A 288,358-nucleotide genomic window follows, 5' to 3' on the forward strand; every position below is an offset into this window, starting at 1 on the left:
GACTCAGGTGTAAACATGGGTAACCTGGCAATTCTGGGGTAATGAAAATGGTAGGGTCCTCTGAAATAGCAGTGCTTACTCTGTCATTATGATACTACAACATCACATTAGAGTGTGTAATATAATTTTTATCATTATCGTTATTGTTATTATGATGAAAAAGATTCTCATTATTATCATTATCATCATCACCATCTTCATCATCATCATCATCATCAGTACTATCCTCATTATCATTCATTTTTATTATTGCCGTTTTTGTTATTATTATCATGTGTTTGTTTGTACCTGGATGTATTTTATTTGCTCTAAATATAAGCATTACTTATTATTTCGTCATTCAGAAGATTCTTTAATCCGAAGATTCGTTGATCCGAAAATGAAAAAGAAAAGAAAAGAAAAAAAAGAGGTTCGTTATTCCGAAGATTCGTTCATACAAAAAGGGATCAAGGTTCGTTAGAACGCACCTTCTTTTCATTTTCATTTCGGACTAGCGAACTTTCGGACTAACGAGCATCACTCAATCTGTGCACAAGATTTAAACTATACCTTCGTGAATTCGGGTCATCAAGTTTCCTTACGTCAAAGGGAGTATGTTAATGTATGGGTCACGACATTATTTGAAAAGAAAAGAAAAACTTTACAAGTATCCAGATGATGGAAAAAGTCACTAGCTCTAAATCACACAGGACAAACATGTCCTTATTCGTTATTGTAAACCAAATATTTTTTGAGACATGAACGACTGTAATTCAATGTGAGGGTATTTCTAATAAGAGGTCTTAGGTCTTTCATGTTAATGAAGATAGGTTATTTATATACATGCAGTACACATATTTTTGTATGCATTTGTATATATATATATATATATATATATATATATATATATATATATATGTATACGTGTACAGTCAAACCTGTCTATAGCGGCCACCCAAGGGAAACGAAAAAAGTGGCCGTTATAGACAGGTGGCCGCTATAGACAGGTAATCCAACTTAATGTGCATTGCCTGTACATGTACATATATCATCGTTGGATACGTCGATAAGTATTTAATGTACATAATGTATGCGTAAGTATACACACGTGTATTTCATGGCATTGAACAATGCCGGTGTTATTGTTGCACAGTAGCATGTGTACAGTCGTGAAGAAAGCTTTACACTAGTGCATTATTATGACTGAATAAGTGATGAATGCAGCGGTGGCGATCACTGAACGTTGCCCATGAATGTCTGGCACGGCCACAAATCAGAAAAACATGCTAAATTACCGGCTCTGTGGCCGCTATAGACAGGTTAAAATCTACCGCGGGAAACAAAATTTGTGGCCGCTGGCCGCGTTAGACAGGTGGCCGCTATACACAGGGTCTCTAACAGGGCTTTTCTCTCGGGGGGATTTTTCAGTGGCCGCTGTAGACAGGTGGCCGCTATAGACAGGTGGCCGCTAAGGCAGGTTTGACTGTATATCCATAGCGAAGGGTGTGTGGGAAGTTGAGCACGTTTCTTGTCGATTCCCATTTCGTCCTTGTGATTCCCTGCCTCTGTTTTCATTAAAAAGCCTCCAGCACGCGGGCACTTCATAAACCGAACGTGCCACACAGGCAGACAGCGTTCTCGACTCACAAGGTCGACATTCGCTGGCAGGAGAACGAGACAAAATCAACACCAGTCAACAATAGTTTCTATTATTTCATTAGTTCCCGCCTTCTCTCAAATGTAACACAACAGAATACACGGATCGTTAGCTTTGTGTTTTCCTTTTGTTTTGTTCTGTTTTACATTATTATTTCTGTTCTTCTATATTATATTGATTAAAGATCAGTGATATTCTTGCACGTGATCATGAAATGCGGCGTTCCTTCCACGATCCTTTCTCTCTCCCTTGAGCAACACGTGGATGCACTGAATAATGCCATATGCTCGTTATGTATAATATCAATATACATATATGCATGTATGTCATTGTATGTACGTATATACAGTTATATGCATGTACATATATGTATATAAACATATTATGCTCGTATTATATGTATATAAGCATGCATATAATGCACGTGTATACATTGGCGTTATAGTTGTTCTTTGTTGCTGTACGGCATTACCCTATATGCGAGAGTGAATAGGTCCTATACCGACTGCAGAAATGTAGATTCCTAATTTTCCTTATTTCAGATTTTGAGACGAAAATGGAAAAACATGGAAAGTTGTTCGACCGTCGTAGTTAAGACTGCGTGCAATGCTACACAGAAGCGCCAATCAGCGCATGATATTCTCCGGGCCCTCCGCGGGCATAACCTTGCGGTATATAGTATCTATAGGAGCAGCTTCATCGTGCTGTGGCCTAATGGTATCTGACGTAATTATCCATGGACGTGGAAGAGGGGACTACGAAAGGGGGCATATTGACTGGCAACACCTGAAAAAGAGTTGAGCCAAAATTGACCCTGCCGAACCTTTGCGAACTCCATTCTGGTTATTTTGGGCGCCAAATGAGCAAAATCTGCCTATAGCTAAGCGCATTCGCAATGTTAGGCACGCACACTGTCTCATATTCTTTACAAAACCTAACGGGAAGAGTTACATTATGAACTTAATAGTGTATTTAGCATTGTCATGGCGGTATAGGAAGGACGCAACAGATTGGGCATCTTGTTGCGGCTTCAGATTCGAAAGTCATGTATGAATGGCCATAGGGAGCGTTGAACAGAGATGGATATTTTACTGATAGAAATGTTATTTGGAATTCGTTATATTATTCGAACATTAATTATGAATCTTATATTATTTCATTATACTATGATTGCTTCTTCCTTTCAGTTGTACACATTCATACAAACTTGATCATGGAAGGCGGCACACGTACATGTTATAGGTATAATAACAAGTATAGTCTCACAAAGGGCACATGTTACATTACTTGAAACAACCCAATTCAAAAGCAGATTTGTATTCCACGGATTTCACGTTGACCAAAAAAAAAAAACAGAAATAAAAAAATAGAAGTGGCAAAATAACACCTTCCAAGTAAGTCAAAGATGATAGGCTCAAAAAGACGCAAACAGCACGCATTGACATGATGTAGGCAGCTCCAAGAACAAGTTTCCTTCAAAGAAGAGGAAAAGAGAGAGGAAAAAAAAGCAGAGCAAAAGAAGAAGAAGTAATCAAGAGTTCTAGAGTTTAGGCTCAAAATGAGAGAAAATCTTCTTGCTTGATGATGCATGTAACGTAACGCAGTGAATTGCCAGTTCATATTACTTAACATAATGCACTACTCTATTAATGCTGAATTTGAGAACTTTGTGTATGTATGATTCAATGAATAAAATGGACGGTACATCCCATGCGAATCTATAAACGAAATTGTCCCGTTTATTTGATGGGTGATGTTGGTTATTCGGAAAATTCGTTGATACGAAAAATAAAGTAAGACTCGGTAATCCGAGGTTCGTTTGTCCAAAAGTTAAATGAGGTTGGTTATTTTGAAGGTTCGTAAATTAGATAATGAAATAAGGTTCGTTATTCCGTAAATGAAAAGAAGGTTGGCACAAACAAATCGTCGAAACTAATAACCTTCCGTTTTCTGATTAACGAACCTTCGGAATATCTAACCTTATTTTAATTTCAGATTAACGAACCTTCGGAATAACGAACTTTAACCTATTAGCTTAAGTAACAGTTTAACCTTTTAACCCGGCGATATTACACATTCTTCAACGGGTTGATATTTGGCACCTTGGTCCCCGTATCAAAAGTTTGAAAGCTGAAGGATGTTACACGTCAGATTAGAGGAAAAATGAGAAATATTTCCTCTATAAAGTGACAACCCATCTGTCAAGATAAGAACGATGTTTAGATTTATAGACTTTAAGACATGAAAATTCGTCTTAAATGAAAAGATTGTCTACAGGCATTCTCATTTCGCATTGGATTGGTAATACGTAAAACTGTTTGACCAAAAAAAAAATGTGAATGTGTGAATTTAATGTAAAGAAACAGTGATCCGATACCTTCAAAACTTTATGATTAACTTCTTAATCAGCTGGACTCATTAGACTTTAAAAGTTGACCACAATACATCGAGATAAGGTTTTGATTACTACACCAGTCGAAATAAACACACAGTCATTTACAAAACTGATATAGGTGATCTACTTCATACGGTATACTAGCGGATTACCTAAGAAGGTAGCCGCAAACTCAATTTCAAGATTGGTAAATGAACAAACCATGACTAATTTTTATTTTATACAGCTGGTGCAGTTACAGAAGTTTACAGAAGTTACTGTCTTCTTTTAGATATGTTATTATTAAAGGGAACGCAAACCCAAAGAGCAATGTGGATTGAGTGAAAGCAGCAATATTAGTAGAACACATCAGTGAAAGTTTGAGGAAAATCGGACAATCGATGCAAAAGTCAATGAATTTTTTAAGTTTTGGTGTTGGAACCGCTGGATGAGGAGACTACTAGAGGTTATGACGTATGAGTAGACAACCACACAAAGAAAATATAAAGTAAATTCAACAAAAATTCACTTTTCTAGCATTATGAAAGAGCGCTTGACTAACCGCATTCAGTTCAGTTCAGTTCAGTTTTTATTTCTGCATTTCAAAATCAATACAAATCAACAAATCAACAAGATACTTACATAGTCATTTACACAGCTAATATTCGTAACGTTTGGATCTTACATACATTTTCTTTTTTTTTTCAAGAACGAATATCATATATGAAAGGAAGCAATAGGAAATGATAAAAATGAAATGCAGGGGACCATCATCATAAGCTAAGCTTGACGAGGATGATGGCCCCAGGTAAAGAGATACATAAAGAAAATCTTGCCACTCACTGAGTGGGGGGTAATTGTGCAATGGGCTCAACGAAGAGATACATAAAGAAAATCTTGCCACTCACTGAGTGGGAAGTAATTGTGCGAAGGGCGTGCGGTGCAGTGCGGTGTGCATTGTGTTGGGATGAATCTTGGTTTGTACGTTGAGTGTTATTTTGTGTATCAGTGTGATGAGGTGAATGTTACTTCAGTTATGGCCGTGAACTCATTGTTTAGGGTGTTTGTTGACCAGGTGGTATGAATATTTATGTGTCAGAAGTATACTGGATTATGAGGGTGTTTTTTAGTTCTCGTTTGAAAATGTTCAACGACGTACGTTGTTTTAAATTAGGGGGTAAAGAATTCCAAATATCTGGTCCATTGTGCTTTAATGATTTTTGAGCTAAAATGATTCTGGGGTTTTCGAGATGGTAATCGGACGACTGACGTGTTGGATATGAATGAACGGTGAAATTTGGAGTGAAGAAGCCATCAAAAATTTTTGGAAGACAATTAAATGTATATTTATACATAAAAACAGCAGTTTGAAAGGTGTGAAGATCCTCAATTTTCAATGTTTTTAGTTGACGAAATAGGGGATTGGATGGGGATAAGTAACGGGAATTGGTAATCAAACGTACAGCACGTTTTTGGAGAGTAAAAATTGGATTAATTTTAGTTGAGCCACAGTTTCCCCAAGCGATATTGCAGTATGTGATATGTGGTAAGATCAATGCATTGTATAGAATAGTCAGGGAATTTTGAGAAATGAAGTTTTTCAGTCGATATAAAATTCCTACAGTTCTTGAGACAGACGTGTGGATATTATGAATGTGATCGTTCCAAGTTAAACTCGAGTCAATTGTGATTCCTAAGAATTTAATAAATCTTACTTCAGTTAAAGATAATCCATCAATAGTGATATTATAACTGCTGTTAATGTTCTGTGAAGCAGTAGGTTTGAAACGTATAAAATTTGTTTTAGAGACATTAAGGGATAATTTATTACATATAAACCATCGGGAGACTTTGTCTATTTCCGTGTTCAGAGTATTAAACAGTGTTTCAAGGTTCTCATGGGAGTAAAAAATATTAGTATCATCCGCAAAAAGTATAAATTTAAGAGTTTTTGATGTATTTATTATATCATTAATATATACAAGGAACAGTAGGGGGCCAAGAATTGATCCCTGGGGAACACCACATACAATATTAGAATTCGGAGATTTAGATGACTTAAATAGTACATATTGCTTTCTGTTGGATAAATAATCAATAATCCAAGAAAGTGCTAAACCACGAATACCATATCTTTTTAATTTGTAAATTAATATATCATGATCTATGGTATCAAAAGCCTTTGATAAATCCATGAAAATTCCTATAAAATGTTTTTTTATTTGCAAAAGATTCAGTAATCTTATCTAACAATTGAATTATAGCTAAATCGGTGGAATGGCCCTTTCTAAATCCAAACTGATTAGGTATAAGTAGGTCATTTACATGAAGAAAAATGTACAGGCGTTTATGAATAATTTTTTTCCAGAATTTTAGAAATACTAGGTAATAACGATATTGGTCTATAATTTGTTAAAAGAGAAGGGTCGTCTTTTCTTTTGAAAATTGGAACTACTTTCGCAATTTTTAATGAGTTTGGGCATATTCCAGAAGACAGTGAAAGATTGAAAATGTAAGATAAAGGTGTGGTTATTTGTTTGATGATTTTCTTCAGTATATAAACACTTATTTCATCATGGCCACTAGATCTACTTGGCTTTAATCTGTTAACAATCTCCAGTATTTCTTCCTCATCTGTTGGGGTAAAGAAAAGGGATTTGTCGCAGTTTGGTGGAAGAAATTCAGTAAAGTTTGAATGAACATGTTTGTTTTTTATTTTTGAAGCTAATTGGGGACCAATATTTACGAAGTATGAGTTAAAAGCATCAGATATTTCATCAGGGTTTATGAGTTCTTTGTTGTCATTATAAAAAACGGACGATGTTTCCTTATTATTTTTACCTGTTATTTCATATATAGTTTCCCATAAACCATTTACGTTATCCTTTTGATTATCAAACTTATCAGAATAATACATTTTACGAGAAATACGAATCAAATTACTGAGTATATTTCTATACTTTTTGTAATCTGTAAAATGTTTTGTATTGTGGGTAGTAATCGCCAGTTTATACAATTTATTACGGGTTTTTATTGAATTGATGATTCCCTTTGTAATCCAGGGATGTTTGTTCTTTCTGCGTATTTTTTTCTTAACTAAAGGAATGTTTTTTCGATAATAATATAAGAGTTTATCTAGGAAAATATCATAAGCTTTATCGGCGTTATTTTGAAGATACACTTCTTGCCATTCTTCCTTCACTAAATCAAGATTAAGTAATTCAATATTCTCGTCTGATTCTTTTCTGTACATTATCGGCCTGGGTTTTGAAATACTTTTGACGTTTTCAGAATAACGAAGAATAATGAATATCGGTAAATGATCAGATATATCATAATATAAAATACCATTAATGAATTCAGAAAGCAGGGGGAATAGTTGCTACCCTTATGTCAAAGATTACTTATCGAATAGAATGGTATATGTTTGTGTACAATGATAATACAGGAATCAATAAATCAAATCAAATCAAATATGTCAGTATCAAATTGATGGGATTTGTAATTTTCCTGAAAAATTAATTTTTGTGGAACTTTCTTTATATTTTCTTTATTATTGTTGTCCACTCATACGTCATAACCTCTAGTAGTCTCCTCATCCAGCGGTTCCAATACCAAAACTGTAAAAATTCATAATTTTTACATCGATTGTCCTAATTTCTTCAAACTTTCACTGATGTGTTCTACTAATGTTGCTGCCTGTACTCAATCTTTGGGTTGCGTTCCCTTTAAGGAAAGAAGAGTCAATGCTGTCGCTATCGTTTGAGTCTTCCGTTTCTTATTAACCCCTCGTGCAACCTTTGATTGTTTATCTTGGTATTTCCGACATCCACCTTAGCATTGTTGTGCTGAAGAGTAGAAAGTAATGGATGACGGGTTTGAGTCTCACTAAATTACGGGCACTCTGCATTTGAACAAGCATTGTTTGCAGTTGATTTATATTTGTGGACAGCTTCAACATTGAATAAGTTGTGTGGGATCCTAACCTCACTTCAGTAGCTACAAGTCTAGAGTTATTGATTTGATTGTTGTCAGACAGGTAAGTGGTGAAATAAAGATTGTTGACATAAATTAACCCTATAAAGCTCAAGCTATTTTGACCCTTCCCTGGCCCAAAGGGGGGGGGGCACATAACTTTGTTATTGTTCAATGTATCATCATCATATTTGGCACATGGGTAGAGCAATTTATACTCTACATGACCGCATATTTGAATTTTCTCAAGGTTACCCATGGAGGGCGCCATTTACCAAAATGTAAGAAAAATAGGAAATAAAAACATGATTATTCTGTATAATTTCTTTATCCGCCGTATGTATGTCTTACTATAGATCAGTCATTGTCATATTTGCCACAAATGATGAGATGTATTGTTTGGGATATAATAATATGTGTATAGTTATCACATTTCATATTTTCATAGTATCGGCATTTTGAGTTTGCAGATTGATAATATGATAAACAAAATAATACAGGATATTACAGGCATTACTTGGGTGAAGGAATCACAATGACACAAAATAGAAGAGCAATCTTTGGAAAATACTGTTGTTTGCAATTACATGTATCTCTATTGTATCTATTAATTTCTGCCTTTGTCACATAAAAACAAAGGAAAAACATTTCAGGACCATAATTACTCTACATTTTGCTTTTTCAGCAAATTTCAGCCAAGAAACGCCCATTTCATACACTATAATATTGTTAATTGAAATTGGAGCAGAAAAATATGCAAAATCTGACTGACATGGTTGTCAGTTTCTGGCTGTCATGGCAACCAGCAATATCAAATATAGCTGAATTATATATCAAAATGTTCGCGATAAGGTTTTAGGAAAGGTCACCAAATTTGTTTGAAATTGGATGAAGGGAGAAGGAGTGGCAACTGAAAATCTGGTAGGGGGCACAATGTCCCCCCCCCCCCCTTGGGCTTTATGGGGTTGGCTTTGTTTTTCCACAGTTAGGGGTCAAAATAGAAGTTGAAAAGGTTCTAGTGTTTTATTACACTTGAAAAAAAAATGAGTTATGGAGCTATGAAATACTCCAGCTAGATGTGCTTTCCACAATTTACTCTCTGATTTTATAAAAAAAGCAAGAATTTGATGAACTTTCATTCCCATGATCACATGAGCCCAAGGGATAAGCAAAGAGCGCCCCCATCTACCTGCAAAGCTATGACGTTCAGTGCATGTGTGTGACTCGGAGGGTAGCGAACCATAGCCGGTTGCATCCGTAATAGTGTGGCGTATACCGATACACGCAGCTCGTTCAATGTTTTAGAACTCATGTACATGGTGAATGATAATTGCCCTGTGGGCTACAGGTCGAGGGAATGTGTACTTTTCACAAGAAATCAAATTTTGTACAATTCTCTGCAGATTCTCTTTATTGTTCCACTTCTGTCATCTCTCGAATTATTGTAGCCTTCTCGGTGAGCAATGACAGAACATAGAAAAACCAATCATGTATTGAGGTATATTTTTTGAACGGATTGTGCAATTCTACTCAATCTTTTCTGGTGTGTTCTCCTAAATTAATATTTATGCATGTGCTGAATCCGTGCACCTTTTACTGGTAAATTCCCCTTGTGAATTACTCTATGCCGTGTGCCACTAATATACCTATAAAAGTCACGCAAAATGATGATGATGATGATGATGACGATGATGATGATGATGATGGTCGATTGTGGTGGTGGTGGTGGTGGTGATAGTGATGATGATGTTGATGATAATGATAATAACGATGATAATGATAATGATAAAATGATAATGATAATAACAATAACAATAATAATAATGATATTGATAATAATAATAATAATAATTTTAAAAAGAGGAAGAAGAAGAAAATGAAGAGTAGCAGTAGTAGTAGTAGTTATAGTAGCACAAGTAGTAAGCCTATGTCAGATCTTATGTCGGATATTACAGTTCATTTAAATCTCGTGAAACCTTTCGTATCCATGACTTTCTCAAATCAATCATCATCTTTTGTCCGATATCAAATAACTTTTAAGGTTCTAATGGTTTGATTTTCCTCTTCTCATCTTGCCCTATAATCCTCTGCGTGCTACATCAATTGCCTGTCCACAGGTTTATGTATAAAACATGTATGTATGTACAAACACATTTGAGTCATTGATACAGAAAGGGTTAACTAATAAGACGTTTTCCAAACTGACGCAAAACATTGAAGTACGATCCCGTAAGATCTGTCCGAGCGGACAAATTTCCATGGCCAAAGGATCGGCATGCCAAACACCAAATGAAGTCTTGGACTACTCAGTTAAACATAACCTGCGGAAAAGGGTTATTCTCATGCTGTAGAAATTATTTTCAAATAATAACAATACTACTACTACTACTACTACTACTGATGATAATAGTAATAATAATAATGATAATAATGATGATGATGATAATAATAATAACAATGATAATAACAATAATTATCATCATCATGATAATAATGATAATTATAATAGAAATAATAATTATAATGATAATAATGATAATGATAATAATCAGGTCTTATTTACCCAGGGTAGCCTCTTCAGTGTTGCCACTGCTCTACCAGAGGACCCTGCCTAGCGTTGCCAGGTACCCATTTATACACCCGGGTCGAGAGGGACATGGTGGGTAAAAACATTTTTTCGAAGGAGGGAAGCACTGGGCGGGATTCGAATTCGGGACCTCCGATCGGGAGTCGAGAATCTTATCCACTATGCCACAGCGCACCCCCCCCCCCCCAATTGCTGACATCATTCGAAAACGTAGTTAAAATTTACTTTTAAAATTCCTATTGCAGGATTTTCTCACGAAATTGAAATTAGTACTGGATTGTTGTCCACTGAACGTAATGAAGTTTACGTACAGGTATTTTCATTCCTATATTTAATTTGAATTTCACGCCATTTCCCGAAAAGAAAGTACTACTTGAGGTAAAGAGATAAGACTTTATCCATTTAGTGACTCAGATACAAACAGATTTATTAAGAGCATTTCATTCCAGGTAAGTTTATCATTGCTACCCCCTTAATTTTTCTGGGATGCCTTGCAAGGCACGTCCTGTTGCAATCGTGTTTTTTTTTTTTTTTTTTTTGGGGGGGGGGGGGGGTGAGGTTTCAACGACATAATAGCTCAATTGATACGGTCAGTACTGCGTTCTGTTTTGGTGTTACGCTGTGCCGTTGTTATCGAGTCTTGTATCTTGTGTGCTTGTAGAAATTATGATGTCTTACATGCATAATGCGGTCCTAACCTTTGTAGAAATCGCACTTTGCTAGAACTATCGAGAAATTATAGAAAAGGTGCAGAATCAATTATCCCCTCCCCCCCCCCCCAAAAAAAAAAAAAAAAAAAAAAATGCATGCCAATAAGGGAAAAAAAGTATATGGACAGGGATGGGTCAGTTTTTAATAGTCTTCATCAGCAGTAATTGACTGCATCCCAGATTCGAAAATTCTGTATTTCGGAAACCACTACTGTCATCATAATTTTATGCATGGTCTGAGGATTATTCTTGAAAATAGTATCGAGCAGAAATTGTTTACACAAGTAGCTTTATGATCACTATTACATATCATACACGTGCTGTGTGGTCTACCATTCAATGCTGTTGTTTGCGGCCATGTTTTGGCCAAATTGATGAAAGTTCGCACAATTGGTTTTCTCTGCTAGCGTCATGTATAGCCGTGGTACCAATATACAATAAACTCGGTCATGAATCGGACAAAAGAGGTCCCGTTAGCACGACGTTTGTGGTTTGGCTACATAAAAACACCGAATCTAAACCGCATGATGACTTCCGTTTTTGACAACATTGTCAAAAACACATCATTTCCTATAACAATTGACCCTAGGCCAAATGGATGTCATAACTGATGAAACCTTCCTGTGAATTATTTTTCCACTGACATTTTTGGTGCAGAAGTTGTTGTGTCCAATTTAAATCCTTTTGCTCTGCCTTGTTTCAGAGGACGCGAAATTAATTGTCAGTAAGTAGGCAAAATATCAAGTCCTTAAGAACGATTCTTATATCTAGGAGACCAGGTCTAGTAGATTTGGATTCTTCCGAGATTTCTCGTAGCTTCTGCCAATACATGTACTTTCATGTGTTTTCCATGGCAGTTTGTAACCTCGAACACTGAAGTGTGTTCTCTGCCACCTCTGTCACCGACTAAAAAGTCTGTATTGACTTTAAGATTAAGAGTTGATATTAAATTACTCAACATATCAGTTAGATTTCGACAATAACACAGAATCGAACTGAAATGGGTCAAAGGTAAAGAGATCCGCAGTATTTCAAATAGTAAAGATTAAAAACTAGCTTTTTACTATCATTTTTTTCATTAGTTAAGGAAGGAATGTCACAACGCTGCTAACTCTAAATCTTACATTTTGCAAACATCATTAAATAATTTGTGTGTGTGTGATTTTTTTTTTTTTTGGGGGGGGGGGGGACGGGGGGGGGGGGGGGGCTTGAACTTATACCAGTACAGAGCATGGCCATGGATGTGATGTCCTGAGACTGAATCTATTCGTTGTTTATATTTCCTCCATTCGTGATATATCAGTTTTGTTTGACAGCATGACAGCGTTTGTTCTTGTCATGAGATTGACTAAGTATTCAAATCAGCCTATTCTTCTTGAATCTGACGAATGTCACTTTGACATGAGCCTCCATTCTGCGGGACACCAGCTCTTCTCCATTTTTTACAATTATTCCACTCCTCAATCATTGACAATGATATTATCCATATATGTATGTATATTTGTATGTATACATACATTGAATATTAATGTATGCATTCGCATGAATACAATGTCAAATGCATATACATTTACATGCATATGTATATATACATATATGTATATATAAATATATATATACATATATATACATATATATATATGTATATATATGTATGTATATGTATATATATATATATACATATATAGTGGGAGGAAGAGAGAGTCTACAAGACAAGAACACTCGTGTGGAAGTGGACTTGATACGTATGGTAGTAAAATTGTTAAACGCATTGCAAATCACCTATTGGGACAAAAAATCTGCTCACAATGGATACATTCTGTTGACACAGCTCCCAAAAGACAAACTAACAAACAAACAAAGCAGCAAACAAGCAAACAGTTATTCGAATATTCATCTCGCTCAAAACATCGCATTATTAATCTAAAAAAAAAACAATCACAAGAGCTGCTTTGCAAGGCTTACGATGCCCGATGACATGCTATATAATTATTATCTATCCTCACTTACACAGCAGATTATAATGTGGGTTATAATGATCGCGTGTTGATGACAGTAGTGATCATACTGTGATAGTGATATGTGCCGTATTCTCTAGTTATGTTCCTAAAACATTTGGAAAGTAAGATATTTGTCATTTCATCTTTTATCTTTAAGAGATATTAATTTGTCCATCATTCAGTAAGCATACCTCCATTAGTCGCACTACATTATGACTGTGTTAGAAACAAACATGATTCCTATAAAAATCAATTTATCATCTGTTAATTTTGCTGTCAGGTAGACAATGTTTTGACGAACTTTGAATTTTTCTTTGATGTGCTAATAAGCTCACTGTGGGTGAAGGATTTTGATATACCTCTGTGCGCTAGGTAATGTCCTGATGTAATTCTCTAATCTCCCACACTTGTATTCATTATGTGCCATCCATAGGCCTTGTCTGTATTTTCTGTCTGTGATAGTCCTTGCAACCGATGTTGCGTGGTATTGGATGTAGACGAAATAGTATAACCAATTACTGGTGTATGTTTAACAATTTCTCGAAACGTTAACATGGATAAAAAAGAAGCTATAAAAAAGACAACAAGTCAGATCTTATGATACTGAGAGTCTGTAGCTGCTAACAGGAACATGGCGGTGACATCTCATCAAATCAGTTTCCTTTTTATCACTGCCCTTTCATGTTACATTTATCATAATTACTGTTTAATGTCTTGTCTACAGCAGACCACATAACCGATCTTTGCGCATTTTATGAAATGATTGATAGTGGTCACACATAGTTTACAAAATAAAATGATACCTATACATGGTGTTTTCCTGCTTGAAACGCTTGAAAGAGAAGAGTAAGACAGGAGAGCAGATGAAACCTTACAAAAGAAAAAATTAAAGAAGAACTTCTCTTCATTGAGAATAAGCGAGTCTGCGCGGCTTTCTTCAGTCTTTCATTAAGGTGAGACGGGAAAGTGAAAGATGCGCTCCCCATAAATTTTGACCCGAATTAGTTAGTATTAAGTAAGTTTATGTTTGTCACTCAGTGATGACGTTTATCAGGGAGATACGATGTGTAATCTCCCATTAGTCATTGATCATGCCACATAAAGCAAAAAACAAAAACAAAAACAAGTTATGCGTTTTTGATTTGGTATATGTACAGGACTAGAGGAAAATTGTGCATCACTTTTGGTATGGGTTCATCTTTTCTTCTCAGCGTATCCAGGGGAGCAGTGGAATGTTGAGTACTCTGAGGTTAACAAACGTGACAAACTGGTGCATCTGATACATTGCACAAAATACAATCATCCAACCAGCACATAGGTTGACAGGGGCATGTATCATTCATACGGCATCGCAGCAAGTTTGCTCGTGTAATGGTAATACTATTGTCAATGATTATATTCTGTGCATTGATTTCGTGCATTGATCGTCGGTGGCAAAAAACGGCAAATGCAGTAATGTTGTGCAGAATTCAATGCGTCAATTCTATACCTTTGTCTGTATTTTGTCTCCTATTTCAACGCAGCATTGTTGTTAGCAAGTGCAATACTAATTATTACCACTCCACGATACCGGAAATCTTTCGCAAGACCCGTGAATATCTGATATGATTTCCTTTTGTGTGTTTACTTGCATCATTTCAGCACCATTCACCCTCCCACATATATCTCTTTATTTGTCCTAAGGATGTGATATCAAGATAAGGATTGCTAATCACGACAATAACAGAAAAGAAAAGAAGCTTCAGTGGTGGCTGCGGGATGACACACAACACAGTCATGATCCGTTATAATACGTTTGACCCTTCCAAAGAGAATGAGTGTATACTCACGTGAAAAGAAATGTCGTGCTATATAAGTTTGTTCCAGCGTTATTCCCTTGATAACCCATGCCTGTCGTTGCTCCATGATACAGGCCACTGCCATCATCTGCCCCTATGATGTACAAGGGTGCCCAGATACACACACCCACACACACAAAAAAGTACACGGTGTTGTGTTTTTGATATTATATTAATTAGTGAAATGAACTAAGACCGCTCGCTAGTGACTAGACACCAATGTGTGTCCCAATTGTGGCGAGCTATGATACGACTCTTTGGGGATATAGCACGATGGATGTTAGTGATACGATGTTCCAACCTCTGATCTGCTCTGCATATGATCGTTATCTCGACGGAAATCCCTTTACATGTGATGGAGGCAAGCTGTACGGACCGCTTCCCCAGTCGCTCCCCTTTGTACTCGCCCATCCACTGCACGCTGACATGACATAAAATCAAACAAGCGCATATCCCGCAAACCCCAAGCTTGAAACCACGACGCAGAGAGATGCACCCAAAGACATCGCATTCGCTTTTTATTGTCTTTTCTTCTCTGGTCTTTCTCTAAATCTATACTCCTTACTGGACAGAGAAAACAGCTCTGTTTCATTAACTAAGAATAACACAGAATGAAGTTAACAAAGGTTGACCTCATATACGCATAATGTTTGCGGTGGTTATTCCAACCTTTCAGACAATTTGGCAGAGTTGTTGTTTAAGTCTTTCAAGAGACAAAGGTGGGGAACAGAAAAAAAAAAGGAAGAGGAGCCAAAAAAGGCGGAGAAAGACGGAAAGAAAAGAAAGGTGTTAAGAATAATGAGGAAGAGTGTAGTGGCGTCACGAAAGGTTTGGACCGTGTCTATCTTTCCCACGCCAGAATCTCCGGCGCTGAGACGGTCTGGTGACCCGCCAACCATCCTCACACCACTTCCCTTGCTTCGTTCTCTTATCAAACTCATCGCCATTTTTCCCCTTTTTATTTACAATAGCACGCTACAGCAGTTATCAATTTTTCCTCATCTTCTTCACCTCTGTTTGCATTTCGTTTTACTGTGAATATCGACATATAGGAGACAAAAGATAGCAATAGCAATGCACGGTGTTTAGTTCGATTCACCAGGTAGACAGGTAGAGGTGACGAGTACGCCGCTTTGTCTTTGGGCGGTCATGTACAGCTTGTTCAGCCCCAGAAAACACATGTGCGAGGACAAAATTCGAAAACATAGTCTGCGCCGTATTGCCACTTCTATATGTGGGGTGGTTGGAAACAATGTGTATGTCGCCAATTCACGACATGCTAAACTGATATTACCCCTTTTCGCTGCTTCTGAGAGCAGAGACCTGAAGTTATATCAAATACATTTCAACGTCATGATAAAAACATAATAAAAGATACTTACATTTAGTTTTTACTGTGTTTGTTTGTGTGTTCGTTTTGTATAAGCCATTAAGAATAGACAGCATAGCTGAATCCTTCTGTTTTAACACCATATAAAATCAGGCATTATAGAATGCATCTACCGTGCCAAGATTTAATTTTGTCCACGTTAAGAGTTCTCTCTAAACTACGTGGAAACCATTGGGTTAAAGTAACCCTCTCTTTAGATGTTAACGTTTCTGAGTTATAGACCTCAAATCCTTTGCTGTATCTTGTCTCGGAGACTAATCACATGTTTGGGCAGAGAAAGAAAGACTAAGAAAAAATTAGTTGAAGTTAGAATTGTGATCCTAAATTACTGAATTGTTATATAAGTGATTTAGTAAAGTTCGTATGTAAATTATAATCACATTATATGATATGCATACATACGTATATTGCAAAGATAGATTAATAGAGACATAGATAGCTATGTATAGATATATAGAAAGATGGATATGTATACAGCTGTATGCATTTTTTTCCAAGATTTTTCTTTTCTTTTAACAGGGTATGGACAAAGTAATCGAAGATAAATCACATGAAAACCCCTAATTCAAGAAACCTATATGGAACACATAGAAGTGATGAAAAAGCTGTACCCTTCAAAACGTGTCTACGCATAATGATTACACTCGACTATTTGGCGTCGTCAAAAGAAAAGCTAAGAGTAAGATTTTCCCCACTCCACGCATTTATGATTTTTTTTTTCATCGTCACTTGGCATGATATGTGCTACTTCAGATTTTACAGAAAGATAACTTTAGCGTGCTCACCCAAGCGACGGTACATGTCTATTGCCATTGACAGTAATTCAGTTAATTTTGTGCTGAAATGTGGACAAAAAGAAGTTCATAAGGCTGCGTTCACATAGAAGTGTACTATTCGGGTATTCGGGCTCGTTTTCGAGGGCACGCGAATAGCTTGAATCGAACGATAGGATTTCCTCACACCGGTTCACATAAGTGGGCACTATTCGAAAGTACCGAGTAGCATAGAATAGTGTAGCAAAGTGGGAATCGAGCTTGTTCGATTTTCCTGCAGCGTATACCGTCTCTCGTTTATGAAATAATGACAATTTTGGTCTGGATTTGTCCTTTAGCAAAAATAAGCATGTAGACTGACATTCTGATGCAGTTTAAAAATTGTTAATAAGATTTGCTGGGATGTAGGAGGAAGAAATCCTCACTGCATGGGATGGTGAGTTGACAGTGCGGGTGATGGTGTACTCGGTGCCCGAATAGCGAATAGCGAATACCGAATACTTCTATGTGAACGCAGCCTTGTGCACACCCAGTCAGTGTATCACTTCGCAATTTGATAACTCGTTCTGCTGCCTTCCCACTGTCTGATCAGTTTTTGCAGGGAGGTGTTGCACCTCCCTGGCACCTCCCTGGTTTTGGGTGTCGGTATCAAAATCTTTTCTCGATGCCCTTTCAGTTCATACACACCTTTATTTTTTCTCTTCGGATTCTCTCTCCGAATTTCAAACAGCGTACTCATTGGACGTAAGAAGGTTTATATGAATATTGCGGACATCCAGTTTTCATCCTGTCATTGGGTTATTCCACATCTTTTATAGGGTCGAGCATACAGAAATCAAGGAGTTAAGGTCTCGATCAGTCCATTAGTTTCCGCTCCAAATACGTAGAGGAAAAGTATTCGTTGTCAAGGCAAATCCACAATGAGCGGTCTGATGAGTGATTGGGTCACGGTGCGGAAGTAAATTTATGCAAAGGTCATTGACGGTATACCGCGGAAACTTCATTCCAGTTTTCCGTTGTGCGATATTATATCGTGCAGTCTCTTTTACTATGTTTGAATGAACACATCGCCTCCTACCGCCACTACATGTAGCATGCACCTGACATGGTAATACAGAACAGCGGTCATGCTGAATTCGCGTGACATAAGCCTGCTTTAGCGGCTATACTGAATGAAACAAGCACATATTAATTTTGTATTTTCATGGTTCAACTCAGAAGCCAATCTATCCCAAAAAAAGGGGGGTGGATAAGGTCTGGTATACCTACATACCACAAAATGTAATTTGCTGCATTGATCATCAATTATCACTGAAGATTTCTTCTTTTTTTTTTAGTTCAGACTTTACATTCTGTGTTGAATTACGAGACGACAAACAGAATTTCATACTATCAATAATGTTAGTCTGTGTTTAAGCCAGAAGCCAGTACACTATACTCTGTGCATTAATACGGTAAGATGAACTTTATCTGTGTCTTGAAATCACAATAGAGTTTGTCTCTAGCAAAGTGAAAGCACTAAAGCACGACACCAATGCTTTCTTTTGCAACCCCTCTCTTCCTATCTCTCTCTCATAATGCACAACTTCTGTTTCAGTTGTTGTTGTCGTTGTTCTTTATGCCATTCTGGTATATAATCTAATATTCATTATATCATATATATATATATATATATATATATATATATATATATATATATATGTATATATCATAGTATACTCTATTCTTGTTATGTATTCAATTTCCCCACTATGTGATTTGATTTTCGGAGACGTAAGTAATACAAGCTGTACTTTTGATTCAGGCTCCCCCACTTTGGTTCTTATGTGATTACTACGTATTTGCCATTCATTGCTGCAAACGTAAATATGTTATTAGAATATATGTTTCGGATATTTTTGTACGTCAAAAAAAAGACAAAAAGTTAGTGAATAATAATAATAATAATAATGATAATTGTTTGTTTCTTTGTTTTTTGTGAACATAAAGTGGAAATAAATTCAAATCAATCAATCAAACCCCTTCTTGCCTACAGAATATATAACCACTTTCAGTGATATGTAAACATACATGTAAACGGTAATTGATTTGGAAAAACTAAATGATGCGGCATGTTTAATGACAATATTATCACGAGTCATAACAAAGACCTCCCTGAAGATATTACGCTAATAAACTGTATTAAAAGTGGAATTCAAGAAACTGCCAGCCGTTGTTGTTGTTGTTGTTTTTTCATCTCTATTGCGTTAATTATTGTCAAACCATGACTCTACAAGCTCTGTTTGTTTTAACACCAACAGTTTATGTGTATTTTAGTGCAGTTCGAATTGATAACTTTTATCATTCTTTATTACTGCATGACTGGTGTTGCTTTGATATTTACGTAGGTGTATCATGGTTGCTATAGGGTGGCTTTCTTACCACCCAAGGTCGGAAATCTTCCTCGTTCTTGAACTTACAAATTGAAAATGTTGCCAAAAACCAATGACGGAATGACATAAAATGTTGTACAAAGTAATTAGCTTCATGACAATGGTCGCGTTCAATCCATGCATTTACATAAACTGTTTAAGGATGCAACCAGGGTGCAGTTGGGAATGACGATTACCCCTATTTGGACTCGGTCAAGGGCATTGCTCTCAAACTGGTCTCCGATATTTGCATCAGTGGTCTCTCACGACCAGATTCGTTCGTGGTAGCCTATTCAATTTAGCGCGTTGTGAGCTTGTGCCCGATGAGTAAATGCAGATAAATCACTGTCACTTTCAGTGGTATAGTGCCTCGGGGGGATATCATTTATTTTAGATACGTACTTCCTTCACATCAGTCACGTAGTCGTAGGAGCACTGACGACAGTCTGATTTTAACTTCTTGTTTTCACGGGGGAAAAAAATCTTTGGAAGTCAAGATAATTCATTCTGTATGCTGCATTAAAAAAGGCGAATCAATTAGAATGAATTGTATCACCTTCATTACATTTACATTACGATTCAATGTTTCTGTATGAATAGAATAGATTTGTCTAATTATATACGAGAATAATTGTAGTTCCTATTTCGTTTGTTTGTTTGTTTTTGTTAAGGGTTGAGGTGATAGCGATGAATCAAAGACGATTCTTAATATTAGCTAACTTCCTACCGGGTTTGAAGTGCGCAAACACGACCACGTTTTTCTGCCTCATAAGGCTAGCAGTATGATGAAATAGTACATGGACCTCTGGGAATTCGGAGACCATGCAATGACCTACCGGCATATTGCCATTCGGAAGAAAAAAAAATAATGATCGTTTCTATTTCAATCAAAATGTCAATTTATGTCAAGAATGAATTGGAAAATTGATAAAGGGCGAGTTGAATCAGACCGATTCTAGCTTTGCGATGAAGCACATTTTTCGTAGTGTGTATTCTCGTCATACTATTACAGGTTTATCATCTGTGGCATCGTGTTTTTAAGTTCCAACAGCATTAGGAATATCAAAGCTGTCTGTAATGATAGGTTGAGGCAATTTTACTGTACAGACGATTTACACAACTTGTGACCACACCATCCTCGAGATTGTTTTCTGGTTGTGTTTTTTATCCTTAGAGAAATAGAAAATTATTTCATGATAAGCCTTCTAACATAATGATACTTGAATTATATAATTGCACTGTTTATAACTTGCTATCATTTCGTGCATTTGTACAGGTTTTAGATCATAGTGGCTTTTATCTCGTTTGGCATTAAGGTTGACGTAAGCTACTGAAATAACTCATTAACTCGTTCAGAGAGCACTGATCTACATAATGTAGGTAAATCCAAGGCGGAACGAGTCCTTCACTTATGAAGTAATTTTCATCAATTTCTGACTCGGAGGTCTTTTAGGTGTGTGTAATGGCAGTTTGCAAGGACAGTTACACTGAGTGTGAGACGTTCCCTATCCTCACTGCGAGGTGTCAGCGTTGCCCATTAACTCTAGTTTAGGGAGTACATTATTGAACACGTGCAAGGCTGATGGAAATACGTGATGAATAATCAAATGCGAACACGATGAATATTTGGACATTTCACGCATGCTGTGATGTTCTGTTGCGAATTGAATAATATATGTACCCCTGCCTAAACCGAATCTTCGTAGCATTAATTATTCTATGTCATATAGTGCAACGTACTATTTTGATACACCTATGGAAAAGCTCCTATACATTTCAATCAAACAATTTATTTGATTTCACTACAAGGGCTGTTTTCAAGCCCGTTATGATTTCTAATGGCTGATTCAAGATAAGGGATTGAGAGAAAATAGATATATTGATAGGGTAAGGGCAAATCCGCAAAAAAAAAAAGTTGACGTAATTTTCTACTATGGAATTATGAAGGAAAACTGGAGTTTCACATAAAGTAGAGCACTGTGGGATAGTGGAACAGACCCTTAACTCCGAAATCAGAGGTCCTTGGTTCGAATCTGGGACAGTCCACTTGTCCACGGTCTGCCTGGTTACCTTTCAATGCTGAGCTAGTGGTAATGACAGGACCCTCTGAGAAACCAGTGTCTAAACATGGAGGCTACCCAAAATGAATCATGTATCCACTATCATGATATGATTCATCATTATTGCTAATATCAGCAGCATTATTGATGGCAAATAGACCTATAATAGTGTGCTTTGATATGGATATGAATATGACAGTCGATATCATGCAAAAATGCCAGTACCTTCTTCTCAAAATATTACCACTAGATTGATACTTTGATTTTGGAGAGAACTCTGTTCGTTACCTTACCTTAGAGCTGGCAGTACGACGAACGTGCCGTAGGAGTCATCTGGATCATGATTACAACACGATGGCGCCATTTTCATAGCAGCAGACGACGGGCGGTGGTCTACAGCCAGCTACGGCATGCACGGCTCTTTCCTCGCTTCCACCGCGCAGATATCCTCTAGTGAATATATAGTATTACCACCACTACGTTGATCGTATCATTTCATATCTGAATTCCTTTTCGGAGAGGGAGACGCACTATAGGCAGTGACTATTGTAGATGTGCTTGCAATTGCAAATGATTATTAATTTTTTCCTCGCAAGAGTTTTGTTTCATTGTGTTTGTTCTATTTTGATGTTACACGGTCAGCCAGTATCTCGAAAGGGTATTTCATGAGTGCCGGAAGACTTTCTTTCTTTCTCATTGAAAAAAGCGTCATTTCAAAATGATAAGGAATTTTGTCAAAAATAAACTTCTTCTGATCATTTTACGGACAGCAAATCAATTGTTGTATGAATAATAGTCCACGAAAGACGGACAAACGTAAATTGTTTACTGGTTTTTGATATGAAGAGGGTTAACAAATGGTTATTAAAGTAAGATAGATCCTACCTGCCTTACCGTGTGACCGTGTCCTCACACTCGTGTTCCGTGAAGTAAAGTTTCATTGCGAAAAGAAATCCGTCTTTCTAAAGCTCACCCAGTAAACACTATGTTCTGCAAATAGTCCAAGCTAATGACTTCATTATTTGTTAATCGTATACAGATGAAGATATTACCTTCAGGTAATTGCGGTCAGTACTAGGATGTAGTCATGACACAGTATACTTGATGTTGCGTCTGTTTGCTGATTTAAATGATCCATCTTTAAATGTCAAGGTAATGCACATAATACGACAAACATGACATATTCCAGTGAGTCATTAAAGTCCACACAATAACGCACAAAGCTTTTGTTGTCCTAAATTACTTGCAATGCCTCTTGAAAGAAGGAAAGTAAACTTCTGAAACGAGTTAAAATTCTCCAATCGAAGCCTCTGTGTGGAGACACGTATTACCAGGATTCCGTGGCGCCGCCTCCGCCGCGCACGACGTAAAAGACGGAGCGCCGCGGCGTTCCTATGAACGTTGCCTCGTACCATATCTCAGCTAGCAAAGACCAGATTTCATTCGTATCTCGCTCTGCAGCCCTCCCTTTCGTTTTAGCTAGGCTCGTTGCGTCAGAGCGTGTAATTATCTATAGAGTAACCCTAGTGCCGACCTTGAACTGCGAATGTGTGTCTGTGTGTGTGTGTATGTGGGCGAGCGAGAGGAAGGAAAAAAATATAGTTGTCACGTATTGAGTTTGAATGCCAGGGATATTTTCTGTATATAGTTCATTATGTTTCGTCACTGTGTATCTATATTAACGTGTTTGAATATGCATTCGTGTGTGCGTTTGGGGATTAGTTGTCCGGCAAGTGCACATGCAAAAAAAAACAACAACAACAAAATAAGTGTTTGTAAGAGAATTTAGTTGGAACGTATTGAATATAGGACCTCTGAAAGATTTCATCGGGTAAGTAAGAAAGAAAGTCATTTTAGGTAAAACAAAAAAGAAGAAGAAAGACATCAGATGATTGATGAAACTGATGAGACTAATCCAGATAATTGAAACTGTATTGTCATTACTATCAACACTCATTCTCACTATAATCATTACACTATGGGTTATAAGATAATCTTCACAAGAGCGTTTATAGGCCCTAAACCTCTCAACTTGTACACAAACCCCAATTGATCCCAGAGATAGTAAGACTTTAACTGTATTCATTTTTAGATGAATGATAAACATATTCATGCATAATCATAGTAATCATATTACATTATGAATTGTATAACAAATCAAATCTATAGATTTATATAATCTTAAATACACACACATAGATATATTCATATAAATGTATCATAATATGTAGCTTGTCTATGTAATAACTTTTGTATTTATTTATTCATCACTCATGGGATGGACAGCCCTTTCAGCAAAATGTTGTTTTTCGAAGGGGTCAAAACCAAAGCATTAAACAAAAACATTCAGTAAGGGATAGTTAAAAAAAAGTGACTAAGCAAGATATTCGACATTAAATGAAACAGTAAATAAATAACAATGTATGCGAAATATATGGAAGTCAAAAAGTCAAGGAATTGAGAAAAAAAAAACTTAGAAAGGGAGCAAAAAAAAAACCCCGTGAAAGATGAGATATGAACCAAAAAAAAAAAAAAAATAATTACAGTGAAACACAGATTTCAACTCATACATAATACTCAAATGCTATAAGCTCAATAATGCAAGACATTCAGTGCAATAGGGTTGATATTCAAATGACATTTAAACCTCTCGACTGAAGCAAATTTACCAATACTAATATCCAGGTCATTCAACAGCTTACACTTTATGTTTATGCTTTATTACTATCCATATTTAGTACTTTTTATAATATCTTCTTTCAGAAGGTGATAAGTCATGGAAAACAGTAATATAGTTATATTGAATTGAGGAAATTGCCGATGCAATATGGCCCGCATGCACGCATAAGTTGACCATGAATGTGGCCGTTTGTGGTCGTTGGACAACGTCGTGAATCTAAACTTAGCATCTCAAAGTCACCAGTGGTAAACTGAGGATACGACCAGCCTCCTACCTCGGTAAGCGGGTCAAATTCATAGTTGACTCGTGACTCCGCTAGAAATTGAGCTGCGTGTACTCAAATCATTATACTAAGTGATTGAAAAAGGTAAGTGTAATAAAGAATAGTTCCCCCCCCCCCGCCATTACAAAGACTTACATTCACACGCATCCAAAAACATACACACGCACACACACACACACACACACACACACACACTCGCATGCACAAACATACTGATAAACATACACACACCCACACAGACACACAACTCATCAAAATAGAATTAGGGGCCAGCCTACACATAAAAGCAGAACACCGTATAAGAAGATTATAGAGCCACAAAAATGAAAAGAAGTAATGGAATAGAATGAGAGAAACGTTATAGCGTGAGATGGCCAGAGAGAGAGAGAGGAAGAGAGGGAAAGATGGAGGAGAAAGAGTAAGTTAAAGAAAACATAACGTTGGATGCAGAAAGAGATGATGCAGGGTTTGGAAAAACTCGAGATGAGGAGATTTCCCTATCTCCAGCGAGGTGATGTCATGTTTTGTTTGATCGCGGCATCAGCGGGATGCCAGCCGTGAATGAGCGGCAGAATGCTGGCGTGGAAGCCTCGGAACACGGCCGCATTACCCGCACGAATGCCTTCCGCGAAACGCCTCTCTTGTCGAGGCCAACTCAGGCTTGGTCTGGCGCAGACGGGCCTGACCGTGCTCGCCAGAACGCAGGCGCCGTCTCGGCGGCAAACCACCCCCAAAAGACTGTGAAGAATTGGACGGGGTGATAGGCACCCATTCTATAGTCACTAAACGTTCTCCTCCTCCTCCTCCTCCGCACAGCCAGCCATGCCGTAGGCTTGGACACCACGTGTAATTATGTTCCCTCCGACCTGCTATAGCAGCACCGAAAATGAAGCGATTATTGTCTAAATTAGCAGATGCGGTTGAGCACCGAAGTCCCCTTTGTCTAGGTGAGCCGCACCACCAAAGTGCCCGCCCCAAATACAGAACTAAACACGATTTGTAGCAGTGTTGGTAAATCATCTTGGTCACAAAAGCAAAGCATGTAGAATCTCTTAAGTACTATTGCTATCCTCACTCCTTTAATAGACACAGCCAGGAACCCAACGAAGTTCCACATGTTCATGTCATATAGATGTCTTTGATACCTATATAATGGCTTATCTGCAATTTTACAGCATTTCCTGCTTGTCAAAATTGCTCGTCTAAAAAATTAACTCAAAGTCATTGTTCATTAAATTTCTAAAAAGCAACATGAAATAGATTCAATTTATCAGTTGAAAAGGTTGATTATGTCAAACTATCAAAGAACAAATTAAATGACTGGTTAGGTGGCAGAACATGACATATGCTAACACAACATTTCATAACATAACATATAACATAACATAACATAACATAACATAACATAACATAACATAACATAACATAACAACAGCATTAACGTAACATAACTTAACAACGTCTTGCGACAGTAGTTATGGTGCTTTCATCTCTCTCACTTTCTATTTAACGGTAGCCATAAATGCACTCAAACTTTTGTTAAAGAACATCATAACGAGATATACCAAACAAACAAAATAAACAAACAAACAAACGAATACTTGGGGAATTGATGTGACAGAAAAGACTTTGCAAAGTACAAAGAGAAATGATTAATGGAGGACTTCTCGGACAGGACTATATTTATGAGATTCGGTGAATACAAAAATAGTTCCTTTTTGGCTTTGGACTTGAGTAAAATCCCTCTAAATGTCTACTAAATACAGTTCTAGTCAATAGAAAGAGACAATAGATAGAGGGATAGATGTATAGATAGATAGATGGGTAGATGGAGAGAGAACGAGAAAGCAGAGAGAGAGAGATGGGGGAGAGATAAACAAACAAGAAAATGACGGGAGAGATCGCGAGATACCTAAAACACATCAATTTTTGTCTATCATTGTCGAATACACAATCTCCCTGGCGTCTATTTAATGGTGACTATAAGCTCGACATGAAAGTGTGTGTGTGTGCTCATAAGCCCACTTCATGCGTGAAGCTTAAGCTAACACGAGGAAAATACCCTGGCATTCATTTTATTTGTGCAAAACTGGTGAACGCATTTAGCCAACCCTGTCTGATCGTTGTTTGCACCAGCAGTCGAAGATCACGTACTTCAGTTTTATTGTGTGCGTAATTGAATGGAGAACGGGATAGAGTGGTTGACTCCTGTTCAAGGATTAGGTATCCGAATATAGTCATTATGTACAATTAGAAGAGGGGATCTATTCTTTAAAGTCATTTCGTAGCGTTCCTTGTAACTTGCACATGCATTATGGAGGGTGTGCGGATGCATGCAAATAACATTGTAAAATGATGAATGATGATACAAACAAATATGACAATTAGAAGGGAATTTAATGAAACAAACAAATATCATTCTATGTTGTTCTGCGTGTGTTTATGATGTATTCTGCTTTTTCTAAACTCCATTTCTAATACTATACAACATTAGCAAGCCTCTGGGAAAGGGTTTGCCTCCCTCCTATTTTGTTTTCTGGAGAAAGCGGGATCTTCTGCAACAAAATAAATTCGTTTGAAATAAATGAAACGTCTTCAATAACCATTTTTATTCGCTCATTTATTTCCATTTTAAGTCATTACAATATTTTATAATATTTCCAACTCAAGTTATCATACTTAAGCGGTTGGATATAAGAAGCACACAAGACGCTTGTTGGAAATGATCCCTTACAATTACTACTAAATTTCAACGAGGGCAGTTATCAAACAAATGAAAAAAAAAATAATATCACAATGATGGAAGATAGAAGGTGAAGGAGAAAAGAAGAGGCAGAGAAGAAACATTGTATACTCAAACACATTACTTCAGGCAGGTATATTTCGTTGCAAAATTCTTCTTCATAAGATAATTTGTAACTTTTAAATTGACTTAAGGTATTACTCCTTTTAACGGATTCAAAACACTTTCAACAAGGACACCTGTGACAGAAAAAAAAAATGATGGTCAAAAGCCCAACACCCTTGTTTGGGTTAGCAGTTCAACAACATAACGATTTCTTGTTTGCTTAACATGGAGATGATTTCTGAATACAATTTCAAACTCTTCACAATGGCTGTGGAATGATTTGAAGAAAAAAAAAATCGTATGTGTAAATTTTATGTGGCATTGTCATCTTTGCTTGCATGCGTGAATGTTATTGAATGTGTGTTTTAGTGACATTTTAAAAAAAAACACATATGAATGTCTATGAGTAATATATTTATTCATTTATTTGTTATATATATATATATATATATATATGTTCATTTCATTTATTTCTTTATCTTTATTTATTTATTTATCTATCTATCTATCTATCTATCTATCTATCTATGTGAGGTAGAGACTCTCCTATATGCACTAAGAATCTCAAAATGACTGCTTAATGTGTATCTATCGATCAGCAGAGACCATTGAAACATTTAAAAAGCTTTTGAAATCACATATGTTCGCATCTTGTTTCGATTGAATTTTCAACGAATTGTTCATTGGTGTGTATATCTCTACCTATCTCTTTCTTCTTTTTCAACCTTCTTATGTACAATTATGACTATGATGTATGCTATTCTTTTCACAATTACGTCCCTCTGCGCCTCAGAATAGGATACTAGATCGAAGGCGCATTACAAATGCTGTACTTATTATTATTATTATTGTTATTATCTATACTCAGCACCTTCTATCCACAGTTGAATTTGGGATTGGTATACGGACACCAAATTGAATTAGCTCTTATTAGCAGTTTACATTTGGGAAGAATTTCATTTTGGTTGAAAAAATAACCGAAACACAAACCATACTTCCAGTTCCTCACAGGGAAACGAAGATAAAGTATGGCATCTGGTATAGAAAAATAAATTCTCGTCTTCACTTCCTTGAAAAATCTTCCAGGTTCAGTAGTGCTAATCCCAAACTTTAATGTTTTATCGTCAAAATTGCGACTTCTATTAATAGTGCATGGGGTCTGACAGTGTGTATCAAAATGACATGCCAATATATTTCATAGTTTATCTATATTATATTGGCGGGAGTGGATTGATCGTCTATATCGTCCATGTTATAGGACCTATAGCGTTTTCCTCCTTGCTACATATTATTTTTCATAGCGGCATGTTTAGGAGACTGTAGTTCTTAGTTTTAGAGCTTACATTAATACAAAACGACACTATAATCATTTTCTCCTCGATGTCAGAACAGTAATTGTTTTCTCCAGCATCGAATAAACCACCGATTAATGAAGCACGTGTTCACAAATTGCCAAGCACTCCATGTGTTTATGAAAAGATAGTTCTGTTTCAGCTCATATCTAACTAGAACATTGCGAAGAGTTCACACTGATATATTTCTTTTCCCATTGTTGAGTGATGTGTGATATTAGTTCACATACTGTAATTTGTTCACAGTGGGTCACTAACACTATGAACAAATGACTGTTCCCCGGAGAGCCTGTGATTTTATGTTTTACCTGCAAGGAATGATGAATGTCGAGAATAGCATTATCATCATCAAACTTTATTTTGTGTAACGGTAACATCAATTGTCATTGTGTTCGCTAGCCCCAGCAGAAGCTGCAGGGTGTTCCAAAAACTCTTTATGAAGATAATTCCTACTAAATGGTCGTTATAATCGTACCATGTGTAAATGGCGTCAATCATTTTATGACCTCATTACACGAAAACACGATGTTGATTCACAAATGAGGATGTGGCTTTCTATACCAGTCAGCTCTTCCCATTTTTTTTTCTATCTAAATGGAATCACTGGACGGTAAAATGATAACGCAGAGGAGCAACTCGCCAACGTACGCGACCTTCCAGCCCCAAACTTCCGATGCTAATTCATTAGGGACGCATCTTTTTTTTTTATCCCGAATACATTACACTGACAAGTTCTTCTATTGAGAACTGCATCTGTTCCTATAGAGCGATACGGGGGCTTACAAAGAGGGTGGAGACAAATTACTGCTCTATCATTGTCGGCCACAAATCGCGCAATTACGCGCCCTTTTCTTGTCCCCCAAAGACCCGTGAAACGCGCGCGTTTGTTGGGGGACGTTTGTACCTCCATTGATTCCTGGCTCCACCCATTCAACGTTAATAACGCACAGGGACTCTGAATGGGAGTTGAATCAACTCCCTTGCCTATGAGGTCTTGTTTGTGAGGGCTTGGTCCGTCTCTAGTCAGCCATAAATGCTTCTGGGTCACTAGAGGAAAAGGAAATACAAGAAAGAAAAATATTTGCGGGAAATAGAAACTGAAATAGTAGGCCACTGTTTGTACTATGTGTGTCTTCATTGTTATTCAACTTCATTTTTCTTAACAGTGACTGAACCGGTGAAAATAGGCATACAATATACCAGCACGCCTTTTCTTCTACTTTTAGTTTGTCAAACAACTCGTAGACTATGGTTGAGGGTCCTATCTATAACTGAAATATCCAGCTACCCTCATCTTACCAGCTCTCCAGTTTTTTAACCTTTAATCGTGACTCCATCGCATTTAGATTTGATGCGTTAAATTCACTCTCTATCACATCATTTCGCTATCATGATTTTTTCAACAACAAAAAAGAACTCTGCATTCCTTTGATTTTGAGCATCCCTTTATTACTTTCTAGTGAGATTCGCGTACATGACAATAGCTCCTTATATTCCACTGCATCATACTATAACTTAATCAGCAGTGATCAGTAGTGGTCTGGACAGTCAAGGGATAGCTTATATACCTCCTTGTCTACTATGTGTTGGTGGTGAATCTGTATTGTGCTGCCTTATAAACTGGATTGGAATGCCTATTGAATACTGGATAGGACTACCTATTGAATCTCCATTCTTTGCTAATGAGTCATGGAAAAACTAACTTGAACTGAGCATTTTGTAATAGTTATATGTAATGAATAAATGGATAAATAGATAAATAGATAAATAGATACATATATATAGATATATATATGATATGTAGATATATATATAATTTGTGTGCACACACATATATATATATATATATATATATATATGCGTGTGCGTGTGCGTGTGTGTGTGTGAATGTGTGTGTGTGTGGGTGTGTGTGTAAATTATGTTAATGTTCATTAGGCAGCTTCGTTAAGTTATGCTGGAATGATATTTTAACAAAGCAGAGTTTTTGTTTAATCTGATGTTAAGTTTTTAAAAAACAGAAGATTAGCACGAAAAGCTTATAAGATGTTACTTTGTCGCCAATGCTGTCATGTTCGTGTATGGTTTTTGTGTAATGTCATATTACCCTGGGTAAGAGTGTGTTCTGTTGTGAGAATTGTAGTGTGATATGTTATATTTTGACTTGTAGGGTTGTATTGGCAGTGTTTCGTTGTATTCTACTTTTGTTATGCGATGTTATGCACTACTGTAAATAATTTTCAAGTTCTCTTGTGAGTGTAAAGCTTGTATATTGCATAAGGTACGTATGTCCTTAAAAAGAGACCTAGAAAAGCAGGCAAAACGACAGTGTATCTTCATTTCACAGAATTCCGATTGATGACCTCATATATATATATATATATGTATATATATACATATATATATATATATATGCGTGTGTGTGTGTGTGTGTATATATTTATTTTTATATATATATATATATATATATATATATATATATATATATATATATATACATACATACATGCATATAGTTGTATTTTCGTAATTCAGAAGGTTCCTTATAGTGCTCACCTTTTCTTCATATCTGGATTAAAGAACCTTCTTTCATTTTCGGATTAAATCTTGTATCCTTTTCGGAATGAGAAGCATCATCCAATTATTTCAAGAGAGGAAGGGTTTTCCTGCAAAATATATGTTCTCGTTTTCTATAACATCCCTGTCCGTACACATACGCTGAAAGTGTATTTCGTTACATATCGTTCCAAGAGGATTTTCCCAGTATCAAAGATGTTGTGGTGAATTTATGCAATCCTGAAGTATCGTTCTCGGCATGAGTACAGTGCAGCAGCCATGTACATGGTGCAACATGTATTGCCATGCATTGCTAAAATCTAAATCATTGCCCACGTAGCTTGGTATCTGACACATACCTCAGCATACCATGCTTCATTGGTGGAGTTTATGATGGCCACGTAATACACGGACAAGGACCGGATTTAGTGAATAACTCCTCAACCTAGTTTATGGGTGAAATGATCGCAAAGCGAGTTTTTTGATACTTGGCATGAGAAAAATTAGACACTCTGTGTTACGAATTAAACAGGGGGAAAAAGATGAACTTCAATTCGTCAAAGACACTGGGTATTCGTGAGTATTTCTGGAGCAGGGGCTGATCATTTCTCTTTCTCTTTCCCCCCAATCGACACCTCATACTATAATGTTCCGAAATTCTTATAATTGATATTGATTCTGGTCGCACTACCAGGAAAATGGCGTCGGTGAATGATGAAGGTAGCAAAAATATTATTCATGTTGCAGTCGCGTGGAACTCATCTTCTGACGATTGATTTTTCTTCCCCCCTCTGAGCAAAGTATTCACGCTTCTTTAGCCTCGCTAAAATGCGTTCCATTCTCAGGCATCCCGTGGAGAATTTCAGCCGCTGCTCGTCCGTGACCTTGAAGCTAGAAGCCGTAAGTATTGCCCCTAGAAAAAAAAAAAGAGGAAAGAAGGTGACTCATATATTCCTAACTGTCTGAATGGGGGAAGTAAAGTAAGTCACACGCACATTGTACATCATTTCAAATGCGGGTTAGATCTCTCTATGTCTGTATGTGAGCGTGAGCATGTGTGTGTGTATGTGTGTGTGTGTTTGTGTGTGTGTGTGTGTGTGTGTGTGTGTGTGTGTGTGTGTGTGTGCGTGTGTGAATGCGTGGCATTAGCGTGTGATTAATGAGTTCGTATTTTCGGTGACAGAGAAGTCCTAAGACCGAGTCTAAAATCGAGTTGTGCGTTTGTGATGAATGAAAGAAAGAAGACGTTCACGCTAATCACTCTCATTTGACTTCCAATATGTACACACACGGGCGATTTTTCGGAGAAATGCCTTTCATTTCTTTAAAATGCCATGGACTTGTCCTAAGCACGCAGAGTGGATACTTACTTACCCCTTTGTACAACACTAGGTCAAGCATTTCATGATGATGATGTGCATGTTTTTAAGGTAATTCTTGCGCAGCTTCATTCAAAAGGTAGGCCTACCAACAATGTGCGAATATTATTCTCTTTCTATTATTCTCAGTCTCTCTCTTATATGCATGTGGTCATGTTTACTACCGTCAACAAACTAATCTGAATGTATATGATGTATAATCTTACGAATATATGTAATTGTACCTTTAATGTGTAAAATGCGTATGGGTACGTGTACGTGTATGAATGATAGATATATACATAAATGTATATATATATATAAACCTTTGAGCAAAAATGGGTTGTCATCGGGATTCGAACCCGAGACCTCCAGATTACTAGACCGGTGCTCTACCGACTGAGCTACTGAAAGCCCAAGTTCGGTGTTCGTCCCAATTAATTCTATTTGCTCGTGTGGTCAGAAGATGTGTGTGACCACACACACACACACACACAGAGTTGTTTGTCCAAGGGAAAAGACTCGAGACGACATACAGGCCTACGTGTAAAAAGGTAATATGATTACAGTAAAACGAGGAATTTTCGCGTGCATTTTAATTTCGCGAATTTCGCGAGTGCAAAAATTTGCGAAATTAAAATGCACGCGAAAGTTTTTGTCTACACTACATGCATTGAACGCCAGTGGCAATTCGCGAAAATTTCATGCCACGAAAAAGGCTGTCGGCTCCAATTCGCGAAAATTTCATGCCGCAAATATATCATGTTTTACAGTATGTTCATCTGAGGAGGAGAAAGACAAAAAAAAAAAAAAAAAAAAAAAAAAAAAAAAACTTGTTACGGCGGCGTATGCTGAAAATACATCACCGCTAGCTGGGCTTTTTCGAACAGGCTACACTTTACACCTGTTCAAAGAATATAAGAATGTAGATGTCCGTGACCAATTTGGAAATGTACATACTTTCAACAACGCCGAGGTATGTCGCCGACAAAAGAGGGCAGCAAACCACATATGAAAACAAACTGGATCGAGTCATTTCTGTTTTCTAGGAAAATTGAATAAGATTTTATTTTATTAATACATGGAAGGCGATCTAAAGATATTAAACGCTGCACAATTTTGTAAAGGACCATTTCTGACTGAGACAGGAAAGCTTCGGCATCATCACTTGTCATATTTGCCATGTAAATTATATTACAAACGTTTTCCCTATACTAGTACAATTTTGTTCATTTCCAGTTCTTCCTATTCATTTTCTTTCATTCCAATTATTCATACCCACTTTCGGTAGAACTTTGGAAAGTTTTGTTTGACAAAACATCGTTTCATAATTGAACTTTTTGACATTGAGATAATTGGTTATGTTTTAACGCTTTCATTATCTAAATTATATTATATTAATGTGCCTTACTGGTATCAATTTTGTGCCAAGTCAATTGACGATAATGTCTTTTTAATATAACTACAAGAAAAGAATGGCTTACCACTTTTCGGAATGAAACTACTCATTAATTCAGCAAGATTTACAGATCATGAACATCAGCACGTACACAATGGACTGGTGGACTGATGGACAAAAATTGAGCAATATGAAAATAGACCAAAGAGTGTTTTAGTGACTACAACAACACACTATTCATGTCATGGGTTAATTTGTTCCTCTAGGCTGTTGTTTTTTCTCACTCCTCTTTACAAGCACAATGTGTTTTTAACTGCACATTGACACGTCATATTCAACCGTCTATGACGTGGTACATTTTTATTACGTGATCTATGATTGGCAATACAGCGATACCATGCGGCACACTTTGACCCAGAAGTGAAGCAAAATAGTTAATGACGTACATGTTCCTTTATCTCATTGTTATCTTGCATGGACAATGTGGACTTCGGACTATAGAACTGAGTCTTTCGGTGATTTATCGGAGTCATTCTTTGAGGTGACCAATTTACATCTAGATATTCATTCATTCATATTCACATCTTTGCTAGGTTCAAGTACAAAAACACAGGGAACATCGGATGATGCTAGTTAGTCCGAAACACATAAATTCCGCATACCTAGATGTTTGTTAATCCGAATATTCGGAAGCCGGTTAATCCAATACTGAAACAAGGTTCGCCATTCCGAAGGATCCGAAAATGTAAAGAAGGTGTGTACTAATGAACCTTCGGAATAACGATTTTTTTTTTTTCTTGAGGAACTTTCGGAATAACGAACCTTATTTCATTTTCGGAATAGCCAACCTTCGGATTCGCGAATATTCGGAATAATTGAATGTGATGGGGACATCAGTAATAATGTCTGTTGAATATTGACGTCTTTCTTTCGCTTTCATTGTTGCACTGTACTGTGCATTGAGACGGAATTATCTTATAAATGAGGTTTTTTTTTTTAAAGATGTCACGAATAAACACACGTACGCTCTATGGATTATCAATGTCCATCAAAGTGCGTTGGCCTCGCATGGCTCCTTGAGATCGTCTTAAGTTTTGATTGTGAAGGGGGCGCATAGTCTATCACGGTCTAGTGTGATAAGAAAGATGTCTTTGACTCGCGGCGTGCCTACCACCGACAGAACATATAGGAACGCAGCTTTCGGGGAGTATTGCAGCTAATGATGTCGAATGCACCAAATGAAGAATTTCTGCAGTCTTTATGAAGTCAAATGCTTTCACTTGCCTCATATTGAGTCCAGGTAATTACGAAAGCAAAACGAATTTATTCCTCAGAAAGGAAATCGGCTCTCTTGCACGAATTGACTTAAGGTAAGTAAAATATATGCACTAAACTTCTGTAACTTGGGATTTTATTTGAATGCGTACGTTAATCGTGGTAATGCAAAAAGATTGAGCGTTAAGCAGATTTCATTTCTCGTTGTCGTGATTTGTAACAATGCCTGCAGCGAATCAAAATAGGACCGATAATACGTGGAATATGATGAAAGGGTCCCATCTGCGTAATGTAATGACAACATGAACAACGTGTGAAGAACTCTATACTGTGTGTCAGCCGTTGTCATACCTTCAGCTTGCCATACCAAGGAGGTACCAGGCGAGCCTAGTACCTCCTTGGTCATCAACATGAGCCCGCCCCCATCCGTTTGCCCAGAAGGACGGTGCTCTCTTATCCCACCTCCCTGGTTATACATGTATAGGACCTATAGGGCTCGTAGTCTGGAATTGCTTCACATTCTCTCCAACATGAAGCCATGTAAGGAACTCACTCCTTTGACTGTTGGCAATCTTGTAGTTAATTTTTCTACATCTGTCCGTGACCTTGGAGTGCTTTTGCTTCACCTCAACATGAACAGTTACATAAACAACATTTGCCGTCGCGGATCCTTCGCTTTGAGCAAAATAGGGTAAATTCGTTGTTATCTCAGTAAATCGACTACTGAACTAGTGGTCCACGCCCTTGTCTCATCAATCTTGGACTGTTGCAACAGTCTCCTCATTGGACTCCCAGACAAACAGGTCTCCAAACTTCAAAGAATTCAAAATTCCGCTGCCCGCCTTGTTACATTTGCCAAGAAACGTGAACATATAACCCCAATCCTTCAAGATCTGCACTGGCTTCCTATAAGGTATCGCATTCAATACAAGATCCTCCTCATCACTTTCAGAGCACTACATGGAACAGCCCCGCACTACATTACAGAACTCATAACCCCATATAAGCCTACTAGATGTCTCCGATCCTCTGCTCGAAACTTGCTTGTTGTACCTACCATTCAAACGAAGTCTTATGGGGAGATGGTTTTTTTCTTTTGCCGCACCTACTCTATGGAATTCTTTGCCAGACCCACTGAGAAGTCAGATGCCAATAGACAATTTCAAACAAAAACTCAAAACTTATCTATATAAAGTAGCCTATGACTGTTAATTTGAAGTCATTTCTCAGTAGTACTGGCAACTCTGACCTTTTATGTGCATTTAAGAAATAGTAACTGTAGCGAGTAATATATTGTGTTTGGTAAATTGTAATTTATGTTGCTATATTTTGTATGGTATAATTTGTTTGTTTGTTTGTAAAGCGCATTGAAATTCTTTCCAAGTCTGAAATGCGCTATATAAGAATTTGTTGTTATTATTATTATTATTACATAACATCGACAATACATTCTGATGCATGTAATTATGTAATCATATGATGATAGTCAGACGGTTGCTATCGTTGTGTTGTAGTGTGTGTATATGTCATTCATATATTACCGAGTAAAACCACAGTTTCACGATTAGTCCTAGACACTAAAAGTGTCTTTAACTCTTCCCTTTGTTCGTCTTACCTTGGATTGTCATAGGCGCCTGGAAAAACAATTCACTGTTTCACTGAAAACGGATATAAGAAAAGGTCAGAGGTGAAAAAATGGCCTCTCCTAATCCTGCCACACCAGTGAAACTGACACCTCCCTCGCCATCACCGAACCCTTCGTCGTCGCCACCGCTATCGCCATCATCATCGACGCCAACGTCTGACTCACAAGCTTCGACGCCCTGGCTGGATCCGAAGGTCCAGTGGTTTCTGATCCTGCTCCACTGGACTTTGGTCCTGGGTCCAATACCCCTCGTCCAACTCATCGTGCTCGTCATCGTCTCGTATTTCATCTACGTCATTCTAACGATCAAGAGGTCGATTCAGACGCTGCCCCAGATGTTCAAAGATGATAAGGTGTCATTGTAATTCTAGAGTCATATTTTCAAACGGCACTTCTTCTTTGACTTACAAACATGAGCAGAGTTTTGCTGTTTTACCATGTCTACACTATTAAACATCCGGATGAGAACTGACCCGGAACTGGGTCCGTTGGGGTCACACACCGTTCCGGGTCAGAAATGACCCATTCAGAGTCATGAATTGGGTCAGGGTGACCCCATTCGAGGTCTTCATTACCTAATTCCAAGTCATTGTTGACCCGGAACGGTGTGTGACCCCAACGGACCCAGTTCCGGGTCAGTTCTGACTCGGATTTTTTTTAGAGTGTACGGTTTCAGAATTTATGTTGGAACTTAGTACTGAAATTAATGTGAATCTAACCCTTCTGTTAAGTTTCATTTGTTTTTCCCCAATGTTGATAAGACCAAGATACTCCAACTTCATTATTCAAGTTTGAAAAAGAGGAGAAACTCTTGATAATATGGACACATCTCAATGACCCTACATAAAACATTTATCACGCAGATCGAAGTGATGTGGAACAAGTCTCTTCCAAGCAGCTAGGTTAATTGCTTATGACGCATACCCACACATTGATGATAACTTTTTCATCGATATTTTTTCTCAGCCCTATATCAATCTAGAACCAGCAAACACACACACACATACACACACACACACACACACACACACACACACACACACACACCAATCTATATGGATGTATAATTCGGGTAAATTTGAACAATATGATTTATTCTGTCATGATTTTTTTTCTACACAAGGGAGCAAAGAAGGAGCACTACGACGTGGCGATCGTCGGGGCGGGTCCTGCCGGGTCCACGCTGGCTTACTACCTGGCCAAGAGCGGACGTAAAGTGCTGCTCCTAGAGAAAAAGAAATTCCCGCGGGACAAGTACTGCGGGGATGCGGTGTGCAAGACGGCCGTGGAAATCCTGATGGACATGGGTATCTATGACGACCTCATCAACCAGAAGAAGGCTCACGTGGTGAGATGGAGTGTTTCCACATTACTGGTATCGTTGTAAAGATGCCGAATCAATAATTAAAATCCCATGTCATATATGCTATGTTATGATTGGCTACACTGATGAATACTGAGGAGGAGGAGGAGGAGGAGATGGGGGCGCTAGTGTTGGTAGTGGTGGTGGTGGTGGTGCCGATGGCAGTGATGTTTGCGGTGCGGTGGTAACGGTGGCAGATGCGGTGACATTTAATACGGTGTTGTGATACTTGTAGTTGTAATGGTTTAGGTGGCAAGGATGGTATAGGGTTATGGGGGCAATGGTAGATGTGCTTTGCTGATAATAGATGACGATCACGTCTTTCTATCTTTCTCTTTCTCTTCTAAAGAATTAACTTTTCATTTCATCATAAATATGCGATTCCTTTTTTAGGGGTATACATGCGGATGGGTTTGCGTGGTGTGCAAGTACGAGTGAGCTTCATAAGTATGCATTTACACTTCACCCATCAAGAGTTCTACTAACAAAATGAAATCATTTTATCTAAAAAAATGATAACAGTGTAGAATGACCCAATGATCAGTACATAGTATCTCCTTATTTTGTTTCCTTGGATTTGTTGTCCAATGCAGGCGGACAGCGGTGGCCTCGTGAGTCCTGGCGGGTTGAGTTTCATCGGCCAGAGCCTTGAGATCATGGGAGATATCCCAGCAGCCATTGCGTGCAAGAGACTCCATCTGGACAATGCCATAGCAATGGCTGCCAAAAAGTGATTCTTTTCTTATTCATCTATTCTAAAATCATTCAATTACTTAGAATTAGAATTAGTTCGTGTCGCTGCTGTTGCTGACGTGTCATTCATAAATGAGTATTTTAAACACAGAAAAGACGCTTAGTATCTCACAATTTTTGTACCAAATGGTTCACGGATACTTTTGCACCTGCAGAGACGATGATGTAGAATCAAAATGTAGTCGAATTAAAATGTAGAATCCCTCTCCCGGCTTTTTACTTCATTTTCATTTTTGGAATCATAATTTTTAGCAGATTAGCACTGGGACAAACTTTCGCATTAAAGTGATTTAGAGAATGTTTTCCCTGAGCAATAATTACTAAGATCTGACTTACCAAAATGTCCCTCCATGTCGAAGGGCGGGAGCAGATCTCAAGGAGGAGAGCGCCGTATCGGATGCCAACCTGGACAAAGAAAGTGGTCTCTGGACCCTCTCGCTGGAAGAAGGGAAAGAGAAGTACAAGGCACGCGTCCTGGCCTGTTGCGACGGAGCGCCCTCAACGATGGGCACCAAGCTTGGTATCATCACCACTCCACCTCAAGGGTCCTGCTCAAGGTCGTACGTAGAGCCTGGTACTCACAGGTTTAAGGCTGATGGGGTGGTGTTCTACAACAAGGACATGCTTCCAGGTTGGTAGAACGTGTGTTCGCGATACACTCTTTGATAGTTTCACTGTCCCAAAGAAAGTCACCAAGAGCCAGTGTTACTTCTAGGTCCTAATACTCTTCAAGAAATCCCTGCCTTTACCATTAATATCAAAATATCTTCAAGATATGTGAATGGATGGATAGACACAGTGGGATTATATTTAATTTGTTCTCTACTCGTATGTATTCTCTCTCTCCCCCTTCTATTATGATTATTACAATATCCCCCTATCTCCTTTCTCTGTATGTATGCCTACATTTACTTTGCAATATTATGTTTCTGTTATGACAAGATGTCTGTGTGTACATTGCCAAGATGTATAACTTTAATAGTGGTGAATCCTGGCTTGTCAATGGTGCAGTGTTACTGTCACCGCCTGATAAACCACTTTGCTGCTGAGTTGGATCTCACGCTGGTTATTTTTTTACATGGTAAGCCATTAATATCGTACAGATATCTCTATGGTCATGACACATATCTTACAGTGCTACTTTTAGAGAGTCATAACCACTCATCCGTCTGCTTACTTTTTAGGATACTCTGCTCTGTTTCGTCATCCCAACAACGAGCTGAACTATTGTGTGTACGTTATCCCTGGTAATCCGGAAGTCCGCAATGAGGACCTACCCTACTGGCACGATCACATAATGAAGGACGACCCCTACGTCAGCAAGGCTCTGGGTGATAACTTCAAGATCGAGAAAATGCGAGTTGGTGAGGATTAGTATAAATTGCAAATACCGAAATGATATGGGATTGTCTTCTGAATCTAAAGGTTAATTAGTACAGCATTATGAGAGGCGATGTTCACATTCAAACAGCAGCATTTTGAAGCACTGTGTAGTCCTGTCTTCTGGGCATTTGGGTCATGGGAGAAATCATGTTGCTGGACTCTTCTTAAAAGCATAATACCCTCATGGACTTTCAGCATTACTATGTCGTATGCCTGAACAATTAATTCGTATACAAATTTGCTTCAGTTTGATGGTGTCAATATGATTTCTACATAAGATTCAATCTTGGAATTGTGATATCTTTCTAATAACGTATCATACACATCTTGCAGGTTAAAACGTTTAACCTTTTATCATTACCGTTATTATTATCACTCATTTCAGCGAGTCTGAGGTTCGGAGGTGTGCCCCGTTCCTATGACGACCAGGTCATCCTAGTCGGAGATTCAGCGGGAATGATTGACCCTATGACAGGTCAGTGATTTTACGCGTCATTTTCTTTCCACAGGAGTATGTAATGGAGTGAGTTTCAGTGGAAAACATTGCGTTTTAAAAATTGGTGGACATGTCCAAGTCAAGGATCTTCTGTTGATGTTGTTTTTGTGACTGTCTTGAAAAGCAATTCACAATCATCGAGATGTGCTTGGTTAAACAACAATTTTATCTTATAAGTATGATTCTGTTTTCTATTAGTAAATCCGGAGAAGAAAATGTGTTTAAATGATGTATTGGCTTCTGGACAGCCTCTTCACCCTTCAAACCCCCCCCCCCCCCCCATCTGTTTGTAACAGAGTGACAGTCACTTCGCTGTGCAGTGATAGATACGTAGTATTACGTACGTTCCGAGAAACAGAAGATCAGAATGTATCCATACTCAAACTGTCGGCATTAATTGGTATCGAAGGTACCCTTCATTCAAAATTGAGCTTGCTCGATTTGTCCGAACCAATGAATACAAAATATACATAGTAATCTGTCGACTATTGTATATATAACAACATTCAGTAAGTATACTGTCGCGTTCTTTGTAATCAGGTGAAGGCATTCACTTGGCAATGGATGGCGCTCGTCTGGCGGCAAAGTTTCTGGATGAGGCCCTCACTCGGGGAAATGTGGACAAGGAGGCCATGGAGATTTACCACCAGCAGTGGATGGACAAATTTGGACATGACTTCAAATGGTAAGTAGCGAGTGCCTGCCAAGAGAAAGATATGACCTCAAAATCAATTCTAATATTAACACCATCCCTTATGGCGTGTTGCAAGAAAGTCGAGTTGCAATCAATCGCTAATATCTATTGCAAACTTTGCAACAGATAGATCAATTGCAACTTGCAATCAATCTCAAGTTTCCGTTACTGGACACTTGCTGGAAGGGAGCTTGCAATTAGTTGTAGGCCTAAGTTGCAGTTAATTGCAACTTTCATGCAACACCCCGTAAGACAGATTATGAGGCATCGATAGTGTACATGGGCGTCACCAGGGGGGGGGGGGGGTGCGTTGGGTGCGAACGCACCCCCCCCCCCCTTCAGACAAAAAAAAAAAACAAAACAAAACAAAACAAAACAACCTTCAGGCTTCGAGCGACCTCAACGCCGGGCGCTAAATAATTATTCTTTTTTTTTTTGTCAACTTTGCACCAGAGACCCCCCCCCCCCAAAAAAAAAAAAAAAAAATAATAATAATAATAATAATAAATTAAAAAAAATAAAAAAATCGTGGGCAAAAACAATTCGCACCCCTGGTTCTGGCAGCACTTTTTTATACGTATCTACTATAGTATCACCTCGCTGGTCATACCTCCCCAAGTCATGAACATAAACCGACACCCTTGACTACCAGTGGCGGATCCAGGGGGAGGGGAGCGCCGGGCGTCCCCACCCCCCCCCCCCCCCTTAAATTTCCGAAGCGAAAAAGTATAGCTACAAACGGCAGTTTTTCGACTGTAAAATGTCAAAATTTTCAAGCTCGCTCTCTTCGCTCGCTCACATTGAATCGTTATGCACTTTTGATGTTGCTGCCAGTAATTGCCGGCAGTTCGCCCGGTGCCCCTCCCCCCCCCCCCCCTTAATGCAAAAAGAAAAAAAATACAGCTACTAACGGTAGTTTTTGGACTGTATTAATATCAAAATTGTCAAGCTTGCTCGCTCCGCTCGCTCGCATTAAAATTCTCCTGATATAAATTGCTGCCAGTAATTGCCAGCAAATGCGCCCGGTGCGCCCCCCCTTAATTTCGAAAGCAAAAAAGATATAGCTTGTAACGGCAGTTTTGGACTGTAAAATGTCAAAATTTTCAAGCTCGCTCGCATTTAATCTTTATGCAATTCTCCTGATGTTACTGCCAGTAATTGCCTGCAGTTGCGTCCGGTGCGCCCCCCTTAATTTCCAAAGCGAAAAAATAGCTACAAACGGCAGTTTTTTAACTGTAAAACGTCAAAATTTCAAGCTCGCTCTCTTCGCTAGCTCGGATTGAATCGTTATGCAATTTACCTGATGTTGCTGCCAGTACCTAAATTACCAGCAGTTACGTCTAGTGTGCCCCCCCCCCGTAATTTCGAAAGCAGAAAAGATATAGCTTCTAACGGCAGTTTTGGACTGTAAAATGACGAAATTTTTCAAGCTCGCTCGCATTCAATCTTTATCCAATTCCTGATATTGCTGCCAGTAATTGCCAGCAGTCGCGCCCGGTGGGAAAAAAAGATATAGCTTGAAACGGCAGTTTGGGACTGTAAAATATCAAAATTTTCAAGCTCGCTCGCATTTGATCTTTATGCAATTCTCTTGATGTTACTGCCCGTAATATTGTCTGCAGTTGCGCCCTTTGCGCCCCCCCCCCCCCTTAATTTCCAAAGCGAAAAAATACAGCTACAAACGGTAGTTTTTGGACTGTAAAATGTCAAAATTTTGAAGCTCGCTCGCTCCACTCGCTCGCATTAAAATCCTCCTGATATTGCTGCCAGTAATTGCCAGCAGATGCGCCCGGTGCGTCCCCCCCCCCCCCCAATTTCGAAAGCAAAAAAGATATAGCTTAAAACGGCAGTTTGGGACTGTAAAATATCAAAATTTTCAAGCTCGCTCGCATTTAATCTTTATGCAATTCTCTTGATGTTACTGCCAGTTATATTGTCTGCAGTTGCGCCCGGTGCGCCCCCCCCCCTTAATTTCCAAAGCGAAAAAATACAGCTACAAACGGTAGTTTTTGGACTGTAAAATGTCAAAATTTTGAAGCTCGCTCGCTCAACTCGCTCGCATTAAAATTCTCCTGATATTGCTGCCAGTAAATGCCAGCAGATGCGCCCGGTGCGTCCCCCCCCCCCCCCCCCCAATTTCGAAAGCAAAAAAGATATAGCTTCAAACGGCAGTTTCGGACGGTAAAATTTTCAAGCTCGCTCGCCGAATCTTTATGCAATTCTCCTGTTGTTACTGCCATTGATTGTCTGCAGTTGCACCCGGTGCGCCCCCCCCCCCCCCTTAATTTACAAAGCGAAAAAATATGGCTAAGTAAGGCAGTTTTTGGACTGTAAAATGTAAAATTTTGAAGCTCGCTCGCTCCGCTCGCTCGCATGTAATCGTTATGGCATTCTCCCGATATTGCTGCCAGTAATTTGTCGTGTCATACCGTCATTCCATAATCCAATCCCCTCCCACAATCTCCCCTTTGCTCGTTCCGCTTGTTCGGGCTCGGTTGCGTTCATGACATCTGTGTAAGAATTATTACCAGAAGTTTATTTAAATCATACCATTGATAGGCAAATTATTCAATAACAATTTACTTCAAAATATACCGATACCTTAAACAAGTGGGACTGTTTCAAGTCGGTATAACACGCAAAAAACCATCATTTACAACATCAAAATGCATTTTCAGTTCTAACCGTTGGAGGGGGTTAACCCCCTTTCACACCCTCCCCCTCGCTCGCTCCGCTTGCTCGGGATCGGTCGCGTTCATCATATCAGTGTAAAATCAATACAAGAAGTTTATTGAAATGATAGTTTATAGGCACATTTTTCAACATTAATTTCCATCAACTTGGTACTGCTACCTACAACAAGTGGGACTGTTTCAAGCCGATAAAAACACGCAAAAAGCCTGCAACAAATTGCACCCTTTACAACATCAAACATGACAAACTTGTCAAAATGCAAAAAGTTCTCACCGTGGGAGGAGGGGGGGGGGGGTGGGTGGACAACAGTCACTTCCACACCCCCCCCCCCTGCTCGCTCCATTGAAAACTAACCCTCCCCTCCCCCCCCCCCCAAAAAAAAAAAAAGAAAAAAAAAAGATGAAATCCTATAGCTTCACCGGTGCCCTTTTCTGCGCTTGGTTTCCCTAAAAAAAAAAAAACAAAACAAAACAAAACAAAACAAAACAAAACAAAACACAAACAAACAGTATGAAAAGTCCAGGGATTATATTCCAAATGTCTCTCAAAAAAATCTCGTTACATTAGGGTCAAAACGCACCCCCCTTGAAAAAAAGCTGGTGACGTCCCTGAGTGTACAGTTACATTTATAAGATTATCAAGAAATGGGAGTATGATATAGGGAGATCTGGTGTAAACCCAATTGAAAAATGTATATCATTACACTAAGTTCATTTATTTCAAAGTCTACCAATGGTCCGTCTTATGAAGCCATCACATAAATATTCTTTACGTAAGTCTTAGAATGGCCAAAGTTGCTCATGACTGTGTAGCTTTGTGAAACGTTCATATCGATATCATGAAGTTTTTTAATAGCGTGTTTCTCATAAGACTTTCATGAAACAGCGAAACAGACCCCTGGTTTGCATGCTCCATAAAATTATCATAAGTCAGTGTGTGGTACGATGAGTACCATATTCTCGAGCTACATTATTATGATTTCATAGACTCCGGTGCCGAAAGCGAATGAATTATGAACATCATGCATAGCTAATGATGAACTGATGAATGCAGCTTCTTTTTGTGCTTATACAATTTGTGTACGTTATTTTCAATTCAATTCAATTCAATTCAATGAAGGTTTATTGACAATAAAAAAGAACATGCAGCTCGTTAGCTGGAATTGTTCATTTTACAATTAAAACAGAAATACAACATTGTACAAAATAAATATATATATATGTGAAATTGGCTATCGATATGACTATGAATATGACGGAAACACTGTACAAACAGATAAAACATTGATATTTCAACCCGGCCTCAAATCCCTGAATTTTGGACCAAGACCTTAAAATTCCCATGGAAATTATCAACAAACAGTACATGCATAAATATTTTCTTTTTCGCTGATTAAAATCTTTGACCTCTTAACCCTCAATAAAAATGCATGTATTAAAATTATCAGTAATGGAGTACGAATACTGAAAAATATTGCACATGTAAAGAAACAAATGATTGTAAAAATCATTAAGTAACTGATTTGAGCAGGGAGTAATTGAATTTCTGAACAATAAAATAATTGAGCTTAATTATCACACATCATAAACACAATCATATGAATGTAAACAAACTCAAGGCGCCGTTATGGCACAACATGTGGTTCTCCAAACAAGTCTAATAAACATCTCAAATATAAAACAATATTTCAACACAATTGACAAAACATTAAAAAACAGTGTATTTATCACAAAGGTATCGAGTGCTTCCTACCCCCACCCACCAAGTCCAAATCAATGAACATCCAAGTTATTAAATAAAAAACAAGATATCTAAAAATCCAAAAAGTTTCAACTTACACCGAACCTATCACAAATCCATGCATCAAAACATAAAAGAGAAAAAAAAATCAGCACCAAACAACAAACTTGTAGCATCCAGCCTGGCCCTTGACCCTTGACCTTTGACCCCACGACCTCAAAATTCTCAAGAGAATCATTGATGGGCAGAGATATGCACTGATCTTGTATTGTTTTTCTTGTTATCTTTTTTTCTCGGTAGGTCTTCCGCCATAAGCAATCTTCAGTACAAGTTCCCTATTCTGCTAGATGCCGCTACAGCAGCCATTCAGCGCAAAGGTAAGTGATGAGTGAGGGAGAGTTAAACGAGAAACGCTTATAGCTAGTAGAAATTCGTGAAGGTGACGGCGTTCTAAAAAACAAATAAACAAACAACAAAACAAAACAAAACAAAAGCAAATTGATCCCGGACTTAGAATAAATGATTCCCAAACCAGCGCTAGATTGTGAATGAGTATTATTTGTTTCATACGAAGGTAGTGAGGCTCCTCTTCACTTGAAGGTGTCTTGCGGAAATCATTTTATATGAAGATTTCTCGACGTTCATAGCGAGCCTGTCTTTCGAGCGTGAATGTCTAGAGCTACCCGAACGTAAATGCGATTGCTGATAAGCCCTCGTTAAACAGTTTTTGTTGGTCACGTGTGAAATCCCAGTCAATTTACCCGAAAATCTTTGTTAGATCATTTCTACTTTCAAGCTATCTGGCTAAATAAAGGAAGTATGCCGCGGGTCGCTCCAGGACTCGTGACAGATAAAACTCAAAGAAATATCATGGCGTCAGAAATCCATACAGCGTGCTTGAACACGGTTACGGTTACGGTTTTCGGTTTTCCCGCTCCCCGCATAATGCACAATGTCAATGCAGATCATCTACCTTAGATGTGGACTGAACTCTAATTGCACATCCGCTTTGATTTTTTCTGAGGTTGTATTTTCATATACTAGCAATTACAGTAAATATATCATCAAAGATAATGTCCTGTATGCATGGTAGGTATGGTAGAGTCTATACGTCATGTTTACACATCCGTGACGTTAGTAGAAACCCTTGCTTCATTCACGAAACATGACATAATTCAAAGATGAAAATCTTGAATATTCCGTAAAGGAAATTACTCTCTTTGTTTGGGAAGGGGGGTGTAGGATAAAATGTCGCCTAATAACGTAAATGACAATCAGTACATAATGTTAGAAATAATCATAATGCAGTCACATTTTATCAAGGCGCGGTCAGACTGGCAAAAGATCGAAAAGATTAAGTTCGCGATCTTTAAGATCTCGATTTTTTGCCAGTCTGACCGCGCCTTATGCAATGTTATGACAGCCCCTTTGATGACATTGTGGACAAAACATCTTGTCCAAGGACAAACGCACCGGACACGATTCGAACCCCAGACCTTAGGCGCGGTCACACTGGCAAAAGATCCTGAAGTTTGGAGGGGGTGAGGGAAAAATCCCTAGTTGGAGTGGGAAGTTTCGCGAGAAGTTTCGCGAGAAGTTTGCGGTCAGACTGGCAAAACTTCAAGATCTTAAAGATAGCGATCTTAAACTTCTCAATCTTTGCCATCAGTCTGACCGCGCCTCTTGTGTTTACAAATCCAGAGATTTACCCCCTCTGTGATGGTGCTCCCAAGGTGAATGTCTTCTTGACCAGAGGCATAGAGCAAGACTGTCTCGTTTGTGTGTGTTTTTTCTTAGCAAATGTGGCATCGAGAATATTTCCCCACAAATGATATACATGTGTACATGATATACGGAGTAATATGCAAATGATATAGGCCTAATCGCACATTACCATGGCGACTTCGTTAGGGTGTATAACATCAAACGCCGTAATGCAACCGTACTTCATCAATTAACCTGATCAATCAAAACGTGGTAATCATTAGTGAAAGTGTTCCTCATTACACGGCTTAATAATATCGGCCTGATGCAATATCTGTCATTGTCTTGTCTTCAGGGGATGTATTCATGGCCAAGTGGGCGGAGATAATGACCGGTCGTGTGCCAAAGATCAATCTCCTGCGGCCGGAGTTTGTCATCGTGGTCGGGTTCGAACTGGTCCACCTACTCGTCCAGCGACTGCTCCTGTCTCTCGGTTTCGGAGGACAAGATAACACGGGAGAGAAGGACGGAAGAGAAGACGAGAAAGAGAAGGAAGAATAGAGTCTTATGAAAATGATGAACGAAAGAAAGAAGAAAGAATGAAGGAAGCATGAATGGTCTTTTCGTGTCACGAACCTTAAACTGCATAACGCAGTCATTAAACGCTACGTGCGATTTCATCAAAACAAAATATTATTCTGTCATATTGCATGGCATCATGGACGTAAATAAGGAGTAGGGTAAATGACCGTGATTGAGTTTCTGGTGGTAAAAAAAAAATAAATTAAAAAATAATGTAAGCTTTTTGTGTACTGTAAATGCAACTATAATCGACATATATTATGTCTATTGCAGGGTATATTTCATGATTTTACATGATATTACATGCAAGATTCGCACCAACTCCGAAGCTCCATCGTCACACGCTTGCCTGCGGTTCCCGGTGGGACAATTTTATAGCTTCGTTTGCAAGGACAAGTCAATTGTGCAACAATAACTCGACTTCCAAAATGTCTTAAATAATAATAGCTGGTCTTTGAGGAATCTCATTGTGAAAATGGCTATACACGGAAATATGTTGATATTACTTGCGTTCAAAGAAACTACCGTTTTCATGAAGTTGAAGTTCAGTCAAGCTGTTGGGCAAGTTTGTGAGTTTTTTTTTTCCGAAGCAAACATTATCATGATGATGATTTGTAATGAAGCAATTTTAACAATGTGATTGTGGATTCACAACACGAAAAACGTTCAAACACATGCACACACAAGCACACATTTGTATGTTTGTATATATAATATATATATATATATATATATATATATATATATGTGTGTGTGTATATATATACATATATATATATATATATATATATATACAGTTATATATACAAATATAAAAACATACCACACATTATACAGTTGTACTTACAATGCTGAGAAAGCACAACTGCTCACTTGAGTTTATGCTGGCAGTTGGTTGTTGCTGTTTGATTGTTTTTATATACTTCACATTTAAAATGACATGGTAATGCTCGTTCGTGTTACAGATCTGCATTGCTGGTTTTATGCCAAGAGAAATAAAGAATCCCTATAATGATGTTCTCTTACTGTGAAATATGTTCTTCTTCATCTCCTTGCAAAACAATCATCGATATGTTCCCATTAAAAAATTAAAACAAATGTTAATAAATAACTTAGATTTTGTCAAACATAAACTTATTGCTATGTTTCATTATAAGACCATAATTGATATATTTGTGGTGAACATTGGTTTCAGTACAGAATTAGATAGTTCATGTGCACTTTCTTAACGGCAATGTAAACACTTAAATTTTCTCTATTATTGTCGTCAGGACAGAACAGCCATTTGAAGAGACTACTAAACTATACAATGCCTGTGAATGAATGCTAGTCACACCACACTGCAATAATGAAAGAAAAACAGGTGACAAAAGTGGTAGCTTTCAGCTGTGTTATCACGATAAATCGTGATTTTATTTTCTGTCATAATTGTGGAATGATTCTTGCATTATTGCAAGAGAGGAGATTAAGAGTACATCATACACACTGTACATGAATATAGAAATCATGCAGGAGTAATCACATTTTGTTTGGATAAGATACAGATTAACAATGAGTACAACTGTCTTACATAATTAAAAACTCAAGCAAGAAAACAAGTTCCAAACCTAAAACACTTTGGGAAAATCAGCAATATTTTCCCAACAAGTGGTAAGATATAAATAGTGTAAGGCAAACAGCATATTCCATAGACCCTTGTTATTTTTATGAGAGGATGCATACATAACATTAAAAACCATAGGTGGGATTTCATAGTATAAATGGAAGCAAATGTAACATACATGAATTGTACGAATACAGAATTTTTTCCTAAAAAATCCACATGTGTGCACGAATACTGCCAGCTATGAGAGCATAATGAATACTTCAGTTCTTCACTTCTTGTGCACTTGTGCGTAATTGAAGCATACCCTGAACACACTGGGTGAGTTACACTGTCTACCTCTGCAACATCATGAAACATACTTCAAGATGACACCGAATCAGCCTCAAAAAGTTCCAAATTCTAGAAACCAGTCACAACGGGTGAACGTCACGAGTCCCGACACCCAAGAATCATACAGCCCAGGAGTTCAACACTAATATCATGAATATGCATTTGTACGAAGTGGGTGTGGCCTGTTCGGACCACGTTGGAAAAAGACGGATCGAGACTGGGACAATGCCATGTGAGGTGAGAGAAGAATAAAGTTTTTGTTACTTTAAATTTGATATCATTGGTGGAGGTGATTTGTTTTGATGTCAGAATGTGTGACAGGTTGTTGTGCCACCGGGTTCCCTCTCTTCCGTAATACTAAGCAAAGAAGGCCCACGAGACAGACACATTAAGTCCTGTGTTGTAATGTCAAGCTCTTGGGCTGTTTTTACCTAGTGTCGATCTCATGGGCCTTATTTGCCTAGTGTTGATCTCATGGGCCTTATTTGCCTAGTGTCGAACTCGTGGGCTGTATGATTCATGGACCCTTTTTCAATGTCGAACTTGTGGGTCTCGGTCTTGTGGGATAACCCGTCACGACAAAAATGAACAAACAAACATATGCAAGTACAAGGGTTTGCATTGAAGAGTCACTGCGAAGAGGGAGAAATATCATGCATTATTTTGTACCTTTGTGCTTATTAGTCAATACTGGCAATATTAACCTTACTCCTATCATCCCTCATACCCAGAGACTCCAACCCCAAGCACCTTCTGATCTGGAGATTCTCCCGCCTGAAAACCCTAGCAAACGGGAGACTTGAACTTGATGTGCGCGGAGCGCGAAGTTCATTGTGGCCAGGGTCAAAGCTCTGGGGTTCTACATGTTATCTCGTGCTATCTAAGGCTTATTTTTCAACATACGATGACACTAAGTAAGAAATCATTTCAAGCGGGAGACATAGAGCCAGGGCGGGAGAAATTAACTCTCAAGCTGGAGAACGGGAGATTTTGCAATCGGCGGAAGATCTCCCGTCGAAAGTGGGAGAGTTGGAGTCTCTGCATACCCTCCTCACTACACATACACACACACACACACACACACACACAGCCCTACATAGGAAGCATATTATTCCACAGCAGAAGTGGAAGTAACCATACACACCACTGTCTATGGTACTTCTATTGATTGAATGAGAAATGCATAATGCATGAGTGTGTGTGAGCGTGTGTGTGTGTGTGTATGGAGTACGGTAGAACATTGGTCCTCAGAGCTTACAACAGTGGGAATGTATAAAGATGTTGGTGAATCTGAATGAAATATGGCATCTACATCCAAAAGTACTGTGACCTTATCAAGTAAACCAACAATGCTTGAACAAACCAGCAGTGCCAACATTATTTTGTATAACTTCACACTAATCTCGCCTAATAAGCACTGTGACATTATATATGCAGCACAGTAATTGTGAAAACTGCTACACTACACTTCAGCACTAAGCTTAAGTACGGGAGTACCTGGACGGATACGTGAAAGCATACTGCACAAGTGTAGATGTAAGATATCATCCAAATCTTACAGCCATCTCAAAACAAATCTGCTGATTGAATTCTACTCCTTCTTCCATCCTATAACACGTCGGTACTTGGCCTACTTTTAATAATTTCTCCCTTCAAGGGAACAATAGTGTGCACTATCATATAAATCACGACAGCCATTGTACCGAGGCTATGCAAATTCCTGTGTAGCTATGGAGATGATACAAAAAGAGGGGCCCACTCTCGAAGACAGCTTTCCCCTAACCCTGTTTGGGTAATCTTCAGCAAGCCTACGAGGTATTCATAGTGAGAATCTTCACTGAGAACTCACATGGTATGCACCACAAACTGTACTAGCAGGATACAATCAATACCAAACAGGACTACTGTATGTCTCGCATGGGTGTAGAATACCACATCAGCAAATCACAATGTATTAAGCTCAATCATGGTAAGATCTGATCTGTAAACCTGGAATCAAGTATCTGCAAGTTTGAAAGAAGCAGATTAGGCCACTGCCTCTAGTAGGATTTTTTTCATTCACTTTACAATCCAGCAATTAAAAGTGAGCACTCCGGCACGTTATGTCTTCAAAGATCATTGATGATTAACACAGCAAGCAGATTTCTTTTTTTTTATTTAAAGGTTTGAATTCATGCTGGTGAACTTCAAATAACCACATAAGACTTCAGATACTTGGGGGTCAGTCCCTACTCCATAGAGAAGAACTACTTTTTGAAAAGGGATATGCTCTGATACTGGGATTGATTCAAGATAAAGGAATGGTTTTTGAGGGAATGGAAAGCTGAACGGAAAGAGAGAATACGACACCAAACATTCCAAACACTCTTACTGATTTCACATATAAATGAACTTGAAACAAAAGGAGATTTTAGGCTATAAGCACATATCATAATTAATCTTTTAGAAGACTATCCTCGTCTATATGTAATCTCATATAATCATATGACACTTTAAAACCATTATGAAACTATAAAACACCAATATACATACTGTCTGAGGTTGACTTTTGCATCAATGAATACCTAAAATGAAATACATATGCACTAATAACACAATATGCTCTATGAACACTGACATTCTCATACACATTTTATATGTACAAATTTAAAACATTTACACTTTTGTACAGGTTGCACACAAGAATACATATACTCATATATTCTCATGGAATCATCAAATAAGTTAATGGTGCAATAAATTTACATTGCATTAATAAAGTGGAAGATATCACACATATAAATATTTCAATCCATTTCCCCAGATAACCATAATACTTGCAATTTAAATAATGCTCAGTGAAATCGTCATAAAAATTATTTTCTCCTTGGCATTAAAAACACTACGGAATTGCTTGAAAAATTCGGTGCAAAAGCTTATTCTTACAAAAAGTCAAGCAGTGATTTCTATTAGAAAATTCACAGACACTATGTTAAATTCACACGCACTTGAACGCTGTGACACATTACCAGAAAAAGGCACTTCTACGGGACACAAGCTTTCATTCACATATAATGGGTCAGTCATGTACACAGATTAACAACTTCCTTCAGAGAACAGATCTTTCAATGAATAAAAGATAACAAACACATAACAGCTTGGTAAATCACAGTGGATACTGTACCAATTAATTTCATTAATTAATCAATTAATTTGTAATTAATAAGATAAAATCAAAATGGCCAATATGAGCAGACAGTTGACAGACATTTGAGAAGCTATAATCACGATTAGTGTCAAGATCACATTTTGTTGATAAAATGAATCTTCTGTCAGTGGTTAGGTGCAAGTACTTACTATCAGCTTTTCAGAACCGTAACCAAAAATGCTAAACAATAACATGTATATAACACTGAGTTGTGGTATATCATCTGAGTGGGATTACAAACAAAATAAAATAGCTGTGTATGAAAACCAGAAAAAGGGTGTCCTTATAAAGACCTCTAATTTCTACAAATCGAATTACAGGAGAGTGCAAAGGAAATCAACATTAATGCGAATATAACTATTATCATTCCACAACACTGTGAACTGTGTGATGTCATTAAACTTGTTGCGCTTTCTGTGCAGCAAGATGGATTGTCATTTATTATGAATACAGGCCAAGCTAGTGGCTTAATGACAGAATTTAGTATTTTCAATATCTTTGGTATATCAAAGGAACATTTCCTGTTTTTATTTTTTATTTCTAAAGAATTAAAGAACATTGATGCTTCCCTCTATGAAAAAAGTGTATTGGTCTTACAAATCTAGAGACATCTTCACAGCTTTCATATCATGAACAGCACTATCTTGTGACAAGCCTTCATTTTGTCAGAAATGGCTCTCAAAAAGCACGAAGACAATATTTCTATGTCCTTTACTTGAAAGTGCTGGTCACTTATTTGAAGATGAAGGGAGGTGGTAGCCATTCTTAACAACCATTCTAGCTCCCCTGCTAAAATTCATATTCAGGAAAACAACTGAGACAAATGCAGTACTTTTTTTCTAGAGTATGACAACAACCTTCCTTCCGGTTTGGCCTAGAGAAACAGAAATATTCTTGGAGTTAACTTAAATTTTCCTCAAACGTTTGGGCATTTGATTCTTGTTCAAAAAACTAACCGGTTCAGCACAGATCAGTCATTAAATATCTTTAAATCTTGTTTGTTGAATTATATGCCAATATTGATAGCATCTTCAGGCATTTAGCCCAAAATATAAAAAACGAATCGCTGTGGAGGGGTAAAACCAGCTTTATCCAATTATCATTCAATCCTACAGTTCATGGAGGTACTCTTTGATTCTTTCAAATTACCCATAATCACATCATATCATTCTTTCAAAAGGAAAAGATATATAGATATCAAGAAATTAATGAAAAAGGGGAGATCTACAGTCATAATTTGGTAAGAACACACAGTGTGACTCTTTGGTTTCAGTTAGGGCACAATTTTGACATGAAGACATTTTATTTGAATGGAATATTCCAGCATACCTTTGAGGATTGTTTTGTTTTGTTTTGTTTTAAATGTGTTTGTGCAAGGAATGACTGTTAAATAGCATCATACCATCACATCTTGCAAGTAAATAGCATAGGTACACCACAAAACATGATCTAGTGAGCTGGGCTTGATTAGCCATCAAGGAAATGACAACTGCCACTAATACCTCAATTTTTCAAATGGCTAGTTTTCATCTTGCATTTCAGATGTACAATTCACTCAGTATTCCTTCAATTCCACTGTATCTCTTTGGGGGATGTTCTTAGTGATGAAACATAACATTGCATCACACATTTTAACCAAACAACTGAGCAGATTACCTCTGCAAAAAGCAGTTTTGGCACATTCAACATCTTTGGTTTGGTGCTTCATACTTCAGCAGCATAGCTGACTCCTACACATGCCCATGGAAAATTGTCAATGATTTGTGCCAGCGTCAACTTACCGTGCACTCATACCAACCTGCATTCAGGTAGGACTGATATGTGATCCAAGTGCAATCCAAGGTGTCATGGTTTCAACACATAATAGCTCACCAATGTCAAACATACAATGTTTTTGCTGTCCTTCCAAATCCAGTAAAGGCTTTGTGCAGTAAAATGTCTGAGGAGTTTACACCCTTCTTTTTCTCATATGACAACATATTTATCAAAATATGTTGATTACGCTTGTGCTGCATCATATACATAACTGTGAGTCTGTGTATGTGTGCATGTGTGTCACAGATTTAAGTACTTGTGCCTTCTCTCACACTAAGTATGATCTGAAAAAAAGGAACTTGATCAGCAAGGTGATGACTGGTAAACCCTCTGTCCTACAACCTTCCTCTCTCCATCCTTAGTGACGATTGTGGAGTCTCGGGGTGATGAGATGGGTGTCTTGATGCCCCCATTCACCATGGGTCTGTTGGGAGTCAGAGGGATGCGTGGAGAGTTCACCAGCCCGAGGCTGTCCGAAGACGTGGTGCTGTCTAGGCTTCCCTGTCGCACCTTCGTAATCTGGCGCGGATTCTGCACGGCACTTGCTGCGGAGGGGACGTGGATGACGCTCTGGATGGATGAGGTTGATGAGTACAAGCTGCTATTTGTGCTGAGAGCACTACCAGGTCTGCGATTCATGTACTGGTTGGCTTGTGAGGTGAGGGGAGAAGCCCGTGCCTGGCTTGAAGTGTCTAGGCTGCTGTTGGGACTAGGGGTATTGTCAGTGAGAGATCTCTGCCGAGACAGCATGATCTGTTTGTAGTCCGGGGGCGGGGAATTGTTGAAGGGTTTTGTATGTGGCAAGGTTGGCTGGTTGTGATAAGGGTGGTTGTAGGGCGGAGTCTCCCGCTGAGAGTCTCCTCGGTCTGGATCACTGGACACTGAGCTACGTGGGTAGGTGGAACTCCCATCACTACTCTCACTACCCCCTGACATTCTTTGGTTGTTGTTATTAGTCCTGTTTAGGCTGGGAGCAAGATTTGACTGCAATAAAACTCCCTTAGTGCCAGGTCTGTCTGGACCAAGTCCAACTGGACCATACCCATTAGTCCTGCTAGGAACACCACCATTAGCTTGCACATACGGACGAGGATACTGGGTATTCACTGAACTGCCCTGCAATTTTTGTTCAAAGAATGCTCGAGGAGGCTTGGCCTTAATTGGAGGAGGTGGCCTACGTTCTGCCTTCTCCAAAGTTCCTACCATGGAGGACATGGGTGCACTCTTGGTCTCTGCATTTGCTGTATGATGGTGAATTCTGCTTTCTACTACTGTGGCAGAAACGGGCCGATGAGTTGAGGCAACATTTCTGCCTTGCTCTGGCACAGAGCTGCTGTTATTGCTAGAGCTGTTGCTGCCGGTGACAACTTTGCTGTCCTGGTCCAGTGGACTGCTCCTGTCCTGGCTGCTGTTTCTCCGCAACTTCTCCCTGTTGTGCTGGAGGTCAGAGTACTGCTGCATTCGCTCGACGGCAGTCATGTGCTTCATGGTGTCGCGCAAAACCCTCATGGCAATGGCTTCATGTCCAAGGGTCTGCAGGGGGGATGTTCTGTTCTTCTGCCTGGCACCCTTGGAACTGTCGACACTATCGGTGCTATTCTGACGGCGCGTCTTCCCAGAAATGACAGGCTTCCCAGCCGGACTGTTTCCACGACTACTATTCCTAGAGGTTTGGCCCAAAGCATTGACAGCAGCACTAGGCAGGAAGACGTCTCCTGGTGATGGAGATCGACTGGGTCTGTTGGATCCAATCTTCCCCTTACCAGTTGGACTAATTCCTCTTACAGTCGGACTCAATCTTTTCAGGGCAGCAAGGGTATAACCACGTTCACTCACGATATCGTCAGTTTCATCTATGAAGGCAGGATTGACTGTTCCAACTACAGGGGAATTGGTTCCTCCAATCAACGACTCCCTGGATGATCGCTGCGACCCAAGAGAGACTGGACTGTCCGAGGCAAGTCTCATGGGAGGTGGAACAGAATCTGGACTGAAGGCATTTTCATCCTGCAAGAAGGCCAGGACCTCCTCTGGTATTCCTGGATGATTCGAGGTGCTCTTCTTGTGCTCAGTCCCATTCACCTGCTTCTGCAGCGCTGGGTCCGGAGTTGAGGGAGGACTTGGTGACACCGGGGACAGCGCTGGGTTGTTCAGGCTCAAGGAGTTCATGCTGGAGTTCTGGTAGTCCGAACTACCCCGCCAGATGTGATTCTTGGGTGTTGACTGGAGGTGGTTGCGGCGACCCTCCTTGACGCTGCGCACAATGGACCTTGAGATCTTGCTCTGAGGAGGGACAGCCTCCCCAGCCTTGAGGGAGTGGCTGGAGATAATGGAAGTTCCTGACATGGCAGAAAGAGAGAAGCCTGACATCCCAGACATGGAGGTCCCTGACGTCTCTGAGTTCAGACTCTCCATGGACGAGAAACTCTCCAAGGGGAGGGTCTTGGGAGCCTCAGTTGGATCTGTAAGGAATGACAACCAAAAACAAGTAAGTTCTACATTCGTGATAGCTGTAATATCATTAATTACATGCTGCAATTGAACGAAATCTCAAAAAAATGTGTGATAGAAGATTCCATCTATTCAAGGAAAAATGACACACTGCTTCAAAAGTAAAAATTGAGAATCAAAGTGCAAAGTGAAGTCCACTGGTTGATTCTGAGCTGAGCAGACTGGTGTCATTTCTGTTTAACTTCATCCCTACAAGTTTCCACAGTCCTAAATCCCTTTCTACATGGCCTTGGTATCTACCATAATATTATGTACTGGGTTAATCATTAAACTGGAAACTTTCCACACAGGCGGCATCTTCGGATATATATTACAAATGCCCCAAGCCCAAAGAATGAGACACTTACTGAAGATAGCCAGAAGTCCCTGCAGGGTGTAGTGGATGACTTTCCTGCTCACTTGTTTGCTGGTGATGAGTAACACCTCTTCCCGACCAACATCAATCAAATCGAATCCTGCGAGGACAAAGTCAAAATTACACATCCAACAGTGAATACTCTGCATGGATCTTAAAAAGGATCATACAAATTGTTTTGACCTGTGTACAGCAAATATATTTGAATTCATCATGTACATGGGACTATATTCGTCTTTACAATTAAGTGAATATCACACAGGTATGAACAGAATCTTGTCCATGTCATGCATGCCTGCATCAGTTTTCATAGGTATCCAGCATCAAGCATACCACGAAAAAAACATAAACATACTGTAATTATTAGTCACAAGCTGTGTGCATCACAATATCCTCATGCTGAAAAGTTAGCAATTTGACAGCTACCACAGTGGTTATTACTAGTGACACTCCTGAAAGAATACCACTCCTACTTTCACAAGGTAAGACATAATGCTTTCACATGACTTTTGTTTCAACCATTGACACATTCTTTTACTTCTATGTGACATATTGTTATCCGTCATCATTTCGTTGCAAGTATATATCATACATAGTTAATATATATACACCGGGTACTTGTACATATATTTTCCACTAGTACATTTATCCTAACTGTGATCACTTCAGAAGAGTCAAGAAAGAGTTTGTTACTGTTTGTGGTGGCCTACCTAGTGAAGCCAGAAGCTCATGGCAGCCGGGTGTCCTCCACAGCTTGGCTTGGACCGGCAGCTGGATCCCTCCTTCCCGATCTCGGCTGTACTTTGACTGCACATGCTGAAGCTGTTTCAGGTGAGCAAAGAATACATAGAGATGAGATCATTAGCTCACTGTGCTTCACTACCTCCAAATGCTTCACTCATTACCCATTATTTGTTTGTTCTTTCATCCTAGATAGCTTCCAAATTCTATTCCCATTTTATAGCATCCAAACTACAGACAGTACATATTCATTCTCATTTAAATTACTATCATATTACCATTTCCATTTGCTTCCTGAGTGATCAGCTCTTTACAAACAGCAACATATGTCTGCAGTACCATCCAACTCTTATGTTCTTTCTCATTTTTCCCAATGACATGTGACTGCATTTGGACCACATTGCACATCGGACAACATACAATCATTTTAAAGGCATAATTTACCATTTTCAGATGAAACAAAAACCCAGCATTAGTGCTTAAAGATAGTTCTAAAATGTGAGTTAGGGATAGAAACAACCACTGTGAAAATTTGAATCAGTAAAATCGATGCAAAGTATTGCTGAATATACAAAATGTGAACAATAGTTATAATAAAAATGTTTCCAGGCTAAACTGTATACCGTTACGGTTTATTGAGAAAAATACTGATATCTCCTTATATCTTAGGCTTTGTTGCAAAACTTTTATATCAGAGGGTGTTTTGCGGTACAACAGACCTACACATATGCATGAAAGGCGATATCTTGAACATTTTTCAAATGACTGCTCCCAAAGGTAAACTGGACCTTTAATGGTAAAATAAACTTTGAGCAATAGACAGTTTGGGAAACAGTCTGGTATCGTAACAGTCCATCATATGATATTTTGCCTGGACAACCAGAAACTCACCTCTGGGGTAGTAAGGGTTAACACTGATGGCTAAACTCTCTTACAGCAACAACTTATATACATATACACTAAGTTCAGGGTTTTGGCACTGCTTTTAGCAAAGGTCGAAATGAATCCCTGTTTACATTATTATGTGTTTTGTCTACTGGAGTGCCCTTTTTGCTGACTGGCACAGATGTCGGAAAGCTAATTATCAATGAATTAAGATTATCTAATCCCCCAATACCTCCATTCCACATATATTTTTTTCTCATCAGTCACTCACTGGAAGCAAAGTCTGTTGCTTCCGGCCACCCATCGAAGTGTATCGGATCGCAGTTTGATGATTGCGACTTGTGTTTGATCGGATCACCGCACGACATGTTCAACACTGACCAGATAGTCAACCAATGTGATCTGATACACTTCGGTGGGTGGTCAGAAGCAACACACTTTGCTTACGACGAGTGACCAATGAGAAGAAATCTCTGTGGAATGGGGGTACAACAGCTATTGTGTCATCATGGCCTTTCTACTAAACTGAGAAACATTGCACACTAGAGTAGATTGTTGAGTGCTTACGAAAAATCTTGACCAGTTAAGCTACATTTTGTAAGTGCATGGGCACATACATTGTAAAAGGTTAAATATTGTGCTACCCTGACTGCAGTATCACCACAACAACCATGAACTGCAAGACAACAAAATACTTAGAATCCATTATAGCAAAGACATTAACATAAATAGGCATAACTCTCAGTATACATACTATATAGTTGCAATATAATAATAGCAAGGTAAGTTAAGGTGCTAAGAAACTGTCTGAACTACAGTAACACTCTGCCAAGACAGAAGTGTATAGAATACTTGAATTCAGTGTCAACCACACATAACAGACTAATAAAGAGAACAGCCAACAAAGTGAGTAAGAAAGACAGCAAGAAGAATTTTTGCAAGCCAGAATTTAAAATATTAAAGGTACCAAATCAAACCAAGAGATTTTTCCCCTATTTTTTTTTTCACCAAATTTCAGTGACACATAAAAAAGTACATTGCATGAAAAGAGAGGATGATGCATTATAAAGATAATAATGAATCTGTACAATGATTTAAACTTTGCAGGAGCAATAACAACAATTAGATCTTGCCACCTTTGAAATTAACAATCATTTGGAACAAATGTACATTCACTGTCTAAGTATTACTTGAAGAGAGTCCAAAAGTGCGGTGATCAATAAACTGACAAGTACTTGTCACACTGAATGGCAGTACCAAATTGAATGTATAAATGACAACCTATTGAAATCAATCAAAGTGGAAATGAGGCTGTTGCTCTTTTTAAGTATTTTGGAGGCAGAGAATAAGAATGGATTAATCACAGCAAAGAGAGAGGAGAATATATCAAGAATGAGAGTGCACGGCAGTGAGAGTGCATAAAACTTAGGAATAGGTTGGATGAGGACATTGTGGGTGAGGATGAGGAGACGGAGGCAATGTGAGGAAGTGATAACAAACAGGAGGAGGTGTGAGTGTGGGTGTCTAGAATAATTCATAGCATGCTTTGGTGTCACTGACTCATGTGCACTGCTTGCAGGAGAGTGTACAAGTTGTAGGTACACTAGGGTGAGGCAAAGAGGTCACTCTGTGCATGTGTACACAAAATATACACATCATGTTTGATGGTAAAGTGTGTGCCTGTGTCTATGTCTATGCCTGTATTCAGTTTTAAAGCATAATTATGTGAATGTGTATGCTTTTGTGTCTGTGAATGAATACAAGTATACTACTGTATATGCTGAATATTTTGCGAGGTTTTTATTTTCGCGAATTTCACGAGTCAGGTGCTATTTGCGCAATTAAAGACACACAAAAATAATGACTCTGATTCCGACATGAATGTGATGCACACATGTACATTTCTCTGTTCAGTACATTACTCTACGATCGCGAATTTTACCACTGGTGAAATTGTCGGGAAGTCCCGATTCATGAAAATTTAGACTCGCTAATGTATATGGTGTATACAGTTTATGAAATCTTTGAAGGCTTCCGTGGTGGTAGAACGTTGGGTGGTAGAAGGCTTCACGGTGCACCACGTATTCTTTCTGGAGTATGTAAGTGGCCCTTTTCAGGGCCACTCACATACTCCAGAAAGAATACGTGGTGCACCGTGAAGCCTTCTACCACCCAAAGTATACAGTTTATGTTTGTGTCTGCGTGTATGTGTAGGTGTATTGTGGGTGTACTCAGTATTATACATGTGTATGTGTATGTATATGTGCATGTTTACATGTACATGTATTGTGTATGATCTAAAAAAGTCAGGTCATTGGGTAGCTGTAGATGTTAAAATAAAAACTATGCAAGAAGAGCAGTGTGCTAGTGTGTCACCCTTCTAAGTGTGCAGCAAACATACCAGTTTACTAACATACTTTGGCTTTTTGCACATCTTACTTTAGAGGGGCTGTTCTTATAACAAGGAAAGACTACAGTATATATCAGTATTGCCTGATATAGCATACAAGTATTGATTGCTTCAAGGGGCATGATCAAAACTATTTGCCTAGAGATGATTTCTCAACAGTGCTATGTCCCGAGACAAAGTTGAGCTGCACAGCACTGCTGAGAAATCACTAAGGGTAAGTAGTCTTAACCATTACGTAAAAAAAAAGGAGTGGATATTTGTTTTACATCTGTACATACCACATTCCACTTACAAAGTGTAGTTCAAGATGTTTATTGAACATGAAGTTGTTGTATGAACTGTCAGAAAAATTACATAAAGTGTCATTTCACAATGCGCCAACAAAGATATGAGCGCAAGATACTTTCACAATGAGCGACAACACGCAAATATAATACCCACACAAGATATACTTATGCACATCTTGAAAACCAGTAGCTGACTGCTGGGCAGTATAGCGAAAACTATTTACTGCACCTTTGACCAATCAGAATTGAGGATTATCAAATGCAGTATATAACAACAACTAATGCATGTTTTTCAGGTTACAAGCGATGAAATTTATTCCAATTGAATGGGTGAATTGAAAAGCCCATTGAAAGAAAAAAGAAAGATATGCATAAATTTTAATATGTTAGTACAAAACTGGCATATCATCTCTTCTCATTGTGAAATACTGTGTGTATGTGCATCTGTGTTGGTGCATTTGTGTTGGTGCTTTGTGTTAGTGTCTACCATATGTTTCTGGACAGTCCCAGGGGACTGCAGGTAGCTGGGTATGTGTAGGCTGCTGGCATCCAGGGCCGTGGGGCTCTCCCCCCGCTGCTCACTCCTCAACTTCTCCAGCTCAATCAGCAGTGCATACAGCTACTCCCCGGGAGAGTTTGGGATGAGATGTGATAGATGAACGGATGAATGGACAATTGAATGAATGGACAGATGGATGGATGGATGGATGGATGAATGGGGGGTTGATGGAGGTGGTGGGTGGGGCAGGGCAACACATATGGCAAGGGCGGGGTGTGGGGTGGGAGCGGAGCAGTCATATGCGTTGAGATGCAAAATGATATAGGCATTTAATATTAGGGTGTGATAAACTACATTAAAGCAAAGCTGCAATATGATATACATTGAAGAACATGTAACACTGCATTTTGATATACAATGGCACAACATTGACAAAGCATTATGGGGGTAATGCTTCCAGGTTCTACCGAAAGCATTTGAAGTCTCTAAATGCTGCAAACATCAAAGGACAAGCAACATTCCTACTTTTGCACAACACAGGTAGGACTGTGTGATGGACATACAGTTGTTGATCTACAAGCAACTAGATGTACAATGCATACACTATTAAGCGCATACAATAAATCTCATCTCTACCCACTTGCAATGAGGGTAAAGGCACCTCAACTTGGTGCCAACTACACTGAATGAAACACTCAGTATGCATTTACTGCAGGAATAAAACTCAGCATATTTGTACATCATCTGTACTGGAAAATCCTAAGTCTAAAGACAAATTAAAAATCTGCAGGCAGCAATAATCATACTGATAAGCTATAGCAGTATTTGCACTGAACAGACTACATGTATATCAACAATGCTGTCCAACATCAACTCAGGGCTGCTAAAAATCTGCATCTCAAAATGGGGACTGACACAGGGTAAAAGAAAAACAAAATGTATGACAAAAATCATACTCTGGCTTAGATAGAATAAGAATACTAAATCAAATTCCAAAAAAAAAAAAAAACCACACATATTTTTTATTTTACAAAATACATTTCTTAATTTTGAGGAAAAAAAGAAAGACACTACATAGTGTAAAAGCATACAAATTGTAGCTCTGTACAATTGTAGCTCTGCAAACTGTACACATAGATCACATAGCTTAAATAAATCTACCCACTGCTGCTCGCATTCTAAACACTCACCATTTCTATGATTTCAAGAGCTGCTTCAGGTGATGGGAGCAGCTTTGAGATGGCAAGGTTGGTTTGGTTGGACAAGCCTGTGGAACGTGACAAAGAACAGATAACTCATTAGGAAAGAAATTGAAGTCAGCACTACATACAGCTTTGTATCATTCACTCAACTACTAAATACCAAACCATTACTGCTTCACAAACATATGGTGATCTTCATATATACTCATACATTGGCAAACATCTGAATTTTCACACTTCAGAGATTATTGAAGATGCTACTATGAACTCCTCAAATTGAAAGAATTCTGTTGGTATGTTCCTCTTTTCACTCTATTACCCTGTTGACGACGGGCTGAATTTGCTACAGCACACATTTCCCATAGACCCCTGCCCAAGTATACTCAGGACTCGTCCTCAACGGGTTAAGAAAACAACCACATATGTAACTAAAACAGCTTTACATTAAAACATGATGTAATAGATTCTTGCTACATACATAAAAGCAACTGTTTGGTGTGTGTGTGTGTGTGTGTGTGTGTGTGTGTGTGTGTGTGAGTTTTGTTGTTGTTGTTGTTGTTGTTGTTGTTCTTCTTCTTCTTTTTTGGGGGGGGGTTTAACTTGGCAAGTTACAACTACTTTTGTAGAGTATAGGGAACAATCTATGGTTTCTTAAGCCATTCCATACTGAATTCTGAAATCCCCATAGACTTAATACACAGGCCACCAGGTTCCTGTATGGAACGGGTTAAGGTCAATCAAAGCCCAATTACACTTGAAATCATTGTGTTATTTCCAAAGAAATCCCCGGAGAAACGTACCAAGCAGGGCCTGCAGACTGGCACTGGCCTGCAGCAGCCTGTCCCCTGGGTCAGACTGGGGGAAGAAGACAGACGGTGGGATGGTGGGTGAGATCTCCTCCTCGAAGCGGAAGCCCACAGACTTCAGCAGCTCCTGCCACCCCCTCACCGGCCCCACCCGCTTCGTGATGCTCTGCTGGGTGGTGTACATGGGGTTGGTCTGGCCTCGGTTGATGCGCTGCAGGGACTTCTCAATCTGGCGGGGGGAGGGAGAGAGGTGGGAGGGAATGAGATCAATGAAAGCATGAGGTCAGCTAACATCAGTTATGATATCAGAGAGCTCTGACATCCTTTCTGATTTTCTTAATGAACACTCTTCACCACTGACTTCACATAGGCACCTATAAACTACTCATGCTTGTTCTTTAACCTACTTTAAGTTAACTCTAATCACACGCACTAAAACTGTGCATAAATTTTTGTCAAGAGTTGCTGTACAAATTGTGACAGTCAACAGCAATTCTCTTACCGGACGATTAAATATTACTTCTACACAACTATCTATAAAGACTATTAAATCTAAATGTTGCACATCAATATTATTGTGAATGCACAGAGCAGTATGAGGAGTCCCTTGTCAGCTGGCCTTTTTCTGGACACCTCCTGAGAAAGTACAAATTGATAATGCAAGCATACTCATCTTCAAAGAAACACTACCAAGATGAAGACATTTCCTGAATGTGATCAATCACAGGATACTCACCAGATGAAGCAGAACCCGCAGGGCATCTCTACACTTGGAGGGCGTGGTCAGGATGTCACCCAGGGCGTTGCCAAACATGGCGCTCTTGTTGCTCAGTCTGGCGTCGCATCCGACGAGGGCGAAGCCCGCCCAGTTGGACGGATGGGAGAACTGTTTCACCTCCCGCACACTCTTCATGGCCGCAGTCACCGCTGCGCTGGCCTTGCTCCCACCAAGCAGACGGTCGTACAGCGCCCTCATAAAGACCTGGACTGCTGACTCGGGCATGGACCAGAGTGGGACCAGCACACTCTGGGCCCCCGCCGCCAGGAAGGAGCGTGCAAGACCGATGACCGAGTCGGAGGTGATGCGGCCACCGCCACGCCCTTCGTTGCCATAGGGACTGAGGACCACCAGCTTGGCTGTGAGGCGGAGGTCTAAGACATCAGCTGCTGTCAGCAGGAAGTCACTGAGAGAGGGTATGTCTGGGCGGGGTCCATCCATGGAAGAATCCTCTGGGTTGTTCATGTCATTCAGGTCAAGCTGCTCTGGTGAGTTCTGATTATTGCCACTGTGATGAAAACATTTGACATATTTAATTATGGATAATGGAAAAACAAAACAAATTACATGTAGTTCCTTGTCCCCTAACAATGACAAATATAGAAAAGTAAAGACTTCATCATAACATGATGATGAGAGACAAATTCACCATGGATTTTTTTCCCACCTGATTGATCTCAATTGGGGAAGCAGAACTTTCAGTAATCATGTCCTAAACGTACATCTGTATAATGTCTATGTCATCTGTGATATGGTAGCATACACAATTCACCACAGACTTAACCCATGTTTGTAGCAGTTAAACATGAAAATGTAATAATTTTATAAGGACCTTTACCTGTAAAATACAAGAGAAGATAACAGATCAAAAAGTACATGAATACTAGGAAGATACTTGTTTATTTGAAAGCATTTTGTGGGCTAAGTTGACTTGCTAATTCATTGTGTGCATACAAAGCAGACTTTTTGACTGTAAATATGCTTTTACTGAAAAAAAAATATTAAAAAAAATAATCCTCTGATAGAAATATTAATCTTCAGTAAGGAACACTTCACAAAAGCAAGACAGCACATGCAATACAACACGGTCACCAAAACTTAAAAAACTAAAATTGCTAAGAAGATGTCATTGGAAGAATGTAAGATTGCACCCTCCTTACCTAATGAGATGGATAGGAGAAGTGCTCCGCCCACCAACATCTTTGGGAGACAGCACAAGGGCCGAGAGCTTCCAAGACACGTGGGTAGCAAAGTGCAGGCACTCGGCACTCTCTACCAGGCGAAGCACACCCTCTTTGCTGGCCGCTGCACCAGTCAATGGCTTTACACTGAGGAGCTCCGACACAGCTGTTGCTTCCTAAAAGACATTGTGTGGAAATAGGATTTTGTTTATATCAGGTATGTAGAATAGTGACCAACATGCTCTTAGAATGCTGCTTCACATGAACAAAAGATGTCATCTTGTCATACATGTACATCATAACAATTTCATTACAATCATTAATAGCTGCAGTGTTAGGCTTGCTAATTTCACATTTAATACTTTCAGCACTAGCAGAATTTGTACCAATGTCACAATCACTTTTGCTATCATCATTATCATTATCATCATCATCATCATCATCACTATCACCATCAAACTGAGTAAATGAACTCAAAGACTGGCTGATACACACTTCCAAAGTGTTGGGTAAATGCATAGTGCTAATATTCTACAGAGTGACTTTGCATAATTCATAGGACAATCGCATTATCTGAACATTGCTTCATGTACTACTATGTGAGACATGTTGTGCATAAGTGACCATGCATCATAAAACCTACGAAAGGCCATACTGGTCAATCTTCAAATACAAAGTACAGGTGTATGTCTAAAAATGTCTGTTTTTTGGTCAATAAGAGAGGTTTGGAGTTATTTGTTATTTTTTCGTTTCATTTTCTGAAAGCATTACCCTTTTTATATCTAACTTTGAAGTTAAGAAGCATATGATTTAAGTATAAATAATGAGCTTTTGCTAAAGTGCAGCTTCGCAACATAATAGAAGAAGAGAATGTTGTTCATGCTGGTTTGCAAGATTTAGTTTAATCTAAAATAAAAATCCCTTCATAGTGGTTACCATAGAGATTTCAATCCACATGGTGTTCCAAACACAGTAAATGGTGAATAAGTACACTCAAATAAACTCACTCGCTTCAAAAATGTATCCGTACTGTCATTATACACAACAGGGATGCAGGGAGAACAAAATACAATTCTAGCTGACACAAAACGTAAGGTTTGATAGTGACCGCCCACCCAAATATGTCACATGACACATCAAAAATGCAAACACATGTACATAATATTCTTGTGTTTTGACACCTTCAAGTTATAGTGCTTTACAAAAATGCCAAACTGTTCTGCTGCATGGTTAAGATAAAATCATATGGGAGTCGGCTCATTATATGTCAAACCATGAAATAATATTGTTGCCATAAACAGACGAGATGAGATATATTTCAACGTTTTGGGGCACAATCCACATCACCCAGGGATTCATTTCACTTGACCTTTGACATTTGAAAATATGAGCTCTTTCTGCAGCTGTTTCAGTATTCAGATGGCTTCTACCAAGAAATGCAATTTTCACTCAATTTGCTGATTTTGGAAGGAACAGTTGAATACCACTATAATTTAAGAGCAAGTGTTAGGCCACAAGAATACTACAATTACCTACCCATAGAGATGTATACTAATAATATACTAGAGCGCGGACTGCGTGTGGCGCGTACGCAGTGCTCGTGTGCCGAGATGAAGAGGCCGCGCGCCATCTTTGTCCGGGCAAAAACAAGCATCGGTCCGGGCAGTGCAGTAGTGGTGGACACGTGAACACGTATACAACAAGCGCTCAAACACGTATTGCCTTTCAGCAAAAAGATGAGGGGGTCGGAGATGAGAGAAGGAAACAACTCAAAAATTTAAGTTGCTAGCAATCTCTTATTGTGAGTGGTAAAGAAAATGAAAATATAAAAAAATTACTTTATTCTCAACGAGGTAATACTTTCAAGCCGACCAACACGACCATGGTCCATGCAATACAAAGGGTTCTCTTGGTCTCTAGACTGCCGGATGCCCCTTGTGATACAGTATACTGCGTCAATTTTTGTGTTTTTTTTTTTTGCAGTTATATTTATTTTTTTCTGTATGAGGGGACTGCATTCTATAGTCCTATCTGTGTATACGAGTGTTTCATTGTATTTCTTTTTTTTTTTCTGGTGGTGGTGGAAATGAAATAAATCATTTTTATAAGTACGTGTAGGCATATTGGTTCCATGACATATTGATGTTCAAGCTCGAAATGCTAATGTTGAAGCTTACATAAACCCTAACCCAAATCATAACACCCACGGTGACCCTAATCCTAATCCTCACCCTGCCTTTCTTACAAGAACCAAAAGCCCAATCAGACCCATGATGGTAATTCTACTTTCAGAAAGATATCAATGCCGGAGCATATGTCCTGTCACCAGGCATATATTACGTATTCTGAGCTTTTCTCACACTATCTTAGTGAAATTAACTGCTGGTATAGCAAAGGGTGGAGGAACGATTTTTTTTTTTTTTTTTTTTTTTTTTTTTTTTTTTTTGGGGGGGGGGGCTCAATGGCCAAATAGGGCACTTAGAAATGAGCACTTTTTTAACTTAAAAAGGGGAGTTTTTTTTTTTTGAAATGGGGCAAATGCCCCCTCCCCCGTTCCGCCGACCTTAATACTTGCATATAGTTATGTACTGTATTAGCTATCTATATTATAGTAGCAATAGATCGAGAATAGCTGAGGGAGGGCGGAGTGCCCCTGACGAATTTTGCAAGACCTTTTCTTTTCTTTTTCCTTCTTTTTTTTTTTGCCTTGAATCAATCTGTTTAACACACACTATAAATGTAATTTTAGTTACTTGTGAAAGGAATCTCCGCTCCCCTTCTATTCTCCTGTTTCTACATCCAAAAGCAGCACATGAACCAGGCATTTTGCAACATAGATCTATGCTACTTTAAGTAGAATTTGCGAATTTAAGAACATTTTTCGATTTCCAAACTCCGATGGAGACCTTGGCATAGATGCCAGCCTACTGCCGTTGCATCCCGTCGTCGATCTCCCTGAATGCTCCGTAGCGCTACACGTTATCGGTACGGTCGCTAGTCGAAATTTGCCCGGACCAAAATGGCGAACGCCTCCTTCTATCGGTCACAGGGATTTTACGGAGTCCGCCCTCTAGTGTTCTTAGTATACATCTCTATGTACCTACCCAACCTAGCACTTATTTTAAATCTTTATAGAGCAACTTTTTAAGAGCATTACGCTGAAAGGGGACTAGAAGACAGTGTTACTATTCATCTCACATTCTATAAACCATGGTGAAATTATTGATTTCGGGGGGCATTTTTTGTTCACACATTGCAACGACTTTTTAAAACGAGGAAGGAACAAACGACTAGGAAGGCACGTAAATCCCTACGCAACAAATCAAGTCCTCAAATATTCATACCTGACAACAGAAACAAACAAAAATGCAAAGATCATCAAAACAAACACCAAATGTGAAACCTGAACATTGGAACTGAGGCCAAACACACTCAGATTCAATGACATGCAGCACTCCAGACGTTTTGAGACAGCAGCTTGAAAAGGAATATTATGAGATGACCTCTGACCCGACAAAAATCCATTGTTATGACAACGGGCTGCCAGCCACTGCAGCCCGGGGGTTGAAAAGGGTTGAAATAGAACCCAGCTGAAGACAGATCACCGCTCATGTTTCGTTGTTAATTGCTCCCAAAGAAGTACTAACATCTGCTCACATTCTTTTTTAACTTCTCATTCAGTCTCTCTTGTGACCAATCGTCAGAAAGAAAAAAAGTTAGACAGAAAAGAGTGAAACAAACCCAGAGCGAGTACATCAAACTACTGAGAAAATCTGCATATCCACAGGGGGTGATTTCAGCACTGAACTCGAGCAAAAGTTGAAACAGACCCGTAATCATCGATCGGGAATCATTTCAGCGGCACAAGAAACAACTAAACACCTTTTGACTGGTAGAGCCTGTGAGAGTACAAAGACCTGACAACAAAATGTAAAGGCAAATCACAAAGACTCAGGGTGAATCATCAAATTCCATATCAACCTTCAAACTCTGAATGATTTTTCAGTGGAAGGATATCACGCACACACACACACACACACACGCACACACACACGCACACACACACACGCACACACACATACACACAACAGTGATTGCTCCACTGAAATGCTCATTTGACATTTTGAGAGAAATGTTATGTTATGAAATGTCTTCCAGCCCTCATATGATTCATGAAATTTGGTAATTAGACCCACATCTTCATCAGCTCCTATATGTCTTCGTGCATTAAACAAACTCAAAACATCTACTCAGCATTCAAATGTTTTTCTCTGCTTCATGCGCTATGGAATGTCTGTAAGCCATACCTGGCATCAAACTAAACAAAAGATTAATACAAAAGAGAATGCTTACCTGTTCAGAGCCAGCCATTCCGTTCCATCCCCACTTGCCCACAACGCTGGGTGGCAACTTGGGGTTGGCCACCACAAGGGCGGGCTGCATGCCACTGCTGGATGGTGTCCGCTGCTCCCAGTACAGGTTGAGGTTGAGTGCCCTCAATGAAGGCACCATGCGAATGTTGAATCTCTCATGGAGTGACTCGGTGGATGAGCCACCCTTAAGGATGGCAAAAGGCACCAGGTACAGGTCACCTGAAGTTGGAGAATATTAAGGTAAAACCGATTAATTAATGCCTGATGCATACCATGATTCATTTTAGTTTTCTCCATGCAATAAACGTACGTGTATTGATGCATACAATGTATTTTATTCTTTCTCCATTTCAGGCCAAAATGGTTTAAACATATCAATTCAAGCATCATGTTCAGTAAAACTTGTACAGGAAGCCTTCATACAAACAAAACAAGCAGAGGAGATGTTGCTCAACAATATAAGAAATGATTATGGTGAGTATTTGGCTCATTTTCAATCAACATTTTAATTCATAAGTCACCTATTTCACTTACAAAATTGAGATATCACACATGGCTACTTACCTTCCAATACCAGCACAAGATCTGAGCGAGGTGTGTCTGGCCCATTGGGCTGTGGCATTGCGTCTTCCAGAGGGGATATCAGCACGTCGTATAGCGCCCTCAGTGGTGGCTTCCCAGACCATGACTTCTGGCGGAGGATCCTGGAGGCCGCCTCCCTCCGCGCCAGGCTGCCGTTGAGGCTGCCTACCCCACTGAGCTGGCTGGCCAGGCTGGCGACGCTGCGTGCCGAGCTGTTGATGATGTGGTTGCGGTTGGTGAGACGCAGGAAGCTGCTGCGATCCGGGTCCAGCTTGGCACTCAGTTCCTCCAGGTGCTGCTGTAGCAGCTCGTCCGCCTCACTCTCCGTCTCGCTGGTGATGTCCCCACTGGAGTAGTGATGGTGGCTGTCCACGCCCAGTGCCTCTCGGGCATGGCTGATGTACTGCTCCAAGAGGGCGGTAGAGGCGTAGGACACACCCGTCCCCGATGCCATGCTGAGGTTAAGGGAGGGCAGGGAGGTGTTGGAGGACGCAGTGGAGGACTGGTCATCTGATGTCGGGTCCTTGTCAATGTGGGCCAAGTCACAATCATGGAACTTAACAATACCTAGAAGGAAAAAAAAATATAGAATTTGCAACATATTTCATGAACAAATCAAATTTTTATCTTATCATATTTCACCAACTATGAACTTTGGCACTTGAACTAGGTCTTGTGCTAAGGCCAATGCTGCTGTTACTACATAACTACCCATTTGCAATTATTCCAATAAACATACATTTAACTGATCACAATTATTCATTGCCTGCTGGAAAACAAAATAAATTAAGTTTAGCATCTTTCTGGTTGCTATCTAATTTGTCACTCCACATAGCATTCTTGAAAGCTATAGCAGAAGGTTTTTCATCTTCTTTTCTACAAAACATTCTTAACATATAAACTGCAAAATAACCGCACGAAAAACAGAAAGAATAATTACAAAGAGAGAAATAAAAAAAGTTGTTACATACCATCACCAGGAGTCATGAGCCAACTGTAGAGATGTCCATCAGCTATAGAAAAGTAGAGAATATTAGCACTCTGTCTGCTGACCAGCTCCTGAATCACATCATTGGTCATCAGGCTTGCATCAAAGTGATCACCCACAGCAGCCTCCCCACTCTGGCGCTCCAGGAGCAGGTCAACAAAGGCTCTCGTCCTCCCACGCTCAGCCACAGCTAGTGCTTCATCTGTGCGCTCCAGAGCAACAAGGACTCGCTGGAGGGCTTGGTAGGAGGCAGACTGGGCATCGAACAGGGACAGCTTGTACTCCCCACTCCCTTGTGATTCCCTGCGGATATGCTCAAAGAGTTCTGTGGCACGGTACAGCTCGTGCTGGGCATCATCAAGCTTGTTGTTGGACCACAGGGCCAGGCCAAGCCTGTGTCGGATCTTGGCCTCGTCTTCCTTGCGACCCAGCTGGTTGGCTATTTGCAGTCCTTGCTTGAAATATGTGACACTCTGGGAAAAGTTTCTGAGAGCGTGGTGGACACGCCCGAGACTTGCATATGCCAGGGTCTTAGCTACACGATCATTAACCTGAGCAGCAATGCTCAGGTGTTGTTCTTGATACATGATGGCCTTCTGGTAGTTGCCCAGTGATTCCTGAGTGACACCTAAGTTACCAAATGCCCTACCCTGACAAGAAAGGTTGTTGGTCTCTTCGGCAATCTTCAAGTCATCCTCGTGGAACTCCAATGCCTTTTCATACTCACCCATTTGCTGGTAGACACCACCAAGCCCACAGGCAGCGTCTGCCTGGCCAGCCTTGTCATTCGTTTCCAGTGTGATTCGCAACTGGTTTTCCAGGCAGGATATTGCTTGCTCAAAGTTGCCCATGAGACTGTGCAGACACCCGAGTTCCCCGTAGGCAGATGCCTTTGCAGTGGAAGAGTTTGTTTCGTGTGCAAGCACTAATCGCTTCTCGTAGTAAAACGATGCCTGCTGGAGATTGCCGAGAGAGCGATGAACGTTCCCCAAGCCATGATATGCTTTGTCCTGCTCCTCAGCACTATTAGTCCTCTGTGCCATAAACAAGTACTGCTCGTAGTACTTCACCGCTTCCTCCATGTCACCAAGTGCTTCATAGCACTCTGCTAAGTTCCGGAAAGCACTTGCACGATTCTGCAGCGCCACGTTGCCCCCTACCTGTTCCAGTGCTGCAAGCTGCTCTTCAAAGTAGCCCAGGGCATCTTCAAAGAGATTCATGTTCATCTTTGTGATGCCTAGATTACCATGTGCCTGTGCCTGGATGGGTCCATCATTTACCTCCCTCGCCCTAGCCAGCTGCTCCTCGTAACACTTGAAAGCATCAAGAAATTTTCCCAGGGCTGTGTGCACAGCCCCAAGGTGACTGTGGGCCTTGCATTCTCCTTGGATATCATTGAGCTCCTGGTAGAGCTGTAGCTCCTGGGTATGGTGAGCCAAAGCCTTGTCATAGTGCTTCAGTTTCCTCTGGGTTGCACCGAGGGCACCATAGGCTGTTGCTTCCAGTGCTTTGTTGCTTACTTGCTTTGCGAGTTGTAACTGCTGCTCATAGAATCGAACTGCTCCCTCAATGTCCTTCTTGGCCATGTAGATGTCTCCCAAATTGCCAAGGGCACAGAACTTTCCCGGTGCATTTTTGACCTGCTGCGCTATTGTCAGGAAACACTTCTGACAATCCTCTGCTCGCTCAAAATTACCCAACGTCCTGTATGCAAGTCCAAGATTACAATATGCCCGTCCCATCCATACTTTGTCCTTCTGATCTCTTGCCAGTAAGAGATCCTTCTCATAGAACTGGACCGCTGACTTGTAATTGCCCAATGAGTAGTGAGCGTACCCGAGATTATGATACCCCTTGCCCTGCCCCTCTAAATCTTTAACTTCCTTGGCCAGTGCCAGATATCTCTCATAGAATGGGATTGCTTGTTGGAACTCCCCGCGAGAACTGTGATAGTTGCCCAGATTACTGAGAGCCCTCGCTTCACTGGCCTTGTCTCTCAGTTCTGCAGCTATCGCTAAGTGTCCCTGATAGTGCTCCATGGCCTTCTCCTTCATGTTCATCGCCTGGTAGGCCACAGCCAGGTTTCCATGGGTGCATGCTTCTGCCCCCCTGTCATTGACCTCCCGTGATATTGTTAGTTCCTGCTTGTGGTACTTGATAGCCTGCTCGTGCTGGTTCAGGGCGCTGTAGGCATTGCCCATGTTGCCATAGGCACGCCCCATTGCCCCGCGGTCGTTCATCTCCATGGCGATGTTGAGATGTGCCTTGTGTAGCTTCAGGGCTGTCTCGTACTGTCCTTGTTGCTGGTAAACAATGCCTAGATTTGAGCATGCCTGTGCTTCCACTAGCTTGTCCTTTGTGCTCAGTGCTATGTTGAGTTGCTGCTCATGACACTGCTTTGCTGAGTTAAGGTCCCCAGAACACCTCGCTGCATGCCCAAGTCCGGCATATGCTCTAGCCTCCATTGCACGATTCTCCTGGAGCTTGGCTATTCCTAGAACCTCAGTGTGATAGTGTGAGGCTTTGTCAAAGTTCCTACGATAATGGAAAGCACTGCCAAGATTACTGTAGGCCCGGGCCTCCTCAGTTCTATTTTCAAGTTGCTTTGCAATCTCCAAGTGCTGTTTGTGGCACTCCAAAGCCTTGTCAAAATCCCCAAGTGCCAGCTGCACGGCACCGACATTACCGATCTCCCGTGCCTCAAACTGCTTATCGTTGAGTTGCCTTGCCAGAGTGACACATTGTTTGTGAGTGGTGAGTGCATTCGGGAAGTCCCCAATGGCTGAGTATACATGACCTAAGGATGAGAACCACAAATACCGAATATTAATAGCAACCAATTGATGACAAATCCAACAGTTCATAAAGAGTCACCAAGATTGGGATCAAATGAACCAGTGAGATCACTAAACAAATGCAACATACATTGCAGGTGTGGTCCAACGGGTGGGGTAACACAGTTAAAGCCTTGCAAGGGTTGTGCGGGGTACTAACTCTTTGATATCAAACATCACAATGACTAGATGCATCAACAAAGGGAGATTCTGTACTATTCAATACTGAGTGATTCTGTAAAAGAAAATAACAACAAAATATATACATTGCATCATCAGCAACAGTAAGTTTGAATACATACAAGTGGCCAAGCTAACATTACCAAATACATTACTTGCTCAAACCAGGAAAGCATCAACTGGCAAATGAATAGTGTCAGGAGGTCCGTGCATGTCATACAATTTCATGGAATCTCTAGGCAGGTCCATGAGAAGTGGGAGTTATGTTTATACCATTGCTGTCATACGGCAAGTAATTAAGCTAGAATTGTACCCTCCATCAAATTTGCCCTGTTACATTAAGTTGCAATGATTTAAAAAAAAAAAAATGTTTTTTCACTAAAGAGGACCTGACCTGATTAATAATTTGTATTTGTTATTTCAAAGCTTGCTTGTCTGTTATTGCAGATTACATGATACTAAATACAATACTTTGATTACAAGCTCTCAGAGAACTAGAGCAACTTTTGCAACCAAACTCAGTGACCCTGATAACCACTTGTGGATTATTCCCACAGTATAGAGAGACTGCTCTCAACATGTGTACATCTATTGTTATGTACTATTTGTGCAACAAATGACAGCAATAACAGTATTGGCATTTAAGATATCAGATCAAATCACAGTGACTGATAACTAATCATCAATAGTCCAATGCCATATGCCACAGCACACAGTCAATAACTCCTCCAGATAAACAATGATTGTTGGTAGCATGGGAAAAATCAATAATGGTAATGGGAAACAGACTGAAATTGACTTGAGCTGAACCCTTACTCAAAAGAGGCCATACAGGGGGGGGGGGGGGGATGGAGTTGTCATATCTTCTCGAGTTCACATCATCTCCACCATCTGCTAAGGACTTTCTCACAGGATTTAAAAGTATGGATTGATTTGCATGATCAAAAGATTGCATTGTGAAGTTGAAGTAGAGTCAGTTTGTTTGACTGAACTTTACTCTAACCAAATCATTGTTCAGTAAAGAGCAAGATATTTTGCCAGTGAAGGGTTTTATGGATACAGATTTCGTTAATATCTCTGATATCCCAGAAATACTTCAGTGAGTTTTAGAATGCATTCAAATGACTATTAGTGCCCTGTTGCTGATCCATACAGTAGTATCTTGAGGTGGACAGGTAGTATACAATGAAATTAACAGGCCCTATAGCAAGGGTGACAGATTAAAACACCAAAGGTGGCAGGGCCCAACACCAAGGGTTACATGCCCTAAACTGGCAATGTTGGCTAGAAAAAAACTAAGAGCAATATGGTCCAACACCTCCACAACATGGGTGATGGGCTTTACACCAAGAGTGTTGGACCCTTCACACCGAGGGCTGGTCAAAACACTAAGAACGACAAGCCCAATACCAAGGGTAACAGGTTTGAACACTAAAGGTGTCAGGGCCTAAAACTAGTGGTGGCAAGCCACTAAAGGTGTCAGGGCCCAAAACTAGTGGTGGCAAGCCACTAAAGGTGTCAGGGCCCAAAACTAGTGGTGAGAAGCCCTATAAAAATGACAGCGTTGGCCAAAACACTAAAGGTGACAGGCCATATAAGTGAGGTAAATTGTTGTACCTAGACTGCTAAGTGCGGAGGCGGCCACATTCCGGTCCTTCTGCTTCATGGCCAGGTAGAGCTGGAAGTGGTGGTGTGTGAGGGCCTCCTTGTAGTTGCGCTGAGAGAAGTATGCTGCCCCCAAGTTGCCGTGAGCTCTGCATTCACCAACATGGTCACCTAGGTGAGTGCATGTGTAGAAAGAAAGACATAGTATGATCATATGGGCCCCACATACAGAGAAAATGATGATAGTGACATAAAAACAACAACAACAATGCCTCCAAACTTGAAACTAGGTGAAGTTTATCCCTTTGAATTTGCTTGTATATCCAAAATTTGCCTTTTTGCAGATTTGATTTTTCATTGCATTTGGTCTGCTTTTACTCAGGGATTATTCAATCACTAATCACAATTGCACTTTAATAAATATCACGGATCACAACAAAGAAGGAAAAAGAAAAATCAGGGTCACACAGTAGCTCTAATAGCACAGTGCATTTCCAAATTCATATTCAAACTGCCTTTTATGCAAACTCTGAGGTTACTTCCAATGACATTGTAGCTTACATGTACATAAATCTTTCTCACAAACCCAGTGTACTGGCCACATAAAGCATTCCTTGATAAATCTAAATTGATGCTGTACAGGTCTTCTTGTGAAGATAAAACTCAAGTGGAAGAACATCAACTTTCTAATACAGCCTTTGACTGCATTTTCTCTTATGTCAGAAGGCATAAGACCCAGAAGCTGAATCAACATTGATCAACCAGCAGAGCATAAAACTCAAGAGGTAGATCAACATCAACTCTCTCCAGCATAATCTCTGACACCAGATGACCCTTCTTTGCACTTACTGAGTGACTTAGCCACAGAGAGATCCTGGTGCATGAAGGATATAGCCTTCTCTGTGTTTCCCAGCCCCCAGTGTGCGCTGCTCAGGGCCGAGAACACTGAACCTCTCAGCTTCAGACTGCTCGTGCCTGTAAATTGTTACAAAGGAAAAGAAAAACACAAACTTAGGATCTCTTGTTTCTTTCATTGACAACTACACTCCCACATCCTAACAATAATTGATAGTACTGTAAAACCAACAAATTTTATGTCCATGAAATTTTCGAGAATTTTGTGAGGAGCCAAGGTTCATGAAAGTCAAATGCATGGACAAGTTTTTATCTACACATTACATTGAAAACCATTACTGATAGTGATTCATGTGGGATCATTCTGTGAATGCTTCTGGTTTTACAGTACTTATAATAATTGGTTGAACCACTACAATCTGAATTTGAACTACATTTGTATATGTTACTGAAAATATACCCACATCTAAACCTTTAAAGGAAAATGAGCTATGCGGGCCTTGCTTGGGGACAAGTACTTGAGACTTGAAACCTAGACCTGCCCATTACAAGTCCAGCATCTGCAAACTGCTGGACCAGTATTAAACATCTCCAGTCTCCATTATGTGTATCCATGTAGCTCCATGCTCTATCCTAACACCCAGGCATGCCAGCCACAGTAATATGCAATATGCTTTTACTGGGACACTGCACACAGCCATCTGCTCTGCTGCTATCTCTACAGGATATATACATCAAGTATATGAAAACAATGAGACTGACACCACAGATGTCATTCCCTGGGAAGAGCCCATCTCTCGCTGCCCTCTCCTCCAACCCGAGAGGTTTGGAGGGGAAGCCATCCAGGAGCTCAGAATGGAATGTGAGAAGCCAAACAGGGCAGGCTTTGGAGAGTAAATATTTTGGGTCATTCAGGATCTTTGCTCCCGTTCTTCTTCTGTTCTTGAAGTAGACATAAAGTTTTAAGGTAACAGCACAAAAGATGGATTCTCGTTTGAGAACCTGTTAGTAATGACTGTCTCTGGCCAACTCAAAGACCTACTGTAAAATCTGAGATTTATATTTTACCTAGTATTATATGTCCTCTTTCTTTTAGTATCAATGGAGACTCTTCTCTAACGAAACCTGTCTTACTTTGCAACTAATGTCCCACTGTGGAAACCATGGGGAAGAACATGAAATGGCTCATCGGCATTACAGGTATACATGTCAATATTCAATATATCAATCTTTATATCTAATATGCTCTACAACAGTTATGGAATTACACGATATATCCCAGAATGCAGAAATATGAACATAGATCATTAAAACAATCGCTGAAAACTCTTTTGGAACATTATTTCACTATCATTTCTGGCTGCCTCTGAGCCAATCTATTGTTTACTCAACTTGTGCCTCCTCTGCTTTAATTTCTGAACCCATTTGAGGACGCACTGATTTTGCTGTATTAACATACGTTTCCCATAGACACATGCCCAAGTATTTTCAGGACTCGTTTTCAATGGGTTTACATTCTTACAACATGTTTTTGTTATCTCATAGTGTATAATCCTTCCTCTACTGCCTTTACCATTTCTTGCTCACAAAACTGCTTAACCACTTTTTATCTGAGTTTATTTTTTTTCTTTTTTGCTGTATTTCAAACCCAAAAAAGTGCACCTGACTCTAAACTATAGGCATACACAGACACTGAAGGGTAGACCAGCTGCTGCTGATTCAAGTCTCTTATCACATTTTCAAGAGTCTCTTCAACATTTCAAAGGAGTCTCCCCCACTTTGGTTGTTGTGGTTTTCCCACTACCCAAAAAAACCCCCTTCCTAAAGTACAGCGAACCATCCTTCTCCAGCTTTTAAGGAGGAGGCATTCGTACATGATCGAATTCCAAGTGCGTTTCGTTCTAGAATTTCAGCAGTTCCTTTCTACAGTACTCTTTCCTGCTGATCTCTCTATGAGGATTGTGATTACACGTACATAATATGTGCCTCATCTTCCATCAATTAAACTACCCATCCAGCTTTGAAATTGATAAACAGATGTGATAAAAGTTACAAACAGCAATCCAACTTGACAGGGAATCATGCCATAATGTCATCACATCTCAAGTAAAATTCACATTTACATTAGCATTACAAGAAAGGGCACACCCAAAAAGGGAAAAAAATCCTCCTCATATCAATACAGAAATAATTCTATGAAGGATCAAAAATCACTGGAACCTTTTACTAAAAGTAAATTATAATAATCTGAAAATTAAGTGTTTATAGAAAATGCACAAAATATTCTTATGCCTTTCTGGTAGGCCACAAAAGAAGAAAGAAAAAACATTAGCACCTTCCACGGTACACATTACCATATCTATGTACATAAACACTCTTACATTTCATAACTGGGGTCGGAGCACTTACCAATCTTGAGGGCGGACTCGAGGACGACAAGGGAGGAAGCGTGATAGCCGGCCGCTAGCAGCTCTTGACCAATGACCGATATGATCACAAAAGGACTCTTGTCCAGGTTCATTGAGACAAGCTGCTTGTAGGTTGGCTCGAAATTGTCTAGAAGGAAAAGAACAATTGAATAGTTTACAAGATTTACTTCCTTGCACAATATTTCTTCAGAACAGCTAAATTACATATATCTGATAATATCCAGATAATAAATACTTGGGAAGCAGACAGCACTTTACAAGTAAATATGTTTTTGTTTTGTTTTGTTTTTTTGCCAAAGCAATTATACAAAATTGATTTGAAAACAATTTTGCAAAGAAAACTACATGAATTACAGCCTCAGGAACTGCATACTTTTTTATATCACGCACTAAAAATCTTTAATATTCCCTTCATGTGTTCAGTGTTGAAGGGTGTTCTCTGTATTAGCTTGATTTGATTGCTGAATTTAGATGTGAAGTTGCTTGAATATTGCACGATCAAAACTGTTTCCTAATAGACCCATTTCTTAACAAAGTGTTCAATATTTGTGATTCTGAGACAAGACTGCATTTGAAAAAGATCTGAAAGCCTTCACGCTACCATTAATTTAGTTTGATTTACTTTTAATTACTTTAATTACTTTATCTTTATATTGGAAACTGGACCTATGAACCTCTTAAAGCATAAGGAGTGGTGCAATTTCATCTTGTCCAATTGGAAACTGCATTCCTGCAAGTAGGAATGCGATTGTCCAAGAATGCATCAAAATCAAACACAAATTCATCAACTTGAAAGCTGTTATCCATCACAATTTGTACATTCTCCAGGCACATCTTTTGTTTTTGTTTTTTTTTGGGGGGGTGGGTGGTTGCACCTTTACATTAAATATATCAACACCAGTTGCATCATATGTCCAAACTTCCTGAAGGCTACAATCACTCAATCATTCAAGAACAACAGAGAATCAAAGCAGAAAGGGAAAGCGTAATCTCTGACACAGAATAAAACGATGAAAAAAAAGACAAAACAAGCTGAAAGGCATCAAGAAATGAAAAGGCAATATCATTCCTCTACCTCCCAAAAGACTACCATCTGTGGGGAAAGAAATATTCTTATTTTCACTTCCTTAACTCCTTTTCTCTCTCTTTTTTTTTTTGTAAAATTCAGGATATGCAATCGCTTTGGATCAATTTTTCTGAGAGGTTTGCTCAAGGCTATCCATGTTTATTGACGTCCAGTATTGTATGTTTTTTACTTGTTTTTGCTTTCTTTTTCAAGGGTTGTCATGAAGGAAATAAATTGCAGAGCCTCTGAAACAATCTCAGATCGGCTTCTTCCTCTGCGGTTTAATCATTATTGGTTTTGGAGAGGATTACGTAGATAGCTTTCTCTCTCGTCATCTCTTTCTGTTGTGTTTCTCTTGGATTCTTTCTTTCCGCAGGTGTTGATGAGGATGTGCGGTCTCTTTCCCACCTTGAATGCACAATGCTTTGATTTCCTCAACTGGACGGGACAAAAGCACAGCTTTGTAGATTGTTCGCCACACACCCTATGGCGTTGTATTTAATTCTCCTCATTCCAGCTCGACGTCATTCCCCCCCCCCCCCCCAATGAAAAAAAAAAAAATACCTGCAGGTTTCATGCCGTTTCATCCGTACGACTGCATTACAATTTAAAACAAGGTCTGCTTACTATTTTTTCCCCTAATATCCTTTGCAGTCACTCTCTTACAAAATTTGACTCAGAAAGTCACAAATGAGGTAATGCAGAAAATCGATGCTGGTATTGGTGTCCTTACAAACTTGCAAACCTTTTCTGAAATTCTCATTCCTTCCTCCTAGTTTTGATGGCAGTGATGCCAGGCAAATGATGCAGTCTTTCCTATGAAAGTGAGCCTCCTAAAATCTGACTCACTCGAATAATAGATGTATATAATTTCATCCATTTATGACAACCCTACGCCTCTGCTGGTACGAGCGGAACCACAACCTCTCCGCTTAAATTTAAGTTACTCTACATCATAATAAACCTACAAGAAGCTCAGTCCCTGTCTGTGATGTGTAAGAGATATCGCATACATCAATTCATTCACTGAAAGGAAAGAAATCTACACTGAACTCCGTCGGATGTCCACCGGCACTGGTAGGAATGACAGCAAATTTTGTCCAGCGCTGCATTGTTTGTTTCGCTGGTTTACGGTTACCTACGGTTTCTTTCACAGGGTGAAGTCAATGCCTTCTGTGTGTATCCTTCTAGCAAGCTGCATATACTTGTATATTGTCTCTCAACCTGGCATTTATAGTCATTATATTTTCCTTTTCTCTCAATATCTTCCTTTCTCTCTCTCTCTTTCCTTTTTCTTCCTCACTTTTTCTCCTGTCAATGTTTACTGATATCTCCAGTAGGATGCACTCATGAGAAAACAACAACAACTGAAAACACACCAAATTTTTACAGGTGCACATGAAGTTCATCGACTGAGGTGGGTATTTTTATCACCTCCCGCTTGCTGGAATTTTACTGCTTTTCCCTTTCCCCTCTAAATATCATGTCTGCATATATATGGAACAGGCTTCATAAATCTTGGAGAGCCTCCATCATATGAATTTAAAAAAAAAGGCTGGTTTGAATTTCAAGAGGCTGGCCATAGAGTGTGGAGGAGTAGAAGTCATAAATATTTGATAACTGTCAGAGCAAAAAAAGTCTACATCGGGAAGGCAAGCTTTCCTTCCATTCTTTTTTCTTCTATTTCTTCTTTTCTTTCCTTTTTTTGTTGTTGTCTACACTGCTTCAGATTCTTCCCCTCTTAACCTGGCATTTTTCTGCTAAAAAAGAGTAATAATTTGTTTTTGTTTTGAACAGTTAAGATGAAAAACAGCAATACTGAGAACATCTTTGCTGATCATTTCCAAATTGCTTCACTCTCTCTCCCTCATCTTTTTTTTTTCTTGTTGAGCCACTCTGAAGCAGCTAGCTTGATTCTTTGTGTCCTTATGAATGAAAAGTTCGTTCTAGTGGAGCAATTCACTGAAATCTAACACAGTGCTGTATGAGGGTGCAGTTTGTTTATATTGGCACATACTATCCAGAATACGATGGACCTCCCTTGCAATTTGCACATTACATTGCTGCAACATTTTGGAGGTGCATAATATTAATGACCTTTTCTGCTACTCAAATTTCTGTAAGATTGATATGTTTAAAAGCTGACTGAAAATAAGAGTGACCACAAACTCAAGATGAACCCTTGCAATTTGCTCAGAAAAGGAAGACAAAGAAAGCTCAAGTTCAAGCTTAATATTCTAAATACAGAAATGTTTCTCATTAATAATAGTGATTTTTTTTTTAATGAATGTTGATCATATCTTCCTGTTAGTCACATAGCATGAAATGAACATTTCCACATGCACCTCTGAAACCACATGTTCCCACCTGTAGGTAATATCTTGAATAAGAAGACTCTTAAGAGTGAAAATCACCAAAAAGGGCTGTTTCTTGTAACAAGGGGAGAGGGGATGCCAAAAAAGACTGTTCCCTTTCAATATGAAAACAAAAACAATCTATTATCGCATTGTTAGATCAAATGAAATATATATGCATGCATATATCATTGTGTCTGCACAGAATACAGTATTGATTCTGCCAGCATAACTTGCCGGGAAGTTCTCCCCTTGTGACCGAGTGCCTGGACATAATAATAATACAAAACTTTCCAGTGTGTTTGCCGAATGATGATACAGTTCCAGCAAGATCGGGAGTCAATATTTGCCCATCATCAGGGTCCTTTGAAGCGAGCATACCTCGATTTGCAAGTTTTGCTCCAGCCTTTCATCGCCTCAACAAGGTATGAATAATTCGCCAGCAAAATGCAAACATAGGCAACGGGGAAAAAAAAAAAAGTCTTGTCGGCCAGGTTGCATTCACCCTTCCACCTACCTATCACCTAAACCATATTGGCTGTGTCTGACTTCTTTTGTTGGTTATCAACACCTGCATAAAGCAGCCGGCAATTTTACACAGATGATCATCATTTGACAAGGAATAACTAGCATTTCATTGCTTACCATACAACGATATGATACCACAACTTAATAGTTTTGGTATATTGATCACTGTATTTGTGCTATTTGTCCAATGTCATTATCTAGAAGCATGTGATAAAGTCAGGCCTAATATCTGCATTGCCTTTAGCACAGTCCGTCCGGGTAAAAGTGGTCTTGTTCTTCATGGTTGGCCACGGTTATCCCAAAAGGATATGAATCTGATGTCATTTTGGTACTATGTGGTGTTCAGAGAGTAAAACTGATTGAGGTGCATTGTTTCATTCTGTTTTTCTTGTAAGCACTAATGAAATGTTGCTTCTGGAATCAATTTAATTGCTGCATTTCTGTGAGTCCTTATGATTTTAATTTCATAACTTTCACCTGAAAATTATGGTGTACTGGAGGATCACATACTATGCACAGATCCAACTGCGTAATATAATTGAATCTAGCACCAATGCATAATCCATCCCTCCATCATCCCATTCAATCATCCATTCATCATTTGATCCATCCATCCATCTATCCATCCATCCATCTATCCATCCATCCATCTAGCTATCCATCTATCTATCCATCCATCCATCTATCCATCCATCCATCCATCCATCTAATCCATCTATCTGTCCATTTATCCATCTATCCATCCATCTATCCATCTATCCATCCATCTATTCATCCATCCATCTATCCATCTATCTATTCATCCATCTATCCATCCATCTATCCATCCATTTATCCATCCATCTATCCATCTATCCATCCATCCATCTATCCATCCATTTATCCATCCATCTATCCATCTATCCATCCATCCATCTATCCATCCATCCATCCCTTCAGCCTCTTCCTTACCTTTGAGAGGAGACTTCATGGCGGCCTCCACCAGACCAGCCAGGAGCTGCAGGCTCTTTGGGTCCTGGGCCAGACCAGAGGCAAACGCTGCCAGGGCGTCGGCATGGCGACCAAGACACTGCAGAGCCACACCCTGACGATAATAAGCCTGCATGAAGAGGAAACAAAAAGAGAAAATGGTGATTTTACAGCTGGGTGACAACATCATGGTCATGACATTGCACTGCAGCAAAGATGCACACCATAATAACGTGATTTTGAAAGACAGCCCTAATTTTACACTTCATCAGCTCAGGCCTGTTATGAATCCACTTTATGACTTTATGTTACATAGAAAATCACAGACTTTTAGAAGAACAAAACTTTGCCAACTCAGAACTGATAAGGCTATTCCGAGCAAGATAATTGACCAAATGAATAAACAATGAAACAGGCCACAAATATAATATCCTTTTTGATTACCTCACAGTAATTTCATCTTTACTTTGACACCGATTTCACATAAATCATCAACCCAACACCAACAAAGAAACTGCAACTGCATACTACTAAATTGTTAATAATAGCATAAAGTTTACACTCCCAACGATTTATGTTACATAGAAAAGCACAGATCTACACAAGAACAAAACTTTGACACCTGATAAGGCCATCCTGAGAAAGATATTTAGTAATGAATAAACGATGGCAACTGGTCACATATACATCGATGCTTTTCTCACCATAATTTTATCTTCCATTTGACACCCATCTCACATAAATCAACAACTCAACACCAGACACCAAACACAGGTACAGAAACTGCAACAGGCTTGTCGAGGCTGGGTATATTTGCACATACCTCGTACTCATACTGGCACTGTTTTGTAAACCTTAGAGCTCCATTCAATTCATTGCACCAACTGAAACTAAACTTCAGGTTGTACCTGAGTTTACTTGCAAAGTACTGTACGTTAAAAACTAAAACCATTCACGGCATGAAACTTTTATGAAATGTAGCCGGCATCCTCTTTCGCGGCAAGAAACTTTCACAAAATTCCACAGGCATTCTATTTATTGTGTAATCAAGCGCTTTTTCACTAAATGCTGAAAGTCAAATTTGATCAGCTTATACCCTGTTCAGAGCAGTCAACTTTCAATGAGTGCATCCACTGAGTTGATTCACTCTGAACTCCCTCTCTGTTAAACTCTCATTGAATACAGCTGCAAGCAACTAATAAAATCTGATTATAAGGTACTCTTCACACCTCCTGTGTAACTGACAGTTCAACAGTGATTCAATGGCACACACTAGTGTGAAAAAACTAATTTCCATTGGCTGATACACTTGAAAATCAACACTCTGCTGCATGCTATTATGATCTAGTGTCCTTGCTATTAACCCATTCACTGCAACAACAAGAAGATGCTCAAAATGCCTGGTCTAGTGAGATTCTTGAACTTGTAGAAAATGGATAGAGGTGATGCCCACCCTCCCCTCCCCCCCCCCCCCCCCCATGAGCGGGAGTTCAATGGGTAAGCAATGGGTAAAGTTCATCTGAAAGGGGTAAAAACATTCCCCTAGATATTTCAATGTCTGCACAAAAAGTCCTCCAAGTCTCAGGAGAGAGATGATACCACTGTATCTTCTCTCTTTGAAAAGATACACATTTCAGAGGATTTGATATGATGTCATTTGCATCACTTGATTACCGTAATCAATCCACCATCTGTCACAATCAATTGCTTTAGTTAATCTGTCTAGCAATTTTCCTGCCATCAGTTTTCATACTCGAGCTCTCATATTAGTCTAATAAATTCTCCAGATGTACAGTGACTGAAACCATAAAACAAGTTACTGGATGTTGATAATCACCCTGGCATAGTTATAAGCAGCTACTTTCACTTCACACTGACATCTTTATTACCCTCCATCAAACAAAGAAAAACACTCAGAAGTAGTATTTGAGAAAACGCCTGGACTTTGAGACTAAAGGTTAACAGTCACTCTCTTTATGACACAACCTAAGAATGGAATATATATATGTGATATATGTCAAATTATCTTCTAGTTGGCATTGTGTGTTATTCCATCCAAAGAAGCTTAATATTATGTATTTAATGATGTCCCATGAGAAGGCCAATCAGTAAGTATGGAGTATAAGTTTGGAATATATATTTTATAGACAGTGTCCCAGAGACTCCAACCCAAAGCACCCTCTGATCTGGAGATTCTCCCGCCTGAGACCCAAGCAAACGGGAGACTCCAATTTGATGTGCGCGAAGTTCCTTGCGGCTGGGCTCCAGGGCCCACTCAAGGGCCCTAGAAGCTCTAGGGTTCCAGATGCTCTCTCCTGTTATCTAAGGCTTGTTTTTCAACATACAATTATATGAAGTAAGAAATCATTTCAAGCGGGAGACACAGAGCCAGGGCGGGAGAAATTAAATCTCAAGCGGGAAAACGGTAGATTTTGCAAAAATGGGCTTTCGGCGGGAGATCTCCCGTCGAAAACGAGAGAGTTGGAGTCTCTGGTGTCCATATATTTCACTTGAAGCCTGATCTCTGTGGAGTGTGGTGATTATAGGGCTAGTCTTACAAACTGCAGACTATTTGGGATTTCAATTTAAGTACTAAAGGAGAGCATCCACTTTTAATATAATATATCACTGGACAGCAACTGCCTGTATAGGTTGTTTCATGTGGGTATAGGTGGTATTGAACTGTCTGGCTCTGTGCTGGTGAAACAACAATATTGGAGCAGGTGAATATGCACATCGCTGGATGCGGCAGTCCTGTGGTTGGTTTGCTATGCAGGGTCATCAAATGTCACACTGCCCTGACGAGCTGACCATCTCATACAATATACATTACTTATCTATCACCGCACATCTACCCATCTGATCTAACAACTTAGAGAGATAGATTAGGTAGACAGACAGATAGATAAATAGATATAGATAGATAGATAGATAGATAGATAGATAGATAGATAGATAGATAGATAGATGGATAGATAGACAGACAGATAGATAGATAGATAGATAGATAGAAACACTCTGAGAATGAAATGGTAAATTAACCTTTCAGATGTTTTTACTCCTCCAACCTTTTGTTAAATGTTGAATTTCTTAAATGTTAAATTTAGCACTCAAAATGTTGAATTCACCATTTCTGAAATGGCAAAAAAGCTGCATATTTTCGGAACCCAATTTAAAATGAGCCTTGACTGAACAGCACAATTGTCTGACAATCATCAGTAAATATTAGCAATACAGGGATGTTCCAAATTTGTATTTGCAGGTGGAGAGCAGTGCATGTGTGTGCATTGTGTGTGTGTGTGTGTGTGATTGTCAGTTTGTGCACATGTATATCTGAGTCTATGAAACTTGTATCTCTTAGTCTTAGATGATGAATATCACTGAAGTTTCTGGATGAAGATGTTCCTGAACTGCAGCACCTCTGTAGTACCTTCCCAACCTTTGAATAATCTTCATCACTCCCCTTCAAACACGTTGCCTCTAAACATAGGGCAAAGAAAAAAAAAATATATATATAAAACCATAGCCTGGAATTCAAAAACACATTCCTGCAAACTCCAGTAAGTGACAACAGCTCCTCGTAAGGGAGTCGAAATTTCCTAGGAAATTGATCGGTCCCCATGCGCGGGAGCGCTCGGTCTAATCGAATTCAATCCTAGCCTCTGCACGAACGAACGACATTTGGTGCGCTATCGGCTTACAGATCGTGGTGCAGGTAGTCGGGGGAACAACAATAAGATTCTCATTCTTACAACACTCTTTTGTCCCTTTAGACTTGCACATATTTTAGCCTGTTCAGCAATAGTCGCAGGGCATACAAACAAAACTCACACATGGCCTCAATATGCTTGGAGGCAGTCGACTCTCAGTTTTATGGCCAAAGTAAACACTCATAGACCCAAGAACATTTGTATTACAAGCTTTTGCTTGCATGAACAGCTGAATGAAATAAAAAGAGCAAGGCAAGTCAAGTTTCAACTGATACTTGCAAGAGACCAAAATTTCACATACAAACAAAACATAGACAAAAAGAAAGAAGATTGAAAAAATTATATATGTTCAAATCCATGATTTTTTTTTGTCATATGATCTTTCAAAACCTTCTTACAAGTTATCCCAATTGCATTTCAAATTGGTATGTCCACACTGAGAATACCTCCAAGTTTGAATTATCCATCATGCACAACACCTTTGTCTCGTTCTTCTCAAAATATTGTTTCATAACAATCATGCATAAATTCTTTACATTGACATACTGCATATTTGTTTTATGAAAAAGACAACAGCATGAACCTAAAGAACAAAATGACTCATATAAACTGTAATCTGTACTCCTTTTATCTTTTTTAATCTTTACTTGAATACATAGCACCCTTCATATTTATTGTTGTTTATTTTCTTTCCCCAGGCACCACCTGATGAGGCTGTCTAAAACTCTCCAGGGGGGTGTTTCATGAAACTTTTTGTCAGTGATTTACACCGACAACTGTTAAAAGCTACTGAAATCCTTGCGTCTGATTGGCTGATAGCAAATTTGTCGGTGAAAACCTCCGACGAACTCGTTGATGAAACGCCCCCCAGGTATAGTAAATTCTTCTTTTCGATGCCATGTGTATACAGGTGTCTACAGACAATACGTCAGTAATTAACACCTGTGGAATGAGCAATCCCACAATCCCACAATCATTCCGCTCATTACGGATGGGTGCATTCCAGGATGTACCTGTCACCAGTGGATGCATTCCACTGACTGTGACAATGTTCTCTTTGTTTCTTCTTGTCTTATCTCATTCTCTGGCTTTTCTTTTTGTCAAAAAAGCAGGTGCACCTTGTGTGCCTTAAAACTGCGATATGTTCTTCAGCTCTTGAGACTCAATTGACTTTGATGAGAGAAAAGTTCAGTGTTCCACTACATTGCACTGTTTTAGACAGTGCAGAGTAGACATGATCTATTGCTTATACATTGGAGAATGCTCCATAACCGCACTTCTCAACCAGTGGATTGTGAAACTCTCGCACATGGGCCATGATGTCAGCCAAAATTTAAATGAAAAGAGATTAATTCTGATCTAAATGGGCTGAAAAAGAAGAGTGAATCAGCAAAAGTGGGCATTGGGTTGAAAAAGGTTCAGAAGCACATTTTTTTCAAATAGAATTTACATCTGGGATCAACAACCAGAACACAGAGTCACCTTAGAAAATGCAGCTCGGTTATTTTTGCATCATACATTTCTACTCACACACTTAACACAGAGCATACATATAAACTGTACAATGTATACGCTTTTGCTAAGCTGATGAATCATTCCAAGATTTACAATAGAGAATGGCATTTGCCAATTAAAAACAGAAATGCCCAAACAGTTGTTTATTTTCAAGCACAATTTACTGACCTTCAGGAGTAAAATATAATTTCATATTCGCTACAGAGCATTTCCTAAACTCTTCTTTTATTTGATTTACATTCTAAACGAAACTTTGCTCAAGAGTTAATAACATAAATACGGCACATCAGATCTACCAAAAGAAAACAATAAAAAGAAAGAAAGAAGAAAATGGATGGTAACTCATAGCTATGACTCATAACTTGCCTTTAAATCTGGAAATAAAAATGATTTTGAAAATTAGTCCCAAGATCTTTCTGATATGGCTGGTTTCTTTGACACAAATGCTTAGATTAACAAGGCACAGGTGTCATGCTCAAACATTCATTCAATGTCATCTTTCCTTTCTACGTGACTTTTTTACAATGTGATCCCTCCACCATTCACGGAAAGAACATTGCATGTCTACTGAAGGGGAAAATCCCCTCACACAGACCTGAAAGAAGGAAGATCTCAAGCTAGAAAATGACACCTTCACAACTTTACCCCGAGGCTGTATGCAAAGAACTCATCTACAACTATCCAGGGGGTAAGCGTATGTCTGCATCTATGTGTGTTGGATTGATATGGTCATTAGAGGTTGTTTAACCAGTTGAGGACGGTTTGATTTTGCTACAATACTCATTTCCCATAGACACCTGCCCAAGTGTACTCGGGACTCATCCTCAACGGGTTAAAAAAGAAAGGAGAGGGATATCTTCTATTTTTCTCTGTCAAGTATAACTACACCTGAGAATCATGCATAGTATACACTACATGCTAATGGAGCTACCTGATTATTTTGTGGGGCATCAAAACTGGAAAAGGCAACAGCTTACATAGTATTGCAGTAAAATCTCAATATTTCGCTAAAAAAGGTACAAATGTAAGAAACAAAATGCTGAAATAACCAGTGATGACCATTCATTTGGCTGGTATGGTGTAAAGCACCTTGCTGTAAACGCTGTCTTTACATCTTAAAAAAAAAAGGAATAATAAAATGATCCATGTAATATTATGATATTATAAGTGTGAAATGTATGACTGCACAGTGCATTTTCCTTGAAATACCTCAAATAGTAAATTGGATTATTTTCAATGTAGGGTTTGCCTGGCCTATTTAAAGTTTGACAAGCTGTCGGCTGAGAGTCAACTTTTAACCCTGGTCGATTCAACAACTTTGTAGTCTGTCATCGTGTTATCATGGTGTGTGTTGTCCAATTCTTTTGCCACATGATAATGTCCTACACAAGAACCCAGCAATTTCTAGTTTGGGGAAAGAAATGACATTGCAATTTCAGATATTTCAGGCATAATGTATTTTGACACAACTCAGTAAGAACATCCCCCCCCCCCTCTCCTGGACTCATTAATGAAATACCTTGAGAGTGTTGATGGAAAATGGAACTCCTTTCAACCCGGGTCAAAGGGAGCATATCTAATACAGCCATGTACAAACATTTCAATCAATTGCTAAATTGGGTGGTATGGCAGAAGGTCATGTCTCTCCTTTCTCCAGCTCGCTCTTTTAATAAACTCTTTTAAATCTTTCTTTGATAATCTGTCTCTATTTGAGGAGGAATGGAAATACAATATTGACAACATCATCAGGAATAGGGGGGAGAAGGGTACCCCAAGGTTAGCCCAAGGAGATTAGCCATCCAGCTGGAATCGGAGACGAGAGATAGAGGAAAAGAAGATGTAAAAGTAGTGGTAGATGGAGAAGGAATAAAGAACAGAGACAGCGGAAGAGGAGAGATAGGAAGAGAGAGACAGAACATATACAGCATCCTACGTGAATCTGTGATGGCATTTGCCGAACAAATTTGTCACATTACACCATCCGCAAATAAAATGTTCTTGCATTTCGCAAACTCACTCTAACCGAGTGAATATTCCTCTCGCTCTTTCTTCCTCACGTGCAAGGGACTGCTTGCATATTAACATGCACCATTTAAAGGACAAGTTCACCTTCATAAACATAAGGATTGAGAAAATGCAACAATATTAGTAGAACACATCAGTGAAAGTTTGAGGAAAATTGGACAATCGATGCAAAAGTTATGAATTTTTTACATTTTTGTGTTGGAACCGCTGGATGAGGAGACTACTACAGCTTGTGAGTCATATGCGTACAACAGTATAAAGAAAATATAAAAGAAAATTCAACATATTTTCACTTTTTTCGCATAATAAAAGAGCAATTGACTTGCCTCTTTCTAAAGGCAGGGGGAATAATATTACCCATAACATTTATCGGTAACGAGTCAGGGGAATGTGTACTTTTTTCAAAAGATGGAATTTTGTGAAATTCTCTTTATATTTTCCTTATATTGTTGTACGCATGTGACATCTAAGTTATTCATACACTGCAGTAGTCTTCTCATCCAGCGGGTACTGCACGAAAACTTCAAAAATTCATAACTTTTGAACGGATTGTCTGATTTTCCTCAAATTTTCAATGATGTGTTCTACTAATATTGCTACATTCTCTCAATCCTTATGTTTATGAAGGTGAACTTGTCCTTTAAAGAGAACACTTCAATATTTGAATCAATTCTAACACTACAGAGCAGAATCATGAAATGACAGTATCAGTCACTGTTATCTATGCAAAACAGATGAGGAGAAGACGCAATCACCCAAAATCATCTATTTGGAAACATTATGACCATTTGAATGTCAATATATAGACTATTAAAATTCTGAATGTACTGTAAGAGTGGATATTTTCGCGCGACTAATTTTTCGCGCTTGGCCAGACGAAAAAAGTTTTGCATGTTTTTAATTCCGCAGAATAAAGACATCAACCACTGGAACACACAGCGTGCAAAAATATTTGCTTGCTTTTATTTTCGCGCTTGTTTCTGGTTGCGCGAAATGCGCGAAAATTTCCACTTTTACAGTATCTCAAAACACCTGCAGTAATCATTTGGATCCAATATCGAAGTCCTCTACAAAGTGTTTTTTTTTTTTTTTTTTTTTGCATGCCTCCTGTCTTTTCCATGCTACAAAAATTCACTCTTGAACCTGTTTCCTTACAAATACTAGGAATAATTTTTCTAGTATGGCATTGCAAATCGCTATGCACTTTTCATACCACTGCTACACAAACTATCTCTTGCATAGTTAATTTTTATTTAATAGAAGTGTGCAGGATAACATCTGAAACAATATTCATACGCTGAAATTGCTAATCAAATTTGATTTGGAAAATCATTCCCTGCAAGCACTACATTGACTACCCTGCTTAATATTCATAAAAGGGGAATTATGTTTTTACAAGTTCACTTATAACACTACAGAAGTGAATACGCTTACCCAAATGCAAACTAAAAAGCGCAAAACCTTCATGCTGTTTATGATACAAACGCTGAAGTGCCACCAAAGTAATAATACCATGGTCCCATGAGTCAAGCAAGTGATTTTTAACTGTCCACAGAATACCACATCATGTAATAAACTGACAATTTATAGAAAATCATAACTTTCTTCGCTTTTCCGTCATCTTAGTTAGATTATCTAGTTACACAGTTTTTACACCAATATCTAACAGATGCTTCTCTTTGAAATAAATGTATCTTCTCGTTAATTCTCCCTCCCAACTTGTCTGCGCATCCCTCCACCGCCGACTGTATCCTCCAAGGGGTTGGGATTATGCATGGAATGGCAAATGATGCGACAACTGCCGCAAAATACATCACCCTGCAGCACCGTTAGATAGGTTGATAGATCACACCCATTATATATCTCACAACACTCATGCTAATGTGCTGTGTACAGTACTCCAGGCATTGCGACAGAATGCTTTAGCTTTCCATACCATTTGTCAGGAAGTGGACCATTTTTTGAGTCAGAAGTATGATTGCCCTCAATTATTATCACACATTGTTACCACTCAGGCGTGGATTGAACAATGCCAAAGACAAGAACAACTGGAAGAGGGGGCAATTTTGAGAATGAATGTACAAGAAAGCACAGGATGAATGCACAGGAATTGGGCCTACATCCTGAAATTGTACCTACATCCGGAAATTGTATGTCTGTCACTTTCACAGAATATTTGACATATTGAGATATTATTAGGCCATGCTTCCACACAGAAAGCTTGAGTGCTGTAAATTATGTGGCAGGAAACCAAGATTAACTATTCAAAACATAAACAAAATATGGCAGTGAACACCGTGAGATATTACAGAATGTTTAGTTAGAAATGGCTTCAATCCATACATGTACTTTAATGAGAAGCAGAATACTAAATAGCTTGCTCCGTAACCATAAAATTATATCACAGGTAATACATCACATTTTGTTCTGGTTGCAGTTAAAATAATCTGAACCGAAAATGTAGCAGGTTTTTTCAATGCCTGACAACTTCCGAAAGTGCCAGTAAAATTCAAACTTTCTACTCTCAAGCAGTGTATTGTGTATACATATGTCACTGTGTGATGACCAAGTGCTGAACATTAAAAAGCTAAAGCTACCATACCAATTGTATCTCATGTCATATGAAATAGATGGCCTTAACGAATAAAAAACAGGCTGCAATCAATTAACCTTGCAATGGCAGACAGGAGGCAATTAACATACCTGCTGAATGCAATGAATATTTGCTGAACACTCTGGGTGCATTACATCCTGTGTAAAAAGGCCATCAATCGACCATTACCATTTGAATGCGTTCAAAAGTGCATGCATCTTTCCCTGACAAGGGCTACTTGTGGGAACCACAGGTTTTTGTCTGACCTAGTAAGAGTTGATGTATGCCATATCATACATTACAAATGATTCATGATCTACTCAGTATTTGACTTGCACAAAATAGGAAACATACAGTTGCTACTGACGTTATGGGATAAAGTGTGAATGCACTTTCATGTATTTGAATAAATATTGAACCCCTTGAATTGAGGCAAGACCTGTTTTCTATCTCTTTCTTCTTTTTTTTTTTCTTCTTTTTTTTTTTTGGGGGGGGGGGGGTTCTGATAAAATGTACGAAGGCTTTTCTCCAAAGTATTAGCAAAGGCATACCAAGATGTCAGACCTGCAAAAATTGATATTTTGAACCACTGGCACTTTCTCAAGTTGTTTTTGTTTTTCTGTTCATGAGCAAAATTTCATCAAAACCCTCACTAATAGCACATTGGGCAGCTAAATCACAACGGGCACTATTGTGCTTCTCAAAAGAAGTGAATTTCTTCCCATATATTTTCTTTCCCCCTCATCTCCGCCTCTACTCCCATTTTAATTTCGCTTTACCAGGAGCAACGACAATTTGTTAAAGTGAATGACCCACAAACAGCTTGACTTTTCAGCTAGCTGGTTTGATTGATCACACACTACGATTGGACCGGATGGACGCCGAGTCATGTACAAGAGGTGTACAAGAGGTGTCGTGAATGCAATTTATTTGTGTGTGGGAAGGGTGAGGGGAATGGCGTAGTATAGAATAAAAAATAACCCCTCCAAAAGCAATGGTGAGGTTGTTTTTTCCCCCCCTTCTTCTTTTTTTTTTTTTGGGGGGGGGGGGGGCAGGGGGTGTTTTTTTTTTCCTTTTTTGTTTTGATGTTATTGTGGGTCATTTGCTTGTTTGTTTGTTGTTGTTTTTGTGTAGCTTTGTTTATTTGTTGTTGTTGGTATTTTGTTTTGTTTTGTTTTTTTGTTTTTTTGTTTTTGTTTTTTTGTTGTTTTTGTTTTGTTTTTTTGTTGTTGTTTTTTTTTTTTTGGGGGGGGGGGGTGTCTGAGCTGTCATAATGGTACCTGAGATATAGGCAGGGGTTCAGATATATAATGCAAGTGCCCTAGCCCTACTGTGCAGGGGTTATAATGCATGGTCTTGCAACTACTTGAAGCTCAGCACAACATGACACATTTGACAATTCAAAAGTCTGGCACAATGGCAATGTCTGTTCTTACAGAGGTATTTAACAGCTTCCAGTATTCATACATTGTACATGCCGGAATGTAGATCTGTTTTGTAGTGTCCTTTGGCATGGTTCTGAAAGCACATTATTTTGTGATGAAAGAGAATGCACAACAAACGGTTTGGCAAAAGCATTCTGAAATTTTGACATTTTTTACATAAAATCTCTTAATATGAGACAAACCTCTTTATCAAAGTAAAGAGAGGGACATCCTCACCACTCCATACTGTGTGTATGTATATTATATGTGTGATGTTTTTATATTCTAGTCTATTTGATTTTCTAATTAGAACACAACAGTACTGCTTGTACAGAATGTTAGCATTCACGAGATCACATCATGACTTTCATCCAATAAAATTGCGCTGCCTCATTGGAGGGAGAAACTTCCTCATTCTTAGCTGATTGCTTCCTTTAAATCACCCCAAAGTCATAAATCAATGTTTCCTTTGACTAAAGCCCTGATGACAAGGTAATGCATGTGAGGTATGGACCCCAATCGAGCATGCAGCATAAAATTTTAATGACATCTCAACTGTAAAGGGCATTAAACAACAATATATCATGACTTGACAAATCTGCCATTCTGAATGCCAATTAACCTAAATTTGTGTATACATTGTACATGCCATGTATATGTGTCTGTGTGTGTATGTGTGAGAGTGGGTACATACAGAGTAATTTGTTTGCTGTCCATAGAGCTACAAAGCTTTTTTCTTTTTTTTTTGGGGGGGGGGTTGTAATTGCTTTTAGAACAGGTCACGCAAGTAATAACATTGATCTGCAACACAAAATATCATTATTATCAGTACATTCAGAAACAGGTGGGTCACCGCTTTCTTTTCTCTGTACAATCATTCAATGCTTTGTATTTAACCAACAATAGGCATTTATTGTCAACACTCCATTACAGTAACACATGCATGTCAACTGTGGAAGACATTTCTGGGCCCTGTTTTCTTATAAAGAGTTATAATTGATTATATAGTTGATTGTCTATGGCAGCCTGAGTGGTAAGGAATTTATAATCAATTATATATTTTGATAAAACAGGGCCCTGATTTCACGAAAATAATTCTGAGCATTTTCATGCCGTCAAAAATGCTCTGTGGCGTCGGAACATGCAAAATGTACAGAGAGCCTCACTCAGTTTCAGAGTTCTTAAGATGCATTGAGAACCCACAGCTTCATTACCATGGCAACTCATCACTCAGGCCTACAACTTCCCATTGTGTTTTTTTTACTTTTTACCTTTTTCGCTGGCTGCCATTTCATCATGCTGGTGATACCGCTGCCTCCTCACTAGACATTCCCCTTCACAAACCATTGGCAAGATCCAGCAGTAACCTCCAGTCCTCTTCCACAGAGTCTATCATGTGTGGTGGTATCCGTTTCTTAGTGGTATCCTTTTCCAAGTGGTATCCTATCTTAAGTGGTATCCGTATCTATAAAAGCGATATCCGTTTCTTAGTGGTATCCGTTTTTAAGTGGTATTCATGAATGTCGGGTATCCTGCTAATGTGGATCACCCTCATATCAAGAGCAATAGCATGTGGTATCCTCAACCTTCCAAGAGGTCTGGATCTTTCCCTGAAGAGATGGGTCGGTGAGATGCTTCCCCTCCATGCATTCTCTGCATCGTTTCCTCGAGTGCTGACGCTAAAATGTCCGGTATATCTGTGCGGAAGTTGTGTGACGTCAAGGTGTAATATCAGGCGACATTGACTTATTGATCAAAGTACCAGTGGAGTGTTAACTAATGGAGCTAAATTTGTACATTTTAAAAATGGAACACTTCAGAAAAGGTCAAGAGGGTATAGAAGCGATCCAGCGCAATTAACAGCAGAATGTAAATCCAAATATTCCAGTGAAAATAGGAAATGGAGGTATGCCGCTCCGATACAGCGGCAGAGGCTTGTTAAATCCAGCCTCTCAGATGAAGAGGTACCGTGACGCAAGCGATCCCTTTGCCAATAAACAAGACCTATTGGAAGAAGATCGACCAATCAACACATCTTCATCACAATCGGCTGAAGATCATAACAAAGATCGGCTCCCACTGACTGAGAGAGGAGGATGAGGAGGATGAGGAGGAAGAGGAGGAAGAGGGAGTATGAGACAGAATTTCACACGATGGTAGTAGTACGTGACAATCCCCACGAAAGCACTTCCACTCCGGTGCACTGATTAGAGTTAATGAGGATTGTCATAACAGACTAGCCCGAAATACAACAAATGATGTACACTTTGTAAGTATCGCCAAGCTGCAGACAGGGCCGTCAGAGAGGAGGCCGGTCGATGGCAAAGAATCCAATAAACAGATCTGCAATTGTAAAGACGCCTCAAACGAAATGTGCCACGATATGACATGTCATAACAAACAATACAATATTGCACGTGTTGGGAGCTCCCAGGTTGAGTGAAAGACCTTCAGTCAGTGAATGGCAACCTCTTCCCAATCTCTCTCAATATGAACCATCTATTGAATCTCTGGCTTTGGGAATTGTCCCCATGCAGGGCAGAAAGGGGGGGTGGGGGGCTCATGCATACACGCTCGGCTCTCACGGAGAACCCACTTCAGTTTCCCTTTCTGCTCCACTGCCTCGCAATGCTCCACAACTCTGAACTCATTCACACGCTGCTCCGCCGCCACCAAAGCAGACAGACGTGTTACCTCCACAGTGATGAAACGTCCTGTATCTTTATCCCCGGCTCATTTTATCTGTCTCCTCCTCTCCCTCCTTCATCCTCTGTCATCCGCTGATCTGTCCCCTGGCCACTGGCAACGGAGACTCTTCTTCAGCAACGGGCGGCTAACTAACCCCTCCCTCGAGCTGCTGATCAACTTCTTTCAGGATTTAGTTGTTGCTCTTCTATTTCTCTCCCTCTCCCATCTACTTCTCTCAGCTCCCCACTCACTCCAGACGAGTTGTCCCTGTTGACCTCTGGAGCCGAGCATCAATCAAGACTGGCTTACACACACTTCACGCAGTGACTGGCTAGCTACAACACTGGCAGGAAGAAGAGCTAAAATGGATGGATGGATGGTTGGCGCTAGCAACGTTGTACCACATCTCACTTTAGAAAATACAGAGAGAGAAAAAGAGAGAGGGAGGGGCAAGGGAAAAGAAGAGAGAGAGGGGGGGGAGAAGAAGGAGTGCGTGGTAGATTGGGCAGGGGTGGGGAAAATGAGGACAAATGTGTGAAGTGGCCCGTCAGAAAATGCGTGACAAATTGCCCCGATTTGCTGGTGGTCTGACAGCGAGTCTGTCAAAGATCAGCTCGGTGTCGCCAAACTCTACTCCTCCATCTCTCTCTCTGCGAAGGAAGAGAGCTTCGTGCGATCTCAATCTCCGAAAAGACTGTGCACATCGGCGACAGTGACAACAAGTTTGCAAGAGGAAGAGACCCAAGAAGGAAGTTTTCTTACGTAGTCATCAGTTCTCCTAGAATTTGTAGGATGCGCGAAACTTATTCCCAAAAAGGCAGTTTTGTTCCATCTCACAATCTTTCTTTGATGCCTCCCAGCAGAGTTTGGGTGGGAGTCTAATAATATGTTTCTCTCCTGCATTTGAATGACACTGATCCATAATTTACTAGTATTACAATTGTAGCTGGTTTATCTGAGACAGCAGTTGTAATGCATGGGAGACAGGAAATTAAAAACTGTGTTTACAGACAACTTACGACTGCACAAGTACTGTACAAACATACACCATAAATTCCACACACTGGCCTGATATACACACAAGGAAGACATTGGCACACAGATGAACTGCTCCATAATGACCAGAAAGAAATTTACCTGACCAATCAGCACTTAGCAACACAGACACCTCATCCTATAAGTACACGCCCACTGCGGCAAACTCCACCCATCTACTTCTATTCATTCACAAGACTGCTGGGAGGCTGTTGGGGGGTAATTGTACTAGTACGCCATGCTATGCACAAAGGGTACTCCACTATGAGGGACACTGAAATGAACATGAATGCACACACATGCATGTTGCAGCACATAATTCATGTTAAAATCACATCACAGCTTCTCATCAATTCATGTAGGCCTACCATTACTTCACTATCTTTGCTTCAAATACATATCGCTATCCTATTTTTTACCTCAGCATTTACAATACCTCTCTTTTCAATAACAACAACAAAATTGTTTGCAACACACTGAAATCTGACTTTGTATGAATTCCACACTCTAGGGCAAACATATAAATGGCACATATATGGAAAGGCTTAAATGTTATGTTCATTTTTCTGTTAATGTTTATATTAAAAAATGGGGGGATGATTAATGTCATTATCTATGCATGACACCAGGGAATATCTAGTGACAATATGACCTTTCTTTTTATGCAGATTGGGAGACCTATGTTATCATAGAGTTAAATTCCATATTCAAATGAAGTCTAAAAGGTCTACACACTCCAGTACCTTATCATAAGACATGCTAAGAGAAAGCGTTATAATGCCAGCTTTAGATAAGGTACAAAGGTGGTATGTTCAATCATGAATGCATTGACTTCATTCATACTAAAAGTCTGATGCATCCTCCTCCCCCTCCCCACACACACACACATACACACCACATTAATAATGACAGAACATTCCTTAGCTGCTAAACCAGACATACATGTAGAGGGGATGGCTCGTTTAACCTGAAAAAAAAAATAAAATAAAATAAATTTGTGAACTGCTGGAGGAAGATTAAAGGACAAGTTCACCTTCATAAACATAAGGAATGAGAGAATGCAGCAATATTAGTAGCACACATCAGTGAAAGTTTGAGGAAAATTGGACAATCGATGCTAAAGTTATGAATTTTTTAAATTTTTGTGTTGGAACTGCTGGACGAGGAGACTACTACAGCTTGTGATGTCATATGAGTACAACAGTATAAAGAAAATGTAAAGAAAATTCAACATATTTTCGATTTTTTTCACATAACAAAAGAGCATTTGACTTGCCTCTTTCTAAAGGCAGGGGGAATAGTATTACCCATAACATATGTCGGTAACGAGTCAAGGGAATGTGTACTTTTTTCAAAAGATTAAATTTTGTGAAATTCTCTTTATATTTTCCTTATATTGTTGTACGCATGTGACATCGTACACTGCAGTAGTCTTCTCATCCAGCGGTTACTGCACAAAAACTTCAAAATCATAACTTTTGAACGGATTGTCCGATTTTCCTCAAACTTTCACTGATGTGTTCCACTAATATTGCTACATTTTCTCAATCCTTATGTTTATGAAGGTGAACTTGTCCTTTAAGCACGAACGAACCAAGAGATGTAACATGAAACGGTGGGGAGGATGGGAGCAAGAGTCTGTCATGTGACATGATGTGAAAAGGGGGCAGGGGGGAATGTGAAATATACACAGACATTCCAAATCCATGTAGATTCAGTAGTAGTGGGGGACCTCTCTCTTTTCTATCTCTTCTCCTTCTTGGTATATTTTAATGGGCTTACATTCCTTGGGATATTTGCCACAGACCTATCTCCCAGGAATACTTGATGGATGGCAGAGCTATGAGAGTGTCAGCAATGATCAGAGATTACAGCAATCATGTTTCTGATAACTGTCAAGAGCCAGCAAAATATAGAAGAGAGGAGAGAAAGAAATTCAGAAAAAAAAAGTAAATGTGAGGCAAAAATGAAGCTTGATATAAACTTCCAATGTTTGGTGATGACACACAGATGTAATGAGATAGGGTATTACCGCTGTAAGGTGGAAAACAGTCCTTACTACAGGCAGAGGCAGTGACAATCGGTATGCTGATACTTGTCATCTATGAGCAGTTGAGGAAAGAAGTTCTAAAGTTGTACAACATGTACCAGAGTGCTAATTTTTGCCCAAATACAGGTTTTAGAAAGTACTGTCATGATTGAACCCACATGACACAAAGCAACTTTAGCATTTAATCAGAATTGAAAATAGTGTTATAAAAATTGTATGTACGTATGAATGAATTTGTTCTCAATTCATAAGCATAGCAATTAAAAAAACTATCATGTGAGAAGATTAGATCTAGACATAAAATCATGTGGGGTAACTATATCAACTAACCTATACTGACAAAAATCATTTCACTGGATACAGGAAAGATATTTTAAAAAACCTTGAAATAAAAAGGTTAATCCTAAATATCCAAAAGTGTGTCGGTGTATTTGCAGCAAGGTCTCTTAATTAAGGCACATTTTACTGACAAATTTATTGCACCTCATTACACCTACAATGAGCCTCACAAATAAATCCTGCATGATTCAAAACTTGCATGTTCACTCAGTGCTGCCATGTTTGATTTTCTGACTTTGGTTTTTCCACAATACTGCACACACCGGGGGGGGGGGGGGGGGGGGGGGTGTTTAATCAACGTTTGTCAGCGCTGACAATCACCATAGTAACAGTCAGTGACCAGAGCATCTCATCCAATCAAAACCAATGATTTTGCTGAAATTGTCAGCGCTGGCAAACGTTGATGAAACACCCCCCCCCCCCCCTGGACTAACAATACCTATACTGCATTGTCAGTTCCGTATCATACACTATCATGTGGTAGAGCTGCGAAGACACATCAAATGAACGTCAATGAGTGTGTCGGGTTGAAAGCTTTTCTTTTGCTCTAATCCCTTAATAATCGCATATCTAGACAGCATTGAGCACGATGGCATTTCTACATTCTCTAAGATAATAGTACAAACAGAATCCATGTGTGACGACAGGATTTATAATCCAACAGTCTGCCTTTTTCCCTACTGGCAGGTTGATTCCTGCAAGAAACAGAGGGAGGGGTAAAAACACTGCCATCAATAATGTTGCATTTAAGATTTATGCTCCTACATATTTTTTTTCTCCTTTTTTTATCAAAATGACAAGAATAACTCCTTTGGAGTCAGATCGTTCTAAAATGGGGCTGCAGTCTCGTCCGCGATTAAGTGAATTTCAGAAAGTGTCCACGACGAGACAGTTTATAACGCAAACACAAATACACAGAAATTTAAAAGGGAGGACCCCGTGAATCAGATTGTATCAAAACAGACCCCGGTTGAAAAACTTGTCTGTTGTGACAGTGGCGGCATTGAATCTGCCTGTCTTCCTACATACAAGTATAGTTCCTCCATACCCTGGGCTACAAAAAAAAAAAAAGAAGAAGAAGAAGAAGAAGAAGAACAGAATAAGAGCCACTTAGCAAGAATGTGCACTTGTCAGGCCAGTGGATTGAGGTGATTGACGATGGAACTCGTATTTCGCTCAGCGCTCCAAGAGATTTCTCACCCTCTTTGGAAGGGGAACAAAGTCCTGCATCAGGAGGGATGCTATCACTCAAAGAATCACATGAATACCAAGCATTGGGGACAAAGAGAACCCAAGACACACAGGCAGCCATTTAATCTTAATCATGATTTTGAAACTACTCAAAAGACAATAACATCAACAAGAGATGATAGCAGCTTATGCTTAAATCTCAAGTGAAACCGTAAGAAGAAGATAATATTATGTGTAGTTTAAAATTATCTGCTATGATGCTACATCAGTGGGGCACAGCAGCACCTACAAACAATATCACACAAATATATCAGTTCTGCTCACCTATCTGATTTTGCTCAATTTTTCACTCAATTCTGCCCAGTATTTCACTTATTGGTTGCTTTTGAAACTGTAACAGTTGCCAAGAAAGAGACAAGAAAATCTTTGGGTAAATGACAGTTCAAAACATTTTCTTTTTTAAAATTAGGAATAAAGATAACAAGACAGAGCAGTTGGATGATTCAACGATCATGAGACTTTGAAGACTCTGAAGAAATTATCTACAAATCCTCTTACGACATTAATATTACAGAGAATGCAGCAGATTCAAAATACAAGAAAGCTTGAAGAAGCAGAAAATGGGTAACATGGAATATATTTTACTGACGGCTCCACTATACACATCCAATAAAGTTTTACGGTTTTGCAATTTGATAAAAAGAATATGAACACCTAAATCAAGTTAGGTATTACATATCGTGAAGGCTTTCCTCGTCTTTCAAACCATCAGGATTCCAAACCTGATCAGAAGATGAAATATGTCCACATGGTGTTTTTCCTTCCCTACGCTTTTCCAAAATATTTTGATTTCTACATAAATCCACTCTTAGTGCAACCAAATATGTCCATTACATGGCTAGCAACATCTTACAATTTCTCAGATGCCAGACAGGATGGGGGGGGGGGGGGGAGGGATGGGCGGTTGAAATACATTTCAACCTTTTACTGAAAAGAAGAGGAAAAAAGTCCAAGAACCCACCATGAATTACTGAGTTCAGGTCAGACATTTGGCTCCAACCCCATCAACGACTTCAATTTTATTCTAGAGGGGGGGGGGGGGGGGGGGGGGGGACTCTTCTGTCTGTGTATGTGTGAACAAACAGTCTCCTCCAAGACTACAAATGAAGATCAAATATTTATTCTCAGCACAACTTCAAGCTCTTAAGCATAGACAACTCTTGTCTTTTGCAACCTTGAGAAAATATAACTAACAGATAAGGAAAAGAGAGACAAACACATTCAAAAACTAAATGGCAAACATGGGAAATAAATATCTTTATTCCTGAGAAGACAAAGGAAAACAGTATAATTCTGCCTCCAGTGTAAAAGCAACTTAAGTTTCACGAGGCAACGATATGTTACAGGACACATCAAGTAGAAAATGCATGCCATTGAACTCCCACCCACTTTTACACCTACTCGTGCTAGTTCACTCACACACACACACACACACACACACACACACACACAAACACACACAAACAAACAAACAAACATAAGTACATTTATACATTTATGCTTTGAGCCTGATACTGAAACAGAAGCTCTAGCTGGCTATCTGGAGAAAATTGATAAGATTAGCAGCTTCCAAAAATAAGCCCGGCTGCATGCTTTCTCTAATCTGAAGAAATTTACATCCAATGTAGATGTTAACATACAATTACAGATTCCACCGCATGCCCGTGATATGACACTGTTGTTGTTGTTTTTTTTTCCCCTCTTATATGAGCTTTTCCTCTATGACTTGTCAGATACTTATAGAAAATAATAATAATTCACTGAGATGCGATGTCTACAGATGACATCTCAGCTCAATGCAACCTGAAGTATATCAGCCCACTATATTCCTCGTTCTTTTCTCAGGTGTGATCATCTGCTTTTCTGGAGCCACCAGGACATCTAGCATAAAGCATTACAATGTATCCAAGAATCCTCGACACATACTAGGCTAGCATCCTCCAATGAACTCTCATACTCCTGTTACCCTCCTCCAACACATACCCTCCCCCTCCCCTAACCCCCCCCCCCCCCCCCCACAAAACATCCAATCGCACCCTTGTCCCCCTGTGAATTCTCTTCCTTACATTCTGTAACGAGATTGTGGTAAGCAGTGCTGGCCACTCAACGCAAGATGTACTTATGTCCCTAAGCTACTCCCAGAGAGGATATTCAACTACAGATGGTCGAGAGGGATGAAAAAAGAACCAAACAAAAGAGAAAAAGGGACAGAAGACACTCAAAATGGACCAAAAAAAGGGGGAAACAAAAAGTCTGGAAACACTACTACAGGAGACATCGCGGGGAAGCACGAAAAGTCACTCTGACTGTGGGAGATTACCGAGATGTCTCCTGAATATATGCAACTGAAATCCATTGCTGCGAAAGCATGAACAGCAATCAGGGCATTGAGGTATTTGGTCCTCTTCTTGTCTTCTTCACAGTGTTCAGCACATGCTGTGATGGCTAGGTAACATGAATACATGTTCTATCTGTACACAGTATCTGAGAGAGAGAGGTGCTGCATTCACTCACACATTTGGCTTGCCTTGGAAGAGAAAGAAAACGAGCGATATTCTTCAGGTAAAATGGTACAAGGAAAGCTTGAGCTTTTCAAATATGTGATCTACCTTCTCCTGCCAACTGAGGTGGAGGAGAAAATCAAGAAAGATGGAGGATTGTTTTGGGGCTCTAACGCTCACCTTAAGTCTCTGGAATGATCTCTTTTTTTGGTATATTTGAAAGCGCAGGTGAAAAACAAAGCATTGCCACAATTTTTGAAAATACAATCTCCTTTGCTGGAAGTTCTATGGGAACAACCTAGACTCTTGCTTTAAAGGCAAAACATAGTTCTGGTACGCCCGCAAAATTGTCAAATTTTGCTCCAGAATGTACACATATGCCTAAGAAATGTGTGGAATATAACGCTGTTATAACAAGATATTCGTTAGCTAGCGATGGAAATATTAACCAAATATGTCCACATCTCAGAACTTACCCGATCAGGGACAGGCTGACTCAGACTCGGGGACAACTCGGCCTCACTTTGATGACAGGGCCGAGTTGTCCCTCTGGATTGTACAGTGTTGTACTATGGGAGTGCTTTGCGTTCTGGCTGGTCACAGTTATGTGCTGAGTTGATACAACATGTGCACCAAAGAACCTCTTTGGTGCGCCTACAAAATGAATGTGCACCTATGTATAGAATATGGCAATCACAAACTGTGTATAAATTGTCTGAAACCTGGATTAACCTTGATCCTTCTGGATTAACCTGGATCCTTCTGGAATAAAAGTTGGTATACCAACTTTTATTTTTGATCTCAAAATTTTTGACTCATCATACGGGCAAATTGCATCAGCCAGGTAAGTTTCTTGGTAGACTCTTTTGATATATATTGCAGGCAAATATGAAATGGTGCAAGACAAGTTCTCAAACCCTTACCAGAACCATGTTTTTACTTTAACCCTTCACATACCCATGCAACTAGCTGTTCCTTGCAAAGTTATGTCATTGGGATTCAGTTCATATCACCACAATTTAGGCAGCTCACTCACAGTATGCATGACAGGGCCAGAGTACAACTTGAAAGCCATTTGTGAAACGATGGGGTTTACATGGATTAGGTTACCTCTAAATCATAGAAACCTAATTTCTGGACAATATTTCACCAACGTACAAAGAAAGCATGCTGGCGGATGTCTGAGTTCATGGTGGGGAGGGGGGGGGATGCTGGGAGAAGGGAAGTAAGGGTTAGAAAATAGATTGAAAGAGAGAAAGAGGAAAAGAAAATGAGATAGAGAAAACAGTAGGGTAAGGAGGAGAGGGAGAGGGATTGACAGAATGTGGTAAGAGGGGAGAATGAGTAGGAAGCAGAGTGGGAGAAAAAGTCACTGCCCATTCTCCACCATGCAATCCACCACTTATAACAGCTCTCATTCCGCACTTGTCCAGGGGAAGAAGAAGAAGAAAAAATTTACATTTCCGAGGCAAATGGCTGCTAAGCATCGATTGCCTTCCCCCCAGTGTCCACATCTGATGCATTGTTATGAGGGTGGAAGTGGTCAGCCTCCCATCATCGTCCAGCAAGAAAAAGAAGAAAAACAACCCATTTTGTGAGTTATCGGGAGCAGAAATCTGACTTGGATATTTAGCGGACTTTATCGGGGTGCCCCGCCGAGCCTTTGCGAGCGTGTCTGGATTGAGAAGGCGCAACGTTTGCAATTCTAATGACGCACGGCTCATGAAGCTGTGATCAGCATGAGCATACGAAAAAGCAGGGGGTGGGGGGGAAATGCCGTGAACACAAGCCGTGAAGTGTTCCATTCAGATTGATGGTCTGTGAGCTTGATTATACAGCGCCTGAGGGGGAGATATTGCTGCTTTTCTTTTCATCGTATAGAGTTGTCATATTGGGGATGTGAGGGCTGCACTGTCGTTTGTAATTACATCCAGGGGTGTCTCAATGCTTGATGGATGATATGATATCAAGAATCATGGTTGGAGTCCTTCCCCCCCCCCCCTTCGTTTGTTCGCAGATGAATTTTACAAATGAAAAGAGTGTCCGACTCGGGATCATCCATGGACTCATTTGCTATGCAATACTATACAGACAAATTGAAATTGTCCATTATGATCATTAATGGGGCAAATCTCTTCACTTCTTTCTCAGTGATATTAGGGTAATATCTTTAGACATTCTGCCAAGCCATGAATAGTTTATAATACCTAAAAAATATTCAGACCATTGCTATTTCCCTTCCTGCACATTAGAATGGTGGGGGTGGGTGGGGGGTGGAGGGTAGGGGGAGGTTGCGAACAAACCTGGTCCGATTGAGTTTCATTAATTCTTTTAATTGATCGGCAGTGGATCGTGAGAGATCAGCTGGTGAAGCAAGGCTGCGTCTCGGCCTGCAATCAGAACTAAATTGGGTGAGCAGCCGTTTGAGTGGTGGGAGGAAAAAGAGACAGAAATGAAACAAAAACACAAAGGAGACAAGGATGGAAATATTTCTGAAGGCCATACATGAAAAAATTTTTAAAATTCCTGATCATACACTGCATTCGTAGAAATGTTTACATGTAAAGAGAGAACTAGAGTGGTAGATTGATAGATACATGACTGAAGACATGACTAATAGATAGATAGATAGATAGATAGATAGATAGATAGATAGATAGATAGATAGATAGATAGATAGATAGATAGATAGATAGATGATAGATAGATAGATAGAAAAAAGATAGATGATAGATAGATGGATTATATACTGTAAAAGTAGAAATTTTGGCAGTGTGAGAATTGTCATGCATTTTGTGCAACCAGAAGCTAAGACGGAAAGCATGAAAATATTTTTGCATGCCGTATGTCCCAGTAATGTCCTGATTTTGCAGAATTAAAAACACAAAACTCATCTTAGCCGGCTAAGCATGAACAATTACACGCGCAAAAATATGGACTGTTATGGAATATGAATATAGGATGAGGAGAGAGAATGCTTTTTGTTGAAGGGCAGAACAAGTTTCTGATTTGAGTGGGATCTGAGAGAATTATTTTATGCTGTGTGATATAACATAATAATGTCTAGAATGTGATAGTTTGATGAATTCCATGAGACTGTTTGTTTGTAGATATCTTTAGATTGTGAAGAATGACTGCCCAGTTTGACCATCACTTTTATTTCAAATTTACACCATCTTTGCCTTGTCCGTGCTGTATGCCAACTGTAGATTTATAGATATATTCACCAAATGATTGAAAAAAAAAAGATAGTATTTGACATTTTATTTATTGTCATGGTGAGACTGGCGGTGTTACTTCATCATTAAAACTTGAGGAGAACTTCTACCAGTTTGATTTAGTGATTTCCTGTGTATTCAATCCAGCTCTGAATATTTATCTTCATTTCTTTCCAAAAACAGCATAGCAATTTCAAGCTCTCTGATGGGAAAATGTCATGGCCATACTGTTTTTCATCTTTGTCCCATATCTCCCTCAGTCCCACCGTGTGGGAAAGTCGGTGAGATTTACTTTAGAACAGTTAGCCATTGGAAGTCGTAGGGTTAACTCAGCTTTTCTGCCACTGTGTGTGTGATTACAGTGTATCATGCATATTGCATGCAATCAACATGCAAATTTTCGTGCACTCCACAGGGGTTGGGAACAAGCCAAGCTTGCAAGCACCGCGAGAAGCTCGATATAGACTCTCCTCAATCCTACGTGGATTTTCGTTTCCTCCGCAGCGCTCCGGATAGCTTAATCTTTTGGCTGGGATATGGGCCACCCCCGAGATTGAATGGGGCAATGATGCATGGCCGAGATGAGTGCTAGGGATAAGACGGAGAGCGCCGCGTAGTCGTGCGATCAGAGTCGGAGCTCCGTCTGTTTGAGGAGCTTTCCTCAACAAATTCATCCAGCAAAAGCATAAAACGACGTTCTGCAAATGTTGTGCAAATTGCAAGATGCAGCCAAATCCTCTCTGTCAATAAATAATCAGATGACTCCTCTTGGTAATAGTACAGCTGCTTTGGCTACTGATAATGCTTTGAATAAACTACTTCTACTCCTAGAACTACTATTTCTATGACTGGCACTTTTACAACAAATACTAGTGCTGATACCAGCACTACTACTTCTACTACAAGTTTGACTTCTAACTACTACTTCTACTACTCTTACTACTATTGCTGCTGCTGCTGCTGCTACTTCTACCAAACAACAACAACAACAACAACAACAACAACAACAACAACAACAACAACAACAACAACAACAACAACACAACAGAACCAACAACAATAACACAACAACAACAACTATTACTACTACTACTACTACTACTACTACTACTACTACTACTACTACAAGTACTACTACTACTATATACTACTACTTCTACTACTACTACTACTACTACTACTACTACTACTACTACTATTACTACTACTTCTACTACTACTACTACTATTACTACTACTTCTACTACTACATCTACTACTACCAATATAACTTCTACTCCTTCTACTTTTACCCCGTCCTCTTACATTGCTTCTTGGGTTAAGGTTGCTATCAAAAACTGTTGTTTCAATTACTTTTACTGAAAGGGATTTTACTTGTACTACTTCTACTTCTACTTCTGCTTCTGCTTCTGCTTCTACTTCTGCTTCTACTTCTACTTCTGCTTCTGCTTCTGCTTCTGCTTCTACTTTTACTTCTACTTCTGCTTCTGCTTCTGCTTCTACTTCTACTTCTGCTTCTGCTTCTGCTTCTACTTCTACTTCTACTTCTGCTTCTGCTTCTACTTCTACTTCTACTTCTACTTCTACTTCTACTTCTGCTTCTGTTTCTACTTCTACTTCTACTTCTGCTTCTGCTTCTGCTTCTGCTTCTACTTCTGCTTCTGCTTCTACTTCTACTTCTACTTCTACTTCTACTTCTACTTCTGCTTCTGCTTCTACTTCTACTTCTACTTCTGCTTCTGCTTCTACTTCTACTTCTGCTTCTGCTTCTGCTTCTGCTTCTGCTTCTGCTTCTGCTTCTACTTCTACTTCTGCTTCTGCTTCTGCTTCTGCTTCTGCTTCTGCTTCTGCTTCTGCTTCTGCTTCTGCTTCTACTTCTACTTCTGCTTCTGCTTCTGCTTCTACTTCTACTTCTGCTTCTGCTTCTACTTCTACTTCTACTTCTGCTTCTACTTCTGCTTCTGCCTCTGCCTCTGCCTCTGCCTCTGCTTCTGCTTCTACTTCTACTTCTACGTTTGTGACTGGGATATCGTGTGCCCTTTTTTCTTTTTACTGTAGGCACGGCAACTATCTTTAAATTCTAGTCTTGTAAGTGGGGAAGTGCAGGAGCCGAATTCCACGCTGACTCTGATAGGTTGATCTGTGCATTTAACTGTCTGTGGTTGAACACATGTGCTCTGCTTACTCCGAGCTGTCAGGCGGTATTCTGGTGATGCAAGTCAGAATCTTTTTGTGCATATGTGTGTATGTGTGTGTGTGTGTTAGTGTGATATGAGTCACAGCTGACAATCTGTAGTCTGTCTCTCCAGACATAGTTCTCACTTATTTAGATCAAAGTGGGGTCTTGATAGCATACTGCACATAGTAAAAATGTTTTTACTTGCAAAATTCCTGGTTTTAAAGTCTATCTGCCAATGTAAAGGGCATCATTATCATGTTCAGATTATTCTCATGTCTATGTATGTCCTGCTAGTGCCTCATTGAAAATTGCTCCATTTTCATTTCATTTATTTAATTTATTCTTAATCAACAAAAGATATGAAAGTACAGAACATATCATGCAGATAAAAACAATATGCATATTCTAAATATGTCAAAATATATAGTATAATTACAATATGATAAATTGTAAAGCAAATATGCATGATATTTTGAAGTCTGTCTGCATTGCAATCAGTGGTCTGTTTCTTAGAGGCATTCTGTGACGGTGGTCTAATGAGGATTTAATGGCCTTGTCCTGGTTGGGGTCTTGTGCTTACATAGATCTGTCCACCCCAATGAGCGTGTGATGGTATTCCAGGTATTTTGAAGAGCAGGTCCTCGCTGCGTTGACAGCATCAGTTGGTGTGACAGACATGTACACATCTACTGCGGATGAATCATCATGACTTCTAACAGATAGTAGCCATCTTGGATTGCGTAGCTAGGCATGATGGGATATGTCCAGTCAGCAGAAATCTATTCGATATAAGCATGAAATAAGATCTATTGGTATAGAACATTTGATCACAGTAACCATAGTTAAGGTGATGCAAAGGTATACATGCAGTCCTGAGAAGTCACCTTCGTTTCCAGCCATAGAACACAATGATTTCACCAAAACTTTCAGAAATACACAACTTTTGAACATAGTCTATAGTTTCTATAGGGGCAAATTATTTGTATAGGGCCCCATTTCTCTCTCTCTCTCTTCTTTCGTTCTTTAAAACAACAACTATAGTTTCTTCAAGCTTCACTGACATACAGTACTGTATCTACTTTATTGAATCTCTATGTCTACTTGGAGTAAATTTACCTAAGTTATCAGGTTAACTTGAAGCTAGCTAGGTTTGAAGTTAGTGGAGCCCAAAGGGAGTTTATCAAGTTGAGGCTGGTGTAAACACTCTCAAAGTTAGCCATAGAACTTATCAAGAATGCTCCTAACTGCAGGAGTTCTCATGTGCTTGAGTGGTGGATATCTTACTAATAAGAGTAGCGGGACTTCCCTGTGGAGCTCTGTTCAGTGGGTGCATGTGTGAACGCAGCTATCAATGAGCTCGTGGTTATGCGTGACCTCTGCCAGCGCCAAATTACTTCCGGTAGATGCACTCCTCCAATTATTCACGCACTATTACCCAAGAGTCGTGTGTATCTGTGTGCGGTTCTGTGTTCTTGGGTCCGCAGCGGTGAATGCAGCAAATTATTGCCACTTCTAGTGGCTTTATTGTCTGATTCTCACTTATATCATGCCTGTCATCATTGAGTGGTGCTAGTTGATATGAAACTGGGAGTTTTATCATGGATGTGAACAAAGTCAATATATGAAGAAGCCATGTTGCCTATATGTGATGGCTTTCATTCCTGATTGAAGGTATTATTGTAAACAAAGCTGAATTAAATTCCTTGAGAGTAGTATAACATTGTGATGTCTGCATTTGTATCTGATCTTTCTTTACGAATGTGCTTCTGAATTGCTGTTTTTTTTTTCACTTTTGAGTTAACTGTAACTTTATTTATTATTATTTTATGAAATGATGATGTTTGGCATGGGTGCATCTGCCCAAACTGGTATAGGAATGTGGGACTGCACAAAAGAATGTGCAACCGACATCTGGATATCAAATTGACAGTCTCCATTAAAACTACATTGAAATTGTCTTCACTGCGCATGCCATACACCCAGTAGATTTTGATGAGATAGGAAACAAATAGGGTGGAACGAGCAATTACGCAGGAGATTAAGAGCTGACAATATGTGACCCTGCCTTGGAGGTAGCCATCAGATGCTTAGAGTGTAGGACACCATTTTATTGCCTGAAGTGTATTGGTTGTATGGAAGGCTGTAATGTACCAGCATTTCTTTTTAATTAAGAGAATGATACAGCCATCCATCATGTGTGGATACACTGTGCACTAACTGGATGGCATATGGGTCATTCCATGAAGTTGGGTACACAAAGTGTGACATGAGGCTCAAAATTTCAAAACTAATGCAGAGCTTAGTTATTGTCATCTCAAGAAACATAGATACATGGAGTATATCAAACAAACTATTAGAAGTTTGAATCTTGCAGCGTAGCCACTACACATCATCACACATTCAAGATAACGCCCACTTGTTTCACATGTAACAGGGACACCAACCTTCCAATTTGATCTGAAGAAAATCTGCTTTTTCTCTTAGTTTGCCACAAGATATTTATAAATCAAGAAATATTTGGAAAGTATGTTGTGACTCTTTCCACACCAGCAACAGCAAAAAATACCAATCGAAAGTTAAAAATTTTAAAAATCCTACAACATTTTCTTATTAGAAAGGTCTGCAGACAGTTTTAGGGGTCAATTTTGAAATTCAATCTTAATGTAAATATATCTTTGAAATGCTGCACAACTAATACTGGAAACAGGGTGAAGTATAAGAGGACATGCTAATGCCTAAATAGGATCAGAAAGTGAAAAGGTTAACAAATACAAAAAGACTCTATTTTCCCAAAACCTTGTTTGAGGTTTCACATGTAACGATTACACAAAGATTCCGGTGTCCTGTTACATGTGAAACACTGAAACATAGTCCTTTTTGTTAATATTCTTTGAAATGAAGCATGAATAATTCAGGAAATATGGTGAGCCATAGGGGGACATGCTAATGTTTATAAGATCAGAAAATAAATATGCAAAATGACATACAAAAATGACTACTTTGCCCAAAACTTCATTTACGGTTTCACATGTAACAATTACACAGATTTTCTGGTGTCCTGTTACATGTGAAACACTAAAATAGTGTCCTATTTGTTAATATTCTTTTAAATGTAGCATGAATAATAAAGGAAATAGAGTGAAGCATAAGAGGACAGGTTGATGTTTAAATAAGATCGGAGAGTAAAGATGCGGACATACAGAAAATGACTATTTGCCCAAACTTCATTTTAAGGTTTCACAGGTAACAATTACACAGAGATTATGGTGTCCTGTTACATGTGAAACAATAAATTTGTCTCTCGATTTATAAGACTTTCAACATTTTTAAATTTCAAGTAATGACTGAGAATAATTATATAAAGATATATATAAGAATTTTATTCTTATAATTATAATGTATTTGTCCCAAAGTTTATTTGGTGGTTTCACATGTAACAAAGACACCAAGATACCGGTGTCCCGTTACATGTGAAACACTAAAATAGTGTCCTATTTGTTAATATTCTTTTAAATGTAGCATGAATAATAAAGGAAATAGAGTGAAGCATAAGAGGACAGGTTAATGTTTAAATAAGATCGGAGAGTAAAGATGCGGACACATATACAAAATGACTATTTGCCCAAACTTCATTTTAAGGTTTCACATGTAACAATTACACAAAGATTCTGGTGTCCTGTTACATGTGAAACAATAAATTTGTCTTTCGATTTATCAGACTTTCAACATTTTTAAATTTCAAGTAATGACTGAGAATAATTATATAAAGATATATATAAGAATTTTATTCTTATAATCATAATGTATTTGTCCCAAAGTTTATTTGGTGGTTTCACATGTAACAAAGACACCAAGATACCGGCGTCCTGTTACACGTGAAACATCAAATTGCTAGTTTTACTCAAATAATGCATGTATCTCATTATTTTTGTTTGATTTTCTTCAAGAACAGCTTTTAATTGAACAAAAATAAGCAATCACATGGATAATTTTAATTAATTACAATCGTTTACCCTTCTTTGAAAGATTATCTTTCCTCCTACACAATGTACAGATTACAGAAAACTTGATGCATGTAGTCTGGGTAGGCTCAAATTTAATGTGCATGCCTATCACAATGACATATTGAACGACAGAATTATAATTTTATTCATTAATTCAAAATGAAATTCCCAATATCTTCAGATTTTGTTACAACTCATATTCACATTTTCTTGCATGTTACCTTACTAATATTTTTGGCACTCCAGTTCTTGTATTGGTTTATCAATGCGTTTTCAAGTTACAGTGACTTTTATATTTACATCCATATTCTTGCATGTACATTATATTGATACTATTTTATTACAATACTTTTAATTTTAGTCACATAGTGCCTGCATTTTGCTTTTGTTCAAGTTTTGAAGTTATTACAGGAATTCTAACTTTGAATTTCTTTGCCATCACCGTTGTGATGAACACTACATTTTTTAATACAGGGGAATCTTGTTATAAAGAACAGTAGAACACTGATCTGACGAACTCCACTACTACAATGTAATCTTTCTTGTCCCACTTCTTTGTATTCTTTTGTGTTACTAGTAGAACATATTTACAATATAACACACTAATTTATATGGTCTTAAGGACCTCACTATAATGAAGTTCCCTATACTCATAATACTTATGTATAATAGCCCTGATACTATCAAGGATTCAATACAGCAATCTAACTTTGATGGTCCCAAGAAATTTAAGAATCTTGTTCTCGGTTCCCCTGTATTGTTAACTTGTGTCATTCTATTTAGTATTAAAGTAATGTCACATAAAAACTTGATTTCTGATTAGCATACAAATATCAATTCTATTAAATGAATTAAAAATTAAGTTCCTAAACCATGAATTATAACAATATCTTGTTGATTTAAGATTTTCCTGTTTCTCATGAGTTGTCAACAGTTTTTTATATGAGCATGTGTGTTTGTTTTTCAATCAATGTTTTGATTCAGAATTCAAACTTCATTTTTCACATGAAAAATTCCAAATAACCCATACTTTCATTTGCATTTTGTTCTAGTTGAGGCCACATGCTACTAGCTCCTCAGCTGATGACTGCAGCGCAGTCCTGCACGTCTACACTAGTGCTGTAGTAAAAAGGTTAACAAAGCAGTAACCAAACCGTCTTTGGTCAAAATGGTTTGGGTTTGGATAACTGTTTTGATTCTCATTATGTTCTGAAAATATTATTACAAATAGAATTACGAGTAAAATTATCACTATAAATATTACCTGCAAAATAATGAAGGAATATGTACAACCTGTATAAAAATTTGTACATTATATGACCGAAACACAACCATATTTTTGAAGTAGGTTAACTGGGTTTTAAAATAACCGAATACTACAGCACTAAGACTCTACACTGAATGATGTGCAGGAGATCCTGGCCAGTAGTGCCTCATAACATAAAAGGATCGAAACAGCTTCGGCATTTGCTAATTTTAATATCTTTCATGGGAAGAATGAAAAAAGGCAAACATACAATGGAATGAGATACGGAAGGTGAATTTTCACCATTAAACATTGTATTTTATTCCTTACATATACTCTTCCAATAAAACATTTTAGAAAATTTGAAGAATGCCAAAGCTGTCCTGAGGCTGTTTTAATTCACATATACATGTTCCTGTTCTAAAATGCAGCATCCTGTCCTACTAATCCTATTCTTCAAGATTGATGAATGTGTCGATTCTAGTTGCCAGTGAACGAAAAGTGTTTTCTTCAAATCCAAGATGTCTTGAGGACACAGGAATTGGTGGAGAGGGGAAGATGGCAAAGATCCCAGTTCTCCGAATCCAGTCTTGCTCCGGTTTGTCTGGCCAAGAGTACTTGTTATCACCCTTATTGAGTAAGAAGTTGATATGTGCATCTTCTCCTTTCAGCTCCAGGACTTCTCCGACCCACCACGTCTTACCATATACAACGGCAACAAAATCCCCAGTTTGAAGGTCCTGAGTTTGGCGATAAGCTGTATATATGAATAAAGATAAAATATCTAAAATTATAAAGTAACAATGCTTTTGCAAAATAGAAGAAAACTGTCACCAATAGACAATTCTCAGATAACCAGTACTGCACGTAACATAATCAGTAAAAGGATCTCCAGTGATCTTTAATATGAAAGAAGACATACATCCTCCTGCATTCAGACATAGTTATTCTGAAAGAGAATTTTGATCCACAGAAAAACTCATTTGAACAGAATTGAACTGGTATGTCTCTCCATAAATCTTGTAACAGCCTCCCTAAATATGCATAAAGTGGAGGTGTGATTAACTTGTTGGGAAAAAAATATCCCTTCACATGTACATAATATATTGCATGTGCAATTGGGTATATTAACTTTAAACATAAATAACACAGACATTTTGGGACTAGAATTGGGTGCAGGTGAGCATGTGTCCCACGTGTGTGTTCATGCTGACTCCATGCTGTAAGTGCACGTGGATACATACGCATTGCAGTGGGTGAGGTCACTGAGGTGTTTAAGTGCACATCAGTATTTTGGTGTGGGTGGACTTAAGCGTTAAAAATGGGGACATTTGCAGGTGTGTGTTCATTTGTGAGGTATGTATAAATGTGTGTGTGTGCGCATGTGTTTGGGTTCATGCTGGTGGGGTTCCAATCCATGTGCGCTATGATTGTTAAAACCTAAATTGCCAAGAACATCAATACATGTGCAGGGACCAATTTCAATGATTAGAACAAGTAAAATCTTAAGTACATTTGTTAACATTATACCACTTGCCATTTTTTTCCTTTGTATATCAGAAAATTTGAAATGATTTCTATGCTTCAGTGCATGATAGTAAATTATTTGAATCTTGAATTGAACTTTGAAAGTTGAGATGTAAAAAATAATTTTTACAAACCTGTAACATGAACCCGAGTGCCAGCAGTAGATGGCGAGTGAGAAGTAGGGAGTTCCATGTGAAGCTGTGTGTCACACGTTGACGAGTGAGAGGTTTGGTCTTCAACATGAAGCTCAGTACCAGTAGACAGCAAGTTAGAAGTTGGGACTTCAACGGGAAGCTGTCTGTCAGACGTAGAAGGCGGGTGGGAAGTTGGAACACCTATGACCACGTTATCTGTGAAAGTTGAAGATTATACATAAAAAAGACCTTAATGGTAGACAATGACTTTTGCATGAAATTTGTCAGAATTAGTGGGAACACTACAGTATTCAAGCAGACAATATTGTGAAACCTCTGTGCAACTTTATTTATGGAGTTAAGTTGAAAACTATGATTCAAATTATTTTGGTATATTTATTATAAGGCCTTACATTTATTCTAGACTTAGTCTACCTTTTACAGACCTGTTTGATCGATTGATCATGTTCATGGTATATTTTATCACTAAAAATACAGCAAAAAGAAATAAGTGAATTCTTTACTATGACATTCGTATACCTACTGACATTATTATTTGGATTTTAAGTATTATATTACAGTCCCCGAACGATAAATGCACTGTTGTTGCTTGAATGCCGACTACACTACAACTGTTATCTTTTGAATTCTACACAACTTTTGATTTCGAAATTTCACAGATATTGCCCAAATACTAATATCTTTGGTTTCAAACAATGATTGGGGCATTTTGTGGGCTCTGCAAAAGGCATTGGCTACCTTAAATGTTTCATCCGAGGGACAAATAAACTGTTTTTCATATCGCCAAAATTAACTCCCTAATATAAAAAAGGGTTGAAGAAAACATAAACAGCGATATTACTGATTTGTACAAACCGGTAACATGCAGTTGTTTCACAGGTGAAGAGGAAGGGGAGGATTCGCTTTCCCAGTAATCATCTGCATCAGTCATGGAAGACGGGCCGTCAGCATCCAAGTCATCATCTGCAACAGTCATGGAAGACGGGTCTTCAGTATCACCTGTATCTGTAAAGAACACCTCACACTTACACAATTTTGCTGTTGTACCACTCTGTAACGAACAAAAACATTGGTCTATCCAAAGAAAAATATGTACAGATAGTGCGCACATATTTAACTCTGTAGTATAGAACAACATTTGGTCATCGTGGCAGCGTATGGCAAGACAATGGTGTAATGTGCAGCAGCAATTCATGAGTTATAAGTTTAAGAACATCTTTCAAAAACCCTGGACTTACAGAAATATATGTTAAAGGCATTGGTTAACAATGAATCCAGTTGAAAAAAATCTGAGCTACATGGTCCCACGTGCTACTAGTAAATCTGATATAGTGTAGAAATGAAGCCCTGCAAAAATTGCTGTGAAAATGATAATTTAAATACTACTGCAAAAATGTAAATTTGCAATGACTGTTTTACGATGCTCAAATTTCCCCATTGGCTATAGTGTTGAATAAACTGTTACTGAAATGGTTCATTCTTTATTCATAGAAATCTGGATAGTGAAGGCAGGATTTTCAAAACTTTTATATTCTTGGCCGTTTATTCATCCACTTGAACATTGTTACACTGCTTAGACATCGCAGTTGTACAATTTTTTAAATCGACCCACAATATTAACCACTGACTTTAAAACAACCAATGAATAAGATGGGTCTGTTTGAAAACTTTCTGCTTGGATCACAAATAACTAGCATTAGTCAATAATACTAAATGAATATATATATTGGCAACCTTCTAGGTAAATATTAAGGTTAATTTAGTTCTTACCATGAGATGTCTCAATCGTAGCAGCAAACAGCTTTTCACTTTTCCAGTCATCTACAGTCCCTCTGCTGTCACACTGCTGATTCCCGAGAACACAGCCTTTACAGAAACAAGACAGGTTCCTTGTCCACAGCCGTCCACTGCTTTCACCCTTTACACAGTGCAGTTGCCTGGTGCCCTTGATGGTCTGGACGTCCTTGTGATCTCTGTTGTGATTCATTTCCTCTACGAAGAACACTTTCCGTTGAAAGTGGAGACATTCGGCTTGGCTTGGTTGTATTGTCAATTCATCTTGGCAGAACTCATATACATCTTTTGCATTGTTCATTACTTTACGCCCAGAACTAATAGCTAATGAAGCTTGTCGTTTCACAACAGCCGTTTCCCCATCGCTCGGACCTTTCCCATGTCTGGCACCAAAATAGTGATGCTCTACTGGAACTTGGTAATGTTGCTGTGCAAGAGCAATGTCCTTGAATGGTCCTCTACTTTTGTATTGGGCTGCACATTGATCTGTAAATCTGATGATCTTGTCAATTTCCATGTTTTGCCGGAGATGCTGTACTGCCTGTGACATGAACTGGTGCACTGCATGATATGTATGTCGATTATCGCCTGTTATGAAGACGAGTGACTCCTGCATTGTCTCATCACATGTTGGACATCTGTGATAGCAAACAATAGGGTGGATTGTGACGTTTGTGTGATACCAATGTGCGCTTTGTATTTCGTCTTGGTACTTGCATACAAAGTTCTCTGCAAAGTCCAAGACCATGACGACCCAGTTGTTTGGCATGTCCTTGGTAAGTGTAGCAAACTGCTGAGATTGCCAAGACGCACTATGCAGATGCTTACTGATAGTGACCGTCTCCCCTTCAAGTTCCTCCAGACATTGAGATACTGTCCCGTCGTTGGTGACAATCTGTTGCTTGGTGATCGTCTTCCCATTCTCGTCCACTCTGACCCGAATCCATTTCTTCCATGTCATATGCTTAGGGCCGTGTTTTTCCACCAGCGGTCTCAGGTAAGATCTCAACAATTTGGGACCACATTCTTTGCATTTCCTCTCGGAGCAATGTCGCATGTACGTCTTCGCTCCTTCAGACTTGGGACACATTGTGACGCGATTCACTGAGTGAACGCCATCAAAGAAGGACTTCATTCCGTAACTGTGTGCTAAATTATTAATTGCTGTTGCCTTCAACTCAATATTTGTGCAGTATTCGCACAAACATGCCCTGAATTTGATTGATCCTTGGAGCTTTACATGATGTGGCCGGAGGCTGTAGAATGTTTTTGCACCTACTTTCATGTCTGGATTCTGTGATTTGAACTTCAAGAACAAAGCCGCCACTGACTGTTGAAGATATCGAATATTTTTCATGGTCTTCATGGATACCATTTTCTTATCAGGCAGGTCGATGGCTGATTCTTCGTAGAACGAGATGACTGCGCTTGCTACCTCTGGGGACAGCTTTCTCTTGTCGTGCATTTGCTTCTTCTTGCTTGCCGAGGAGATGATCTTGCGGCCCATCTGCAAGAGAGCCGATCCTTTTTTCTGAAGTCGGTACTTGCTCAAGATCTTTAGTGATGCAGCAATATTCCTTCTTTTTTCTAGGTCTTTCTTCTTCTTGCTCCTCTTTAGTCTGCCCATTTCCTCACTAATGCTTGATGTCAGGAGATTTTGGACTTCATGATGGGCATCCTCAAGGCCAGTGTGCATTCCTCTCTTCTTCAGTGCTGCACGCTTTTTTGGAGAGGACTTCTGAAATAGATCTATCATCGTAGAAACACACTTTTCTCGGTCTTGTGGCATAACTGCCCTTACTCTCTCCAAACTTTTTCTTCTAGCCGAAGAACTTCTCACGTCACATCCTGCAGATGAGAGTTTCTTGCGAGTGACTTCCAACTCCGCATGTTTCTGATCGAATGCCTCTGCAATTTCTTTCAAACGTTCCTCTTCTTTCTTTAGCTCTGCTTCTCGAGCCTTGAGCTTCTGCGATTCAATCCACATAAGCTTTTCTTTTTCTTTTTTCTGCTTGTATTTCTCTCGTCGCATTGCGTTGTATTGCTCATGTTCTTCTTTTGACATTGCTGCTCGTCTCTCTCGCTTCTTTCTTGCCTGTGCTTGTAATTTTTCTTTTTGCCTTTTGTCTTGAGCTCTGGTGCTAGGTGTTTGTTTCATTTTGTTTGATTGAAGCCGTAGTTGCTCCTCCTTTTTCTTTGCTCTCATTTTCCTCATTCGCAGAGCTGCAGTCGCATTACACCGCTTCTTTTGTTCTAGGAACTTTTCAGACTTTTCCTTCTCTTCAGTGGAGATATTTCTCTTCTTTAAGGTGGACTCCGCTAGGGACATTTCGATCCTCTGTAACTTGTTATATTCCGCAGCTTTTTTCAACAATTTTGTGTATTCTTGTGGGTTGTTGGCCTTCAACTTATGTCGCCACTTTGTTGTTCGGGAAGCAGCTTCATTACTGTTTACTAACTTTACTGTTGACTGTTTTTTTGAGGGCTTCCGGGCCTCCGAATCAATACTACATCGCAACCGAAGATGGAAAGGCTTTTTCTTAGCCATGTCTATCGGTGTTTAACCAGCCTGAACTTGAAGTAATCATAAGTTGGAAGGAGGGGGGGGGGGGGGGGGGGGGGCTGTAGGGGGGAAAAGACAACATTAAAATTAAAATAAAATTAAAACTGAAATGTAGTTCAAATATGATTTGCAGATTACAATATATATTCTGGCAACCTTCTAGGTAAATATGAACACTACATTTTTTAATACAGGGGAATCTTGTTATAAAGAACAGTAGAACACTGATCTTTATATCGAGTTTCCACTGTACCTCAAATTTATATTGGGTTGTATATTAATGGCATTATTTGAATTGTATTTTGAAGGGTGCCCTCTGCGATTAAATGGTCATTTTTAAACTTAGAAACACTAGCGAAGTAAACTTCATGTGCAAATTTTGCCGTTTGTAAGATAGACAGAGACTAGTGTCATATTAGTAGTAACTTGTATGGTTGAGGGCCCCTAGTTTCGGTAAACTAGCGATTGTCAGCCTCCTTAGTGAAATATTTTATTTTCTAAATGACCTAAAATTTAGCTCAGAATGTGCTATAAATCCTGCATATTGACATCGTGTTGTCACACTCTCGATGAGGTCATCCCATACGGAAATATCGTCGAGAATAGCGTGCGACGTTCTTCTGCATGCGCCTGTCCTTGTGGAACCTTGTTCTCAGCAAACTATCTCACCAATAAATTACGTTTGGTTTATGTGGTGATAACTCAATAAGGAAGTCTTATACTACAGCAAGAGGTCATACCAAGCCCCAAGGAGGTACTAGGCAAGCGTAGTACCTCCTTGGTCATACTAGTCTAGACTCGATACTACTAAAGGGCGCTGATGTCGTCGTTTACCACCAGACTTCCATGTGTAATCAACTACATGTATTTACTTACATAAAAAGACACGAGTGGGACTAAAGATGCAATATCATTACGAATTACTTTACTCGCGCCGATTGTGGTTTTTTTTTTAATGAAATATTCTTCGAGGCTCTGCCCACACAATTTCGTTAACTGTGGGTATAATCTACGAAATATCGATCATAAAGTGTAATATAAGTACGATACGATCATGTCAGAACATGAGAAAGATAGCTAGCCTACCTTGTCAAAAGCGACACGTCGTTTCCATCGTAACAGCTGCCCACGAAACACAAAAGCGGCTTGAGCTGTTCTAACCGGTCGTCTGCAAGCCGATCGCACTCGTCACATTCAAGTCGCATCATCCGGAAACCCGGGCAATGTGTCGTCAACTCGTGAGCGTACGTCATTTGCCGAATGGATCGTGGAGAATTGTTCCCATCGTAACTTTTTCCACGGACACGAAGAAAATATACAAGCACCTTATTCCTCCGTATTTTCCAAAAGCAGTCAAACGCGATTGTTTCTTTTCACAGTTTTAAAGATCCATTGACAACAAACATATATAAGACATTTCTTGCCATGTTTCTCTCGTATTTCTGCAGTTTTCCACTCGCAAATATTTAATCCTCATTACCATTTCGCGGACACGAAATGTTACGATAGTAACATGATCTCATAAGAGGTAATTTTCCAAGAAAAACCTCTTCATTGGGGAATTGTCTATTAGTGCCGACTATGAGAGTTAATAATGTGAATAAATACACAACTCATTTTTCTTTACTGTAAATTGTATTTATTTAATATTCAAACAACACAAACAATGTTTTGATGTCACAAAAGAAACACAAAAATTACAAAAAAATAACATTTTTAATCATCAAAAAACGGGATTTTCATAAAGTCTCAACTATGCCCTTTTGATAATATATTCTATCACTCCTCATTAATCAGACACATGTGGATATTAGATTAAAATAACTTTTGTTGGGACCTCTGAAAACAGATACATAACATGATGAACAGTACTGCCCATTGTGTACCCAACTTCATGGAATGACCCAAATATATTATCTATTAAAGTAGAAGAGAGGTCGGTGATTCTTGTAGGTCTCCTTATGAGAGGAATAAAAGACTTAGACAACAGTTGATTAAGAAACTCTTGGCAATTATGATTATCATAATTTAAAAGATTTAAATTAAAATCACCCATAAGAAAACATAATTTATTCTTGAAATAGTTATTCGACAAAATGTTGCCATGGTAACGGCATATTAATGGCAGAAGATCAAGGAAAGATCTTGCGGATTTAACTACTTCCTCAGTTTTTTGACCAAAGCTTATGAAATGTTGTTTTGACCAAAGCTTATGAAATGTTGTTTGGCGGGGGTATAACCAGTCGCTGTAGCGACATTTCTAGTATTCCAAATCTTTCTGAACTTTCATTCATTCAAGTGTATGGCCCAATGTGCCTGGTTGATACCGTTTGCTGACTTTTTCGTGCATGCATCATGGTTAAAGGTGCATGGTCCCGGTGTTTTAGTCAAATGCGTACACGGGCGCATGGGGCAAGTTTCCTATAGAGACCTACACTATCGACTCCTCTTTAGCGCTTACGCTTTGGCCCACTTCCCCGAGTCTGAAGAAGTCCGATCCACTGTAGTCAGTGGTCCGATCACAATTCGGCTCATGATTCGGCTGAGGGGGATGACAGCTTTAGCAAACTTCTTTTGTGATGCCATAATGACAAGCACATATGCACGCACCCTGGCATTACTACAGACTGCGCGATGCGCAGAGAAGACAACGAAGGCAACATTACTTAGCAACACCTACGCACTTTACTCTTGATGACAGCTCAACTTCGGTAATCTTCGTATCAATGCTAACGGTGATCGGCAGAATCATCAACAGCGCCCTCTACACTACTGGGACTATGCCCCTTTAACTCACACACAGGACCTCAATATATGTCCTATCTTAGGGGTAGAGTGTTTTTCCTCTTACTACAGGGGACGGAATGCTCATGCACACACAACATTGCTCAGTGGGACTCGGGAAATTGAAGCAAGTTCCTTTTGATCTTGAGGCAGACACGCCACAGACTGAGGCAAATCACCACCCTTCTCTGAACTTATGACCTACCCCTTATTGCACTATCTATCGATACAAATGATTCCTAAGTAATAATTTGTGTAAATAGTAACTTTAAGACCATCTACCAGTCTCTGCAGTGGATTAGGAACAATTACAATATCTTTTTTCTTTAAAATCTATGCTCACCTTTGCTTCAGACTCCTTGCTCTGAAGAAGATTCAACTGGATGAGAAAAGAAAGACTCGGACCAGGACAGCAGTTGAACGGGAAGCAAAGTGAGTTCTAAAAAAAAATGAAATAAAAATGGATGTGATTGTTTGTTGAATTTGTTGGATTGAATATGGTCAATTTACTACTATTCCATTAGAGAAATGTTGTGCAGCTTGGTGCATACTTTCTTTTGTAATTTCCTTTGATGCAACTTGTGATTATTAGCTAGAAGGGCTTTAAAGTCTACTTCAAACGTCACAAAATATTGCATGGTTAAGGAGAATGATGTCTCCAAACATCACATATAAAATATTATGGTAATACTTTTTAGAGTTTATGAATAAGAAAAAAAAAATCTATCCTCATGTGTTTTGAGAATAAGCTCCCCTCTTGTCCCGAGAAGAATGGTCAGAATTTTTTTTTTTTTTTTTTTTTGGGGGGGGGGGGGGGGGGCTCTGAATGAAGCTATTGGAATTCTATGGTATTTATTCCCCTCCATCTTAAAGAAGTTTCAAGTTTTTTTGTTCTGAGGAAAAGTCTGAATTACCTACCTCTACAGTATACCAACTTATAAAAGGAATCTAATTTTCAGGGTTGCATAAAGGACACACAAACTTGAAAGAGCATAATCTACAATGTAGTGGCCAGTAGAAATAGACCGTGAGAAAAATTGAGACTTGCATGAAAAAGCAAACATTCCATCAATATGGTATTAATTTAATCCTTGAAAAAGCATTTGTAACTACTCCTGTGAAATTAATGTTTTGTGTAGTATTCCCTTCAAAAAAAAAAAGTTTTAAAACCATGATACATTTGAGTACTGGTATGTCATAGTTAAAGTCCATACTGTCACTGCACTGGATTATGTTGCATCACACAGGATCTTGTCCCAGTTGAAACATCCCCACATCGTCACATACCACGACTCGTTCTTCGAGGAGAAACCTGAAGTTGTCTTCCTATGTATCGCACAGGTGAGAGAATTCAGCCCGCACTATTTATAATCATCACAGTGTCATTGCCATGGAAACCTTCCATGTGCTGCTATCTGTACTCATTGCTCAAGCCCCTAGTTACACATTACTATTAAATACTTAAATTTCTATATTAAAACACATTCATAATCCGTGCATTCTAAAGACACTCTTTGTTTGTACAAATCCCAGCATACAAAACAAAAAAATAAAATTAGGAGACAAAGCATTTGTCTGCGCAGCTCCTGGACTGTGGTATCACTTATAATTAGAAGTTCGGAAATCTCCAACTGTAGCAGTCGTAAAATCAAGACTCAAGACACATTTTGTCACAAAACTGTGCATTATTGTTGAGCACATCAGAAGCTTGCACCTTATAAATTTATAATCTTGCTATTATGTACATTGTAGCATTTTCCGCACACTAGAAGGGGTAATCTGACAAGTAAATTAGTGAAAACTTTTGAAGTTTTGATACTTCATGATTGACACGTAGTAGTTTGTGTGATTAAATTGAGAAATTACACTATCTTTGCACACTTGACATTCATTGTGAAATTTTATATGGTTGTAAAGGTCAAATAATAGAAGATGTCAGGCACCAACTCCAGGGCTCTGTATAAATATATCCCTGTGAAAGAATTATGTGCATCAAAAAAAATCATAAACCACTAATAATACAGCTGTAAATAGTTGTTTGATGAAAAAAAGAAAATTAGATATTCCTAAATCACAGGTTAGAGGTTTTCTATTTTCGATGTAGAGTAAAGATTACATTCACACACTCTATCACAGACAAATGAAATAATCAGGCAAACATGTGTACATTATTTATTACCACTAAAGAATGTTCTGTAACTTTATAATAACAAAGATATGTGCACTAAAATCGTTCTTCCAGTTGTACAGTATATGGACGTACAACTTCCCCAAACAGACATAAATAACGTAACTATCCTGTTTAAACATGTACATGTACATATTCTAATGGTTGAGATTCAGTTCAGTGACATGTATTTATTTCTAGTAAATGATAAATATATACAAACAACAATATAATAATTTTGAACATGTTAAGGACACCTACCTAGAAGTATTAAAAAAAAAAGATGTTTATATGTTGAATATGGCCTTAACATAAATGTGATATGCATTCATTTAAGTACATATGATATAAGAATATGATATTCTGGTAGAATTTTACCACATCTTGCATTGCAATGACTGGGTACTTTCCTGTGCTCAGACTTAACAGTTCTTCATATTTGCCAATAGCAAGCTTTGGCCTTTTCTCTGTAGAGTGGAGGAGGCAACTCGGGGTTTGTATTTTAGTGGTAATTTTGTGATTGTAAGCAAAGATGGGTGCCAAGCTCAAGGGTGAAAAAAAAAAAGAAGAAACAGATGTAGGTTATGACCTACTCTGATTTGCTTGATCTTGTTGAACATTGTTGTTATTTCAAGTCTAGGGGGCATACCACTGCTTGTTTTCCTTGCACTTTAGGACGGACAGATTCTGGTCGTAAAACCTTTTTCTTCTTCTTCTCCTTTCTTAGTCTTCAAAGGGCTTTGCATCCTCTTTAGATAAAGATTAACTTGACCTGCATGATTCTTGTGACTGTGAATGTTGTCCTACTCAAGAGGCTGTTATGAAACGGGCTTTTTAAAGAAGACCTTGGAATTTTTTAGACTGAGTTGGAATGAACCAAAGAGCTTGGCAGATCCTACCACTCATATTGGTTATTGAGCAAAGGCAAACTTATCAATACTTTACCTCAGGACGGAATGTTTGGAGAGTCATGTTATGACTTCATCTTGTCTTGGTAGTACTTTTCAAAGAGAAAATTTTACTTTGGGATATTGCAACATGCCTCTTCTTGATCGTATACGCCATGCCGAGTCTGCACACTGTGCACCCCATGGAATACCTAAAGCCTACTGATTATACAGTACTAGTCACACTATTTGTCCTTCTGTAGTCAGCTGTGATGAAGCGAGCTGTTTGCCGTTGCATTCTTTCAGGCCTCTGAGTTTCCAAGATGGAACGTGAATCCCAGATGCAGGAGGATCATTCTATGTGAGGACGCACATGGAATTTAATGGCAGCTTCTCTTAATGATTGTTGAAGGAACTGTACATTAAGCCGTATAAAGCCAAGTTGTTGAGTGGCCTTCTTTGTGATTTCTGAAATAGGTGTTGACCATTTGAAATCACTGGATAAAAGCCATGAAGTTGTTGCATGGCCTTCTCGGTGATTTCTGAGATATATATGCTGACCATATAAAATCACTGGACAGAGTAAATCATATAAAGCCAAGTTGCTGAGCGACCTTCTCGGGGATTTCTGAGATATTTGTGTTGAACATCTAAACTTGAATACTGGACACTGTCCAGTGATTTAGTGGACAGAATAAGTTGTTTAAAGCCAAGTTATTGAGTGACCTTCTTGGTGATTTCTGAGGTATATGTTGACCATATGAAATCACTTGGACAGAGATTAAAGTTCCAGGTATTTTCCATATTTACAATCCTTCTTCTTGCTTTAATGAGGCCAGCTGTTGCACTGTATCATAAAGCTGTCATGATAAGTCCACTGTGTCATGGCTTGGGCATGTCAGGTCGATTGTAGGCCCCCCACCCCCTGGAGGGCCAAACCTGGTGCACTCGGACAGGATGTGGTCCGCAGTCTGCTCTAGACCACCACAGACTATAGCTGTAGAGCACCACACATGCCGAGGGACAAAGGCCCCATCATTGCATGCTGGCTCCAAGGCTGCCAACTCCAGTATACGGGCAGTTTAAAGTTACCCTCTCTTCAATCCAGTATGTCTTTGGATCTTTACGTACGGGTGTTACTTAGTAAGGCTCTGGCTCTTGCCTAGCTTCTGAGATAACAGAATGGAGCAGGCTGGGATGAAGGACCTCCTCCCTGCAAGAATGACACTTCTCTATGGTTGCATGAATACCGTCACCCTCACTCTGGTCGTGGTTAGTTTCAAAGTAGTGGATTGTGGTTGCCTGGACACTACGAGCGGGTTCTGACGAGACACATTGAAGCAACAATTAATTTTTTTTTTTGTGACCCTCACATCCATAACAGAAAAGATCCACTGTTTGTTTGCCTTGCTGATCCATGTTTTCAGACTAATGAGCGAAGAATTGAAAGTGACCCGTGTGTGAGCACGACTTATAAATCTTTACTGAAAGAACTTCTTTGATTTAACTCATCTTCCCTTAATTCCCTGATATTTGGAAAGGTCAATTATGCTTTTACCAAATTAGTGATAACTTAATAGTAATAATAGTAGTAGTAATAATAATAATGATAATAATAATAATGATAATAATAATAATAATAATAATAATAATAATAATAATAATAATAATAATGATAATGATAATGATAATAATAACATTAATAATAGTAATAATGAAAATAGTAATGATGATAATAATAATGATAATAATAGTAGTAGTAATAATAATAATGATGATAATAATGATAATGATAATAATAATAAAAATAGTAATAATAATAGTAGTAGTAATAATAATAACAATGATAATAATAATAATAACAATAATGATACACACGATCAAGAACTAAAATATCAACTAAATATCATTATAGAATAGGGGAATATTTTTGGCATCACTACTGTCACTTGACAAGTGTTTGTCCAAGTGCAGGCTGAGCATTTCTAGAACTTTTTCTTTTCACCAGTCATTTTCTCCTCTCATCTGCGCACACAAACCATATTTCAGTGTGGACCATGGTCCATATTAATGCAATAATCCAGAACTAAATGTCAGCTACATATCACCAAAGAGGAATATTTACATCGTCACTAAAGATTGTCTGACATTATATGTTCATCTAAGGGCAAGCTGAATACTTCCACAATTGTTAATTTCTACCAGCATTTAAGTCTGGTCCATGGTCCATGATAATAATACTAATACACATTGTATAATGATCCAGAACTAAATATTGACTAAATATCACTCTTTAAAAAGAGGAATATTTCATCATCGCTATCTTCTGACAAATGTTCATCCAAGAGCACAATAAACACAACAACTACAACTTTTCCTTTCCACCAGCACATTTCTCCCTGTCATGTGTACCAATGAACCCCGTTTCAGTGGGCTACATGGTCCATGCGAAGGACCGAATGGCCAGACTCAATTCACTGACCAATCTTTGTTTCATTTCACAAGCTCATCCATGTCTGCTGTGGATCAGACAATACATAGTACGGACATTCTCAATGAGATTACTTGACAGTTGTTTAAGATAGATATACTAACATATTTTAAATAGGTTGAATAAATTTGGATGAAAAGTATTAAGCACAGCTTCATAAACAGCCAATCAAATAAATTTTTTTTTCCAAGTACTGTACCTTCTTGATCTAAGAGAGAAAATAAAAATAAACCGTGACATTAATGTGCTTGAACAGCAAATTAGTACCAAATCTCTGCTGAAGAGCACACAGCAGTCCAAACTAGTGGCCTGCCCAGATGCGGCGGCAGACGAGGCCAGCTGGACACAATTTGAGAGGGAGCTGGGCCGAGTCGTTGTGTGGCGGGCTGGTGAGGCCAGGAGGGAGGCATGGAAGAGACACAGTGGAAGCTCCACTAGCCTGTGGAGTGGGGCTGTGCGGTCTGGGAATGCCACCCTCCTGGGTGCTCTCTCTTGAGGATTGCGCGGAAGGTAGCTAGGGTAGCTGATATCCTTTGTAACAACAACAACAACTGGTAGAGCTACTGCCAATTAACCATCATGATTTTGACCTGTGACCTTGGAGAATTCTTTATAGATAACAGATCAATCGTTCTTCCAGTTGTACAGTATATGGACACAACTTCCCCAAACAGACATAAATAATGTAACTATCCTGTTTAAACATGTACATGTACATATTCTAATGGTTGAGATTCAGTTCAGTGACATGTATTTATTTCTAGTAAATGATACACATACAAACAACAATACAATAATTTTGAACATGTTGAGGACACATACCTAGAAGTCTAAAAAAAAAAAGAAAAAAAGAAGATGCTTATGTTGAATATGGCCTTAACATAAAATGAATATAATATGCATTCATTTAAATACATATGATATAAGAATATGATATTCTGGTAGAATTCTACCACATCTTGCATTGCAATGACTGGGTACTTTCCTGTGCTCAGACTTAACAGTTCTTCATATTTGCCAATAGCAAGCTTTGGCCTTTTCTCTGTAGAGTGGAGGAGGCAACTCGGGGTTTTTATTTTAGTGTTAATTTTGTGATTGCAAGCAAAGATGGGTGCCAAGCTCAAGGGTGAAAAAAAAATAGAAACAGATGTAGGTTATGACCTACTCTGATTTGCTTGATCTTGTTGAACATTGTTGTTATTTCAAGTCTAGGGGGCATACCACTGCTTGGTTTCCTTACACTTTAGGACGGACAGATTCTGGTCGTAAACCTTTTTCTTCTTCTTCTCCTTTCTTAGTCTTCAAAGGGCTTTGCATCCTGTTATAAAGATTAACTTGACCTGCATGCTTCTTTTGACTGTGAATGATGTCCTACTCAAGAGGCTGTTGAGAAATGGCCTTTTTAAGAAGACCTTGGAATTTTTTAGACTGAGTTGGAATGAACCAAAGAGCTTGGCAGATCCTACCACTCATATTGGTTATTGAGCAAAGGCAAACTTATCAATACTTTACCTCAGGACGGAATGTTTGGAGAGTCATGTTATGACTTTTCCTTGTCTTGGTAGTACTTTTCAAGTGAAAAATTTGCTTGGGGGGGGGGGGTGGGGGGTATTGCAGTGTGCCTCTTCTAGATCTTACACAGCATGTTTTAATAGTGTGCATGCTGTGTGCCTTATAAACAAACTAGGCCATCTTAGTAATATCCTGCTGATCATACTAGTCACACTGTTTGTTCTGTAGTCAGCTGTGACGAGGCGAGCCGCTTGCTGTTGAATTCTTTCAGGCCTCTGAGTTTCCAAGATGGAATGTGGGTCCCAGATGCAGGAGGATCATTCTATGTGAGGACGCACATGGAATTTAAAGGCAGCTTCTCTTAATGATTGTGGAAGGAAAAGCCAAGTTGTTGAGTGGCCTTCTTTGTGATTTCTGAAATAGGTGTTGACCATTTCAAATCACTGGATAGAATAAGTTGTTAAAAGCCAAGTTGTTGCATGGCCTTCTTGGTGATATCTGAGATATATGCTGACCATATAAAATCACTGGACAGAGTAGATCATATAAAGCCAAGTTGCTGAGTGACCTTCTTGGGGATTTCTGAGATATATGTGTTGAACGTCATCTAAACTTGAATACTGGACACTGTCCAGTGATTTAGTGGACAGAATAAAGTTGTTTAAAGCCAAGTTATTGAGTGACCTTCTTGGTGATTTCTGAGGTACATGTATATGTTGACCATATTGTATGAAATCACTTGGACAGAGATTAAAGTTCCAGGTATTTTCCATATTTACAATCCTTCTTGCATGTGAGGCCTACTGCTGCACTGTATCATGAAGCTGTCATGATCAGTCCACGGTGTCACGGCTTGGGCATGTCAGGTTGATTGTAGGCCCCCCACCCCCTGGAGGGCCAAACCTGGTGCACTCGGACAGGATGTGGTCTGCAGTCTGCTCTAGACCACCACAGACTACAGCTGTAGAGCACCACACATGCCGAGGGACAAAGGCCCCATCGTTGCATGCTGTCTCCAAGACTGCCAATTCCAGTATGCGGGCAGTGTAAAGTTACCCTCTCTCCAATCCAATATGTCTTTGGATCTTTACATGCGTTACTTAGTAAGGCTCTGGCTCTTGCCTAGCTTCCAAGCTGACAGAATGGAGCTGGCTAGGGTGAAGGACCTCCTCCCTGCAAGAAAGACACTTCTCTATGGTTGCATGAATGCTATCACCCTTACTCTGGCCATGGCTAGTTTCAAAGTAGTGGATTGTGGTTGCCTGGACACTACGAGCGGATTCTGACGAAACTTGTGACACATTGAAACAACAATTGATTTTTTTTTTTGTGACCCTCACATCCATTACAGAAAAGATCCACTGTTTGTTTGCCTTGCTGATCCATGTTTTTTTTTTCAGACTAATGAGCGAAGAAGTGAAAGTGTCACATGTGTGAGCACGACGTATATAAATCTTTACTGACAGAAATTGTTTGATTTAAGTTATCTTCCCTTAATTCCCTGATATTTGGAAAGGTCAATTATGCTTTTACCAAATTAGTGATTGCTTAATAATAATAATAATATTAATGATAATAATAATAATACTAATAAGAATAATAATAACAATAATAATAATAATAATAATAATAATAATAATAATAATAATAATAATAATAACAACAACAACAATAGTAATAATAATAATAATAATGATAATAATAATAATAATAACAACAACAACAATAATTATACACATGATCAAGAACTAAAATATCAACTAAATATCATTATAGAATAGGGGAATATTTTCGGCATCACTACTGTCACTTGACAAGTGTTTGTCCAAGTGCAGGCTGAGCATATCTAGAACATTTTCTTTTCACCAGTCATTTTCTCCTCTCATCTGCGCACACAAACCATGTTTCAGTGTGGTCCATGGTCCATAATAATGTTATGCAATGATCCAGAACTAAATGTCAACTAAATATCACCAAAGAGGAATATTTACATCGTCACTAAAGATCGTCTGACATATGTTCATCTAAGGGCAAGCTGAATACTTCCACAATTGTTCATTTCTACCAGCAGGTCTGAACACATGAAACCCATTTAAGTCTGGTCCGTGGTCCATGATAATAATAATAATACACATTGTATAATGATCCAGAACTAAATATCGACTAAATATCACTCTTTAAAAAGAGGAATATTTCATCATCGCTATCTTCTGACAACTGTTCCTCCAAGAGCACAATAAACACGACAACTACAACTTTTCCTTTCCACCCGCCCGTTTCTCCTCTCATATGAACGCATGAACCCTGTTTTAGTGTTACATGCTACATGGTCCATACGAAGGACCAAACTGCCAGACTTGATTCATTGACCCACCCTTCTTCCACTTTACAACAACTACAACTTTTCCTTTCCACCAGCACATTTCTCCCTCTCATGTGTACCAATGAACCCCGTTTCAGTGGTCTACATGGTCCATGTGAAGGACCGAATGGCCAGACTCGATTCACTGACCAATCTTTGTTTCATTTCACAAGCTCATCCATGTCTGCTGTGGATCAGACAATACATAGTACGGACATTCTCAATGAGATTACTTGACATTTGTTTCAGATAGATATACTAACATATTCTAAATAGGTAAAATAGAATTTGATTAAGCACAGTTTCATAAACAGCCAATCAAGTAAAATTCATATTTTTTTTTTTCCAAGTACTGTACCTTCTTGATCTAAGAGAGAAAATAAAAATAAACCGTGACATTAATGTGCTTGAACAGCAAATTAGTACCAAAAGTCTGCTGAAGAGCACAGCAATCCAAACTAGTGGCCTGTCAAGATGCGGCGGCAGACGAGGCCAGCTGGACACAATTTGAGAGGGAGCTATGCCGAGTCGTTGTATGGCGGGCTGGTGAGGCCAGGAGGGAGGTATGGAAGAGACACAGTGGAAGCTCCACTCGCCTGTGAAGTGGGGCTGTGGGGTCTGACAACATCATCACCCCGGGGCCAAGCTCTTGAGGATTGTGCGGAAGGTAGCTAGGGTAGCTGATATCCTTAAGTTTGTAACAACAACTGGTAGAGCTACTGCCAATTAACTCATGATTTTGACCTGTGATCTTGGAGAATTCTTTATAGATAACAGATCAAAATCCTAATTTGTAATAACAGCTAGCAGAGCTACTGCTATGATTTTGACGTGTTCTCGTGAAAGGTAAAAGATCAAATCCCTGGACTTGCTATACAATAGGTGTTATTTGCTGTAAGTTGAAGTAATTAATGTACTTGTAAGTGAAGTGAAGTGAATGGTTTATGTGGTAAAAACTTGCAAACATGTAACATGAAGGCTAGAATACATTCCAATGACATATAAATACCTCCAAATTATTACATAACATAACAATTAATATTTTACCCAAAATACAGAAGTATGAATATTATACACCATCCATCATCACTCTACGTAACAAAAGAATAATAACCTGCGAAATTATATTCTAAAGATATACAACATGTAGCAAGGTGCTGCTTTCATTACTTATGAGATTCTTATTATCTGGGGTATCCATTTTCTCTTCTCCCCCTCCCCTCACCCCCTCCCTCCCTCTCCCTCTTCCCAGGACTACTGCGATGGGGGGAACCTGGACGAGCGGATTCAGACGGCCAAGCTACGATCGGAACACTTCAGTGAGGATCGTGTCATGCAGTGGTTCATTCAGCTGGCCATGGCCGTCCAGTTCATTCACTCCAAGAAGATCCTACACAGGTCAGCCAGGGCCAAAAAAATTGATTTAAAGGGGATGGCTAGTAACTGATCCGTGGGAATTAGTTAAAATGCTGGGTAATGATTGTTCCAATCCTTGTGGGATTCATTTGAGAGTACATTATGTATCTATTGTTGTGTGAAAATTATTTGCTTCAGAATGGTCTCGTATTCACAGTAATGTGCAGTTTAATGTTTCCAGGTTAGCATGCCTGTACAGTGACGGGGCTATTAAACTGCACATTACTTGAATATGAGACCATTCTGAAGCGAGTAATTTTCACACAACAATAGATATATATAATGTACTCTTAAATGAAGCCCACAAGGATTGGAACAACCATCCCCCAACATTCCCACTGATTCCCACTGATCAGTTACTAGCCATCCCCTTTAAATAGTTCTTTGATCATTACACATTGTGTTATCCTAGCTGTCCAAAAGGTTGAGCTCTTAGAGCTTTCTGCTCTCAATTTTAGAACTTGTCCTGGAAAGAATACCTCGTATAGTGTAACTTCAACTGTATGCTTTGTTTGTTTGTGTGTTTTGTTAAATTTTGGGGTTAGTTGGACTTCTGTGTATAGGCCATATTAATAGTGAGTCTAATTTTTGCCAATCAGAACTTCCCGACAATTGCGAGTAGTTAAATCTATGTTTGTGGAGTACAGTAGTGACTGGAGAAATACACATTGTATGCGTGCATGTCACATTCATGTCCGCATCAAAGTTGATATTTTTGCATGTTTTTAAATTTTAATACTATGACCCCTGACTCCAGAAATTTGTGAAAATAAAAATGTTGTGAATTATTAATTGAGTGTATACACTGAACAGTTTCCAGAATCACCGGTTCTGTTTATATTTCTTGCTGCCAAACACTCCCCCAGAGGCAGCGTTTACTGTAAAACATGATATATTGGCGGCATGAATTTTTTGCGAATTCGAGCCGACGGCCTCTTTTGCGGCATTAAATTTTCACGAACTGCCACTAGCATTCAATGCACAAATATGTAGTGTAGACATGAACTTTCACGTGCATTTTAATTTCGCGAATCTTGGCTGTCGCGAAATTCGCGAAATTAAAATGCATGCGAACATTCCTCGTTTTACAGTACTCTGTGTCTCATCAGTCAACTAATCAGTATTAAAACTTAAAATGGAGATGTATGTTATCATTTGATGTGAATGTGTTTTGTTTTGATAGGGATCTGAAGACACAAAATGTCTTCCTAACAAAGAAGGATGTAATCAAGCTGGGTAAGTACTGACTAACAACAGTCAAACCTGCCTTAGTGGCCACCTGTCTATAGTGGCCTCCTGCCAAACTGTATAAGCTGTTATTTTCACAAGGGTTTGATTTTTGCAAATATCGCAAATCACTGTTGGACTGCGAATTCAACAATGTGTGAAAATACACGAGTATCTTGAACTGACAGGCATTAGTGCACTTATGATCACACAAGTGATAATCTTTTACTGTTCATGGACATAAAGGCATGTAGTTAGCCTTGATGGATTTAAACTTAAGTAATGATCGAGCAATGAATGCATTACAATATCAAAATCTGGCATGATCTGTACAGTTTACCCTGATGTCACACACATTAAAGAAAAGACTGGTACGCGTATTAAACTAGATCCATACATCATTGACATTCAAAATGCTGTAACATTTCATGGTTTAGACAGGATTGTAGAAGACTTAGAATAGACATTTGCTTGAATGGTGGATGAAAGCTTTCATTTTGTTGATATTCTTTCCTTCGTCTTGGATGGACAGGAGACTTTGGTATCTCTAGGACCCTGGAGCACACGGTGGACCAGGCCAAGACCTGTGTGGGTACTCCTTGCTACCTTAGTCCAGAGCTATGTCAGGACCAGCCGTATAACAACAAGTCAGATGTTTGGGTGAGTGAATGAAATGCCTCATTCTGAATGGAATTGGTCGATGCAATTTTCACTTTGTGGCTTATCATTTGGGTCTATATGTTCATTCTTAATCCATATTTTTTCTGTTCTTTTACAATTGTATAAACTCCCTCAAAATTCTGAGTTGAGGGCAAGTCATTAGCATAAAGCGATCAGTCTTGACTTTTACTTTTTATCTCCGGTTCTCGGGATCACGCCATCACTCAACTTGACCCGAATAGGTTTAGCGGCTCATACAAAAAGAGTCTAGAATCTGGACTAGATGAGGAAGGGTCATAATGAATAACCAAAGGTCTTGAAAATACTGTCCGTATTCAAGGCCGTTTGTCTTTATTCAGCTTACTGCATCCATTCCCATTTCAACCCCCAGGCGCTCGGCTGTCTTCTCTATGAGCTGTGTGCATTTGAGCCGGCCTTCGATGCCCACAATTTGCTCAGCCTCTACTTCAAGATCGTCAAGGGAGACAATCCTGTAAGTCTTTAATATATATCTGTCACAGCCGAATCATAGAGCAGTAATTGTCATCACTATGTTTATGCTGGAATGATGTCATTAACTCTTTGAATACCTTAAGTAACTTGTCTCTGCTTTCTACCTAAAGGGTTTGAGAAATAATAAACTAAAAAAAGGTTAGACCTATATGTGCCCAAGCACTCAGTATAACTTACCAAACGTTTACGTCAGCTCTCATTAATCCAGCCAAACTTCACCTAATTAGATATAAGCAAACCCACACAGGTGAAGCAATGAATCCCAGTCCCAAAGGAGTGGAGTGGTGACATAATAGGGACTAGGATGATTCATGGTTAATTTTAATTCATCAACAATTATTGCCAGACATGCTATATCTGGAGTGCCATTATTTAGTAACGATACATTGTGATTTATTTTTAATCCTGTAGAGTCTATTTAGTGTTTCCACTGCTCTGTCAGACGGCCGCACAAGTATGATCCTAATATTGTCAGGTACCCATCCTGCACCCAATTTTAGAGGGACATAGTGGGTGTTAAAAACCTCTTGTCCAAGGATGTAGCCACTGGACAGGACTGGAACTTGTAACCTCTGATTGAATCAAGACTCTTATCCACTACACAAGAGTGCCCCTATCTGAATAGTAGTGCTGAGATTGATGATTAAATTTGTGACTTGCTGAGGATTCACCTGTTTCCTCTGCTCCTGTTCTTCCCAGACCCTGCCTTCCATGTACTCAGGGGACCTCCAGGGGCTGCTGGCAGCCATCCTGGTCAAGGACCCAGACAAGAGACCCAGGTATGAAAACCTCAAACCCCCACCAGGGAGGTGTTTCATAAAGCTGTTCTTAAAGTTACGAATGACTTAAGAACAACTGGTGATCAGTTCTTGTGCTGAATTATTGAAATTCTGATATAGTATAGTTTAGTATAGCACGTCACAACTGATCACCAGTCATTCTGAAGTTGTTCGTAACTTTAAGAACAGCTCTATGAAACACCCCCCAGGAGGAACAGTGACTGGGGAGGGGGGGGGGGGGGGGAGGGATTTGAGATGGGAGGGGGAGGGGGGAAGGGATGAAAGCAGGCTGTGAAATTATGATTGGGAAGGGAAGGGGGAATATAATGTGGAGAGTTGGGGGAGAGAAAGGGGAGTATGAAGCGGAGAACTTGGGGGGGGGGGGTATGAAGGAGGAGTTTATAGGATGAAGAGTGGGTTTGAGTGAAAGGGGTTGAGTATTAGAGTTTGGAGGGGATGAAGAAAGGGCACATGAAGTGGAGAGTGGGAAAGGGGGGATATGGGATAGAGTGCAGAGTGGGGTGGAGTGAAAGGGGGAATTGAGATGGAGAGAGTTGGGGTTGAGAAGGTGAAGGAGAAGGAGGGATATGTGAAGGAGGGGTCAAAGGGGGGAGAAGAAAAAGTGAGAGAAGGAGAGAGAAAATGTGAATAAAGAAGATGAGGACATAACGAGGAAGGAAAGGAAAAAAGAAAGATAAAGAAAGAAAGAAAGAAAAGAAGAAGCAAAAAAAAAGTAAAGAAAAAATGGAGAAGATGAAGAAGAAAAAGACTGAAACTCACAAAAATCTTTCATTGACAAAATTTGAATGTACTTGTTGCCTTTCCACATTTCTGTCATGATCACTTTTTTCCTTTGTGATTTTCACAGTGCCACCACCATACTTGGTCACAGCTATATGCAGCAACATCTGGGTCACTTCATTGCAGAGAAGGAACTCCTCCAAAAACAGCTGGAAGCTTCACCCACCAAGCCTAAACCTAGCTCCTCCCCTGTCATTGGGTCAAAGGTCATAGACCTCCCCACCACAACAAGGTAATGATCTTGACAGTAATGAGAGTTTAGTTCTTTTTAAAGGTCAGTATAAACCCTAACCCAAGGTTCCCCAAGCACAGTGTATGGTGTGAATACACACATTTAAAAAACAAAAACAAACAAACAAACAAAAAAAACACACAAAAAAACACACACACAACATAACCCCCCTAAAAAAAAAATAATGAACAAGCAAACGAACAACTTCAATCATCAAATTGTGCATGATTGTGCAAACACAGAAGTAGGGTGATGAAAGGATGATTTAGTATTCATCAAGCGTAATTTCACCCAAACCAGGGCATGCAATACAGCTTGTGGTCTGATCATACAATTAAACACTGGTCAAACTTTATGATCTGATCAGAGATTTAAAGTCCCCTGGCTAAACTTTTCGCTGGGGATCTGTTGTTTTGAGACCGTTTTCACAAAAATCTTCAGTCTCTTCAGCAGTTACATTCATTGTCATGTATGTGTGTACAAGACAAGACTGTTTACGAAAGCTGTGTTTATTTTCTTGAAATATATTCTAATAATTAATCATGGTTATAACGTACATTGATAATGCCCCATATCTACACGTATTATACCCAATAACCCTGGCACATGAAAGCTCGTCTAAGGCAAAGCATGCTGTGTACACTGAAAACAACTGCAACTAAAGATAAGACACCTAAATTTCATAGTTCTGTGAAAATTAACCAAACTTACGATGAAACAACACTAGATCATTTGATTTTCAAGAGAAATGCACATAGAAAAAAGACATCTTAAAATGTCTTCAGGGGAAGATCATGACACATAAAAGACCATTAATTCATTGTACATGTAGATACTTTGTAATTTTTAAACGAGTTCAGCAGGTCAGTCAAAAGTTAAAGAAGATTGCATCACCTTCATTGGCTAAAACCCGGATATTGTATGCCTTCCATGAATCCTCTGGGTCGGTACAGTCAGTTTATACTATATTTTTGGAGTCGGTTGTGGTTCAAGCTCTAAGGCGATGGCTAGTAGCAACTTTGTTTGCTGGTGTGTACCAAAATCCCTGAGACAGCCTCAACTGTGCCCTCCTAATCATCCCAAAATGTTTTAAAAACTGTACATGTAAATATAATATATAACCTAAACAACTTACATTTTAATCTTAACCCTAACTAGGCCGGGGGGCCTCCGAGGCCCCCCCCCCTCGATGTTCCGCATGATGTATTGCTAACACGAAAAGCTATCGCCGCAACGTTTCATGACTTTTTTCTTTCGAGTCTCCCACATCTTTTGACACCAAATTTGCGATGCCCGGGCGCGTGGTTCCGAAGTTGCGCATAAATATGTACGTGCATGTCAGACCAAAAATTGCTCAAAAACATGAATTCATGTACAATTTCAATGCAAACTGTGCTTACAGGCAAATTTCATAAAAGCATGATTATTTTGGGGTTTTATTGATTAAAATCAATTAATAACATATTTTCTTGTTCGGAACAATGTCACGATCAGGTTTCATGAAAAAAACAGTGAAAAACATAAAGTAAAAAAAACAGAGAAATACTTAAGAAATACAAAAAACAATGAAATACTTTAATAGGAATTTTTTTCTGATGGCACAATTTTTTTCCTCATATTTGCTCAGGACACGAAAAAGAATATGTACCCAAAAAATGTGCCCATTTTTGAGCTATATTAAGTGATTTATACCACATTGTCAAATTTCATTCATCATTGTGCATACATTACCATACTTTAGCATAAATGATATATTTTTTTTTTAAATTTAACTTTGTGTGTTAATAGGCAATGTGTGTGCCAATTTTCGTCGTGATCGCGGTCGATGGCCGAGATCTGGGGGGGGGTTACTAGATACAGTGTTTGCTCTGATTAATATGTTAGGTTTCCTTGTTCGTCCAATCTGATCAGCTAAGTAATATTAGGCTTACTACATCATACTGATGTTATTGACTAATTTCTTTATTGTTAACTTACCTATTGTCGCAATTTAATTTTTGTGTCAGTTTACTCCCATATCTTTGCTCACAGTGATAAAAGAAAGTAGAGAAGTTCAAGATATAATAACTGCAGAACACCAATCATGTACTTGTTGGTTTGATTCTCATTCTAAGCGATAGATGTAAAAAAGAATGTTTCCTAGAAAGACACAAAAAAAGTCATTTTGTAGGATGACAGTAAAGTGTATCTTGATATGACTGAATGATTGATTGATTTTCTTTCAGATTCCAGGGAGAATAGAAAAAATAAAGAGATATCATTACAGTATATAAACTCAACACATTAATATTAAGATGAAGAGATATTAACTGTCAATATAGCAATATACAAGAAATAGAAATAAGGGAAAAATATACAAAAATTAAAGTCTGTACAGAAAATAAATTTCTGCTTATGTTGTATAAAATGATAAAATATCAAGATTTTCCTACATCCTGAATTAAATTCTCTTTGCCCATACATCCCCCTTCCCGCCCTTCCGATCACATTACTAATTTTCATTGTGTGTGTGTGTGTGTGTGTGTGTGTGAAACCAAACCATATATATTGAACACACCTGAAACTATTGATTAAAAAAAAATGTATATAATCTAATAATGAAGCTTTCTTAAAACTGGCTTGAATTCAGTGTTTCACTTGCCTTTTAAGTGGAGAAAAAACAAACAAACATTGCTTTGGTTGGCATCCATTCGTCTCGAGAAATGATGGCGTAGCACTACAATGTAGGCAAAGAAGTTTGCACTGCCTTGATTGGCTGTATAGCCCCACTCTTGAGTGACAATCTCTGGAGCACATGCAGCAGATGAAGTCCGTTGGGGCTGAGACTGAGGCTGCCCGTGCCTTCCTCCTGGGTCTCTTGGCGGTCTGCTGTACGTTTCTTGCAGCTTCAGCCCTCTTGACACCCTCTCTGACAGTGCCTCTCCACAGCTGACGATTGTCAGCTGCACCTTCCCATGTGCTGGTGTTGATGTCAAATATCTTCATGTCGCATTTGCTCACGTCTTTGAAGCAAAGATGTGGCCTTTTCATGGGACGGAATCCCTCATATATACAACATAAAGTATCTTTAGATTATGAGCGCCAAATATCAGGTCCTCTTCTTTTTTTGTTGTTGAATATAAATATAACACTTAGGTTTACCATATGAAAATTTGGAGAGTTTCTTATGTCATGCAAGTGAATTTGCCAATCATTTGTAAACATACTTGTACAATCTAAATTAGATGGTAGTATGTTTTGATGAAACATGAATGTGAATTTAACTGTTTGAAGGGTGAAAGGGTGCTCCAACCCAAGAACATGTTACCACCACTCTTCAAGCTGCTGAATTGAGGTAGAACCCTCAAGAACACACAGTGAAGTCAGCAATTCAGGAACACATGTACAATTTATTGCATATAGAAGAAAACATTAACAACACATTAGAAATGTATCATACACGGGCTACTTGTTGCGGACTATGTCACACAACGGCCACTTTACATGCCTCTCTTCCTATCGCGGAATGAATTTGAATATGACACCTTTAACAATTTCATGCACCTGAAAATGGGATTAATATGAGCTAAATAATGGAACCAGTATGTAACGAGTATGGAACCAGTATGTAATGAGTATGTAATCAGTATGTAACTATTTATTATCTTTAGATTTAACAATGCACAAAAATAGAATATGGTATAAAATGAATTATGTTTTTAATAATAATTTCCCTAAGCAAAAAGAGAATATATTATGAATGAAATATGATTTGAATAAAAATTTTCCTGAGCAACAACACCATGTATTTAATGAAATGGAATAAATGATTTGCACAAAAATATGTAATAAATGTGCATTTTTTGTTGTTGTTTTTAACAGAAACCGTCCAGTATCTGCAAGTCATGCCAGGCAGAGAACTCCCCACCGGCCAACCCACAGTGAACGCTTACCCCCCAGGAGTCAATCGGCCCTCGGTATGCTGCCCTCTAGCCCTCTGCGCATTCCAGGCAACAGCGGTGAGTGTTTCACAGAGCGTTTGGACTAATGGTATGTGACACCTCAATGCACGAGTGCCATTGGCTTCACCAAGGAGGTTCAAGAGAATGGAGTCACAACTGTCTTATTTCCTTTACTAGATGTTTGATGCAGCTGCTCAAAAATATTTGAAGCATGTGCCAAACAGGATCTGCCGCTCAGATACGAAGACAATTGACTCGTGTCTCATTGCATAATCACCAGCCACTTTCAAAGGAAGATATGTCTTTGTGATGGTAATTACTTTTCGCTATCCCTTCTTATAAAAGATAGGTGGTACAGACACGAGGATGTGCGAATAGAAATTGTGCAAAAAATGCTGAAATAAAGATGAAAATTACTTGACTGGGCATACCCGGGCACTAATCTGATATATCTATCAATAAAGAATTATACTTGAAGATTATTCCATGCTAGTTTTATTTGTCAGAATGAAATGGAAAAGTGATAACACCGGCTTTCCAGGATGGTACAGTTTTAAACATTTTCACGTGATACAGCTCTGATTTACACTTTTAAACAAATTTCTGCACGGGATTGACTTTTGTTTAACTTGCTTTATCATTAACTGAAATTTCATTTCATTTAATCAATAAATAAGCAAAATATGGCCAATATTATGTTAACGTTCAAAATGAATCTTCAGATTGCTCAGCAAGACGGCGGCTTTGAACATTGATCATCAAAGGCACAAATGCACCTGTGAAATTCTTCTGTACATCAATAGAAATCTGACAACTGTTTGAATAATTGCAGCCAGTTGGAACTCCAACTCTTAAACCTCTTTGGTTTCACCCTTTCGATAAATGTGTCAATTTATCAACTATGATCTGGACTTGCATATGAGGCTGAGGGAGGGAGGGGGGATTTCAGCAAGCATTTTGTCATATTTTTACTTTTCTGACAAACTGTTTTAAGCTTCTGAATTCCTTGCATCTGATTATCTGAGCAAATTTGTCATCTCACACAACACTTGATGAAATACCCCTGTGGTACTAATATGTTGTACACTGTATTTTATCAATATTCGTCAAGTGTACATTAAATTTCAAACATTTGTTAAAATCTGTTTTAAACTCAATTCGTAGTCTTCATATTGAGGTATATTTGAGAATTTAATGTTTTTCTGATTGGCGCTAAGATTTTCCCTGGTTTGGGTTGAATAAGTGTTTGATACACGGATGTAGACCTAGATGTTTGTAAATGCAACATGCAAACTGTTTCAGATGTGATGTCTGCAGGTAAGAGGGGAGTAACAACAGGGTGGCAAAGCAATCTTTGAGAGAGTTTTGCATTTTCTAAATCTATTGCTGCAGTCTTGCCGCCAATTCCCCAGCGACGACCTCCCTTGGAGCCCAGCGAATCTGGGGAATACCCGGACGACTTCGACAGTAGTGACGAGGAGAGGGAAAACCCCATGGAGCAGAGAGGTGTAGAGTCACGTGACATGAGGTCTGCAGTGCGCCCTCAATCGGTGAACTCAAGGAAGGATGTTGATGGGGACTTGGACGGGGAGGTGCCAGAGGAGTGTGATGTGGCCTCAAACTCTGACGAAGGTTTGTCTAATAACGTGTCCAATCTCAAAAGCAGCATTGTTGTGGGTACTTGTTCTTTCTTTCTTTTCATTATGATGTAGACATTCATTGGCAGCATATCACGAAGAGAGTACAAAATTCCATTTTGTTTTAGGCCTTTCTCGTTCATACAGTTGTGCACAATCGTGCGTTTCAGAATTTGCAAAAGCCTCTTATAATTTTTAGATTTAAAACTACTTCTTCTATCTACATTACATTTACATGACAGGAGTTCCTATTTTGCTCTCAAAATGGCAACTTCTTGTAAATTATCTCTGATTTTGGGCAGATTTGATAAAATTAGCCAGTTCCATTTAATCTTTCACCATCAAAAGACATTTGGTGCTGCCAATATGATGATGACGAACTGATCTTCTCTGCCACGGATCTTCTCTAGGACTTGCTGGCTTGATGCAGAGTGATGTCATCTCTCAAATGAGGGAATGATAAAATGTGACGATAATTCTGGGATCATGCTGTAATGTATTAAATGTCAGTCGCTGGGGCGACAAGACCTCGTATCTACAAAATGTCAAATGTTCAGGAGAGCCAAAAAACATGGCGGCCAAAGCACTGTGGCGAATGGGAGAGGCTTTCCTTTGACATGCCGTGGTGGCTTCATTTTTGGAGTAAGACAGTTGGGATTTGGACAGGACATCACTCAACCCATTATTTGACCATTAATCAAAAAAAGTCATTTTCACCAAAATTGCAGATACAAGGTCTTGTCACCCCAGCAACGATATGTCATTTGGATGACATTCACATATTCTTCAATTTTCCTTTGACCACAAATTAAGTACACAGAAGATCACTGTTTTGTGTTTTATTCTTCTCCCTAAATTTTCAGATATTCCTGAGGAGCTGGTGGCAGAGGAGGATGTGGAGGAAGCGATCGACAGAAGAACAGAGAGAAAAGAGGAAGATGAGGAAGGAGAATACCTGAGTGACTTTGAGGATGATGATGAAGAGGAGGTAAAAAAACCCCCCAAAACAATGAAATCCCTCCCTGTAGTCTTCTCAATGGATATACTATATAAGCTGTTATTTTTGTGAGGGTTTAATTTTTGCAAATTTCGCAAATTACTGTCGTACCGCGAATGTAACAACACACGAAAATGTCACCACGCGCTAGGGTAATAGTGCAGTTATGATAGGCTCGGTTTTAATTTGCGAAAACATCTCGCGAAAATGACCAAGACCTCGTTATTCGCAAAAATATCTGTATGCAAAAACAACAGCTTGTACAGTCTTTCATATTCCTTTCATTCATTTCATTCATTTCTGCATTGAAAATTGAAAACAGTGGTTATCACAGCTTTGAGTTGTGACATAATGTATGTCATGAAGGACCAATTAAAGCCTGTTAGAGTTGTTGGGAAAAGACTGCAGAATATGAGAAATTATAATTTCTTTTCTCTGGCTTTTCCCCTCGTCCTTTTTTTATCTCCTTAGAACTTATTTTTATCTTTATCCACTGTCTCTTCATCTTTTCTCTATCATATTTCCATTCCAACATCTCTTCTATCCTTTCTTTGCCGTACTTTGTTTTGCTCACTCTGCCGTGCCTTTTGTGTTATTCCACTCTGTAGAACCTGCAAAATATCTTGACCAATGCCAGGACGGCAGCCAACGTCGAGATGGATAATGACCACGACGACAGCTTCGAGGACTCAGTCAATCTGTCTGACAGCCTTGCAAACTGCAGACACCTTGTGGCAGAGTAAGTTTGAATACATTAAAGGGATGGTATAATTCTGGTTGAGATTGGGCTACAAGTTTTCAACTCTTTTGTGAGATAATGAGAAACATCTTCTGAAATATGAAAGAACATACAATTCTAAAAGGAATTCAAAGTTTATTTGACAAAATCTGGTTTTTAAATGGCTGAGATGTCCTCAGTAAAGGCCACCGCACACTACACGATCCGACTGGTCTTAAAGTCTTAAGCCAAGCTGGGTCTTAAGACCAGTCGTACGACCGGACACCGCACACTATGCGACCCGACTGTAAAGCGCGCGTAGTGCGCACTGCGTGCGCTTGCATTTTACGCCCATTTTACTGGATTGTGAATGGCTGAAAGCTCACGACTGGTCGTAGAAATTCAACATGTCAAATCTCTACGACTGGCGCTAAGACCCAGTCGTACGACTAGAAAATGGCAAGACTGTGACGTCACACTTCTAGTCTTAAGGTCTTAAGACCGGTGAATCGGGGCAAAATCGTGTAGTGTGCAGCGGGCTTTAAAGGTGGTACCCACCTTTTGTAGGGGCCACTTTGTTTTGCTTTGTTTTTGGATATCTCGGCTATTTCAAAATTGATTTTCATCAAACGAACTCTGAATTCCTCTCAGAATTTCATATTTTAGAAGTGGTTTCTGATTTTCTTGCAAAAAAAGTTAAAATTTGAATCCCCCATCTCAACTGAAACTATGCCACCCCTTTAACCATAATCACATCTACCAATTTGCTTCAGAACGGTCTCATATTCAAGTAATGTGCAGCTTGATGCCCCGTCACTGACCAGGCATGCTAACCTGGAAACATTAAACTGCACATTACTTGAATATGAGACCATTCTGAAGCAAATAATTTTCACACAACAATAGATATATAATGTACTCTTGAATTAATCCCATAAGGATTGGAACAATCATCTCCCAGCATTTCCACTGATTCCCACTGATCAGTTACTAGCCTTCCCCTTTAACTATTATATACTATACACGAGGATTAACAGTCAACCCTGCTGATGTGAATTTTAAAGTGATTAGAGAAAATCCTTCGCCTTACATGAAGTTTGATACACACACACACACACACACACACACACACACACACACACACACAAATAAAAATTAGCCATCATGTTTATATCTATCTTGGTCTAGAAGGTTTTCTTTGACTTACTGTACGGAAAGGGCAAAAGGATGGATGGATGAAATGTTAACAGTTGGATGATTTCCATGATGCTGGTATTTCAAAACCTCTTTTGTGTCAAGGAGACAGGTCAGACAAATATTCAAAGGAATTGCCAAAGAATTGAAGAAAAAAAAAAATAGTGTTCAAGGATTGTTGTAGTATTGCTGAGGAACTTAGCCAGATCTACTACAGCTGTACAGCATTAATTGCTTGTTGAAAGAAGAAGAATCTCCCCCCCCCCCACCCTCCAAGAAAAGATACATCACCCTGAATTGGCATAGAATATTACATATATTACATTTAGTGTTCTCTCTTGCACTCATTCTGTCTGTTTGTTTGTCTGTTTGTTTGTTTGTGTGTGTGTCTCTCTCTCTACCCTCTGTTTATTTTTGTCGGCTAAATTTCTGTTAATTTTTTGGTTAATATTTCTTTGTTATTATCTACAGGGAATGCCGTGATGTTCTTGGTGACGGGGTCTTCCAAGAGATTGAAGCCAAAATCAAGGAGAATCGTGGGAAGGGGCTCGATCCATATCAATTGAGGTGAGACACAGCACCGGGGGCATATATACCAAATGTTTGATTGGAATTAATTCTTTTATGTATGCATGAAAGGGCAGATTTGCATTTTACCTGACTGTACTGCATTAAACTTGCTTCTTTGGAAAGCTTGTTCAATGCACAATTGGTGCACTGATACGACAACATTTGTATCGGGGCAATTACCCCCCGGCTAAATACTGATAAGTGATAAGGTTAGAGTAAAGAATAGGGTTAGGGTAAGGTTTAGGGTGTAGAGTTTGGTTTAGTGTTAGGATTAGGTTCAGGATTAGGGTTTAGGGTCTGAGTTAAATGCCCAGGGGGTAATTATCCGATAACCCAAAAAATATGGTGCATTGTATTCATCATGGATTTTGCAAGTATGGGATTTTGTGAATTTTGGACTTGTGAGACAATTTTGCTAGTGGTTTAGCTTCGGGTTGCGCGAAATGCATGAAAATTTCAACACTGCGAAAATTTCCACTTTTACAGTATTTTGTTACTGATAGTCGCTCTTTTGCTATATTCATGTTTTCTGAAGTTGCAAGTTTTGCTTTCATTTTTCTCTCTTTGAAACATCTAGTGTTGATTTGAAAATAAATTTTAGTACCTTAATGAATTTCCCTCCTTATTTTTGCTTACACCCCCAGATTGCAATTTGAAGAAGCCATAGGCTCTGAAAGAATGGACACATGCTACCTTCTCACTGAGTTATTAGCAGACCTCGACAGCATGAACGTCACAGAGAAAGGAGTACAACCAGTCTCATGATTCCAAAGCAAGCAGTGACATGGAGAGTGGTGTCAGTTCCTTCTCACTGAGTTATTAGATCACCTTGACAGCATAAGTATTGCAGAGAAAGGAGTACCACCAGTCTCTTGATTCTAAAGCAAGCAGTGACATGGAGAGTGGTGTCAGTCCCTTCTCACCGAGTTATTAGGTCACCTTGGCAGCATAAGTATTGCAGAGAAAGGAGCACAACCAGTCTCATGATTCCAAAGCAAGGATTGACATGGAGAGTGGTGTCAGTATCTTCTCACAGAGTTTTTAGATGACCTTGATAGCATAAATATTGCAGAGAAAGGAGCGCCACCAGTCTCAATGATTGCAGAGCACACTGGCATGGAGAGTGGTGCCATTACTTTTTCACTGAGTTATATATTAGCACACCTTGGCAGCATTAATTTTACAGAGAAAGAAACACCACCAGTTTCTTGCTTTCAAAGCAAGCAGTGGCATGGAGAGTGGTGTAGCTACCTCTTTGCCAAGATATCTGCAGACTTTGCCGGCATTGATATCGCAGAGAAAGGAACACCACCAGTCTCTCCATTTTAAAGTGAACAGTAGCATGGAAAGTGGTGTTGTGCCACTCAAGGTGTACTGGTGCTGGTGGTGAACCAACGCAGCATTGTAACCAATGAACATATAGTTTCATCACCATCAAGAGTTATCATTAAGAGCAGCTGCATTAGTGGTATCAGCATAATCATTGTCGTCGTCATCGATATCGTCAGCATTATCATAATCATTGTCATTACTGTCATCATTGTCATTAATTGTCACAATCATCATCATCATCATCAGCTTCACCATCATCATTGCTTTCATGTTCAGCATCATCATCTTCATCTTCATCGTCATCATCATCATCTTAATCATCATCGTCATGCAGCTGGAGGTCAATGACAGTTGGAGGAAGCTCAGCAATCCCCTTCCCTGGAGAACAATCTTGTCTCGACTCTGTTCTTTAACTTTCTACTTTCATAGCAGTTTCCAGTCTGGGTCCTACTCTGCCATTGCTCCACCATATTATTGTTAAAATCTGCTGTCATTTAATTTCCTTCTCCTCTTTGTTTTCAGTCTGGTCTAATACCTTCTTCCTGATGTCATCCTCTTCCACAAGCATCATACGGGTTTGATGTCTTCCTATAAACCTGTCATCTATCTGTACCACCACAGCTTGTTCTCTCCTGTATACCACAGTCAACCTTTCCTAAGTCGAGTTTATTTGGACTTAAGAAATACAATGTACCTTCGAATTAGAGAAAGTTCAATTTATGAGGGATTAAAATTGATAGAATATAAAGAGAAGAGGACTTAAAAAGACCTTCGACTCTGGCGGTCATTCGACTTTAAATATGCGAGGTTGACTTAAAAGATTGACTGTATTCGACTACTCGCTACCACTTGCACACAGGAAGTTCCCCCTTCCCCCCCCCCCCCCCCCCCCCCCGCCCCATTTTTTCACTCACTACCACTTGCATGCAAAGTTACCCCACCTTCTGATCTCCTATTTCTTATCACTACCACGAACACAAAACATTCCCTCTCCCTTCTCTCTGCCCCCTTGCCCCCTATTTTTTGTAATTACTGGAACTACCACCTACTCAAATTTTCCCATCCCTTCCCCCTGTTCCCAGTCTCCTGCACCCCTATTTCTAATTAGTACCACCTGCACACAAAGATCCCCTCCCCTCCCCCTCTTTTTCTACTCGCTACTAACTACACACAAAGTTACGCTTCCCCCTCCCCCTCCCCCTCCCCTTTTTTCCCTTCTGCTGCTCTCAGCCAATCAGATGTGAGAATTTCCGTAGCTTATAACAGTTTGTCAGAAAAAATATCTGACAAAATTCTTCATGTAATACCCTCTGGTGTGATGTACTAGTACTGTTTTGGGTTTTTTTTTTTCTTTAACCCAGAAATTGCTGTACTTCTGTCACATACCATGCATTTCTGACCACATTTACTGAATGTCAGATGATAGGTGAAGATATTTTTAAAAGCATGAGTACATTGAGCTCTTCCCAAAGGAGTAAGTGCTAATGCCCTTTTGCTGCTCGCACAGTGGAAATTGTCACCTTAAAAGCAGAAGAGATTGACTGCTTAAAGTGTTACACTTTCTGCATATAATGCGTTGTATTGATGTGTCGCTGTCATTTTGTTATATGATATCAGTATTTTATGTCATACTGTAAAAGTGGACATTTTCGCGGTGTTGAAATTTTCGCGCATTTCGCGCAACCAGAAAGTACCGCGAAAATGAAAGCATGTGAATAATTTTGCTCGCCATATGCTCCTGTGCATGATGTATTGATTCCGCGGAATTATAAACATGCGAATCCCTTCTTACCCGGCCAAGCACGAAAAATTAGTCGCACGAAAGTATCCACTTTTACAGTACTGACATCATGTACATTCTTTCAACCCCCTGGAAAAAAATGTTGACAACCCATGGTTTATATGTTGTGTTTTTCGGTACTTTGACTTAATAATAGGGTATCTTAGAGTGAAAAACAAAAAGAAAATCATGATTCGTAAACCTGTTTATACTGCTTTATGTTATGAATGGCAGCTTGTTCTGTGATCACATACCAGTTTCATTTTTTTTTTCTTGGAGAAATAATAGACATTTTTGTCAAATGTTGAAGGCGATCTCCAATTATCTACTACAAGAGCTTCGGTGCTTTCCATTTTGGGTTGATTTGTGAATCATTTGTGTGTTTGATATATTTGGTAATGAAAAGATTCTTTTATGTTTGTGGGTGTGCATTCACAATTGCTTCATTTCTGTCATTATAAGGAAAGAGTACTGTGTATCTGAAATCCGTCCATAATTTTCCTATTACATTGAGTGTCTGAATTTGCAGACTAAGATCAGTTCTTCCTCCTCCTTTCTACTTGCTCTGCTATTTTGCTACTGATGTTGTACGGAATGGGCACGGTCAGACTGGCAAAAATTTGAGAAGTTCAAGATCGAGGAGTCTCCGACGTGCGAGGCCATTGTCAAGTACAGATGTGCATTGTTACGTCACAGTCACTAGCCATCGGACGGCGCACTCTTTCTTGCGCGCGTACCAATGACCCAAACTTCGCGATCTTAAACTTCTCGATCTTTTGCCAGTCTCACCGCGCTGAACTAGTCTTTCAGTTCATACTGGTGTATATCCTTTTGATTTGTCTGAAGTCTTTCGTAGCACTGTGTGTACTGATTACTGTATAATAACAAAAAGATAGAAAAGAAGCCAAGTTTTAACTGATGAGACAAATTTAGAGGAATAAAGATAACACCCTTTGATGAGGGGTGTAGCCTGTAGTTTACCTAGTCTGGCTTCCAGACCGTCGGCATGATGTACAATTTTGCTTCCCAGTGTATTAACACCCTCCCTTGATGAAAGCACTAGCAGGTTTGGCTGGATGGTCCTGCTGACTTCTAGGGCACATTTTGTGGAAGGGACTACAGTTAGGTAAAGGATCTGGAAAGCAGACTAGTAGCTGCCATTTTGGTGCCAGTCATGAGCTTCACACATACAATGGATGGTGGATGGATGTAGTCTAAAGTCGTAGCTGGAGTACTGTAAAAGTGTAATTTTCACGCATTTCGCACAACCAGACACTAATGAGGAGATAAAAGCATGCAAATTTTTTTACATGCCATATGCTCCAGTAGTTTATGTCCTGATTCCGTGGAATTAAAAACACACAAAATCATCTTACCTGGCCAAGGGGCAAAAATATCCACTTTTACAGTACATATTTAGTTGAGGAGTGTTAAATAATATTGTACAACTTTATGCAGTGATATCCCGTTATGAAGAGGTTGGATACAACAGAACCTTAGTGCCGCAACTTGAAAACAATTGTGCAGGTTCCAATTCTCCACTTAACAGTTGAGGAACATCGCAGTTTATGGGTAATTGTTTTTTCACACCCTTTGATAACATTTCATGTGGAAATAGATACAATTTGTACAGGATTAGCCAATACGTAAAAAAAAATCAATGCTACCCCCTATTTTGTATTAACTATGTCATGCACCAAGCTGTGCCATGATTTCAGTACCCACAGTATTTTTGAATCCATGATCTTTTACTGATGAATGTCTTGAAAGATTTTCATTATGATGCTGCCGAATATTTTTTTTAATTCATTTTTATGAATTGTTTTCACGTATTTGTTGCATTCGAAATTCCATTAATCCTCTTCCCTAGAGACAATTCTTTCTCTCATTGTTTGATTCATTTATTGGGTATTTCAAACAGAATTGTTATTCCAGCTTTCATTAATACAAAATGATTCTGGATTTTGTGTCTATTTCAAGTGATGCAAATGCAATAAGAAAGTTTATAAATTTGTCAAATATATTTTGATAGTACATGTACAATATGTAAAATGCTGAAGTTATATGATTTATATTAGGCCTACAATATGAATTATATTCTCCTTGTACTGTATATACATGCATCAGGGCTCGACGCTTCTTCTTTTCTCTCTCTCTCTCTCTCTCTCTCTCTCTCTCTCTCTTTTTCCTCTGGTGGCCCATTCTTAGGCCACTAAGATCTTTAAATATGAAATTTTGCCTACGCGGAAAATGTATTTGCCAGAAATATTAAAGGAAACATAATAAATTTTGAATTTCAGTTGCCTGATTGGGCTTAGGAAATTTGATGGCCCAACATCAAATTTTAGTGGCCCCCGGGCCACTGGTCATGTCGAGCCCTGCTTATAAAGTACATACCTTTAATACATTTGTACATAAATACTATGTACATACACATATATCACACATACAGTGTACATACAAACATACACACACATACATAGGCCTACATACATTCATGACATTACGAAGTAATACATAGGTACCGGTAAATTCATACATGCATAAATACCTACATACACACACATTATGTACATACATAAACATACACAGAGACTCCAACCCCAAGCACCTTCTGATCTGGAGATTCTCCCGCCCGAAACCCCTAGCAAACGGGAGACTCCAAGTTGATGTGCGCGAAGTTCCTAGGGTTCTAGATGTTCTCTGGTGCTATCTAAGGCTTATTTTTTCAACATACGATAGCAATAAGTAAGAAATCCTTTCCACCGGGAGACACAGAGCCAGGGCGGGAGAAATCAAATCTCCAGCGGGAGAACGGGAGATTTTGCAGAAATGGGTTTTCGGCGGGAGATCTCCCATCGAAAACGGGAGAGTTGGAGTCTCTGCATACAAACAGGACCGTGCACTTACTTCCATGTACATGTATGTATAATACATACTGTCCAGCATACCGGTACTATGTACTACATAGGCCTGCTAGAGTACATAACAAACCAGGGAGGTAGGACAGAGGGAAAGAGTTCCCACATTCCTGTTAAAGCTGAGCAATGTTTGAATCTTTTCTTTCTTTTTTCTCCTTTTTCTTTGCTATGTAATAGACGTCAATGTTGTGCATGTGAGTTTATTCTTTTGTGTGTCATGTGGACTACCAGTACTGAATAGTGTATGGAATTAAATGTTGTTTATTTTGCAATGAGTTTCCAATAGCCTTGTGATTTTGTTGTACTGTACCTTTAAATCTTTATCTATTTATCTATCCTCCATCTCTCAATGTTTATATATACATATACAGGCTTCTTGCCAAGATTTTTTTTTTTTTTTTACCTTTGCCAGGGATCAATATTTATATCGGCACATATATATAGACTTTGCTAATGCTCAATAAAACACAGACAAATTGCAGCTAAAATGCCGCTAAATGAATAAATCCCAAAGTGAAATGATAACGTATCTGAATATAAGAACGACTCAAGTCCATGGAAGGCCATTTCGAGTAAACTTAAAAAAACTTCATATCTTTTTTATTTGTCCAATAGTATTCCATTTAACTGTGATGGGACGGCAACATTGTATATACAAATTAGAACATACTTATTATGACAATTAACATTTACATTAATTGTGGAGAGGCCATTTTGTGGGATGGGCTTGGGTTGTTCTTTGAATCATATGGACTTGGGTTCTTTGAATCATATGCGGGATTGGCTGCTATATGAGATGAGAGAAGCGATGAGAGAGGGCGCTATAATATGAATGCAAAAATGTCATTCTTACATTCATATAAGATTTCACTCATTCATTTCAGGCACTTCCGGGGGTAATTAGGATTTATCATTATACACAAGATGAGTCCATACATAAGCTACAATTTCCCATGTCAAACAGAATTTGGCCAAAAATTGGACTTGGGTCGTTCTTATATTCAGGTCTTCGATTTATTACTAAGTACTCTAAGTTTCGTGGATATACACAATTCGTATATATATTATATGAAGAGCTTGTTCGCAAAAAACAAGTCCATATTTGCCAAATGGAGATATTTGCCATTAAAGGTCAAGAAATAGAAATGGAATAATAAGAAAAATTGTGCTTCTTTGACCATAACTTCAAAAATGTACCTTTATATGTAGTGACCAATATATCATTCACAAGGCACAATTTTGTACTTTATGACAGAGACCGTACTTCAAAATCTTCAAAAAAGGACTCATCGGTTATTGCGAACAAACTCCTCATATAAACATATCATATATATATATATATATATATATATATATATATATATATATATATATAACACGAAGAATCAAGAAATAAACTAGTAATGCATTAATTCGCCAATAAGAATTGTACAATAAACTCATTCTTATTGGCAAATTAATGCATTACCAGTTTATTTCTTGATTCTTCATTAAATTGGAGCCAATACGTGAATTCGCAACATGTTTGGATATGTATATATATATATATATATATATATATATATATATATACATTGTATAATGCATATACAGTGCATATAAGGATATTAATAGATAGATAGATAGAAAGATTGATAAACTCAGCCAAAAAAAGGAAGTAAACACTTTTTCAACTTTATGTTTCTGATAATATATGTATATACTCATACAGTGCATATAAGGATATTAATAGATAGATAGATAGAAAGATAGATAAACTCAGCCAAAAAAGGAAGTAAACACTTTTTCAACTTTATGTTTCTGATAGAAATGTATTAGTTATTATGTAAAAGATAATTTAATTGGCTATCTACCTGGTATGTCAACAAAAAGATTAACTTTACGCATGAGTTAGCGCCTTTGTTTTTCTCTCTCCAAAAGCATAAAAGTAAAATATTGCAAAAAGTAATGAACAAGATGTCATTCATGTGTAAGTGCTCTTCCAGAAAAAGTAAGAACAAAAGACGAATTAAACACAATAAGAGACATGAATTAAACAGTTGCAGAAGTATGCCTATGATCTCTATAATATCTTTGAAGTCCTAAAGATCAACAAAGGCTAAACAAATGAGGAAAATCTAAGAATCTTCAGTCAAATTCAAATTCATCTGAGATAAGAAAGGAAGCAATATCAACAAACAATGACAGAAATTTGATTTTTTTTTCAAATTAGGAAAATTGTAAATCGCATCAGTCCTTACATATGTCTCATGAATTCTTGGATCAATAGATAAAGAATGAACTTAAGAAATGCTGTTCATTTCATCATCATCGTGCCTTTTCTCAATATGCCATTGAAGTTTGAGCTGACAGAAAATTTTTATTTTCCACTTTGCTTTTGTATGAAATTATGAATAAAAGAGGATGACAATTTTGCTATTTCATTCAGGTGTCTCAGTGACGGGCATGTGCAAGGGAAAAACAGCATTGATATATATATCTATCTATATATATATATATATATATATATATATATATATATATATATTATATATATATATTATTTATATATACATATATATATTTTTTTTCCTGTGTATGCAATTTTTACTTGTGTGCCTTGGAGGACAGGAATGAATGTGTATACTGGTTCCCTCATTCTTAAATTTTCCCTTTATTTTATACTAGGGTGATTAAATTACCTATATGGTTTATAAATGATACATAGATTTTCATTAAAATTTTGTATGGAAAATATGAACTCGAAAAAGTGTTTACTTTTTTTCTTGTTGAGTGTGGATAGAGAGATACATAGAAAGATAGATAGATAAATAAAATATATTCATGAATATACAATATCACTTGACAAAAAGGAGGCACAATATTTTCCAAATCACAAGAAGAGATGCTATCTCACAAGTTACGGTAGGCCTACACTTGCCAGTCATATCTACAAATAGAATTGAACTAAATAGAAAAAAACAAAAAAAAAATGTGTAAATTGTAGAAGGAAAAAAAATGATGGGCATGCATAGTCGAGATAGTGGGTATCAGCTATCTCACTCCCATTTTGACCGGCTGGTGCACAATCAAGCTCATGCGTTTCATCTTGCCGCAAGCTCTTTTCCGCTACCATAGCCTTTTCTTCTTTCTGTCTACTGCTAGCTTGGCGGATAGCTTCTTTCAGTACAACTAATCGCGGAATCGTAATTTCCGATGAGCGAGCCTAGCGGACATTTTCAAAACGTAGCAACAAAAGCTTGAATAAAGGTACGTTACGAACTTATCGACGGACGGGTCTGCTGCAAGGGTTTGACTTCTGCAAAGAGAATTTAGAATTGAAGAAATACTAAGTGTACTTTGAAGTTTCAGCTGGATGTTTTCGGTAACCCGACCTGTGTGCTAAACAGCATAAAAATCATCATCGCAACACTGCTGCCAATATCATTATCGCTTGTTGTGTTGGTGGACCAGTGCAGCTCGCTGTGCAGGCTCGCTAGGCCTCGGGTAAGCAAAGCCGACTCGGCAAACTACTAACGTCAAAAACTAGGAACGTTAGACACTGTAAATTTCTTGATTTAACGCTATATGAACAGTTAGGCAATCTTGGGTTTTGTAAACCATTTCGTCAGGAACGTTGCAGTCGTTAATGGAGCACCATCGACAAACGGATTATGGTTTGTGTTTGGGGTTAGCGAACCGTTTTGGCGACTGCTTTACAGCTCATCACACACTGCACAATTTGAACGTAGGGATATGTAACAGTGGGGTAAATACGTGGGGTACGTGCTAAACAACGAAGCAAGCAGCCTGTACAGTAGCTGTGCAGCGCAGCGGTGGCGTCCCCTTTGAAGGTAGCGGTCGAGGACAAGGTTGATCGTCAGCCTGGTGTGTTGGCTTCCTTACAAGAAAAGATGAAGTTGTTATTTTTGTCTGTCTAGTACTACTGAGTAAATTGTACTAGGTCCTATGCCTAATAAATGAATCGTTCAATTGTTTTAATAGTGTCAGTGGAAATACAACGTCAAAGATACTACAGTTTGAAAAGGGAGAAAGGTTTGCTTTGACACCATGGTGTCACTGCAAACCTTCCTGATCCTCCCTCATTTAAATGATCTACTGATAGTACTGTATAGAAACTACGCTTTTTTTTGCGTAGGCCCTACAGATATTTTCATGAATGACGATGCCACAGACAATTTCGCGAGATGTTGTGTTTGCGAATTGACGCCGACACTTCATGAATGCACTATTATTAGGGCGCATGGAGACATTTTCATGTTAGCCCGACCAGACGCCCTATAGAGCGAGTGGGCTGTGTATACATGTGAATGTATTCTGTGTTATTGTACGTATACACTGTATTAAAATGTGATGATAAACATTCTGATAAAACCAAAGCTTTGCTGTGTGCAATTTGTAAAGGCACTTGAGAAAAGCTAGTCGGGCTTCAAGTCAAGAAGGAGCCTTGGTCTACATGTGTGTGTCAGGTCTTTTAGATGAATGGAAATGTTGATTAATTTTAATGATTTTTCTTCTTGTCGACTCAAAGGTTGTCACAGGTATGCGAACGCAAGGACAATTGGGAAAGCAACAGGTGATCAGGTCTGTTCTGTGAAGGTCAAAATGTGATTCTCGTGCCACGTTGTTAGGAGCATTCTCTCGCAAGAGGAGGACTCTAACAAATCCCCACACCTTTTCCAGTAGCTGGGACTTAAATGTAGCAGGGGGTTTTACTACGTGGTGTTATTGATGTCAAGGAAGAACTTGGAGTGTGTATGAAACAGCTAGACAGGTGTGATAGACAGTACCAACTGTGATTGACTTTGGAACGCTAATCTCGGTGTCTTTAGAGATGGCTTACAGACAACCACCACCACCGTTACACGATGAACAATTTCAAGCCGCAGTCAGCATGGCTGCCAGTGTCAAAGGTCGTCTCCCACCCCACGGGGTGTCCCCCCGGGGTGGGGATGGCCTGCACATGACAGACCAGAGAGCCAAAGCAGTGCTGAAGGAGGCAGTGGATGCGGTCGTCAACAGCTTCGCCAAACACACACAGGGATACGGAAGAGGTGAGTCACAGAACCAGAGATCTGACAGTTTCTTAAAAAAAATACTGCACTCTTTTTCTTTTTACAGAGGTACAGGTTAGTTGCACATTGTGCCACATGCTGTCTTACCATAAATGGTTGCAAACATGATATTTTGCAAGTTGGTGGGCACTGCTAGACAATTTTGTGAGCCTGGTTTAAACTCCACCAAAGAGAACCAGAGTGACTTGCCTGCCTTTGATCAGCACTTTTTCCTGTTTTTTGTTTTTGTTTTGTTTTCTGCGATGGGTGTCCCAGATTCTTGGGAAGGCAGCAGGCGGCTGTAAAGTCTTACACCTGCCCTCCATGCGACCCTTTTCAGTGGGTCAGGCCACATACATGTAGGCGGCCCTAAAACATTTAGACCAAGTCTGAAGGATACAGTATGTACATGTACCTGCTGAGATCATTGACGAGGCAAAGAAAATTTTTAATCATGGAGATAGTAAACCATTGTACCTGTACATGATGTTGATAGCATGACCTTGAAGGTTTAGGAAAAAATAAACAAACAAGCAAACAAAAATAGTTTAGCTTCTGTGTTGACATAAAACTGTTTAATAGTGCATTTAAGTTGTACACATTTTACATTCTCTGAATGTACACCCTGTAAAGCAAAGCAAACTTTTCATTTTAAAAGTGAGTGTATGTGGAAAAGTAAAGTCTTCTCTCAGCCTCCCCCCCCCCCTTATTAAGCTGCACTTTAGTACATATAGCAACAATGTTTTGTTTGTAAACTTTTTCATTGACATCTAAAATTCTGTAAAGTTATCCTAGTGTTGACTCCAATATATGGATATTTTCATTTATGATGATTACATGATATTTGTACAACATGTAGGGCCTACATATGTACAAATGTTTACACACAGTGAACATTGTGTACAATTACATTGTGAGAACCTATAGTTTGTAGTACTAGTAATTTGATTTAGCAGCTTTACTTTGTAAGGAATAGCTGTAGGGATCATGTTTGAAAACACAGGCAAAGGAATGTAAACACATCCACCCCTTGACATTTAGAGGTAATTGGAGCACTGTTGATTGCATAGTTCTTCAAACACACATGAGGCATGTGCTACAAGTACAACCCACTTCTCCATAACTGTGCTTTATCTTCTGGTGTAGATGCTAATCTGAAATGATGACATTACGTCTACAATATGAACATAAATTTTATGTTTTGTTTTTGTTTTTGCCATTTTTCATTTTCTTAAATGGGCAGAAATGGTATTAAGTCAAACCAATGTTATAAACAGTCAAACCAATGTTATAAACAGTCAAACAATGATATTATTTAAACATTAATCATAGAAAAATGCGGAACCATGGTCCTAACTATCACATCAGCTGGCAGCTCTGCTTTTAACCCATTGAGGACTTGTAAGACCCCAGTATACTCGGGTAGGGGTCTATGGGAAATGTGTGTTCATGTATAGCAAAATCAGTCTGTCCTCAATGGGTTAAAATACCATTCACTGTTTTCCCTGTGTGGTGAATGTCGCACAACATACAGATCCATGTACAGTGTAGGAGAGCGATGAAGGAAGGTAGTGGTTTAAAAGAGTTCAAAAGGAAAAGAAGATAGTCTGTAAGATTTAAAAACATTACAAGTGTATTTTGATGCAGAAAAAAACAAAAACCCTGAATACCATATAATGCAGAGACTCCAACTCTCCCGTTTTCGACGGGAGATCTCCCGCCGAAAACCCATTTTTGCAATATCTCCCGTTCTCCCGTTTGAGATTTAATTTCTCCCGCCCTGGCTCTTTGTCTCCCGTTGGAAAGGATTTCTTACATATTTCTATCGTATGTTGAAAAAATAAGCCTTAGATAGCACCAGAGAGCATCTAGAACCCTGGGAATTTCGCGCTTCGCACACATCAACTTTGAGTCTCCCGTTTGCTAGGGGTTTCAGGCGGGAGAATCTCCAGATCAGAAGGTACTTTGGGTTGGAGTCTCTGTATAATGTACAAGTTCACTGCTCTGCTTATGTACACATGCTGTGTGGTAAAATGTACTTTTAGTGGAGAGATAATCAAAACGTCGAAGAAAGGCAAATGACAAGTCAGATAGTCCGTCATGTACAGCGATCAAATTTACCAGTACACTCTACAACTCATCAGATACATTAAACATCATACACAGGTCTTGTACACCATGCTATTGTGTACATTGTACATCTCAGTGCAATGAACCCCATCTCTCTCTCTCTCTCTCTTGTATAAAAGGAGTGAACTTTGTAATAATAACAGAAATATAATCCCCACCAATATGAGAATAAATGTGCATTGTATGATATCTTTTCCTACAAAGTGTACATGTACATGTATTTCTAATTTCTCCCAATTTTCCTCGATGCCAAACACACAGCATCTCTATGCCAATACCCCCCTCAGGGCATTTTAATCTCCTGCCCCACATGTACAAATAATGCATACTGCCTGGCTGCAAGCTTCACGCTGGAAAATGATCCAGTGTTGAGCCAACAGGACAACGCTCTCTGAAGAGGGCCGACAATACTGCCCTCGCTTGCTGACAAAAGACGCTTCCCCTCTGTCTCCTCAATACATTAGCATGACAATGCCTTGTTTGTATGCAGGGGAAAAATACACACTGTGCACATCTTCTCCTCCATTGTGCTGTGTATTAACTCCTTTTGTACCAAGGACTTTGGACAGTGTGTACACGTACACATACATTGTACACAGAGTACAGTGCTATGGGGTTTTCTGTGCCAGGCAGCACTCAAAGCACACGTAGGGTTAATACTGTTTGCAGTGAGGCAGCTATTAGTGATGGAGAACTGAAGCCTGAGACATGTTGGTATGTCAAATGCTTGTCAAACATTCCAGGCAATGGTTTTACATTTCATAGAACGATGTTAACTAGGAAAACAAGAAAAACGAGAAGCTGTGTGTGTGTGTGTGTGTGTGGGGGGGGGGGGGGGGGGGGGGGGGGGGAGTCACAAACCCCCAAACATCATACAACAGTACAATTGTACATTCAGATGTACAGTGTAGGCCTACTATCCATACAATGTACAAGCGTAAATAATTATACAGTGTACACATACACATTGTACAATGTACCTTCCACACTGACTGTTTTGGTTGTACATATTTGATTTATTAGCATCATTTTGGCATTGTATAGCCTTGAACACCCAGGAGTTTCTTGTAATTACAATGGCAGTCACTAGAAGCTGAATTTCACTTCTTTTTTTTTGGGGGGGGGGGGAGGGATATGGGCATGAGCTTGACAAATTGATCATGTACACATGTACATGTACATCTCAGATTTAATGTGCAGGTTAGGGTGATACAAACTGTGATAGATGTAGTCAAGCAAAAACAACAACAAACAAAACATGATTGTACTGTACGGTTATTGTATTACAACATGTTTGAATTTTTAGTGACTCAACAATGCACAGTGTATGTTTGACCACCTAGGTGACAGATTTTTTATTTTTTAATTGTTTTTTATTTTTTTATTTATTTTTTTTATTTATTTATTTATTTATTTATTTATTTATTTATTTATTTATTTATTTTTTTTTTTTTTTTGGGGGGGGGGGGGGGGGGTGTACTCCCCATACATGACTTCCTACATGTACACACCGTCAACGATTGTTGGTAGAAAATGCCTTCTCCCGTGATGGAGTCATTTTCACAATAGAACATCTACAGGTACTGAGTTTACAGTCAAACCTATGAAGCAGCCACCAAGGGGAGATGGAAAAAAGTGGCCATTGTCGACAGTTGGTCACTATAGACAGGGTTGTTAACATAGCTTTTCACTCCGGGAGAGGGGGGGGGGGGGGGATAATAGTGGCCGTATAAATGGCAGGTGGCCGCTGTAGGCAGTGGTTGTTGTTTAAAAAAAAAAAATTGCAGTTTTGACTGATCCTTTTTTTTAAATTATTTGCAGCACATCATGTGATGTTTAGATCACTTGACACATGGTCTTAGAAAACTACAGGGGATTGGTAAAAGCAGACAATTTTGGTACAATATCTTTTGTTGTTTACATTGTGTGGGGGGGGGGGGAGGGGGGTGGTTGGGTGGTGAACATTATACATGTTGCCTAAACCAAAGAATGTCATTTAGTCTATTGTACAATTGTATATAAATAATATAGCTTCATGGGTCTTGACGCAAGGCTGACATCAGACCAAGTAGGATTGTACATGTGTAACTATTGTATGCCAAACAAAGCATGGATCAGTCACGCTCTGTGATTTTCTACTGGAATGCTGCAGAGAAAATTGTGAAAATAAAGGCATGTTTAGAATCATCTCAGACAATGTGTCTTGCATGTCTGGGAAGGGGGGGGGGGGGGGCTGTGTCCCGTTTTTTTTTTCCATGTACAGAAGTGTATCATTGCCCATATTCAGTGCTTTAATGGAAGTTGTACGGTGTGACTGTATACAATGTAGTCACAAGTGTTTGTCCAAACAACTTGTGAACTGTAATCTTGCATTCCCCGTATATTGCCACCAGAACACTTTATCTGGCAGCCGTACAAATTTGTTTTCCTGCCACTTTCTACATTTCAAGTTTGCTTGTATAGCTCTGTATGTGTACAGTACATGTCCTGTACACATTTGTAATACAAGATGTATCCAGAAAACCTCAATTTCTGAAAATACTATGATCTTAAATGCCCCCTTTATAATAGTACATAACAGTTGAGATACACTGTAGACTTGCAGCATGTTTGACATTCACAAAAATGAAGCATCAGTCATAGAATTTCAAATTACCGCAGAAATATCATGTGTGAGTCACACAACATCACTTTAAATGTAGGCCTACACTGTAAACTCAAGAAGAGGGTACATTGTAGTTCTGAAGCTGTTAATAGACTTCTGTCGATAGTCTGCACGTACACTGTACATGCCCTCACATAATGTACACAACATAATGATAAATCAGCCTGAAGTGGTGAGATTAATAACTTCATAGAGATCAGAAAGATATTTTGAAAACAGAAGAGAGAGAAAAGCAGGAATAGTATTCTTGAAATAAAATGTTCAGTTTAGGAATCGGACATGAAATCAAAAAGAGGCTCTTGAAATTGTATCCATGGTAGAGATTTCTAAATCATAACTTGCATACATGTGTACATACAGTATGTAGTTATGAACATTCGTGATAAAATGAGAAAAACTGTGTACAATTGTATTACTCACACCTAAAGAAACGCAATGAATAATACATTCTAGATTTAAATGATACAGTTCATCAGATCAGATCGGACCTGCCCCTCATGATAAACTCTACTCGCATATTCCTTGTGCACTTACATACATGTTCATCAGATCAGATCAGATCGTCTGCTGATGATGTATAAGATCAGACATCACTTGGTTGACATCCATTGGCAGACTTACCTGACCCAGCTCTCAACATCTACCAGAGGACACTGTTCCCGATTCACTATCCCCCACACCAATACTACAGCGTATGCCAACTCATTCTTCCCACGCACCATCCGGGACTGGAACAGCCTGCCTGTTGATCCTGCCACATACCCATCCCTCATCGCCTTCAAAACTGCACTGAGGGAACTCTGTAGGATGTAACTCTTCATCCAGAGATTTTTACTCGCACCTGTAAATATTTTTCACCTGATTTCAAATTTCTGTTGCCCCGGTGCGGCGTATGCGCATGTTCTCGCAGTTCGTTCATCCTCGACCATTTGAGGGCAGCACTTTATCGGAAGAAGAAGAAGAAGTGTAAAATAAGATTAGATAAACAATAAACTACACTGTAGTGTTGTTACTTAGCATCAGTGGGATATTCATTTCTGCGAGAAGGTCATTCACTGTTCTGTCTTTCCGTCCTGCAGTGAATGTCGTGGAGGCGCTCCAGGAGTTCTGGCAGATGAAGGCAGTACGAGGCACCGAGCTCAAGAATGGACCCATCGTGGTCTACGAGTCCGTCCCCTCCTCCAGCCCCCCGTACGTCTGCTTCGTCACGCTCCCCGGCGGCAGCTGCTTTGCTAGCTTTCAGGTAATATTTTACTGTATAAACATTGAATGTAATGTGAGATCCCGTTCACACAGGCGCAGTCAGTACATTCTGACTTTGCACACAAGTTGAACACCTTGCATGAGCATCACATGAAATGATTTCGACAACCACTGTAGTTGTAATCAGAGCAATTTTCTGTCTTTTTGCATATGGCGTGGTATGCACTCAGTTCAGAGGTCATGGCCCAGGTGTCGTTTGCAAGCTTGTTTACTTTATTGAGTTTGTCCCCAAATTGTTTGAATTTGTGTTCAAAGAATAAATAAAACCGGAATGACATGACACAGGCTATGAAATGTGCTTTTAGTACTGCACTCTTTAGCACCTGTACACTGTGCACACAACACACATGTCTTGAAGCAGAATAATCAACTGTTGTATATCTTCAAATGTCTTTCCAGTTTTCCTGAAAGAACGGTTGTCAGTTTAGTGGTGTAAGGACTTTTTTATTATTTTGCAACTGAAATGTAAATAAAATGGTATGTGGGCAAAATAGGGCTCAAGTGACAGAGAAGTCTTATTCTACCTGAAGAAACACTTACAGTGTGAAACAGATATTATGATGTAAAAATACAGTGCACCCACCAATCCAAATCAAATCAGAGCAGTGTGGCTTGGGGGACTTGATGAGTTTTCTATTATGTATCAAAGCATTAAAAAAAAAATGTTAAACTGATGCTTAACCCTGTGTGTGCGTTAAGTATGAATTGGAAAAGAAATTCCACAGCATAATGCAGTGTACATGCTGTCAAATTCCTTGGTATTATAGAAAGGGTTATATTGTGAACTGTCTCTCTCCCATCCAGGACTGCCCAACCAAGGCTGAGGCGAGACGGAGTGCAGCCAAGATCGCTCTGATGAACTCCGTCTTCAACGAGCACCCAACCAGGAAGATCACAGACAAGTTTATCCAACAGGCTGTGGAAGATGCCAAGAAGTCCTTTGACGTAAGTTATGAAAGGAAAGGTTCATCTTGATGTTAGTTGTATTGCTTTGTATGAAAACAGAAAAATCAGAGAAGTATGTTGGTGAATTTTTTTTTTTTTTTTTTTGAGGGGGAGGGGGGGGGGAGTATCAGACACAACAATTGTGAAAACAATACTAAAGAGAGTAAGACAAATTGGCAATGCTGTGTTATGGTAGTGTTGAGCTGCTTTCCTTTTGTTTGTTAAAAAAAGAAAAGAAAAGAAATTGCGGTCATTTATCATTTTTCTCAGATATTTGTCCACAGACACAACTTATCCACCGAGGAGGACACAAACGAAATTGCAATACTCCAATCATACCAGTATTAGGTGTAGAGACATTTTTTTTTTTTTTTTTGGGGGGGGGGGGGGGGAATATGAAAATTGGTGAATTAATTTGTGTACAAAACAAATGGAGACCTGCTTGACGTCATGATCACACAGAGTTGCCAGTTTGTGTTACTTTCTAATTCTTTAAAATTTTGACCTTTTTCGTATGTTCAGTTTTTTCTACCAAATTTGCTGTGATCTACATGTCTGATTTTTCAGTTTTCGTACAAAGCAATATGAGCATGGATTTTCGCTGGAAATCTACCATGCACATACATTGTACTAGGCATTGCTTCTTCAGCCCAAAGTGGTGATGAAGGCAATATGTTTTCCAGATTATCAACTTATGTGTTCATACACAAAATGTGATTTAAAAAATATTCATTAAAAAAGTATTTATTTAAAAAGCAGATTGAATGGTTTCCTTTAATTTTCCATTATTGTTTCCACCAAGCATTCTGCATTCATCAAATGCACAAGTTTGGGGACATGCCCCTTTTCTACAGAACAGTTGCATTTTCTTGTATGCCTTTTCTTGAAGACCAATTTCTCAGTGCGTACCAAGGTACAAATTTCATGTACTGTGGTTTTTGTTTTTTTCATTCCTGCCTTCTGAAAGTACCTGCTGAAACTGTAGTTTGCATAGATATGGTTGAATGAGCTTACATTTTCAGGAGTGACACAATTTTGAATTATCTAATGTGTACATTCCAAACAGGATCCTACCAGGATTTTTGCCCCTCTTTGGGAGTGTTTGAAAGCATGTTTGTTTGTGCGTGTGGATGTAGGCGTATCTTTGAGAATGAAGTATGCCAAGCCCATTGCCAACTATGTAGTTCTTGTTTTGTTTTCTTTGTGAGATGTTGAATTCAAGCACTCAGGCATTCTTGAACTGTGGTAGGCAGGCTTGCGTGTGGCACAACCAAAGAGGGATGCCTCTGAGCAAACATATTGTTGTCTTTCTTTGAAGTCTTTGAAAACGTGTTTGCGTGTATGAACCCGTTCACGACATTTGAGCAATGATAATAAAGTCAGTTGTGTATGCAGTTCTTCATTGGATTTATTTTTTTTGTTCTAATATGCAAGGTCATTTCGATAAAGTAGTCTGGCGGGATAGAATTTGGGAATTTCCCCTTGCCATACTTGAGCTGTACCTCACCTTCATGCTCCTCTATCAAGCATCTCACAGAGAAATAGCAAAAATTGAGGAAAAATGTCAGATTATGCCAAAATGATATCATTTGGACATTTTAATCTGACATTCTCCTTTGCTCTACAGCTGTATACATTTCAGTTTTAATGTGATCTTCACATCTGGCTTTTACAACACAAACCTTTTGATTCAGTGGCCATGAAGCACTTAGATTCTTGCTCTTGAACTGCAAGATAACGAATCAGTTTCTTATTCACCGGGAACCTCATTTGAAATTTGATATTAAAGATCATCTATGGCAGAAAAAAAGAGAAAAATCTTATCAGACATTATATGTTGGATTGAGACATGTTCACAGTCTTATTGAGCTCTGTTGCTGAGACAGTAGGCTTCAATTTTAAGAAACCCTTTTGAAGGAAAAAGGGAAAGGTGTTTGTTACGATTATATGTATATGAAGACGTATCAGGGTGACAAAAATGATCAAATACGTAGAAAGTTTCCATTATAGGGACCAGTGTGACTGCTTTGCTCTAACATGAGTTGTTGTAATGCCAGTCTGCTGTAGTGGTAGGGTTAGTTGTATTATTCCTCTTACAGATCCACTTTAAAAGGGATGCTGATGTAATTGATGACCATGATGATCATCATATTGAATTGACAAAACAAGGGTGTTGGCTTGAAAATGATAGGATACTTGTACTGTAGCTGCCCTTTTTTCTAAAAGTTTTCTCGCAAAGTTTTTCCCATAGAACTCATATCTCTGTAGGTTATCTGTGTATGTCATCTTTATAACATATATCTGTGGGTTATCTTCCTAAGTTATCTCTTTTAAATCATAATATCCATTTGTATAGGTTTCCATCTTCTTTCACCTGCCCCAGGACCAAACAGAGGAAGAGAAGGACCCGGTCACCAGTCTGGGTGCTTTCTGCTTCATGCTGGCTGGCAACTGCTCCAAAATAGTTATCTGATAAAAGTTATCTCAATTTCATCCCCATAGATCATCTTTATAGTCATCTGCCGTAAGTCCATCTCTGTAAATTTTCTGCCTTTTGTCATCTACCCCAGGGTCCAGCTGAAGACGAAAAAGACCCCAACACCAGCATGGGTGCCTTCCGCTCTATGCTGGCCGCCAACCGCTTCAAATTTAGCTAGTCATCTACAGTTTTAAAGTTATCATTTCATCCCAATAGGTCATTTTATAGTCATACACTCTATAAAGTTTCTGCCTTTTTGTTGCCTACCCCAGGGTCCAGCCGAGGACGAGAAGGACCCCAACACCAGCCTGGGTGCTTTCCGCTTCATGCTGGCCGCCAACCGCTCCAAGTCCATGCTTGAGTTCCAGGAGCTGATGACGGTCTTCCAGCTCCTGCACTGGAACGGCAGCCTGAAGGCGATGCGGGAACGGGACTGTTCCCGGCAGGAGGTGCTGGCCCACTATTCCCACCGGGCGCTGGACGACGACATGCGCTCCCAGATGGCCCTCGACTGGATCTCCCGGGAGCAGGAGACGCCTGGGATCATCTCCAGGGAGCTGGCGGTCTCCGACGAGGAGATCGAGCGGGCGCGGCACGCCGGTCGCGAGCTGCGCTTCCCGAAGGAGAAGAAGGACATTTTGATGCTGGCTTGTAGCCAGATTGGCCCAATGTAGACCCCAAAGGGTTGAGTTTGATATGTGTATAAACAACCATTGCACCCCATGTGTATTCTCATGTCTAATTCAGCTTTCTCACACTTTTTTTCCCCGGTATTTATAAATTGTCCACAAGGTGTATCTGGTTTTTGCCATGGATGGCATTGATTTTCCCTGCATTATTAGTGCATTTTTTAGTTCAAAGTGGCCTCATCACACCTGTCCTCTACACCTCTCGCATTTAGCGAGGAATTTTCTGATAATATCAGGATAGCAGTCTACATACATCATCCAACAAATCTAATGAATGTCAGTGTGAGGCCCAAAAGCAGTGGAAAATGATCTCCAGAGAAAATTCTGCTGCGGGACAGTAATAAATATAAGTACAATGTATGAGCAGAGAGAATTGAGTGCACGAGTTAAATGCAGAAGTGGCTTGAGCTTGTGAGGTCATGCCGGGTTGTTATTGGACAGCTTTTTTGTGTTAACGAGAGTGCATCTAATTGCACCAATTCACAAATGCGCAATAGTGACAAATTGAAAACATTTTAGATTCTGGTAACAAGTACATTTGTTTATAGTGATGTGTAATGTAGCCAGTACAAAACACTACAGAGAGATATCTAATGATGCGTGGGTTAATTTTACTGGACATACATTGTATGACAGAATAGGCACTAATGCAGATAAATGTGGATTAATGCTCTGTACATGGCAATGGGCCAATCAGATTGCAGGAATTCTGTGACCTAATCATATTAAGAAGAAAGATGGTTGTATAAGATGAACTAATCTAGAGTGGTCATTATCCAAATTCACTATTGACATAACTTACCTAATGGTAGGTGGCACTGCAAGGGAAAGTTTGTTTTTTCTTTTGTTAATATTATATGGGGAGGGAAACAAATCATCCAAATTGATGCACAGGTTTTGTTTCCATGGAAACAACACATGGATGATGTCCACATATTATGGATGCAAGAGGTTGAAACATTGAGAGGGAAGATACAAGGGGTCGTCGCAAGGACGTTTTATTCCAATCCAAGTTCAAGACCAAGCGGAACACAGCTACATTACAAAGTATGTAGATATTGTTCATGTTGGTCGTGGAGAGAATTCTGTTCAATTGTTTTGATGTTCCTGGGAAATTTGAGACCTTGCTTACCTTAAACAGTACTCTGCCTGAAAGTACTTTGGCCTCATTCTGGGACAAATATTTGGTTTTGGCAGTATTAAAAGGAACACAGAGATAAAAAGTTTGTTTGGGTGTGTGAAATTAAACACAGGCTTTTGTTCTTGAATTTTAACAGTATTAAGAAATAATGTGTTCTTTATCTACAGTTTAGCAACCAAAATTTGTGTGATGTGGTTGTATTTGATATTTCATATATTACGAAACACACATGCAGTACTCTTGTGGTTCGACATAAGCCGCGCTTGCACTTATTAAGGTGATTTAGAAGGATTTCATGTGTTTAAAGAAAGAGTGTACTTTTTTCCTTCACAGGTCATGATACTGTTTGCATATTATTGTCCTACAAGTTTGTACAATGGAATCAGTTTCACTTTTCTTGCTGTATTCATACTGTTGACCATTCAGCGTGTTTTAATATCTCTTGACCACTGCCATTGGTCGCAAAACCTTGATATTCGTCTAGATATTTTTGGCATATTCATTTCATGCTGTATTCATACTGTTAAGTATTAAGCGTATATTATACACACACTTCAAAAAACCTTGATCTGCATGATTTAGCACATATCAGTACATTCTTCACATTTGTTTTGCATTCTAGTGTATTTTTTGCAAGGCTGGGTGTTTTTAATTGTGCTGTGGAAACCCAACAGGTATACATGTACATGTACACTAGTTGTTAGTACTCATGATCATATGAATATGTGCCCTTTAGGGATTCTAATGATTGAGGCTTTCTTATTCAAATGAGTGTTACTCTTTTCTGAGGCAAAAACGGTCACTGCGTTCAGACGATCCTCCGCTTTGGGGGGAATGTCTCATTTGCCAGGACTTTCCCTGGCAATCCCATCATGTGAACGCTCGGTGGGACATTCCCTGCTCCCCCGGCAACCTTGTGGGACATTCCCTGCTCCCCTGGCAACCTTGTTGAGTCAGGCAACAAAATTCTGGCAGGGGACTGACCTTGATCTTGTTTTCCTCATAAGTTCGCATGCTCAAAATGTGGTGGCAAATGAGGCAATCGTATAAATTTGCAGTCGCGCGCCCTACAGCGCCACGTATATACGGTGACCAAACACACAGCTGAAACCACCAGCCGTAATTTTTTTCCCCTTCTAATGGGGGATTTTGGTCGACCGTAAAACTCTCCAAACTGCCCCTGTAAAGCGGGGGATCGTCTGAATGCAGGACTAATAGGATAGTTTTTGAGTCAAGCCATTATAGCTTAAAGTATCTTATGAAGAAATTTGGCTAATTTGAATTTTAAACGAGAGATGACAGAGCAATTGAGGAATGCAATTTCATGTTTTAGCCACTGTTGGCGGACACCTGTTGAGCAGACTAGCATTTTTTTTTAACGTCAGTAGAATTGTTTACAACTCTGTCTCAGTTAACAAAAACTGTATTCAGAGAATGTGGAATGGGAAGGACATTTATTGTAGATTGCGTCATAGTGGAATGTATTTAAGAATAGAAGGAATTGCTACTGAGAATTACTCATGTATGTATGTATATAAAAATGATATACTTTAAAATATCCTTTTTACATCCTTAGCATGTTGTGCTTTGTGGAAGATGGATCCAACAAAATATGATGATGAATTATTTCATTATCTGTGGTAGTATTTAGAAAGTTTAACAACAACAACAACAACAACAACAACAACAATACACGCACATAAACCCGTAGCAGAAAACTCTTCTTTTTCTCCCATAGGTAGTAGCACCTTTCATCTTTAAATTATGGAAGTGCCATTGATTTTTAGCTGTTTTGCCAAGGAGGTTTTTCAAGAAGATTTATGAAACACCCCATTGATTTGGCTCATTTTCTTTCTATTTTTCTACTTTTTAAATACCAGACAAGAAGAAAAATGTACTCAAATATTTTCTGTGCTCGTGTGTATAGTTCTTGAAATAGGGTTTTGAGGTGTTTCATGCATTTACATGTATGTTTTGCTATTGTCATTAATTTCAAAACTCAAAATTCTTATTTCTTTTTTCGTTGTAAAATTATCTATCCCCCTGTCTGCTTCATCTTGTATAAAGGGTGCTTACCATACACACATTTGCCTTATAATTTATATTTTAGTTGGTGGTGGAGGCTTTAACAGTTCAAATTCTGAGAAAGGACTGAATTTCATAGTAAAGAAAGTGATAGTTTTACCCTTGAGTTCTGTTTTTTGACACTTTTTAGGTCCAATATCTGTTGCATTTTACTAGCATTTATAAGTGAATGTCTTTTCTAAGCTGGCTGATATTTCTCTAAAGCTGTGCTGCATCAGAAATTTTACTAAAGACTTTTTATATCAAGCGCATGATAGTTATTCCAGACAAAGATGAAAGATGGTTTTAGTGTTCTATTTATCATTAAAGATTTTACCGTAGGTGTGCATATCAATGTACCTTGTGGTATTAGTAGTAAGAAGGCAGTAGCATCAGTGTCCCACCAGTTTTCACAACAGGCAGATGGTCAATACAGTGGACTGTTGTATTGAGGTCTGATATAGCATGAGTATACCTTTCAAAATGAGGTAATACATTGTTGTTGGTCCCATTCTTTTACATTCTTTGGTTTTTATTCCTGCTATAATGAGATACAGTACCCTGTATGATGAGGAAATTCTAGTGGTCCTATATAAGAAACTTGTTTTAACAAGGTTCGCCTGTACCCTTGTTCCTGTCAGTGGAGAAAAAACAAGCCAAATCTGATTTTCTATGTTATAAAGAAATGTGTAGTGTGGGATTTCAGTCTTAATCGCTGATGACGAGATTTGCATGTTATAATCTGTGAGTAATTGTAGTTGTTGGGGGAAAGATATGTATTCACATTATATAAAACAGATGATGCACCTTTGTTGGAGTAGGAGACAAAACAATGGGAACATTGTCATGTAACATAAAAAGGGGGCTTTTAGAGGGATCTTTGGTTTGTTTGGGAAATGTGAAAAACTGATGGAAAGATCACTGTATATAGTATCAACAATGTTTGCCAAATTTATTTGATTCTGTATTATGAAGTACTGCTTGCCGCTGATTTTTAATTCTTTTTTTTTTTCTAATCTGTGTTTTGTTTTGTGAGTGAAAGAATGTAGCACATGCTTGCTTTCTTTTGAGCTAACTTCAAACCTGATTATTTTGTGTTTGAATGTCACATTCAATTAAGCAACCTTTGAAATAAGAAGCCTACAACAGATTCATTATTAGGATACAACATGAATGGAAAAATATTTTCTGGTATATTAAAGGACACGTCCACCTTCATATACATGTGGATTGAGTAAATGCAAAAATAGAATTTCACAAAACTTTACTTTTTGAATAAAGTGGACATATCTTCGACTTGTTACTGACGTATGTCAAGGGTAATATTATTCCCCCTGCCTTCTGAAAGAGAGAAGTTGAGTGTTCTTTTGTTCTGCGAAAAAAGTGAAAATATGTTGATTTTTTTTTTACTTTCTTCATATCATTGTACACGTGTGATATCACAAGCTAATATCGTAGTCTTCTCATCCAGCCGTGACTGAGCAGAAACTTCAAAAATTCATAACTTTTGAACAGATTGTCCAATTTTCCTCAATTTCTCACTGATGTGTTCTACTAATATTGCTGCATTCACACAACCCACATGTCTATGAAGGTGAACTTGTCCTTTAACTACAACCCTGAGTTCTGGCGAAGTTCTCGAGGAAAGAAACTGCAGTTAATTTGAAGTGCACATGGTTTCTATGTCATTGTTGTCTGTGCTGCTCCAGTTAAGGCTCTCTGAAACTGTGGAGGGTTATTATGGTACCAACCAATCAGAAGTGGGCATTTATGTTGTCACAGTAGCAGACATTTTTGTTACCAATAGTCAAATATCATGGTAACATTTATTCCTAAGTGAATTGTCCTTGTATGGAAAGTGCAACACACACCACAACCCTGCAAGAATGCATCCATGCCATTGATATAGGGTCTTGAGCCAGCTGTGGTCCAGTGGGTAACAATAAGTCACCGTGATGCTGTGTTAGGCAAACATGTAACAAAAGAATGCACACCATGTTGTGACGAACAGAAACCCAATCGCCCGAACTCTGTGCATGGATGGCTCTGGACTATACTATAATGTGAAGTGTGTTTCACATTTCTTTGTTTATATTTATAAACCAAACAGCTGTAATTCTTTTGAGTGTAATACATATATCTTGTATAAAAGGTTTCCAATAATGTATACTAGTACTCTGTGTAATGAGTTTATCTAACCCATTTTGTGTGTTTTGTAAAGGTTTGTGCAAGTGTATATCATACAGCGTATTATATTTTTGAGAGAAAATTCTGTCCAGTTTGTGTGGTTGCATCTTTCTACAGTATAGAAAAATAAAAGTATTGATAAGCAAAGCAGTATCGTCTGGTGAGTTTTTATCAGAAATACAGTATTTTAAGTGATACAGTTTGTGATGTCACATGCCTAGAACAATATAAAGTAAATATAGAGAGAATTTTACAAGATTTCCTCTTTTTCTTTGAAAAGTACACATTCCCTCGACTTGTTACTGAATCATGGTATGATTAATATTTGTATTCCCCCTTCCTTCTGAGAGAGGCAAGTCAAGTATACTCTTTTTATTATGCCAAAAAAAGATAAAATATGTTGAATTTTCTTTATATTTTCTTTGCATCATTCTATGCATGTTACATCATAAACTCAAACTGTAGTAGTCTTCTCATCCAATTATCTGGCACTGAAACTAAAAATTCCTCCTAACTTTTGAATGGATTGTTTGATTTTCCTCAAACTTTTACTAATGTGTTCTACTGATATTGCTGCATTTACTCGATCCACATGTATATGGAGATAAACTTGTCTTGTAATGATACCTTACTAGTTGCATAACAATGATTATTCTTGAAGTCATGATAAAAAATATCCCATATTTCTCGTTATTTACTTTGCTTTTTTAGCAGGTTTAATTGCTAATATCTAAAAAACCAGCAAGAGACCTGGGAGTCTCGTGCTCACCCGAGTATTGCAAGTTCATCTTCTATGCATTCTTGCAGACTTTTAACTGAGAACACTGGAAACTGGCAGCTTTGAGAGCTGCAAAGTAGACTGTACTTGGAAAGTGCTGTTGGACAATGCAGTTTGAAAAAACAAACAAACAAACACTTAAAGCTCTATCACTTTTGATTCTAGAGAAGAATATCATTGAATATTCTTTAAATTCAAAAGATTCGGGCCTTTTGGGCCGCTAGTTAGGCCACTAGTTAGGCTAGGTCACTAGTGCTCTAGTTTTTAATTGATGGTAATATGTTACAAGCTAATTATTTCACATTTTCTTTTTTTTAATAATCTTAGTTTGAATATATTTTCTGCAACATTTTCTTAAAAGAATACAATGTGCAAGCGAAAATGCAATAAACATTTTGTAACTACCGTGTATTGGACTTTTTACCAAAAAAAAAATTGAAATTTTACAAACAAACCTCAAAATTCTAGTACAAAATATAGTAAATTGCTGTATTTTCTCTCCTATGACATAAATGTAATTCCATGTGAAAGGGGACGTCACATCAAACATACTACAATAATACTTGAGATGAAAACTCCTTCAGTCTTGGCAAAACGACTAAAACGTTGAGATCTGCACACAAAATAAATGGGAAAGGGGCAAGTGCCTGATTTTACATAAAAAAGGAAAAAAATGATGCGGTTATGCTTAACATTACTACATGAATGCACTTCCGTTGGAGTTGTCAATACTACATCATTGCATTTCAATATTCATTTATAGGTTTGATTATTGATCAAATACAATGTTTAGATACCAGGATGTCGTTTAATTTTCTTTAAAAGATTGAAAGAAAGATAGGAATCTCTTCAGATGGTAAGGGAGAGCATTCTATCCACCAGGTCCATCAGTGTCAAGTCAATGATTTTATAGCGTCTTATGGATTTGTAATTTGTGTGCTAGAAGATACGTGTAAGAGATCTGGGCTGCAGCAATATGCGTTCACTTTAACATTTGAATGAAATAAACCATTTTTGTATTCAAAATTTAAAAGAAATTTGATATTTAGTAACAAAACATTAACATGGGGATAAACTCTTACGTAAAGAAAAAAAAAATCGCGCTCCATATTTGGTGACTTGTATCTGAATATTTTAGCAAGTACAGTAACAAGTACTTAGCCCTGATTTTTTAATAAATATTTTTAAAGGGGCATAGTCCCGGTAGTGTAGATGGCGCTGTTGATGATACTGCCGAAGATTACCGAAGTAGAGCTGTCATCAAGAGTAAAGTGCGTAGGTGTTGCTAAGTAACGTTGCCTTTGTTGTCTTCTCTGCGCATCGCGCAGTCTGTAGTAATGCCAGGGTGCGTGCATATGTGCTTGTTATTATGACATCACAAAAGAAGTTTGCTAAAGCTGTCATCCCCCTCAGCCGAATCATGAGCCGAACTGTGATCGGACCACTGACTACAGTGAATCGGACTTCTTCGGACTCGGGAAAGTGGGCCAAAGCGTAAGCGCCAAAAGAAGTCGATAGCGTAGGTCTCTATAGGAAACTTGCGCCGTGCGCCCGCGTACGCATTTGACTAAAACACGGGGACCATGCACCTTTAAGAAGATATGTCTTCACTTCTTTACTGCCGTTCATTGCAAGACCAACAATATATTTACAAATTCTACGCCACCTTTTGGTAGCAGACTAACTATGTAGACTTTAAGTGATCACCTTCATATATTTCTGAAATCGTCTGCCTTCCATAATTCTGTAATGAAGTACTCGTTAATCTCATATATGAGAAATCTTAAATGTATTTTCCTTTTTTACGAAGTAGCCGTAACTAGATGTTTTAGTGATAACTTCATTAAGTACCGATCCAATGGTTCAACTGTTTATTCGAAAACAACAACAACAATAACAACAACAACAACAACAACAACAACAACAAATTGATATCTGACTACAGCCTCGGCTACCCAAAATCTGAAATTGAAAAATGTGAAAAATCGTTTGTTGAATTTATACGTATAAATCTAACCTTACTGATGTAAATAAATAAAAAAAATTACACGAATTTATACATAAGCAGAAAAAACAACAACGAAACAAAAAATTTAAGAACTCAACTGTTAAATATCAGAAATAATTACATTTTCAATGTGTTGGCACAGGATGATTGAAGGGTATTATGTTATGAAGGAGACGTAACTAGATCTTCTGATTAATTCATTAATATTAAGTATTATTCCGATGACTGAGTTGTTTATTCGAAACAAACAAAGAAAAAAAGCAACATTCTGACTACAGCCTCGGCTACCCAAAATCTCTGCTGAAATTGAAAAATGAGAAAAAAATCGTTTGTTTTATCATTATAAATCACACTTTACCGGTGTTAATCAAGAAATTACACGAATTTTAGAAATACATTAGCAGAAATTTTAAGGCACATGAAAATTTTATTTTCAAGGCAACTAAACACACGTCAGAAAAAGACACGAAAAACTAGAAAATTATTTACAACAATAGAATTTCATTTGTATATCTGAAATCACAAAACAAGGCAAAACTAAAATGGTTAAACATCCTGTCATACAAACTTTTTAACGATTATTTTTTTTTTCAGCATTGGTCCAAAACAGGTAAAAACATCGGACCCACAAATAAACCGTTTCAGTCGTTCCTCCATAATCCGAAGAGACACTATTTTTTTTTTGCCTGCAACAAACGAAACTGAAATGTTCGAAATAATTTCACACATAATATAGTATAATATATGAATATATCATATATATATATATATATATATATATATATATATATATATATTAAATACATGTATAATATATCATATCTATGTGTCCAAACAAAGAAACAGACCAACAGACATTCTGACTACAGACTTGGCTCCCCAAAATTTCTGCTGAAGTTGAAAAATCATAAAAAATCATTTGTTTCATCAGAATAAATCTACCCTCTACAGATATAGGCCTATATAAGAATATTTACAAAAATATGGAAATACATTAACACAAATTTTTAAGGCACGTGCGGATTTTATTTTCAACGCATCTAAGCACACATCAGAAAAAAATAGAAAAATTGAAAATTATTTACAATAACAAAATGACATTTTGTGTATCTGAAATCACAAAAGAAGGTTAAACTAAAACAGACAAACATTATTTTGCACAAACTTTAACGATTATTTTCTCAACATTGGTCCCAAACAAGTGACATTATCGGACCCACAAAATATACCGTTTGTTATTCCTCCATAATCTGAAGAGAAATGCTTTCTCTTTTTTTTTGTCTGCAACAAACGAAAGTGAAATATTCTATACATTTTCAAACATAGAATATTCTATATGCAATCAGTTTTCAGCAGATTTATCATACAATTTACAGCTGTACTTAAAAATATCACCTACTCAGTAAAAAAAAAAAGACCCGCTAGAGTCCCCATTTCTGATTCATGTTTTCTTTGTGATTTGTTTGTTATTAGAGTCACATGTAACAGATCTGGACTGCAACAATTTGTGGTCATTTCTCCTTTTGAATGAAAAAAAGCGTTACTGCATTCAACATATTTTAGACTTACAAATTTGATATTTTTTAACAAAATATAAACATCTGGTCAAACTACTTATACTCTAAAAAATCGTGCTTCATTACGGGCGACTTTGTTCAAAGCATTACTGCCTTCAACATTTAAAACAAATTTGATATTTTTTAACAAAATATAAACACCTGGTCGAACTGTTTATACTAAAAAACAAAATCGTGCTTCATTATGGGTGACTGTGTTCTCAATATGATTTACCAAGTATAGAAACGATTGCTTAGTTCATGTTTTTGTTGTTTTTTCTCTTTACATAATGAATTATGTTTTTTCTCCTCTACTTCCATTCATTATAAGACTATCAAGATAGAGGAGCCTACTTGATATCACAACTTCACCTTTACTGACAATATAATCACAAATTGCACGCCACCTCTATGTGTACTTTTAGCAATCAGTTTCCTTTTCTTCTGGAATGAATATGTACCTTCCTAAAACCAGTATTCAACTGGTAATGGATAACTCAACCGGGAAATCTCAGAAAATAAGTAATCTAAGATGTACTTTTTTTTTCTAACGAATAAATTAGCTCAGGCTAATTCGAGCCAATTATTTCATGAAGTAGACATAACTACATCTTTTGATAACTTCATCACTAGTGAAAGTACCATTCCATGGATTCAGTTTTTCATTCGAAACAAACAAACAAACAAACAAACAAACAAACAAACAAACAAACAAACAAACAAACAACCATTACACACAGACTCGGCTTCCCAAAGATTCTTGCTAAAATTGGAAAATAAGAAAAATCATTTGTTTTAGCAGTACAAATCTATTCTACAGATGTTCATAAGAACATTTACATGAAATGTGGACAACATTACCAGAAATTTTAAGGCACGTGCGGATTTCATTTTCAAGGCAACTAAACACACATAAAAATTAGAAAACTAGAGAATTATTTACAATAACAAAATGACATTTTGTGTATCTGAAATCACAAAATAAGGTAAAACTAAAACCACAAATAAACCGTTTCAATCATCCCTCCATAACCCGAAGAGAAATGCTTTCTTTCTTTTTTATAAACGTCCACGAAACGTTTTTATTAGGTCTGCTACATTGAATTCGTCTTTAATGAACGTTTAAAAAAGGTTTATATTACAATTGGTCCGCTACGTGTTCGTCTTTGGTTTCTTTATTATGAATAGTCATGCCTACTTATGACTAAATATTCAAATAAGAGAATATAAGATTTGTGTGTGATCTAATTTTAGTAACAATGTCTTCATACATTACAACATTTTGGTGGTATATAAAAGAACGTGATACAGATTCATCAATAGGGAATAAGATGTAGTATAGGTATAGATGGCAGGACATTAGGAACAGATTAGGATATGACTAAATAGGATTAGGATTAGGGTACATTAATCCCAGATTGTGCCTGTATAATCTCTCTCTCTCTCTCTCTATCTATCTCTCTCTCCCTCTCTCTCTCTCTCTATATATATATATATATTCGTTCATTTGAAACGTTTTAAATACGTCTAAAACCTTCCACAAAAAGACGTTCTGAAAACGTTTTGACAAAACGTTCAAATAACGAACACTTGAACGCATTTGTTTTTTAATTCCCTGAAATTTAAGGTTTCTGTGTCTGCTTTGATGGGATAATCATTATTACCAATAGTTCTCCACAAGGCAAGTGCCATAATGTGTCTCGCCCATTCCCGTAAAAGAAATTGTACGCAAATGGGATATAACAGATTAAAAAAAAAGATATAACAGATAAAAAGAGATATAAGGGTAAAAATTTGTGGCAAAAACGTGCCATAAAAACTTAACATTGGGCCCTTAAAGTTCGTTGACTTCTGCCTGTGACCTTTGACCTTGTGGTGACCATCCACTCCCCAAGAGACATCTACCATCCAAGTTTGGTCACAAACGGACCTATGGATCAAAAGTTATGACCCATAAGAGAAATGTGCCATAACAACTTAACATTGGGCTCTAAAATTTCGTTCACCCATGCTTGTGACCATTGACCTTGTGGTGACCATCCACTCCCCAAGGGACATCTACCATCCAAGTTTGGTCACAAATGGAGTTATGGATCAAAAGTTATGACCCATAATAGAAACGCGCCATAAAAACTTAACATTGGGCTCTAAAAGTTCGTTGACCCCTGCTTATGACCTTTGACCTTGTGGTGATCATCCACTCCCCAGGGACATCTACCATCCAAGTTTAGTCACAAACGGACTTATGGATCAAACGTTATGACCCATAATAGAAACACGCCATAAAAACTTAACATTGGGCTCTAAAAGTTCGTTGACCCACGGCCTTTGACCTTGAGGTGATCATTCACTCCCCAAGGGACATTAGCCATCCAAGTTTAGTCACAAACGGACTTATGGATCCAAAGTTATGACCCATAATAGAATAAACGTGCCATAAAAATTTAACATTGGGCTCTAAAAGTTCGTTGACCCATGCTTGTGACCATTGACCTTGTGGTGACCATCCATTCCCCAAGGGACATCTACCATCCAAGTTTGGTCACAAATGGAGTTATGGATCAAAAGTTATGACCCATAATAGAAACGTGCCATAAAAACCTAACATTGGGCTGTAAAAGTTCGTTGACCCCTGCTTGTGACCTTTGACCTTGTGGTGACCATCCACTTCCCAAGGGACATCTACCATCCAAGTTTGGTCACAAACGGACCTATGGATCAAAAGTTATGACCCATAATTTGAAACGCGCCATAAAAACTTAACATTGGGCCCTAAAGTTCATTGACCCCTGCCTGTGAGCTTTGACCTTCAGGTGACCTTCACAGAGACTCCAACCCCAAGCACCTTCTGATCTGGAGATTCTCCCGCCCGAAACCCCTAGCAAACGGGAGACTCCAAGTTGATGTGTGAGAAGCGCGAAGTTCCTAGGGTTCTAGATGTTCTCTGGTGATATCTAAGGCTTATTTTTTCAACATACAATAGCAATAAGTAAGAAATCCTATCTACCGGGAGACACAGAGCCAGGGCGGGGGAAATCAAATCTCAAACGGGAGAAAGGGAGATTTTGCAAAAATGGGCTTTCGGCGGGAGATCTCCCGTCGAAAACGGGAGAGTTGGAGTCTCTGCCTTCAGATATGGTTAAAATGTGTAACTTTGTATGACCCCTCTTCCTTCGAAGTTTGATTGCAATTGAAGCCCAGAGTAAAGAGTTATTGAAGTTTTTGTAGCGTTACGGACAGACGACGGACGGACGACGGACGGACGGACGGACGACGGACGGACAGACGCCCCAGGCGATCCCTTAGTCTCCCCTCACCTCCGGTGGGCTCGACAAAAATAGCAATTATACACTCCGTATATTCACGGAGCTCTCGAATGCTTATCGTGTGCGAATATTAAGTTGTGGTTGACCAGTGACCGATAAGGAAAGCCAATCACAAAAGACAAACAAACAAATAAAAAATACATTTTTTTTTTCGTTTCCGAATTTCATATAATTACAACATATTTATGGAAAAATTGTGAGGGTTCTACATCATCAACTCGCTCATTTGAATATTCTTAAAGGGAAGGTAAACCCCAAGAGCAATGTGGATTGAGTGAAAGCAGCAACATTAGTAGAGCACATCAGTGAAAGTTTGAGGAAAATCGGGCAATCGATGCAAAAGTTATGAATTTTTAAAGTTTTGGTGTTGGAACTGCTGGATGAGGAGACTACTAGAGGATATGACGTATGAGTGGACAACAATACAAAGAAAATATAAAGGAAATTCAACAAAAATTCACTTTTCTAGAATTATGAAAGAGCAATGGACCAACCGCTCTCAGAAAGCAGGGGGAATAATTGCTACCCTTAACATATGTCAATATCAAGTTGATGGAATTTGTAATTTTCATGGAAAATTGATTTTTGTTGAATTTTCTTTATATTTTCTTGGTATTGTTGTCCACTCATACGTCATAACCTCTAGTAGTCTCCTCATCCAGCGGTTCCAACACCAAAACTTTAAAAATTCCTAACTTTTGCATCGATTGTCCAATTTTCTTCAAACTTTCACTGATGTGTTCTACTAATGTTGCTGCTTTCACTCAATCCACATTGCTCTAAGGGTTTATCTTCCCTTTAAGGACTAGTCAAGAAATGTTTTCAGGAAACATTTCAAAATGTCATACCTCCCTTATTTCTTCTCCGATTTAACATTTTTGAAACGTTCTTTAGGGATTGTTTTTCTCTTTCTTTTGGAGTTTATTTAGTTTTGGGGTGGATTTCCTCTTTATCCGTAGGCCTAGAAGAGGTGGACCTACATATTTATGAGTTATTTAGCATTTCAGACAATGGCATTTGATACGTGTTTTCGGGTTTTTGTTTTTCAGAACACGTTAAGAAGCACTCTGTGAGGGTCTTGCGTCTCTTGATTATTGATTCACTGTTCCGTCTGCTGTGAAAATCCCTCTCGTTTAGCAGAACAACATAAATTCACGTAGTTCGGCTCGTATCCATGAAGCCCGAGTTTACATCTCAGCGCTCACAATATCCTGGTTTGTCATAACCATGCCCTGACTGGTTGTTGTTGTTGTTGTTGTTGTTGATGGTGGTGGTGGTGGTTATGATAAACATGGATAAGCGTGTCTTCTTTGCCCATTTCATTCAATGCAGTATGCTGCTGATATGAGGTTCTTCACCTGAGTCTGCTACAAAGACAGCGTCTGCTGCATATCCAAAATAATATCGTCAATGTTCTGTTCTCAGGAAGATGTAACCTTCCCCTAGGGGAAGGCCTGTACAAAGAAGAACAAGAAAAGAAAACATTAAAGTCTTGATTACATTTTACTACACACATCGAAAGGAAACTTCAACCACGTAGCAATTACGATAGCCAATCGCTGGGGAATAAGCCTTACTTGGTTCCGACGTTGTTGTTGCTGCTACTGTTCTTATTATTGTTGTTGTTTACTTATGTGATTATGTGATCCATCTCATTAATTTGGTGAGATTTAATCACCTGGATTTCAGAAGCATGCCAATACTTTCACTGCCTGTGGCGCACTTTCACCTCGCAGATGACCCGCAACCGGTCTCCAACGTCGGGTTGAATTAGCATAAAGGCCCTGTCACACCTGTCCGGGCAAGTCTCGCGTGTGATTTGCGGAGAGCAATTTTAGCTAACCGGAGATTCCCGCAGATGGCCCGTACATGACATTACCTATAGCACGTATCTCGCCCGTAGTCGCTTGGAAGTGCGCGCGCCAAAATCCTTTTTACCCGCAGCCATGTTTAGACCTTGTCACACCTCTCCGGGCAACCAAAGTGGGCTTGTTGCGTGTGGGGATTTTCCAGTATACCGGACAATTTCTGAGATTTAGGTGAGTTTTGCATGTGTCTAACTTGCTGGACGCGTGATACTTGAGTTCTATACTTTCGGGTATTCTGTGACCTGCTTGTCAGGCGCGTGAGGACTGAACACTCAGCGAAGGAATTCCGCTGAAGGAATATTTATGTGGCAGAGGTCCCGGAGAATGTCATCATCTTGGCTGCTACCGACTCTCAACTAACCAGCAGAAAGTAAGTAACTGACCCTATTCACATTCACACGGGTTAACTGCCCGTGACTTGTCGTGACTCCTACTGGTGTTCTGCGTGGACGTCTGCTTGCAATCCCCGCGAGTCACCCCCCAAAAAAGTTTTGAGCATGCTCAAATCTTGGCTGCGGGTAAATCGGACTTGTTTGCGCAACTATATACGGGCGGCTTCGTGGTACGTACTGTCATTGTGCAAGCCATCTACGGGGACCCCTGCGGGTAGCAAAAATTGTTTCCCTAAAGTCGCAAGCAAAGGCTTGCCGGAAAGGTATGACGGGCCCTTGAGCACTCTTAAACTTGTTCCAGGTGAGTCGCGGGGATTGCCCGCAGATGTCCACGCAGAACAGCAGTAGAAGGGCGGTAGCGGTAGCACCTCGCAAGTAACTCCCACGCAAATAGCCCGGAACTATAACGTGAGTAGAACATAATAGCACACATCCAGAAGGTAAGACGCACGCAAATCTCGCCCAAATCCTTGTCCGCCAGCAGAAAATCATCCTGCTTGCTGGAAAATCCATACCCGCAACGTGCCCGCAACTTGCCCGGAAAGGTGTTCCATGCTCCAAGCCGCTCTTCCAGAGAGTTTGGACATGGAGACTAAAGAAGATGTTCTTAATTTGAACAATTATCAACCTGTATTTCAGATGACACGTCGAAATTCTGTGAGGAACTTGGAGGTAATATTTGTACGGAATAACTACTTTTCCCCCCAAATCTCTTGGTTATTAATACCACCGCACTGAAAACGGAGCATTAATATAGTATCCCATAAAAAGTAAAAAAGAATATAACCACATTTTGGGCATAATATTGCTGGCGAAGTTTAGTACTTCAATGTTAAAGCTTTGGAATTAAGAAATTGGCTAATTTGATACGCGTTTTGCGTGGTTAATAGCATTTTACAGTTAAAGATATACAAATTTTACTACCCATCTTCGCGTGTCCTAAAACATCGAAGTGGACAGGGAAGTGCTGCTGGATAGGTATGCTGTATTTCAGAAAATGATATATACATAATAATATTATTCAAACAGAAGTGCTGCCTCTTTTGTCATACCATCACCTGTGAGTGCGCGCAAACCTCTCGGTGGCACGGAGCATGTTCACAAAGGAGAGATTTTTGTTTCCTCTACTTCTCTAAAGTCTCCCTGCTTCAAATGTAAAGGGAAAGGATGAAGTTACGTCAAATGAGAGAAATTGTACCAGAAGATGTATATTAAAAAAAAGATATACATGTAGAGGGACTACATGGGCGTCAATCGGAGTCAACCAAACAATACTGGGTTCCTTCTAGGAGACGATTTTTGTTGTGTTTTGTTTTGTTGGTCACCGCCTGCCTCGGAAAATCGGGCAATCCCTCATAAAGCTGGTGTGTGTGTGTGTGTGTGTGTGTTTGGGGGGAGGGGGGTGGGGCTCCAATAACATGTTGCCCAACCAGAGGTAGCTCTCCCACTCAACTGACAAGCGATAAAGAAATAGTGATGTTAATACTGATGATTATAATGAAAATGATAACAATAATAAAAACAAAAGATAATATTGAATACTAAGTATACTGCAGTATTAACGATAACAATGATAATGATACTGACTATCTACTATCATAATTATTTGGGGACAAAATGTTCGTTTGAATCTCCCTCTTTCTTTTTTTTTTTTTAATTCGGAATCGATCTTAACACCGGTGTCGTACCCTTGGCCTGGTAATTACTTGAACCAGTAACTATGTTTATCACAGTATTTTTGGATTCTGCAAGAAATGAAACATTTTTTCTCAAACCATTAATTAAGAATTTGTAAAAACAATACATTTGCAAAATGATTTATGTTTAAGATTTCGATATAGCCTTTACATACTAATATAGCCATAGCGGAGGAATTGTCGGCGGAGCGAATGTCTTATCTTCGGAGCAAATTTTGGGGGAGCTACTGTTGGCTGAGCAATGTCGGGGAGCAATTAAATGTCGCGGAGCATTTGTCGCAATTTTTGGAGCAATTATTCGCACCGAGCATTTGACAGTCAAGCATATGTCATGGAGCCGTTTCGGGCATCGCTGCAAAAAAAAAAGAAGAAGAAGAAAAAGAAATACATATAGCCATGTCTTTACTGGCTAAATAAAATCACCTGGGGGGGGGGGGGTGGCATTGGGAGTACTGCCTTGGGGCCTTGGGGGCCCCGTTCATGATGAAATAACTTTCTTTAGTGTTTTGGGTATCTCCGTTGTCTACTACTTCCATTGCAAAAGAAATTAGCCCTGACTCTTTTCAGCTTAATACAATCATAAATTATAATAAAGTGTTGATGGGGGTACTTTGGTTCTACTGTCTGGGGCCCCGTACAGGACGGTATAACTGGTTTTGTTGTTTTAGGTATCACAGTTGTGTACTAAGGCCACTTCCATTGCAAAAGTAATTAGCTATGAGTCTTTCAACTATAAAAAATAAACTCATAATGTTATGTAGGTGGGGGTACTTTGAGACTACTGCCTTGGGCCCCGTAAAGGATTTAAAAAAAAAATGGCTTTTGTGTTTTGGGTGTCTCTGTTGTGTACTATTCAACTACAAATGAAATTAGCAATGACTCTTTTCAGCTAAATAAAATAATATGGGTGGGGGGCACTTAATGGCTAGTGTCTGGGGGACCGTACAGGACACAATAACTGGCATTGGTGTTTTGGGTATCTCTGTTGTGTACTACTTCCCTTGCAAACGAAATTAGCCATGACTCTTTTAAGCTAAATGAACTCACAGTGTTAAGTGGATGGGATATTTTGGGGCTACTGTCTGGGGCCTCGTACAGGATAAAAGAACTGGCTTTGGTGTGTTGGGTATCTCTGATGTGTACTAAGCCGTACTCACATTCCAAAATAAATTAGCCATGACTCATTTGAACCAAATACAATCATATGGAGGAGGGGGACACTTCTGGGCTACTGTCCAGGACTCCCGTACTAAAGACCTTCATCTGCTATCTCTATGCCGGTGATTACGAGGCTGAAGTCTTTGTCGATGTTGAAGCGTTCTTCCCCTCCCTGAAAGATTCCATTGGCAAAACTAGCCTTGGTCGTCCTCGGCTGCTCTTCTGAGATGCTCTCCTTGACCCAAAACACAGCTTCAGGATCATCGTGGATACCACAACTCAGTCGGATATCTTCTCCTTTCCATCCTTGAACGGTGGAGGGAGTACCTACCGTTGAGACTAAACAATGTAATTTCTTTGGGAACTTTCGAGGAGAGTCTGTCACTATACGGCCACTATACTATACTCGAACTGTCTTGCCTTTGGAGATATCCTGCTTTGAAACCATTTCTCACAATCTCCTCTAAAATGATTTGATTATCTCCCGCTCTAGCTTGGGGTCTGCAGTTTAGAGGTATTTTCTAACATCTGAAAATGTAACTTTCTCCCCGTCAACTTTGGGTTTTGTCATTATTAAAAAAAAAAAAAAACCTAGGATGGCACCATCTTGAGAGCATTAATGTATGTATATATAAATGAATACATGAACAAATATTATACATGTATGTAATATATACAACGGCGTAAATCCGTACTGAGGAGTGGGGGGGGGGGGATGATTGGCGATAGTCACCATCACCACGATTACCAACCCATAACCGGACCGGCGCAGCCCTTGGGGGGGGGGGGGGGGGGCACACACACACACACGCTTTACAGGGATGAAATGTCCCACTCTTTTCCATGCAAAGTGGGAGGGAAGTGGCAGCAAAAATATGACGAATCTTTGTTCTTGTCTTTGCTTGTTTGTTTGTTTTTTCTTGTCAGCCGACTTTCGGCGGAAAATCAGACCTTAAAAGTATGAAGACTTTTTTTTTTGTTGTTGTTTCTCTTGTCTTTTGATGTTCTTTCTTCTTGACTGACAGGCAATTTTGCCCCACCCCCCCCCCTTTAAAAAACGTAGCGCAACCCTGAATAATGCCCAAATAAATTCAATAAAATGCTACTAAGGATATCCATTTCTTGAATAACGTAGTAGATATTTTCCTGTAGCTAGTAATTGTATTCTTCAATTTTCTTGATTTAAGTCAGTGAAGCAATCATCACAGGGGCATCGTTCCGTTTTAATGATGGGGGTAGGGGAGGGACTTTGAGTTTGAATATCTGTGCGAGGGAGCGGAGCGGCCTGGGGGAGGGTGTGGGAGGGGGGTATTTCCCTCCCATAGGAGGAAAATTTGGCATTTTCAGACTTCAAATTCAGCGATCTGGTGCACACTTTCGGTGAAATTTGGGATTTTTTCCATAAAAAACAAGTAAGAAAAAGAAATATTCATAGATAATTGAATGACTACATCGTGGTATTTCAGCTCTTGCTCCGCCTGTGCACGCCACCTCCCTGGCCTGTGCGACATCGCTGTGAAGGCCTGCTAAATAGTGGGGCCTATCACCGGCGTAGCCACGATTTGATCGGGGAGCGGTTAGATGCGAGGGAGAGATGCGAGCGAGGGGGGAGTGAGAACTTTTTGCACATTGATGTTGTAAATGGTGCAATTTGATTCATTTTTTTGGCGTGTTCTATCGACTTGAAACAGTCCAACATGTTTAAGGTAGCAATACATTTTATGTTGAACAATTTTGACTATAAAATGGTATCATTTAGACAAACTTCTTGTATTAATTCTTACACTGAAGATCATGAACGCGATCATGAATTTTGACATTGTACAGTCCAAAAGCGGCCGTTTGTAGCTATATATATATTTTTCGCTTTGAAAATTAAGGGGCGGACCGGGCGCATTTGCTGGCAATTTAATACTGGCAGCAACATTAGGAGAATGACAAAGATTAAATGCGAGCGAGCTTGAAAATTTTGGACAATGTACATAACAAAGAAATCGGTCGGTAATTATTAACATCTAATTTGTCGCCTTTTTTAAACAAGGGAATAAATTTTGCTATTTTCATGCTCTCAGGGACAATGCCATTGGAAAGAGATAAATTGAATATGTGAGCTAAAGGATCCGCAATTGAGGATATTACCCCCTTCAAAAGAAAATTACTAATGTCATCATGTCCGGCACTTTTTTTAGAACTAAAATCTTAAACAATATCAAATATCTCCTGCTTATATGTTGGACTAAGAAACATTGAACTAGATTTGGTGGACCTAAAAATTCAGAAAAATGTTTCGTTGAATGGGGTATATTGCTTGCAAGATTTTCCCCGATTAAAGAAAAATGATTATTCAAAATATTACAAATCTGATGAGAATCTTCAATGATTTCATCTTCAAATCTAATTTTGGTAATATTACATTTATCATTTGATATATTCATTGCTTGCTTTAAAACATTCCAGGTGTTTTGCATATCGTGCCTATACAAATATAACTGCTCGGTATAATATTTTCTCTTTTCTATACGTATGATTTTCGTCAACGTATTTTTATAACTAGTATATTCAAGTTTCAATTGCTCAGTAGGTTTCATTTTATATATTTATAATATAACTTATTCTTTCTGTTTATTGAACGTAAAAGTGATTTAGAGATCCATGGGAGCCTAGGTATCTTTTTATAATCAGATTGTTTTTGTCTATGTTTTGGAATATGAATATCCAAGAGTCGAAGAAACTTCTGCATAAAATATTCAAAAGACAAATTTACATCGTTTGTATCAAAGATACAAGACCAGTCTGTCATGTCTAAACTGGCACCTAGACTGGCTATATTTTCATGAGTGATTCTTCGTCTCAATAAGCAACCATATCTATTATCAATATTATCATTTAAAGAGAAACTAGTAGAGATGGGGAAAATGGTCTGTTATGTCTGAAAGCAGTATAAGGGAATCGGGAGGAGGAAGAATATTACAAAAAATATTATCAATAAGGGAGGCGGATTCATTAACTATTCGTGTGGGCTTAGATATCAAAGGCAAAAAAGAAGCAGATGAAAATATTTCCAAAAAATATTGTGACATATTAATTTGTTTTAATAAGTCTATATTAAAATCTCCCATTATTAAACATTTTTTGTGAATAAAAATTGGGTTCACCAAATCCGACAAATAACCTAAAAATGATTTTAATAGTGTTTGCATATGGAGGTCTATATACTACACCTACGATAATATTCTTACTGCCAGGAACGGATATTTCAATAAAAAGAGATTCAATCGAATCAGTCATGCTGTTAAGCTCATCACGAACTACATAATTATACATTTGTGAAACGTATAACGCAACGCCCCCACCCACCCTATGTTGCCTGTTGTTAACTACAAAATCATATCCGTCGAGAGCGTATGGAAGACTTGAATCCTGGGAAAGCCAGGTTTCGGTCAAACCTATCACTGAGAATTTTTGCCTGATGGGTTTATTCAAAAACAACTGCAATTCTTCAAAATGTTTATTAATACTTCTAATGTTGAAATGTATAAGAGAAAAGGTGGTTTCATCATACTCCTTAACAACATTATTAAACTGGTTGAGAGTGAGATATTCAGAAGATGGACTTTGAAGTTGGTTTTCTATGTCAAAATCATATTCAAATTCTTGCGACAAATGAATCAAAACTATCTGAAACATAATTATAAAAAAAGTATCATTTTGAGTGACATTTGCTTCACATTCTGCCAAAGAAGGCCCGGCCGTATAAAAAAGTCATCATCATTAATCTAATTTGAATACTGTGTCTATTGTATTGTGGATCAAAGGGTGAACGTGATGTCATTTCATTTCATTTTCATTTCATTTATTTCCACTTTCATAATTGGTTTACAAACTTTGCATAAAAAACAAACAGACAGACAAACAAACAAACAAAAATACATAGTGTCAAATATGATAGTGGCGGAATCATGAGAATCACAAAGTAGGCTTATTGACAATGATCCCTTAAGAAATATTGTGATGCAAATATATGTAATCATTTATAATCATTGGTTTGTAACTGAGTTGAAACAAACATGAATGCTAAATACGATAAGATTTACAACTTGAATCAATAAAAAAACGGATACGTGTAGATATGAAAGTAGAGAAGAAAAGAAGAAAACTCCATATTTAACTATTCCTCAACTTGTAACTTAATTGCATCAAAAAGATGTTGTTTATACAATCTTTTAAATTGTCTTACGGTCTTACTGATCCTGAAAACTATATTTAAATTATTCCATAAAATAGTACCTTTGTAAAATATTGATGACTGCGTACAAGATGTGCGATTTAATGGGGGATGAATACTCTGAGCGTTTCTGGTATTATAATCATGAATTGAACTATTGAGAGTAAAATAATCAGAGAATACATCAGGGAGAAAACTATTATTAAGTTTAAACATGAATATTGCAGACTCTAATGAAATTAAATCTTGAATGGGTAATATTTGAGTTTCTAAAAACAAAGGTAAACTGGGGGAAGCATATGTTGAATCGGTTATTAAACGCACTCCCCGTTTTTGTAATTTATGTATTCGATCAATATTCTTATTAAAAGTGAATCCCCATACAATATTGCAGTAATTAATATGTGGTGAAATCAAAGCATAATACAACATTTTAAGGACATTTCTAGGAAGATACTGTAATTTATACAAAACCCCTATGTTTCTTGATATAATACTGTCTATGTAATCAATATGATAATTCCAAGATAATCTTTCATCTATAATTAATCCTAAAAATTTTGTGCTTACAACTTTATCTATTTTCATATTCTTAAAATACAATTGCAAATTGTGGTCTGTTATAATTCGCATACCAAATAAAATATAATGAGTTTTATCTATATTCAAAATCAACTTATTGGCTTCCATCCAATCACTAATATTACACAATTGTCTATTAACAATATCAAACAGTTTACATGGATCTGAGCCTTTACAAAATACACTGGTATCATCAGCAAATAAAACATAACTTAAATGTTTAGTTGATAAAGGTAAATCATTTATATATATAAGAAAAAGAAGAGGACCTAAAATCGATCCTTGTGGAACACCACAATTAATTGTTCTGATATCAGATTCAATTTCATTAACTATAGTCAACTGTTGACGATCTTTAAGGTAACTACTTAAAAGTTTGAATGGGGGGCCACGTATACCATAATAATATAATTTTTGTAATAAAATGAAATGATCTATAACATCAAAAGCCTTAGTAAGGTCAAGAAATATTGTTACAGCATATTCTTTATTATCAATAGCATCATTTATTTTTTTCACAAGATCTAATATTGCTGTGGCTGTTGTATGACCCCTTCTAAATCCAAACTGACTTTTTATCAAAATACTTTGTTTATCTATAAACTCAATTAAACTATTAAATATACATTTCTCTAATATCTTTGAAAATATAGTTAACACCGATATTGGTCTGTAATTATTAATATCATTACGGTTACCCTTTTTATGAATAGGTGTTACACGTGCAATTTTCATTTTTGATGGAAAAAAATAGACATACAGTCATTGAAAAGAAAACTTAATGGTTCACATATAACAGAAATTACAAACTTTATAACTTTTATATCTATACCATCTACACCTGAACTTACATTACTTTTCATTTCCTCTACAATCGTTATTATTTCTTTTTTTTATATTGGCTTACAAAATATACTATTTTTGTTAGGAGATTTCAAATATTTATCATATGAATTTTCATTTCTGTTATCATTACAGATCTGCAGTTTCTCCCCAATACTAACAAAAAATCATTAAAACAATCAGCTATATTTTTATTATTTGTTATTTTTTCATTCCCAATCTCAAGACTTTCTATTAAACTACTTTTGGTATTTCTTGTACCTTTTAAAAGATTATTGATAATTTTCCATGTTGATTTAATATCATTTTTCACTTGATAAAATTTTTTATTGAAATATTTCTTTTTTGCTTGTCTTAATCGAAGTGTAACATAATTTCGAAATTTATTATACACCTCTTTTCTATAAAGGGATGGTTTCTTAACATATTTTTTATACATAATTTTTTACGACAAAGCTTAATCAAATCCTTAGTCAACCATGGATTCTTATTCTTCTTCTTAAAATCATATGATTTATAAGGAAAACATTCATCATAAATATGTTTGAATACTTGCAAAAAACTATTATACTTGAAATCAACACTTCCTACACCAATATAATTTTCCCATTCAACATTTTTCAATGTGTTAAAAAAAGCGATCATATTTGACTGAGTAATATTACGTTTTACATAAATGGGAGGTGATTTGTTTGTACAATGGGCAATGGATGAAGACATACAAAAAATTGGCAGGTGATCACTTACATCACTAATCAAAATTCCTGAGTGAGTACAAATATTGACATTTGTAAATACATTGTCCAACAAAGTGGCAGAGGTTGCAGTTATCCGAGTGGGACTGCTAATCAAAGGTTCCAAATAAAATCCATACAAAATATCCATAAATAAATCAATTTTGGAATTTAAACCTATTTTCACTAAGTCTAAATTCAAATCACCCATTATGAAACAATTATATACACGCGGATTTACCCTATGTAAAAAATTGGCAAATTCATTCAAAAAAGTATCAATATTACAATTCGGGGGACGATATACCACACCAACAATTGTTTTTTTACATTTAGTGTTGTTATTTTCTAACTCAACAAAAATACTTTCAAATGACTCAGATATAACTGTCAACTCTTGCCTAATAAATACATGTAAGGAATTATGAACATATACACCTGTTCCACCACCTCGTTTGTTAATTCTATTATTACAAAATAAATTATATTCATCTATATTATAAGCTTCAACTGAAGAAGATTCATTTAACCAAGTTTCAGTAAGTCCTATTACCTTAAAATGATGATCAATAGTGCTTATATACATATTCAAATTATCGAAATTTTTCGACAAACTTCTACAATTAAAGTGAACTAACGAAAATGAATCAGAAAACTTGGTATCTTTATATTTTGAGTTAAAGGCGGGCACATCAAAATAAGATTCAGGTAAGTTTTGTTCGTCATGGATCGTATCATACATATACATATTTTTCATATAAGAATATACAACAGAAAGACAAAATATTCACATTATTGAACACAAGCAATTTGACATAGCTGTTGGAGTTTCGAGAAGCAGGAATAGAACAGAAGATATTGGAGACAAGGTAATGAATAGTAAAATACTGGTACATCGTGAAGTAATGACATGTAATAATGAACACAATTTATGACATACAAATTCTATAATCTTGATTGCAGTGAAATGATAAGAAGAATAACATAAATCGGAGTAGAGGATTGTATTTGACATGCATACTTTATATAGACAGTAGTAAACAGGTAAGTATACATCGTATTTAAGTAATCGAAAGTATATCATTATAAGAGTGATTTAGTGTTACTATGAAGCAGCTTCATTCAACTATTATTGTCAATGTAATTTCTTGATGTCTTCTTCGCAGGTGATCAGTTTTGTGGCTGTCTTGCCACCTGAGGCACTGATGAGGGCAATTATCCGTCCATCAGAGGACCAGGCAGCTGTGATGTCCGTTGCTTGTGTCCACGAAGGCACCTGTAGAGGGCAGTACTGATGAGTTTGACATCTTGGATGTCTGCGATGTGCGAAACTAAAGAGAAGAAAAAAAAATGCTGTGTCTACTGGGAACCAGAGTCAACGTACACAAAACAAACTATGAAAGTATGTCAGGACATTATCAACAAGTGAAATGAAAGGTGGATCCAGATGGCCTGTGGGTACCAAGGAAATTACACAATAATAATAATAATAATAAAACGAATAGAAGTGAGGAATTGACATAAGTTCCGGAAAAAAAGAGTTGCTTGGCAACCTCACGCAGTGGTTTAAATTCGTTGGTAACACTCTCTTGTGTGATTTAGATGATAGTAAGCATCTTGGAAAAAGAACAAATTATTCACTGTGGTTACAAAACTTCGGCATTCTGCATTCCGAATGCCCATGTATGGACATAAGGTTAAGATAACATTTCTAAAACTACCAGTTGTTAACATTCATGTCGGAGGACGATGACCAGGGAGAATATCATTGTGTAATGTGTAATGTCATGGTAAGAATATGACTTACAGTTGACTGTCAAGAAGACTGATCTGTCCATATTTTCGAGATTCTTCAGCAACACCTGGCAAAAGTAAAGACCTTCATCTGCTATCTCTATGCCGGTGATTACGAGGCTGAAGTCTTTGTCGATGTTGAAGCGTTCTTCCCCTCCCTGAAAGATTCCATCTGCGAATCTAGCCTTGGTCGTCCTCGGCTGCTCTTCTGAGATGCTCTCCTTGACCCAAAACACAGCTTCAGGATCATCGTGGATACCACAACTCAGTCGGATATCTTCTCCTTTCCATCCTTGAACGGTGGAGGGAGTACCTACCGTTGAGACTAAACAATGTAATTTCTTTGGGAACTTTCGAGGAGAGTCTGTCACTATACGGCCACTATACTATACTCGAACTGTCTTGCCTTTGGAGATATCCTGCTTTGAAACCATTTCTCACAATCTCCTCTAAAATGATTTGATTATCTCCCGCTCTAGCTTGGGGTCTGCAGTTTAGAGGTATTTTCTAACATCTGAAAATGTAACTTTCTCCCCGTCAACTTTGGGTTTTGTCATTATTTAAAAAAAAAGACCTAGGATGGCACCATCTTGAGAGCATTAATGTATGTATATATAAATGAATACATAAACAAATATTATACGTGTATGTAATATATACAACGGCGTAAATCCGTACTGAGGAGTGGGGGGGGGGGGGGGTGATTGGCGATAGTCACCATCACCACGATTACCAGCCCATAACTGGACCGGCGCAGCCCTTGGGGGGGGGGGGGGGGGGGGAGGGGGGCACACACACACACACGCTTTACAGGGACCAAATGTCCCACTCTTTTCCATGCAAAGTGGGAGGGAAGTGGCAGCAAAAATATGACGAATTTTTGTTCTTGTCTTTGCTTGTTTGTTTGTTTTTTCTTGTCAGCCGACTTTCGGCGGAAAATCAGACCTTAAAAGTATGAAGACTTTTTGTTGTTGTTGTTGTTTCTCTTGTCTTTTGATGTTCTTTCTTCTTGACTGACAGGCGATTTTGCCCCACCCCCCCCCCCTTTAAAAAACGTAGCGCAACCCTGAATAATGCCCAAATAAATTCAATAAAATGCTACTAAGGATATCCATTTCTTGAATAACGTAGTAGATATTTTCCTGTAGCTAGTAATTGTATTCTTCAATTTTCTTGATTTAAGTTAGTGAAGCAATCATCACAGGGGCATCGTTCCGTTTTAATGATGGGGGTAGGGGAGGGACTTTGAGTTTGAATATCTGTGCGAGGGAGCGGAGCGGCCTGGGGGAGGGTGTGGGAGGGGGGTATTTCCCTCCCATAGGAGGAAACTTTGGCATTTTCAGACTTCAAATTCAGCGATCTGGTGCACACTGTCGGTGAAATTTGGGATTTTTTCCATAAAAAAACAAGTAAGAAAAAGAAATATTCATAGATAATTGAATGACTACATCGTGGTATTTCAGCTCGTGCTCCGCCTGTGCACGCCACCTCCCTGGCCTGTGCGACATCGCTGTGAAGGCCTACTAAATAGTGGGGCCTATCACCGGCGTAGCCACGATTTGATCGGGGAGCGGTTAGATGCGAGGGAGAGATGCGAGCGAGGGGGGAGTGAGAACTTTTTGCACATTGATGTTGTAAATGGTGCAATTTGATTCATTTGTTTGGCGTGTTCTATCGACTTGAAACAGTCCAACATGTTTAAGGTAGCAATACATTTTATGTAGATTATTATTGAACAATTTTGCCTATAAAATGGTATCATTTTGACAAACTTCTTGTCTTAATTCTTACACTGAAGATTATGAACGCGATCATGAATTTTGACATTGTACAGTCCAAAAGCGGCCGTTTGTAGCTATAAATATATTTTTTTTCGCTTTGAAAATTAAGGGGCGCACCGGGCGCATTTGTTGGCAATTTAATACTGGCAGCAACATTAGGAGAATGACATGACGATTAAATGCGAGCGAGCTTGAAAATTTTGACATTTTACAGTCCCCAAACTGCGGTTTGTAGCTACATTTTTTCGCTTTGAAAATTAAGGGGGGGGGGGGCACCGGGCGCAACTGCTGGCAATTACCCGGCAGCAACATCGGGAGAATAGCATAGCGATTAAATGCGAGCGAGCGAAGCAAGCGAGCTTGAAAATTTTGACATTGTACAGTCCCAAAACGGCAGTTGGTAGCTATATTTTTTCGCTTAGGAAATTAAGGGGGGGGGGGTGGGTGGGGGCGCACCGGGCGCAACTGCTGAAAATTACTGGCAGCAACATCAGGAGAATGACATAACGATGCGAGCGAGCTTGACAATTTTGACATTTCACAGTCCAAAAACTGCCGTTTGTAGCTATATCTTTTTCGCTTTGAAAAATAAGGGGGGGGGGGGGCGCACCGGGCGCAACTGCTGGCAATTACCCGGCAGCAACATCAGGAGAATGGCATGACGATTAAATACGAGCGAGCGAAGCGAGCGAGTTTGAAAATTTTGACATTTTACAGTCCAAAAACTGCCGTTTGTAGCTGTACTTTTTTCGCTTAGGAAATTAAGGGGGTGGGGCGCACCGGGCGCAACTGCTGGTAATTACTGGCAGCAACATTAGGAGGATGACATAACGATTAAATGCGAGCAGGGAGGTGTTTCTCTTCCCACCTCCCTGATGCGAGCAAGCTTGAAAATTTTTACATCTTACAGTCCCAAAAACTGCCGTTTGTAGCTATATTTTTTTTTTCGCTTTGAAAAATAAGGGGGGGGGGGGCGCACCGGGCGCCAATGCTGGCAATTACCCGGCAGCAAGATCAGGAGAATGGCATGACGATTCAATGCGATCGAGCGAAGCGAGTGAGCTTGAAAATTTTTGACATTTTACAGTCCAAAAACTGCCATTTGTAGCTGTACTTTTTTCGCTTTGGAAATTAAGAGATGGGGGCGCAGCGTGCGCAACTGCTGGCAATTACTGGCAGCAACAAATATCTCGTAAACACATTTATGATGTAATCTGTTGAAATTTCAATCCCAGAAGTGTATACTATTTTTTTTAGGGGGGGGGGGAATCCTCCGTTAATTGAAAGTATCTAGATATCTCCTCCCACCCAAGGAACATTTGTATTTCTTTAAACTGAAGTAACAGACCTGGTGCACACTTTGGATGAAACATTTTGAAATCTGTCAATCTAAAGTGTATTAAGTAGACATGATTGAACGGGGAGGGTATGGGAGGGGTTAGGCCTATTCCCCCCTTACGCGAGGGAGATTTGTATTTTCAGAATTGAAATTCAGCCATCTTTGGGTGAAATATTTAGACAGTCTTCTATCAAAAAAAGTAAGAACATTTCCACATCTCGGTAGTTACGAGGAGGAGCAAAATGATCTGTTTGTCCCCAATACATTTATGTGGGAACCATCCCCCTCCCCCTCCATCGACGCCTCTGCATATGAGGGAGCTTTTGTAAGTGAAAGATCTGCTGCACACTCTTTGATAAATATAAGGAAATAAAACGTCAATCTCAAAAGTGTACAAAGTCTATCGAAAGGAACCCAGTAGCTTTTGCATATTTATGATTGCAATTCAGCGATCCGGTGCATAATTCTGGCGGTAGTTGTCCAATTTTCCATAAAGAAAGTTCGAGATTTGTCCTCATCTCGGGAATTGCTTGGGGGACAAAATGATCTGTCTCCCCCAACTTCATCCACTGCACACGATTGCGCTTTTTTTTTTTTTTTTGGGGGGGGGGATATAATGGTACTTGGCAGAATAACGAAGAACGGTTTCCACAGAAGTCAAGTTGTAGTGGCAAGGTATAGTGACAGCTCTTCATGTAACCCGGGATAACTTGTGACATGCAACAACAAACACACTAGTTTTCCTCTGATCAAAACACTATTAAACAAATTGCTATGGATAAAGGTGAATACATATATAGTTTTATTCACTTGAATAAATTTATTCCGCGAGATCAGTTTTGTACATGTGTTAAAAACCTTAACATAAAACAGTAACAAAGCAAACAAGGTTAAACAAACAAGCACAGTTTTTTCTCCGTATGTGTCTCTATGACAATCTTTGTGGACTCTACAACTAACGTAATTATGTTCCGTGATTCCAATCGACCATATAGAATATTATCTTTCATGTCTAACCCCATTCCTTTGGAGAGTAAACAATAAACATTATCAGAAACGCAAGGTTATATAAGGACCGTATAAGTTTACGCGGAGATTGAAAACTTGAAAGTTCATCTCGTATTGAAAGAAATTTTACCTTTTAACTTCAGTTACCTCACAGGAATAGATTAAGCAAACCGTACTTTAATTGAAGACAACCCAACGTTTACTAACTACAAATCTCGCAACATAGGCCTACATATCAGAGCACTTCTGAAGCCCAGGTCTATCAGATGTTAACATACTGTAGCCTTTGAAAGATCAAACATAATTTGGCATATTATGATGCCGACAATTTGAATAATTTCCTGAGATTTTTTCTTAAAGATTCTTTTGTATGTTTTATTACCATTCAAACACCATTCATATTTGCAGAAATCAAAATGAGTTCTGCCCTTCCTTTTCGTAGAGATAGTTCTATTTATTTTGCCCACCCTTTTTCCATCTTTGTCAAGTTAATGGCTTCATATCTGGCCCCTACTAAGCACAATGACATGATAAGCAACGTTATTTTCCAACAACATAACAGGCTCATAAATACAGTTGTAAAATTCGTTCTGGATCACGGCACACTTCAGGTTTTACACATTCTTACCAACGTGTGAAAATAATTTGGTAAGGTATAATATCCGTTTCAGTACTCAATTCCAAGTAGGTCCTATTCACTGGAAAAAAAAGTGAAAATCTTTTCGTACTATTCTGGCAAACTGTTAGAATGTCTTGCCTTTTCTGTGGAATTGTTTAATTAGGGAATAAAGAATCCATTTTTCTGTTCGTGAGATGAATGTTGCATATCAATAAAATTGGCTGCGAATAAACTTCAGGTGAACTTTCTTGTGTTTTTTGCACATCTCCCATGAAAACAAAAAGAAATCTGGTTAATAGGTCTGAACCATTAATCTAAAGCAATGTTCATTAGATTAAAGGAGGTACTTGCATATGACAAAATATGGGAATTTTGTTTTTTCTGGAGGCAAACGAATTATACTAACTGAGCAAAATCACTGCCAATATGGAGAGGGTAAATGTGTTGCAATTCCTACGACTGAAACTCGTACAAGGCTGTTAACGAACTCGTTTGTTATCTAGATCTTTGGGTAACTCATGCAGAGCTCGACGTGAGTCGTATCGCGCTCGGCATGGTGCACTCGTTCACGCCTACGTCCATGGCCCTACAGACTGTGTTGCATCAAGGAGGTGGGAAGAGCACCTCCCTGGTTGCATGCAGCTGGTTGCCATCTGGTTGTGTGGCTACTATAGTAGTTCAACATCCGAAGCATGCATTACGGTCGATATTGCTCTACATGCATTGGCGTGCGAGAGAAGTACGCGAGCGCTGCTAGCACTGTTCAGCCGTATGCTCTCGTCACGAGGCGGGCGTGCGAACGTCATGGCTCATGCATACAGTATGTAGCCTATAACCTAGGTGGGGATGCAGCTGGTCTGATGCGACGAGACTACGAACAGTGGATGCGCGCGAATACACCGCCTATGATCCAGTTGTTTGTCGTTGTTTTCTTTTTTTTTGAATGGGTGGCAGTCTTCTTACACGGAAAAAAAAAAAAACTGCCACCGATCGTGGCGCCTAGCGGACGCGGTAGATGCGTCCACTGTTCGTAGTCTCGCCGCATCAGATGTATCGCTTGGCAAAGACAATTATCTCGCTGCATCATACGTTTAGCTTAACAGCAAATTACAAAGACAATAACTGCATTCTCCGCCTAGATTATAGGCTTTGCAATAATCCATCATGCTGGAATCAATATCACCACATTTTTTTTTTGTTCCTACATCTTATTCTTGGGAGAATTTCTGGGGGGATATTTGTACATTCCATCCCCCCCCCTCCTTCAAAAGTGGGGGGATATATCCCCCCATTCCCCCCCCCCGGGATTTACGCCCATGAATATATACGTATATATATATATATATATATATATATATACACTCAGCAAAAAAAGTAAGTTCCCCCTAACATTTTTGGATATATCTCAAAAAGTATTTTACGGATGTTCATAATTCGAACGGGAATGGATAGGGAATTTCATTACTCATAACATGAGTGGCATATCATTGCTACCAGATATCATTATTGGTGTCAAAAAAGGCATTTTATGTCAAAATGCATGGGAAAAAAATTGCACTTTAGGCCATAGAGAGCATATTTATTGTATACATTTCCTATGTAAGTTATCAAATGATCTTTTTAAATTGTGTAATTCTCAGGAATTTCTTCAGGTACAATGTGCTTCCCTATTAAACAGATGTTATGCATACTTTTTGAACAATAGGCCTTATCAATATGAAAATATTGGTAGAAGCCATGTGATTTGTAATTCCAATTCAGGTTGATCACATTAATGTGCCTGTGGGCATTTTGCATCATGCCCTCAAGTTGTAGATCAGTTTGCTGAGGGAAATGGCATCGAACGTATGGAGTGGCCCGCAAGATCCCCTGACTGTAATCCAGTAGAGAATCTTTGGGATATCATTAAGTGGAAAGCGAGCAAGAAGTTGAAAGATGACACTTCACTGCAAGAATTTCAGCGCATCTTGCAGAGAGCATAGACCAACATTGAGCAGCGCCAAGTACAAACTTTAGTTAACAGTTTGAGGAGGAGATGGCGGCTGGGCATTGCGGGTGGTGGACATATCAATTATCAAATACTTCACTATATGCTCATGAAAAGAAAGAGATAGAGAAATATGCAATAACCCATGCTTAAATGTTCAGAATCATGAGTGATTGTTTGATTATTTGTGTAAAAGTCATTGCAAATCACGAAAGTGCAACTTTTGTTTCCATGCATTTTGACATAAAATGCATTTTTTCACACCAATAATGATATCTGGTCGCAATGATTTTCCACTCATGTTATGAGTAATAAAATTCTTTATCCATTTCCGTTTGAATTATGAAAATCGGTTGAATACTTTTTGAGATATATCCACAAATGCTAGGGGGAACTTACTTTTTTTGCTGAGTGTATATATATATATATATATATATATATATATATATATGTGTGTGTGTGTGTGTGTGTGTGTGTGTTTAGTATACAATAGATATTTATATATTTATTTTTCTTCTATGAGTCCTTTTTCAATTTTACCACTGCATGCAATCGTCGTTGCGCTACCATTGTCTGGTATTAACTTACTTTCTACACATTGGTCAAATGCGACTTCTTGTGAACAAACATCTTGTCCGAGGATGAACACAGAGGATTAGGATACAAGACGAAACCTCACTGACAGAAATTTTTTCAAATTCCCAGCCTTATCTGCTACCTTATCACTGTGATTCCATAACAATGACACCAATTAAAGAGCTTAATGGCAAAACGGGTTTAGCGCCATTTTGAAACTTTTTAAAGTGAGTCCATCACCAAACAGTGTAAAATAAAACCTATTCATTGATACATGTTCCTCGCTGCACTATAATGTAGGTTCATTACAATGATTATTTTTCAAATCACAATAAAAAAACATATTTCACTCTTTCATTATAATGCTTTTTACAATATTTGATTAAAAATATCAAATATCTCAAGTTAACAAGGATGGGGATAACTTGTTTTCCCATCAAAGTCTTCAACTTTTGTTTTAATCAATGGTAATAAGACAAGGTTATTGTAATTAGATGATAAATAATTACAAGCCGAGAAGTTTCATTTCACATTTGAACTTTGTTCATTTTTTTTTGCAATTACTTCTTTCAAGAATACAATGTACAAACGAAAATACGACAACATAATTTAAAACACTTACATTTTCTACGAAGGATAAAATTTTACGAACAAAGAAAATGGAAATAACTGTAGTACAAAACACAGCAAATTATTGTTTTTGTTACCCTGTGTCACAAATCCAACAAAAAGTCGCCAGAAATGGATTATTAGTTTAGCAAACAAACAAACACGCAAACCCACCACAGCAGTAGAAAACAAAAAGCTTTTCTACCCCAAACAAAATTAATAAATAAACAAGAGACCCGCGGGTCTAGCGCTCACCTGAGTATCGCAAGTTCACCTTTCACGCAGTCACTGATCTAAATTATTCACAGCTCTACCAAAATTTGACCAGGCATTCTCAAGTAGAAGATGAAAATGTACAATAAGGGCCCAAATTTTTTAAGATTCCTTAATTTGGGGGGATTGGGGCCCTCTGGGTCCCTCTGGGTGGGGCATGGTGCCCATTTTGATAAATTGAGATCCTGACCCCCTAGGGATGCTACCTGCCAAGTTTGACGAAAATTCATTATGAGGTTTTCAGGAAGAAGATGAAAATGTACAATTCAGGCCCCCATTTGGACCTTCCCAACCACCCACCCCTACCCCCAAAAGGGGCACCCCTGGATCTCCTATGAACAAACTTGAAACTACAGTCATTAATGTACTCACTCATAGTATTATCTTAGCTCTATAACTTCTGATTCTAGAGAAGATTTTTTAAAGATTCCTTCATTTTGGGGGTTTGGGCCCCCCCTGGGGGCCCCCTGGGTGGGGCATGGTGCCCATGTTAACAAATTGAGATCCTAACCCCTTAGGGATGCTATCTGCCAAGTTTGGTGAAAATGGGTAATGGGGTTCTCAAGAAGAAGATAAAAATGTACAATTTAGGCCCCATTAGGACCCCTCCTCACCCCCCTCCCCTGGGTCACAAGGGGGGGCACCCTTGATTCTGCCATGAACAAACTTGAAACTACAGTCATCAATGTACTAACTCATAGTATTAACTTAGCTCTATAACTTCTGGTTCTAGAGAAGAAGATTTTTACAGATTCCTTAATTTTGGGGGGTTTGGGCCCCCTAGGGGCCCCCTGGGTGGGGCACGGTGCCCATTTTAACAAATTGAGTTCTTATCCCCCTAGGGATACTACCTGCCAAGTTTGGTGAAAATGGGTCATGGGGTTCTCAAGAAGAAGATGAAAATGTACAATTTAGGCCCCATTAGAACCCCTCCCCACCCCCCTCCCCTGGGTCCCAAGGGGGGCATCCCTGATTCTGTCATGAACAAACTTGAAACTACAGTCATCAATGTACTAACTCATAGTATCAACTTAGCTCTACCACTTCTGGTTCTAGAGAAGAAGATTTTTACAGATTCCTTAATTTTGGGGGGTTTGGGCCCCCCTGGGGGCCCCCTGGGTGGGGCATGGTGACCATTTTAACAAATTGAGTTCCTAACCCCCTAGGGATGCTACCTGCCAAGTTTGATGAAAATCGGTCTTGGGGTTTTCAAGAAGAAGATGAAAATGTAAAAAGTTTACGCACGACGCACGACGGACGACGGACGACGGACGACGGACGACGCACGACGGACGCCGGACGAAGGGCGATCGCAATAGCTCACTTGAGCCTTTGGCTCAGGTGAGCTAACAAACAAACAAACAAACAAAACAGATCCAATATTCTGACACACAATATTTCGTGAGGTGGCGCCAAGGACTGGAAAGTGTTGGCTCTTGTATAAATGGATGAATAGAATGACTGACACATTTTTCCTCACAGACATCCGTACCTTCTTCTTGTGTTTTCACAGGAGTAAAGTTATGAAAAATTGACTACATTCCCCCCCCCCCCCCAAAAAAAAAAAAAAGAAAAAGAAAATTCGCTTTTCATTAACAATGTTGGCATAAGACTACGATTGGACAAACTTGGACTGATATAAATCATGATGAAAATAACACTTTCACTTCTACTGCTACTAGTACTAATGATAATAATGATACTAATGATAATTTGTATAACATTAATGTAGATAATAATGGTGATAATACATACAATTTCTATACCGCCATTTTCCATCTTGATTAAATGCTCAAGGCGCTTTATACCAAAGCGAAAAGACTGAGAATACATGTAATAGCTCAGAAGAAGGAAAATAAATTTTGCAAAACAACATTTCAGGAAACTTTCAAGGAGTTCGTAAGAGAAAGACGCATGGGGCGTGAACATAGGTCTGTACCACAATTCAAACAAGATGGGAGGGGTAAGGGGAGTGGAAACCTTGACTGGATTACCTGTCCTAAGTCAAAGGGGACAGATTTTAGTCAAATTTTGTTGACACTCCATACTTGTCCTACTCTATAATATCACAACGACTGCATAAAAGTGATTTAGTGCATAATAATCAATTTAGTATTGCATTAAAACACGTGTTGCGTGATGCATTTCGCAGCTCGAAAATACGGTTTTGTGAGTGCACGAAGAAAAAAAAATAATTAAAACACATATAGATCTATACAGTTTAGAGATAATACGACATACATCGTTCCAAAATAAATACCGTAATATCTTATGTTCCATATTCAATCGAATATCAAATGTATACATGCATCAACTTATCTATATAATCATGAATGCATACCATCTATATAATTCTTTTTTCTTTTAATCAGTCTCATGTACACTATACATGCTGTGTTACTGTCAAGGGTAGACCATCGCTGCCAACAAAATGGCAGAGAGAAAAGATATCAACAACACATTTCACAAATTAAAATGGAGTCTCTGTTATTTTGATTAGCACATTTTGCTGTCAATACACATTTCAGAGTACTTGCATTTTACCTATCCACAATATCAAACACATAGTACAACTACGGAGTGAAGCATGAATTACAGTTGAACATTATACGTAACACAACGACGAGACATTATGATTCTTTTTTAAAGTACCACTTTACGAAGCAAATACATTCACTTGAAAGGCACAGTGAGCTTGTTTGAAAAACAAAACAAAACAAAACTACATCCCTACCCCCCTACCCCCCCCCCCCCGAAAAAAAAGTGACATAAGCGGCATAAATGCTCGAAAGAAGCAACGGGGTCACAATTCAGTAAATATACCTGTATGATATACCTGCACTCGGCTTAGTCATTATACATCACGTCATACATACAAGTCTGTCGAATTTTAAGTTAAACACTGTCACGACAACGATGTATCATACTCATCTAAAAAAGAAAAAGAAAAAGAAAAACGTAACGTATTATCCTTACTCATAAACACTCAATATTGAGCCCACTTGTTTGCGAAGCATTTTCTGTATTATATTATTACAAGCTGTACGTCTAGTGCTCCTTGCAACATTCGTACGTCGGAAGATAATTGACTGCCCCTTTATAACGCATGGTACACAGTAAAGGGCAAGTACCAAAACGGACTAAAAACAGGTGTCTATTCTTTTGTACAGTATATTGAAAGCATCACAGCGGAGGCATATTTCGTCTCGAAGCATTATAGACGTACATTTCTCATTATTTCAATGATTTTATATCACTTGCCATTGAAAAGCCAAGGGTTGGTTGAATCCAATTAATGGTTGATCTGATCAAATGACATTCAAACGAGGATATCTCTTTGTCTGAAATCATCACAACAAATCATTCTTTCTACATAGAGACACATATTCATAGCCTCAAATTTGCCACCACTGCTTTATACATGTAGATTGGCCAGCTGTGTCAACCGTACAGAAGTATCACGCCTACCGAAAGGTATGTAGCATTTAAGGTCACGATGTTTAGTACTCATTTTTTTTTTTCAGAAAGCTTATTTAAGAAGCAGTCCGTGAGGGTTTTGTGTCTTTTGGTTATTGATTCACTGTTCCGTCTGCCATCAAAATCCCTCTCAGTTAGCAGAGTAGCATTAATTCACATATTAGCGATTATCCATGAAACCCAAGTTTACTGCTCAACGCTCACAAATATCATGGTTTATGATCAACATGCACAGACTGTTTGTTGTTGCTGTTTGTGGTGGTAGTGATGGTTATGATTAACAAATGATTTATATAGGCCTGATTTCTTCACTCAATGCAGTATACGAGGTTCTTCAGCCGAGTCTGCTACGAATTAGACATGGTCAGCTGCATATCCAAAATTGTTTTGTCTTCCGACATACGTACCGTACCCTTTATTTCTGGTAATCGTTTCTCTCATATCTATTATACCGCCGATCGAGAAATATCTGCAGTTTCATGTGCTGTTCTTTATGCCGTGATACTGATAAAGTAGTAAGATAGCGGCGTTCTTCTTTTCACTTATCATCAAGCAACGTGTAAGCAGTGACTCCCCACAACGACCCATGGAGGAAGACCTGTGGAAAGTGATTGCAAAGAAGAACATAGAAAGAAAACATAAAACTAAAACTGAAAAGTCTTGATAACATTTCACACACATTGAAAGGAGATCTGCATCTACGTAGCAATTATGACTGTCAGCCAATTGCTGAAGAATGAGACCTATACTTGGTTCAGATGTTGATGTTGATATGTTGCTTGCCTGTTTGTATGTTTTGTTTTGGTTTTGGACGTTACTTATTCGGCAATGTGAAATGTTTATTTCGGAGCAATTTACGTTAGTCTCGTAAACTTCTTACAGATTTGAGGACATCCGTACCATTTTCATTTCAGTAACATTCCTATATAGTTTCACCGCCTGTGGTGCACTTTCACGTTGCAACGGTACCGGCCTCGAACGTCGGATTGAATTCCCATATAGACCCAAATATGTTAAATACTGTGTGTCGTGTGGTGTGTGTGTGAGTGTTATGATGCGTGTGTGTGTGTGTGTGTGTGTGTGTGTGTGTGTGTTTCAATCACAAGATCATCTAAAAAACAAGAAATCAAACACTTAACAATGTTTACCTGAGTCGTGCCTTCTATAATCCCTGATTGATCCAATCGGTCACTGGCTTTTTATTGACGATAATGTTCTCCAGCTATGGGAAGTGTCAAACAAGTGAAGATAATAATTTTATACGTTTAGATATAGTGGACGTACATAAGGGCAACACACGTTATATTCCATCAATTCGTACTTTCTTCAACCAATATATCCGAATAGCTGGAGGTATTGCATTACTCCTTAGTGCTGATGGTGAGGCACAATCAGTTGCTTGCAGTATCTTACAGTATCAACACGTTTCCTTCTAATTACGTTTTTATTTTTTTTTTTGGGTGGGGTGGGTAGGGGAGATAGATATCAGTTAATTCTCTTTCGTCTTATTTCGTTCACTCTTAAATTATGGTAAGTTCTGATGTTACAGATATTTTTTTTTGATTGAGGAAAAACAATCACACGCTATGTAAGGTATCAGAAATTATATGTTCCCGGGTGGACAGAAGATATCTGAAAACATCGCCATGGCGAACACGGAGGTCGTGTCAAGAAATGCTGACAATGTCTTTATGACTTTTCAAAGTTACACTTTTTTCTTATAAACAAAAATGGTCGAAAATTTAAGGAATTATATTTACTTTACAGCATGTGGCCTGTGAAGCAATTGTTTCGGAGAACGTTTTAGACATCAGCCCGTAGATTTTGAGATCGGCGTGTTCAAGATGGGGTAAGTGACAAACAAATTCAGCCAGGCCTTCTAGTACTACTGGCTTTGAACAGACGTCATGACCGACGTTGATGCAAAGCTCGCGTATCTGAAGAGGAAAAATATAGCAATAAATCGAATGCATATTCTGAACATAGGGATCAACACTACATATAAATCATATATATGTATAAATGTATCTACCCATCTTTCTACGTATACATAATTATATGTATATTATAATGTGCTTGTAAAAAGTGAATTTTGTTGATGGACATGGAATATCTATGATAAAACACATCAATACAATGGGAACTGATATCACTTTGACTCAAAGAGAAAAGTCACCACTTGCCAGAGATATAGCTTCGGTCATGGTCATGATCCATACTGTCCAATGTCAAAGATCATATCAAGCATATCAAGCATATCAAGCATAGCTATTTGAAATCACTGCAGTATCAGGAGGGGGTTGGCTTTGGGCTCTTCCAACCAAAAGACAAAAAAAAAAAAAAAACAGAAATCGAGAAAAAAAATAAAAAAATCACAAAAGAATTGATTTTGTGAGGATTCCGTCTTTAGATGGGGGAGGGGGGGGGGGGGGGGGAGGGGGTTGGAACAATGACTCTGGAACCTCTTTGTCCCGCATCCTCCCACACTAAAAAGTGATAAAAAAGTTTCGTGGTTCCTGTATTGAAAGACGTAACCAGTATAGAATAGAATAGAATAGAACTGACGCAATGGCGACTGGTTATATGCCTTCGCCATATCACATTATTCTCACATATAGATCAGTGTACAACTTGAGAGTGGAAGACGACAGTTTCACGTGATTGGTAAAAACATAAAAGATAAATGACATGATTATGCAGTCGTTCAAAAAGCAGATTTCATTGGGATGGATAAATTGTTTCATCGAGCAAGACTTTGGTACCCCTGCTGGAAAGAACACAGTGTCCCACAGTGTGAAACACAACTTCAAACATGATGCGAAACACACACATGACACTCGTGACAGTGTGAACACATTGCAAACAGTGTGAAATCTCTTCACATTGTTGAATCTAATTCTGTGACAATGACTCTGCCGACTGTTTTTGTTTTCTTTTACGAAGAGGAGAGTCAATGTACAGACGATCAACGAGAATTTTTATGAAGGCAAATTGATGTATTAAAAGTCAAAAGCATTTTCACTGTCAACGATCATAATGTGTATTTTCAGGTTATATACCTGGCTGCATGGCACCAAGTTGGTAGCTGTTTGGATGAAATTATCGGGCAAGTCATAGCTGCATTTCATACTGAAGCTCGAAAGACGTGGCAGTGAATACACCCATTTGGCCAAGTCTTCTCCCATGATGTATATTGGACGCCCCAGGTTCAACTCTAACTGCTGCATCTTTAAAAACAAGAAACAGACAAAAAGTTAATTGATAGAAATTAGAGTAAACACTGGATAAGACATTCGCAGTATAAATTACAACATCATAAATGATAAGCCCGGGTTCAGATTTAGATAAAGTTGTGCTTTAATCACGCGTGTGGACAGAGTAGCAAGCAAAGAACGTGTTAAAAAGTAGAGCTGGCCCCAACGGGCACAAGGAGACATCTTATTTCCAAGATATTCTTATGATAGAGCCCAATCGAATACCTGATTTCACTTTGCCACCATAATCACTGCAAATTGCCAACAGAGCATACACTGTATTATGAACTAACTTGTTTTGTCAGGTAAAATCAAGTTGCGATCATCGCATCTTTTGCGATAAATGTATTTACCGATAGTCTCAGGGGAATTTCTCCTGGCAATCAGTTTTTTACAGTGCGTGAAAGTGTATTGCGTAATCACGAATATAGTGCATTTCTTCTCTTGGAATTTGAAGGAGAGATGGTATAATAACATCTTATCCATCATCCTAACCACAATGTTTAAATGAGTAAGTTCAGCTACTTCGATTGATTATACTAACAAAATGTAGCATAACAAGGTCACAAAAGAGTTACGATGTAAGAAATGGGGTTGCCAATAAAGGATGATTCAGGTGAAAGATTATACCAACGATTTCCATAATAGTTTTAAAACCATCACCACTATCATTACTTGGCTGCTTAGAACGTTTGACAGTTTTTCGTCTATGTATAATCATGAAGTGTAACTGACATTACCAAAATATGACGGATTGAAAGAAACTTTGAAAAGATGCAAATTATAAGATAGTCTATCCAAAAACGTTATATTTGAAAACTGAAGGAAAAGGAGAAGCCACCAACACGTTTACATTGGTTTGCACATCTCACAGGTTAACGACCTCGTATGCCCTGCTACAAGTTCGAACTAATTTGTCAACTCCTGGAGTGACTTTTTTTTTCTCCGACGATCACGTGCACTTTTACAATTATGTCCCTCAACTTTCCATATAACAGTATACCTCAAAGTATTCTTCTATCGAATTGGTATATCTCTATTCAAAGTCAGAAATATTTAACATGAGTAAGTGTTTCTTTAAAGCCGGTTTTTCTGCTATGCTGAATGTGACTCAAGATTTCTTTTTGCCTGTATGTACATTTTTCGAATATGATATTCAGAGCTGTCATCTATAAATTGAATAACTGAACGTTGATTAAGCCCCAGCATTCTACATTCTAGGAAGTGCTCACACATTGAGATTATTGATAGGGAACCACAATCCTATATCACGATGAGTCTTACTTGACTGGTTGTGTAATTTGTTTGTCAACGCAATTGTTTTCTGTCAACAGGCAAATAGTAGATCAGGATAGATAGAGTTGTAGGAATTCACAAAACATCTATATAATTATTCACAAACAAATGCGATTTGTGCGTGAGAAATAATACCTGAGATATTTGCGCCATGGCGGTGGCTGTTGAGAGGAAATCATCAAGAAAGTTTCCGTAGCCCAAACTTAGGCGCGAAAGTTTTGGCATAGTATGCACCCACTGGGCCATGGGTCTTCCAATCAAGTCGTGCCGTGGATTTCCACGTGAAAATAACGTCAGATCTTCAATCTGAAAAAAGGCAACAACAAATGAAGAACTGAACTTATAAAATCAACAAAAATTGCAGTCAATGAATATGCAGCAGCAATGACATAATGTTTGTCTGATGACATAATATCAATGTAAATGCTCAAAGAGGGAACTTGTGATCATAGCGTGTACATTTTAGACTCAATTTGAGTCTAAAACAGACTTAAACGTCTTCTCACATTGACACCAGATGAAACCAACCCTCCCTCTCCCTCTCTTTCCTTATCATAAACGGAAACCTAAGACACGTGCCCGAGTAATTTTCTCGGGACTCGTCTTCAATGGGTTAAAAAAAGATGAAGTGTATTTAATGGTTACGCATTGAATATCAATAGATCTTTGAGATAAAACAACGTTTCTCAATTATCGTTTTATCGTGCTGCTTATTCAGAAATAAGCAAGCTTTTATAATACGGTTAGAGTCTTGATATTACTTGTTGTCTTGTAAAATATCTCTTCTACATTCTTCCAAAGCGTAGGAGTCCCCCTAGACTCTTTATCAAAGCTATATACACAGTCTTTGGAACGCAATAAAAGGTGTCCTATCTTTGAGTTTGATATGGCATTATTACAATCATGTACGGATTTTCCTTGATTCAATGCACAGACAGATCTATAACCGTATTGTCGTACACGTGCTAAGATTCTCAAATGTTTTAAAAGATAGCACATGGCCACGAGTGCGATGATATAAGATTTCGCACGAGGTGAAAGATAGGGGCGCTCTATTCAACGAGGCGAAGCAAATAATTTTCACACAACAATGAATATATAATGTACTCTTAAAAGAATCCCACAAGAATTGGAACAATCATCCCCGAGCATTCCCACTAATTTCCACTGATCAGTTACTAGCCATCCCCTTTTAATAGCGTGCCTCATCTTTCACCTAGTGCGAAATCTTGCTCCATGGATGGCACGAGGAAAGACTGTACACTGTTTGTTTCATACAACACCTCGAACGTCAATAGATGTGGTCCACACACATGTTTGAATTTAGCACAGAAATTGCAACCGTTTTCATAAATGGCGAATGAGTAGCTGCACGTGCAGTCATACAGCCTGTCGTTAGCTGCGTTATTTCAACTTTAGCTATTGAAATTAACAGTGATGAGGAAACTCACTCGGCTTAATTGCTCTATTTAAGTCGTTCGTAAAGTCATGCGTAACTTTACGAATAACTTCATGAAACGGGGCCCAGTAGCAATTAAGATGTCGGTTACTCTCACATGAAATTATTGCCACAATCCTATCGCAGTTTAACGTGTGTCTTATGATTGCAGTAACAGAAGTTCCTTGTCTATCCTTTCGTATTACAGACTTGAAGGATTTGAATGAAACCATTCCTACCATTTGATGATCGTAGACTGAGGGTGATACACTGGGGAACATTTTCTTTCCCACAGGTCCGGACATTCCTCCGTGACTTCTATGGGGTTTGTTCTCCGTACCAAAAAAGAGAAATGTCTCTTTGGAGACAAGAAGAGAGAATCAGTATGATCTTACGTGCTCTCGTGTAGTCAAAGTAAGCACACCTGACAGGATTGCGCCATGACGGCGGCTGTTGAGAAGAAATTATGCGGCAAGTCGTAGCAATTACACTTCACAGTGAAGCTCGAAAGACGTGGCATTGTACACAACCACTTGGCTAAATCCTCTCCCAGTTTGGAATTTTCAGAATCGTCTTTCCCGTACCCAGAGTTCAATATGAGATCTTGGATCTGGAGCAAAATAAAGAAACCAACCACCATATTGAAAAAAAATATTGCAAAATATGGAAAGATTCAGTGTTTGCTGTCAATATGTAGAGTAATGTAAAATCCCTGAACATGCATTGAAACAGGTTCAAACGTTCATAAACACATGAATTAGATCACAGGATTTCTCAGATTGAGTTGTCATGAAATGTAAGTACACACTTCCTCTCTCTCTTCATGACACTATTTTAGTACAAGAGAAGTAAGTGTTGAGTTCGACGCGTGAAACAAGAATCGGTCATGTCGGTAAATTAAAGAGCAATGAAAAACACAAAATATGATTTGAACGAATTCAGTAATGTTAGCAGAACACATGAGCGAAGCTTGAGGAATATCAGACAATTATACTAAAAAATTAAACATTTTTTTTAGAACGTTGGTGCAGCCATCGCTACCCGAGAAGGATACCACATTTCGCGAATTCCCGTTACAGATTGTACGTGTGATGTATGTATGTATGTACGAACAATAAGATAATAACGAAGTGAATTACACAAAATTTGATTTCTTATGAAAAGTACACATTCCCTCGCACATGCAAATATTGAGGGAAACATTATTTTCCTGCTTCAGAAAGAGGTAAACCAAGCGCTTTTGCATTATGATAGAAAAGTAAACCATGTTAAAATTTCTTTATAGGCCTATTTTCTTTATATAGTTTTCCATACCCGACGTCACAAAGAGTTGTAGGCCGTATTCGTCTCATCCAGTTGAACCAACACTCCGGCAACATATCCCGGAGATGTATTAGATTAGGTGATTTCAAGATCGGTGCTAGAAGTGCAAGCGGATTTCGCAGTGCTGTGATTCCACCACCTAGTGTTGGGGATCGAATGTGATCGGTATCGCTTCGTTAATCTGAAAGTCGGTGTTGGAGCTCGATTTAAGGCAGTTGGATGGGAGATAGCACAGCACTAGCACTAGCACTAGCACGGAACTTGAAATCACCCATTGTATATTGATTGCTTCTTCTTTCTCTCTCACTGACATGATTCAGGTATTTGGGTTTCATTCTCATTTAAGGGGTACATCATCTAGATTCAAAATTGCGTCATCTAGATCCACCATCTAGATTCAAATTTGGCATGCTCGAAACAGGGAAAAGCGAACATTCCCTTAACATTTTCACCACCTATAATAACTGGAAAATAATATTTGATAATGGCGGCCATTTTTGGTTGACAGTTTGTCGGCCATGTTGAATATCTCAAAATTTCAAAGATGCAAGAGTTGCATCACACCCAGATTCGGATTCAGTACCTTCGACATATTAAAAGTAAAGCTATACCGTTCCTTTTACAATTCCATCACTGATAAAAGAACGTATATAGATCTGATAATAGGAATCTTTTTATCGACCATTTTTGCTGCAAAATTGAAAGAAAATTGTCGGTCTTCTTTATAACGGGAGTAGCCTTTTAACAGTGTTTTGAAATCGTGAAATACTAGCTAATTCGCATCTATGTCAGTTGGGGTCAGTGGACGCACGTTATTTCCCGAAAGTTGTTGATAGGTAAAGACCAGCCTTTTGTCAAGGCCCTCTCGCTTTAATGGGCGAGCGAAGCGAGCCCAGCCGAGCGCGACATCACAACCCCACTCAGCTGGGCTCTCGTCACTATACAGCGAGAGAGCCTTGACAAAAGGCTAGGTAAAGACGGACATGAAAATTGAATGGCGGAGGAGGAGAGGAACGAGCACGCAGCAAACAGCGAGCAGCCGCCCCAGCATCTTTCCAGTCGTTACACTTCGGCTGAACTAACTACTACTAAAGAGACCCATTCCAAAATATGAAAGCTGCACAACCCACACCGGACACCGATTACAGCCCTAGGAAAAAAAAAAACCCGAACTTGGTGAATCAGGCATTGTCCTCCAGGACTGCATTGCCAACAAACGAAAGAACTAGCCACCCCCCCCCCCCCAAAAAAAAAAAAAAATATTGATTTTAATATAAGATATATTTCATTGCTGAAAAATGTTGAAATGTGTATATGAAATATTGTAGTAACACTTCGGCTTTCGCCTGTTATCTACACCACGTCATGTCATCGTTTATGACAAGGACGTACCTGACAGTTTGAAGCCTCCTCGGTGAGAATCGTGAAGAAGTCCGCGTGAAAAGCAATGTTGGTTAGGACTGCTTTTTGCAGCACACAGCTGGAACATATAGCCTTCGCCAATTCACGGGAAATAGTTTGTCCACAGTTTCCTCCGTCAAGACACAATGATGGCTAAAGGGAGCAAGCATTTATTGATAGTAGTAAAAATAACAGTCCGCTGAAGAATGACGTGGGCAAAATTTATAGTAGTTATTTTCGAGGTGATTAAAATATAGGAAACAGAGTTTTATATTGTAAATCTATATTACAGTTCGACATTAAATGCCTGAAGTGTGAAAGGGAGAGTGCCGTGCTCTTTTTGTTGCATGTATAGACCTATATAGCCAGAGCATAACTGGGGCAAAATACATGACCACATCAGCATTCATAGGTAACTATGCAGTATACACGCAGCATGAAACCGCTCTTCGATACGCGTCGTCTTCGGTATGTTCACGCGATCAAACGTGAATAGTAAGGGTCTACTTCCAGTAGCAGATTGAAATCTGGTTCTCTTCACCGATCAGTCTGATTCTAATCGAGCTTAAAACAGCTGCACTATACCATTTCCATTCACACATTAAAAAAAATTGATTGCAATACAGATATTTTCTGACTCAATCCAAAATTGTTTAAATGTTAACAAAGTCTCTGCGATGGATTTGGACTCTTCGCACCGCAGTATTCCTTGTGAGCACTTCATACCGGTTGCAGTTGTTCGTGGATCATCGTCAAAATTTGCATGACGGTGCATTATGGTAAAAGGAAAAAGCCTATCTTTTTTATGGTGGCGCCCTCGCTTGTTCCATCTTTATACACAAAAAGGTAATTTTTGTAAGGGTGTGCGCAACGCTGGCCGTGTTTTTCAACAAATATTTTCCATCCAAAATTCGGTATGTCAATGTATCATAGTCTAATCTAGACACCTATACTGAAGTTGATGCTCCCTCCTCCCCCCCCCCCCCTTCCACCATTTACAGGATCAAAGGTCACCCTGATCAAGTCAAAATGTGCAAAAATGCAGCTGCTTAAAGAGTGATTGGATTTTATTCAGACTTGCTAAGGAAGGGTATGGGTGGCCATTCTACATGAAGGACACAACAGTTTGTGGTGAAGGCGCCCTCAGTGTTCCGACTTGGATGCCATGTCACGTTTCGTGCATGCCATATCACGTTTCTTGTATGCGCTCTACAATAGCCACATTTCTTGTCGGATATCATTCAAATTAGCTATTTTGATTGACGGGGATTATTTTAAGCAACAAAAGTTTCATTGAGAGCGCCCTCATTCTTCCAGCTGTTGGGGATGCCACCTAGAAAATAAAAGGTTATTTTTATGCGATAACTTGATGATTAACGGATGTAATTCAGACTTGCTAAGGAGGTGTATGGGAGGTCATTCTGTATATTGACACAACTGTTTGTGGTGATGGTGCCCTCAGTGCTCCAATTAGGATTGTAACATTTGTTAAATGTGCTCTATCAGTCACATTTCTAACAACTTTTTACGGATATTTATGAGGGAGCGGGTATTCTAAATAACACAAGTTTTCATTGACAGCAGCTTCGTAGTTCCGGCTTTTATATGCTGCCATATCATTTCTATTGTATGTGCTGTACCAGCGTCATTTCTCGTCGGATTTCATTGTATCCCGCGAACAGCCCCAGGTGCCGGATTATACATTTTGGCCTAAAAATTCATCGGGGAAAACACGTACTCGAGCGAATGCTCTGGTAAAATTTATGAAATTAGTTGAGAGCAGTGAAGATAAAAAGATGAACTTTGACAAGAATTTGTATCTCCAACAATACCGGTTCCACGCCAGGTTTTAAGCGAATGTGAATAATGATGGAGGTTGAGAATTTTGCGCTCACTGTCACGCGGGGAAGTATAATAGACACACACACAGCCCAAAATAACGTCGACATTCTACATAATCTTTCTGTCGCTTTTCAAATCGACATCAAAGCTGTATCACTTACCACTTGATTGCAGTGTACCATAAACGCAATTCCTGCCTTTGTATGTTCTGACTTATGCGGTGACACTTTGTATTCTTTCCATCGCTCCCCCACTGCTCTGGCAGCCTCCTCAGAATGGCATTCGAACGCAACGTCAGTGCAGAAATCCTGGTCTGCACACTCTATCAGGCTGCCAATTATATCAAGACTGAGCTCATTCCCTAAAGATGAGGCGAGGTAGAATAGGTAACGGAACTCTTTGTGTCGACTGAGAAGTGTGCTTTTCAGGTCGTCGTACTTGGTGCGGTCATTAGCGAATAAATATTCAATGTATTTCCCCGCAGCATATTCTTGAAACAATTTGTGGGGGAACGAAACCGTTGACACAAAGAAGGATGGAATGTTGACGTCTCTTTCCATTGTTAAAACTCCGACTCTCCAGGATGTTTCCATTGCATCACGACAATCTCTGAAATGTTCTTCACGAAATGAGTGTTTCCTGTCCAGTAAGCCGTTCAGCGCTATCTCACTTATGTCTTCAATTGCCTTTCCAACTTTACTCTTCAAATGTTCAGTAGCATTCTGGTCCTCTAGATCTTCACATTCTTTTAAAACGTAATGTTCTTTTAGAAAAGAGATAATTTCCTCAAAAACCTGGCGGTTAGTTTGCACTTTTTGCGTTTCTATTTGTCTTTCTTGATGTATATTATTATTCCACATTAGGCAAAACATAGCGCAATAGATCGGAAACGGGGCCATGTTCTTCCGGATTACATAGTTTTCTTCCATGAAAGTAATCAAGCTTTCTGAAAGAGCATCCTTCTTTGGAAAGTACCTCTTGATATGCGTTGATAGATTCTCCCTGTTATATCCTTCCACGCCAAAAAAAGTGTAATTTTCGCTAAAACGGTAGATTCTCCACAATTCATCTTCTTCCCATGGTCGTGTGGTTACGATTACCTTGCAAGACTTATATTGCTCTAATTCTAAAATGCGAATGACCTCACTGCTGTTGTTTTCACACAATTTTCCGCTGTACTCATCGAAACCGTCAAACACAAGGAGAACTTTATTTTGTCTTGTTGAGACGAAGTTGTCAATCTGGTCTGTTGTTGTTGTATTTGAATCAGAGAGATATCTTTTTACAATGCCACTAATACTCTTGCCGTCAGTGACATCTCGAAGAGGAATTACGATCACCATGTCCAGATCCTGGAGAATCCTACCCTGGCACCAGTCCCAGGCAATCTTGGCACAAAGAGTTGTTTTGCCGATACCTCTCTCACCCTCGACAAGAATGCGCTTTGAAACACTGGTCAAAAGTTCACCGTATGTTGTTGGTGTCTTACGTCCGCTTTGCACGTCTGTTTGACTCAAATTAATGTCAATTTTATCCAAATCAACAAGTTCCATAAAGCTGAATGGATCCACTGTGACCTTGCACTTTGACGTACCGTAATACGCCTTCAGGTCTTCTTGACATTGCTGTACTTGTTTCTCTGTTAGCCAAACTGAGCCAGGTGGTGACCCTACTTGGAATTGGAGAGAAACGGAAAAACAGAAAGTTGTATTATATTAATTAAATATAATGTGTAATATGGAGAAATAGAGAGAGAGAGAGAGAGAGAGAGGGAAAGAGAGAGAGAGAGAGAGAGAGAGAGAGAATAGGATATTAACCTATTTTACTATACTTCCATTACGTCCATTGATTGTGGTTTTATATGATCATTATTCTCTGAAAAAAAATAGCGTAACTCAGTTTTTGCTTTCGCTTTCAAAAGAGCAGATTGACTTGTATCCGCTGCTGACACTTCATTTTCTCAAAGGATCGGTTTCATTTTTTTTTTTGTACCGACAGTACAGCTCATTTCATGATCCTCGGGGGAAATTTCAGGAGTTCGTTATCGTACAGAAGAAAATAATTGTTACAGCGTAACTGATCACTGATGGCGGCAAACATTTACCACATGCTCGAGAACTAAGACCCCGTTTACAGTGCGAGGCTCGGCCGCGGCTCGGTCGCGGCTCGGCCCAGCCCCGCTTCAGTGTAAACGCGCAAATGGCAAAATGCGGGGCCAAAATTGGCTTCGCAAAGGGTCTGAAAACCAGACTATACCAAATTGCATTTGTTTACAAGCAGAGCGCTCCTACGACAAAATATTGAAAGGTTTGAGTTAAAAGCGCGGCCGAGCCCGGCAGTGTAAACGGACAAAATTGCGGGGCCGAATTGAGGCTGGGCTCGGCCGCGGCTCGGCCCAGCCCCGCACTGTAAACGGGGTCTAAGACGTTTATATGGTACAGTGTTCACAACCAATATGAATTTCACGGGGCCATCAAGAAATAGATAATTACTGTCTAAAGCAATAATTTAAGATGACACTTGGGAGGGAAATGCAATCACCACAAAAATGAGGATTTCGTGTATATTCTGTGATATATTAATGCCATAAAATGCTAAAACTTCAATACCTTCTGATTGTCTTACATTCCAAGATAGGTAAGAAATGTATAAGACATACCTTCCTCTTATTGATAATTATATCATTATCATACGCGAATCCCAAGAAACCATTAAGAAATTAGCAAGTACAAAACTTTAGGAGAATCTGAAGTCCCCCTTAAGATGACCCATCCGATCCCCCATGAACAAACTTGAAACTACAGTCACCAATGTACCATCTCGTGGCATTACTTTAATTCTAATTCTAGATCTGGTTCTGGAGAGGAAGGTTTTGAAGATTCCCTGATATGAGACTCCTGTGGTCTCCAGGAGGGTGTCTAAGGAGGGGGAGAAGGAGGCATTGCGCCCATTTGAGCAAATTAAGATCCTTTCTCCTGTCTGATGTTATTTGCCAAATATGGTGAAATCTGTCAAGGTGCTTTGCAGGAGAAGTTGAAAATATACAAATTATAATGCCCAACGTAGACGGAGGCCCGGACGATGATCCATCTTCAATGGCTCACTCGAGCGTGTGAGTCAGGCACAGTAAAAATGGTTATTCAAATATTTCATAGCAGGAATACGATTCACATCTATTGCATTCCTTGTCATACCCATTAATTCTTCTTCATTATCTTCCTCATGAAGTTGATTTGGTTCGTGTGGTCTCCGCCAGCATGGAATCCAGCCACATCCTGTGAAACAAATCAAGGACATTGACGACACAATAATATTGATGGTCGTTTTTCAATGAGGTCTTTATTACCGCATTTGGAAGTTATTCAAATATCACTTTGATTTTGATCATTACATTTTTATCTTCTTAATTTCAATGTAACGTAATTACATCTTGAATGACTTGCATTTCGTTTAAATTTGCGTCACAAAACTTTATGATTAACTGTCCTATTAGTACAATCAATATCTTAAAATTACGATTATTTGAAGGGTATTGTGAAACAGCCATTCTTTATAACTCACTTGTTTTGTTTAATAGTTTTTTATATAATTAATGGCATCCAAACAATGAATAAAATATCCAACAATTACAAGAAAATCTAAACCTTTTCTTGGTAGGTAGTCCGGATGGTACTTCTGCAGAAACTTTCCAACAAGGAAAAATAGAACGACCAGGGCAACGGTTAATCCAATTATTCCACTGATGAGTCCAACATTATCACGCTTCCCTGAAATATGATGCAGACAGTTTGGTTGAAATTGGTTATTTGCTCGTTAGTTTAGCAAACCAGCAAAAATGTAGAAATACACCCCTCAATTATAACGCTGGCGTGTTTTCCCTCTGTAAGAAGGAAATGGTTAAATATGACTCTAGGTAGAACTGTTCAACATAATTAATGCTGATAACTCAAGTTGCTAAGAGAAAACGCTGTAAACAGTCGAAATGTTCATTTGGCAAAGTAATCGAAATATTTTTTTTTTTTGGAGGAACGTGTTTTAATGCTTAACAGAACACATTGTGTGGTAACGATAGTTTACTCATAAGTACTCGACAAAATTAAAATTTTTCGTGACAAATCTTAAGGAAAGTAGGTTAAATACTGCTTTTTTTTGATCCGTTATCATTCAGAAAAAAAAAAACATATTGGCAAGTTTCACATACCTGGCATAGGCAGAACGGTGATTTTAACTGTTGACACTTCATTCATCATTGACTCACCGACGGCGTGGCATTGAAAAGTTTGCTCTGTCCCATTCAGGCCTAAAGCCGAAACAGTGATCGTCTCAAACCTCTCATATGAGTCGTCAGGTAGTGTTATCTGATGAGAGCTGAAGGAATTCAGTTTCTTTCCCGACTCCTCTTGCCACAGCATTGAAATGTTAGGCTTGAATCCACTCACGACACAGGTAAGGTTGAAGGTAGGGGTGTCGGAGGTAGCTTGGTATGTGCACCGGCTTTGATGGGATTGACTCGTCATAGTGACGCATTCCTCGATTTCATGCTTCGATGCAATCGCTTGGGAAGCAAAAAACATATTGTTTAAAAGATTACATACTTTGCATTAGAATTCAGATTTTACCCAGGAATTACTGAGACAGCAATTAAGTGCCTACGCTATGGTGTGCTTTGTTAAGTATGTTGAAATTGAGGCTAGATGACGAAATATTCCCAAGAGGTGAACGGCTCTATAAGCGTGCAAGAGTAGAAGATTATTATCGTTCGTAATTCCGAAGGTTTGTTAGATATAACGAAATAATGGAATAGCGAACCTTATTCCATGTTCGAATTACGTGATCTTCGGAATATTACACATCACCCAATAACATGAAGAGGTATTTTCAGTACAGATATACGATTCCATGTCTCATGTCTCGATTTTCACAGTCACTCAGTTTGTTGTCGGTATTCTTGCACTATTTCAAGTCTAACACAGCCATACATGCATCTTCTGAAAAGCGCTTGACTTAACTGGGTTCACCGGCATGGATTCCTCATACATCTCGTGCTTCCGGTACATTTTGTTTCGTGTCAACTTGTGGCCATAAGGTTTCTGTGAATGCTTTATATCTTCCCAACATTGCCGAAATAAATCTTATTGTTATATCATCTTGATTTCACCAATTCTGTGTATATGATATAGATGATATATGATATAGGTGCTCCATTTGCAAAATTTTACAAAACCCTGAAACTTTCACAGTAAAACCCATCAAGTCTTCAAGATATTGATAATATGTGATGTAAATGATAGTGTTATGATAACCGTTATCCTATAACAGAACAAATAAATCATCATCCTTTGTTGGCAGAATGGAAAAAGAAAATGTTTATATCTGAAATGCCAATGTTTCAAGACATCTGGAACTCTCTGTAACGTTGAAATTTTAAACTCCAAAACACCGCGAAATCGTGCCAGAAAGCTGTGAAAAGTGGTGGTACGTGGTAAATATTTGAAGTCGACAACCGTGCTGTTGCAACTGATAGACATGTGTCCTACATCGACGTAAGCAATTTATCAATCAGCTGCAATGAAAACATCTCGACGGAAGAATCTCATGAATTTGAACCGTGCTGTTGCAAACAAACAGACAAAAAAAAAAACAACAACGAACGAACACACAAACAGAAACAGAAAAGAAACAAAACTAAGCACTGGAGTGAGCACTAGAGCTCACTTCAGCATCGCAAATTTACCTTTTACACAATCTTGGAGACCATGATCTTTATTTAGAAAAACATAGCAAACTTTGGGAACTTTGTGGGACTGAGACGGGCATGGAGACGGGCATGGCAACTTTGCGGGCATAGAGTCCATTGTGTATACATTGTCCGCGGAACCCGCGGGGGCACAATTTTGGCACTTCAAATTACTTTTTTTAAAGAGACGAAATTCGAGAAAATGAAATAACAAAATGTCAAAACTTAAGACTTTCCGATAATTAGGCTCGCAGATTCTTCCAATAAAAGAAAAGTTAAGGGTGGAAGGGTAAAGGGTCATGGTTAGGATTGACCCCCTCCCCTTTCATCCTATAATCGTACCGCAGTCTCCTGTTGATGACATCACATGCACTTGCAATAATACTTCACAAGAGTTTGTAGAAAATTTGACAATGTGTTTTGAAAGAAAATATCGAAAAGTGAAAAATGGTCCGGAATTACTGTAGGTCCCCTCCCTATTCAGTTAGATTACTTTTCCCTGGTAAGGTTACTTCCCACTCCCTCACTGGTCACGATAGGCATATATATGCTACTTACAATTAATCGTCATGAAGACTGAATTGTCTACATCTTTGAGATTCTCCAGCACCACCTGGCAAAAGTAAAGACCCTCATCTGCTACCTCTAGGTCTGTGATCACAAGGTTGAAGTTTTCGTCGATGTCGAAGCGTTCTTCCCCACCCTGAAAGATTCCATCGGCAAAACTAGCCTTGGCCGTCCTCGGCTGCTCTTCTGAGATGCTCTCCTTGACCCAGACCGCAGCTACAGGCTCTTCTTCGATGTTACATGGCAGTCGGATGTCCTCCCCTTTCCATCCTTGAACGTTGGAGACAGTACCTACCCCAATGGATAGATAATGAAAATGTGAGTATGAAGGGCTCACACGGATTGATGATTCCCCGTAGAGACGTGTCTTCAAATTCTTCAGCTGAAACTCTGCCAAAGAGTTCGAAAAGCGAAACTACGAGTTCTTTTTACTCATAAAAAAACACTTACTTTCTGTACATACACCCAGTCAAATATATAATTCCTTCAAATTCAACGGTAAGGCTTTCATCTTCCAATCATTGCTGTTTGTAGAGGAATTCATACACAATATCTGCAGATATACAGTTTTTTGTCCAAACTTCAATTCTGAGTTTTAATCAATTTGCTTCATTTATCTTACTTTATTTGGTACGATTTTGTGTTGCGGTCAGGAATATTCTATCATATCTATCCGTAACAGGTGTGTGCCCTAAAGCATTTTCGAAACGAATTCGTGACTTGAGGAAAGTGGTTTCCACGTTCAGTCACGGTTATTGATGTTCAAATGTTGACCTGCAAAATATTAATAAGATATGGTCTGGCCTTCGGGGGGATACGCCATTTATTGCCCGAACTAGAATGGTATTGCCGAGTCGAAGACGAGAGCATTGCTATTCTAGTGAGGGCAATCAATGTATCCCCTGAAAGTAGGCAGTCCATTTTACTATTTTTACCCATTTCAGGCGTCTTCGAGCTGTAGCTCAAATCATTACAATCATGCTGACAATTGAGCTTCCCGATTTACGGTTACAAAATCCACTAGGCGCCCAAGTCGAACCCTATACACCAGTGCGCTCAAAATACCAACTACAATTGCCCGGCTAAACTACGTTATATGTGTAATAAACATGAATATTGTATGTCTGCGTGGCTCGTTGCCAGCATGCACGCTCGTGACTGCCACGCCCAAGATCACGTTTGGGATTGTTCCGTCCGATAGAAACGAAGGGTGTTTCAGTTGAATACGAGTCCCATTTCTAATCCTCTCTCTTATTTGTTTTGGCAGGGGTGGGGGTGGGGGTGGGTATTACAAGGACGAGGATAGAGATGCGCCGAAAAAAAAGGCAGGAAAAAAAAATGTTCCTTAACTAAATCCGTTCGTCCAAAGGTATGCCTTTTGACTATCAAAGGCACGCATGTTAAATGTTATTAGTCACAACAAAATGTTAGCCAAATCATTACGTGCATGAATTATCATTATACATAGAGAGGGGTTAAAGTTGAACAACTGTTGTTTCTGGGCTTTGGTGGCATTGAGCAGTAAGGGCCGTCTGTTTTCTTAATTATGTTTAAAATTGCATTCAGACATATTGTCTCATGAAAAATAGCAAAATAGAAAGGACGAAATTGAGTCTAAGTTTACAATGGATTTCTTTTTTTATTTTTTATTTTGAATAATGAAAGTAGACCAACATAATATCTCATTGTCTTTTTCTAATATTTCATTACATTTACTTACATTTTTTTTTTACAGGAGTGTTACTGAGAACTTCTCAACATTGTATAAACACACTTCATGAAATAATATTTTTTTTTCTCACCAACTCAGAAGTAATCTTATCAAATAGGTTTTCTTCAAATGTCTTTGATACATCAAACCATCTGAGGTATAGCCCATTCATCAAAGAGTAATATTTTCGTCTATACTTTATTGAAACATCTGTACATCGAATTCAATAATTGAAGACCTGAATATAAGAACGACCCAAGTCCAATTTTTGGCCAAATTCAGTTTGACATGGGAAATTGTAGCTTATGCATGGACTCATCTTGTGTATAAATGATAAATCCTAATTACCCCCGGAAGTGCCTGAAATGAATGAGTTAAGTCTTATATTAATGTAAGAATGAAGGCCTTGGGTCATTCTTACATTCATATTATAGCGCAACCTCTCATCCTTCTCTCATCTCTACAGCAGAATATCATGTATATGAATCAAAGAACGACCCAAGTCCATATGAATCAAAGAACGACCCAAGTCCACCACACAAAATGGCCTCTCCACAATTAATGTAAATGTTAATTGTCATGATAATATATGTTCTAATTTGTATATACAATGTTGCCTTCCCATCACAGTTAAATAGAATATTATTGGACAAATAAAAAAGATATGAAGTTTTTTTTTTTTAGTTTACTCGAAATGGTCTTCCATGGACTTGGGTCGTTCTTATATTCATATACTCAATTAGGTCCTCAAAGGTTTTTACAATATTACCACAAACTCTTGAATCACCTATGGTACATAGTTCTCAAACAATTCAGGGTAGAAAAAAAATGGCTCGTGTTTCAGACTAATTTCTTTGTTCCACCATAATTATTGAATCTTGTAAGTAAAAATTAGATATACCGATATCTTTGTGAATGCTGTCTCTACAAATGTGCAAAACCTTGGGAGTTTCTACCAACTGGGAACTGCATGATTCATTCAAAACACTTCATGGAGCATTTGCCTTCAACAAAACTATTTATCTGCATAAAAAAAATCTCACTGTCATGTAATTTTCAATACACGTCCAAGTGCTAGAGTATAAGGGGTCAAAAAATTAACAACCCAATTCATTTTCTCAGACTGAGCATTCACTACAGGGTCTACGATGCGCAGACGACCATCGTTATAGCCATGAAACATCAGAGGTCACTTTACTCTATCGTTCCCTCCTTTATATACCAAAAAAAAAATGAACTATTTAATCGTTTAAAAATCGCCGGGACATGTCAAGGCATAAAGCAAAGAAAAGCAGAAAAAAAAGTTGAGGTAGGCGTAGTAATTTCAAGACTGCAATTTTCCATATAAGAGATAGACTCTTTGGACGCCAACAATTTAGTAGGGCCCTACATGTTCTATATGTGTCAACTTTAGCACATAATTCAATTCGTATAAAGATTTCGTATTCAAACCAAAATGATCCCTAAGGCTTTAAATGAAATAGATTTCCATTGTAGACCATGTGCAGAAATGCAGATCGCTTCAAAGAGCCAGTGGACAGATTGATATTTAATACAACCTGAAAATTCAACAAATTCAGTCCGGTATCGAATAAGTTCTGAAAAGACATAATGACACATTTTTTTTTTCTTCAAATCAATATCTTCGACAGGTATTCCTTTAATGTGAGTCTTGCTCAAGTTAGATATTTCCAATGTTTCTATAGCTAAGATAAAGAGTAAATGGAAAATAGGAGAACCTTGAAAGATGCATCTTGAAAGAAGAGTATAGCTATCTATGGTAAAATACCCATTGGTAACAACCAAGGAGGTATACCTCCTTGGTAACAACACATGTTATCCTTTCATTATGAAAGGTATACTATCTATTGAGAAGAATTGTCACCAAAATTATGCTCCTCAAAAATATGAAAAATAATGAATGATCAACCCTATCCAAAGCTTTCTCAAAGTCTAAGGCACAGTGGAGCCAGGAATGTGCATAACTTCAGAGTATACAATGACATCCACCAGATATTTCTGTTTGCGCTAATATTTCTTCCAGCCATAAAACATTACTGATCATCTTGAACAATTTTACGTATCTTATTTTATGTAACGTGGTATGGATGAACGTGAATCATCAAGTTACAGAGATAGTACATTGATATCTTATCTTGTATGATATCGAATCTTTATATTCTTAGGTTACAACGTTATTAACGACTTCTCATTGAATCCGGTAACGCGTATAGTATGTGACGAACGAAAAATTATACGCATCAAGTGTAACAACGCCAGGGTCAAAGTTCATGTGGGATTCCCCGCTGCCTCAATACGGCTATTCACGATCAGAATGCAATTTCAGTGCCGAATGGTAAAGCCCACCATTGGCAGACCACGACGCAATAGGGTTCCAATACAAGATGGCGTCAGTGTCTCTGCCTAAAACCGCGAGTGAATTTTTCTTAAAGATTGATGCACCCATCAACATACAGTATTCATCAATGTGTAGTTTGAAATGTACAGTGCTCTTTCTGTGTCAAATCCTGTCTAAAAAAATAATAGTACAAATATAAAAAAATAATTCCCTTCAATGCGTTTTATATCAGTGGACTTAATATTTAACATGTGTGTGTGTGTGTGTGTGTGTGTGTGTGTGTGTGAGAGAGAGAGAGAGAGAGAGAGAGAGAGTGTGTGTGTGTGTGTGTGTGTGTGTGTGTGAGTCACGTTTATTCACCAACCTGACATGTAGGCCCTCTAATGATCATTGATGTTTTTCTGATGATATTGCTGGTTGCACTGTGTGGTTGTACACGTATTTATAAACACCGTTTGAACAGTGGTATTATTTTGAAGCTGACAAAGCTACAGTGATATGAGCTCAGGTTCATTGAATAATCTTAATGATTTATACATACCTTCTGCAGCGGTGCTACATATCACACTAGCAGTCAATGTTAGTAGCACAACGAGGTCGTATCTTCTATCCATTGCAGGTAGTCAATGACTGAGGCAACATATAAAACAGAGTGAATTATACGTTTTGATTGTAATTATGTTCCAGAAGTCTGTCGAAGAATCGGCGTAAATACAGCTTTCATGAAGGGTATGATGTTCATTGGCACGTTACTCCTCATGTAATCTACGCTTTTGAGACAAACGAGAGGGTGGGAAGTGTTCCACCCTGAGACGCAGCCGTTTGCGATTGTTGATGTCTCCTTGTTTCTCATATTCTGTACAACATGTCGATGGGGATCTTTCTATCGCGTCGCCGAGATCATTTAACGCAGCCGGTGAGCGAGGTGTGGACGTTTAGTCTCAATTGGAAACCTTTTCAAATTGGCACAGGCGGTCATGTCTCCACGTACAACCGCACTGGCACCGTTCGTAATTTATGTGCGGCTATGAATCGCTATATGGCCACAGACTTATCAATCCATTTCACAGACAAGCTGCAAGACTTTCTGCAAGGAGGATGTACCATTTCCTTTTTATCGAGAAAAGTTTATACCAGCGAACAAATTCCCGTTGTGCACATTAACATAGTATGCCATAACGCATTGTAATGGGACACGCTCGCTCGCGGACATGTACCTTTGTGCATTTTGTGCCTTTGTGTTTAGCAATCTGCACATACAATGACATACAGTACTGTCAGTGTGACCAGAGATAATATACATGTATTAATTTCTAGGAACAGCGAAAATTATGCTTATTTGAAAAAAGATCTCAACAGTTTGTAAGGACTTGGAGAGAACATTATGTCCAATATGTACACTAGAAAGCCGACTATGAAGAAGATTCCCGTTCCGTCATGTCAGCCATATATATGGACGCCATTTTTATATCAAAAACAAAAGGGTCTGAAAACCTCAAGCAGACGACAAGGCATCTGCCTTTTATTAGCCTATGAAAGATGCTGCTTTTGGCAGGGATTTTTTGAACATTATGTTTACTTTGTCCATTGCGAATTTTTGACACGTAAAATGCAGCAAGGGAAAGACAATTTCTTTTAAGCGTAAGTTAGATTAGATTAAAAGAAATATAATGTCAATTCTAGAGGTATTCATTTATTGTAGTGTTCCTCATGAATAGTATAACTATTATGCAGAACACTGCAGTAAAAGGGATGGTATGGTTTTGACTGAGATTCGACTTAAGGATCTTAACTTTTTATTTGTAAGGTTTTCTTTTTTTATTTTTTGTAAGATAGCAAGAAACTAATATGAATGAATTATGAAAGTGCATTTAATTCTTAAAGTAATTCACAGTCTATTTGATGAAATCGATTGCTGTACTAAAAGTTGTGATAAACGGTGGGACCAACCTTTACTTTTGGATATCCCAGCCATTTCAAAACAGATTTTCATAAAAACAACAACTTTAAATTCCTCTTATATAAGTTCTTTTCTATTTAATAAGTGCTTTTTTGACAAAAATCGGCATTGAGAAACAAAGTAATTCTCAGTAGTAAAAACCGATTTTCCTTAATAAACTTTAATTTCCTATTATAATTGCATTCGCTTTCATAATTCATAAGTAGTTTCTCATTATCGCACAAACAAAGAAAAATAATAAAATAAACATCTAAAACTGAAACAAAGTTATACCGTTCCTTTAACTTCACTTTATTTTTTTTTTCTGTTTTCGGGGGTAGAAATGTCAGTGGTAAAAATGTTACGGTTCAAATAACCGGCCCAAAACTTCAATGTGAGAAATGCTAAAAATGAAGAAAAAAATCCAAACCTTCCGAATAAAGAAAACTTATTTCATTTTTGGATTAAAAAAGCTTCAGAACAAGAAATTTTCTGGATAGACAAATTGTAAATGAATCATAAAATCTCTTGAAAAAAGTGTAGTACTGACAGCTATTGCAGAAACACATAATTGCATTATGTACTTAAAGGTATTGTTTACCATTGAGAGCAGGGATAAAAAAAAATGTTGGAGTTATCTCATTTCAGCATGTGTGGTTGTATCACAAAACATCCTGCAATTAAAAAAATTGCGCAATAAAAAGCCTAAAATATAAAGAGGTATCAATGTTTTTGTCAATAAACCATAACTATAGACGATTTATTCTCGAAAAAAATTCTATCAAAACTTTTGTTTACATTTTCTACATTTACAATGCCAAGCAGTAATATACAGATTAACATTCCTATACATTAGTTATTTCTATCTCTAACTCACAATTTCGAACCATTTTGAATCACTAAAGTTGAGTGTTTGTTTCATCTGCAAATGGTAGATAATGTGTTTAATAGATCACTTTAATCATAGCCATAACTTTTAAATCTCTTTGTTAATGAAATCAGATAAGGCCATTCGTAAATCCCCATATCCCCGTATTTGCACATCTTGATCCTCTCATTCTGAGTGTCGATCCTAGAGAACGGTTTTGTTGTTGTTATTGTTGTTGTTGTTGTTGTTCTTTTGTGACGAGGAAAGGACTGTCATCTCAACAAAAATCTTTATATTCATTTTATTGTGACTGCAACATGAAGTACTTATATCATGAGAAAGGAAAAAAATGATTTGATGTAGTTTGTATCTAAATGATTTATTGAATTTGTTTGAAAATCGTGATAGTTGGTAGAAAATCTATTTTCACTTAATTCTGTGTTTGTATCTTTCGAATCGCCCTATGTTATAGTCTTGGGGAAAAACGTAAATGATTTGTGAAGTAATTTATCTTTGCTTGTAACGAATAACATCGATTTAGAATTAAGAATTGATGTCATTAGTGTGGGAACTAAGTCATAAAGGAGCTAAGGCTCTGGATTCGTATACAAAAAGGTCTTGGGTTTTGAATCCTCCCCTCTGCGTTAATACTTGGACAGGATATTTGCCGTCAATGTTTGTGTATAGGCATATTTCACAATAATGGCATGCAGAGTTCTCCGGGAACAACAATGCCAACACTGAAGGCACAACACTGCATAAAATAAGACCAGATGTACATATAATGTAGATATAGTATTATGTTGAAATGCAAAACAGATCAAATATTATGAATGCATGATTTCAATATTTCTCTTTATGGTTGAAGGGAACTTATTGGACCATAATTGCTGGAGTTTGTGCGTGTGTGTGAGTGTATCCGTCATATTTTACCGTTATACCTAGCAGAATGATAATGCGGTAAGTAGTGGATTAATGTTACTTCATCAGATTGTCCGAAACGACTTTTTTTACATACCTCTTGGACTTTTGCTGAATATTTGAAAGAGAAGAAGAGAGATAGAGAGACAGAGAAAGGAAAGAGTGCACTATGATAGAAAAAAAACATTCGTTGACAACTGTTTACAGCATGTGTTTTAGAAAAAGAAGTTGAAGCATTGGAGAAGAAAACTTTACAAAACAGGAAGTAAAAAAATAACTTTTTCTCAGTTTCAGTTGTCGCAGCAACATCCAGAGCATTGAATAAAACCATCCGATTGCCGATTGTAAAATTAATCACATGTAATTACGTAGAAATGGTGCGATATTTTAATGATATGACCTTTCAATTTCGTACCTCTGAAAAACAGATTCATTACCGGAGAGATTTAAAAAATATATGAACGTAATACTATAATGATAACAAAAAGGTATGCTTCATTTGATCTCTAGGAGTTTAAACAAAAATCATGGTGGCATGAAATAGTTCTCTGTGAACTTAATTTGAAATGTTCTGTGTTTGACTTAAGTAAGCCACGGATATGTGATAAGACGCTTTTATTATTTGAAATGGATGATACACTTTTAAACATATTGACAGACATGACAGAAAAGCTTGAGGGGTTGCTCTCTTAGTTAATGACTTATTTGATGTTAAAGTCCAAAAAGATATGATTTAGATTCATCCAAATCATATTAAATGATGTTAAAAATATTGTTGTTGGTAAAAAATAGAGACACTCTCACGAATCATTTAATGAACAAATATTTTCAAAAAAAAATCATGTGAACATACTCCCTATAAGGGCGTGGGAATGGGATATTGTGGTATTCTTATTTGTTGAAATATAATTAAGCCAAATGTTTTTGTGAGTTGGTTATTCATTCATATCAAATGGTGTATATACGTGATGTATAGAAAGGTTTTAATCTATTTTCAAGTACATTCATACTGGAAAAAGCACCATGTCCCACAGTGTGAACACACTGGGAACACTGTGTGAAATCTCTTCCCATTCTTAAATTCAATCGTTTTTACATTGTGAACTATAAAGTGAATCAACAATTCAGAGTGGGAACCAGAACACTACCTTGTAAACACTCCGTGAAAACCCGAACCACAGTGTGAAATCATCTTCATACTTTGTTATTATGCGAGTGTTTTTTTTTTTTTCACATAGCCAACTATGTGAACACATTTGGATTTCACTGTGGGAAACTTTGAAATAGATAGAATTTTAATTTCATCTCGTAGAACTTATGAAAGGAAATGTTCAAAAAAAAATGATTGAATTCTTCGCTTTTATGTACAATAAAAAGTAAATTCAATACAATGTTTATAATGTGAAAGAGAAATAAGTGAAAGGAAGAAACAGTGAGATGAATTGAATTCAATATCACAGACTGCAAGAACGTAGTAATTATTGTCTTTTTTTTTACAGATGATTAAATGTAATAAATCTAAAGCATTGGAAGCCATTAATGACAAACTGTAGAAAAGAGGAAAACATTCAACACCCTGGTTACTTCTTAAAAAGATGATAAGCGTATTAATATTTCATAATCAGGTTATTGCTCTTGATATTAGACATTGTTAGAACGAAAAATGAATAAAGTAAGACACATCAGATACTTGATGCGATTTTCGCTGTTTCTTCCATTCTCTATGACCGTACATCACAAAACAAACAAAAAGTCTCACACAATGATTTTGGGTAAGCACTGAAAACAAGTGAAATGGGTCAACCTAGCAGATCTTGACTTTTTCATATTTTCTGAAAGAGCAAATCTTCTTTGTTGTTGTTGTTGTTGTTGTTCATTTTCCATCTGTGAAGATGGCTGGATAGCCCATATTCAGCTACACTAAGCTGGTCTTCCATGGGGTCCAGTTGGATGTGGGGTGGGACCACTTCACCGGGTTAGACACCCTGCTCTTTGCGATGAATGAATGAAGCGGGATCTTTTACGTGCATGAGCTGTGACTCTCTCATACACGGGACCTCCATTTTATGTCCTATCCGAGGGACAGAGTGTTTTGCCTCTTGCTAGAGGGGACGGTATGTTTACACACAACATTGCTCAGTCCAGACTCGGGTTCGAACCCGGGCCGCGTGATCGTGAGGCAGACGCGCTACCGACTGAGCCAACTCACCGCCCTTCTTTGACATTATGCTAAAATTTGGGATCATAAAACGGGCGGGAAAGTGTGTTTTTTTTAGCAGTTTATCTCGAACATTTTTGGTAGAATAGTGTGATTAGGTGTGTCTTTAGAGTCCCTTTTACATTTCTGAAAAACTTTATACACACTCTTCACTCTCAACTCTAGTAACTTTTGAAAAGATAGTGCAACTGCTTTTAAAGTTGGCAGTAATTATGGACAGAATGTGTTAATGAGGCATGTTTAATTTCAGTTTAATCTGATAATCTCTTCATTGATGTTACTCTGGTGGTTTACTTCCTGTTTTTTGTCCCATTCATCGCACAGCCAGCACGGTTTGGTAAAGATTAGGCGCTTGAATAGACACTGTTCTTTAGAGCCTCTTTTCTCAGGTCACACTTCTCCTGAGTTTGTGCTTTCTTTCCAATATTTAGATAGGTTAGGAGAGTCCATCTGATTTGAGTTATACATCATTTCAAAGCTTAGAGTCTGTTCTTTCAGAATATTGTCTTAACTAATAATTCATGTCTTGCGACTTTTTGTTTGTTTTGTGGTGCAGGGTCACATATTATTTCATAATATTGAATCTATTTCTCATACATCACGATAAAACCAATCAATACTATACATAACTGGACAGAAATATTACATTTTAATTCAAAACGTGAGAATGTGTGATTCTACAGAAATAAAAGTAATGATTTAAGTGCAAGCAGACAGCAAAAGGTTATATTTCAGGAAATGTCGGAACTAGGGCTTATGTTCCATAACGAAAGGAATGCGAATATGACGGACCAAAATAAAGCAATATTTTTCAGTACTAGTCAGTTCTTTAGGTTGAATACGTTGCAAACTAAGAAGCAAAATTAGCCATGAGAATAAAGATATTATATTTCTGCTGATGATGAACAACAACAACAACATCACACAAAAAAAAGAAGGAAGAAAGGTAAAACTTAATTTTTATAAGTACCTTTTTTCACACTCGGGGTTGAGGAAAGGAATATTGAAAAGAATATTAAAAAGTGTTGCTGAAAACCAGTCTCTCTTAATTCTAATTCACAGTTGATTGGTAAAAACTAGATCACCTTCAAACAATTTGAATATCTTACGGTGTGAAATTATTAAAACAAATTCTTTCTACGTATAATAATATAGAACCCCCCCCCAAAAAAAAGGCTAAAATCTGCCTCCATTGCTTTGTAGATTGCTCAGCTCTCGTTACCATACAAAAATAGCGCCTATACCGTGTAGCGGTTGTTGTGTGTCCAAACATGACATTAATTGGAACGCATTTTTCTTGTTCTAGAGTATCATCTGCTTAATATTCCAGGCTCATAGGCTCATTTGGTGACGGCCTTGCGTCTATTGATCATCATTTCGTTGTTCAGGTCCGTCTGCCATGACAGTCCCTCTCAGGTGTACTCATCCATCATGTACTTCATTATCTCCTACATGCAGGTAGCCGGAGGTTAAGCATCTCACAGTAATGTCTTGGATTGCAATAACCAAGCACTTTCTTTGTCGTCGTCGTCGTCGTCGTCGTTGTTGTTAAGATTTATGTGTACAGCAGTCTACTCTCTAAAAAAAAATCGAGTGAAAATATTCACTCTTAAAAGAGTGAATACAAAAAAGAGTGAATTTCGAGTGAAATTGGAGTGAATTTTGAGTGAAAATGCTCATTTTCACTCATTTTGGAATGACGTCAGGGATCACTCGAAGATTTTGGAGTGATCCCTGACGTCACTCCAAAATGAGTGAAAATGAACATTTTCACTCAAAATTCACTCCAATTTCACTCGAAATTCACTCTTTTTTGTATTCACTCTTTTAAGAGTGAATATTTTCACCCGATTTTTTTTAGAGAGTATCTCACTCATTTTATTCATAATACAATATATCAACAGGGTCTGCTATGGAGACGTGACATATATCTGCAGGGAATATCAGATTGTTTTTCTTCTGTCCTTCAACTGAATGTGACTCGTTATGTCTGTTAAGATTTAATCTCACATCCACACTGACTATGGAAAATATTTCGGCAGTCTGTGCTCTTTCCATGCTGCGATAGGTAGATAGCTGCAGTAAAGTTATAGCGTTTCTCTCTTCACAAATTAGCCAATATCGTCAAGCTTTGTACGCATGAGTAACGTGTTCGCGGTGAGTCCCAATAACGACCCTCGTGGTAAGGCCTGTGCAAACAGGTAGAAGAGAAAAAGAAATCAAAATGAATAAATATGTCATATAAGAAATGACTATTTTTGACCCCCCCCCCCCCCCCCCCCCCCGCGACACACATACACACAACCGCACTCTTGCGGCCTTTCTGTACCGCATACATTCGGCATACGCGTTCCTGCTCTTTTCGGAAAAAGGTAGAATCATGGAAGTGGCCACCTCCCTGGTATATTTCAGATGGTCAATTTGGAGGAAAACGTTTCGGATTTATCATTTTTTTTACTTATCATGTAAACAGTTCATTCCACAGCAATTGCAATTCTGCGAACTTCTTCTTTTTTTCCTGCACTTCAAGTACATGGGATGTAATTGCCTTGATTTCGGAAACATGCTTAAACTGCTATCGCTGTATCTGGCGATGTACTTTTACAAATAATGATTTAGTGATGACGTGTATCTCCGAGTCAAGATCAGGTTCAGGGTCTGAAGCTGGGGGTATGGCAAGCCGTTTTAACATTTAATCATATTTCTTGATATCAAGAAGTCGAATTCTTTATTTCAAGAAATAGGATTAAATGTTAAAACGGCTTGCCATATGGGCGATTCAATTCAGCTCGAAGAGCGCATCTGAAGCGCAAGAAGCGGTCATAGCTGTGTCTGGCTGAGGACAGTTGCCTGCAACTTACAGGCCTCGAACGTCGGATTGACTTCCTCAATAAACAGCCCCATGCATGACAATTGTTATGTGTTATTAATGACAACATATCATATAAACAAGAAGTCTGACATTACAATGTATACCTGTGTCATGCATCCTATAACATCACTGACCGACCAACTCCGTTACTGGCTTTCCATTGACTGTAATGTTTTCCAGCTGTGTGTGGCATGTTACAGATCAAAATAAAAGAATAGCATGTAAATGTATGGTTATTACGATAGTGTATGACATAAAAGGTAACACATACTTTAAAATATATCGAATCAAACTCCATTCAACAACAGCAGCAGCAACAACAACAGCAACAGCTGCAGCAACAGCCACAACAAACTGCAGAATTGCAACATACTCCTGATGAGTTGTATTACTTGTTCTTGCTGACAATGAAGCATGATACAACTATAATTTGTTGTTTCGATACATTTTCTTCATATGAACCGTTTTAAGATAATTATAATTAAGTCTTTCAGTAATTGGAGAGAAAAGAATATCAGTAAGCACTTACAAGTGATACATTTCAAGGGAAACGGACATATTTTCAAACGTTGCTGACGTAAATACCAAATATATATAATACACTTTGATACTAGTTGCAATACTTATCACTGTGACACTCTTATTTTTCTGTTTCAACAAGTAGTAAGCAGATTGAAGTGACAGATAAATTTACTTCGCAATATGCGATCGATGAAATAATCGTGCTAGCGAATTTCTCAGTCCCGCCATGGAAATGAAGATCGGCACGTGTAAGATGCGGCAAGAGACACACAAATTTAGCTAGGTTTTCTGCTGCCGGCGTTTTCAAAATTTCCACGGAAATCTTAATGAAGAGATCGCGAATCTGAAAAAAAAAGGCATAGGGAGCTATTATACTTGTTATGTACATAATATATATATATATATATATATATATATATATATATATATATATGAAGAGCTAGCTTCCAAAAGGCGCTAAATCCATCATTTTTCAATGGATTTAGCGCCTTTTGGTGGATATATATATATATATATATATATCTATGGTGAATAGATTTATTTCAATCAAAATACTTCTTTGGCACTGCTGAAATTACGTTTCCAAGCTGTGATAAAACACATCATACCATGATAACAATTACAACAACAACAACAACAACAACAACAACAACAACAACAACAAAACGATCTACGATCCAACTATTTCAAGACCTGAGAAGAATTAGGTTACAACTCGTTATTACGAAGATTCATTGATACGAAAACTAAATAAGAGTTGAAATTCCAATTGTTCATTATTTTATTTATTTATTTATTTATTCTTTTTTTTTGGCATTTTCGGATAAACAAACCTTCAGAATACCGAATACCAATTTCGAAACAACAATGTAATCCAAAATCATAGCCACCTGACACTATATAAGCCCGTATGTTTTGGAAACATTTTTACTTAGGCCCTTTCACAAAACCATATCTCAGCAGTTTTAACGTGTAGTGTTAAAAAATTCTGCATTTGGGTATTTCACGCATTTCTCTTACAGCAATACGTTTTGCCTGTACGATGCATTTCGTCATACATTGGAAGGCTGTATGATGAGGAAACGACAAATAAATGGATGCCCGCAGGCAGGCAGAAGTCGACAGAAAAGGGAATAAGTTCTTCAGAAGAGAGTTCTCTGTGATAATGGGTATACCGTTTCTCAAAGAAAAAAAGTCTATGTGCAGAGGAAGAGTAAGCACATTGATGACGACAAAACAATACGAAGCCGAAGGGCTTATTTTCATCCTCACAGTCAAAAGGAAAACGCGTACTTTCAGTTGACATACCTGACTATATGGCGCCAGGTCCGTGGCAATTGAGACGAATAGGCCTATATCGAGCAAATAGCCACATGTCATACTGAGGCTCGAAAGGCTTGGCAGGATAAATACCCATTTGATCAAGTCCTTTTCATGAAAGGTTGTAAATGGATCAGTGTACAACTCTAATTTCTGCATCTGTAAATAAATATGAGATATACTATGAAGAAAATAAATGAAAGTGTGAATATTTGACAATGACTAGACGGATACCAAGATACATGAAAAGTATAGCCCAGTGGAATCGCAGATTACAATTTGCCGAAGATTCCCAACAGAACACATTGCAGATAACCGTATCCTATTTTTGTCAGGTGAGTTCAGTTTGCGAGCAATGTGTAGCACCTTTTGGAATGGGTATATTTTCCGACAGTTTCACTTAAATTTCTCCTAGCAATAACATTTCTTTACCATGCATGAAAATATGTTAGGTAAACATAAATGTCAGTGAATTTCGTCTCTAAATATCAAAGATATATATATATATATATATATATATATATATATAGAGAGAGAGAGAGAGAGAGAGAGAGAGAGAGAGAGAAAGAGAGAGAAAGAGAAGTGAGAAGAAGAAGAAGAAGTCATACCATCCAAACTTAGTGATGGTCATTGGGAACCTGTGAACGTTCTAACCATTATGTTAAAGCAAAGTTCATTTAGTTCGATTTGTGTATAATGACAATACTTTACAGAAATAATAGGTTTGACAGTGAGGTGATTCAGGCCAAACAATATGATTACAATTTCCATTATAATTATGTACCGTCACAATTACCACCATCTGGTTGGTTAGATCTTTGACAGTTTTCTACTTCTCACCAGGTGTTACTGACATTACAAAACGTTACAGGTAATTGAAATAACGACTAAATTTTGGTACGATGGGGTTTGGTATTTGCATGGGCTGTTCCTCTCCTCTATTAGATTGTCATGCCTCTTATTCATCCTTCAAAGCGTAAGAGTCATCTTCTGCTTTGCAGGGCACCACATAAGATTCCTTTTCACCTAAGCACCAATATCGGTGAAGATATATATAATAATAATAAAATATACAACTGGAAGTGCGAAATCAAAACCCAAGTCGTGTGAATAAGCAGATATAAATGTATTTGAGGACGTGATATCAATGTCAGTTCTCAAACCGGGAACATGCCGCAAAACCAGCGAGGGCACCGTCACTTCAGTTTATTTAGTTCATTTCTTACAGAAATACAATTGAGTATCTGAATGTAAGAACAACCCAAGTCCATGGAAGACCATTTCGAGTAAACCAAAAAAACTTCATAGGCCTATCTTTTTTATTTGTCCAATAATATTCTATTTAACTGTGATGGGAAGGCAACATTGTATATTCAAATTAGAACATATATCATTATGACAATTAACATTTACATTAATTGTGCACTGCAAAAAGGCCGGTGTTAAATATGAAACACCGAGCTGGTCTTAAATTTCCGGTGCTCATTCATGGTGTTAGATTAACACCTCCGGGTGTCATTTCAAAATTTAAAATTGTTTTTTGAATAGTTTCCTAGTTACTGCACTTCTTGTTAATTTTGAACTTCAACAAGACGATAAAGAATTTTCCGATAAAGTACTTGATTTTTGAAAAAATCTGTAAATACATTTACACCACAGTAACACCAGTTGGTGTGGTCCCCTATTGAAGCTGGACGGGTGTTATACCATTGAAATTAACACCACCAATATCAAATCAACACCATGCGGTGTCATTATTGAATTAACTCTAGCGCAGTGTCAAAAATATCACCAGCCACAGTGTCAAATCAACACCACGAAGTGCCAGGCGAACACTTTTTAACACCGTCACAATACATTTTCTACACATGTGGGTGTGGTCCTCTATGGAAGTTTTATCGGTGTTAGATTTGACACCCATGGTGTGAAATCTAACACCGATGTTTTTACAGTGTGGAGAGGCCATTTTGTGTGATGGACTTGGGTCGTTCTTTGAATCATATGGACTTGGGTCGTTCTCTGAATCATATACATGATATTCTGCTATAGAGATGATAGAAGGATGAGAAAGGGCGCTTTAATATGAATGTAAGAATGACCCAAGTCCTTACATTCTTACATTCATATAAGATTTAACTCATTCATTTCAGGTACTTCCGGGGGTAATTAGGATTTATCATTTATACACAAGATGAGTCCATGCATAAGTTACAATTTTCCATGTCAAACTGAATTTGGCCAAAAATTGGACTTGGGTCGTTCTTATATTCAGGTCTTCAATTGCAAAAAAAAAAAGAAAAAGAAAAAAAAGAAGACATTTCAATTCGTAAAAACTGTAGGGCCCTACAGAATCAATACAACACTGTAAGCACGGAAAATACTGTGAACTGAAATACAATAGATGCGACTTTTTAAGTAAATATCGTATCAACATTGATAAAAAAATAGAAAGCACGGTAATAAAAAAAGAAGAAAAAACACTGATCTCTGTGTAACTATGGAAATCAGTGGGAGAAAGGGGCGAAGCGGTTGAAGGGTCAAAACCAGGGCGAGCAAGGCACGATATGTTTGGGATCGCGGAGGTATAGGTACAAGGGTTTGTATTTAATGAAAGACTATAAGCGATTATGATAGAAAGGGGTTGGAATTAGGGCTTTCTAATATACTTTATACCTTGAAAGTAAACGTGCAAAAGACTTAAAACTTCTTTAATACAATTATCCAGAGAGTTCTAACATTTTCAGCTTGCACAGATAATCAAAATTTCGTTATATAAAAAAGAGTCGTAGTCAAGGGCATTTATTGAAATACATCGGATTGCAAAATAGACAGTTTCGTTTTGAACGGACATGGAATTGAATACAGGAGGGAGATAATGGCTAATAAAAGCAAACAATTACCTTTAACACGTTAGTTTATGAAGCAGATGATCATTGTCATGGCATGTCCATGATTCCTTAAAAATAATACGAAGATTTTTTTTTTCCTGTTATGATGTTATTCTCTCATTCATTCACTTTTAACAGTCCCATGCAGGAAATTCTTCAAAGTATTGAAATTCTTGTTAGAAAATGGAGAAATCATGCAACGAAAAATAAATTTTGCTTGAAAACAGGGTAAATCCATTTCCGTTTTGTTTCAAAAGGTGCTAAATCCAATAGAATCCTATTCGAAACCATTGTACATGATTGAATGCACTTTGACCCCATAGTAAGGCCAAGTTGGCTAGCTTTCCTGTCTGTTTAGCTTTCCAGATGACCAACTTCTTGGTTAACTCCGCCAGTAGGTGAAACCTATACGGTAGGTGGAGATTATGTTTTCGGTTCCGTATGATTGTCTGCATGTCTGTCGGGTTGTTTGTCTGTTTGTCAGTCTGTCTTTCTGTACGTGTACAATACAATTCAAGAACGGGTGAATGCACTTTCATAAAGTTAGCAGAGTATGTACATAATGAGGTTATATTAATGAACAATTAATGTTGGGGGTCATGAGTTCGAGGGTCAAATGTCATAGGGGTCATAAAGGACATACAAAAAACTTAATTTCCCAATAACTAAAAAACGACTGATTAGATTTTAATTGACACTTGCAGTGTTTACAAAAAGATAAGAAACACATACTCTAATTTAGGGATCAAGCAGTCAAAGGTCAATAGGAGACATAAAGGACATAAAATCAGCTTTGTTCCTCTATAACTCCACAATGGTTGATCACATTTCCGCTAAACTTGAAGATTATTTTATGTGAAGTACGAAAGAAACTATGATGTCAAAGGTCAAAGGCAAAGTATCCATAAAGGACATAAAATAAGCTTAATTTCTCGGTAACTCAAGAACGGATGAAAACGTGGAAGTGTGTTCACAATGAAGAAAGAATCGGTTAAATTTTGGGTATTGAGGTCAAAGATGAATGGCCATAACGGTGATAAAGGACATTGTCATCAATGGTTGATGGGTTTTTCTCCAATGTGTTACACAGATATCCCTGTACCTCTATATACGGTTGTGTTAAAGATACTGGCTACGAAATAGCGATATTTTAATCTTGACTGTTTGCTGGAGGGTTTGCTGTCTTAAAGTGCTCCTCTGCAGTTATTTGCGGTGAAATGTTTCATTTCTATGTATAAAAACAGAGACTTTGGAGGGAATAAGGAAACAGGAAAATATACAGAGATGAGAAATCATACAAGAACAAAATACACCACGTGTTATCAACGAGTTACTTATACAATATTTTGGGGTATGTAATCATATATAAGTTTGGAAATCATGAAAGGAAGAGAAAATGTGAGTAAAACTGACTTTGGCAATTTAACTTTTAGAGTACTCTAATCTTCAAGATATGTTTCCGTATGATTAAGTGAAAGGGAAAATTATATGCCATTTTAAAGTGTAGCATCTCGCAAGTTCAGATCTACCAAAACCGAAAAATTACTTGAGATGATGCTTTTAAAATGACAAATTACATTCGACTGATATTTGTTTGTTTTTTCACTCATACACATACACACACACACACACACAGATACATGCAAAAGAAATGTACATTTGCAGACAATCAGCATATGCATAATTGTATATACGTCAAAGAAGACAGAATCGTCTGATCTTTCAGTGAATTTTCGCATTCGAATTACGCGTATCATAGTAGTCAACAGAAACATACTTACCTGACAGGAGTATGCCATGGTGGCTGCTGTTGAGAAGAAATTGTGTGGCAAGTTGTAGCAATAATCCACAGCGAAGCTCGAAAGACGTGGCAGTGTACACGCCCATTGGGCCAAGCATTCTCCAAGCGACAATGTATGTAGAGAGTTGTCTGTCCAGTTTTGATTGCACAACTCGAGATACTGTATCTATATCAAACAACAGAAACCAAACAAAATTTCGAAAAAAAAAACAAATTATACAAAGATTCAATGTTTGTTATCAGTATAGGCCTTTGCGTAACAGCAGTGTGAAAGTAAAAGGCTGCATCGAAACAAATACACACATTCATAAAGATGTTGAAACTCATGTCCCAAATCTGTGATAAGGTCCTAATACAATAAAGTATACCTTGCATTTTCTTCGGCTCTAGCGAATTGTCGATAACACAAAAGAGCGTAGTCCCCCCCCCCCCAAAAAAAAAGAGAAATAAAAGTGTATCTACCAAAACTATTTCATTGTGCAATTTGTCTTTCAAGGAAACAGTGTGAAAAAAAAAACACGTTCATCTCCAGTGAGAACATTACTGTAAAACATGATATATTCGCGGCACGAAATTTTCGCGAATTGGAGCCGACGGCCTTTTTCGTGGCATGAAATTTTCGCGATTTGCCACTGACGTTCAATGCATTTAGTGTAGACAAGAAATTTCGCGTGCATTTTAATTTCGCGAATCTTGGCGCTCGCGAAATTCGCGAAATTAAAATGCACGCGAACATTCCTCGTTTTACAGTATGTGGTTTGCACAGTGGCAAACACGAAATGTACGGTTTACAACTCATGGGAGTGTCTCTGTGTGTGTTTTGAGTGTTACTTGACTTTGGCGATTGAAGATTTTAAGTGATTTCGTTTTTAAGCATAATTGCGCTGAGGTCCTAGTCACATGACTGTACTGGTAAACACGGATCTTCAAGAATCTACATGATGATCTGGGGAGTTCCGGGATAGTTTCGCCCTGGATGTATACTATAGCGTCGACGAGAGTTGATGTGACTGTACATGCGGACCAACACGGCATCTACAAGGATCAAAACGGCAGCTACACGGATCAACACGGCAGGTACACGGTAGCCACACGGACCACCCCGGATCGCTCTGCCAACACGGCAGTCCCCAGATGACGTCGGATGTTTTTGACCTCCAAAAGTTGTCATGTTGGCCTCCCGCCCGGATGTCCAAGGATGTCCAGGGTGTCAACATGGATCTCTTCTCGGATCACCCCGGATCAGATCAGGGGTGATCCGGAATGTCGTGACTGGGGCTTGAGCGATGCATAAATACGCATATCTGTGCTATCATAGGGGCAACTAATAGGTGCCCGTTCTCTCCCGAAACTCGCTGTGGGTATAGAAAGGTGGAACTTGTATAAATGGACGATGGAAGAAAGAATGGTCCTGAAGGGGATTCACTCTCATTTTTTCTAGAGGAAATATGAAGAGATTTATTGCAAAATGAGCTAAGCGCCATTTTTAAACATTTCAAAGTAAGTCCATCATCAGATAGAGGGAATATTTTAGAGTTTATGATTTAAGATTTCTCGTATTTTCTTATTATTCTTCTTGTTTTCAGCATATTTAGTCTCAAATATCTAAACTTCACAAGATTGGAGTTAGCTTGTTGTTTTGCAATGTTAGGCATAATGACAGTGCGTTCCTGTCAACATGAAGAGATAAAGATGATTCATACTGTTATTTTTCTTTTAAAGCCAGACTTAAATGGCAATACTTTTAAACTTTATTGCCTTAACGCCCATCTGAATATCGGCATTTCCTTATTTTTTTCATGCAAATTCAATTTCGTTCAGCCAATCCTCCTGCTGTTTCCTCTACCAGACTATCGCTTTTAATCATCGAAACATTTGTTCCATCCTGTTTCATAACAACCTGACAACTTTACTTTGAACAAACATATAAACAGGAATATCACTCAATCATAGATTCAGTGGATTTTGTTTCTTTAAAGCTTCGAAGGCTTCCATGGCGGTAGAACGTTGCCGGCGCACCACATATTATTCTCTAGGGTAGGTGTTTGGCCTTGAAAAGGGCCTACCCAGTCCCGACGTTTCGGCAAGCATGTTTCCGTTACTCGTAAGTTTATTTATTTTTTATCATTATTATTATTATTATTATTATTATTATTATTATTATTATTATTATTATTATTATTATTATTATTTTAATAAGGATAACCTAATGTTGAGGGATGTGTGCAAACGTGACATGAATGTGCGCAAAACTGGCCATGATATTTTGGGAAAAAGCAGCTGCTGACGACTTTGCCTGCTCAAATCCTTGACAATACTTGCTTCAAATGGTGCAAGAATCAGAGAAGTGGAAGAGGAGAGAAGTTAGCAGGCAGGAGAGAAAAGAGCACGCCGTAAACACCGAGTGGATAGACTCTGCTTCTTCCCTTCGTCGTACTTCGTCAGCAGAAACTACAACTAAAGACCCATTCCAGATTTAAGTTACACAGCAACACCAGGTGTTCTTCGAAACCCTTGGAAAAACCTCACCTGGCGCATCAGCCATTGCCCTCTAGGACTGCCATGCCGAAAGAAGAAAAAACAACAAACACACAAGCAAAACGGGAAAACCGAGCGAACCCGCAAATAATCAGTAGCTCTATTTCGCATATCTATTATATTTAATGTTTGTAGGCGGCATGACTACCACCTGACTACTTAAAATTCTGTAATGCCTTTATGAAATACTTTAGTAATACTTCGATTTCCTTTACTTGTCTTACCAGGGGACATCCAGGAATTCTGTAAAGGGGAAGGGGGCGCAAATATACTTCTGGTGCCACTTACTGCGCCCCTTTCATTTATTTATTTTGATTTCTTTTGTTTTAACACCCCTCCCCCTATCCACCACTGCTTACTAATGCAACCATTACCAAAAGACTTACCTGACAGGTTGAAGACTCCTCAGTGAGGCTCTTGTAGAAGCATGGGCGTCACCAGGGGGGGTGCGTTGGGTGCGAACGCACCCCCCTTCAGACCCTTAAAAAAAAAAAAAAAAAAAAAAAAAAAAAAAAAAAAAAAAAAACCTCAGTCTGCGAGCGACCTCAACGCCGGACCCTGAATAATTATTATTTTTTATTTATTTATTTATTTTTTGAAATTTTGCATCGGGGACAAAAAAAATCGTAGGCAAAAACAATTCGCACCCCTGGTTCTGCAGCACTGATTTTATGCACATCTACTATATACAAGACTCGCAGTGTATTCTACACCGTGTTTACTATTTAGATAGATTTTGGACATCCTTCCTATGCTTGGTCACTTCGACGCCACCTCGCTGGTCTGATACCTCCCCCAGTCATGAACATAAACCGACGACACCCTTGACTACCAGTGGCGTATCCAGGGGGAGGGGCGCACCGGGCGTCCCCCCCCCCCCGCCCCCTCTTAATTTCCAAAGCGAAAAAGTATCATGCTACAAACGGCAGTTTTTGGACTGTAAAATGTCAAAATTTTCAAGCTCGCTAGCTCCGCTCGCTTGCATTTAGTCGTAATGCCATTCTCCTGAAGTTGCTGCCAGTAATTGCCAGCAGCTCCACCCGGTGCGCCCCCCCCCCTTACTTTAAAAAAATATATATAATAGCTACAAACGGCAGTTTTTGGACTGTAAAATGTCAAAATTTTCAAGCTCGCTCGCTCCGCTCGCTCGCATCTAAATTCTCCTGATATTATTGCTGCCAGTAATTGCCAGCAGTTGCGCCCGGTGCGCCCCCTCCCCTTAATTTCCAAAGCGAAAGAATATAGCTACAAACGGCAGTTTTTCTACTGTAAAATGTCAAAATTTTCAAGTTCGCTCTCTTCGCTCGCTCGCATTGAATCGTTATGCAGTTCACCTGATGTTGCTGCCAGTAATTGCCAGCAGTTCCGCCCGGTGGCATGCGCTCCACCCCCCCCCTTTAATTTCCAAAGCGAAAAAATATGGTTTAGAACGGCAGTTTTGGGACTGTAAAATGTAAGATTTTCAAGCTCGCTTGCATTTAATCGTTATTCAATTCACCTGATGTTGCTGCCAGTAATTGCCAGCAGTTCCGCCCGGTGCGCCCCCCTCCCTTAATTTCCAAAGCGAAAAAATATGGCTAAGAACGGCAGTTTTTGGACTGTAAAATGTAAAAATTTCAAGCTCGCTCTCTTCGCTCGCTCGCATTTAATCGTTATGCAATTCACCTGATGTTGCTGCCAGTAATTGCCAGCAGTTACGCCCGGTGCGCCCCCTCCCTTAATTTCGAAAGCAAAAAAGATATAGCTTCAAACGGCAGTTTTTGGACTGTAAAATGTCAAAATTTTCAAGCTCGCTCGCATTTAATCTTTGTGCAATCCCCCTGATGTTACTACCAGTAATGTCTGCAGTTGCGCCCGGTGCGCCCCCCCCCCTTAATTTCCAAAGCGAAAAAATATAGCTACAAACGGCAGTTTTTCTACTGTAAAATGTCAAAATTTTCAAGCTCGCTCTCTTCGCTCGCTCGCATTGAATCGTTATGCAATTCACCTGATGTTGCTGCCAGTAATTGCCAGCAGTTCCGCCCGGTGGCATGCGCTCCACCCCCCTTAATTTCCAAAGCGAAAAAATGTGGCTAAGAACGGCAGTTTTTGGACTGTAAAATGTAAAATTTTCAAGCTCGCTTGCATTGTTATGCAATTCACCTGATGTTGCTGCCAGTAATTGCCAGCAGTTCCGCCCGGTGCGCCCCCCTCCCTTAATTTCCAAAGCGAAAAAATATGCCTAAGAACGGCAGTTTTTGGACTGTAAAATGTAAAATTTTCAAGCTCACTCTCTTCGCTCGCTCGCATTTAATCGTTATGCAATTCACCTGATGTTGCTGCCAGTAATTGCCAGCAGTTCCGCCCGGTGCGCCCCCTCCCTTAATTTCCAAAGCGAAAAAATACGGCTAAGAACGGCAGCTTTTGGACTGTAAAATGTAAAATTTTCAAGCTCGCTCGCTCCGCTTGCTCGCATGTAATCGTTATGCTCTCCTGATATTGCTGCCAGTAATTGCTAGGAGTTGCGCCCGATGCGCCCCCCTTAAATTCCAAAGCGAAAAAATATAGCAACAAACGGCATGTTTGTTTTTTTTTTTGTTTTTTTACTGTAAAATGTCAAAATATCCAAGCACGCTCGCTCCGCTCGCTCGCATTTAATTGTTATGCCTTTCTCCTGATGTTGCTGGCAGTTGCGCCCGGTACGCCCTCCCCTCTTTATTTCCAGAGCGAAAAAATATAGCTCCAAATGGTAGTTTTTTTACTGTAAAATGTCAAAATTTTCAAGCTCGCTCTCCTCGCTTACTCGCATTTAATCGTTATGCCATTCACCTGATGTTGCTGCCAGTAATTGCCAGCAGTTGCGCCCGTTGCCCCCCCCCTTAATTTCCAAAGCAAAAAAATATGGCTGCAAACGGCAATTTTTGGACAGTAAAATGTCAAAATTTTAAAGCTCGCTCGCTCCGCTCGCTCGCATGTAATCGCTAAGCCATTCTCCAGATATTGCTGCCAGTAATTTGTCGTTTCACACCGTCATTCCATAATCCATTTATAGGGGGACAACCCCCTCCCACAACCTCCCCCCTTGCTCGTTCCGCTTGTTCGGGCTCGGTTGCGTTCATGACATGACAAGTTTATTTGAATTATACCATTTATAGGCAAATTGTTCAATAACAATTTACTTCAAAATGTACTGATGCCTTAAACAATTCACACTGCAAAAAGTCCGGTATTAGACAGTGAACACCGAGCTGGTGTTAAATTTTCGGTGCTCATTTATGGTGATAAATTAACACCTCCGGGTGTCATTTCCAAATTTTAAACTGTTTTTTGAAGAGTTTCTTAGTAACTGCACTTCTTGTTGATTTTTAATTTAAACAAGACGATCAAGAATTTTACATTAAAATACTGAATTTTTGAAAAAATGTGAAAATAGATTTACACCAAAGTAACACCAGCTGGTGTGGTCTCTTATTGAAGCTGGACGGGTGTTCAACCATTGATATCAACACCAACAAATATCAAATCAACACCATGTGGTGTCATTTTTGAATTAACACCAGTACAGTGTCAAAATAACACCAGGTACAGTGTCAAATTAACTCCACGAAGTGTCAGGTGAACACTTTTCAACACCATCACAGTGCATTTTTAACACCTGTGGGTGTGGTCCTTTATTGAAGTGGGACTGTTTCAAGTCGATAAAACACGCAAAATACCTGCATCAAATTGCACCATTTGCAACATCAAAAAGTGCTCACCGTGGGAGGAGGACACTTCCTCCCACATCCTCCCCCTCGCTCACTCCTCCAAGATCGCTCTTGCTTGGCCGCGTTCATGATATTCAGTGTAAATATAAAAACAGGAAGTTTATTTGGATGATACTATTTTATAGGCAAATTGTTCGATATTGATCCACATCAAAATATACTGCTTTGTTTTAAACAAGTGGGACTGTTTCAAGTCGATAAAACAAGCAAAAAATGCATCAAATCCCCCCTCGCTCTCTCCGCCTGCTCGGGCTCGGTCGCGTTCATGACATCATAAGCGGTGTAAAAATCAATACAAGAAGTTTATTGAAATGATATAGTTTATAGGCACATATTGTTCAACAACAAATTCCATCAGAATGTTTCAAGTCGATAAAACACCCAAAAAGCCTGCATCAAATTACACCATTTACAACATCAAAATGCAAAAAGTTCTCACCGTGGGAGGGGGGGGGGGGGGGGAACAACAGGCACTTTCACGAGTCCCCCCCCCCCTTGCTCGCTCCCTTGCATACTAACACACCACCACCACCACCCCCCCCCCCCCAAGATGAAATCCTAGCTACGCCGGTGCCCTTTCCCCGCTTGGTTTCCGTCAAAACAGTAAAAGTCTAGGGATTGAGAGCTTCCTATATTCCAAATGTCTGTCCAAAAAAAAAAAAAAATCTCGTTACATTAGGGTCAAAACGCACCCCCCTTGAAAAAAAGCTGGTGACGCCCCTGAGAAGTCCATGTGAAATCTGAAGTCATTTAGTGTTACATTATGCAGCGCACAGCTGGAACATATACCCTTCGCCAATTCACGCGAAAGAGTTTGTCCACATTTCGTTCCGTCAAGACGTAATGATTTCTAACGGGAGCAAGCATTTATTGATAATCGTAAAAAGTAAGAATTACCATAGACCGATGTGGGGAAGTAAAGGAGTGCTTATTCAATTTTCAATCGTATTTACTAATCATTTCTTTAAAGGTAGGGAATCCCATTTGCATGCCTTAAATAAAGAGTTGTATAAATACAGTAGTATGTTGAAGATAGTATCATTTTAGAAACTCCCATAAAGTATTGAAAGTGGAAGGTAACATTTAGTACATTTTTATTGACCGTTAGATTTTGATTTGAATTTTTTTTCGGGGCTCACCGTAAATTCCAGTACATTACTAGGCTAGCTTTGCAGACCCATGCACTGCATGTGTGTCCATCATGTATATTTTGTGAAGAAAGTTCATCAAAACTTACAAACATTTCTATATACATTCTTTCCACACACTCTACGTGTTATTACATCAGCTCTTATACTTTTAGATTTGTGTTTATAGATAAAAAAAATACAGAAGACTGCAACAAAAAGGCTTAAGTGTGGCTGACACACAGAACTACTGAGTAGTTGAGTTTTGTGCATTATTCAAATTGTAGATAACTGTTGACTTCCAAATTTCTCAGCAGTGGCCTAAACAAGTCCCCCGAGGTTCATATTTAATGTTTTGCTGCATTTTGGGAGGTCTGTAAAAGGACCTGGTATCCCCTACCTTTAAGATATTCTATATTTTTTAAGCAAAGGAGACTTTTTTGTGTCATGATCCTGATGAATACTCAGTTACATATATAAACCTTTAAAGGACCCTTTTAAACAAATATACACTTTTGAATTTGAATCTCTTCAACTTTTTTTTTTATATACAAAGTTTAAGAATTCATAGTGATAAATGTGAGGAATAAGAATTTTGTTTTCGAAATTCATAAATTATCAGAAACAAAGATGATGACATCACAGCTTCACATAATAATGCATGATTATTTGGGTGTTCTGCCGGAAAACAGAACAAAACAAGAAAGCATGCATGAATTCTACTCAGATGAACCTGTTAAGCACGTGGTATTATTGTAAAGGAATGGTCATGGGGCTACTAAACAGTAGCTCCAAGGACAGACATTGCAACAGTAACAGAATATGAGACACTCCTATGTCGTTCTATGTTCTGTGTATAAAGTGTTTTGGTTTTTCAGGGTACATGTATAGTCCATTTGAAACAATATTTTCTCCATGTCCACTTTTGACATAACACTTGGCAACTTTCAAATCCTGACCAACAACCAAGCTGGAGCAAAAGCTCTTCAAATGTTTTTTTTCTTTGTTTGTTTGTTTATGCTTTATTGTAATCGTACATCTCCGTCTACGCACATTAGTTGTAAGTTTTCCAGGCGTGTAATACCATGTTCAGCAGACAAAAAAAGTGCTTAAGCTCATGAACGTTTGCTAGCACATTTCTTCTATTGCTAGCATTGAATTTATAAGACGATAAATTAAAAAAAAAATTGGAGGGGTCATTTTTCCTGGGATGGATTATTGTCCGAAATGAGATTGATTGTGGCTAATCATATCAAGGATTTATTGCCCAGTAAGGTAATTGTTGACACCACAAGCTGGCAGGGCAATCTTGAAACGACGGTCACGGTATTACCCCAGAATCATGTTAAAGAAAGTTCTACAAGTAGTGGCAGTGAAATAATCTCATGCAGCTATAGGACTTTTGAAATAGACAAAATTCAACCGTTGTAAAGAAGTTTAGAAGTAGACATAATTGGCAATAAATCACGGTAACTCCGTGACCTGACCTTAGTCCTATATTTTGTCCAAGGGGGAATTGAACTGTTTAAGGTGTGTGTGTGTGTGTGTGTGTGTGTGTGTGTGTGTGTGTGTGTGTGTGAGGTGCACGTCACGAGACCGACACCCACGAGTCATACAGCCCACAAGTCATACAGCCCGCGGCAGGAGTCCTATACAGCTCACAAGTCATACAGCCCATGAGTTCGACACTATTAAAAGCCAACAAGGCCCACGAGACCGACACATTACGTGCCTAGTTGTATCTGTCGAACTCGTGGGCTGATTTTACCTAGTGTCGAACTCATGGGCTTTATTTACCTAGTGTCGAACCCATGGGCTGTATGACTCGTGAGCTGTATGAATCATTGACCTGTTTTCAATGTCGAACTCGTGGGCTGTATGACTCGTGGGTGTCGGTCTAGTGGGATGACCCCGTGTGTGTGGGAGGTGTAGTTGTCTGTTGCCCTATTGGGAATTGTCGTGGGGTAATTATCCGGGGTTTAATTGTCCTAGGGGGAAGTGCCCTACCATGGAGGACAGTTGCCCTATTAGGGAGGTTGTCCGGGGGTATTTGTTCTAGACGCGTAAATAGCCATCCTACATACTTTTTATGTCACTTTCAAATCGACATGTATAAATCTGTATAACTCACCACTTGATTACAGTGTACCATAAACGTAATTCCTGGCTTTGTATGTTCTGATGTTCCATGTGATATTTCGTATTATTCCCATTGTTTCCCCACTACTCTGGCTGCCTCCTCAGTGTTACATTCGAATGCAACGTCAACGCAGTAATCCTGGTCAGAGCATTCCAGCAAGCTGTCAATGATATCAAGACAGAGCTCATTCCCTAAAGCTGATGTAAAATAGAGTTAGAATGTAACGGAACTCTTCGTATCGACTGAGAAGTGTTTTCTTCAGGTCATTGTACTTGGCGCCATCATTGGCAAATAAATGTTCGATGTATTTCCCTGCAGCATATTCTTGAAATAATTTGTGGGAGAAAGAAACCATTGGCACAACGAAGCATGTAACGTCAACATCTCTTTCTACTGCCAAAACTCCGACTCTGCAACAGGTTTCCATGGCATCTCGACATTCTTTGAATTGTTCTTCGCGAAATGAATGTTTCTGTCCAATAAGCCGTTCAGTGCTATCCAACTTATATCTTGAATTGCCATATCAGCTTCCTTCAAATGTTCCGTAGAGTTCTGGGTTTGTCGATTTCCGCATACTTCTGACGCGTAGTGTTCTTTCAGAAAAGAAATAATTTCTTCAAAAACCTGGGAAATAGTTTCTGATTTTTTAATTTCTTCCCGTCTCGCTTCACTCAATTCACTCCACATGAGGCAAAATGTGGCACAGTAGATCGGATACGGGGCCATTTCCAGCCAAACAATATCATTTTCTTCCATGAAAGTGATCAAGTTTTCTCCAAGAGTGACCATCTCTCCTGCTCCGTGAGTTCGAAAGTATCTGTTGATATATTCTGATAAATCCTTCCTGTCGAATCCCTCGATGCCAATTAATGTGTAAGCTATAGTATGAGCGATATCCTCCAAGAATTCAATCGCTCTCCATGATCTTGTGGTCACAATTACCTTGCATGACATATATTGTTCTGATCTTAGAATGCAAATAACCTCACTGCCACATAGTTCTCCGTTATACTCATCGAAACCATCAAACACGAGGAGAATTTTATTTTGATTTACTGAGATGTACTTTTCTATCTGGATTGTTGTTGCTGTATTTGAATCAGATAGGTATGTTTTTATGATGTCACTTATACTTTTGCCGTTAGTGACATCACTAATAGAAACTAGGACCACCATGTCCAGATCCTGGAGAATCCTACCCTGGCACCAATCCCAGGCAATCTTGGAGCAGAGTGTTGTTTTCCCGACACCTTCCTCACCCACTATCAGGGGGCGCTTTGAAACGTTGGTCAATAGATCGCCGTACGTTATTGTTGTAGACTTCCTTCCGTCCGTTATACTCAAATTGGGATTTATTTCGTCCATTTCAGCACATTCCAAAAAGTTGAGTGGAGCGAAAGGAATCTTGCTTCTTGACGTACGGTAATGCTCCTTCAGCTCTTCTTGGCAGCGCTGTACTTGTTCCTTTGTAAGCCAAACTGAGCTACGTGGTGACCCTTGAAAGGGAAGAAAACCAAAGAGAATAAAATGAATACTAGAGAGAGAGAGAGAGAGAGAGAGAGATAGCAAGAGTAAGAAGGTATCTACTCAATATTATATCATTGTTGTTATACTCTCATTCGTCGTGGCAATAAAGATATTTACAGGAATTCTTTGTTAACAAATGTGACCATTTTCCATTTTTTTCATTTTTGTGTGTGGAGGTTTTAAGTTGCAGTCTTGTATCATTACCTTAGAGAATGACGCTAATTTAGGCCTATGTTTATGTAAGTACAAAGTATGATATTGCCTTTTCATCCCATCTATTTTCCTATACGACTCCATGCTTAATTCACTAGTGGCTGTAAAAGTGCAATTTTATGTACAGATTTTGACACAGTTGATGGGGTGTGGGATAGACGACCTGGGAGTCATGATATTAAAGTTTACCTTTTCTTGCCCCTGGCAGCCCTGTTTTCTATGTCACAATCTAGGTGCTTTGACTCTGTGTTATAATTTATTTCATCTTTTTTATGCTGAATCAAATTTGTTTTGCGTTTTTCTATGTATGCATGTACATGTCTGAAATGCCGAATAATGATAATTTATCTTATCTTTCATAATTTATGCTTAATCGTTTTTGCGTGTGTGTATTTCTATGTATACATGTCTGAAATGGAGAATAATAATAATAATAAAGAAAAATAATAGTAATGAGCAGTGTGCCTATCACTAACATTTATCATACTTAATTTTCTTGATGGCTGTGTGATGTCAATGGTAAAGGCAAAATAGCTCACTTTCCATTAACCCTATTAAGCCCAAGCTATTTTGACCTCTCGCAGGCCCAAGGGGGGGGGGGGGGGCATTGTGCCCCCCTATATAACTTTGTTATTATTTGATATATCTATGTCATATTTTGCACGTAGGGGGAGGAACGCATACTCTTACATGACCTTACATTTGAATTTTTACAAGGTCACCAGTGGAGGGCGTTTTTTAACAAAATATATAAAATACATAGGAAATATGCTAAAAACATGATTTTTCTGTATAATTTCTTTATCCCCATAATATGTCTTATTATAAACCAAACATTTTCATATTTGCCATAAATGATTAGCAAGTGGAATTTTATTATTTGTTATGGTTGAAATTTCTCAAGGTCACCACATGGGGCGCTTTTCATATCAACGCAGTGATACATTATGAGACCTGAGATGAAATGTTTGGGATGGGTACATGTATAGTTATGACATTTCATATTTGTATAATACTGGAATTTTGAGATTGCAAATTGATAATTATGATAAACTTATGATATTAGAGGCATAACTTGGGTGAAGGAATCAAAATAGGCCTAACTCAAAAAATAAGGGCAATCTTTAGAAAATATTATTGTTTTCAATTATCTCTATTATATCTATTGTTTTATGCCTATGTCACTTAAAAAACAAAGGAAATGATAAGGCCATAATTACTCCAGGACCATAATTACTTCAAATTTTGCTCCTTCAACAAATTTCAGCCAAGAAACACCCATTTCATACACTGTAATGCTGTTAAATTGGGAACAGAAAAAAGATGCAAAATCTGACTGACATGGTTGTCAGTTTATGGTTGCCATGGCAACCAGCAACATCAAATATAGCTAAATTATACATCAAAATGTTTGCAATTAGATTTTAGGAAAATCGGATTAAGGGCGAAGGAGTGGCAAACGAAAAGCTGGTAGGGGGCACAATGTGCCCCCTTGGCCTTTATACATTTGTAGGGTTAAAGAACTACATTATGAACAGAAGAAATATGTATACCGTAAATAACTAATGATAGTGGTGCACAGTAACATGCTAGAGAAGTTAGAGATTTAATTGTACAGTATTTCCAGCCAAAAATATATTATTTTCAGAGACAATTTAGAAACAAATAATTAATGCTTTAAACATTTTATTTCATATTATTTAAAAGCCTAGGATACGGGGGGAGAGGGGGTAATCAATTTATATATATCACGAGATTGAGCACATAGACTTGAATCTTCACAATTCAGTACGTTGGGGTTATTATTGCGTTCAAGATACTGAAAAGTACATTACATACAAATTTTATCTTTTGATAATGTTTTTGGCGAAAGAAAGACACCAAACAATTAAAAGACAATTACCATGTTCAACTCTTTATCCACGGGAATCTGGATTACTCATCTTTGCAATGACTATAAATTTCAACATTCTGAATGGATTGAGTTTTGACCAATCCTTTGGATTGGAAATATTACAGCCTCTCCCGACAATAATGTGGATGATGTAATTACGTATACAGTACATCCGTTTACTACAAAGAAACTGGGAATGGTTCTTACTAGGTTACTACTCCTTTCATTCTGTCTTATAAAAACAGAAGGAGAGTTAGAGAGACTGAGAAAAAGATATCGGCATTTTTGATCTTCATTGGTAAATATTACACATAATTTGCCTTCAAGAAAACAAAGGAATAGTAGGAGAATATTTATTTGTATTTTTTATTTAGAAAATGCGTGAGATATAAGTGAGTATGCTGAATTTTCGTAGGAAAACAACAAAATAAGGAGGAAAACTTGGTATTTCTTGGCATGCGTATTCTTGGAGTTGGACAGCGCCAAACTCTATATATTGCATCACATCTAATAATGAATTAGCAAGAAAGAGCATTAGCAAGGATTATGATGAGCATGATTGCATTTTTTTTCTTGTACTCATCATTAATTCTTCTTCCTCATGAAGTTGCTCCGGTTCGTGTGGTCTCCAACAGCATGGATTCCAACCACATCCTGTGAAATATACCAACAACATCGGCAAACAAAATTAGTATTGACAATCGTTTTGCAATGACATCCATTGAAATAGATCATTTTGAAAGTTATTGTAATTTCAAAGACTTTTTCTCATTTAACATTTTCACATATTCAATTTCTTGTTTTTTGTTAAACCTGCGTTATTATACTATTAAGCAGATCTAGTAGATCATTACAATTCCCATCTTACAACGGTGATTATTTTAAGCATAGATTATAATATTTTACCGTATTTTTACCGTATAACCTACTCCTTTTCACGGATTTTGTGTGAAAGTAGATAGATTCTCATTCACTCCAGGTGGTTTGCAATGACACCCTCACCCTCCCCCCCCCCAAAAAAAAAAAGAAAATGAATAAATTATCTAACTAGTAAAAGAAAATCGCCACCTTTTCTTGGTAGGTATTCCGGATGATATTTTTGCAGGCACTTTCCAACAAGGAGAGATAGGATGGCTAGGGCAACAGGAATGCCAATGACTAGGCCAATGATGAGACCCAAATTACCACGTTTTCCTGAAAAAAAAAAATCGATAGAGAAACAGATGAAAAAGTTTATATTCGTTGTATCCTAGATTTCGAAAAATAATGGGAAGAAATATATATATATATATATATATATATATATATATATAACCTAGTTGTCATGCTTCCTTTTAGTGCCAAAGAAATGATAGATTCCATAGGGAGAACCATTTTACACATGTTGACGAAATTACATTATTCAGATAAAACACTACATACAGTTTAAGGTTTGTGTTTTTGTTTTGTACTTGTTTGAATTCTATTCTCTCTAAATTATCTAATCGTTAGCTTAATAAAAATGCTTCTCGTACGCATATATTTAAGTGGTTAAATGAACATGTGCGTGGTAATTTTAGGTTACTAAAAAATGATAGATCAATCACCAGATCATGACAACTCTTGATCTTCTGATATATATATATATATATATATATATATATATATATATATACACACATATACATACATTACCACTTTTTATCCCTTTATCATCTAGAAACACGAAAATGACAAAGTTTCACAAACCTGGTATAGGCCTGACGGTAATTTCAACTGTCGACGCTCCAGTCATTAACGAGTCACCGATAGCTATACACGCAAAGGTTTCCTCCGTCCCATGTAGGCCTAAAGCTGAAACAGTGATCATTTCAGACCTCTCGTATGAGTCGTCAGGTAGTGTTGTCTGTTGAGAGCTCAAGGACTTTAGTTTCTTTCCCGACTCCTCGGTCCATAGCAAAGAAATGTTAGGCTTGAATCCACTGACCACACACGTCAGGTTGAAAGAAGATGAGTTCAAGAGAGTTTGATATGTACACTGCCTTTGATGGGACTGACTAGTAGCGACGCATTCCTCGATTGTATGCTTTGATGCCATCGCTTGGGGAACGAAGAAATGACGATCATAAAATAAATGGGAATTTTTTTCCAGCACTTTTCTGCTACTTATTTTTTTTGTATAGTGTGATCAGGTGTGTCTTAGAAGCCCCTTTTCATATCCTGGAAATCGTTTGCACACTCTTCACTTTTATCTCTAAAAACTTTTGAAAGGATGTTGCTGCTATCAACGTTGGCATTAATCACGGCCAGAATGTGTTGCTAGACCATGCTAAATTTTAGTTTAATTTGATAATCACTTCACTGTTGTTGCTCCATAATCCAATGGCTTACATCTCGTTTCTTTGGGGTCATCCCACTAGACCGACACCCACGAGTCATACAGCCTACAAGTTCGACATTGAAAACAGGTCCATGAGTTATACAGCTCATGAGTCATACAGCCCATGAGTTCGACACTAGGCAAATAAAGCCCACGAGTTCGACACTAGGTAAAAACAGCCCACGAGTTCGACAGATATAACATAGGGCTTTATTTGTCGGTCTCGTGGCCCTTGTTAGCTTAGTGTCGAACTCATGGGCTATATAACTCGTGAGCTGTATAACTCACGGGCTGTATGACTTGCAAGCTGTATGACTCGAGATCGTGGGTCTCGTGACGTGCACCCGTTTTTTGTCCCATTCATTACGCAGCTGGAACTACTTTGTAGAGAATTCGCGCTTGAAAAGTATTTGTACTTCATGGCCTCTATTCTCAATTCATACTTTTACATAGTGTGTGCATCCTTTAATCTTTAACCTAATAGGTTAGGAGAGTGCTTTTGACTCGAGTTATACTTTATAAATCTTAATGTCTGCTCTTTTAAAATATGTCCTCAACAAAAAATCCATGTGTGGCGATTTTTTTATTTTATTTGTGTGTGTGTGTGTGTGTGATGCAGGGTACATACTGCATTCAAAATCTTAACAAGCAAATACTTATTGATACAACAATATGAATATTTTTTTACGGATTTCATGTCTTTTTTTACAGAAAGAGAGTAATAACAACTCTCTAGTTGTCTTTGTTGAAAGTTAGACTATAGGTAGAGGTGGTGAAAGAGTTTATTCTGGTGAGCATTCAGAATGATTCGCTCGAACTCTAATGCAAATTTGAATAGAATTACGGGGAAAACCCATATTTTAAAAGTGCATTAGGTTTATTTATCTTTCGTTGGCACAATTTTGAAAGTATAGTTTATATATGTATTAAATGTCACTATTCAAGTTTAATAAATAAATACCCGTTTCTACAAAACAAACGTCTAAATTGGATTTACTTATCAAAGAGCTATGGAATATAATTAGACATGGGCACTTGCGCCTCCTACCCCCGAAAATGTTCCACAGCCCCTTAGTCTATCTATAACTGGCAATGATAGGCTACTTGACAAGTTTGTAGACATATTTGACAATGTCCTCTAAAAAACTAGAAGATCAAAATGTGAAAAATTCCCCACAATTTGGTGCCGTTCCCTTTCATGGACATTAGTAAATTTTCCGCGTTAAGTCACCTCCCACTCCCTCATGTCATGATGAAAATACATTACTTACAATTGACTGTCATGAAGACTGAACTGTCAAAATCTTTTAGATTCTTCAGCACCACCTGGCAAAAGTAAAGACCCTCATCTGCTATCTCTAGGTCGGTGATTACGAGGTTGAAGTTTTTGTCGATGTCAAACCGTTCCTCCTCGCTCTCAAAGTTTCCATCTACGAATCTAGCCTTGGTCGTCCTCGGCTGATTTTCGGAGATGCTTTCCTTGACCCAAAGCACAGCGAAAGGCTCCTCCTGGATATCACACCTCAGTCGGATGCCTTCTCCTTTCCATTCCTGAACGGTAGAGGGAGTACCTACCATTGATTGATTAAGGGTAATAAAGATAATGGAAATGTGAGTAGGGCCTACATGTATAGTGCAAGTTGGTAGGAACTTTTGAAGAGAGACTGTTACTTGAGGAAACTGGTTCCCGTAATAGGTCATGTTCATTGATATATCTAAAGGCTGATGGTCTCGGTTCCGCGGCCCCTGCGTTTATAAATGTTGGGGGGGGGGGGGGGGGGGGGGAGGTGCAACAGTTTATATTTCTGGTGGCACTTACGGGTTTCGTCAGCTAACAAGCAAAACAAAAAGAAGAAAAAAAAAGGCTAACCCGCGCTCAAGGCTTCATTGGTGCAACTTGCAATCGGCAAAAGCTTGACCGTCATTATTTACCATTTGCAGATGAAACAAAATCTCGGCTTTAGTGCATTATAGTGCTAAAATGTGAGTTAGGGATAGAAGCAACCTATGTCTAAAATGTTGATTAGTATATAATCAAGGTTAAGTATTGTTTAATATACAGAATATGAAAAATAGTTATAACACAATTGTTTTTAAAATAAACCGGCTACAGTTATGGTTAATTGAGTAAAAACAGTAATATTTCCTTCTGACTCTATTGGGAATTTTTATAGTGGTAGGATGTTTTGTAATAATCTGACCTTATACATGCATCAAATGTCATAACTTAAATACATATACAGTGTATATATATATTTCTTTTCTTTTAAAATCACTGAACTCTGCCAATGGTAAACGGTACCTTTAGCCACATTCTATTTTGGAGCCATATAACGAGGAAAAAAGTGTGTGTTTTGGGGGGGGGGGGGGGGGACAAAGTGGTTACACCATATGTAGGCCTATTGTGTAACAACCCCCCCCCCCCCCTCCCTTTCGCGGGCCCTGAAATATGTATGTTTGGGTGACGCGCTGCAATTTTGTGACTGCTGAGCAGAGAGATCATGAAGTTTGATAGTTTATATTATATTGATCGTAAGTGAGATCTTATCACTGATTGGTCAAAAGTATATCAAATGACAAGGTCATGGGCGTCACCAGGGGGGGGGGGGGTGCGTTGGGTGCGAACGCACCCCCTTCAGATCCTTTAAAAAAAAAAGTCTGCGAGCGACCTCAACGCCAGACCCTTAATAATTATTCTTTTCTATTTTTTTAATATTTTGCACCAGGGACGAAAAAAAAAACACCAAAAACTCGTCGGCAAAAACAATTCGCACCCCTGGTTCTGGCAGCACTGATTTTATACATATCTACAAGTATTCTACATATGCACTGTTTACTATTTATCGACCGTACTGTACACTCATACGATACGGAGCACGTACACGTTTGCATGTACGTGTGCTACTTACAAGTATGTAGGGTCTATACGTTACTTCTGACCAATCCATATTGCCAGCCCAAGAGCGAGCCTTAGCCTCATTAAAAAAAAAGAAAAAAAAATGAGGGGCAAGCATACCATTTTGCCCACCCCCCATAATTCCAGAGACAAGAAGATATTGTTACCTTTTTTTTTTGAGAGAGAAAAACAAAAAGTTAGCCCCATAAAAATATTAGAGGGGCAATCATATTTTAATTTTGCCCCCCCCCCCATAATTGATGGTTCCCGAAACGAGAAGATTTTCTTGCTTTTGAAAGAAAACAAAAAATGTTACCCCCATAAAAATATTGGAAGGCAAGCGCACCATTTGCTCCACCCCACATAATCATAATTCCCGCGATGAAAAGATTTTCTTGCTTTTTTGTTAGAAATCTGTCAAATTATTTCACCCAAAAGCAGTGGCGTAACTACGGAGGGGGGGGGGGGGTGCGCCCCCTTCCAATCCGCTGGTAGAAAAAAAAAGACTTGCCAAAATAGAAATTCATGTGTTAGTAAACTGCTTTTGAATGAAAGGGTGATCAAGAAATAAGATATTTTTCTATGATTTCTTTTAACCATAATTAGATAGGTATATAGTGTGAAACATTGTTCAAAAAGCCCGGACCCGACAAAAGATTGTGATTCAGCGTGATTCCTGGTTGGCATTCTGCATATAAGCAGGATGTGTGCAGTGTACTCAGAACATCCGAACGGCAAAAAGAGTCGCTACAATGTTGCGCAATGTTATGTAGAATGTACACCTTTGTACCTTACGCTTCGTTATCAAAGCTAGATCATTGATTTTGCAGCGTTGCTTTACATACTAGTCTATATAAAAATGTCTTTCATTGCCAATAAAAAGACTTGACCTGGCTAATTCCTAACTTTTCCATGTATGATACACACACACAAACAAACACGCACAATTAGGGGATGCTCTAAAGTGCAGATTTTGGACATCCTTGCCCCGCTTGGTCACTTCGGACGCCACCTCGCTGGTCATTATACCTCCCCCAGTTATTAACATAAACTCACACCCTCGACTACCAGTGGCGGATCCAGGGGGAGGGGCGCAAGGGGCGTACCCCCCCCTTTAAATTCCGAAGCGAAAAAATATAGCTTCAAACGGCAGTTTTTGGACTGTAAAATGTCAAAATTTTCAAGCTCGCTCGCTCCGCTCGCTTGCATTTATTCGTAATGCCATTTTCCTGAAGTTGCTGCCAGTAATTGCCGGCAGTTGCGCCCGGTGCGCCCCCCCTTAATTTCCAAAGCGAAAAAATATAGCTACAAACGGCAGTTTTATTGGGGACTGTAAAATGTCAAAATTTTCAAGCTTGCTCGCTCCACTCGCTCGCATTAAATTCTCCTGATATTGCTGCCAGTAATTGCCAGCAGTTGCGCCCGGTGCGCCCCCTTTAATTTCGAAAGCAAAAAAAGATATAGCTTCAAACGGCAGTTTTTGGACTGTAAAATGTCAAAATTTTCAAGCTTGCTCGCATTTAATCTTTATGTTATTCTTCTGATGTTACTGCCAGTAATTGTCAGCAGTTGCGCTCGGTGCCCCCCCCCCTCTTAATTTCCAAAGAGAAAAAATATATCTACAAACGGCAGTTTTTTTTTACTGTAAACTGTCAAAATTTTCAAGCTCGCTCTCTTCGCTCGCTCGCATTTAATCGTTATGCAATTCACCTGATGTTGCTGTCAGTAATTGCCAGCAGTTGCGCCCGTTGCGCCCCCTAATTTCCAAAGCAAAAAAAATAAAATACAAAAGGCAGTTTTTGGACTGTATAATGTCAAAACTTTCAAGCTCGCTCGCTCGCTCGCATTTAGTTGTTATTCCATTCTCCTGATGTTGCTGCCAGTAACTACCGGCATTTGCGCACGTTACGCCCCCCCCCCCCCCCTCCTTTACTTCCAAAGCGAAAAAATATGGCTAAGAATGGCAGTTTTTGGACTGTAAAATGTCAAAATTTCCAAGCTAGCTCTCTTCGCTCGCTCGCATTTAATTGTTATGCCATTCACCTGATGTTGCAGCCAGTAATTGCCAGCAGTTGCGCCCGGTGCGCCCACCCCCCTTAAAGGGTGTGTACAGTTCTGGTCGAGGTGAGGATTTAGCTTTTAACGTTTTGTGAGATTTTCAGAAACCACTCTATGAGATGTCAAAGAGCATGCAGTTCTAAGGGGTATCAAAAGTTTATTCGGTGAGAACCTTTTTTGAAATGGCTGAGATATCCAAAAACAAGGTGAAACAAAGAGATACTGATAAAGTTGAAGCATATATCGCCTTTTATTATTAGCACTTTTTGGGATATCTCAGCCATTTTAATTGAAAACCAATTTTCATCAAACAAACGTTGAATCCTTCTTAAAATCAAATGCTCTTTCATATCGCTTTTCATTATCTCACTTAGGAATGTTCAAAACATGAATCCTTACCTCAACCAGTACTGTACATTCCCTTTAATTTACAAAGCAAAAAGATATGGCTACAAACGGCAGTTTTTTTACTGTAAAATGTCAAAATTTTCAAGCTCGCTCGCTCGCTCCCCTCGCTCGCATGTAGTCGTTATGCCATTTTCCTGATATTGCTGCCAGTATCATTTTGTCGTTTCACACCGTCATTCCATAATCCATTTATAGGGGGGACAACCCCCTCCCACAACCTCCCCCCTTGCTCGTTCCGCTTGCTCGGGCTCAGTCGCGTTCATGACATCAGTGTAAGAATTATTACTAGAAGTTTATCTAAATTATACCATATATAGGCAAATTGTTCAATAACAATTTTCTTCAAAATGTACTGCTACCTTAAACAAGTGGGACTGTTTCAAGTCGATAAAACAAGCAAAACATGCATCAAATTCCACCATTTACAACATCAAAATGCAATTTCAGTTCTAACCATGGGAGGGGGTTGGCCCCCTCCCACACCCTACCCCCTCGCTCGCTCCGCTTGCTCGGGCTCGGTCGCGTTCATGACATCAGTGTAAGAATCAATACAAGAAGTTTATTGAAATGATATAGTTTATAGGCACATTGTTCGACAACAATTTCCATCAAAATGTGCTGCTACCTTAAACAAGTGGGACTGTTTCAAGTCGATAAAACAAGCAAAACATGCATCAAATCAAACTGCACCACTTACAACATCAAAATGCAAAAAGTTCTCACCGTGGGAGGGGGGGGGGGGGGGAGCAACCACACCCTCACCCCACCCTTGCTCGCTCCCTCGCATATACTAACACCCCCCCCCCCCCCCGATGAAATCCTAGCTATACGCCGGTGCCGTTTCCCCGCTTGGTTTCCCTCAAAAAGCAGTAAAAGTGTAGGGATTGAGAGCTTCCTATATTCCAAATGTCTGTCAAAAAAAAAAATCTCATTACATTTAGTGTCAAAACGCACCCCCTTGAAAAAAAGCTGGTGACGCCCCTGAAGGTGTAGTTCTGTCTATCTTGCCTTAGGGTTTCAGGTAAAGTGATAGAAAGGCAAAAACCTCATGATATAAAGTAAGGCAAAACCCTCGTGATAGAAAGTCAAAAACCCTCGTGATGGAGTTCGTAAAACCTCCGCGACTTTTGCAAATTACACGACGTAGACTTCGCGCGCGTTGTCCGCACCCTCTCCACGGATGTTCACTGTAATACGCGCATCGTGTTAATATTTATAACAGTCCCCTCGCCGGGGTTAGGCTAGGTCTAGAATCGACAATTTTACCTCGCATTTGACTAGCCCAGAACTTGACATAGCTAGTTACTAGTTAGACCTAGTCTGGGTAAACGATGAGGTATATAAAACAAATATATAAAACAAATATCAACTGCTCTGTATTCGGATGATCGTGGAAATCATCACTCCCTTGGTGCTTTTCATTACATAGAAGGGTCGGTATGAAAAGCACCTTAAATTGGGAATGATAATTTCCACCATCACCCTCATGAGCAGTCAATTTCTGTATACTGCTGCATTTGAACACTAAGAAAGTTTGCTTATTATCAGCTGAATATGACTCCCATTTCATTGTCTTGTTTTATGGGGGGAGGGGGCGGAGGTCGTATAAAAGGGAAATAATATCATGTTTGTTCACAGTCGAGTGAGTTCTAGTCACTTGGAGATTTCGCCGCACATTTTCATTGTAACATTTATTTCAGGTAGAAAAGAGACAAACTATCAACTGAAACCTTTTGTAATGACTTGTTATATTGTTGTGGCATGGGAAATCACAATACTATAGTTAGCCCCCATACGGTATGTGTTTGTCCAGATACGGGATTGAGATAATGATAATGATAACAATAATAATAGTAGTAATAATGATAATGATAATAATAATAATGATTGCATTTATATGGCGCTTCATACTGGCGTTTCTAAGCGCATAACATGACAGTTGAGATGACACTATAACAGTGATGTCTGGTAATTATTTTTTTGATTTTTTTCTTTCTTTTTCGTCTTTTTTCTTGTTCTGACAGATATCATTTCCTTCCCAAAATCTTGTACACTGAAATGTGTTTTACTAGAAGTTCTGTAGTAGAAGTGATTTTTTATTTTTTACTAAATTTTTTTTTTCTGGTAATTATTGGCCTATAAATGCAATAAAATCATTGCATGCATGTGCATAAAAAAACTGTGCTACTGCACTGTCTGCTGATGATGTCTACTAATGATTTTTAATTTTTCTGAAGATCTGAAAAACCTAAAACTGCTACGGCTGCTCACTGAAGTGAGGCGTTACAATGAGTTTTGGTGGAATGATTGTATTTGACGTCATTCATGTTGAATCTGCTTATTGCTTATTGGATATTAACATGACTGTAAAATCACCATATCGTTACATAATGAAATAATTGTGCAGACATAATGTGCATTTGACAAGAAACATCGATAGAACGGAAGAGGTCAACCTCCGCTCTCCGTACAATCAAAATCAAATGCATAGCATTTCAAAAATTTGTTGACATATTTACCAGGACATGTCGCATGGATGTCCTCAGGATTGAAAGCAGGCCTACGTATAACTGTCTTTTTAAGGGCCATAGATCATACATTTTCTCGAGCACCTTGCGCACACGCTTTGCTTTAGCATTTACTGCCACACAGACTTTTCAAGGTTTTATGAACGAGTATTTCAAACAATAGTTTTCTGTGTTTGTTGTACCTTTCTCACTTACTGGAACTGCATCATTTCATTTTCTCTCTTTCTTTTGTGCAGGTAAGACGTGTCGGGTTCAAAGTTCATGTGGGATTCCCAACTGCCTCAATACGGCCCTTCACGATCTGAATACAATCCCATGCAGTGCAATGCGTAATGTATGAATGGCACCTATGGTGGGCGAGGGGAGTCGAAATTAGTAAAACTATGCAACTATACAGCCATGGAATGGATGTCAGGTTTTCGCCAATCAGAACGCAAGAAACCGTACAACTATGCAACTGTGCAACTATGCAACTGTGCAACTGTACAGCCCTAGAATGCCTGTATGGTTGTCACTCGCATGGGCCGAAGTGCCATTAACCGAACAACCGTACGTCCCTGCATCCCATTACGGAACGCCTGTCGGGTTTTAGCCAATCAGGACGCAAAAACCCCGACAGACATACATAAATACATGAGTATAGGAACGGCTGTAGGGTTTTAGCCAATCAGGACGCGAAAAACCCGACAGACATACATGCATGGGTGTGGCAACGGCTGCAAGGTTTAGCCGATCAGGACGCGAAATACCCGACAGACATACATAAATACATGAGTGTAGGAACGGCTGTAGGGTTTTAGCCAACCAGGACGCGAAAAACCCGACAGATATACATAAATACATGAGTGTAGGAACGGCTGTAGGGTTTTAGCCAATCAGGACGCGAAAAACCCGACAGACATACATGCATGGGTGTGGGAACGGCTGCATGGTTTTAGCCAATCAGGACGCAAAAAACCCGACAGACATACATAAATACATGAGTGTAGGAACGGCTGTAGGGTTTTAGCCAACCAGGATGCGAAAAACCCGACAGACATACATAAATACATGAGTGTAGGAACGGCTGTAGGGTTTTAGCCAATCACGACGCGAAAAACCCGACAGACATACATGCATGGGTGTGGGAATGGCTGTAGGGTTTTAGGACACCTATGACGGGCGAGGGGAGTCAAAATTAGTGCAACTATGCAACTATACAGCCATGGAATGGATGTCAGGTTTCAGCCAATCAGAACGCAAGAGACCGTATAACTATGCAACTGTGCAACTATGTAACTGTGCAACTGTACAGCTCTAGAATGTCTGTATGGTTGTCAATCGCACGGGCCGAAGTGCCATTAACCGAACAACCATACGTCCCTGCATCCCATTACGGAACGCCTATTGGGTTTTAACCAATCAGGACGCGAAATACCCGACGGACATACATAAATACGTGAGTGTAGGAACGGCTGTAGGGTTTTAGCCAATCAGGACGCGAAAAACCAGATAGACATACATGCATGGGTGTGGGAACGGCTGCAGGGTTTTAGCCAATCAGGACGCGAAAAACCCGACAGACATAAATAAATGCATGAGTGTAGGAACGGCTGTAGGGTTTTAGCCAACCAAGACGCAAAAAAAAAAACACCAAACCGACAGACATAGGCCTACATAAATTCATGAGTGTAGGAACGGCTGTAGGGTTTTAGCCAATCAGGACGCGAAAAACCCGACAGACATACATGACAGACCAGGACGCGCCAATTCTTCAATACAAGATGGCGTCAACGCCTTTGTGTAAAACGCACGCGATTTCTCTCAATGCGGTGTACGCACACGTCCTTAACACATAAATAAACGCATCTTTCTTTGGCAACTCATGGGGGATTGTCTTCAATACTTTATTCCTTGCTGATTCCCCCAAATTACAGCAGCGATGAAGTAATCTAATAATCTGAAATCTGAAATAAATTCAGTAGTATTCGTTTCGTTTCAAAATTTAGCTTTGTTCAAACCAAATCTTATGTAATATTCCTGACGTTGTTGATAACCAGGTTAATAACCCAATACGATTTTGACACACACACACACACACAAATCATTAGCAAATGGCCCCAATATTGGAATTGAAATACAGTACCACAAGAAAATTATTAGAAAGCCATTATAGATACAGCCTATTGGACTATTGGAAAATCTTTAAGATAAACTCTGTTGAACCACCAAAAAACCATAACGGTATAGATTTTTGAAAAGCAGTAATGGTATGCTATAGATGCCTGCGGAGAAAATTCAGAGACCAGATCAAAAATGGACAATACACAACGAATGTATCAAGTAACTAAATTGGCACTATAGTATATTGTACCACAATAACAGTCACACCAACACAGAAAATACTGAGAAACATGCAAATGCCTAATGAGAGATTCTATACCAAATCATTAAACCGAACATTTCATACGTGCTCTTGAGTTTCATATTATGCCCGACAACGCACTAAACGACAGTCTTCAGTGCCGCCAAATCATCTCTTCAATTTCTTTAATAAATATGAAACTATGAAATCATGATCCACTTCTTGCTGTCATTTTTATGGAAACAAAACATATTGCAGCCATCGCCTTTGTAAAATTCAGTTCAATTCTTGACAATTCTAATATGAAATCACTATCCCTAAAGAAGTCAAGAATCGTATTTTCAGAGATTCTTGACATCCAATGCGTTGTGATTCATTTTCCTTGCAACCCATATGTCAATTCACAAAACATACGCAGTCCCCGTCTTTGGAAAGTGGAAATATTCTGATATTCTGCCTCAAAATGGAAATTTGTTTCTAACCGACTGCTCATTTCCGAATTCTGTTGGTTCTGTTTAGGTAGGACAGCAAAAGTCCAAAAATCTGTTCTTGTGGTGTATTGTGGTTTCTAATGGTCGTATAGGTTGTGATGGATTTTCTTGCTCCTTGTGATTTCTATCTGTCCACCAGGTTTCAATGGAACCGTTTCTAGTGTGTGACTTTTGGGCCATGATAATGAGAATTCTAGGTTCTGATTGCTGTTGGCTCCAACAGAAACAATTGAAACCCTCGTAGATTTCGGATGGTCTCTTCTAACAGTCTAATAGCCCTTAATGTAACAATCTTCCCCAAGGTGCATCCGGTATAACCTATACATAAAGTAACTGTCTGATTATCATGTATGTTTTAGACTGCTCTCCAACTGTTCGTCCAACGGAGACCATTAGTCATTTTGAAATACTCTATTTCAGCAATATGAATTTTCTGTATAAGTCTGCTCCACATCAACATATCATTGGACTCACAAAATAGTCAAATTCTACCACACCATTAGATATTATTTTTTCGGAGGTATACCTAATGGTATAAGCTGTTTCACCATATACTAACAGTCAGATTTGGTGGACCATCAGTAACTCTCTTGGTGATGGTTTTGGCATACTAGTAAGTTATGTCGCCATTAGATACTATTACACCTCTGACAAACATTAAACATTTTACTAGACCATATAAAGGGATTGCCTTATGGCATTTGCAAATTTGGTTGGTTGATGATATCAGATTCCAGCCGCCTCCAGCTATAGACCTTTAAGGAACCTTTCAGAGAGCAAAAATCTTACTGAGTCGTTAGAGGTTGCCTAAGGGTGTTTGACTGTTCAGTTCAGTTTAGTTTAGTTCAGTTTATTTCTGCATTCCGTTTTCAATTCAATGTAAAACAAAAAAGAAAAAAAATGTCATGATCTATCCATAGACACAGGAACCATTACGATAAAATCACACACACACACACACACATTATGCTTCCAGTGGAACCATTAGAATTCTTCGAATGGTTTAAATGGATTTTCAACCTTGCCAAAGTGAAAATCACACTTCATAAAGCTTGCCGTAAAAACATATTCATTCATTCGTTCATTCATTCATTCATTCATTCATCCATTCATTCATTTATTCATTCATTCTTTCATTTATTTTTCCATTTCCAAAATAAACATATATATTTTACATAAATTGAATACATAAATTTCATCCCAATACACAACAATAGCTAGGTTTACAGAATATTATAAGTGTACTAAATGCTGGAAATGGGGAGGAATGCTAAAAAGGAGTGTTTGTAGGGTTCTTTCCCCCCGCACTTAATACAACAAATTATATTATTGAAAGACTGCTATACATGAAAAGCAGAAATACAAAAGGAACTAAGATACGGAAACGTATCTAACCTAACAAATACCTAACTAACCCTAAAACCTAACTAACCGAACTAAACAAATACCTAAATATGAGTATGCAATTTACACTGAGTAAAATTCATACCACACGCCTGGTCAGCTTTCCTATGCACTGGTATTAATTTTTCCTTTTTCAACTTCAAAATTGATAAAGTTTCTTTCTTTCCAATATCAAATTTTCTGTTTCAGATACAATTTCAAGGAATATAAAAGTACAATACATTGTGCACACCTACACCTAATGTGCGTGTGTGTATATGTATGAAAAAAAAGAAAACATTCAAAATAATTACGCTATTGAAAAAGAGAAACCCACGTAAAACACCTTCTTGCAGAGTTTCATTTGACTCACCAGCTATTACGGTCTGTTTTTTTAACCTCTATAATTTATAACCATACAGCGGTTAAAGACTTGGGATTTATATACCTGTGAAGTTTTATGTAGCTTTCTTTATTTTGCACTTTACCATCATTGTACACGTGTATACCCGTTGATGGTGTTTGATGATATACTGCTTAGGACAATAGTTTCCTACACACCAGGTCCTTTTAGTGATATCATTTATAGGTTGGGATTCAACAACGTTAAACTGGCTATATGGCCACAACTGGGTTCATTAAAAAATAACTTCAATACACTCACCTTCTGCAGCAGCGCTACAGAACACAGAAGATAATGCTAGTAGAAGAACGAGGTAGTATCTTCTATCCATCACTGATAGTCGCAGATGGAGACAGTTGTGTGAAAACACTTTGTTTTAATCGTTATGTTTCAGCAGTGTGTCAAGATGATCGTCGCATTCGGTTTTCAAAAGCGGGAACTCTTATTGCAATCTATCCGCACTTTTAACGCGCTGTTCAACGCTATAGCGCACCCGTATCCTTATTTGTCGATATCCCTCATTTCTCATACTCGGTACGTCTTATCATTGACATTGTTATTTCACGGGAGACTGCACACAATGAAGTGCACTATATAAAGCAGGGAAAAAATGCAAACCAGACTCTTTTGTGTAGATCTAAGGCGCATAATGTAGCGTCCCACCAAGCATTTGATACTATGACATGTTCATGAGCAGTATGATGTGTGCAGGGGAGTGCTGTTGTGAAGATTTCAGCCAGCACGCCTTTCCGCCTCAGCAAATTCTGTTATTACAACTGCCATGTTATACAGCATGATGTATATGCCCTACTCCCAGTTTCTTTGTTCAGTGCAATTAGAGACTATATCAAAGTCGAAACCTGTGTGATTTGGGGTTACTGTATACAGGAAAAAGGAATGTCAGTACTTCGATTTATTGTTAACTTATCCAAGCCATGCGTCTAAAATGTATTGTAAGACAAGTATCGTGTGAAAATGTATGCATGTTAGAAAATGGTAAGCAATCCATGTGATATGTCTTGAATTACACACTGATGTGCTATGATGATGTTTGATTATACTATATCGTTGTTAGACTTACTTTAGTTTTGTATGCGTGCACAAAAGTTATGATTTCTGTAAAAAAAAAAAATCATCTGTGCATCCGCAGCGGCCTGAGGCTGTGCTGCACGTAGGCAATGTGTCTCAAAACTTCATACATCATATGTCGTTGGTACACTATATTTCACAAAGGCCACTACACTATACTCGAACTGTCTTGCCTTTGGAGATATCCTGCTTTGAAACCATTTCTCACAATCTCCTCTAATATGATTTGATTATCTCCCGCTCTAGCTTAGGGTCTGCAGTTTAGAGGTATTTTCTAACTTCTGAAAATGTAACTTTCTCCCCGTCAACTTTGGGTTTTGTCATTATACAAAAAAAAATAAGCCTAGGATGGCACCATCTTGAGAACATTAATGTATGTATATAAATGAATACATAAACAAATACTATACATGTATGTAATATATATATATATATATGTGACCGTGCACCTCAAAACGAACATAAAGTCGCACACACTGATTTTGCGTGAGGACTGAAAATAAGTGAAATGGGTCAGCCTAGCTGAACTTGACTTTTTCATATTTTCTGAAAGAGCGGGTCTTCTTTTACATTATGCTAAAATTTGGTATCATAAAAAAGACAGGAAAGTGTGTTTTTTAGCAGTTTATCTCAAACATTTTTGGTAGAATAGTGTGATTAGGTGTGTCTTTAGAATCCCTTTTTCATTTCTGAAAAACCTTGTCCACACTCTTCACTTTCAACTCTAATAACTTCTGAAAGGATAGTGCTACTGCTTTGAAAGTTGGCAACAATTATGGACAGAATGTGTTAATGAGGCATGCTTAATTTCAGTTTAATATAATAATCCCTTCATTGTTGTTACTCTGGTGGTTTACTTCCTTTTTTTTTGTCCCATTCATCGCACAGCCAGCACGGTTTGGTAAAGATTAAGCGCTTGAATAGACACTGTACTTCAGAGCCTCTTTTCTCAGTTCACACTTTTCCTGAGTTTGTACTTTCTTTCCAATAGAGTATATGAATATAAGAACGACCCAAGTCCATGGAAGACCATTTCGAGTAAACTCAAAAAAAACTTCATATCTTTTTTGTTTGTCCAATAATATTCTATTTAACTGTGATGGGAAGGCAACATTGTATATACAACTTAGAACATATATTATTATGACAACCCTAACATTAACATTAATTGTGGAGAGGCCATTTTGTGTGATGGACTTGGGTCGTTCTTTGATTTATATGGACTTGGGTCGTTCTTTGATTCATATACATGATATTCTGCTATAGAGATGAGAGGACGAGAAAGGGCGCTATAATATGAATGTAAGAATGACCCAAGTCCTTCATTCTTACATTCATATAAGATTTAACTCATTTATTTCAGGCACTTCCGGGGGTAATTAGGATTTATCATTTACACACAAGATGAGTCCATGCATAAGCTACAATTTCCCATGTCAAATTGATTTTGGCCAAAAATTGGACTTGGGTCGTTCTTGTATTCATATACTCACTAGATAGGTTATAAGAGTCCATTTGATTTGAGTTATACATCATTTTAAAGCTTAAAGTCTGCTCTTTCAGAATATGGTCTTAACTTAGAATTCATGTCTGGCGACTTTTTGTTTGTTTTGAGGTGCAGGGTCACATATAATATATATATATATATATATATATATATATATATATGTGTGTGTGTGTGTGTGTGTGTGTGTGTGTGTGTGAGTGTGTGTTTAGTATACAATAGATATTTATATACCTATTTTTCTTCTCTGAGTACTTCTTCAATTTTATCACTGCATGCAGTCATCGTTACCCTACCATTGCCAGGTATCGATTAATTTTGTACATATTGGTCAGGTGCGACTTCTTGTGAGCAAATATCTTGTCCGAGGATGAAGACAGAGGAATAGGATACAAGACAAGACCTTACTGACAGACGTGTCTTCAAATTCCCAGCCTTATCTGCTACGTTGTCACTGTGATTCAATACCAATGACACCAATTGAAGAGCTTGATGGCAAAACGGGTTTAGCGCCATTTTGAAACTTTTTAAAGTGAGTCCATCACCAAACAGTGTAAAATAAAACCTATTCATTGATACATGTTCCTCGCTGCGGTATAATGTAGGATCATTACAATGATTATTTTTCAAATCACAATAAAAAAACATATTTCACTCTTTCATTATAATGCTTTTTACAATATTTGATTAAAAATATCAAATATCTCAAGTTAACAAGGATGGGGATAACTTGTTTTCCCATCAAAGTCTTCAACTTTTGTTTTAATCAATGGTAATAAGACAAGGTTATTGTAATTAGATGATAAATAATTACAAGCCGAGAAGTTTCATTTCACATTTGAACTTTGTTCATTTTTTTTTGCAATTACTTCTTTCAAGAATACAATGTACAAACGAAAATACGACAACATAATTTAAAACACCTACATTTTCTACGAAGGATAAAATTTTACGAACAAAGAAAATGGAAATAACTGTAGTACAAAACACAGCAAATTATTGTTTTTGTTACCCTGTGTCACAAATCCAACAAAAAGTCGCCAGAAATGGATTATTAGTTTAGCAAACAAACAAACACGCAAACCCACCACAGCAGTAGAAAACAAAAAGCTTTTCTACCCCAAACAAAATTAATAAATAAACAAACAAACAAACAAACAAAACAGATCCAATATTCTGACACACAATATTTCGTGAGGTGGCGCCAAGGACTGGAAAGTGTTGGCTCTTGTATAAATGGATGAATAGAATGACTGACACATTTTTCCTCACAGACATCCGTACCTTCTTCTTGCGTTCTCACAGGAGTAAAGTTATGAAAAATTGACTACATTCCCCCCCCCCCCCCCCCAAAAAAAAAAGAAAAAGAAAATTCGCTTTTCATTAACAATGTTGGCATAAGACTACGATTGGACAAACTTGGACTGATATAAATCATGATGAAAATAACACTTTCACTTCTACTGCTACTAGTACTAATGATAATAATGATACTAATGATAATTTGTATAACATTAATGTAGATAATAATGGTGATAATACATACAATTTCTATACCGCCATTTTCCATCTTGATTAAATGCTCAAGGCGCTTTATACCAAAGCGAAAAGACTGAGAATACATGTAATAGCTCAGAAGAAGGAAAATAAATTTTGCAACCCGCAAGATCCCCTGACTGTAATCCAGTAGAGAATCTTTGGGATATCATTAAGTGGAAAGCGAGCAAGAAGTTGAAAGATGACACTTCACTGCAAGAATTTCAGCGCATCTTGCAGAGAGCATAGACCAACATTGAGCAGCGCCAAGTACAAACTTTAGTTAACAGTTTGAGGAGGAGATGGCGGCTGGTCATTGCGGGTGGTGGACATATCAATTATCAAATACTTCACTATATGCTCATGAAAAGAAAGAGATAGAGAAATATGCAATAACCCATGCTTAAATGTTCAGAATCATGAGTGATTGTTTGATTATTTGTGTAAAAGTCATTGCAAATCACGAAAGTGCAACTTTTGTTTCCATGCATTTTGACATAAAATGCATTTTTTCACACCAATAATGATATCTGGTCGCAATGATTTTCCACTCATGTTATGAGTAATAAAATTCTTTATCCATTTCCGTTTGAATTATGAAAATCGGTTGAATACTTTTTGAGATATATCCACAAATGCTAGGGGGAACTTACTTTTTTTGCAGAGTGTATATATATATATATATATATATATATATATATATGTGTGTGTGTGTGTGTGTGTGTGTGTGTGTGTGTGTGTGTTTAGTATACAATAGATATTTATATATTTATTTTTCTTCTATGAGTCCTTTTTCAATTTTACCACTGCATGCAATCGTCGTTGCGCTACCATTGTCTGGTATTAACCTACTTTCTACACATTGGTCAAATGCGACTTCTTGTGAACAAACATCTTGTCCGAGGATGAACACAGAGGAGTAGGATACAAGACGAAACCTTACTGACAGAAATTTTTTCAAATTCCTAGCCTTATCTGCTACCTTATCACTGTGATTCCATAACAATGACACCAATTAAAGAGCTTAATGGCAAAACGGGTTTAGCGCCATTTTGAAACTTTTTAAAGTGAGTCCATCACCAAACAGTGTAAAATAAAACCTATTCATTGATACATGTTCCTCGCTGCACTATAATGTAGGTTCATTACAATGATTATTTTTCAAATCACAATAAAAAAACATATTTCACTCTTTCATTATAATGCTTTTTACAATATTTGATTAAAAATATCAAATATCTCAAGTTAACAAGGATGGGGATAACTTGTTTTCCCATCAAAGTCTTCAACTTTTGTTTTAATCAATGGTAATAAGACAAGGTTATTGTAATTAGATGATAAATAATTACAAGCCGAGAAGTTTCATTTCACATTTGAACTTTGTTCATTTTTTTTTTTGCAATTACTTCTTTCAAGAATACAATGTACAAACGAAAATACGACAACATAATTTAAAACACTTACATTTTCTACGAAGGATAAAATTTTACGAACAAAGAAAATGGAAATAACTGTAGTACAAAACACAGCAAATTATTGTTTTTGTTACCCTGTGTCACAAATCCAACAAAAAGTCGCCAGAAATGGATTATTAGTTTAGCAAACAAACAAACACGCAAACCCACCACAGCAGTAGAAAACAAAAAGCTTTTCTACCCCAAACAAAATTAATAAATAAACAAACAAACAAACAAACAAAACAGATCCAATATTCTGACACACAATATTTCGTGAGGTGGCGCCAAGGACTGGAAAGTGTTGGCTCTTGTATAAATAGATGAATAGAATGACTGACACATTTTTCCTCACAGACATCCGTACCTTCTTCTTGTGTTTTCACAGGAGTAAAGTTATGAAAAATTGACTACATTCCCCCCCCCCAAAAAAAAAAAGAAAAAGAAAATTCGCTTTTCATTAACAATGTTGGCATAAGACTACGATTGGACAAACTTGGACTGATATAAATCATGATGAAAATAACACTTTCACTTCTACTGCTACTAGTACTAATGATAATAATGATACTAATGATAATTTGTATAACATTAATGTAGATAATAATGGTGATAATACATACAATTTCTATACCGCCATTTTCCATCTTGATTAAATGCTCAAGGCGCTTTATACCAAAGCGAAAAGACTGAGAATACATGTAATAGCTCAGAAGAAGGAAAATAAATTTTGCAAAACAACATTTCAGGAAACTTTCAAGGAGTTCGTAAGAGAAAGACGCATGGGGCGTGAACATAGGTCTGTACCACAATTCAAACAAGATGGGAGGGGTAAGGGGAGTGGAAACCTTGACTGGATTACCTGTCCTAAGTCAAAGGGGACAGATTTTAGTCAAATTTTGTTGACACTCCATACTTATCCTACTCTATAATATCACAACGACTGCATAAAAGTGATTTAGTGCATAATAATCAATTTAGTATTGCATTAAAACACGTGTTGCGTGATGCATTTCGCAGCTCGAAAATACGGTTTTGTGAGTGCACGAAGAAAAAAAAATAATTAAAACACATATAGATCTATACAGTTTAGAGATAATACGACATACATCGTTCCAAAATAAATACCGTAATATCTTATGTTCCATATTCAATCGAATATCAAATGTATACATGCATCAACTTATCTATATAATCATGAATGCATACCATCTATATAATTCTTTTTTCTTTTAATCAGTCTCATGTACACTATACATGCTGTGTTACTGTCAAGGGTAGACCATCGCTGCCAACAAAATGGCAGAGAGAAAAGATATCAACAACACATTTCACAAATTAAAATGGAGTCTCTGTTATTTTGATTAGCACATTTTGCTGTCAATACACATTTCAGAGTACTTGCATTTTACCTATCCACAATATCAAACACATAGTACAACTACGGAGTGAAGCATGAATTACAGTTGAACATTATACGTAACACAACGACGAGACATTATGATTCTTTTTTAAAGTACCACTTTACGAAGCAAATACATTCACTTGAAAGGCACAGTGAGCTTGTTTGAAAAACAAAACAAAACTACATCCCTACCCCCCTACCCCCCCCCCCGAAAAAAAGTGACATAAGCGGCATAAATGCTCGAAAGAAGCAACGGGGTCACAATTCAGTAAATATACCTGTATGATATACCTGCACTCGGCTTAGTCATTATACATCACGTCATACATACAAGTCTGTCGAATTTTAAGTTAAACACTGTCACGACAACGATGTATCATACTCATCTAAAAAAGAAAAAGAAAAAGAAAAACGTAACGTATTATCCTTACTCATAAACACTCAATATTGAGCCCACTTGTTTGCGAAGCATTTTCTGTATTATATTATTACAAGCTGTACGTCTAGTGCTCCTTGCAACATTCGTACGTCGGAAGATAATTGACTGCCCCTTTATAACGCATGGTACACAGTAAAGGGCAAGTACCAAAACGGACTAAAAACAGGTGTCTATTCTTTTGTACAGTATATTGAAAGCATCACAGCGGAGGCATATTTCGTCTCGAAGCATTATAGACGTACATTTCTCATTATTTCAATGATTTTATATCACTTGCCATTGAAAAGCCAAGGGTTGGTTGAATCCAATTAATGGTTGATCTGATCAAATGACATTCAAACGAGGATATCTCTTTGTCTGAAATCATCACAACAAATCATTCTTTCTACATAGAGACAACATATTCATAGCCTCAAATTTGCCACCACTGCTTTATACATGTAGATTGGCCAGCTGTGTCAACCGTACAGAAGTATCACGCCTACCGAAAGGTATGTAGCATTTAAGGTCACGATGTTTAGTACTCATTTTTTTTTTTTCAGAAAGCTTATTTAAGAAGCAGTCCGTGAGGGTTTTGTGTCTTTTGGTTATTGATTCACTGTTCCGTCTGCCATGAAAATCCCTCTCAGTGTAATAGCAGAGTAGCATTAATTCACATAGTAGCGATTATCCATGAAACCCAAGTTTACTGCTCAACGCTCACAAACATCCTGGTTTCTGATCAACATGCACAGACTGTTTGTTGTTGCTGTTTGTGGTGGTAGTGGTGGTTACGATTAACATTTATAGACTTGTCTTCTTCACTCAATGCAGTATACGAGGTTCTTCAGTCGAGTCTGCTACGAGACATGGTCAGCTGCATATCCAAAATTGTTCTGTCTTCCCACATACGTACCGTACCCTTTATTTCTGGTAATCGTTACTCTCATATCTATTATACCGCCGATCGAGAAATATCTGCAGTTTCATGTGGTGTTCTTAATGCCGTGATACTGATAAAGTAGTAAGATAGCGTTCTTCTTTTCACTTCTCATCAAGCAACCTGTTAGCAGTGACTCCCCACAACGACCCATGGAGGAAGACCTGTGGAAAGTGATTGCAAAGAAGAACATAGAAAGAAAACATAAAAATAAAACTAAAAAGTCTTGATAACATTTCACACACATTGAAAGGAAATCTTCAACTACGTAGCAATTACGACTGTCAACCAATAGCTGGAGAATGAGACATACACTTGGTTCAGACGTTGATGTTGATATGCTGCTTGCCTGCTTGTATGTTTTGTTTTGGTTTTGGTCGTTACTTATTCGGCAATGTGAAATGTTTATTTCGGAGCAATTTACGTTAGTCTCGTGAACTTCTTACAGATTTGAGGACATCCGTACCATTTTGTTCATTTGGTGACATTTGATTTTCTTTTGATTTCAGTAACATTCCTACATAGTTTCACCGCCTGTGGTGCACTTTCACGTTGCAACGGTACCGGCCTCGAACGTCGGATTGAATTCCCATAATTATAGACCTATGTATGTTAAATACTGTGTGTCGTGTGGTGGGTGTGTGAGTGTGTGGGTGCTTGTATGTGTTCGTGTGTGTGTGTGTGTGTGTGTGTGTGTGTGTGTGTGTGTTTCAATCACAAGATCATCTAAAAAACAAGAAATCAAACACTTTACAATGTTTACCTGAGTCGTGCCTTCTATAATCACTGATTGATCCAATCGGTCACTGGCTTTTCATTGACGATAATGTTCTCCATATTCAGCTATGGGAAGTGTCAAACAAGTGAAGATATGAAATGTACGTTTAAATATAGTGGACCTACATAAGGGCAACACACCTTATATTCCATCAATTCGTACATTCTTCAACCAATATAGCCGAATAGCTGGAGGTAATTTATGCATTACTCGTTAGTGCTGATAGTGAGGCACAATCAGTTGCTTGCAGTATCTTACAGTATCAACACGTTTCCTTCTAATTACGTTTTTATACTTTTTTTTTTGGGGGGGGGTAGGGGCAGATATACCTATCAGTTAATCATTTTTCGTGTTATTTCGTTCACTCTTAAATTATGGTAAGTTCTGATGTTACAGATATTTTTTTTTTTTGATTGAGGAAAAACAATCACACGCTTTGTAAGGTATCAGAAATGATATGTTCCCGGGTGGACAGAAGATATCTGAAAACATGGCCATGGCGAACACGGAGGTCGTGTCAAGAAATGCTGACAATGTCTTTATGACTTTTCAAAGTTACACTTTTTTCTTATAAACAAAAATGGTCGAAAATTTAAGGAATTATATTTACTTTACAGCATGTGGCCTGTGAAGCAATTGTTTCGGAGAACGTTTTAGACATCGTCCTGTAGATTTTGAGATCGGCGTGTTCAAGATGGGGTAAGTGACAAACAAATTCAGCCAGGCCTTCTGGTACTACTGGCTTTGAACAGACGGCATGACCGACGTTGATGCAAAGCTCGCGTATCTGAAGAGGAAAAATATAGCAAAAAATCGAATGCATATTCTGAACATAGGGATCAACACTACATATAAATCATATATATGTATAAATGTGTCTATCCATCTATCTACGTATACATAATTATATAAAAATATATTATAATGTGCTCGTAAAAAGTGAATTTTGTTGATGGAAATGGAAAATCTATGATAAAACACATCAATACAATGGAAACTGATATCACTTTGACTCAGTGAGAAAAGTCACCACTTGCCAGAGATATAGCTTCGGTCAAGGTCCTGATCTATACTGTCCAATGTCAAAGATCATATCAAGCAAATCAAGCAGTATCAGGATGGGGAGGGGTTGGCTTTGGGCTCTTCCAACCAAAAGAAAAGAAAACAAAACAAAACAGAAATCGAGAAAAAAAATCACAAAAAATTGATTTTGTGAGGGTTCCGTCTTTAGATGAGGGGGGGGGGGGGGAACAATGACCCTTGAACCCCTTTGTCCCGCATCCTCCCACACTAAAAAGTGATAAAAAAGTTTCGTGGTTCCTGTATTGAAAGACGTAACCAGAATAGAATAGAACTGAAGCAATGGCGACTTGTTATATGCCTTCGCCATATCACATTATTCTTAAATGTAGATCAGTGTACATCTTGAGAGTGGTAGACGACAGTTTCACGTGATTGGTAAAAAAGAAACAAAAATGACATGTTTATGCATTCCTTCAACAAGTAGATTTCATTGGGATGGATAAATTGTTTCACCGAGCAAGACTTTGGTACCCCAGCTGGAAAGAACACAGTGTCCCACAGTGTGAAACACAACTTGAAACATGATGCGAAACACACACATGACAGTCGAGACAGTGTGAACACATTGCAAACACAGTGTGAAATCTTTTCACATTGTTAAATGTAATTCTGTGACAATGACTATGCCGTCTGTTTGTTTGTTGTTGTTTTTTTACGAAGAGGAGAGTCAATGTACAGACGATCTGCGAGAATTTTTATGAAGGCAAATTGATGTATTAAAAGTCAAAAGCATTTTCATTGTCAACGATCATAATGTGTATTTTCAGGTTATATACCTGGCTGCATGGCACCAAGTTGGTAGTTGTTTGGATGAAATTATCGAGCAAGTCATAGCTGCATTTCATACTGAAGCTCGAAAGACGTGGCAGTAAATACACCCATTTGGCCAAGTCTTCTCCCATGATGTCTATTGAATGCCCCAGGTCCAACTCTAACTGCTGCATCTTTAGAAATAAGAATCAGACAAAAAGTAAATTCATAGAAATAAGAGTGAACACTGGATAGGACATTCGCAGTATACATTACAACATCATAAATGATAAGCCCGGGTTCAGATTTAGATAAATTTGTGCTTTAATCATGCGTGTGGACAGAGTAGCAAGCAAAGAACACGTTAAAAAGTAGAGCTGGCCCCATTGGGTACAAGGAGACATCTTATTTCCATGATATTTTCATGATAGAGCCCAATCGAATAGCAGATTTCACTTTGCCACCATAATCACTGCAAATTGCCAACAGAGCATACACTGTATTATGAATTAACTTGTTTTGTCAGGTAAAATCAAGTTGCGATCATCGGATCTTTTGCGATAAATGTATTTACCGATAGTCTCAGGGGAATTTCTCCTGGCAATCAGTTTTTTTACAGTGCGTGAAAGTATATTGCGTAATCACGAATATAATCCATTTCTTATCTTGGAATTTGAAGAAGAGATGGTATAATAACATCTTATCCATCATCCTAACGACAATGTTTAAATGAGTAAGTTCAGCTACACACAGAGAAATTACGGTTCTAATTTGCACCCTAGAGGGTGCATATCGTTGTAACACCAGCGGCTCCATTTAGGGTTCTATTTTGGGGGGTGCTTATTTACCACCCTATATTTAACACCATATATGGTGCATATTTGCACCCCTCCATTGGGTTCCCTTTCTGCACCCAATAGGGTTCATATCGTTGTAACACCAGCGGCTCCATTTAGGGTTCTATTTTTTGGGGTGCTTATTTAGCACCCTATATTTAACACCATATATGGTGCATATTTGCACCCCTCCATTGGGTTCCCTTTCTGCACCCCATAGGGTGAACAAAAATTCAGGTGCAAATTTGCACCCTTTCTGGTTCATATCGTTGTAACACCAGCGGCTCCATTTAGGGTTCTATTTTGGGGGGTTCTTATTTAGCACCCTATATTCAACACCCTAAAAGGTGCAAATATAGACCTCTATACAGGGTTCCCCTTCAGCACCTCATACCTGCACGCATTATGGTTCATATTGTTATTGTTGTAATTTTGCACCCTATGGGGTGATAAAGTCACCGCAATATAGGATGCAATACAATTTGCACACGTCTCTATATCGAATAGGGTTACCTATCTGCACCCCATATGGTGAAAATTATAACCTTTTTGTTAAAACCAAAATAATTATATACTGGATGCCTTCACTGACTTCACAAACAATTACCTAAGGTCTACTGGATTCCTTCACTGACTTCACAATTACCTAAGGTAACACTCCAGACATGAAGCAAAATAGCATGCATACAGTAGATTTACTAACACACAGTTTCTCAGTCAATTAAATCCACAATCTTTCGAAAACTGAAGTCAGAGACTTCAATTCAACAACAAATAGAACATAAACATGATGAATACAGTGCATACTTACATATAAATTATTAACATTTTAATATATGTCTCATGGAAGAGGGACAAGTTAACAGCGATTTTCTTTTTCATGGTTTACTTTAAAGTGAACATGAAATATACATTGTATTTCTACAAATTCTAATACGAGATGCATATTTTGTCATAAAAAAGGGCAATGTATGAAATTTGGTCAGTACATTGAATAAGAAAAAAAAAATATTCGTTCTTTCCATCACATGATTACTTTTTCTTCTTTTAAAGGAAGTTACCACATTGAAAAAAAGCACTAATTCTTTTTATTTAAAAAATCCCTGAAGCTCGCGCAGAGTAATAGTAAACTATGTGACAAATATCTTTCACATTGTCCTTCTACCTCTAGAATGGATCACAGATATGCACCTTGAATTTACCGATACATCTTACGGTAATCAAAAGCACCTTTATGACGCTCTTAGACATTAACAGCGATATGTCAACTCTGATTTCTGGTACACAAGTTATTGCCAAAACAATGAAGGGTATGGCAAAGTTCTGTCATGTATATTTGAAACTCACTACATGTACTGACATATTCCATCCAATTCCAAGCTTGAGAGCTTGCGAATGTGCCCCATTATACAATTAGTATACTTCACATTTTGTTTTTCATATATAATTACACCAATGATAAGAAAGGTGAAAAAAAAGAATAAAAAAATGAAGAATGCACATCTAAATTTGGTTACATTTTTATGCACACAGCTAAAGATATGTCCCAGTTATAAATCTTCGGCAGAATAGCACATCTGAAAACACTTTTCATTGCATCAAATTAACATTAACAATTCCACAGAAAATGTTACCTCAAAAAGGGAAAATAAGGTCAACCAATCAGTGGTATTACAAACTGGACATAAAGAGGAAGGAATATGTCTTGTGAGACAAGTTTAAAAACAAATTTTTTGATACATTCAAGCGATTGAAACAAGAAGCACATTGTACTCAGTAGACCATAAATATAATTACACAATGTATGCAGTTTAGCCCCAACATTCAAAATATTGAAAAGAGCAGTCGATTTTTCACATTCATAAAGCAGGTATTGGTGTTGGCACCATCACAAACATAATGATCAGGAGCAAAATATATTATTATTACTATTATCATCATTATTACTATTATTATTACTATCATCATTATTATCATTATTACTATTACAATGTACCATCAATATTTTACAGAGATTTATGATCATGCATGAGAAATACCTCAAGTGTTGATGTTACAGTCTCTCAACTCTTCCAATCATTTTAACACTTAATTTTCACCAAACCTTACACAAATATATCAGCACTTTATACAACCTACTTAAAGAAAGCTTAAAATGATAATCAGAGTTAGAGGGCAAGTCCACCTTCATATAGACCTACATGTGGATTGAGTGAATGCGCTGCAATAAGCCAGTCCGGAGATAGCTCATGTGCACATAGGTACAAATGACCTTTCATTTTTCTCAGTTGGTTAGGCACTTCTCTCAATTCAAAGTGACATAATGCAGCAGCTTG

The 288,358-nt window shown here is 38.5% G+C and overlaps 5 protein-coding genes and 1 long non-coding RNA gene across 6 annotated transcripts; 3 read left to right on the forward strand and 3 right to left on the reverse strand.

Moving 5' to 3' along the window:
- The first annotated feature begins 37,197 nt into the window (after nucleotides 1-37,197).
- On the forward strand, nucleotides 37,198-48,535 carry LOC139720793 (conditioned medium factor receptor 1-like). The gene is made up of 9 exons (XM_071632134.1): nucleotides 37,198-37,500; nucleotides 38,271-38,495; nucleotides 39,104-39,240; nucleotides 39,623-39,894; nucleotides 40,448-40,627; nucleotides 41,032-41,121; nucleotides 41,683-41,827; nucleotides 46,571-46,647; nucleotides 48,330-48,535. The coding sequence occupies exons 1-9, from the start codon at nucleotides 37,198-37,200 to the stop codon at nucleotides 48,533-48,535; spliced, it is 1,635 nt and encodes a 544-aa protein (XP_071488235.1).
- Nucleotides 48,536-54,778: 6,243 nt separating this feature from the next.
- Nucleotides 54,779-107,975, reverse strand: LOC139720794 (uncharacterized). Its single transcript, XM_071632135.1, has 15 exons — nucleotides 107,967-107,975; nucleotides 85,895-86,042; nucleotides 80,976-81,122; nucleotides 78,561-78,686; nucleotides 77,724-77,882; nucleotides 73,076-75,889; nucleotides 72,087-72,671; nucleotides 71,503-71,741; nucleotides 67,129-67,325; nucleotides 65,927-66,476; nucleotides 65,185-65,419; nucleotides 64,373-64,449; nucleotides 59,071-59,182; nucleotides 58,353-58,460; nucleotides 54,779-57,956 (listed from the first exon to the last, which is right to left on the reverse strand). Exons 1-15 carry the CDS (start codon nucleotides 107,973-107,975, stop codon nucleotides 55,798-55,800), a joined length of 7,665 nt encoding a protein of 2,554 aa, XP_071488236.1. The 3' UTR covers nucleotides 54,779-55,797.
- A 6,702-nt stretch (nucleotides 107,976-114,677) lies between these two features.
- On the reverse strand, nucleotides 114,678-123,754 carry LOC139720776 (uncharacterized). Its single transcript, XM_071632118.1, has 4 exons — nucleotides 121,143-123,754; nucleotides 120,228-120,377; nucleotides 119,352-119,567; nucleotides 114,678-118,447 (listed from the first exon to the last, which is right to left on the reverse strand). The coding sequence occupies exons 1-4, from the start codon at nucleotides 123,712-123,714 to the stop codon at nucleotides 118,140-118,142; spliced, it is 3,246 nt and encodes a 1,081-aa protein (XP_071488219.1). The 5' UTR covers nucleotides 123,715-123,754; the 3' UTR covers nucleotides 114,678-118,139.
- A 1,235-nt stretch (nucleotides 123,755-124,989) lies between these two features.
- LOC139720797 (uncharacterized) lies at nucleotides 124,990-151,382 on the forward strand. The gene is made up of 15 exons (XM_071632136.1): nucleotides 124,990-125,015; nucleotides 126,868-126,945; nucleotides 127,761-127,854; nucleotides 137,185-137,330; nucleotides 138,532-138,584; nucleotides 139,108-139,235; nucleotides 139,627-139,728; nucleotides 140,448-140,527; nucleotides 141,396-141,560; nucleotides 145,422-145,558; nucleotides 146,894-147,133; nucleotides 148,002-148,126; nucleotides 148,744-148,874; nucleotides 150,519-150,614; nucleotides 151,262-151,382. The coding sequence occupies exons 1-15, from the start codon at nucleotides 124,990-124,992 to the stop codon at nucleotides 151,380-151,382; spliced, it is 1,722 nt and encodes a 573-aa protein (XP_071488237.1).
- Nucleotides 151,383-161,356: 9,974 nt separating this feature from the next.
- On the forward strand, nucleotides 161,357-171,915 carry LOC139720764 (protein limb expression 1 homolog). The gene is made up of 4 exons (XM_071632109.1): nucleotides 161,357-161,704; nucleotides 167,579-167,742; nucleotides 168,567-168,707; nucleotides 171,459-171,915. Exons 1-4 carry the CDS (start codon nucleotides 161,485-161,487, stop codon nucleotides 171,858-171,860), a joined length of 927 nt encoding a protein of 308 aa, XP_071488210.1. The 5' UTR covers nucleotides 161,357-161,484; the 3' UTR covers nucleotides 171,861-171,915.
- Nucleotides 171,916-222,109: 50,194 nt separating this feature from the next.
- LOC139720766 (uncharacterized) lies at nucleotides 222,110-224,115 on the reverse strand. Its single transcript, XR_011710185.1, has 3 exons — nucleotides 224,096-224,115; nucleotides 223,646-223,726; nucleotides 222,110-222,120 (listed from the first exon to the last, which is right to left on the reverse strand). It is a non-coding gene; the product is annotated as an uncharacterized lncRNA (long non-coding RNA).
- Nucleotides 224,116-288,358: the final 64,243 nt, after the last annotated feature.

Source organism: Diadema antillarum, unplaced genomic scaffold (assembly GCF_040938485.1).
Source record: "Diadema antillarum isolate AM-2024a unplaced genomic scaffold, OU_Dant_1.0 scf00000133, whole genome shotgun sequence".
In the NCBI taxonomy this organism is placed as follows: domain Eukaryota; kingdom Metazoa; phylum Echinodermata; class Echinoidea; order Diadematoida; family Diadematidae; genus Diadema; species Diadema antillarum.

What these genes read in the sequence shown, in the direction of transcription:
- LOC139720794 (XM_071632135.1), bottom strand. An exon ending in CATGAAGTCTCCTCTCAAAG is followed by an intron (nt 81,123 to 85,894) that starts GTAAGGAAGAGG and finishes TTTTCCTTCTAG; the next exon opens with ACAATTTCGAGCCAACCTAC. An exon ending in GGGACTTCTGGCTATCTTCA is followed by an intron (nt 57,957 to 58,352) that starts GTAAGTGTCTCA and finishes CATTCCTTACAG; the next exon opens with ATCCAACTGAGGCTCCCAAG.
- LOC139720776 (XM_071632118.1), bottom strand. Translation starts at nt 123,714, where the DNA reads ATGGCTAAGAAAAAGCCTTTCCATCTTCGGTTGCGATGTAGTATTGAT. An exon ending in TACGATTGAGACATCTCATG is followed by an intron (nt 120,378 to 121,142) that starts GTAAGAACTAAA and finishes TGTTCTTTACAG; the next exon opens with ATACAGGTGATACTGAAGAC. An exon ending in GAAACAACTGCATGTTACCG is followed by an intron (nt 119,568 to 120,227) that starts GTTTGTACAAAT and finishes CAACTTTCACAG; the next exon opens with ATAACGTGGTCATAGGTGTT.
- LOC139720793 (XM_071632134.1), top strand. Translation starts at nt 37,198, where the DNA reads ATGGCCTCTCCTAATCCTGCCACACCAGTGAAACTGACACCTCCCTCG. An exon ending in TTTGGACATGACTTCAAATG is followed by an intron (nt 41,828 to 46,570) that starts GTAAGTAGCGAG and finishes TTTTCTCGGTAG; the next exon opens with GTCTTCCGCCATAAGCAATC. An exon ending in AGCAGCCATTCAGCGCAAAG is followed by an intron (nt 46,648 to 48,329) that starts GTAAGTGATGAG and finishes TCTTGTCTTCAG; the next exon opens with GGGATGTATTCATGGCCAAG.
- LOC139720764 (XM_071632109.1), top strand. Translation starts at nt 161,485, where the DNA reads ATGGCTTACAGACAACCACCACCACCGTTACACGATGAACAATTTCAA. An exon ending in CACACAGGGATACGGAAGAG is followed by an intron (nt 161,705 to 167,578) that starts GTGAGTCACAGA and finishes TCCGTCCTGCAG; the next exon opens with TGAATGTCGTGGAGGCGCTC. An exon ending in GCTGCTTTGCTAGCTTTCAG is followed by an intron (nt 167,743 to 168,566) that starts GTAATATTTTAC and finishes TCTCCCATCCAG; the next exon opens with GACTGCCCAACCAAGGCTGA.
- LOC139720797 (XM_071632136.1), top strand. Translation starts at nt 124,990, where the DNA reads ATGGATCGTGGAGAATTGTTCCCATC. An exon ending in CGTGGAGAATTGTTCCCATC is followed by an intron (nt 125,016 to 126,867) that starts GTAACTTTTTCC and finishes CCTTTGCTTCAG; the next exon opens with ACTCCTTGCTCTGAAGAAGA. An exon ending in AGGATGATGATGAAGAGGAG is followed by an intron (nt 148,127 to 148,743) that starts GTAAAAAAACCC and finishes TCCACTCTGTAG; the next exon opens with AACCTGCAAAATATCTTGAC.